This window comes from Colletes latitarsis, chromosome 2, assembly GCF_051014445.1.
Source record: "Colletes latitarsis isolate SP2378_abdomen chromosome 2, iyColLati1, whole genome shotgun sequence".
Lineage (NCBI taxonomy): Eukaryota > Metazoa > Arthropoda > Insecta > Hymenoptera > Colletidae > Colletes > Colletes latitarsis.
In genome coordinates this window covers 25,983,933-26,268,690 of record NC_135135.1, presented here as the reverse complement: position 1 = coordinate 26,268,690, position 284,758 = coordinate 25,983,933, and the positions used below count along the sequence as shown (strand labels likewise).

At 37.6% G+C, this 284,758-nt stretch overlaps 28 protein-coding genes across 64 annotated transcripts in view; 13 read left to right on the top strand and 15 right to left on the bottom strand.

Annotated features, from left to right (window-relative positions):
* Positions 1-32,236, bottom strand: part of Pum (pumilio) — a 176,037-nt gene extending 143,801 nt beyond the window's left edge. For 2 of the 3 annotated variants that reach the window (XM_076783181.1, XM_076783182.1), the window contains exons 1-6: positions 31,143-32,236; positions 30,157-30,378; positions 29,919-30,047; positions 29,579-29,701; positions 10,370-10,502; positions 1-72 (exon numbers count right to left, since the gene is read on the bottom strand). The exon at positions 1-72 is cut by the window's left edge and continues 40 nt beyond it. In XM_076783181.1, the coding sequence (XP_076639296.1) occupies positions 1-72; positions 10,370-10,502; positions 29,579-29,701; positions 29,919-30,047; positions 30,157-30,378; positions 31,143-31,238 (775 nt within the window). In that variant the 5' untranslated portion in view covers positions 31,239-32,236. Of the gene's footprint in view, positions 73-10,369; positions 10,503-26,952; positions 28,084-29,578; positions 29,702-29,918; positions 30,048-30,156; positions 30,379-31,142 lie in introns of those variants that run through there. The other variant, XM_076783183.1, reaches the window with a different exon arrangement.
* Positions 32,237-32,536: 300 nt separating this feature from the next.
* Fuct6 (alpha-(1,6)-fucosyltransferase 8) lies at positions 32,537-36,424 on the top strand. 3 transcript variants are annotated; one of them, XM_076783209.1, is made up of 6 exons: positions 32,537-32,842; positions 33,374-33,660; positions 33,762-33,935; positions 34,020-34,238; positions 34,305-34,386; positions 34,464-36,424. In XM_076783209.1, the coding sequence occupies exons 2-6, from the start codon at positions 33,425-33,427 to the stop codon at positions 35,523-35,525; spliced, it is 1,773 nt and encodes a 590-aa protein (XP_076639324.1). In that variant the 5' UTR covers positions 32,537-32,842; positions 33,374-33,424; the 3' UTR covers positions 35,526-36,424. The 3 variants fall into 3 exon arrangements, with proteins under 3 accessions (XP_076639324.1, XP_076639323.1, XP_076639325.1); XM_076783208.1 differs by lacking the exon at positions 32,537-32,842 and adding an exon at positions 32,854-33,034; XM_076783210.1 differs by lacking the exon at positions 32,537-32,842 and adding an exon at positions 33,060-33,179.
* A 521-nt stretch (positions 36,425-36,945) lies between these two features.
* LOC143351565 (uncharacterized) lies at positions 36,946-38,853 on the top strand. 2 transcript variants are annotated; one of them, XM_076783235.1, is made up of 4 exons: positions 36,946-37,325; positions 37,400-37,494; positions 37,669-37,883; positions 37,961-38,853. In XM_076783235.1, exons 1-4 carry the CDS (start codon positions 37,250-37,252, stop codon positions 38,262-38,264), a joined length of 690 nt encoding a protein of 229 aa, XP_076639350.1. In that variant the 5' UTR covers positions 36,946-37,249; the 3' UTR covers positions 38,265-38,853. The 2 variants fall into 2 exon arrangements, with proteins under 2 accessions (XP_076639350.1, XP_076639349.1); XM_076783234.1 differs by having other exon boundaries at positions 36,953-37,329; positions 37,404-37,494.
* Positions 38,854-38,885: 32 nt separating this feature from the next.
* Positions 38,886-63,366, bottom strand: LOC143351564 (arylalkylamine N-acetyltransferase 1). Of its 3 annotated transcripts, none has more exons than XM_076783230.1 (4): positions 48,244-48,704; positions 44,510-44,777; positions 40,969-41,185; positions 38,886-39,402 (listed from the first exon to the last, which is right to left on the bottom strand). In XM_076783230.1, the coding sequence occupies exons 1-4, from the start codon at positions 48,346-48,348 to the stop codon at positions 39,204-39,206; spliced, it is 789 nt and encodes a 262-aa protein (XP_076639345.1). In that variant the 5' UTR covers positions 48,349-48,704; the 3' UTR covers positions 38,886-39,203. The 3 variants fall into 3 exon arrangements, with proteins under 3 accessions (XP_076639345.1, XP_076639347.1, XP_076639346.1); XM_076783232.1 differs by lacking the exon at positions 48,244-48,704 and adding an exon at positions 61,035-61,302 and having other exon boundaries at positions 38,898-39,402; XM_076783231.1 differs by lacking the exon at positions 48,244-48,704 and adding an exon at positions 63,228-63,366 and having other exon boundaries at positions 38,900-39,402.
* On the top strand, positions 42,062-62,874 carry LOC143351568 (uncharacterized). Of its 3 annotated transcripts, XR_013081768.1 has the most exons (5): positions 42,062-42,333; positions 51,811-51,992; positions 52,180-52,233; positions 58,255-58,425; positions 62,565-62,874. XR_013081768.1 is itself a non-coding variant. In XM_076783240.1 (4 exons), the coding sequence occupies exons 1-4, from the start codon at positions 42,285-42,287 to the stop codon at positions 58,270-58,272; spliced, it is 303 nt and encodes a 100-aa protein (XP_076639355.1). In that variant the 5' UTR covers positions 42,062-42,284; the 3' UTR covers positions 58,273-59,474. The 3 variants fall into 3 exon arrangements, 2 of the variants coding, with proteins under 2 accessions (XP_076639355.1, XP_076639354.1); XM_076783240.1 differs by lacking the exon at positions 62,565-62,874 and having other exon boundaries at positions 58,255-59,474; XM_076783239.1 differs by lacking the exons at positions 58,255-58,425; positions 62,565-62,874 and having other exon boundaries at positions 52,180-53,113.
* Positions 63,367-68,975: 5,609 nt separating the features above from the next.
* Positions 68,976-85,392, bottom strand: Kr-h1 (kruppel homolog 1). 3 transcript variants are annotated; one of them, XM_076777678.1, is made up of 6 exons: positions 85,131-85,392; positions 80,158-80,920; positions 77,113-79,922; positions 75,190-76,641; positions 74,673-75,138; positions 68,976-74,456 (listed from the first exon to the last, which is right to left on the bottom strand). In XM_076777678.1, exons 2-3 carry the CDS (start codon positions 80,896-80,898, stop codon positions 79,173-79,175), a joined length of 1,491 nt encoding a protein of 496 aa, XP_076633793.1. In that variant the 5' UTR covers positions 80,899-80,920; positions 85,131-85,392; the 3' UTR covers positions 68,976-74,456; positions 74,673-75,138; positions 75,190-76,641; positions 77,113-79,172. The 3 variants fall into 3 exon arrangements, with proteins under 3 accessions (XP_076633793.1, XP_076633785.1, XP_076633803.1); XM_076777670.1 differs by having other exon boundaries at positions 74,673-76,641; XM_076777688.1 differs by lacking the exons at positions 68,976-74,456; positions 74,673-75,138; positions 75,190-76,641 and having other exon boundaries at positions 79,434-79,650; positions 79,755-79,922.
* Positions 85,393-91,900: 6,508 nt separating this feature from the next.
* On the top strand, positions 91,901-95,689 carry LOC143350675 (eukaryotic translation initiation factor 2-alpha kinase 1). 6 transcript variants are annotated; one of them, XM_076782715.1, is made up of 10 exons: positions 91,901-92,166; positions 92,248-92,924; positions 93,030-93,197; positions 93,343-93,499; positions 93,579-93,995; positions 94,074-94,323; positions 94,410-94,586; positions 94,694-94,849; positions 94,908-95,045; positions 95,121-95,689. In XM_076782715.1, the coding sequence occupies exons 2-10, from the start codon at positions 92,852-92,854 to the stop codon at positions 95,334-95,336; spliced, it is 1,752 nt and encodes a 583-aa protein (XP_076638830.1). In that variant the 5' UTR covers positions 91,901-92,166; positions 92,248-92,851; the 3' UTR covers positions 95,337-95,689. The 6 variants fall into 6 exon arrangements, with proteins under 6 accessions (XP_076638830.1, XP_076638824.1, XP_076638819.1 ...); XM_076782709.1 differs by having other exon boundaries at positions 91,902-92,166; positions 92,248-92,522; positions 92,750-92,924; positions 93,579-94,323; XM_076782704.1 differs by having other exon boundaries at positions 91,902-92,166; positions 92,248-92,634; positions 92,750-92,924; positions 93,579-94,323.
* Positions 95,690-95,800: 111 nt separating this feature from the next.
* Positions 95,801-97,958, bottom strand: LOC143350694 (divergent protein kinase domain 2A). The gene is made up of 4 exons (XM_076782725.1): positions 97,116-97,958; positions 96,503-96,803; positions 96,265-96,395; positions 95,801-96,146 (listed from the first exon to the last, which is right to left on the bottom strand). The coding sequence occupies exons 1-4, from the start codon at positions 97,719-97,721 to the stop codon at positions 95,943-95,945; spliced, it is 1,242 nt and encodes a 413-aa protein (XP_076638840.1). The 5' UTR covers positions 97,722-97,958; the 3' UTR covers positions 95,801-95,942.
* A 4,178-nt stretch (positions 97,959-102,136) lies between these two features.
* On the top strand, positions 102,137-112,623 carry Acn (apoptotic chromatin condensation inducer acinus). 5 transcript variants are annotated; one of them, XM_076773889.1, is made up of 10 exons: positions 102,141-102,489; positions 103,810-105,127; positions 105,207-105,294; positions 105,390-105,506; positions 105,851-106,055; positions 106,124-106,332; positions 106,638-106,862; positions 106,956-107,216; positions 107,634-107,785; positions 108,250-112,623. In XM_076773889.1, exons 2-9 carry the CDS (start codon positions 103,812-103,814, stop codon positions 107,754-107,756), a joined length of 2,544 nt encoding a protein of 847 aa, XP_076630004.1. In that variant the 5' UTR covers positions 102,141-102,489; positions 103,810-103,811; the 3' UTR covers positions 107,757-107,785; positions 108,250-112,623. The 5 variants fall into 5 exon arrangements, 3 of the variants coding, with proteins under 3 accessions (XP_076630012.1, XP_076630004.1, XP_076629986.1); XR_013080372.1 differs by having other exon boundaries at positions 102,142-102,489; positions 107,634-109,107; positions 109,138-112,623; XR_013080373.1 differs by having other exon boundaries at positions 102,142-102,489; positions 107,634-110,220; positions 110,754-112,623.
* On the bottom strand, positions 109,856-117,220 carry Tm9sf2 (transmembrane 9 superfamily protein member 2). Of its 2 annotated transcripts, none has more exons than XM_076773910.1 (15): positions 116,931-117,220; positions 116,280-116,347; positions 116,097-116,190; positions 115,828-115,963; positions 115,631-115,752; positions 115,351-115,474; positions 115,127-115,266; positions 114,876-115,052; positions 114,529-114,685; positions 114,291-114,468; positions 113,960-114,119; positions 113,621-113,772; positions 113,222-113,333; positions 112,968-113,139; positions 109,856-112,876 (listed from the first exon to the last, which is right to left on the bottom strand). In XM_076773910.1, exons 1-15 carry the CDS (start codon positions 117,057-117,059, stop codon positions 112,809-112,811), a joined length of 1,989 nt encoding a protein of 662 aa, XP_076630025.1. In that variant the 5' UTR covers positions 117,060-117,220; the 3' UTR covers positions 109,856-112,808. The 2 variants fall into 2 exon arrangements, with proteins under 2 accessions (XP_076630025.1, XP_076630033.1); XM_076773918.1 differs by having other exon boundaries at positions 114,529-114,673; positions 116,931-117,218.
* A 908-nt stretch (positions 117,221-118,128) lies between these two features.
* Cse1 (chromosome segregation 1) lies at positions 118,129-123,646 on the bottom strand. Its single transcript, XM_076784245.1, has 16 exons — positions 123,458-123,646; positions 122,868-123,013; positions 122,460-122,798; positions 122,278-122,385; positions 122,110-122,202; positions 121,867-122,034; positions 121,671-121,800; positions 121,408-121,571; positions 121,003-121,192; positions 120,732-120,930; positions 120,392-120,652; positions 120,216-120,307; positions 119,731-120,034; positions 119,467-119,634; positions 119,089-119,399; positions 118,129-118,845 (listed from the first exon to the last, which is right to left on the bottom strand). Exons 1-16 carry the CDS (start codon positions 123,540-123,542, stop codon positions 118,700-118,702), a joined length of 2,904 nt encoding a protein of 967 aa, XP_076640360.1. The 5' UTR covers positions 123,543-123,646; the 3' UTR covers positions 118,129-118,699.
* Positions 123,647-123,822: 176 nt separating this feature from the next.
* Positions 123,823-125,000, bottom strand: LOC143348885 (uncharacterized). The gene is made up of 5 exons (XM_076779597.1): positions 124,881-125,000; positions 124,522-124,757; positions 124,294-124,357; positions 124,022-124,206; positions 123,823-123,937 (listed from the first exon to the last, which is right to left on the bottom strand). Exons 1-5 carry the CDS (start codon positions 124,998-125,000, stop codon positions 123,823-123,825), a joined length of 720 nt encoding a protein of 239 aa, XP_076635712.1.
* Positions 125,001-130,959: 5,959 nt separating this feature from the next.
* On the bottom strand, positions 130,960-134,037 carry Cbp20 (cap binding protein 20). The gene is made up of 4 exons (XM_076780245.1): positions 133,878-134,037; positions 133,363-133,683; positions 132,790-132,932; positions 130,960-131,737 (listed from the first exon to the last, which is right to left on the bottom strand). The coding sequence occupies exons 1-3, from the start codon at positions 133,950-133,952 to the stop codon at positions 132,828-132,830; spliced, it is 501 nt and encodes a 166-aa protein (XP_076636360.1). The 5' UTR covers positions 133,953-134,037; the 3' UTR covers positions 130,960-131,737; positions 132,790-132,827.
* Positions 131,130-132,717, top strand: LOC143349180 (ras-like GTP-binding protein RhoL). The gene is made up of 5 exons (XM_076780233.1): positions 131,130-131,256; positions 131,466-131,595; positions 131,811-131,925; positions 132,023-132,140; positions 132,265-132,717. Exons 1-5 carry the CDS (start codon positions 131,238-131,240, stop codon positions 132,462-132,464), a joined length of 582 nt encoding a protein of 193 aa, XP_076636348.1. The 5' UTR covers positions 131,130-131,237; the 3' UTR covers positions 132,465-132,717.
* A 172-nt stretch (positions 134,038-134,209) lies between the features above and the next one.
* LOC143348745 (uncharacterized) lies at positions 134,210-135,222 on the top strand. Its single transcript, XM_076779342.1, has 2 exons — positions 134,210-134,271; positions 134,318-135,222. The coding sequence occupies exons 1-2, from the start codon at positions 134,210-134,212 to the stop codon at positions 135,204-135,206; spliced, it is 951 nt and encodes a 316-aa protein (XP_076635457.1). The 3' UTR covers positions 135,207-135,222.
* A 102-nt stretch (positions 135,223-135,324) lies between these two features.
* On the top strand, positions 135,325-136,430 carry Smb (small ribonucleoprotein particle protein SmB). Its single transcript, XM_076777101.1, has 3 exons — positions 135,325-135,479; positions 135,618-136,152; positions 136,256-136,430. Exons 1-3 carry the CDS (start codon positions 135,477-135,479, stop codon positions 136,369-136,371), a joined length of 654 nt encoding a protein of 217 aa, XP_076633216.1. The 5' UTR covers positions 135,325-135,476; the 3' UTR covers positions 136,372-136,430.
* Positions 136,431-136,894: 464 nt separating this feature from the next.
* Positions 136,895-143,838, bottom strand: LOC143351521 (uncharacterized). Of its 3 annotated transcripts, none has more exons than XM_076783099.1 (13): positions 143,518-143,838; positions 142,064-142,238; positions 141,798-141,976; positions 141,524-141,633; positions 141,314-141,439; positions 141,083-141,245; positions 140,761-141,006; positions 140,519-140,659; positions 140,303-140,442; positions 139,876-140,007; positions 139,627-139,800; positions 139,045-139,244; positions 136,895-138,206 (listed from the first exon to the last, which is right to left on the bottom strand). In XM_076783099.1, the coding sequence occupies exons 1-13, from the start codon at positions 143,579-143,581 to the stop codon at positions 138,173-138,175; spliced, it is 1,884 nt and encodes a 627-aa protein (XP_076639214.1). In that variant the 5' UTR covers positions 143,582-143,838; the 3' UTR covers positions 136,895-138,172. The 3 variants fall into 3 exon arrangements, with proteins under 3 accessions (XP_076639214.1, XP_076639216.1, XP_076639213.1); XM_076783098.1 differs by having other exon boundaries at positions 136,896-138,206; positions 139,045-139,277; positions 143,518-143,836; XM_076783101.1 differs by lacking the exons at positions 142,064-142,238; positions 143,518-143,838 and having other exon boundaries at positions 139,045-139,277; positions 141,770-141,924.
* A 1,863-nt stretch (positions 143,839-145,701) lies between these two features.
* Tsp (Thrombospondin) lies at positions 145,702-156,623 on the top strand. Its single transcript, XM_076783774.1, has 15 exons — positions 145,702-145,985; positions 147,173-147,346; positions 147,464-147,690; positions 148,476-149,088; positions 149,167-149,252; positions 149,347-149,410; positions 150,147-150,369; positions 151,088-151,216; positions 151,371-151,647; positions 151,848-152,000; positions 152,071-152,452; positions 152,533-152,886; positions 153,209-153,436; positions 153,501-154,010; positions 154,107-156,623. Exons 1-15 carry the CDS (start codon positions 145,907-145,909, stop codon positions 154,172-154,174), a joined length of 3,567 nt encoding a protein of 1,188 aa, XP_076639889.1. The 5' UTR covers positions 145,702-145,906; the 3' UTR covers positions 154,175-156,623.
* A 139-nt stretch (positions 156,624-156,762) lies between these two features.
* LOC143351814 (C-Maf-inducing protein) lies at positions 156,763-183,090 on the bottom strand. Of its 5 annotated transcripts, XM_076783775.1 has the most exons (12): positions 182,685-183,090; positions 173,788-174,818; positions 172,090-172,398; positions 170,319-171,696; positions 169,562-170,114; positions 167,218-167,403; positions 165,601-166,190; positions 165,305-165,394; positions 164,952-165,204; positions 164,549-164,806; positions 164,106-164,406; positions 156,763-162,278 (listed from the first exon to the last, which is right to left on the bottom strand). In XM_076783775.1, exons 4-12 carry the CDS (start codon positions 171,017-171,019, stop codon positions 162,154-162,156), a joined length of 3,057 nt encoding a protein of 1,018 aa, XP_076639890.1. In that variant the 5' UTR covers positions 171,020-171,696; positions 172,090-172,398; positions 173,788-174,818; positions 182,685-183,090; the 3' UTR covers positions 156,763-162,153. The 5 variants fall into 5 exon arrangements, with proteins under 5 accessions (XP_076639890.1, XP_076639893.1, XP_076639891.1 ...); XM_076783778.1 differs by lacking the exon at positions 173,788-174,818; XM_076783776.1 differs by lacking the exon at positions 182,685-183,090 and having other exon boundaries at positions 172,083-172,398; positions 173,788-174,868.
* A 170-nt stretch (positions 183,091-183,260) lies between these two features.
* On the bottom strand, positions 183,261-191,423 carry LOC143351604 (xaa-Pro dipeptidase-like). Of its 3 annotated transcripts, none has more exons than XM_076783303.1 (9): positions 190,720-191,423; positions 189,718-189,916; positions 189,412-189,651; positions 189,277-189,338; positions 189,163-189,207; positions 185,463-185,732; positions 184,930-185,374; positions 184,659-184,810; positions 183,261-183,575 (listed from the first exon to the last, which is right to left on the bottom strand). In XM_076783303.1, the coding sequence occupies exons 2-9, from the start codon at positions 189,862-189,864 to the stop codon at positions 183,533-183,535; spliced, it is 1,404 nt and encodes a 467-aa protein (XP_076639418.1). In that variant the 5' UTR covers positions 189,865-189,916; positions 190,720-191,423; the 3' UTR covers positions 183,261-183,532. The 3 variants fall into 3 exon arrangements, with proteins under 3 accessions (XP_076639418.1, XP_076639417.1, XP_076639416.1); XM_076783302.1 differs by having other exon boundaries at positions 190,803-191,423; XM_076783301.1 differs by lacking the exons at positions 183,261-183,575; positions 184,659-184,810; positions 184,930-185,374; ... (1 more) ...; positions 189,718-189,916; positions 190,720-191,423 and adding an exon at positions 185,745-188,034 and having other exon boundaries at positions 189,412-189,426.
* Positions 191,424-192,340: 917 nt separating this feature from the next.
* On the bottom strand, positions 192,341-195,585 carry LOC143351606 (uncharacterized). Its single transcript, XM_076783305.1, has one exon. The coding sequence runs from the start codon at positions 194,420-194,422 to the stop codon at positions 193,922-193,924; it is 501 nt and encodes a 166-aa protein (XP_076639420.1). The 5' UTR covers positions 194,423-195,585; the 3' UTR covers positions 192,341-193,921.
* A 953-nt stretch (positions 195,586-196,538) lies between these two features.
* Positions 196,539-197,871, top strand: LOC143351607 (bolA-like protein 3). Its single transcript, XM_076783306.1, has 4 exons — positions 196,539-196,868; positions 197,106-197,232; positions 197,469-197,557; positions 197,626-197,871. The coding sequence occupies exons 1-4, from the start codon at positions 196,827-196,829 to the stop codon at positions 197,689-197,691; spliced, it is 324 nt and encodes a 107-aa protein (XP_076639421.1). The 5' UTR covers positions 196,539-196,826; the 3' UTR covers positions 197,692-197,871.
* A 169-nt stretch (positions 197,872-198,040) lies between these two features.
* Positions 198,041-200,825, top strand: LOC143351605 (sodium-coupled neutral amino acid transporter 7). The gene is made up of 4 exons (XM_076783304.1): positions 198,041-198,820; positions 198,962-199,322; positions 199,394-199,643; positions 199,807-200,825. Exons 1-4 carry the CDS (start codon positions 198,700-198,702, stop codon positions 200,467-200,469), a joined length of 1,395 nt encoding a protein of 464 aa, XP_076639419.1. The 5' UTR covers positions 198,041-198,699; the 3' UTR covers positions 200,470-200,825.
* Positions 200,820-206,305, bottom strand: LOC143351602 (E3 ubiquitin-protein ligase RNF123). Its single transcript, XM_076783291.1, has 10 exons — positions 205,669-206,305; positions 205,278-205,600; positions 204,148-205,125; positions 203,937-204,073; positions 203,730-203,833; positions 202,429-203,564; positions 202,006-202,334; positions 201,769-201,934; positions 201,479-201,625; positions 200,820-201,381 (listed from the first exon to the last, which is right to left on the bottom strand). The coding sequence occupies exons 1-10, from the start codon at positions 205,764-205,766 to the stop codon at positions 201,053-201,055; spliced, it is 3,747 nt and encodes a 1,248-aa protein (XP_076639406.1). The 5' UTR covers positions 205,767-206,305; the 3' UTR covers positions 200,820-201,052.
* Positions 206,306-210,168: 3,863 nt separating this feature from the next.
* Positions 210,169-251,715, bottom strand: LOC143351603 (SLIT-ROBO Rho GTPase-activating protein 1). 8 transcript variants are annotated; one of them, XM_076783294.1, is made up of 14 exons: positions 251,133-251,714; positions 240,585-241,979; positions 223,354-223,537; positions 222,890-223,055; positions 221,911-222,135; positions 220,043-220,171; positions 219,222-219,443; positions 218,844-219,119; positions 218,165-218,760; positions 217,861-218,082; positions 217,704-217,774; positions 217,202-217,382; positions 216,343-216,613; positions 210,169-211,426 (listed from the first exon to the last, which is right to left on the bottom strand). In XM_076783294.1, the coding sequence occupies exons 2-14, from the start codon at positions 240,658-240,660 to the stop codon at positions 210,434-210,436; spliced, it is 3,612 nt and encodes a 1,203-aa protein (XP_076639409.1). In that variant the 5' UTR covers positions 240,661-241,979; positions 251,133-251,714; the 3' UTR covers positions 210,169-210,433. The 8 variants fall into 8 exon arrangements, with proteins under 8 accessions (XP_076639409.1, XP_076639415.1, XP_076639410.1 ...); XM_076783300.1 differs by lacking the exon at positions 240,585-241,979 and adding an exon at positions 226,482-226,803 and having other exon boundaries at positions 251,133-251,148; XM_076783295.1 differs by lacking the exon at positions 251,133-251,714 and adding an exon at positions 243,169-243,572.
* A 3,463-nt stretch (positions 251,716-255,178) lies between these two features.
* On the top strand, positions 255,179-261,683 carry LOC143351482 (uncharacterized). The gene is made up of 7 exons (XM_076783008.1): positions 255,179-256,641; positions 256,707-256,835; positions 256,939-257,147; positions 257,245-259,799; positions 260,868-261,001; positions 261,081-261,293; positions 261,377-261,683. The coding sequence occupies exons 1-7, from the start codon at positions 256,153-256,155 to the stop codon at positions 261,581-261,583; spliced, it is 3,936 nt and encodes a 1,311-aa protein (XP_076639123.1). The 5' UTR covers positions 255,179-256,152; the 3' UTR covers positions 261,584-261,683.
* Positions 261,684-268,450: 6,767 nt separating this feature from the next.
* On the top strand, positions 268,451-269,785 carry LOC143351877 (uncharacterized). Its single transcript, XM_076783923.1, has one exon. It carries the CDS (start codon positions 268,451-268,453, stop codon positions 269,783-269,785), a length of 1,335 nt encoding a protein of 444 aa, XP_076640038.1.
* Positions 269,786-283,082: 13,297 nt separating this feature from the next.
* On the bottom strand, positions 283,083-284,430 carry LOC143348527 (uncharacterized). The gene is made up of 2 exons (XM_076778826.1): positions 283,675-284,430; positions 283,083-283,229 (listed from the first exon to the last, which is right to left on the bottom strand). Exons 1-2 carry the CDS (start codon positions 284,428-284,430, stop codon positions 283,083-283,085), a joined length of 903 nt encoding a protein of 300 aa, XP_076634941.1.
* Between the last annotated feature and the right edge of the window lie 328 nt (positions 284,431-284,758).

The following is a 284,758-nucleotide window of genomic DNA, read 5'->3' as shown; positions in this document are numbered from 1 at the left end:
GATGGTGATATCCCGTCCCCACACCCACGCGTCTACCGGTGCCCATGGAAATCGGCTGTGACACGGCATGATCTGAAATTTATTAAAAACAACATTAATCATAGTGTCACCTTGGCGCATATTGCACCGAATGAATGCACGACCGCTTCGAGAAATCACTGTCAACGCGTGACGTGGGGGATATCCAACGGTTCAAATTCCAAACATTCCTCCACCTCCTCCGATTGATCGTTAAAAGGGTTCAATGCTCGACGTTGTGAAAATTAAAGTTAAACCGAAAAGAACAACCGAATTCCAATAACGTACAAAAAATTCCTATATAAATTTTACGAAACGTAATTTTAAAATTTTAACACACTATACAGGGTGTTCGGCCACCCCTAGGAAACATTTTAATGGAAGATTTTAGAGGCCAAAATAGGACGTAAATCAAGAATACCAATTTCTTGATGGAGGCTTCGTTAAAAAGTTATTAACGTTTAAAATTCCACCCGTTCTGAATTTTTTTATAGAAAGTGGGTAGGATTTCGGGGGTATGTCTATTCACCAAAAATTATTGTAATTGATCCCTTCAACTAAAAATAATTTTTCTAGAACGATTTGAGATTTTTTATTTTTGTCGAAAAATTTCACTTCATAATTTTTTTTCTAAGAAGTGGGTAGGATTTCGGGGGTATGTCTATTCACCAAAAATGGTTATAATTGACCCCTGCAACCGAAAATAATTTTTTTAGAACGATTTGAAATTTTTTAATTTTGTCGAAACATTTCACACCTTCTCGAATTTTTTTCTCGAAAGTGGGTAGGATTTCGGAGATATGCGTAATGACCAAAAATGATTGTAATTGACCCCCGCAACCGAAAATAATTTTTCCAGAACGATTTGATATTTTTGAATTTAATTGTTAATAACTTTTTAACGAAGCCTCCATCAACAAATTGATATTCTTGATTTTCGTCTTATTTTGGTCTCTAGAATCCTCTACTAAAATTTTTCCCAGGGGTGGCCGAACACCCTGTATATAGGAATTTTTATAATTTTGATAATCACATTAACAACGCAGACAACTATTCTCAACGTTTTGTTTAGCTTAATAATTGCTGTATGAATATGCAGATGGGGTACAAAACTTTAGGTTAGGTCTGAGTTAGCAAGTCGTCAACCTAACCTTAAAGTATTACAAAAGTATTAGTAGTCCAAAATGGAAGATAAGATTGGTTTTAATTTTGACTACAGATCGATAATTTATAATTAGGTTAAAAATGAAACACTAAAAATTCTCGATATGATACGTAATTTGACAGTGACAGTAATAACCGGAGAAACGAGATCAAATTCTAACAAGCGCTCATTGCATAAAACGGAAAGTTTGTTGAAGTAAAATTAGCCTATAAAAGCCTTCTTTTAAAAGTATTTTTCCACGTACGCTGATATCGTAAATGCCAAGGCAAATATTCGTAAATCCACTATACGAAAGAATCAAAAAATATATTGAGAATCTAAATATACGCGTTATATGTGCAAGAAAACGTAAATACCCCAAAACGTTGCCTTGAAGGATTAAGATAGCCGAAATAAATTTGGAAGACAAAAGGAGTATACATCTTGAACACGTTTATAGATCCAATGACTTCTGAAGAGACGTTTCATGCATGAATGTAAGATGCAAGGAATATCTAGATATAAATACGATAATCTTTTAAACAATATACCTTGTGAACTAATGTATTAGTGTAAATCATATATATATATATAATCGTCTATAAATATTTAGAGACGTCTCCGAAACAAAAATTGACGTACGATTTGCAATATATTTTCGAAATATAAAGAAATAATAAAATAATCTCGAAACACCCGTATCGCGCTCGCGCCGGTATCAACCGGTGATCGATAAAAGGCGCGGGGGCGAGAAAGCCGCGGAGCTGTAACGCAAATTCTATTCGTAAAAATCCTCAGCAGTTCCTAGAAACGGTGGAAACCCCTAGACCCCCCGGAAGTCCACAAACTGCAGCAGCTTCAGCTGAATCGCTGCGGCGTTTGATTTAAATAAAACTATTCAAACGACGTTCCCATTGTATCTCTCACGACGCTAACAAAATGCACATTTTTCTTTTGAACGCACCGATTGTTGCATTCGCAATTATAAACTTTCCTTTATTACTTAGTTCGTTTCTGTCACGAGAGATCATATTGCAAATTTACAAATTTATAATATCGTTGATCAGAGTCGTAAATTCTCAATTTACCATTATTCCTGTACCGATGAAATTACGACGATTCGTGTTCCTTTTTTCTTTACAATGACTCTCGCTGCTTGTAGCGAAGAAATTTCTCGACCTTAAGTCCGAACGATTTCGTACGAAGTTTCGGTTTATCTCGGATTACGGACGGAATCGTTCCCGATCGGCAAGGGATCGTCCTCGAGCGTCAGGATTCCGTATGACGCGCAATTTCGCGTCGCGTGCGGGGGTCCAGGTGGGCAGGGGGTTGGCGCGGGCCAACGCTCACAGGGTGGATCAGTAGGTACGACCCTGGGCGTTGGGACGTTGCCCCCACCGCCGGTGATGCCGGGCGTCTGTCGCCATGGCAACAGCCGCGTTGCACCCATCGCGCGGTGACGTACACACACGCATACGACACACGAATACACATACACGCGAGCTCGTTCGCGCGAGCGAACCGTGGCGGGCAACGTGCTGCACATGGAAGAGCCGGGGTAGTACCATGCCGTCGCTGGAATCAGGTGTTCCTTGCATACACACGATGCACACGCACGCAATACACACACCGCACAGCCGCGGTAGCATCGCCCTCGCGCGACAACCCCGTACGAGACTCGGGAACTCCGACGAGAACCAACCTCTTCGCGACCTTTCCGAACAACCTTACACCCCTCTCCGCCAATTACCGCCGCGGATTCATTTAATTGACGAGAAACTCCGATCGCCCCCTACCGACACGCGCGCCGCGGAATGGAACACGACGAAACCGGAATATCCATCTGGGAAATGGCACATTCGTGCTTGGGAGCAACTAATCGAATTTCTGTTATAACAACTATGACTATATTTCTTGGGAAATGATAGTATTATAATTATGTTCAGCGGGGCGAAGTAAAAACGAGGATGTTCGATGATACAGTTCGAGGAAAGTGAGGTTAGATAGGGCGATGAAGGATTTCAATGATGCGAATGATACTGGATAATGTAGACATATGCATATTCGTGTTTGGGAGCAACTAAGGACGTACGCAACGGCTTGTCCCATAATCGAATTTCTGTTATAGCAACTATGACTATACTTCTTGGGAAATGATAGTATTATAATTATGTCCAGCGGGGCGAAGTAGAAGCAAGGATGTTTGGTGATACAGTTTGAGGAAAGTGAGGTTAGGTAGGGCGATGAAGGATTTCAATGATACGAATGACACTGGATAGTGTAGACATATGCATATTCGTGTTTGGGAGCAACTAAGGACGTACGCAACGGCTTGTCCCATAATCGAATTTCTGTTATAGCAACTATGACTATACTTCTTGGGAAATGATAGTATTATAATTATGTCCAGCGGGGCGAAGTAGAAGCAAGGATGTTTGGTGATACAGTTCGAGGAAAGTGAGGTTAGGTAGGGCGATGAAGGATTTCAATGATACGAATGACACTGGATAATGTAGACATATGCATATTCGTGTTTGGGAGCAACTGAGGACGTACGCAACGGCTTGTCCCATAATCGAATTTCTGTTATAATAACTATGACTATATTTCTTGGGTAATGATAGTATTATAATTATGTCCAGCGGGGCGAAGTAAAAGCGTGGATGTTCGATGATACAGTTTGAAGAAAGTGAGGTTAGGTAGGGCGATGAAGGATTTCAATGATACGAATGACACTGGATAGTGTAGACATATGCATATTCGTGTTTGGGAGCAACTAAGGACGTACGCAACGGCTTGTCCCATAATCGAATTTCTGTTATAGCAACTATGACTATACTTCTTGGGAAATGATAGTATTATAATTATGTTCAGCGGGGCGAAGTAGAAGCAAGGATGTTTGGTGATACAGTTCGAGGAAAGTGAGGTTAGGTAGGGCGATGAAGGATTTCAACGATACGAATGACACTGGATAATGTAGACATATGCATATTCGTGTTTGGGAGCAACTAAGGACGTACGCAACGGCTTGTCCCATAATTGAATTTCTGTTATAGCAACTATGACTATACTTCTTGGGAAATGATAGTATTATAATTATGTCCAGCGGGGCGAAGTAAAAGCGTGGATGTTTGATGATACAGTTTGAAGAAAGTGAGGTTAGGTAGGGCGATGAAGGATTTCAATGATACGAATGACACTGGATAGTGTAGACATGTTAGATTTAACAACTGAATATTACTTTACCGATTAAATGGTACTATTTTGTAAACACTGAAATTTAGAATGTGGTGAACACGGACATTTTTGTACAAAATGGCTCTGCGCGTTTCTGGAGGCCCCCGTAACCTCCAAACCCATTCACCGCGAGCATGTGTAATCGAAGAAATTAAGCTTCGAACGAGAAAAGAGAGATCCAACTTGCGAAGAATGCAGGAAGTTTCGATTTCACTTCGTCTCGCACCGTGTACCAAAGAAATATGGTAATATCGTGGTGCATTTGTAAAACATTTTAAATATACGTGCGTGGGATTATGTCTCGACTGAAAGCTAACCCTTTCTAATAAGGGAATCACACGAACCGTAACGCTAGCATTTTAATGGAATCAGATGGTTTCCAAATGTTTTGAAAGGCGTTTTTCTAGAATAAAAATAAAATTTCCGCCAGAAGCAGCGTTCCCCTCCCGCGCGACGACGAAAATACCAGGAAGAAACGACGGTATCGATTGATCGCGTAAGCCTGCTGGAGACGCCGATTTCCTTTGTTTTTGCGAAGGCAAACAGAACGGAGGAGATCTGTTTTGGTAGCGGTGTATCGATTATTGACACTCCGCTCGACCGACGGAGGACAGAAGCGTTTCTACTTCGTCTATATATTGTTCTTTCGGCGCTCTGTGCCAATCAATAAGCGTGCACGACGTAAAACACGCGGCGTGGTATAGCTCGCTTCGCATCTCGATGCTTCTCTCCGCCCTGAATGACCAAAACGTTGCTCGACACACTGGCCAAAACTGACCCGTAACCAAGCAAAATTCTTATCTACATGAAACATCCGCGTAACGAATAACAGACAAACGGCGGCAAAATTCAAACGAGACACACGAGTAGACTAAAATTTATGCAAGATAAACATTGAGAAAAACAAGGGGGTATTTCGAATCAGAATTTTGGATTTTAGGCCACTTTTAAAATAAAGAATCATCACATAATTATGGACGAATGATTTTACAATTTTACTTACACTTTTAGTCACGTTTCAAGACGACACGGTAAAGCAATGTTTCCCCTAGAGAAACGGAGGCGCCATCTTCGTATCGCAAATCGAAACGTAGGAGAAGAAAAAGAATAGGGGTTAGGTCTCGCCGTGGAACGTGTTAACGGATTAATAATCGAAAACTGCTAATCGTGAACACGTTCCCGTGATGCAAGCCATTCCGATTTTTTCTAATAGCTTCACAAGAACGATAAGATCGCGGTGAGAACGAGTTTTCGTCTAATCAAGAGCGACACACCGGTTGGTAGCGATTGCTCGGACGCAAAGGACAAAGGAAACCAGTTGGTCGATGTATCGTTGGTCTGGTAACCACGGTCAAACGAACCAACGAGCAAATAATATCTACGGAGGGTTAATAATCTTCTCGATATCTGTCAGATCGGTATCGACATGCCTCGAGAAAGTGACAGGCAAATGTGGAACACAAAGGCGCCGCTCTAATTGAAACTTTCGCGTAAAAATGAACGCACGCTACGGATCGATGTTAGCGATATACTCATTAATATCGATACCTATCAATTCCCGCGCGTCGAGTCCAAGTATCGAACAGACATTTAAATAAGTCGTCATTACTATAAATAAGACGTACTTGTTGACATTTGTCACGTTAACGATAGAATTTAAATATCGGGTGATGTATCGAGTCGTAACCCAATTATTCGCAGTTTCTTTTTTAATTAGGTGGACAAAGTGTTCGAATGTATGTTACGCGTATCGTGCAGAGTATTTCAGGCCACCGAGTTGAGCTTGTATTTTTAACCCCCTGCGGGCGGACATTTTGGAACACAAACCTTGACCGTTTACACTATATACAGGGTGTTCGGTCATCCTTGGGAAAAATTTTAATGGGGGATTCTAGAGGCCAAAATAAGACGAAACTCAAGAATACCAATTTGTTGAAGGAGGCTTCGTTAAAAAGTTATTAACAATTAAATTCAAAAGTTTCAAATCGTTCTAGAAAAATTATTTTCGGTTGCAGGGGTTCATTACAATCATTTTTGGTGAATAGACATATCCTCGAAATCCTATCCACTTTCGAGAAAAAAATTCGAGGTGTGAAATTTTTCGACGAAAAAAAAATTTTCAAATCATTCTAAAAAAATTATATTTAATTACAGGGGTCAATTACAAGCATTTTTGGTGAATAGACATACTCTCGAAATCTTGAGCATTTTCGAGAAAAAAATTCAGTACGGGCGGAACTTTAAATGTTAATAACTTTTTAACGAAGCTTTCATCGACAAATTGGTATTCTTGATTTTCGTCTTATTTTGGCCTCTAGAATTCCCCATTAAAATTTTTCCCAAGGGTGGCCGAACTACATAAAAATTTATATATTTAAAATAATGAGATAGTATAATTTTTTATATCAAAATTTATAATAATATTTGTTTGGTTGTCTCATGGTTGGTGTTCCAAAGATTTTGTTACCACTAAGGTGTGGTTAAAAATTACTTTATCCAATTTATAAATTTTATAAATCGTTTAAGAGGAAGGAGAATATTGCTGAGATTGTTGAATGGAACAAAACAAGGAAAGCTATTGAAGTAACTACGGAGATTCTTAAAGAATAATCAAAGGTAAAACCAAAGAAGAGACCAATCAAGAGCGATGAAAATTCTGAATGATAGTAGATTACAATTCACCGAGGCCTAGAGTGGATTGGATTTCTAGACCGGATTGCCTCAAACGGTTCCATGAAACGTGTACCAACTATTCTCCGTTGTATAATATGTGTGGCAGAGAGCTAGAGAGAGAGAGAGAAAAAGAAGAATAAAAGCAGAGAGAAGAGGGTACAAATGAAAGAAGTGCGTCTGTCCTCAATCTGAAGTGCATCTAACCTCCAGGCCTTGGGAAAAGATGCACTCTTTCGAACTTTTTTTCAAACTGCATAATAAAAGTTTCCTTCGACTTTTATTTAAAAAATTTCAACGTATAATCAACCCTTTAATGGATAAATTTTTAAAGACCATCTCTGATTAACTCGGCCATTTATGGGGGTGCAACTGTTTTCCTTTGCAAATTAAGAAAATACACAATCTAAGATGCAACTCTAGCGTTGCCTCCCATGCTCGCCACCAGAGGGGCCGCGCTCTCACAAACGCTCGACTGACCCCTCGGTTGCTATATATACACTCCTTGACCTCGTCTAAGGCAGGGCAATTGCAATTAACACAAAGACATTAAGATGTTTAGAAATAAATCCTAGAAAAATATGACCATCAGGGGGTTGAACTCTATATGCATCCTCATCTATGTTTAGAGCTGTTTTTATTTGAAACTTCAGAGAGGAAAAAATCAAATGTAGTGTGTTTTTTCTCATCTAGAATCAAATCCTAGAAAAATGTGACCATTAGGGAGTCGATCTATATGCATCCTCATCTATGTTTTGAGCTGTTTTTATTTGAAACTTCAGAGAGGAAAAAATCAAATGTAGTGTGTTTTTTCTCATCTAGAATCAAATCCTAGAAAAATGTGACCATTAGGGGGTTGATCTATATGCATCCTCATCTATGTTTTGAGCTGTTTTTACTTGAAACTTTACGGAGGAAAAAATCAAATGTAGTGTGTTTTTTCTCATCTAGAATCAAATCCTAGAAAAATGTGACCATTAGGGGGTTGATCTATATGCATCCTCATCTATGTTTTGAGCTGTTTTTATTTGAAACTTCAGAGAGGAAAAAATAAAACCTGGCGTGTTTTTTCTCCAAAATGACCCTACTTGGCGGTTCTGGAGAACTAATACCCCTTTGATGGGGGCTCGAAAACAGCCAGCCTTACCCCGAAGATTACGTAACGATCAGCCAGGAACGGCGTCCGCTGAACGCGTATCGATCAGACCGCGCTTAATTTCGTGTCTGGAGAAGAAAACCCGACGCGGACCGCGATATTTCGAGGGGTTTAAAGGGCTTCGAAGGGGAATCGGACACGAACGCACGGATGCACGGCTCGTGAGATTAAAGTCCGGCTTTGTGCTCGGTTGGGCTTGGCTGGGTAACGATTCAGATTCTCGCCGGACAAAAGCCACGGATACCACCCCCGGCTGTTAATGATCGACAATTAATGAACGGCGACGAAGGCTTTCCAAAATGGAGAAAAAAACCTTAAAAGAATTCTAACACGACGCGAACTTTTAAAATTTAATTTTTTCATCCCCTGGAAATTGAATGTGCTTTTTACCAGGGTGGAAAAAATAGGCAAAATTACTTTGCCGCCTCGTGTCGAATGAGAAGCGAGATTTTTTTGTTTGTCTGATCGTTTGAAGCTGGGGTACACGCAATTTTGACAATAGCGTGGCGATATTCGGTTCCACTATTCTGTTGCTGCGGTATACAGTTCAACTATCGACGATAGAAGGGAATTATGCACAGTGTGCATTCGCCTTTTCGATAATGCTCGCTGATTTTCGGTGGGATTCAGATCCGGGCTTTGTGCTGGCCATTCCAAAACAGAATACGGTCGGGATATACGACCAATTCTGAACACTATTGGTAGCGTGTTTGGGGCCACGATCGCGTTCGAGTTATTTTAATCGCTGAGTACAGTTTCGCTACTATGTTTGGTGGCTGTGTTCTCCGAGTTGGACAGAATCGAACCATTAATTTTCAATTAAAAATCCATCGATCCATTAACTAAAAAAAAAAATATACCGTTAATCAGGACGAAGAGATTGCTGACCTAACGAGGAAACCGATTAGAGAAAACAAAGATGAACTTTCGCGTATTGATTTATCGTGGAGCCATGAATTATGTGGGAGCATTTGAACATAACTGGGGATCTGACCCTAACAACTTCGATGTTACGAGAAGACGTAGATTGGGAGAATTTACGAACGGAAAATACCAAGTGACCCTGAGCATCATACGCCAACCCCTGCGACACAGTTTCCACGTTGGACGCGTATTTGCGGCGAATAACGTGTCGAAGCCTGAACTTCCACGACGTGAAAAAAGAAAGGGAAATTGGAAAAGTCACGGACACGGATAGATTAATTCCTATAAAGGTGGAGGGCACTAATGCGCGCTACCAACGAATTATCGATCCCCATTAACCCCATTTATGGAATATCCCCGGTCTCTCGAAATCCTATTTCCAAATATCCCGAACCCTATTGTCCTTGATACGTACCAGTACCCTCGATGAAGCTCCGCTAATGTATACTCGGCACGGTTGCTCAATGAGCCAACCATTTTCGCGACGTTCCCAGATAGGTAAGATGCGATTCGTTCCTAGTGGAACTCGACTATTATCCTAACCTGTGATCTTTGTGTACATAAACTATCACTACTATCTCTTCTATTGAATTTCTCGAAGACTCAACAAAGTAAGATGCTAGTTTCCGGTTCGTAATAAATATCGAACGATGTGAAAGTAAACGCTTTCAAGCGTGCGCCAATATCTCCTGCTTTATCGACCGGTAACCGATCAGTAGGCTACCGGTCTCGACACTTACCGACTGGTAACCGATTAATCGACTACACATTACCGATCGGTAAAGTGTTGGAATGCATTTTTAAGATTCTAGGTAAAGGTAATGAACGATCGTTTCCCTCGTCAGCCCTTAATGGCGACAGGCACGATCGTCGATATACGTGGCAGGATTTCTCGAAGACTCAACAAAGTAAGATTCTAGTTTCTGGTTCGTAATAAATGTCGAACGATGTGTCAAGCGTGCGCCAATATCTCCTGCTTTATCGACCGGTAACCGATCAGTAGGCCATCGGTCGCAACACTTGCCGACTGGTAACCGATTAATCGACTACACTTTACCGATCGGTAAAGTGTTGGAATACATTTTTAAGATTCTAAGTAAAGGTAATAAACGATCGTTTATCTCGTCAACCCTAATGGTGACAGGCAGGATCGTCGATATACGTGGCAGGATTTCTCGAAGGTTCCGCGTAATCGGATACAACGGAGACGAGAATCCTACCTGAGGTGCTCCACGTCGAATCCCGCCACATCTGGTGGTCGCCCAGGTGAAGTATCCCACCGCCTTTTACACCCCCTTCGTCCTTGGAGCCGCCCTCGTCCACGCCCCAGAGCTTTTTTGCCGAGGGAGCGATCTGAAACAATACGAGAAAACGGATCGTAAGTACACGGGGTCAGTGAACACACGTTTCGCAGACCCGCCGCGTGCCGACACGAAACTCCCAAGTGCTCGGTTGCTTGCCCGTGCACCGAAAGATACGAACGCGAACGATCGTATTAATTACACTAACGAGCCAACCAGAGATCCGCTTAAAATTAGCGTAACTGGCGTGCACGGACGGTCGACGTGGCTGATACGGTGCACACGCACCTTTTCCTAGATCGCCACGATAAATGGCCGCATAAGCATCGATCATTATTAAGATCCTCGATCGGTAACGCGAGTGGAACAACCAAAAGACGATCTCGTCTCGTCTGCCAACTTCACTCGGGTTGGATCAGTTGGATCATACACTGATCGGTTTGTTCTCGAGAGTGTAGGGGTTCTCAACTGAGAGACCGTGTTTCTACGGTTTCCGGTTTAATTAAGATACAGGATGGTATCGTTGCATCGAGAAAATCTAATATAAATTGCTAATAAATAATAATTACGAGTTCTGTAATTGTGAGCATGGAATCTGAATCTAACGTTAATAATCTTGACACTCTTTTAATTTGTTTGAAGAAATTTGTTTAAAAAAGCCTTTTAGCGGGCTTTTCGACTCCAGCGCCGTAGTTCATTGACTGTGCTTTTGATCGTCGATTCATAATACGCTATGCGAGGAAACAAACAAAGCACTTAGCATGGCTGCAACGTGAGTAAATTGGCCCCGAGCCCAGGTTAACGAAGATTAATGTAGAAAGTACCACTTCCAATTCTTGTTTAAAAATTACACAATTGACTGAATAACCGTACTCTTTCGTGGATGGTAACGAGCTAAAATAACACGGAAAAGAACGGGAAGGCTTTTAGGATTCCACTAGTTTTATTTTCTACTGAAAGCATTATCCGTCCGACTATCTCGACGGTTAATTACTCAAACGGTCAACAAACAATGTTATTTTAAAGTAATAGCTTTTAGAATTCTGCTAGTTTTATTTGCCACTGAAAGGCATTATCCGTTTATCTCGACGGTTAATTACTCAAACGGTTAACAAACAACGTTATTTCGAAGTAATAGTAATAATCGAAAAAAAATCACGAATGTAATTAGTAGATTGAACGTTAAAGTCTGATGAAATTATTTCCTCATCGGTAAATTAAATATCGATTTTTATCCGTTTGAATATTCAATGCAGCTCTTTGCGAATTGCAGTTCCCGAATGCGGCTCCCGAGGCTTGTCACCTTGGTCACCTCTGGCATATAACTTAGGAATACACCGGCATAATCCATAGAATTCTGTTCATTAAATCCGAAATCCGTTAAATACAAGTTTTACCGTAGTTAATATCGTGCACCGCCTAACCCTCTACAACCCTAATTATACGTGGCTTTTCAAACATATTATACGATGCCATCGATAGACACTAATACACTGAAATATAGGTAAATTTTAAGAAAACTATCTGGTACGATGCACATACAAGTAATACATGATTATTTCAACTAACATCAAACGTGTTATACAGGATGTACAGGTTCCACCCATGGGAAAAATTTTAATGGGAGATTCTAGAGGTCAAAATAGGGCGAAAATCAAGAATACCAATTTGTTGATGGTGGCTTTGTTAAGAAGTTTTTAACGTTTAAAGTTCCAACAGTATTGAATTTTTTTTCTCGAAAGTGCGTTGAATTTTGTGGGTATGTGTAATGACCAAAAATTATTGTAATTGACCCCTGCAACGGAAAATAATTGTTCCAGAACGATTTGAAACTTTTGAATTTAATTGTTAATAACTTTTTAACGAAGCCTCCATCAATAAATTGGTATTCTTGATTTTCGTCTTATGTTGGCCTCTAGAATCCTTCATTAAAATTTTTCCCACGGGTGGCCGAGTATACGAGTCATATATTATCTTAACAACCAATTTTCAAATGCTGTTTCCTTTATGGCAAAACGTTATGTAAATAAACTTATGCGCTTTTCATGCTTCTTACTTCCTTTAGTAAGTAATTCTCGAATGGAATTTAAAAAATCCTGGGTAATTAAAGGATTATAATACACAGCGAACATCGAGCAATATTACGGAATGCAATTAATATTACTACGGGTACGACACGTGTTTGTCGTGTTGGGGCCATAATTTGCATCTCGAGTGCAACACGTGTTTGTTATATGTTCGTCGTGTATGGACCACGACTTTGGCTCGACGTTACGAAACGATAATTGACACGTTCGCTGCCACGTCGGTTTTCTATGTCCAGAAAAAAAATATAAATATTCGATAATATAATGGTGCACGACAGTTAGATCATTTGCAATTTTATAAATATTAAATTTCCTCCGTTGTCAAACGATTTTACAACGCGTTCTAAGTTTAAAGCGCCGGTCACCGGTGACCGTCACAACGGTCACGACGTTAAAATAAACGTGATCGAAATTCGTAGAAATTCTATTTCCTGGGATCTCTCAAAACCTTCATAAATAGGAGGGCTTACTATAAATGAGCCGTTTATTTTGAAAGTGGCGTAAGTCCATTTAAAACCCTCCCTTATACACTAACTGGAGAAGACTGAATAATAATTAATTTTAATGTAAAAATTATTTAACATAGAATAAAAGTTGAATATTTTTTTGATTTTATAACATAAAAGTGTATACATTTATTTTTATTTAAAGGGAAATTTAGTTTTCCTATGGACTTGTGCTTTCTCAAGAATTGAAAACGCCATTTCATTGTTAATTATGTTAATTGGGATGATAAATTTGACACTCTTAGAAACCCAAAAACATTATTCTACCATGTCATCTGTTACCCATATTTTTAAATTTAATCCAACGCAAATTCGAACCTAAATGGAGTTACGCCACTTTCAAAATAAACGGCTCAAATATGGTTCGTGAGCAACGGTTGAAACATCGAAGTATCGAGGAATCGGTCTTCCTTTCTCGAGTTCTCGACGGTGGCGCCACGTTTCGGCGGGAAAACCGACTGCACGAGATTCGAATCGAAAACGGAGAGTGGCAATCCGTTTGGCGGTGACCCGAGCGCTGCCGCTGCACAGTGCCCGACCTCGCCTAACTCTGGAGGTCAGTGACGTAACCAAGAACGATATAGGTGGTGGGGGGGATATATAGAGGAAAGCGTCCACAGATTGCGGGAACCTAGATGCAGGTAAACTGCACGCGCGACGATGTGACGGTTACGAGATAGCCAACGAGATCTCGTTGCATTTTCATCCGCATCGTCGCCGAAGCCAGCTGTGGATCGTTAAACGGATGTATCGGCTCGATTCACGGCCCCGGGGCTCTTTCGAGCCCTTTCTTCTCGTCGAGCACTATTCACCGCGTAACACGAGACACACGATTCACGCGAATCCCCGATAAACGTTCCCATCGAGGCTCGTTCCAGCGGATAACTCGAGGATTAGCTTATTAACCCTCGACTCCTTCTCGCTGTTCGATAAAATAAAAATGCGGTTTTCCTCGTTCGCGGGACTCGTCGCGAAGCAAAAAGGAAAGGCCAAGATTTTTACTGTCGCCGCGGGGCGAAGACAGACCCGTCTCGAGGGTGCACGCGATATTTATATTTTATCGATCACACCGGCGATATCACGTACAATAGCACGTGCGTCATGCACCGTGTAGGTGTGCAGCGTGTGTCTCGACGCTCAGCGCGTTTCAAACGACCGCTGTTTATCACTCGCGGTGCACCAGTAAACGCGTTAATTATATCTTACGCTACGGCGCGACGTAAGCGGATATCCTTCGCGCGAATTTATTCTTATCGGTGTATTAGGTCATACCACGAAAATCCCGATTAACTCCGTATCCGTGTAGTATAAATATGCAACCGCGTAAACGAACATCTGTTTTTAATAATACGACGATCTCGAGAAGACGAAAGACCATCGCGAATGTTAACTAAACTGGGAACAGTGATATCAGAGTTTTCTTTTTATGTCAAACTCGTAATTAGCCGCATTAGAAATTTTCATTTCAATATTTTAGTATTTAAATCGATTACATTGATCACTGTTCGCAGTAAAAAAGGTAATCGTAAATTTTCACTAAGCATATTCCGTCCTTAATTATCGATCTGACGAGCAGACATGCTCATTATCATCGAGTGCAAGGGTTAAACGTTTTACGCGTTCCGCGTGAGAAAAAAGAAAACGAAAAAAGACCAGACAAGCTACCGTCTAATCGAGGCATTAGCCATGATTTATTCATTGGTAGAGAAAGCAAAATGCGTTAAGTGGTTTATCGAAGAAGGGAAGAACGCTTCTTACAAATGAGACCTCGACGCAAAAGTCCCGAAATCTCAAGTTAACCATTTTTCTTAATTTCTTTTCACCCATGGGAAAAATTTTAATGGGGGATTCTAGAGGCCAAAATAAGATGAAAATCAAGAATACCAATTTATTCATGGAGGCTTCGTTAAAAAGTTATTATCGTTTAAAGTTCCGACCGTACTGAATTTTTTTCTCGAAAATGCGCAGGATTTCGGGGGTACGTCTATTCACCAAAAATGATTGCAATTGACACCTTCAACTAAAAATAATTTTTTTAGGACGATTTGAAACTTTTCAATTTTGTTGAAAAATTTGTCTACTTACTCGAATTTTTTTCTAGAAAATGGGTAGGATTTCGGAGGTATGTGTAATGACCAAAAATGATTGTAATTGACCCCCGCAAACGAAAATAATTTTTTTAGAATGATTTGAAAAATTTCTTTTTCGCCAAAAAATTTCAGCACCTATCCGATTTTTTTTCTAGAAAGTGGGTAGGATTTCGGGGGTATGTGTAATGACCAAAAATGATTGTAATTGGCCCCCGCAACCGAAAATAATTTTTCCAGAACGATTTGAAATTTTTTAATTTTGTCGAAAAATTTGTCCATCTTCTTGAATTTTTTTCTCGAAACTGAGTAGGATTTCGGGGATATGTCTATTCACAAAAAATGATTGTAACTGACCCCTGCAAACGAAAATAATTTTTCCAGAACGATTTGAAATTTTTGAATTTAATTGTTAATAACTTTTTAACGAAGCCTCCATGAACAAATTGGTATTCTTGACTTTCGTCTTATTTTGGCCTCTAGAATCCCCCATTAAAATTTTTCCCAGGGTTGGCCGAACACCCTGTATTTACTGATGTTTTGACTCAATTTTGACTCAATCAAATATAAACGTTTATTGGCTAGTTGCCGCACATAGGGCAAGTAGGTACTGTTAACTTCGTTAAACGTATTCCTTCTACTCGCCACAATGACCAAACATATACGTACAGTTTTTAATTATTCAAATATCGATTATCCTTCAGAAATTGAGGAATTACGAAACAAACGGGGCACAAAAATAGAGTACGTGGCCATGGTTCGAACAATTTTAATCGGAAGAACTGCTTTGAAAATTAACTTCGCATCGAGAAATCGGATTTGGCGAGCTTTCGTTCGATAAAAGCTCGATACTGGCCGTGGATAAAATTCGATGATAACCGAATAGAAGATCGAACAAGAAATTTGATGAAACGAAAATACGCAACCCGGACGGTGCTCGCGAATATTTCAGCGCGCGTGGATTGTGCAAACAACGAGGAGAAAAAAGGAACGTTCGCGTGAAAGCTTACGGCGATCGCGAAAGAACAGAAGAGGATAAAAAAGAGCATAACTCAAGCGTCGATTCCAGCGAGACTCGTACGTCTTTTCACCTAGATCGACAAATCGGCGGATAAAAGGGAACATAAAAAAAAAAAATGAAAGAAAAAAAAAAATCGAACGAGTTACACGAGTCTAGAAACCGGTTAGAAATCCCACGGGAGAAAACACACACGGCAGAAAGAGCAACTCTGGCGATTCGCGTGTCAAGTTGGAAAGCGAATCTTCGTTTGCATCATCTTACGGCACATTTTTTTTTATTCGACTCGCATTTCGTGCCGTTCGAACGAGCCAGTTTTACTCTCTCCTCCGGAGTCGTTAAACATTGCCACTTAATGGCAAATATACAGTAATATTTACGTACTACTACTAAAAAAGAGACAAAATCGACAGAATCTACATTGTTAAAATTCCTGGCCAAAGTTGGCGGGACTGAGCAGCGAATTTTGCTTAATTCTGCTTAAGATTTCGAGGTGCCCGAACGTACTGTACATCGCTAGCATTACGTTGCTAAATTCCCAAAGATCGCGTGACGACGTCGCGCGATACACGTCGGATTTACAGCGCCCTTTCCTCGATATACGCGAGGCTTCTACACCAGGATGATGTGCGCGAACCAGCTGAGTACATATATCCCAACAAGTTTAACCCTTTCCCTGTTTAGTACCTACGTCGTTCCAACCGGGCGAACTGTTTAGTCAACGCGACCGGAGGGAGGGGGCTAAGATAAAGCGCTCGACCAATGATTTCCCAAAGTTGGAAGTCACGCCCCTAATCTTAAAATCGAGGGGCGTCACGGAGAAGCGCAAGAGAAAGAAATCTTTGATGAAAAATGTGGATAACTCAAAACAAACTAACAATATATCCTTTGACCTAAATCTAACATTTTTTTAAACCCAAATAGTAGCATGTATTTTATTACAGTCTTCTTTTAGTCAAAAATGGATTTATCGATTCCTTTCTATTAATAAAAAGAATTTAACGACCATATGAGTATATCTAAAGGCTTCGTTAAAAAGTTAATAAAATTAAATTAAAAAATTTCAAATCGTTCTAAAAAAATTATTTTCGGTTGAGGGGGTCAATTACAATCATTTTTGGTGAATAGACATACCCTAGAAATCCTACGCAATTTCGAGAAAAAAATTCAAGAAGGACAAATTTTTCGACAAAATTAAAAAATTTCAAATCGTTCTAAAAAAATTATTTTCGGTTGAGGGGGTCAATTACAATCATTTTTGGTGAATAGACATACCCTAGAAATCCTACGCAATTTCGAGAAAAAAATTCAAGAAGGTGGAGAAATTTTTCGACAAAATTAAAAAATTTCAAATCGTTCTAAAAAAATTATTTTCGGTTGAGGGGGTCAATTACAATTATTTTTGGTGAATAGCTATACCCCCAAATTCCTACGTACTTTAGAGAAAAAAATTCTTTACCGAAAATATACTGCGTGGCCGGAAATGTTTCTGTAACTTTTTAACGAAGCCTCAATCAACAAATTAGTATCCTTGATTTTCGTCTTATTTTGGCCTCTAGAATCTCTCATTAAAATTTTTCCCATGGTTGGTCGGACACCCTGTACAGTTGACAAAATTTACCACTATGATACTAGAAAAATTTTAGGTTATGTAATCATGCAGAAGATTATACAGTTTTTATCTGACAATGAACGTGTTAAACCACAATTCCTTAATTCCCAATGTATAATGATATTAATACCACCGATTCACCCTGTGCAACTACACAGAATATCTTATAAATAGTATACCATTGATAGCGACAGAAATTCTAAGAATCGACGATGGAGAACAGATCATACAAGATGCCTTAACATCGCGAGATACCGGACCCAAATGTGTCGGTGATATCTCTTTAAATTGTGAGGAGAGGCGACTACGCATTTACGGTTCGGAAACGCACGAGGATGAGACGCAAAACGGAACGTGTAACGATGAACGAGGATACGTCTGAAGGTTTGGTAAGGTAAGGGTAAGGGTAAGGCTCGGTCAACCAGGGGCGATACGCCGTGAGTATCGACCGCGTCGCCGGCCGGCAGAGACGCTTTTGCACGTTAAGCACGACTACAGGGAGAAAGAGACGGGAAGAGGTCGAAATGCGAAACGAACAAGAGAACGTTCAACGCCGGCTTTCTCGTTCCTCGAACGAGAACCAAGAGGGGTCCGGACTTGATTCCACGGACAAACTGATAGGAATATTCTTATGCGTCGTACATACATACATACATACATACATACGTGTTTCGACGGCCGAGAAATGTTTAACCCATTAACGCGAATAATAGACGAAAAGACCAACGCGAAACTCCTATTCGAAATTTCGCGAGGTTTCGAAACACGGAATGCTTATTTGCTCTTTTCGTGTCCAGTTGGGTCCAAGGCGCCGCGTGTATTCATTTGAATACACACACGATTCCCATTTACAGCTACTTGTACGTGGGCCGAGAACACTGCATTGATTTTACACGATATAACGCGAACAATTTTTATAAAAAAAAACAAAGATAAATAATGTTCTTATTCTACCATATCATTACATAATAAAATAGAAACATAGTCCCCGAGAAAGTAAAATTTTTCACGATGATTTACTGACACCCAGCCCGGCCCAAAACTATTTCCATCGACCGTAGGTAATGCCGTAAAAATTGTTGGAAGACGGATAGCCGGAAGCTATTTAACTTTCGTGGAATTTACAACTGGACCTGGGGGCAGAACAGGATCGTGACGTAGAGCATATGGTTGAATGGTCGGGGCACGCATCGACTTTCAGTCGCGCCAGTGATCGGGTGTCAGAGTTCTTTGAAACGATAAAGGATATCGAGGAACGTTTATCGATCAGACGCGCTGTTGCTTCGGTGAAAGAATCTTTGTCTCGAAAGCATCTGGTCGCGAAGGCGGGGAAGGCAAGGGGTGCCTTTCGGTAACGGAACTGCGGCAGACAGCGCGGCGCTTACCCCCGAAACATGTCCCTCGAACGTTTCCCAACGACAGCAAAAATTCCTACCAGTTGCATAACAGCGTGCCGAGAACTAGACACGGATAAAATAATAATAATCCCCGGTGCATTGAATCCGTTCGTTAGGCGAGCGCGAACGGTAGCATTCCATCCCCTGTGAAACCGGTCAGCGAAAACTTTTGTGCGTTCAGCGAAGACAAAGCTGAAGGAGGAGAGAAAATTGAAGAAAAAAGTAAGGGCACGAGGAAAGAGACGGCGGGAAGAAGCGAAACGATGCGCGACGTTGTCGCCTCGCGTTCGATAGACGAGGACGATGTCGTTCCGTCCCTTCGAACCGGCTAGCCAGCAAAAGCGCTTTTGCACGGCCGCGGCTACGGTCGAGAAGGACAAGCGGCGCCGGACAAACAAAGGTGCAACAACGATAGACTGAGGTTCGGCTAACGGGCGAAAGAAAGGGAGAAAAAACGAAACCAAGAATGAGACGAGACGACGAAGAGCAACGGCTGTCCTCTATAGCTCCCAGTACCCCTGAGCAGTGCCCTACCAGACACCCAGCGCCCTCCACCGCTCCACCCGGCTTCCCCCACCGCTCGACGCGGCTGCCCCCACCGCGCGTTGCGCACCGATCTCCCCACCCGTCCTGCACACCCACGAGGTTCCCCCCACCACTCGAGAGCGGCAGCGTGGACGTCGTCGCTAAACTGCCACGGGGCCACCGACCCCTCCCCAGGCCCCTCGGCCGCGGGTCACGGCCACTGTCCTCGCAGAGAATCAGCGTCAGGCACGAGGGAGGCGAACCCTGCCTGTTGTTCTCTCTTCATCTCTCCCTCGACCGTCTCTACCCTTCCGTCTCCTAGACCCTGTTCGTGCGTGTGCGTGCACATGCGCCTGCATCGGCTGAACGGGTGCGCAGTAGCCACGCATTACGGAACACCGTGCTAGGGGGATGGTTCCTAGTTTGTTATTAGACTCCTTTTTCGCAAGTTTAGACGAGATTAAGGCACGGATTCCGGACCTCGACGAGAGCTACCAAAAAAGTGTTACAATCCAATTCGCAGATCGATGATGGCGATTACATTGCTTTTCTTTTTTTAATTTTATTTTACTAATACCGAGATTCGTTGAAAAATGTCTTGTAAATATCATTTAACTTCGAGTATTCGAAACGCTTCCATATTTTTGGAGGAGAAATCTTAATTAGTGGCCATTGCTATAATTAACCCTTCACGGTCCTATGTCTAGACTGTCCGGACATGTCGAGACAGTGTGGATAAAGGAATGACAATTTACTTTCTTGAAACTATTTTTGGGGAGTTTATTATATAAAAGAATTCATTCATCCAGTGTATAATCGAAACTTTCAAGTATTTATGAACTTTTTGATCAAGAAGTGATTCGGCAATCGTGACGAGTAAAATTTTTTACATTCAAAGATCCTGTTCGATATTGCAGAAGAACGATATTAACACTCGTAAAATTTACATACTTGCAGTTATTTTTCGTTTCTGTTATGATGCAATAAAGTAAGCAGTTTTCTTCTTTCAATACAATTATATACTCGTATCAATTCCTTCGGTTATTTTGCATATAAAAGTAATAATTAACAAGATACTTCAACTTCCTTAATAAAACATTCCTTTATGTACTCTTTCGCCTGTACTGTGCGTGTTCCATAACGGTAACAGCAACTAATTTCACCATTCGATTATCTAACCCCAATACTTTTACACGCAGAACAACCTGAGAAATCAATTTCCATTCCCCAGTGTTCAAGCATCGAAATGGCGGTTTCCAAAAGAGTTAAAGATCCAGTTGCGTCCAGTCGCGTCAAATACCATGTACCATAAATGACGTAACTCATTGTTTAGCAAATAAAATAAGGAAATAATTGCTGCAAACGGGGACAAGATAGGCAAATCTTATCTTACGACACAGCTGACTCGGTCGTGGTCGTACGGAAAGACCTATGGAAATGAATTTCTCCTCGTTCGTGTAACACTGCTGTTCCCCGATGACGATTCCGCGAGCGTAACCGATGCGATCAGGTTCAACGACACGCACGCGTCACGTCACGACAAGTCACGACGCGATACGTCACTTTATGACACAATCCGCGGAATACGACACGAGATGACCGACGACGCGATTCTGCATCGAGAATATCGTTCAAGTTCGTATTAAAATTAACAGAGACAAACAGGTCGCAATATTACTTTTTTTTTAAACACCATTATCCTCCAGATCTCTCCTTCAATAAGGTATGGGATCGTGGAAAATACGTTTTTGAAAAATTTGTATCATACGAAACTTTTCATATTTTGGGATTACGTTGACCATTCGCGTGAGAATGACGTGCGTTTTGAATCATATTCTGGGAAGTGTGTCGAAAATTTATCGCAATTTACTCTTGCGATAAAAAAAAAAAAGTTGCGAAACGACCTTTTCTCCTCCGATAAAATGAATCCGTGTTTAATTAATTAAAGTAATTGAATTACTGAAACTCGTTGTTCTCTTGCTAAATGACTAACATTAAAGAAATTGTTAATTCCAGATAGTAGCAAAATCTCGATTGACCTGCAGAGAAGCTGCTTCGTTCAGCATACTGTGTTACGCGAAATGAGAAACGATCGAGGAGAAAAAATGACTAAAATTTGTTGCTTTGATCGCAGGTCTCGCCTACTATCGGTGCAACGTTGCACTATTATTCATTATTCTAAATAATAGGGGGAACCCAACTTGCCTCGAGTCGGGACTCGAAACGGCGGCGAACTATCGATTATCGATGGCGCTTTGCATAAGTTCACTGACATATAACGCGATGTCAATAAACATTCTCGACGGTACGCGAATCGCTTTTTCGCGTGTTTCGATCCCGTTGGCGATGCTGGGAAAGGGATTATTTCGTCCCTTCGATGTCCCTTTCTATAATGTTGCGGAACACCTCTTTCCAAGGGAATGACGTCACTCGAGAAACCGGAAACTGGTTTCATTCTTCTTTTATCGCGAATAGAACACGATAACGTGGGCGCGTATAGTTTCTTAGCAGCCATGCAGTCGCCAAGCAACGTAGCCCAACCATAACGTTGGCCGTGATTCAAGAACGAATATTTAGCCGGAGGGTTGTTTACTTTTTTTTTTTTGCGGTGAATTTTAACATTCGAGAAAGAAAATATCGCGTCCCGTGCACCAAATCCAAAGAAACACCATTTTGAACGGCACCTCGATAAAACGTGCAATAATTCACGAAAAGATAACACGATCTCGAAAGGATTTATCGTTCTCGAAAAGAAAACATAGCAAACCAAATAGCAGGGACGAACGATTTTTCGAAATTTTTGATGGATATTCCTTGTTCAGTTCAAGAAACATGACAATCGATTTAGAAAATACAGACGTCTGAACGGATGTTGTTTATTTTAATACTGTACATTTCAATCGAAAGGGTGTTCAGTCAACCATGGGAAAAATTTTAATGGGACATTCTAGAGGCCAAAATAAGACGAAAATCAAGAATAGCAATTTGTTGATGGAGGCTTCGTTAAAAAGTTATTAACAATTAAATTAAAAAATTGCAAATCGTTCTGGAAAAATTATTTTCGTTTGCAGAGGTCAATTACAATCATTTTTTGTGAATAGACATATCCCCGAAATCCTACTCAGTTTCGAGAAAAAAATTCAAGAAGATGGACAAATTTTTCGACAAAATTAAAAAATTTCAAATCGTTCTAAAAAAATTATTTTCGGTTGAGGGGGTCAATTACAATCATTTTTTGTGAATAGACATATCCCCGAAATCCTACTCAGTTTCGAGAAAAAAATTCAGGAAGGTCGAACACCCTGTATATCGAATAACTTCTGATTCTAAGCTAAAAAGTCAAATGATAGAAAATTGTACGTATGATGACATTAAAAAATTATTAATAGACGACTGACAGCTTGAAATTCTGGTTTACAAAAATCAGTTTCGAATGCATGTATTACTCTTTGATTCTGAGTCAGTAGAACATAAATCGTTATTTCTAGAAAATTATTTACGCGTAGATGTGCATGCTCTCTAGGTCATGTTACGTCTATAAAAATGATTCAGAGGCACTGATCTCCAATACTTTTTTCTTTCACCTTAATAGAATTAAAAATTTTTTATTGTCGATGTTCGTAAAATTTTGTCGATTTATTTGCAACTTATTGCATCGAAAAATCGGTTAGGTTGATAATTGAAAAGGCGACACTGATCTTGTGTAACGATTATCGCGGAGAGGCTCGCCAACCGTAGGCGTAAACTGCATAACTACCCATAACCATCTGTTACCGTCGACTCGAGAAGAGAAAGTTTGTTGCAACGGGGTGACACTCGATATTTTTGTGCTGTAACGCAACATGTAATACTAAACACGACGCATCCAACGTTATCGTTAAGTCAAATCTCTGTATTAGCGTCGGCCTACCTTTCGAAGAAGTTCTAATTCTTCAAAGTTTAACCAAACAATTATAGAGAGAGTCCCAAAATGTGGGCCAACAAGGTGGCCCATCTTCAATATTATTATTACATGTGTATATACGGAAGAAATAAAAATTTTAATGAGAGATTCTAGGGGCCAAAATAAGACGAAAATCAAGAATACTAATTTGTTGATTGAGGCTTCGTTTAGAAGTTATTAACGTTTAAAGGTCCGCCTGTAGAACATCTGCGAACAGCTGCATGCACGCGATAGTGGTTCTCACTCAGCATGAGAAACTCTACTAACAGACGTATCGACAGCCTTACAGTTTTCTGAGTGAGAACCACTATAGCGCGTACGCAGCTGTTCGCAGGTTGCCGCTCTACAGGCGGAACTTTAAACGTTAATAACTTTTTAACGAAGCCTCCATCAACAAATTGCTATTCTTGATTTTCGTCTTATTTTGGCTCCTAGAATCTACCATTAAAATTTTTCCCAGGGTTGACCGAACACCCTGTATATACAGGTTAACCTAATGGGCAAACAATAGATAAAATATAAAAGGTAACGATACGAGGGAAACGATATGGAGCCGTTAAAGTGTACTATTTTAACGAGACACTTTGTGCGTGCGCGAATCCTGAAAGACAGCACCGAGAATGACGAGGCTAATTGAAAACCATTTTGTGGCAAGTAAGGTCAACCCTGAACCTCGGAGTGACTAGAAAAGGAGATAGAGTGACTCACGCGAATCGATATCCCTCCAGGCACTATTTGCCGTTTATATTGGCGCAAGAATAACGCAGTACAGTGTATCTGGCTCGCGAATGAATATATTTGTTTTTTGCAATTTTGTCGAAGGTAGAACGATCGACTATTCCAAGTGACGGTCGTTCGAACGAACGTCTCCTCTACACAACGTAAAACAAACAAATAACGAAAAAATAGAAACTTATATAATTATACGCTGTTATTAACCTAATCTTGAGAAAACAAAAACAGTATAAAAGTAAAATGGCCGATAAGAAATGGCAAAAACAATTGGGTTAGGTTTGGGTTAGGTTAGAAACGTCCCCTCCACCAAAACGTAAAACAAACAAATAACGAAAAAATAGAAACTTATATGTATAATTATACGCTGTTATTAACCTAATCTTGAGAACAGTAAAAACGAAAACAGTATAAAAGTAAAATGACCGATATGAAATGGCAAAACCAATTGGGTTAGGTTAGAAACGTCCCCTCCACCAAAACGTAAAACAAACAAATAACGATAAAATAGAAACTTATATGTATAATTATACGCTGTTATTAACCTAATCTTGAGAACAGTAAAAACGAAAACAGTATAAAAGTAAAATGACCGATATGAAATGGCAAAAACAATTGGGTTAGGTCTAGGTTAGGAAACGTCTTGCTTTTGCGAAATAAAGCTACGCAAAATGTTGCATCTACGGCATCGAATGTGATCATGTTTGTTTACTAAAAATCGAAGCGACAGAACTAACACGTCAGACGCGCTACGCTAAATATAGTGGCAAACTTCCATTGAGTTTTTTAGCACACGCATCGTTCACGTGTGTCACGGTTGCCCATAGGGAACCCTGACAGTGTTTCAATCGATTAGGCGTGCCCGAAGGGGGAACCACGAGCAAGGGGGAAACGTACGCGAAACACAAAGCCGTATAAATTTAAATGGCACCGGCCCAAACACGAAGCACCTCCCCTTCGAAACGAAACGAAAATTCGAAACGCACGATTTACGATCGAAATCGCGCGGCAAACGGACCGATTGATAATTGGGAACAAAAATAAAAAGGAAGAAACGATTCCCTGGTGATAACGAAGACGCAATACCGTTTTATACACTCCCAGCGGAAAGCGTTCTAAGTTCGTGCGAAAGTACATTAACCTAAACAACGCGAACGTTCTCTCGTACCTCCGCGCTTTACTTGCGCACGTGCGAAAACGAGACAGACAGTCTGCGAGAAAGAAAGAGAGGGTAAAAGGAGAGAACTCCGGGTGTCTCACCGGACAGAAATTCGAGGACGTAAACAATACATCCGTAGAAACGTTGGGGGATGCAGAGCTTCGCAAAGGTTCAGCCAGGACGTCTAAAAAATACATATTTTTTTCTACGGTCGAACGCAGCGACGCGTTTGCATAGTCAACAAGAACTTAACACCCATGGGACTGAGATGTTCAGTGGCGCACCCTGGGAGAAAAAGGGTTGCAACTGCTCCCTTGCATCTACTATGCTATAAATATTAATTCCTCAACCATTGCAATTTTTATATATCGTTTCTATATATAGAAAAATTGTTTATTTCGGCTCGAGTTACTCAATAACGATAAGGCGGGACCGAGATTCGGAACATTTCGATTGAAACACACGTGGCACGAAAGTCGACCATCCTTTCATCGCTAACGTGCAAGGCAACACTAGTAACTTCGTTGTTATGTTACAAGGTTAACCGAGTTCGAAGACCTGATTGGCTGAATAACTATCAGTGACACCTCCGTGCGACCGCATTCGCACAAATATTCTACTCACGGCTCTGACAGCTATTCTACAACGCGTTTAATGAGAATTTATGAAAGCAAAACACACACAGTGAAGTGTATTTATAAAACAAAACAAACGTAAAGGGAAAAAAACCATTGTTGAAATAATTAGAAACTTCCCTAGTAATTACATGTGATTTATCTCGATTCTCAACTTGTTCTTTATTAAAATAACGATTAAATCGTTCAGTTCGGATAAATCGACTATTGATAGATATTTAATAATACAGAAAGACTGCGAACACATAAATTTACTCATTACGAAGGACAAACATTACCTTCGATACGAGAACGTCCCAAGTTCGACAAATGACAAAGATAAGACATCTTGACAGATTGCATGGCATATCACATTCGTATCTCGAAAGCTTTTATTGCGTTTACATGTAAAGAAAATGAAAGCATTCTCGTTGCTATTGCTCACAAAAGATACAGAACCGAAAGCAACACAAAACGAAAGTATACTCTCATAAATATAATGCGTCACTTCGTACGTATACGATCACCAGCAAAAGGGTTAGGTATACCGCCAAAAATTTCACTAATGAGTCGACTGCTCTTTTCGCAAGAAAAGGAAACAGAATGTTATTCCGTACGTCTCTAACGTCAACGATCTCGACGAGTGTCAAGTCCCTCGCGGACTTCGTAAACATGGAGGTTTCAGTTGTGGATTAAAAAAAATGATCGAAACATAACCTACAAAAGTCGCAATTCTCGTCGTCGAGATTCAAGACGCGGACGAAAGTTAAAAAAAAAAAAGAAGAAACAATATCAATAAACAAACTGATAGAAAATAAATACCATGTCGGCCCCCAAATCCTTCATGTCGCAGTAAAGGAAAAGATCCCCCGGTGGTTTCATCCAGTCGCCTGTGCTCGTGCCCGCTCCCTGGCCGTACCCTACACCGAAACTCTCCACCGTCTCCAAGGTACCCTCGGCACGGCGCGTCACCTCCGAGAGATTCACCGTTAACCCCGTGGTACACCAACAACGCGAACGAGAAATTCAACACACACTCTTTTGCACGCACTATCCGGTGGACGAGGCTATCTTGGAGGCGATTCGTAGAATACCGACGACGCGTTGCAGGGAAACAAGAAGGCGGCAATCGTACGTGAACCGCGGCGTCAGGGCGCAGACACCGATTCAGCCGGCACTGAATATAATACACACCACTCCCGGTTGTTTTCACGTTCGTTTTTCCTCTCTGAACACGGAGGATAGGCAGACAGACCTCTCGCGAACAGAGCACACCACACCGCCGCTGAACAATACGAATCGCGGCACTACGGACGACAGTGCGAGAGAGAGAGAAAGAAAAGCGTTCGGCCGCCTGTCAAACAGTTCGACACCTCCGTGTGCCTCGATGCTGCCACCGCTACCTATGCTTCTCTCTTCTTCCTCGTCCTCCTCCACCGCCGCCGCCGCCGCTGCCGCCGCCGCTGCTGCTGAAGCTGCTGAAGCTGCTGCTGCTGCCGCCGCCACCTCCTTTCTCCTCTCGCGCACTTTGCACACTCACTCCGCGAATACGCGTTTATTTACAGGGGGGAGCGAGTCGATTACCGCGTTCTTGATTCTAGATTCACGTCCGTCTTGGCATATCGCGGGACGCGTCGTTATCGGGCGTTAAAATAACGCTTAGCGTCGTCACGGTCTTCTTTACTTGTCTCGGCTCCTTAATTTTTCGTTAACCGGCCTCTCTCTTCGACAGAGACTGCCCTCCTAACCGAAACAAAGAACGACGCTCGAACGGCGCGCCCTCTATCGAGGACTCTACCAATCACTATTCGCTTCGCGAACACCGTCGACCAATCGTCGTTCCCCTAGCTTCTACTTTCTGCGTTTCTACGACCTCTCACGGCGACCGGATGAAAATTTGATCGCGCTTGAATGTACCTGGCCACTTTCGACGAAACGTTTTTTTTTTTTCTGTCTTTTTAATTTCGACCAAATCGATATCTTGTTCGACTCAAAATGATGTTACCATGAAACAAAGGATTGAAATGCTATTTCTTATTTCAATTTCAGAGAAAATTAATCCTTTGACTGCGAACGCCGTTTATCATACAATTGAAATTACTCTTGCTTTTATCTTCGATTGACATTTTTTTTTTTGCATCTACAATGTTACATGCAGCAGTCGCTTTTTAGTCGATGAGCACCGTAATCAAAGGGTTAATAACACAAAGGGCAATTCTGAACCAATATAACGTGCAACGTAACGCTATTTGAACTTCTGTAAATCTCGTTACATTATTACGATGATGAAAAGTTAATATTTATACTGTATGTGTACCTTCAGCTATCTCGCCCATAAAATTCCTCGAATTGATTAAAAGTATAGAATAGAACATATCTAAAAGAGTGGCAAGGATAAGTGTATTCTTTTCCTTCTAACGTACAAATTTTTATTTCGAACTCCTTCCAAAGCGACGAAGGCCGCCTGCTTGAGACACGCTAGAAACGTTTGTAATTTGCTATACCGCCGAATTTCGGCCCTGACACGATTTGCACGTGGGACCAACACATCGACTGAACTTTCTAACTGTCCGATTGTTAGTCATTGCCATCAGTGTCAATGACATATCCTAATTAGACACAGAATCTTCGAACAAGAATTAACGTAACAAATCGAAACACGAACGAATTATTATTATTGAAAGATGAAAACAATTTCATACGATGATACGAATCAATACGAAGTCTAATAATAAAAAAACGAAATATTTCTTAATACTGCTAATGATGCATACAAAAGGGAAAAACATACATCATATAGATACTTGTTTATCAGGCTTTAAAAATATTAGGTTATGAAATACTTTTGTTCGTACGTTGACACGTACATTAAAGTATTAAAATTATAAAATTCTTTTCCGCGTATAGCTGAGATTGAAGCTTACTCTTTTATAAAGTCCAACTTCAATCAAATCTATTAACCTCGCTTATTCGACGTAGGCGTACTTAGATACGATTGGTGTTACAAGTTCTAAAGGCGATCTCTCGTAAATATTAAAAGCGTTTGATTTACGTTAATATCTCAATGAAACGATTGGCGTCTCGATATTAGCCATAGAAGCTCGAAAATCGTTAATATGGAAGACTTATTGTTAATTTTTAAATTGGAGCGAGAATACGTCACGGAGACACGTTTCTCTTTTTATATGTAGCGATATAAATAAATACCACATATATTTAAAATATTGGAGCTGGATAAATCTCTGCTCATGGAAGAAACAATAAAGCATCTGCTTGTAAACTTTTCTTAGATGTACAAATATCAATTCCATTTATCTAGTAAATTATACTTGATCTATTATTTGATCTTGTTGTTTCGAAAGGTATAACAAGATAACACTATATATCAATAGATATTTGATTTATACCACGAAATATTTCCGATATAACGAATAATAACAGTGCTTACCTGTCCATTTCTAAACTGCTGTTGCTGTTGTTGTTGCTGCTGATGATGAAAGAGTGCAACTTGTTGCTGTGCTGTCATTTGGTTATTGAGATAAACTAAATGTTCTGCTCCAGGTGCACCACTCTACATAAATACAATAAAATGAAACTGTTAATACTAGAATACTAAAAAATATTTTAACAGATGAAAATTATTTGAATGTTTGATTCGAACAAATGAATTACTTTTAACTGATAAATTAAAAATATGTATTTTTGTCGCAATAATTCTACAGGAATAAACTTGATTTGTTGCTAATTTTCATATTAATGATAATATACATTCATAACAAGTTACTCACTTTAAGTTGCATGGGATGTATCTCGTAAGGTAGATGGACATTGTTCATAGTTTGCAGTCCTAATTGTTGCGGTTGATTCTGCTGCGGTACACTCAGTTTAGTAATGGGATATTTCCATTTTTCTGGATTCTATAAGTTATAACAATAAATCGTTATTATTAAACTATCTATATATATAATTTCTCATTCTTCAAAATGGACTTAATGCACTATCATTCTGATTTCTTAACATACTTACATTATCAATAATCGCATCATCAGCAAGTGCCCAAGCTCGTGGAGCTTGTTTCGTTTGAAAACTTGAAGACTGAGCATTAAATTCTGGTTCTGTGGGTCGTTGGAACACGTAACCCACCATTGCGTCATCTTGTGTTCTGCTTACACCTATTTGATGTGTTTGGCCAGGTTGTATACGCATACTATCACCACCAGCCATTACTTGTCCGCATTGCTCTGCATCCTATCGATAACAAACAAAAGGGACTGTTATGTTACACTGTATGTTGCATAAGTAATTTTGATGTACAAAGTCATGGATAAACTTAAATCAATGCGTTATAACTGTCTATAAAAAATTGCAAAATACATGGATTTGATAAACATACTTTTCGTGATAACATAGCATTAATAAACACACTCCAAATTGTGATACAATTACTTGATTCATCACAAATATACACATTGTTGTTTTATTTATTCTTTATACAAATATGTAAATTCTATAATTAATTCTTTACAGCATGGATACATAATATATGTATATATATATATATATATATTGCTTTGGAGGACTACAAAGAGACCAACAATATACACACCATTACTCCTATTTCGCTGCAATAAGCAATTTAATGAATGCAACCAAAACATCTTCATTTCTATACAATACTCTGCCATGATGGATCAAACAAAGCACAAGCATATGCAATACCCATGCATATGCACAATAGAAAAACTCTTTTCCCATGTTTCAGCAACAGAATAGAACTCCTCTACATTGACCGCCGGTATATTAAACGAAACGAATTACAATGAAACGGAATAACCGTACGATAAATTTCTAAATTGACGTTCCGTAAAACGAGAATCTCCCTGTCTCCGAGACACGTGAGATAGGTTATGATATATGAATCGCACGCAAAATCTTCGCCGTGATAATAAATTTTCCGTCGAGCGCGTATCGATCTGAGGGGAAAAATAAAAAATATCGAAATAGATGCATACCGCGGGTATATGTCCGTTTGCAGAAGGATGGTGTAACTGCACGGAAGGTGCCGGTTCACCCGCAGCACCAGCGCTACTCGCACCGAGCCACTTCATCGTTCTGTCAATCTGTACCGCTGCCACGGGCACGACGATTGACGATCCGACAGATAAGAAGAGCCCTCGCTGTGAAGGTTAGCTCTCTCAGAACCGGCGTCCGGAGCCAAAGGTAGAATCGCCCCGCTACGTCTGTGTCGCGGGCATGTTCCGTACGCGTGACTCTCAACAGTGCGGCATCTCCGTTGTTTCCACGACGACGATGCTGACGACGACGGCGACGGCAACGGGGACAATCACCACAGAAAAACGTATTTATCGCGAAGCCGCGACCGAGAACGCCAGACAGAGTACAGCAATGGCAGCTGGCCGCGAGCGGTGCTGCCGGATTTTTGACAACACTGCCGGACGACACGAAAAACGAAACGAGAACACAAAGAGAATCGTCGAACGAATGTAACTCGGCTCTACTCTACGCGGCTTCTCGGGTTTTACCAATCGACACAACTGCTCCGGCGACGAACCAACGAAACTGGGGGGATGTCGAAGGAAAAAAAAGTGAAACATACAAAAAACGACAACTGCTTGTTCATCGACGGGCAACGGAAGGGAATTAGGGGTAGGAAAACAAAGAGGGGAAGAAACCGAAAGATCCGCAAAATTCAGATCCGTTGTGCCGTTGGTGTACCGATCGTTGCGAATCCGTTTCGCGGAACGACAGCGGGTAACAATTAATGGTGGTGCTCTTTCGACTCACGGTACAAGTTTTACCTCGCCGCGATGACTACAGCGCGACCAGTTGAACGATATACCGTCCGTTCGATTCGGAATTATTCGTACTCTTCGCGGTTACTATGAACGCCTCGGTTTTTCACGCACTCATCTTGTAAAACTAAAGCTTAAAATACACTATTCACAGGTATGTACAACGAAGTACAGGCACACAATGTGCGTCCACCGGCATACGCGTGTTTCGCGCGCAAGGATGCTGCGCGATTTTCGGAAGGGGTCTAGGGGTCGGGGAGAGAGGCGGGCAAAGAAAGAACCAACCCGCGTTTAGAAATACCGCGACACAATGCAGAACCAATACGTTATTTCTGTCAATTTCATGCTTGTCCTGTTTACGATTCCTTGCGTTAATATCTACGTTTACCACGATAACCAATCCATCAATAGCACTGTAACAGTGTTTCAACAAAAATTCGTAGACTTTGCCCGGCGTTAATCGTCCGTTCAGAATTCGCACTGCGCCGTGCACGGTGTGTCACGATTCTAGGTTATACGACAGAATTGCGCACGAAACGAATAGATAGTGATGTTACATGCTAAAATCAAACGTACAATTTTTACCGCCATCTAATATAAAAGCTACGTTCTAAAATTAGTTATTCGTATTCGTAACGTTCCATGTACCATTAACCGCTCTGTAAATATTAATAAAGCTGCTTACTTTACAAAATATTTTACATCCATATACGTAATACTTGACACTAGGGTGTCTCGTATGCGTTACGATATTATATACGTACTTGTAACTAGTTACTGTATGGATTCTTAAAGCGAGCGAACAATTTTATTTCTAATGATCGCGGTCTATCGTTGCAAGCAAGTGTAGCTATTGGTTAAAATTATCGTAACTGTCCAGTGCGAACCCTTCATAATGCGTACGTAAGAATTGTGATTTAGACTAGCAGCACCTGCCACGCGAGGAAATGTTTAATGACTGTAGCTGCATATGAAAAAGATCAAATTGTCAATTTAATATAAAAGGTCTCGTTCCTATGACCGCGTTAGATGATAACAAATGTTTCTTATCGCGTGTTTGAAAGACTCTAATAGAGGTGTTGAAGTACTTGGTAAGATTATTTTGTGCCCATCTCCCCGATATTACGTTATTATTTGTATATCGAAGCGTTTATGTCAGTGAAATTTTTGACAACTACCGATACTTGGCTCTTTTCTGTGTTGTTATTAGCTTTCTTTCGATACGTTTAACAGGAAGTTAGTCATTAACTTTGAATTATTTTACATTATTTTGTGCATGTCTATTTTATCGAGAATAATTCTTACCGTAAAACTGTTTTCACATTGTATATTGATAAACCGCTTAATGCAAGAAATAAATAATGAATATTGTAACATGATACAATTTTTTTTTTGGTATTTAGATAATTATAGTAATAATGTAATTATAGATGTCGTAATGCTACACATTAAATACAACAATCCTACTATCACAATATAAAATGGCAACATTTTGGTCAGGAAGGCCTGGTTGGTTAGGAAAAGTAGGAATAGCATTGTTGGCTACATGGCTTTTGGTACTAATTATATCAGTATCGCATATTTTTAAGACTAACAGTTTAATGTCTGATAGCGAAAGCCCTACAAATAAAGAAAATGCTCAACGTTTGGCCCAAATGGTCAATGACTTTGAAATTCTTAAAAGACAAAACGAGGGATTAAAAAACATAGTCCTAGGGTAAGTCCATGGAAGATATCATAAAAGCAAACAAATATATCTGAAGTTTAAAAGAAAGAGCCTGGTGACCTTTTCGTTGTACAGGATAACATAATTTCCAGAGAAAGGTCAAAATCCATTCAAGGAGATCATTTAGGTTCTATACATGAAAAACTTGACAAGGTTTCACTTTACGACGACTTGTTGGATCGGCAAGATAAAGTAAAACACGGTGTCCCTTCTTCAGAATACGAAGAATTACGACGAAGGATAAGAAATAACGTACAAGAAACCTGGTAAGTGTAATATCTAAAACATAGATTGTTCATCTGCTTTAAACAATAGGAATATTATATACAGTACTTTAATTTTTGAGATAGGTATTATGTTAGCGCAGAACTAAATAAACTTAAGAAATCTTTTGATAAATTGAGCCACGAGCAGAAAGAAAAGAAAATACAAGATATGTTAGAGAATATTTGGGATCATAAAAGATCCCTCACAACAGACATTGACAAATTAATAAAAGCAGATGGCTACAATGAATGGCGTAAAAAGGAGTCAAAAGACTTGTCTGACCTTGTGCAAAGAAGATTTAGGTAATGGTAGTCTCCTGTGTTGTTATCAACTTATAAAGCCAATACACTAATATCTATTCTTTTAAGGTCTTTACAAAATCCTAGCGATTGCAGTAAAGCAAGAAAGTTAGTGTGCAGTTTAAACAAAGGTTGTGGATTTGGATGTCAGGTAAATAAATATGTTCGTATTATATGAAATAAAAAATTTGTATGAAAAATTAAAATTAAAAATTTCATATATTTCAGATTCATCACATCACGTATTGTTTCTTGGTTGCTTATGGCACAGAACGGACATTAATAATTAAATCTAAAGGTTGGAGGTATCATAAAGATGGCTGGGAATCTGTTTTTAAGCCGCTCAGTGATACGTGTCTATCTACGACTGGAATATCTCATGCTAATTGGCCTGGTGACTCTTCCCAGCAAGTAATTTCCTTGCCAATTGTGGATAATGTTTCTCCGAAACCAAGGTTTCAACCGCCAAGTGTGCCCGCGGATTTAGTTCCCAGATTAGAGAAACTCCATGGGCATCCATTAGTATGGTGGGTAGGTCAAGTTCTAAAATATCTAATGCGACCCCAAGAACATGTGAAAAAAACACTAGATTACGCAAAGGAAAGACTTGGTTTTAAAAAGCCTATTGTTGGAATACATGTACGAAGAACGGATAAAGTTGGTACTGAAGCTGCTTATCATGACATAGACGAATATATGGTAAAAGTTGAACAGTATTTTAATGAACTTGAAACACAACCAGAGGTAAAAAGGGTATTTTTGGCCAGTGATGATCCAAAAGTAATTACAACAGCGAGGAATCGTTATCCGAATTATGATATAATAGGTGATCCAGAAATAGCTGAAACGGCATCGGTCGCGAAAAGATATTCAGATTCTTCCTTACAAGGAATAATTATAGACATACATCTGTTGTCCGAATGCGATTATTTAGTATGCACATTTAGTTCTCAAGTATGCCGTGTGGCGTACGAGTTGATGCAAACATATTATCCGGATGCTTATAATCGATTCACATCACTCGATGATATTTACTATTACGGTGGTCAAAATCCACATCCTCATCAGGCTATTTTGGATCATAAGCCAAGGAAAAGTGGTGAAATAGAGCTAAAAGTGGGAGATCTGATCGAAGTTCTTGGAAATCATTGGGATGGTTACTCTAAAGGTTACAATACTCGAACTAGTATGACGGGTTTATTTCCTAGTTTCAAAGTAAAAAATCCCGTGGACGCTGTAGACTTTCCGAAATATTCAAACGTTCCATTATACGAAAACAAAAACGAGTAGGCACATTCTGAATGTGTAGTGATCCTGAAAATGTTCAGATTGCTTGCAAAATAATATAACTTGCCTTCGTATTTAAATTGTTAAAAGCAGTAAAAGAAATAACGAATATGTATATATTTTACTACTAGCAAGTAACAAGTTTTATTTCCACAAACTGACACTATCACGAGTTGTGAGACAAAGGAGTAAGTTATGCTATTTTTTAAGCAAATATACATGTTGAATTTTAAGAAGACTGTATATAAATAGTTGCAAGCTAAAATTATAGAAAGTTTTGAATAAATTTACGATCTTCTTGAAAATTGAGCTATAAATGAAGATCAAAAATTTTTAAATTAGAGACGTATAGAGATATAGTTAAAGTTTTAATTCTTGTTTTAACTTGTACGTTTAAAAGTATGAAACAAATTGAACATTTTAATTAATATAAAACATAGACGAAGGTTATTTGTGCCAATGCATTTCATTCTTAAAGCATTATGTACAATGGCAAGCCGCTGTTTGCATAATAACAAAACATTCGATAATGTCAATTTTTGTAAGTTAAGATTACAAATTTTACATCACTAGTTAATCTCACATCTCATGATAAAAATCTATGTTATAATTAATTGTCATAGCGTACAATTTGTACATAAGATATGCAATATGAAATCAATGTACATTACAATTTTTTTATGATACTAGAGCTTATACAATACGCATAATAAATAATGCATAAATGACATATGCCAAGCATAATATGCATAGACATCGAGCTGGGCTTGAGGCCTATCTTATACATTTAAGGATGTTTCCTGTATACATATTGTAATATATTTTATACTATACACCAAACGCAAATGAGAATTGTTACTATATTATAAAATCTGAATTTGGTTTTTAATAAATATTTAATTCACGAAATGAACCATTTTTTAATATTGATCACTATAAAGTATTTTAATGATTTAAAAAAATGCAATAGTTTACTTGTACTGTACTCCGCTGGCTTGAAGGCCCGTGGCAGGAATGCGAGAAAAGCGGAAGAGGTACACGTATTCCCACGTACACATTGAACTCTGGTTCGCTATTCGTCGTGGCAGTTACATACACATGTGGACTGTCTGAGAGCAAGGGAGCGAGATAGATAAATGGCGGTCCAACTCCTCTTGCCCCTGTGCCGTCCCGCGGGACATCAGGACAGCTGAGCACAGTATCCTTGCACGAGAAAAAGGCACAACGTATTTACATCCCTACTCTTCCTGCAGTCCGCTGATTGGCTGTCACCGATCTTCGTCACCGTTTTCGACCAATAGCTGTGAGTCAACGAACTGGAATAGGAGTGGGGATGTAAACACGCTGTGCCTTCTTCCCGCGGAAGCACGGTACTCGTAGCTATGTATTAGGGCGAGTAATGGTATAAGCATGAAATGCAGCAAGCGTCGTGTAACAAAAATACGACTTGAAATGAGTTAAATATAAACCATAATTTTTATCACTACTTACTCGTTGACTTCCTTATTTTATTTCGCATTTACGATGAATATTGTAGAAAAATTTATGTAAAATTTATGATGATCATTCTCATACGAATGTGACATGTTCACGAAGTATACAATTCTGAATTTTCATCAGTTGACTAACGCTTCAAAGTAGTTATAATATGTATGTTATATTTTGATGTTTGTATTCTGTTAGTTATATTTTGGAGAATTTATGAATACACGAAGAATTTTTAACAAATGGCACATATCTTTCGCGCTTATAAATTCAAAATACCTATAATAATTCGTAATTACGGAAATTATAGTTCTTCTCGCAGGTTAGAATTGTAGAAAGTACCACATATTTTACTGAATTTACGAATAACCTTTAAATGTTTTCTGTTTTTTAAAGACCTAAATATAGTCATTATGAAATATTACGTGTCTCTCCAAATGCAACGCAAAAAGAAATAAAGGATGCTTATATTAAATTATCGAAAGAAGTGAGTCATTTTGTTTAACAGCTTCAGTGCTTCACAACACTGTTTCGAAAGACGTCACGAAAAATCTCAAACAACATTTGCTTATTATTTTTTTTCAGATTATTCGAACGACGAAATTTTTAAATATTTATGGAAAAACGCTTTGTACTTACATTATTTTTTACTTACAATTAGATGCACCCTGATGCTGGCAATAAAGGAAGTCATGAAGATTTTGTGAAGGTTAACGAAGCCTATACAATTTTGAGTAAAAAGAACAAAAGACATGAATATGATAGGAGTTTAAATTACAATGATGTAGTTTATGACGAAAACCCTTTTCGTCGAAACAATTATCAAAACCATTATCAAAACCATTATTATCAAAACAGAAGTTATGAATTTAGAAGGTATATTATAGGTGTATTTGTTTTATGACAATTATTAATGTTAAATATTTGTAAATGTATAAATAATTGGTTTATAGAGCTAATGCGCAATGGCAACGACGAAAAGCAACTGATTATCGTCAGAACGAAGAATCTATACGAATTATGAAAAGACTCTTTACAGTTGTTATATTTATCTTGGTCATGGAAGGATTTCTTAGTTACATGGTTACAAGAAACGACTCGCTGTATAGCAGACGCTCTGTGATAGAAAGGAACATAAAGGATGAGCTTGAGTATGCGAAGCTTCAGGAAGAGTCGAAAGATAAAACATTGACAGAGCAAATGGATCATTTTCGTGAGTTACAAGAAAAATATAACTTAGATCCTTACACTAAATAATGTGTAATAATATATTAGTAAATTAATAGTTATTCTAAATGAATTTCGTCTGTAACATACATTGATTTTAAAGTGTTCAAATCTCAAAACATATATTATGAGGTTTGTATCTTGTATAGTTTGTTTTGATTATTAAATATACTGTATATAATTGTACAATTTTAAAATGCCTTCTTAAATGTGTGATGAAATATGTTTCTAGATAAAATAAATTACTTTTATAGATTGTACTCAGTATTAATTAATAATTTATTATAGTTGAACGTATAATAAATTTAAGAAAAAATTGATTCGTGTTCCCAGAATATAAGTATTAGAGTGTAATTTATTTTCAATGGGAGAAAACAAATTTGTGGTAAAGTTTATTGGGGAAAAGTATATTGCTTTGTGTTATATAAACTTTGTAATTTTTTAAAATTATCAGGAATTTATAAATTATACTAATTTATAAAAACATAAATTACTATACCTAAAATATTGACTACACAGACGTACATTTCTAATTACATTTGACAAATCATGAAAATATTAGGAATTATATGAATTTCGATCAAATCTTTTCCTTATATGTAAGTCTATTACGATAGAATAGTAATAACAAATCCGTATTTTAAAAATGTTCAACAGTGAAAAAAATTGTAACTATTTTCAATCCGGTTTAAAAGTTCGTTTCGTTAAATGTATACATTTATGCACGTAGCAATAAAATAATTATCGTGATAATACGTTAATTCGTATAAAAGTAATAAATAAATTAAATCTTTAAAAAAAAAAAAGAAAATAGAGAAAAATGATCGACACTTTTGAATTGCCGCCAAAACAGATTAAACGAATGCAGACAGTTAAAGAGCAATTGTATAAAACGTTGGAGTGCGTTTTTCAAAGTTATCTTCGATTGCTAAACAGGTACTCGATTTCGAAAATAGATTATGCTGCCGTTCACAATTTCTTAACGTACGTAACGATCGACGTGTGCGGAAGTGCCGGTGAAAATACAGGCTTGCCATCTTCGTCGACATAATCCGCGTAAGGTAGTTCATATATCGGTTCGAAGCCTAATCCCGCGCAAAGTTTCCCGGAGAAGAAGGACGAACAGTCGGCACGTGTGAAGTCAAATCCTTTTTCCCGTCCAACTTCACTGCAAAATGAACATGTAAATTAACCGTATGTAAATATTTATTTATCATTTCTAGGGGTGTGATTATCGAATATCTCTGAATTATGAAATCCTCGAAATCTCAAAATCTTTCCGTGATTTTTGGTTAGCCCTCTCCCACTAAGCTCTTCTAGACCCACCATCAATTTACAGAAAACGCTATTTTCGAACAAAAAATCCAATACTATCTTTAATTACATTTAGCAACAACAGATCGAAAAGTGATAAGTGTGTTATGATACAGAACAATGTTGCAAATACAGTTTCAGTACTTTCTGTAAAATTGAGCATGAAGAGTCCCCCTCCTAAGGATTTTGGAATCTTAAATGAATTTATTTATTGTATATAAACGTTTTTACGTATACACTCGCATAAATAAATAATTACAGTGAACCAGATTATTTAGGTTAGGTTACTATCGAATAAAAATATTAATAAAGAAATTAGAGACCAAATCGTGCAAAAAAAATGATCTTGGTTTCGCATTTGCTGTGACGTCATTATACGGATGAAGTAGGCTACGTATACTGAGGTGCAAATTGTTAATATAAAGGTAGAAAGAATACAGGGTGTTCGACCATCCTTGGGAAAAATTTTTATAGGAGATCGTCGAGGCACAAAATAAGACAAAAGTCAAGAATATCAATTTGTCGATGGAGGAAAATATTAACGTTTAAAGTTCTGCCAGTTCTGAATTTTTTTCTCGAAAATGCCCAGGATTTCGGGGGTATGTCTATTCACCAAAAATGATTGTAATCGAGTCTCTCAACCGAAAATAATTTTTTCAGAACGATTTGAAATTATTTTTTTTCGTCGAAAAATTTAGGCGCCAAATTAGATTTTCGGTAAGGAATTTTTTTCTCGACAATACGTAGGATTTTGGGAGTATGTGTAATGACCAAAAATTATTGCAATTGACCCTCGCATCCAAATATAATTTTTCTAAAATGATTTGAAATTTTTTAATTTTGTCGAAAAATTTGTCCACCTACTCGAATTTTTTTCTCGAAAGTGCGTAGGAATTCGAGGGTGTATCTATTCACCAAAAATGATCGTAATTGACCCCCGCAACCGAAAATAATTTTTTCAGAACGATTTGAAATTGTTGAATTTAATTGTTAATAACTTTTTAACGAAGCCTCAGTCAAGAAATTTATATTCTTGATTTTCGGCTTATTTTGGCCTCCAGTATCTCCCATTAAAATTTTTCCCAGGGGTGGCCGAACACCCTTCTATAATCGGAAATACAGTTCCGGAATATTTCGGTAACCTTCTTGCAACGTTATTGCAATGTCTCAACAATTTTGTCGGAAATGTTACAGAAACATTGCTGTAATTGCACACGACCGTGGACACAGACGATGCGTCAGAAATATTCCTGTAATGTTTCGCGCTGCATAACGATTCTCAATTAAATGTCGTTTAGTTCGCGTTGCTGCGTCGTAGAATGCAAACTACTGATAAATAATATCGTCGTATTATTATTCTATGTCGTAGAATAATAAACTACTGACATTTAAATTGCAGCAACATAACAATCTCACTTACATCGTTTTTTCTATGAGAGCTTTACCGATCCCTTTGCCCCTCCAGCTCAAGTCTACGGAGATTATCCTAATTTCCAGGATACTCAATCCCCGGTACTGCCCGTCGCTGTTCACGTTCTTGTCAACGTAACGCAGTAACCTGAGAATCTTCTTGAACTTTGGATTCTCGCAAGCGGTCACGTATTCCGGTTCCTCGTCGCTCGGCGGATCCATCTTCCCTGCGTAACGATCAAGTGCAATTTATCGTTTAATTAGAAACAAAAGAAACCATAATAATAAGGTAATTTGCTATTCATATCAATCTATTCATACATTTAATTCCAATAATACGTGGTCGTCCTTTGTCGTAAACGTTTCTAATTATTCACATCGTTAAATAATGCGTCAAGTACAACGATCGTGAATAAAAATAATTACAAGCTACGAGTTATAAATTACACTCGGTTGTTGCTAGACCATTAAATTGCGAACGAACCTGAACAGATCTTTGAATTGGGAAAATAATATTACTGCGTTACCGGATCTGTTTTAAGTCTTGTATATCAGATCCTAAGACGTGACGCTATTAATGGTTCGTTGAATAGCATCCAATTACAGGATAGTTTATTAATACATAATTAGTTTAACAGATTGTTCGAACGATTAATAGCGTCGCGTCCAACGCAGGATCTGCTAGATAAGCGATAAATCTAGCCAGCAGATCCGGGATGAAACGAAGTAATAGCACTTCGTACCGAAACTGTTTGCCGGTTACGAGGACGTAACAGTTTTTTAACCGTTTGAGAGTTCGAAGGGTTCAGACGCGACGCTTTGAACATTGAATAAAATTTTCACAACTCGTGGCAGTGTATCTGCAATAATATTCATAAATAATTTCAACATTCGCGACTGGCGCGCTACAGATGTCTAATAAGAAACATTGTTACAAGTCATAAATTCAACCAGCATATAGTACGTATTTGCATACTCATAGTGAACGGCATACGTAAGTATATTCTATTCTAAAGGTCTCTAATTACCATGAAACACGAAGTTTCTCGATATGCACAGGTTGCACATCAATGACGACTTCAGACTGCAACGCCATCTTTAACCCCAAACGGATATTGGTTCAAAATTCGTTCGTGCTCGGCCTGCGTCGTATTCGCGACATAACCTCAGTTTTTATTTTTTCGAAATTTCTCCACCGCGTCGTGAATCATAACGTTTCCCTTTGCCAATCAAATAAGTCGCAGATTGAAGAAAATCGTTCGAATAATTAATACGGACAACCAAGGTGCTATTAATGGTAATTACTCGTTCAGTTACTTTAGCCTGATGAAACGTCTTATTGTAAGGAAATCAGCCTCGGGTGCTTACGTCGAAGGTAACTCTTTAACGTCCACTTTGCATTCGAAATGACAATTTGCGACCGTTTTGCGGCAGACACGAAGTCGTTCATCATTCGACGACGGGAGTCTGTAATTTGTCGCGCGAAACGAGTTGCGGAATTAGTATTCTTTGCGTTGCATTAGAGGAACGCCCAAACTAAGATACAAGGTTATGCAAAGTAACATTCCCGTAAAAATTCCATATTTTATAATATTTATTGCAACTTTATTTGTCTCTCGAAGTTTTGGCATTTCTTGAACCGAATTTTTTAATGTTCAAACACCTTCGAACATGTTCAAGTCTCGAACGAATCATAAATTTCTCCTTTTTTCCGTTCGACGATTATAATGAATCGAAGGGACGAAAAGTAGAAGACCACACGATAGCGTCGATATTTGTTGTTATATCTTCTTATGGATATCGAGTTGACTTTTATAATCTCAATAACACGCGACTAACTGGATCTGTCGATAGATTAATGTAATTACCGCGATTGCGACAACCGGTAGCGATTAATAAGCCTCACTCTAGCTCGGTTACTCGTACAATAATTTATGTAACGTTTGAACAGTACCGTTTCGTAGTAGGTGTGTCCCTCCCCTCCCCGTTTCGTAACTATTTTTCCATACGATTTTTGCGGCGAACAGTGACGGCAGCTGTTTGCGCGTGTTTCGACGCAAGGAAAAAAAAAAAAGAAAAAACTGTTAACCGATTTACAAGGCCTTCCCATCGCGATTCTCGTTATCGTTCGCGTTGATCTATTTCGAATCAAACGACGGCGGCCTCCAAGTACGTGCATCGGCGCACGGGCAAATATTTTGCAGTCTGCTGCACACACGCTGCATCCGTGCGAGGGAATTAAATACGGTATTCAAAGGAAATAAATGAAATGCCCATTTTTGGTATCGCCTGGAAATGAAGAATTCATGCATGGGTCTTTTAGAGTGTCTCCCAAGGAACAAAAAATGTCCTTATCGCTTTTCCGAGAAACGATGGGAAAGTTGTCAAAAATACGTTCAAAGTATGAATCTGATGATAATGGAACTTACGTATACAGGGTGTTCAGCCACCTCTGGGAAAAATTTTAATAGGAGATTCTAGAGGCCAAAATAAGACGAAAATCAAGAATATCAATTTGTTGATGGAGGCTTCGTTAAAAAGTTATTAACGTTTAAAGTTCCGCTCGTTCTGAATTTTTTTCTCGAAAATGCGCAGGATTTCGGGGATATGTCTACTCACCAAAAATTATTGTAATTGAGCCCCGCAACCGAATATAATTTTTCCAGAACGATTTGAATTTTTTTTTTTTTCGTCGAAAAATTTGGGCGCCTAATTAGATTTTCGGTAAGGAATTTTTTTCTCGAAAATGCGCAAGATTTTGGGGGTATGTCTATTCACCAAAAATGATTGTATTTGACCCCTGCAAACGAAAATAATTTTTTTGGAACGATTTGAAAAATTTTTTTTTCCCCAAAAAATTTCACACATACTCGAATTTTTTTCTCGAAAGTGGAAAGGATTTCGGTGGTATGTGTGTTTACCAAAAATGATTGTAATTGAGCCCCGCAACCGAATATAATTTTTCCAGAACGATTTGAATTTTTTTTTTTTGTCGAAAAATTTAGGCGCCTAATTAGATTTTCGGTAAGGAATTTTTTTCTCGAAAATGCGCAAGATTTCAGGGATATGTCTATTCACCAAAAATGATTGTAATTGACCCCTTCAACTAAAAATAATTTTTCCAAAACGATACGTAAGTTCCATTATCATCACATGCATACTTTGAACGTATTTTTGACAACTTTCCCGTCGTTTCTCGGAAAAGTGATAAGGACATTTTTTGTTCCTCGTGAGACACTCTAAAAGATCCTGCATGAATTTTTCATTTGCAGGCGATGCCAAAAATGGGCATTTCTTAACACCCTCCTTTCGAGAGCGAGCTCGTCATCGGTGTAAATGCTGAACGTTTCAGGTCGGTGTGTCATCGTTTCCCCGCTGAAAATACCACGTTCCCGAGTAGGAGACCGCGCGATTAACCCAGATATATCAGGAACTACGTAAACAGAACCGTAGACCGAGTCTTCTCGCAAATAACGTAACGAGCGTCGAAAACAACGGTCGATCTTTGACACAGTTATTCCGGAACGCACGCGTTCAGGTCAGATTCTTACCATTTAACACAACACCCACTATAGCGCCGCTGTTCGAGACCGCCATGAAGCTGAGATTGTTCTCCACCGCCGACATGCTGCAATACTCCTCCAGCTCGAGGCAGGTGCTGTCCTCGCCTTCCGGTATCAGCTGGATGGAGTGATTGAGCGGCTCGTCCCTGAAGAAGAACCTCCTGAGGAACTTGAGTATCCTGAGCTTGTCATCCTTGGTCACCGTTTGGATGTGGTAGTCCATGCCAATGCTTTCGGTGTCCGGCAAATCCGCCAGCTGGAACAACATGGAGGAATAAAATACAGTAGCTTTAACACTAAATTTACGGTACTCGTCAATTTTACGCATTCAGATTATAAACTTGACGTTATAGGACTCATAAGTATTATTTGTTAGCAATTTATGTTGAATTAAATTGATGTTACGATATGGATGTATACTCTAATTGAAAGAAAAAACTGCATTTCAATGCAACTGTCAACGTAGCAAATTATAATGAAAATATGCGCATCGAGTGTCCGTAAACCTAGTGTTAAGAAGTTCAATTAGTAGCTTAAAGCATATAAATTGAATTTTAGTGGTTTTCTTCTCAGTCAAGTCCACTTGGATATAAACTGTAACACTCTGTATCTCTAATTTGTAAGTAAAGTCCACTTAGATGCAAGCTATGATACTCTGTGCTTAGATAGTTTCATAAACTAGCTTTGAAGGGGGTAAAGGGTTACTAAGAAAGAAAGCTACTAAATTTCATTTGTACTGACTGAATCGCCTAACTCGATCACCTTAGGTTACACGTAAATTGTTTGTTATATGTAAAAGTACAAGTGCTAATTGAACTAGGACTTGGACAAAAGTATCAACGCGCAGTACAATAGTTGAATTTTGTGTTATTTTGCTTTGTACGAAGATTACTTTGAGTTTCTTAAGTGGAACGTGTAAAAATCTCTCAAGGTGCACGGGCTAAGCAATCATTATTAACGAAATGTTTTTCAACATAACAAGAATCCGCACAATACTTGACTGATCCCCGAATCCAAACACCAAGTATTTATAAACATGTCCAGCACGACCGAATTTATTGCTACGCAAAATAATATTAGTTTCACCGTAGAAGTGAACGTGACAAGTCACCGTAACCGGTGAAATTTTTTAGGCAATACTGTAAAGCTAGATGTGATATTTGTGGTCGTTTGTTGTTTTATTACTTTCTTTTGGAGCAGCTTAAAATGCTAAGTTTGTCGCAAACTACCAGCGATAAGACAGGAAATGTCGTATCATTATCGCATGTAATGTTGTACGACTTTTGTTACACATAATTTTTCATAAATTAAACAGTTAATAAGTAATTTAAAGTGGGTCGAGTTAGATGACTCACTTGGTTCGGTCACGGTGACTACTTCAACACGTACGATTAAGCAATATTCAATTATCATTTTGGTTAATTTTTATTCACTGCCTCCATAGGCCAATATAATGTTCTGTTCGTTTATTAGACTTTGGAAGGTCTTAAAGGAACTCTTTGAGTTGTGTGTAAAATGATTAATCTACTATTTCAATTTAGAGACAGTGTAGAATCTACTATTTTAATTTAGAGGATTGTAGATAATTCATTTTAGGGTACAAAGTGGTTTATTTTTGTACATGCAATTATACAGGCTGTTCGGCCATCTGTGGGAAAAATTTTAAGATAGAGGCCAAAATAAGACGAAAATTAAGAATACCAATTTGTTTATGGAGGCTTCGTTGAAAAGTTATTAACAATTAATTTCAAAAATTCTAAATCGTTCTGGAAAAATTATTTTCGGTTGTGGGGTTCAATTACAATCATTTTTGGTGAATAGACATACCCCCGAAATCTTGCGCATTTTCGAGAAAAAAATTCAATACGTGCAGAACGTTAAATGTTAATAACTTTTTAACGAAGCCTCCATGAACAAATTGCTATTCTTGATTTTCGTCTTATTTTGGCCTCTAGAATCCTTCATTAAAGTTTTTCCCATGAGTGAAAAAAAATTAAGAAAAATGGTTAACTTCAGATTTCGGGACTTTTGCGTCGAGGTCTCATTTGTAAGACCGTACGCGTTCTTCCCTTCTTCGATAAACCACTTAACGCATTTCGCTTTCCGTACCAATGAATAAATCATGGCTAATGCCTCGGTTAGACGATAGCTCGTTAGATCCGTGTATTTCGTTTTGTCGCGTTTGCATGTAACAACCAACGCGTACCGTTGGTTTCTTTTTGGGACCGTTCGACTCCCACGAGTATTATTCATAGGGATACTCGAAGGAACGTTCGCCAATGCGATCTAACGATTTCACCAATGCAGCATGCCGTCGCGGTTCAGGCAACCCGGCCGTATCTGATCGTACAAATTCTCGGTAACAGTATATCGCGCAACGCCACGTGCGTATGGAAATGTAACCCGATGCAACATTGACAATAACAACAATTCGTTGTTTCTCCGACGAACGGGAATTGAATTAGCGCTTTCACGCGCTGCAATTAACGTGGCCTGGTGCCGCTACTCAAGATGCGTTCTCGTTCTGGCATTTCATCCCGAATTAGTTACCGCGCAACATAGTTCTAAGTCTGAAATTGATTTACGCGCGACGAGAGAATCTAATCTTCTTCTTTTTAAATAGTAAAATTATTCTCGAGTTAGAATGCATGTTCCAAGCTGAACAAAAATTCTCGCGTCACCACCAAGTCTGTACAAATTATATTCTTCTTGTTAATTCATTGTTTAGACGAGTACTCGTTCGATCAAATATTTTCATCGACGAAGATAGTTACGGTAGATGCATTTGGTTGTATCACGACGAAGATGCCATTTAACGAGCGATAAAATTTTGCTGAATGTCCTTTCGTAATTATTAACTTCCCGTAACGACGTCTCACCTTGTCTCGCGCTGTAACGTTTCATCGCTAGCAACGAACTCGTTCTTTTGCTTTATCGTCCGTACAATCGTCTCTGTAATAATCGTAAATTGTTTTCCACGCGTAATATGTTGGATGCAACGAGGAAATTAAGGACAGCGTACGATTGTCTTCTCCACGACTGCGTATAGAATCGAACAAATTTTTGTAAACACCGTAACATCGAAAGTAGTAGTAGTCACTCTTAAACGTTCCATTTTAATTATCTTAAAAAACATATTCATCCATTTTGAACGACAGTGTACGAAACTAGCGAACGATTCTCCATAATTTTGTTGATTTCACGAGCAACGTACATCGGATCCTGGAAGCCATTTTTGTCGTTGCTCGTCAAACGAATAAATCTCCACCGCTCGCTGTTAAATGAAATTAATTTTGCGGACGTCGACGAGAAATTTCGGAAGAATCGTATTTAACACTAGATTTATGAGCATTGATCGCACGTATACTTATTGAAACCTTTCATGTTGACGATTATCTTAACAAGTCAAGCATAGCGTAAGTGTCGCTGTTAAAATATTGCATCAAAAAGATAGGTTTATTTCATAAAACTCGTCATGATACAAAGTCCTGCCACTTTTCCATGACGAGTATACTCATCAAACACAGCTAACTGGTTAAAATTTTTCTTTTAATTAGAATATGTAATCATGCCATTGCATCAAACAAATTCAACATAAGTTGTTAAAAAATAATATTTACGCGTTCTGCAATTTTAAATATGAGATCTGACATCCGTGAAATTGACGGCTTCCGTAAATCTAGTGTTAAAAATGTCCGTTTTAAAAAGTTGTACGAGCTTACCGTGTACTTTTTCTTTTTCTGCATATCTTTGGCGAAGTTCGTTTGTATCTTGGTGCCCTCGATACGATCGGAGCTTCCCAGATCGGACGTAAATATCGTTTCCATGGCGAATAAATTCGATACGGGTTTTCTGTACGGTGCGAATAAACCTTCACGCGACGAGGTCCGGTGCGAAATTCGCGAGTCGATCGAATGGAATCCCGAAGACGTTCGCTCGCGATCGAGTTGATCCCGATGAAACGTTCGATAGGTCACTGAATGTAGAAACACCGGGAGACTTTGCTAATAACACGATGCTCGTTGTTGACGACGACGTGTGGTAATCTAACACTGCGCTTTGTGATAGGACGTCGTCTGTCTTATATACGCTCAGTACGGGCAAAAGCCATTCTTACAGGGACAGGCGAATATAGTTTAGGATACCGTCGATCGAGAACATCGCGATCCAGAACCTGCGCGATCGCGCCTCCGGTTTTTTCATTTTTATCTGATATCTCTGCTCGAGGCGATCGCTCATTTTTATTCCCAGGAAAAACGGTCATTTTTAAGAATAATCGATTTGCATCTTTTAGAACCGGAAAAGATACTTTACATAACGCCCGCGCGCGCGCGCGAGCACGCTCACGTTCATGTTCACGTTTATTCGCCTTTTCTGTTAATTTTTGTTTGTCAATTATCGGGACTGAAACTCACGTTATATATAATTTATTTGATATATATATATATATAATTTGAGCCGTTTGATCATAGGTATCAAATTTATCATCCCAATTAGCATAATTAACATTATTTAAGAAATAATATGTTTTCGTTGGCTATGATTGGACTTACATTAAAAATCAATGTAATGGCGTTTTCAATTCTTAAAAAAGCATAAATCCACAGGAAAACTAAATTTCCCTTGAAATAAAAATAAATGCATACACTTTAATGTTATAAAATCAAAAAAATATTCAACTTTTATTCTTTGTTAAATAATTTTTACATTAAAATTGATATTGATTTATTAATTATTATCCAGTCTTCTCCAGTTTGTGTATGAGAGGGGGATTTAAATGGATTTACGCTACTTTCAAAATGAACGGCTCATTTATTCGAGCGTCTCGAAAATATGAAAGAGAAAAATTAACTTTGATTAAGTTTAAGTAATTTGTAACAATAGCTGGAACTATGGAACTATGGAACTTTGTAACATTATGGTCAGTCGAGCCATTTTTCTGCCCTTTGCGAAGTCCAAAAATTCTCCACCTTGGAATCGTCTGCATTGGCGAATAACAAAATAACGTACGACGTGTATGTATCGTGAAAGTGAAAAAACTGTTCCGTTAATGGTGCTTAATGAGTGTAATTGTTTAACAGTCATCATTAAAGAAGATGTTAATTATAGAGATAAAGTATAGAATTAGCTCCGTTTTAATTTGATCTGTTTCGTTAAATAATGTATCCTAGGTATACTATTACTGTTCTTCGAGCATTTAATTAAGCATAATATCGCGTGATATCGATTAAGGATAATAGTTTTAGAGTTTCGTACCGTTAAATGGAAAAGAATCGTAACAGCGTACGTATGTATAGAAAATCGATGCTTGAAACTTGAAAAATACGATGAAATGGAATTGACAAACGTATCGAGTAGGATGAATGTCAGTGAAATGGAATAAGAGGTCAACTGGGTAGCTAGGGGGATAAATAGAGTGGGCAGTGTTTTGTAATTTATCGATCTGAAGCAGAAATTATAGTCTCCGCGGTATGCAAAACCAAAAGGGTAGGCAGATAATCGCGCGTTACGAAAATACAATCTTCATTTAAACGTTTCGACTCCATTGTTCGCGAGGTCTGCACGACGATTATGCATATAAAGTAAACTCGTATGGTTGCTATGTTGCTATATATTACGTTGTTTTTATATACAGTAGAACCTCGATTATTGCAAGGAAATCGAGGCTGAAAATTCTTTGAATAATCAAGGCGACTTGTCGACAGCTTACAACGGACGAACCACTCGTGCAATTATCGAGGTTCTATTGCATCAACTTAACTTCAACGTCTCAGCGTTTTGCAAGAAAGTATAAACGAAACAATCAGGACGATTTCGTAGATAAAGAGGGCAAGAAACATTTTATTCGATCGGGCAGTTGCACTTTTAAATAATAATTTTAGCGGCGGCGTTTAACACTAGATTTACAGGCATTGATCGTTCATATATTTATCGATACCTTTCATGTTGACGATTACCTTAAAATACGATTTTACTTTTAATTAGAATATACAGGGTGTTCGGTCACTACTGGGAAAAATTTTAATGAGGAATTCTAGAGGCCAACATAAGACGAAAATCAAGAATACCAATTTGTTGATGGAGGCTTCCTTAAAAAGTTATTAACAATTAAATTAAAAAATTTCAAATCGTTTTGGAAAAATTATTTTTAGTTGAAGGGGTCAATTACAATCATTTTTGGTGAATAGACATACCCCGGAAATCCTACGCAATTTCGAGAAAAAAATTCAGTACGAACGGAACTTTAAACGTTAATAACTTTTTAACGAAGCAATCAAATTCAACATAAGTTGTTAAAAAAATAATATTTATGCGTTCTGCAATCTTTAATATGAAATCTGATATCCGTCAAATTGACGGCTTCCGTAAATCTAGTATTAATGAAAAACGACGGTTTCTCGTTCTGTGGTACTCGTTCTCGATCTTCTGAACGTGCGACTTATTCTCACCGCGTACTCGCCGATGGTCGCGTCCTAGGGCCCCGTCGTAATTCATTCCCGACAGAACAGTGCCGAGGGAAAATCTAATGTTCCGGACAGATTTGTAACGTGCCTTGTAACGGCGTTATCGTGCGATATCGCTCGATGCAAATGCAAACGACACGGTAGAAATAATGTGCGTCGAGGTACACGTTCGGCTTCGTTCGCCGCACGCGATCGACGTTTAATAGAAATACGAGAAAAAAGAAAAAACCCGCGGGTGAAATTACTATCCACGTCGATTACTTTGCGTTTATATTGTAAGACCCTGACGCACGCGAGGATGACACTGTGCAAGAACGAACGGTATCAATTAAACGACCGTATCCTCGAATCCGCTGTTCCTCGAAGGTAATGGAGCCGCATCTGAACCGTCGCGGTTTTTCAATTCGTAAGCGTTATAATTAAATACGAGCATCAGACGGATCGCGAGACCGTTTAACGTGCGTATCAAACACGCCTTTTAGTCGTCCAACGTTTTCCTCGAACCTTAAACGACGAAGAATTAACACCCTGTTGCGATCCGTTACGTTAATTACATTAATCAATTATTCAGTCATTGGCAATATTTATAGGGTCTTCTCATTTCAATTCTCAATTTTTTCTACCCGCTCGCTGTTCGTGACCCGTATGTGAGTTATATCGCTGTGCTATCGGATACGCCGCTGAGAGACCGGACAGCGAACGCGTTAGAACCGCGAAAATTTACCGTTATCGAGATATTTGTAATTTTAATGGGAAATGCTCCATAATTCCAGTCTCGAAAAGAGTTTGCACCCGGAAGTTTCAATGTATCATTGCTATTCGCAGGAATTCTTCGAATGGACTCGAGAATGCTTCCTGGTAATCTCTTAATTCGTCGTTCGAGTTCAGTGTACACAGACTCCATCGAAAAACGATTCACCGGCGTGTTGACCGACGTTTCCGGCTACACCGAAAACCGATTAAGGCTCGCTGCGCGGCGGATGTTTCGGGAAATCGCGCGGTACAAGGTACGCTTCGACGAAAAGGTTTACGTAAAATCGACACGCGCGTCGTTTAAATGCGAAACGAGGGGGACGTGTATCGATCAGCGCGACGATCGAGACTGGAAAGCTATTAATTTCATTAGAAAAGTTTTTCGATAAAAATGGTAACCGAGCAACGAATACTAAAATTCGATATCCTTTAAAATTACAGATTTCAGTATCTTCAAGAGGACATTCTCCACCTTCGAACCGAGTACACAGGCCTGTAAGTACATCAATCGTCGTGGCATCCACACAAGAAACTCGTTATCTGGGAATCAGACGGCATCGAAAGAGCGACCTCAGAGGAAACGTTTGGTCAAATTGGTCAAGGCGTTGGTCTGTCGTCGAAGTATCTGATAGCAAACGTTAAATCGCGAAAGAGAAACGAGTCGGTTTCGACGTCGAACGATTCGTTATCGGTGCTCGAGCGAGACAAAGGAGCTGGCCGACAAGGCGCGAGACGCACGTATTCTTGAACTCAAGGTGCACGCGGGTTGTTTACCCGCGAATTATGCAACCTCGTACGAATCGTACGAAACGAGCCAACGTGGCTGGTCGCGGAACTGTCGTTGATCTAAAACCGCGAAGGTCGACGACGAGAACCGTGGCCATACCTTAGGTGGCAGTCAATGATGTCGATCACTGGCTCCTGGGCATCGCGTTATCGCGCTATACACGCGTATCCTTTCCCGGAAGGATACTCGAAACCCGGATAAAAATACGAGCAGCTTCGTCACGTGACGTTTCTCGGAATAAAAATCGCGATCTTGACCCATTTTTTCGTACGTATTTCCTCCAGCCGCGCGTATTACAGGGACATCCTGGCGTCTCTATCGTCCGGCGATCGTTCGCGTATCGCCGAGTCCTTTGAAACGGTCTCGTACAATGCGAATACAATCACCGCGTTTCTAAGCAGCCTTTGATCACGAGGAACGATAAACGAGAGGCGGTCGCTGACGGGCACGAGAATGAAATATAACAATCGTTTGTTCGTTCCTAGAATCCGTTCGAACCGGATTCGGTAGCGGGCGTTGGAACGCGATACGACTTCCGCTATGGACGGCGCGATTTATTGGTATCGAAGATGGGCAAACTGTATTGCGTAACGAATAAGAAACAGTCCTCTTACTCAATTTGAAGTTCTTGGTCGCCCCATTGCAATTGATTTAAACTTATTTTCTTTGGTATTACGCGAAACGACCGAAATTGCACGCATGCATTACGATAAAATGTTTCTGTATTCTTGACCTCTTTTAAAATTCAATTTATAATGTACGACTCGATCGAACGAAGGTCGCGGATAAATCATTTTATTGTGTGTTTATTCGTCATCCGTAATTGGTAGAAACTTTTTCCCATCCCTGGTTAGAATTGATTCGCAGAGGGCAGTACTAATTGCGCGATCTCTATGAGAACTGCACAAAGAATATTTAATAAGCGATACTATTATCGCTTCTCTATGCTAGATAAATTGTCTCCATCTTTATTTTGCCTGAACTGGTGTAGCAAATCAACGAATCCCCAAACAGTGCTCAGGAATATTCGAGAAATTCAACAATTAGCCACAAATCCTTCGAATTATTATATCACCGATTGCAAACGTACAATATTAATACCAGCAATGGCCATTAAATAGGCTCAAAGTCTGTTTTCACGATAACTGATCGCACGGATAATGATCGTGACGAGCATAAAGATTGAAAAACAATTATTTGTTACAACTAATCGAAGAATATCTTTTCCCCCCAAGGAACGAAACGAAGTTTGAACGAAATTTGTCCCTCTGCAATTGTTTTTCCCGCGCCAGGAACGAGTTCTAGTCCACATAATTCCACGACACTGACCTTTCGCTCGATTTCCGCCCCCCTCGCCCATGAGGTTTTCTATCGTGATTTTTCATCGCGTGACGTTCTATCGTGTCTGGTAATTTTCGCGTCGATCGCGCCTCTCGTCGACTAATTTGTTACAAACCGTGCGACCGGTTTCGAGATGAAACACGATAATAACGGGAACAATCTCGACCGACGTACGATGCTTTATCATCGATAGATAGATTTTATTGATTTATGGAATATGAAAAGCTGAGAGTATGTTGTGTCTTCCATTCCAAACAGACAACGTTCCACACAGTGTCTGAACAAGTTTATTTAACGTGAACGTTTCGACCCCTCGATTTTGGTCCTAAAAGATTAATGGTCGAAACGATTATATTAAATAGACTATGCTATAAGCCATTACTGCATTGGTTTCTTTGAATCAAGTATCAATTTTACGGTTTACAAAAAAATTATTGCAGTGCATTATTGTAAACGATCTCTATGATTGCAGGAGAGCCTCGACCATTGCAACGGGTTGACAAGTGGAAGGGGATGGTCACTCATTGTTAGTAACGAGCAAAGTTGGAGGAGGGAAGTAACTGCCAGTAGTGGAAATATACTGTGCGAGTGGGGTTTCTTCTTATTGGATTGGTTCCCTTCATTGTTGCATGAACCTCGAATGTTGCAGCAATTTTCATTTCCGTTTTTCTGCAATAATCGAGTCTCTCCTACGATTTAAATCCTGTTTTCGATTAGAAAATGCTTCCATCTGCTATAATTCTTCTCCAAAGATGAATATTTTTTTAACAAAGGGCGTCTTATACAAGGGTGTTTGGCCACTCCTGGGAAAAATTTCAATAAGAGATTCTAGAGGCCAAAATAAGACGAAAATCAAGAATATCAATTTCTTGACTGAGGCTTCGTTAAAAAGATATTAACAATTAAATTAAAAATTTTAAATCGTTCTGGAAAAATTATTTTCGGTTGCGGGGGTCAATTACAATCATTTTTGGTGAACAGACATACCCCCGAAATCTTGCGCATTTTCAAGAAAAAAATTCAGAACGGGTGGAACATTAAACGTTAATAACTTTTTAACAAAGCCTCCATCAAGAAATTGGTATTTTTGATTTTCATCTTATTTTGGCCTCTAGAATCCCTCATTAAAATTTTTCCCAGGGGTGGCCGAACACCCTGTATAAATTGCGTTTAGTATTAAGTGTAAGGGTTTACAAGGGATCGCAAGAGTAATTGCGTTTAATAATACACACACGTGGGGCATTGAATCATAAGACAGAAAGTCCTCCGATTGGTGGAACGACATTGGCGACTCCCAATTGCTAGAATGTGGCATTTCCAATGTCACTTCGCCAATCGGACGCCTAGTGCCATATACGCGCCATGGCCTCGCGACAAATTCAATGTCCCTTGCCTTCTAACTCTATCTCTTTCATGAAGTTATTGAAATTATAGAAAGAGTAGATTCGACGACTCGCTAGTTACATTTACATGAAAATTGTATAGATCCCTTGGTACTCGACATAACAAATGTCTACTGTATTTGTCTACGTCCATTTTTCATGGGGGTTTTCCGTAGCATACGCCGTAAATGCATGGAAACTCCAATGATTAACTACTTACAATAGCGTCGAGAAGAAACGGGGCGGCGAAGATTTATTTTAGAGTTTATTATTGGCATCGACGTTGCCATAAGCTCTCGCGACTTCGTGCTTTGGCGAACCCGTCACGTTTCCCGATAATAATAATTATTCATCGTCGATGATTCCTCAGCCGTGAACCGTTCGCGAGACCTCTTTGCTCGCCGCGAGACTGAATCGCTTTGAAAGGCGCAGAAGGATACGCGTATCGAATGTACCGTTATTTAGGACACGGAGTAAGTTGAGCTGGATACGTTACTAAAAATCAATCTGCATAAGAATGGCCGAACAAGCGCGGCGTAAATTACTTCATTCGAAAATTTTGTATAGTAGTTGAGGATGAAGTTAAAACATTACTCATGTAGTAGAGGGTTAATTGGTTCTAGACCTCTTTGGTAGTACGCAAGCTCGTTGTTATTCTACATGAAACTAAAAATAATATAAAACTTCTCTGTTAAACAGTAATGGCGTTATCGAAGAAACTCGAGCGATTCATTTATCCAAAAGAAGCGAAGAAAATTCATTTTAATTACTGTTATTCGAGGTTTTAAAACATTTTGGAATTTTTGACGAGAGTTTCAAAGGTTTTAATGCCTCCTATTGACGTTAATGTCTCAATCTCCTAATTTATATCGCGAGAAAATAAATAATGGATTCCGATGGTGAATTGTTCGTTGAATAATTCGCTACCGGTGACCTATACATTGTTGTCCTCATTTTAATTGTTTCTAATTGAAAAAATCCGCGAGTCGTGTCGGTCGATCATTGATATACTTCGTGACGTAACCACCCACCCGTTAAGAGATCACGGTACACGGTACGCGAACATAAATGATTCTCAATCGAGTGTCAGAGGCGGTGCCAGATCCGTAAGCGGCAAACCAATCGGAATAAAGTACACCTTCTCCTGCATTAAATCGCCGGTAATTGAATGTGAGTTCCCTTCGCGGTAAAGTCGAGTATAAAACACCTGACTTTGAAAAGTTAAATCCATTATCGACCCTATAATTCTTTCTATGCTTCACGTTCGAACGATCAGCCCTTACAGTTCTAAATCAGTCGAATTTTATTCAAAATATACGAATTACTCTAACAATTTAAACGACACGAACAATTGTTTAGCTGAGCATTTTTTATTCGAGCGATAGTAGAGCTTGTGAGTATAATAAGAGACAGACTTGACCCCTTTTTTCAAACGCAACGCAACCCCCAAAGTGGAGGTTTTACGATTTTGACACGAGAGAAAATTGTCAAGGATTTAATTTCAAGTCGTATAGTGCAATAATTATCGTAGGTTGTTAGGTTCATTTTTGTGTTTCTGAAGATCCAAAATTCCAGTTGCCCAAATTTTGTCAAAGTACTCGAACGACTCGGCATGGGATAATAAAATATCGATCGACACGTTGCGAACGTTGGATTATTCCGGATCGCCTTGAGATAAACAACGCAACGTGTTCTGCGTAATAAATCCATTAGTTGACTTAGAGACGTATTAGTTACCATTGAACCCCCTACCGTGCCTTGGAATCGGTAATTGTGATTTACACGAGAAGTTGCACGGGATACGCCTTCGACTGATGTCAGTCTACCGATATACAAGCTGTTAAAAAACTTGTGCTTCTCAAAACACGATCTCTCTTAGAATAGTGATATAATAATCCATGTTTCATAAGTATACAAACGGTTGTACGAACATACTTCCCTTCCATATCAATTGGGCATTATTTAAGCCCAATTTAAGGTGAAAATTATATTTATCCTTAACAATCTCTGTAAACTTCTATGAAGAAATGAAAATTTAATGACTATTCAAAAGTTTTAGGTAGAGGTAGCTTCGCAGAAGGGAACCAGAAGGGATGGAAAAGATTACTGACCAATCCAGACTCGAGACGTAGACAATAGAGGGTTGCTTAGAAGTTAATCAACAATCAACGAAGGTCTCGGTGGAAGTGGGTGGTCAAATGGTCGCGTATTAGTCAACCAGAGCATATTGCCCGACGATCGACTCAAATCTCGTTAGTGGAACGATAGGTAGCATAGCGAACCCTGTGGGGGGTGAACCTGTAATAGGACTATGCACACTCATATGGTCTTTGCCCCCGAAGAAGTTTACGCAGGAGGTCTGGAACAGGAATCATTGCCAGAGGGTAATGACTATCCATTTATGGGGAGACTGGCCTCAGCACTGTCCGAGCTTTTGCGAGGAAACCGTCCCCTTGCAGAGAATTCAAACTAAAACTAAAGCTAAAACTAGTAGGGAGAAACAGCAATTTACTTCTTCCCATTACTCACAATTTCTACTTCTACCAATGTCCAAGTCAGCTCTAATATAATTTGGCTGGTGGATCACTCACAGTTTCTACTTCTACCAATGTCCAAGTTAAACTCAATCAAATATAATCCGGCTGTTACGTCTGTTCATTACAGTTTCTATTTTTACTAATGTCCAAGCCAAATCCAATTAAATATAATTTGGTTGTTACGTCTGTCCATTACTCACAGTTTCTACTTCTACCAATATCCAAGTCAAACTCAATTAAATATAATCTGACTGGTAGATCTGCTCATTACTTACAGTTTCTACTTCTACCAATATTCAAGTTAAACTCAATCAAATATAATCTGACTGTTACGTCTATTCATTACAGCTTCTACTTTTACTAATGTCCAAGTCAAATCCAATTAAATATAATTTGTTACGTCTGTCCATTACTCACAGTTTCTTCTACCTACCACTTATCTCAGAAATTTTCTTTTTGTTTGTTAAAGGTTCCAGGAGTGACCTAGTTACCGGGGACTTAGGCGCCGGATGTTGTGGAAACAATCGTCCAGGATGTAAAGATAAAGGAAAGTGTTCCAGGTAGTTCTGTATGCTTGATGAAACGTTGATTGGTACGCGGCATGAATGAACATTTTGTGGCGGAAATATTTGTATTCGAGGTACGTAAAGCGATCACCTAGTGCATTCGATCGGACGTGTATATCGTTGCAATCGAGGCTAATCTCGTTTAGCGTTCGATGCTGTGGCGGTCGCGCTCGTTTTAGAGCTCGTTTCTAAACCAAGTTGGAAGATGTTGAGGGACTGAAACGCAGTACCCAGGACCGATTTCCCAACATTTCATAGACGATGAGATATTTAATCGAGAAGTAACGTTATTTTAAGAGGCACGTTCGACGATAGGAAAACTGTAATTCGAATCACTCGTTTCTAAGATTTTACGATCGTTGCTGTTTTTTCTTTTTTTTTTTTAATGGAGTTTGTGCAATTTTTTCGTATTTCTATTGATCGTAAAATGACAAATTTAATTACCTACCACAGGATATACGAGCGTTCCGGTCGTTTTATCTTACGACATTCGCATCGATACATATTTTCTAATGTTATCGAACAGTTTATGAATTCGTACTAAAATGTATGTTTACTACGATACGCGTCATTGAATGCGATAATAGGGTGTTTAGTTCGTTAGTGTAGAATTGCAGGAGCTACGCAGACTATCAAATTTCTACGACGTCGCATCGCAAAAAAGAAAACTCTACTGCGACTGTGTTTGATGACAGCGTTTAACGAAGATAATAATGAGTGGGAGGGGCAAGTGTACACTATTATTTAGTTCACGATTGCTATAGTAAACAATTCTGCAACGTAACGATATAGAAAAACACGTCGTCATCCTTAAGTTGACAATGCAATGGAAAACTTCTGTCGTAGGAGCTATGATACTTTCAAACTCGTTAACTCCCCTAACATCTTTTTATATTGTTTCAATCCACGCGCCATAAGTTGAAAATCGCGAGAATTGAGAATCAGATTGAGAAAAATGTCTCCTTACGATTTTATCGAGACTGTAAATGAAGTGTATGGCCTTAGGAAGAATCCATAAAGCGACACGCGGCCATTAAATGTCAAAAGGTTCTCCACCTCTGGCATAGACTCTGTGGCTTATGTATAATAATCGGTTCTACCCGTTTAACATGTAGAATGCCAAGTTGTATGAACCACATACCAAATACGGGAACATATCTTAAAAAGTATTTTAAAACAGTATTTTTTTCGACAAAAAATTCACATATGATATACAGGGTGTTCGGCCATCCCTGGGAAAAATTTTAATGAGAGATTCTGGAGGCCAAAATAAGTCGAAAATCAAGAATACCAATTTGTTGATGGAGGCTTCGTTAAGAAGTTATTAACAATTAAATTCAAAAATTTCAAATTGTTCTGGAAAAATTATTTTCGGTTGCGGGGGTCAATTACAATCATTTTTGGTCATTACACATACCCCAGAAATCCTACGCAATTTCAAGAAAAAAATTCAAGAAAGTGGACAAATTTTTCGACAAAATTAAAAAATTTCAAATCGTTCTGAAAAAATTATTTTCATTCGTGGGGGTCAATTACAATCATTTTTGGTCATTACACATACCCCCGAAATCCTACCCACTTTCGAGAAAAAAATTCGAGAAGGTGTGAAATTTTTCGACGGAAAAAAAAATTTCAAATCGTTTTGGAAAAATTATTTTCGGTTGCAGGAGTCAATTACAAGCATTTTTGGTCAACAGACATACCCCCGAAATCTTGCGCATTTTCGAGAAAAAAATTTAATACAGGCGAAACTTTAAACGTTAATAACTTTTTAACGAGGCCTTCATCAACAAATTGATATTCTTGATTTTCGTCTTATTTTGGCCTCTAGAATCCCTCATTAAAATTTTTCTCAGGGGTGGCTGAACATCCTGTATTGTAGAGGGACTTAAAATATATTTGATTTTATTTTGAGGGGTCCACCAGAACTTTTTATTAAGAAGGCTCACGAAGAAGTAGATTCTGAGAAATCCTGAATTACACTGTTATTAAGAGTATATTCAGCAGTACGTTTCATTTGTTTATACGCTCATGGAATAAAAGATTGCACTATCACGTATACATGACTTTAGTTTCGTACGAGGATCAGTATGTCATATAGGTCTGATAGCGAAAGTACGTCTATAATGCGTAATATAGACCTCGACACTGCGAAGAAGCATAAATAAATAAATAAATATGGATGAAAACGCGGTTCCATCAACCCCTTGGCCTGGAGAACCGGATGACCCGAGTCAGATCTGTGCTTAGCTTCCGTGGCGCCCGGGGGCAACATCGACACACGCCCCCCTTTGGCTATTAAAATAAACTATTAAAACAGACACTCCACGACCTTCGTTCTATCGCTTACGTATAAATCCGATAAAAAGATGAGGTCTGAAATTATATTCTTTCACTCTTTGAGAAGCTAGATAACTCTCCCTAATTGGAAAATTATCGACAATGGCGACCAAGTAAAAACATTTCTCTAGAACTCAAAGGTCTAGTGCTCAAAAGTCCAAAAGGTTGGGACAATTTCTACAAAATTTGTGCACCTCGACGTAACAGAAAGTATTTACTAACGCGATATTTATTTGTTTAGTGGTCGTTAATGGGAGGTCGGAAGGTCCCCCCAGTCGGCGTGCTCGCGATTTGGGGCACGCGAGCGGAAATGCCGGGCCAGGCGACGACTGTTCACACTTACGGCTTGCTTCGTCGCGCAGCGGATCGAACGAAAATCAAAGCAGGTGTTCGATGCGTCGGGACGCCGTTCCCCTCCCCCCAGCCACCTGACGAGCCCTCCCCGCTGCCGTCGTTGCGCCGGTGCACGTCGAACACGCGGAACTAGCGAGGATAGGATATTTTGTACTTCGGGCACGTACCGGTGCTCCGAAAGCGGAGCGTGTAATCGAATTACATGCCGACGACGCCGGGACGAAATTATTTCTCGTACAATAGCCGTCGACTTCGCGCAAGAATCTGCCTACTCGGACGTTCGGCTGGACGTTTCCACTCGTCGATGATAATTCCGTTATCGAGTGCACTCGACAACAACGTCATTGTTGCATCGAGATGAACATGGCGCGAACGCATTATCGAGACCGTTTTCATCAATTTTCATCAATTTTACTCGAATTTTCGCGGACCGCAGCGGGGTTTGGTAACTCTTTTAAGGCAGCCGCCATATTGGACAAAGATAAATCGAGCCTCCACACTGTGAAATATTTGTATCGATCGACTAACAATTTCGAGGGGATTTTTACGGTGGCCATAGTAAAAATTGAACGTGATCCTTTTGTTTATTTACTAAATTCAGATAGCTATGGCGGTGTTTATATCGTGATGTTAGAAAATGATTTTATAGCAGCATCTTGCGTAATAGTAATGTTATCTTATAAATGAAAGCAAAGTTTGCAAACATTCTGCTAATTTTAAATAGCTAAAAGTGCAAAGGTTGCAGTAAAGCTACGAGCATTGGATCGCGTAAAAGTAGGATTCGAGCAGAGTCGTCGAACCGAGTGGACCTTTTTGACTCCGGCTTTTCAGAAATATTTTTTACGATTAGTATTCGAACCCCGTAAGCCAACACTGGACTTAATCCTAACCTTAACTATTTGTATCGGCTAAAAGTGCAAAGGTTGCAGTAAAGCTACGAGCATTGGATCGCGTAAAAGTAGGATTCGAGCAGAGTCGTCGAACCGAGTGGACCTTTTTGACTCTAGCTTTTCAGAAATATTTTTTACGATTAGTATTCGAACTCCGTAAGCCACCACTGGACTTAATCCCTTAACTATTTGTATCGCGGCTTATTCTGTCGGAGTAGCGCGCGTACAGTTGGCGTAAGGTCTCGTGTCGCTAAAGTCGATAAGAGTGTAGTTTAACCTTCTATAATCTCTCGTAACTCCAACGTTACATACCTCTCTAGAGTTCTAGCCTCTGATAACCCTATCATCGATACGCATCTATTTTTTAAGCAACACTGCAGCGCGCAAACAATCTATTTACAACTGTTTTACACATGTAGATGGAAATTCGTGTTTCTTGAGATTAACCTACGTAAGTTTTGCAGTTCAATCCAACCCTTTTGCAAATCATATTCACCTTTTCAAATTCAGGGGTTGAAGTGCCCCTGCCAAATACGATTGCAAATACTTCTTTAAAAGATGAAGAGTCTCGAAATGTTCCTCAACGTTTGAGAATTATTTTTTAAAATGAATCCTCTCGATTGTTGCAGCGAATCCCCTAATATTCTCGGCTGGAGCGCGACGCTGGCGTTTATTTCCGTTCGCGGCGACGATCGGGCCGGAAATAGACGGGGCGTAGGATCGAGGAGGACACTCTGCCAATGTCGCCGATGTGTTTGCACAGCAACGATGGACATTGGACGGCGTACAGTGGGTCTCCGCGCTCCCGAGCATCGTCCTCGCGGAAAATATATCCCCGGTTCAGCGGAACGTTCGTCTTTGGGCACGCCAGCCTTACGCGGTGCCCAATAAATCCGGTGATCTGATTATTCCGGCACGCGAGAAAATCGATGTATCGTTACGTGCGAGAATGTCGTCGGCAGCTCGAGTTTTTCAACAATGTTGCCTTTATCAACGTTTTATCGTTACGGGCGCGTAGGCTTCAAAGAAGAAGTAATTAGATCGAACGAAAGAGGCAAATAGATATTGGGGACGACGACACTGAGGAACGTAAACCTATCAGATCACTCGTTTGCACAAACGTAATGAATTAAGTTCGATAGTATTAAGTTAGAGTTGATTTAGAATGCATCCACGGGGTCTGGAGCAAAGACGGTAATTTCTGGTCTCGAGAGGAGTGGTTTTTAGCCTCAATCCCGTGGATATTGTTTTAACGAATTAACCTAGGCGTGAGATACGCGTTCGTTGCCTACCTGGATGCCTCGACGGTGATTTTTAGTCGGTTTTTCGACGTTTCGAAAGAACGAAACACACGCGTCCCCTTCGGTCTATCGCCAACTACGCACTGCCAACTCCCGGGAACAATGTTCGAGCAATAGGGAGGGTCATTACCATCCGGCGCGTAATATCCCTTCGTCGAGGAACCTGTGGAAAGGGTAGACCCCAAGTCTATTTTTCCATTGAATTTGATTAGAGCAGATACGAACCTGTTAGTAATCAGGCCTTCAACTCGATGCGTCGGAGCGATCATAGAAACGCTCCCTAGCGTAACTCTGGACCATAAATCCTAACGAAATCAACCAATTTAATGTTGGTTCGTCGGCCATGTGCCGACGCATTCGCGTTCTAAATCGGTACGCGCGTGAAACGCGGCTCAGAACTTTCCACGGAAATATCAATTGCTCCGTGACGAGGCCCCGGATGGCCTCTACAGAGGCGTAAAAGTGTCAATGAAACAGGAGGGTGTCCACGGATTAGGTGTCCACGGTTGGGGATGAAGGGAAGCCATTAATAGCGATTTCCATTCAGTTTTTTTAGTTAATAGATCGACTGTCATTTCCAACAATTTAAAGAGTCATTCAGGTGATATTTCTTTTTTTTATTTCGGGTTTTACGTCGCATCAATCTACGATGTTGTCGGGTCATTAGCGACGATTAGGACCTGTTTCCTTCTTTTTTGTCTGGTCATATGCAGTGGTAAATGTTGATGTCCTTTAGGTAGTTTAGGGTATTTCCTGTGTGTTTCTATGTCGTCAAAACTTCTGTTGAAGTTATTTTATATTTCTGTCTTTGGGTGTTGTATCTTCTGCATTCGAAAAGTAGGTGGTCTGGATTAGTGTTTCCTTCGTCTCTGTCTGGTCATATGCAGTGGTAAATGTTGATGTCCTTTAGGTAGTTTAGGGTATTTGCTGTGTGTTTCTATGCCATCAGAACTTCTGTCAAAGTTTGTGTATATTGCTGTCTTTAGGTGTTGTATCTTCTGCATTCGAAAAGTAGATGGTTGGTTGTAATGATTTTCATGCAGATGCACATTGGTGGTTCTGTTTTCTTAATTAGGTATGCAGTGAAAAATTCGTACCAAATTCTATTAGCAATTGCTAGGGGTGGAAATCACGACTTTGTCAGCCACCCTCTTACATTCGCCTCTGACACAACAAATATCGTCCGATTCTATTTCAAATTTAATAATCGTTTACATTGGAAACAGGTGGTGGAATAAAAAAAACAATTGTAGAAGGAATAACTTTTAACTTAGCTTTTATTTGAAACACTAGGAAGGCACGTCTTAACGCTTTGAAAGGAACATACAGAATGAATAGGTCAGTAACCCAGACCCAATCGGTCCTATACTTTGTCTAAACAAGCCAAGCTGGGGGCACAGTTGCACCCCTCTTTACTTGTATTTCGAGACGCTAAACGCAACATGCGTGTCGATGGTTTTTGTCGCATAAAGAAAACTTTCTCTTTTAGAAGAGAAAGACCAACAGTTTCAGCATCCAAAAATGGAAGTCTTGGGAAGTAACATTTCACTTGCGCCCTTCTTGGTGCATTTCCGAGCCACGAGCCACGCCGTTCGCGGATTAATGGGAATCGACACGCCTCGCGAAGCAGCGCTCGTACAATTTAACGGATTAACGCGTCTTATTTTCGATCCTCGTATTACTCAGGTTCATGGAAATTCGTAAATACGACGCGGATACGGCTAGCGTAATTATCCGTGTAATACACGAACCGCTGAGTAGCGGTAGCCATGTCTATTCGCGTAATCACAGCGGACGCTCGTAATTACATACTATTTCCACAGGTGTAATCATACAGCGACACGAACGCGATGCTGGATAGTACCGTGTTGCTAAAATTAATTAAATGCGGTTAAAATTACCTGTTGGACGATATCAAAAATAACATCTCATTGCGTAAGATGTTATTAAGCGACTGAGATGATAGAGTGATTTTGTTTTTGTACAAAATTCTAATATTTTCGCGATATGATATCCAAGTTACGCTCAACAATAGCCTCTTGACTTGAATACCTATTAGCTGCTTCTCCATTTTTACTATTTATTCCGTTTGCTCTTTCGAGTTTTTAAAAATAGTACATGAGTTAATATTCGAAAATGAAATGATGCAAATAGGAAGTCGAAGATTAAATGACGAAAAGAATTGAAAAGGCTATAAATGGCTTTGCTCGTCAATCTTTCTTTCATTTCAACGATGAGATAAAAATCGTATTATAGAGATTCGAACTAACAGATAGTAGAAACAAGAGGAAACGACGAATTAGGAATCTTCTTGGTTATTAAAGCGTACAAAACGTCTGTAGTGAGTATAAAAATGCAATTACAGTTTCTCGTTCGAGATTCCTAACAGTTGATATACGTGAAAACGAAGGGCGTTGGTTACGCATTCTCTGAGATTTATGGTAAAACCGCAATCTGATGTCAGCAGATCTGCGTACGCAATACGAGCGAATTGCAATGGCGAAACGATCGATTGTTTTTTATAGCAAGTGATTATACCATAATAATAAGGGTATTATATAATTGTCAGTCGACTCGGTGTCGAAACGAGCCTTAATACTACAATATTCGACAGCTAATTTGCATAACAATCGACAGCTGCCATTTTGAAATAGAGAAATTAACGCCGTGTATGTTACGTAATCTCTTCAAACACGAACGAATCTTAATACTAAAATAAAATGATAATTTTTAGTGTTAGGGAATAACCTTCCTATAAATTGACGGATGTATGTAGGAAAAAATTTTAAGGGAGGATTCTAGAGGCCAAAATAAGACGAAAATAAAGAATACCAATTTGTTGATGGAGGTATCGTTAAAAAGTTATTAACAATCAAATTCAAAAATTTCAAATCGTTTTGGAAAAATTATTTTCGGTTGCGGGGGTCAATTACAATCATTTTTGGTCATTAGACATACCCTCGAAATCCTACCCACTTTCTAGAAAAAAATTCCCGAAGGAGTGAAATTTTTCGACAAAAATAAAAAATCTCAAATCGTTCTGGAAAAATTATAGTCGGTTGCGGGGGTCAATTACAATCATTTTTGGTCATTAGACATACCCTCGAAATCCTACCCACTTTCTAGAAAAAAATTCCCGAAGGAGTGAAATTTTTCGACAAAAATAAAAAATCTCAAATCGTTCTGGAAAAATTATAGTCGGTTGCGGGGGTCAATTACAATCATTTTTGGTCATTAGACATACCCTCGAAATCCTACCCACTTTCTAGAAAAAAATTCCCGAAGGAGTGAAATTTTTCGACAAAAATAAAAAATCTCAAATCGTTCTGGAAAAATTATAGTCGGTTGCGGGGGTCAATTACAATCATTTTCGGTGGATAGACATACCCCCGAAATCTTGCGCATTTTCGAGAAAAAAATTCAGTACTGACCGAACTTTAAACGTTAATAACTTCTTAACGAAGCCACCATCAACTAAGTTGTATTCTTGACTTTCGTCTTATTTTGGTCTCTACAATACCCCATTAAAATTTTTTGCTATGTATATCTAATATCTATTTTATTTTGGATTTAAATCTCCTTTTGATTAAATCATCAAGGGATACTCGAGATTTTTAACTGGATAAAACTGTGGAGTGTCCAACTTGACACGACAAACGAGAGTCTCTGAAATATATTCGCGGTCCCGATTCCGTGGCATCCTCGTCGTATAGTACGCGATAGCAATTAATCGCGATCGACGGTGGCCGCGCAAATCCGCCAACGTGCTCGGCGATATTTTTTCTGCTGGAAACCACGCCTCATAAATCTTTCATGAGCCACGATCCTTTTTTCAATTGCAAACGTAGCCCGACCACGAGTCCTTAAAAAAAAAAGAAAAAAAAAATTAAAAAAAGACCGATCATTCCATCAATTATCGAGATAAACCTCGACCAGATACTCGAACATATCCATGGAATAATCCTGGTAATTGCCTCTTTAAACATTGGAAATCGTCCTGACATTGGTCAAAGACGTTGGTCAATCTCGAGAAGTCCCCTTTACCGAATGGACGCTTTAATGGAACGTGTTGCAACTTTGGTCGATCCGTCTTCGTTCAATGGCTCGCTACGAAAGCATTTAGATCAAGTATAGGGGAGAAAAAAAGAGTCACATCCGTTCTCTGTATTAATCGACACCTCAACAATGCGATTTATGTGCTCTGTTATCAAGGTTAACCACAATCCCCACATTATAGTGGTCATTCTTTTCTTTTTTTTTTTTCTTTTTGCATACCACGCCTGACTCACAAACACGCGAATTGACCGCGCTTTTCAAAACGTTGAATATCGAGGGAAAGGGTGCTTATGTAACCCGGTGTTCTAAAAGAGACGTCGATCGAGGACGAAAGTGCATTGTCAGAGGTTGTCCTTTCACGGACGAGCCTTATCGCGCGGGAAGATTCAGCTTTTAAGACGGCTGGAAGAGCAGATCGGTCGAAAAATGTCAAAACCAGTCCTTCGAATAGCGAATTCCGCCTACGTGTAACGCAGTCGTTACTTGGCGCATTGGCAAGGTTACGCTGTATCGTGGTCAGTCCGAGACGCGCAACATTTTTTGCCTCGTAACAGACGAGGCGTGGCTCTACAATTATTTTACTGTAATAACGATCTTGACGGCGCATGCCAAAGCGTGGCTGCTGAAGAAAGAAAGAGCATTGCGCAAATAGTATTCGATACGTGACAAAGAATAAAATTTCCATTCGAACGATTCTCCCACGATAGAGAATGTAAGACATTTCTAATAGGACGGTGACGCGTCTTCGATTAAAATGGGTTTCAGTACTCGAGAGTCTATTTTCTACAATTTTCTGACCGATAATTGAGATCAGTTTGACAGAATATATCCATGATTGATAGGAATGGTTTGTTAGATTGTTTACAATGACGGAATAATTTGAATTTGGTGCTCGAACGCGCCCACCAGCGCCCCAAGGTGGAAAGACTGCAACTCCGATGCAACTGCACTGTCTTACCATCCCATGAGAACTGTAAAGAGATGGAGCCACAGACGAGGTACATGTGGGTGCTAGGCACAATGGACGACTGAGTGTTGACGCAGAATCAGCTGTCGCTCCTCAGGAAGGGTGAAATGAGGTACTCCCCGTTATTTTTAACAAAACTCTTTTTATTTCGTACGTTCCACGTGTCGGCTCTCTAACCTCTCTGCAGATAGTTGTGCTTGCGCGACATTAGCGCGCTTTACGCCTCAAACCTAATGGTCGAACCCCACATATACGAATAGATCTTTCACCACAGACGAGGTATAAATAACTATTGCGAGTGAATCAAAGATATATAATCATTTACCTGTTATGAAAACACTGAAATTACGGATATCATTAACTCTTTAAAAATATTAGTAATTAAACCAGCATCCTTATATCATATATGTAACTAGTGATTAATTGAAGATGGTAGTTTAAGCACAGACGAGGTATACGAGTATACCTTTCACCTTATGGATTTTCGTAGCCCAATCTGATTGCCATACCGACCTGAAAATTCGAAGGTCATTTTAACGTCCTCTTCTCATGGGTGGCGGTCAGTTGAGAAACTATTTACTGAATTAGTATTGTTAGGCAAACAGCTGTAGTGTTGCGTAAATGCATGTGAGTTGACTATGCAGGGATTGAAATTCATTTCTAAAACGATCGTTGGTCACAGAAGAAACAAACAAAAGTGCAACCAATGAAAGATGCACAACCAACGAAGAGAGTGGAAAGAGTTTTCAAAAGAATTTGTCTTCAAATAAAAATGACCTGTCTAACATAATGGCTAACCAAACACCTGCCTAACTATAAATCTAAATTCGTTTATTATATCAAGAAACAATTCTAAATTCGCAGCCATTAGCTCGGTGTCACCCACGAAGAATAACTTTTCTATCGTGGGTGACACCGATTACCAGGTCTCACCACGTGGAGGTTGCTGCGAGTGGAGACCCGAAAGGAGATAGATGGAATCCAAGTTCCATCGATCTCCCTTTTACATCCTTAGAAACTAGATTAGCCATGCCAAGTAATTATTTTGTTTAAAAAGGGATGAAGCTAAATTGTTGGAGACCCGACGCGACGCGATACGACGCGATGCACCATGCAATAGTGCAAGGAACGAAAAACGCGAACCGAATAGCGAGGTCAAAAGGGTCAGCTCGTTGCCTCTTGGCAAGTCCGATCGAAGGGTAAGGGAATCGACGCACCCGACACAGGTTCCCCATTTCCCCCAAGCATCCTGTTGGGAGCCAAATGGACCCAACTCGGGACGTCTGACAGAGAGAGGGATCCTGAGTCGGGGCTACCGTAGACAGGAACAGTCCCTGATCCCCTCTAAGGCCGAAATACCCTTTCCCTTGGATCGTCTCACTAGAGGACGGCAACTGACCCTTCGGACCAGCTAATCGGCCGATCACTTGCTTTCTACATGGAAGCAGTGGTGATCGGAGGGGACCAGAGACGAGTCAAAGAGAAGCTACTTGTTACATAATTACTTGGCAGGACACGCGGCTACACTAAAGACTTAAGTCTAAATGCCAAGTAATTATTTTGTTTAAAAAGGGATGAAGCTAAATTGTTGGAGACGCGACGCGACGCGATGCTGAACCGTGCAGCAGATCTTCGGATCGAATCGACACTACCCTTGGTAGATTGATTTCTATTTCTAGAAATCGATCTATCATTGGCAGGTGACTAGATCTTTCGGACAAACTGGACGGCCGATCACATGTTTCGTTCGACGAAACAGTGGTGACCGAAGCAAGAAACGAGAGAACGAGTCGAGAGAAGCTACTTGTTAAATAATTACTTGGCAATATTGGGAGACGCATAGAATAGGGACTTAAAATTAACGTCGAAGCTCAAGTCTAGCCAAGTTGAAGCTAAAATTCGGACGATAGAAGGAAACAAAGTTCCTTGGATGTTAGTTGTACCAAGCAATTATCTGGTTAAAAAGAGGGATGAAGCTAAATCGTGGGATACGCGACGCGACGCGACGCGATGCTGAACCGTGCAGCGGATCCGAGGATCGAACCTACTGCCCTTGCTAACTCGATCTCAACAAGAAAACAGAGAACTGCAACCCCGAATCGAGGTCTCCATTTCTCCAACGCAACCCGCCGGGAGCCCGAAGGACCCGACTTAGGCTGTCTGACAAAGAGAGAGTACCTGAGACAGGGTCGACTTCCGCTGGAAGGTATGCGTTTCCGCAGAATACGGAAACTCCACACCTTCCAGCGAAGTGCCGTTTTCCCTCAATCAAGCTTACCAAGGGAAGGCGATTAGATCTTTCGGACCCGATACACAGCCGATCACATGTTTCAATCGATGAAACAGCGGTGACCGAAGCTAGGAACGAGGGAACGAGAAAACGAGAAGCTACTTATTGAATAATTGCTTGGTAGGACGCGAAAATATATAGAATAAAGAAATCTTCGACGTTAATTTTAAGATTCGCGACGAAGCTTAAATCTAATCGACTTAGAATTAAATGTCCCTCGGCGGTTGTGGCGTCTTCGATGTCCCTGCGAATAACCTGAAACTAAAATTGATACCCATATTAGTGACATAGGAAAGGGAATTTAATAAACACCATGCAAACTAGACGAAGCGATGGAATAATTAGTCGTGCTGATGTACCTAAAAGTGAGAATCTATAAGATTCTCGATGCTAGACCTACCTAAAGAAATGTACAAAATTTACACATGTTACGAACAAAGTATTCTACCTATACTTGCGTAACGAGAGTACAATGTCGAAGTAAAATAGCAAATGACTACAAAAATTGTCCGAAGAACCATACAAATTTCAAAGACGAACAGAAACAAAGATTGAAAATCCAACGCAGAATTGAAAATCCAACGATGAAATCAAAGAATGAAAATACCCAAGAATTAAACAAAATATCTTAGCGGAATAGAACAAGAATAAAAATCTTATTCTAATTAGTGACATCGAAATACATAAAATAATATGGAAACAAAAATGGTACATGATCCAACACAATCATGTCAATTCAAAAAATGAGGCAGTAATAGAAATAAAGGAGGAAAACATAATAATCAGATAAAACCGGGCAGTAAAACAACACCGAATTATGACCAAACAAATAAAATAAACTGGTCAGTTTTGTGATAATAATATAAATAAGTAAAGTGGGCTTACTACTTGTTGAGCATTAGTTACCATTACCAAGGAAGCAGCACCAGAGGTCCAGCTGTAACATAAGAAACGATTCGTAATTTAGCAAAAGCGATGAACAGTTCCATAACGTTGAATTGGTATCAAACGACGAAATAGAAGTGGGGGGAGCAATTTTAAATAGTTCTTACCAGTGGTCATCACGGTCCGGCACTGGTCAGTAGTGGTCAGTAGTGGTCAGTAGTCGGATCTCCACTGGTCAGCACTGGTCAGTAGTGGTCAGTTCTGGTCAGTCCTGGTCAGTCCTGGTCAGTCCTGGTCACTCCTGGTCACTCCTGGTCCCCCCCGTGGTCAGCGGTGCACGAGTGGCCTGACGTAGGCCCGCGAGACCCGTTCCCCCTGGATGCTCCAGGGGTACTGAAGAATTTGTCCAGCGGTAGTCTTCATGTGGGGAAGTCGAAGAGTGGGGAGACAATGTCAACGTGTAGAGTTAAGAACCGCTTGGTCTAGAGAACAATACTGTTTCGATTGGTCCCACCTCTTGACCATTTCTGGATCTTCACTGGACCGCTGACCTTGATGTCAACCTCACTGTTGACCACCAGTGACCATAAGCTAGTCATTGTTGACCATCGACCCATTAAAACCATTACGAAGATTAAAGCCTTCTTACGAGGATCCCCTTACAATTTGTTGCATGATCTTTTTAACATTTTGTTCCACTTTGGAAGAGTTGATCTCATGTTATGAGACACTCGTGGTACAGAGATAGCGTTCATCTCACTAACGATAGGTCTATTCTTTACCTCGTTTATGTGCAATAGGCATACAGGGGTACACATGCAAATTGACTAGGGGGAAGGGATTGAAATTCATTTCTAAATCTGTTGGTAACGTTGCAAGTGACACGAAAATGGTAATGGGAATCTAGAGCCCCAGAAAAATGGGCTGAAAAAATACATTGGGTGAAAGGTCTACTCATATACCTGGTCTGTGGTTTAATTCTTGAATTAATAGTCCATTTTGTACTTTCCATTGTTTTCTGCATCATGACCTATTGTCAGAGCAATGTTATTATTGCTGATTTTTTCCTCAAATATCAAGAATGCACTTTGCCAATTATATGTATAATAGAAAAAAGGAAGGTTGTGCAAGTCTGTTACAACTAAAATGTTTATTTTTGAACTATGTTATGACAATGAAATTAAATCCAGTAGTTTCATGAAAGATGTTACAAAACATACTGGTATAAAGTAAAAGATCGGTTATTTTATTCAACCATAAATCATGAATCAACAGATAACTGTACAATAATAATCAAAATATTTACATTAAAAGAGTAACATAACAGTATAATAGTCATGATTAAACAGTAACTATTTTTTTTTTCTTTTTTTACTTTCCTTGAATCTTATTTCCATCACATAACCTTTGTGTTATATGTTTAATTGTTAGACAAATTACATATATGCAGGGTGGATTATGTAACTTGTACAAGTTATATTCCTTCTTTGGTTATGGACAGAAAAAATTGCTACAAATGTTTAAAAACAATTTTCACTAAACATTAATAGTAAATTGATGATAAATTTACGTTAATTTATGTAAATTTTACATGTATTCCTACATGTAAAAACTGACCATGTCGATTTTGTTAAAAAACGTTTTGGGAAGTCGATTATTGTATAAAATTTGCCATAACCTTAAATGTATATATGTATTATAAAAGAAATTAAGTAAACAATCGCAACGTGTGATGTACTTATATATCAAAATATCAATTATTATAATTCATCACGCTTGCTAGACATGATACAGTTTACGAAACACACTATATATATATATATATACGTTACATATATTTTTAATTTATTTATCAATGGCAGGCAATTGGCACCGTACTGGTGTTTATTTTCAATTTTTAATGTTTCGTGAAAGTAGTTAAGAATCTAGGAATCAATCGAAACATAAACCATCCACTGAACACATTCACGTTTAAATTAATGTACGTACGGTTTCGAGAAATGCTTAAAACGTATATTAAAGATATGCATTTCAGGAATGCAGAGAATCGTTCGTTATGTTAGTAAAATAAATCGCGAGGACGATATGTTAGGAACAGTATTTTGCCTTTCATAGCCTGTACCATAATGGAAAATAAAAAAATGGCATGCAATTTCCAACTATTTTTCTTCAATTTGCAAATTATTATGCGTTTGCATCGTCGTTATTTTATTAGATAAAATTAGATGCAGAATTTCAAAAACAGCGTTTACAATAGAATATATTTTAATGCAGCGAATACACGACAGTTTGTTCCGAAATTCGGCCAAAAATACATCTGTGTATAATATATAGATATAGATATATATATATATATATTAAATAAATAAATATATTTCCTGTCGGAAGTTGACTATTAAAATTATTCGTACGCACTTTGGCGAAATAAAACGAGGAAATACAATCGTTAGTGCCTGTCGATGATCAAGATGATTCCGATAATTCTGGAAATTTCTGCCAATGCGATGAGAAAGAAAAAAAAAATACAACTCGTAACGACGTTTCGACATAAAAATCAACGGCAATCAAGTTTATTGCAGCGAGGCGGCTCTCGAGGGACGAAGAAGTCTTTTTCGTTTCACGCTTTTGTTATATTTTATTATTGGAACTGTCGTGTTCCATTAATTGTCTCATCGATGAACGAGAAATCTTCTTCGTCGTCTCTAGTTGCACTCTTACAAGATTGTTTTGTTCTTTGTCTCGTTGAAATCATCTTGTACACAACGAATATTTAAAAAAACGTATCTTTTTCATGGGTAATCAGTTCCACACGCCCGCAACAATGGGACAAAACACGTCCCATCAAGCATGCATTTTGTGTATCTTAAAAATAATAAGTAATAACAGATAATTACAATATTACACTAGACTCCTTCCCGCGCGTTTCAATCTTTATCTCGTCATTATTGTAATACTTAACAATTCGCATTTTCCTTTTGACATAGTACACCACGTGGCCAATTCTCGATCGAATAATTTAACACTAGATTTACGGGCATTGATCGCACGTATTGATACCTTTCATATTAGCGATTACTTTAAAATACGATTTTTCTTTTAATTCGAATATGTATTCGTGCCAATGCATCAATCAAATTCAACGTAAGTCGTTAAAAAATAATATTTTCGTGTTCTGCAATTTTAAATATGGAGTCTGACATCCGACAAATTGACGGGTTCCGTAAATCTAGTGTTAAACAAGAAAAAAAGAAAAAACGAAAAAATATTCTAATTTCTAAGCTAACCTTAGGCGTTATGAATTTCACGATTGACGGTTTTGTTGAAATTTCTAATAAATAGCCGAGCATTCGATCAATTAAAAGCAAACATTTGCTGTTAGAGAGGGAGCTAAGCGTCCTGGGAACTTAAGTTACGATTGCACATAAATTTTATGCCGTGAATTCACACGATCAACAAGAATTACGATATTCCTGCGCGATGAGAAATCATCTCGAACTCCGTGAACGTCTCACGAATAGAAATAGGCCACGTGTCGAATTTGTATGTGTAATGAAGAAAAGAAAAAAAGTAAACATAACATACATACATACGCTCCTATATAAATATTACATTACTTATTAAAATATGAACATGGCTCAGTGTATATGCAAGCTGTTCTATAAACTGTAGATAAAAACATTAGTAGATTCGGTTACAAAGTGCATCTTCCAAATTAAGCAAATTCGCCATATTTCCAGTCAAATTTTAAAGTACACATCTCAAAATCATATTTCAAACATTGTGGTTTTTTACAATTTTAGAACTTTAAGTCCAAGACCTTCATAATAAGCTTCTATGGACTGGCGTTTGTTTTTTAAACTTTTCTGCATTTAATTCTGTCTGCAAATCAAGTAAAATGCTATCTTTATGATGAAACATTTAAATAGTGCCAAGATAAGAGCAATATACACCAGGAAAGTCATTATCTTGCACTGAGCAACAATGTGTATTCGAAGCAACCAGTGTTAGGCCAATAAGCTTTGACAGTGGCTTTTTGATTTGTTGATTCTTCAAAAATATTTTCATTTGAAATAAAAATTAGAGAAGAGCTACAAATAATTTCGTTCGCTATTGAAGGGTTTACTGCAATGAGCAGGATTTTTTAAGAGTTACGTCCAAGATAGCAACTTTCTACCTTTAATTTTGTAAGGTAATATATATCGAATTCTTAATTGATGCACTTTACCGAATCTTTCACTAAATTAATCCTCAATTTATAAAACTTTATGTCGTACTGAAGTAAAGCCAAATGTAAACACAGATGGCTATGAATGATTAATCGTGATAATACGATTTAATATTAAATTTGCATGCATACCGCGCGCGCACACACATACACACACTTGTACTGGCAGTGGGCATAGCTCCCCTCAATACTCTGGCATTATGGAGTTCTTATCACAGAGATATCAATTGTTTGGTACTTTCTTCCCCGTCGATTTCACCATTACAGCGAAAACTGCAGTTGTTTATTTCCAGTAAGATCTGTTTCACTAAACCGAACCTTCCTAAAGTAGCAAATACTACTCGTCAGCGATTAAATATATGTAACAGTATTTTTTATGCATTTCGAAGATTTTCTTTTTTAATCACGAACTCGACTCAACGTTTTTGTACTTGAAACTAACATGTTGCTATTATCATTGTCATAGTTTTGAATCTCGAACGTTTAGTGAAACGTACAAGGATTTACACCATAGATGACCTTATAACGAATGTTAAAGCCTCTTTCATGAAGGATTCTCATTTCGAAACCAGCCGAGTTTTACAAAAGTAGCGACAATCATTGAACAATCGTGTTATTCGAAAAGGGGCCTTAACGCAAATGACAATGAGCTATTAATGACGAGGAAATTTTATTTGCGAATAACGAAATGCATATGGAAGCTAGTGTGCTATTTACTTTAAAATTTTTATTCGTTATTCGCGAATATAATTTTCTCAATTTTGTCGACTGTCGACGATTTCGATATCGCAAATAACTTCGTATTCCGTCGGGTTAGATTGTCAATATAAATCAATCAACGCGATTTGATTTCAAAGAATTAATAAATTCGACTAAAACTAAAGACAAAGGTAATTTGGAAGAATTAAACGTACGAATGATTACAAGGTCGAATGTTCTGATTGTAATTAAGTTACGTATGAACTATTTTTAATGGGGGATTCTAGAGGTCAAAATAAGACGAAAATCAAGAATACCAATTTGTTAATGGAGGCTTCGTTAAAAAGTTATTAACATTTAAAATTTCACACCTTTTCGAATTTTTTTCTCGAAAGTGGATAGGATTTCGGTGCTATGTCTATTCACAAAAAATTATTGTAATTGACCCCTGCAATCAAAAATAATTTTTCCAAAACGATTTGAAATTTTTTTTTTCCGACAAAAAATTTCACACATTCTCGAATTTTTTTCTAGAAAGTGGGTAGAAATTCGAAGGTATGTCTAATGACCAAAAATTATTGTAATTGACCCCTGCATCCAAATATAATTTTTCCAGAACGATTTGAAATGTTTAAATTTAATTGTTAATAACTATTTAACGAAGCCTCAGCCAAGAAATTGGTATTCTTGATTTTCGTCTTATTTTGGCCCCTAGAATCCCCCATTAAAATTTTTCCCAGGGGTAGCTGAACACCCTGTATTTTGTTTCAACGATCGTACCAGTCTAACGACGACGAAATAGAATAATTGCGTATTTTAATATCACTTTTATCGTACGATGGCAGTACGTCCTTAAAAATTTGTCACGCAAGAACAAAATGTTTTCAGACTGACGTCAGTCTTTGTAATTTTGGCAAGATATTGGGATTATTACATGAACATTGGATAAGATTTAAAAACGCTACGATACAGAAAACACGCACGACGTCGAAATTTTATTCCCGAAATGGGAGAACAATATGGCGGTTTATAGGCTCCAGAAATATCGATACGATCGATCGTTTGTTTTAAATTTCTTCGCGTAGGTTTCCGAACAAATTTCAAGAAATTCTGGAATGATATAAAATCTAGTAATCAACTCAAGATAATTTGTTCGGACTCGCTATTTTCTGCTTTAAGATATTTTACATAGAACCTTATCAAACAAATTACGTAGATATTTTTTGTCTAAATAAATATTTAAAAAAAAAAAGAATTGTACCGAAGGAAGCAACAAACTGTTGGCTAACATATGTTTATGGTCTCGACCATGTTCGTTCCAAGCATTTAGATAACAATAATTTAGCAATTTTCGTTAATTTTTACAGTAGTCCGTTGCAGTTAATCATATATACACACATGCACGCATATACACACATATCTGACGTACACGTAACGTGAAAAAAAAAGAAAATTGACGCAGAACACGCCAGCTAAATATCGAAGAAAGCAAAGCAAACGATATCTTTCAAAACACAAGTCCAAGGATACTCGATTAGCAAAATGGAATTACTTCATTTCTCTGGAAATTACACGATCCTTGGATTTGTCAATTTCTATTTTCGCGAAGCCTAAATTGGAGTTCTTTTCCAACACCGTTAAGTCGATTTCTCAATTTCCGGATTAACTCTACGCGATAAAATTACCATTTTATGCCATTTTCAACCCACAATTTTTTGTACGATCGCTGGTTGTTTTTCAAGCGTTGAACAATACATGAGGGCGAGCTCGAATTGCGTCGCGATGTTTAAACAATTCTTGAAACTGCGACTTTATAATTTCACGAACAGTAATTTTACAAATTATTCTTTGACGTAGTAAAATTATTGGACGTTCCTCTAATGGTTTAAGGCTTACGAGGGAAATATTTAAGCGTGATTTCCAGCATTATTCAAACTTTCAGCGCGTAAAATCATAAAAATTGTCAATTCAATTAAATTATCTTCAACTTCATCGTTCGACCAAGATACAATTTTTATGTTGTATACTTTAACACGTTAACTGCCAGACTAAAACTTTGACTTCAGATAATTGCAAACTACGGAATAAAATTCACGAATCCCATTCAAATTTATTTAACATTTCAACTTGAGAATTAATTTTATTAATTTTACAGTGAAAAGTCTTGTCATCCATGCATGGCAGTCAAGGTGTTAATAATACATAAAGTAGCATTAAGGATGAATTTGATTTGCAAAAAGTTGAATTTGTAATGCAAAATCTGCAAATGCACTTTCAGACCTGTGAGCTTACTAAAACTTGGTACGCGACCAAAAGAAAATAACCCATTAAACCATTAACGGGCATCTTTTATTCTTTATAGTCCATTTCGAAAGTTTGAATAAAACCTGAAATCTGACAGTAGCAAAAACCATTCGACATGATAATGGAAACTGTCTCAGATCATAAAACTTCAATGAAATTCCCCGGTAACATAGTCGCGTTCTTTTTACAGCACAAAATTCTCTAGTCTTTTTCTGTCAGCGATGGGCATTGAATTCTCTCTTCTACGAGTTCTGGCATCATTTGGAAATAATGCAAGGGTATAATACTTTGAAAACGTTTCAATTCTTCTACTATTTCAAGGCTCAAAATTCGTGAACGACAGTACGTTGAAAATTTCTTTAAATTCCGTACAACTTTCAGCAGTTGTTTGATCATTTTGGACCCATCGCTGATTCGGTACGTATTTAGCCCCCGATATCTTTGTCAGAAGACTCGGATCGTGTCTCACCGTAAACGAAATTAATACCAGTTCGCCACCGGTTACTTCCACTATGATGCCTTGGCAAACTGAATAACAGAGTTCTGTCTTTGCGATGCGATGAGGCCGCTTCTTTCACTTTCCATTGACTCTAAAATCATCTTGCACCGCTTTCGTGGCGGGAGGATTAATGTCTCTCGCACAGGAATAGCCAGATCGAGGGGGTCTGGCGAAGGTACAGGACTCACGGGATTACTGCTCGGTGGAGTTAGGATCGGTTCCCTGTCGACCTTGATCCCGTATTCCCTCTGCCTTTCTTCCTCGACTGCCTCCAACGCGGCCTCGACTCTTCTACGCGCGTCGTTTCCTGGTAAATTCAGGAGCGAGGAACAATCTCCGGCAAAATCGTTGGTCTGGATTCCAAAGCTATTGTACGTTGGGGAAACTTCAGGGTACAGAAACGTATGGTATTGTTCAACAGGGACTGTCGGCATCGTCTCGAAGACTCTGCCTTCGCCGGACACCACGAGCGGTTGTGAATACTGCTCTCTGGAATATACATAGTATGGAAAGTCCCGTGGAGTGTTGTAAGTAGCAGTGTCATCGCTTTGCTCATCAGTCTTTTGATTCTCCTTATCACTGGCAGTGCTTACACTGTTCGCTTGCGAGATCTCAATCTCCGGCTCAATTGGCGAATCCCGAGGAGATCCAGCGACAGAGGAATCCGAGTGGGTCTTGATGTGCATCTCCATCGTTTTCTTCGAACCAAATGTTTCGTGACACAGCGTACACTTATAAACCTTCTCGCCATAGTGGGCAACCTGAAACATCCAACAGGTCATCGTTACATCGCCAATTTATTAATGTAATACAAAAAATCTATAAATGGTCCCGCCTAAATAGTCATCACGCGGTCGATATACAGGTACCGATGTTACCCAATGTCGGTAATAGTCAAAATTTATCATTCCTAACGTTGAAATAGTCGTTTTTTAAATCGAAGAGCGCTACCGTGTAAACGTAAACCTATTTCAGTACATAAAAACAAGAAATAACCTGATGGAGCTTCAGCACATGATTGTAGCCGAACGACTTGCCGCAGATGTCGCAGGTGTACGGTTTCTCCCCGGTGTGCGTTCGCGTGTGGACCTTCAGTTGCTTCGAACAAGTGAATCCTTTGCCGCAAGATTTGCAGACATACGGCTTTTCACCGGTGTGGGTGCGCGTATGAATCACCAACTGACCGCTCTGGATGAATGTTTTCGAGCAGACGGTGCATTTGTGCGGTCGTTCACCGGTGTGAATTCTCATGTGTCGGTGCAATTTACCGCTATGTTCGAACGCCCGTTCGCACACGTCGCATTTGTACGGCCGTTCCTTTGTGTGGATCCGACGATGCACGCTCAGGTTCTCCTTCACGGAAAACGACTTTTTGCAGTACTCGCACTGGTACGGTTTTTCGCCAGTGTGCGTACGATAGTGTCTCGTTAGTCGCGCGGGAACCGCAAACGTTTTCCCGCAAATGTTGCATCGGTACGGATCCTCCCCTTCTTTACCGTGCGAGCGTAGATGGCTCTGGTACATGGTTTTCTGATCGAAGCTTTTCTGACAGATCAGACATTGGTACGGTTTCTCTTCCGCATTTGCCGACGGTGTTTCAGAACCGCACGTCGACGGCGAGAACACTGTCAAATCTGGACTACAAACGAGACTCTTCACCGAATTCACTGACTTTTCGCTACTGTCCGACATCGCGATTGTATTTAGAAGCGGTTCTGTTTTATAGTTACCCACCATTGTTCACTGACGACGAATGTATCTGGAAAGAAACGAACAAAATTAGTGTCGTATACTTGTGAGACTTTAAGTATAATATACGGTTTAAAAAAATCGTTTGGTAGGTATAATAAAAGTAAAAGATTGAGTAAACTTGTTTCATCGAATTACAAAAATTGCAGAAATGTTTTATACCAATTATAGGTATTATCGTAGAGGATATTTTGTTAAAAAATTTTCAAGCGATTTCGATACTGCGTGCCCCATGTTTCTAAAGGATTTAATTGCGATATTGTATTCGGAAGTAATACAATAACATAATATACAGGGTGTTAAATAGTTATTAACAATTAAATTCAAAAGTTTCAAATCGTTCTGGAAAAATTATTTTCGGATGCGGGGGTCAATTGCAATAATTTTTGGTCATTAGATATACCCTGGAAATCCTACCCACTTTCGAGAAAAAAATTCGAAAAGGTGTGAAACTTTAAACGTTAATAACTTTTTAACGAAGCCTCAATTAACAAATTAGTATTCTTGATTTTCGTCTTATTTTGGGCTCTAGAATCTCTCATTAAAATTTTTCCCAGGGATGGTCGAACACCCTGTATAATAATAATTAGCAATATAATTTTTGGACATACATATAGTATAACATTGCCTCGTTGCAAAGAAAATTTCTTATCATCGTTGTGAATGATTCAACAAAATTGGTACAATTGAAATAGTACAATAAATTGGTAACGATATAAATTCAATTTTGCATTAAAACTTTCAAAAAGTACAAATTGTACGAGATACAGGCTTTCAAATATCCTGGACACCAACTTCCGCGTTCAATGAAAAGCAACAACTGTGAAATATTGTTTTACCCTGTACAATAACAATATCAACAACGTATATATTTAAACATTGGAAGACTTGGGGAGGTAGGTGAAGATGAGGTAGATAGGAAGAGGAGACCAGGAACAATGTCCTGCGTGTGAACGTAACTGTGTGTAAACGCCTTGATTACGCGCTGGTCAGAATCGTTGGGGTAACACAGCCTACTCCACCCGACACCCCTCCATTCGTCCCCTATAAATCCAAAAAAACGCCCACGAATCGCGCGACGCCCCGTGCAAACACGCACGCGCACGCACACGCATCCTGCAACTTCTCTCCGTCCTCGATCCTACCAAACCTACTTATGGTATACCATGTATGCATTATCGACTCACGAACCTGCCATGTTTAGACATTTTTCATTTCTTTTCTTCAATTAATCCTTTACTGTTCGAGACATTTTTTGATATTTCCTTCCAACAGGTTCATGCCCAACTCACCAACTTGTCAGCCATTTCAACTTATACCCTCAGGTGTGCATTTTCTTATCATATAAATAGAAATCCAATTTGTAGTAATATATTTCATATAAATGAAGAAATCACTTACGAAACTATGTTTCACCATTATTCATAAAATTAAGTTAATTTTTCTTTCGGGCTGTTTATTTTTTTTAATTTAAAAATAGGTTTGATATTAGGGTAAATTAATTTTAAGAAAATTGTTTGTTTTTTTACAATCGGATGAGTGCAACAGGTGTTATAAAATTTTATATTAAATAATGAATAATAAGAAGTGTCCTTATATCCCCGAGAAAGTTCAATTCAAATTAGCTGTAGTTTTTTCCAATAAACAAAATTCAAAGTATCCTCGCCGCCCCCAAACTTCGATTTAAATAAATTAAAGATTTTTATGTTACATAAACACTCTTTCAATAAGTATTACGAATTTTAAATAGACCATCTCTGATTCCGGGTCCATTTTTACCCGAATCTGAATTCTATTCTTTCATATTCTAATACAAGCTTTCTGACTAAAATTTTGCGTTATTGTATTTGTAAATTCTTTATCTATTAGTTCGTGTACTATTATTGTGACTCAGAAAAAGTAAAAAACCCAGTACAATTACAAAATAAACAATTTCCATGGGTCAAATTAGATCCAGCGTCCACTGGGCGAGAATTAATCAGACTTATTCTAAACGGACGTAAAAACACAGTGACTTTTGCATATCGTCGCTAATAAAAATATCAAGGAACGACGTTCATGGAAATAAATGTTAATTTTAGAGGCGAAGAAAGTATTTACATAAACTGCACGTTGTAACGCTACAATACAAATTTGCGTAACAGAGTATCTCTATCTATTTGCCCCTCGATTGGTATCAGGATAAATCGAACTGCATTGTAGCAGATATAAAACAGGATTAGGTGATCACCCCAGCAATAGAGCTAAGAACGGACCTAAAAATACGCCTATCGCCGTGCGATGTTCCCGTGAATTAGCAAGGCCTGTTTTCGAAAAAGGGGAAGAAAATGGGAAAACATCGACATGGAAAGAGTATGGCGGCAAGCTTATTGAAGAAACCCGACGTTGTTCGCACGTTCCTACGAGGTCGTCGGTTCAGAATAGGTTAAGGCTGGGTTAAACCTGCACGCGCGGGTCCCTCTCCGAGAGGCAGCCGCTGCGGTCGGCGGTGGTGCAATGCCGCGCCGCGTCGCGGCGGAAACCGCTTGCTGCTGCCTCCACGTGTACTCGCGGCATTTTTTTATAGCGATCACCGACCTCGTGCAACTCGCCGCGCAGTAAGGACGTTGAGTTACATCACGGATTGCGATACATATCGTCTCCTCTAAGAGAATCTATCGCGATCTTTCTCTTCTCCCGTGAGTAGATATTATTTTTTTTCTTTCCGTACACCTTCCGACCCCCACCCTTTCTCCCTTCGTACGACAATATGTACACAGGTAACTTCAAGGATATGAAAATACAATCGATCGCGAAAACAACGCCGCGAGCCGAAGTTCGCGGCCAAGGCGATGATCCGGCCAATTTGGTCGCTCGAAACGACTCAAATTTTTCTAGTTCTTTGGACTTTTCTTATTTTTTTCGAGCGTTTCGATTACTTTTTTTTAGGGAAGTCTCGAATTTTGCCAAATTTTTGTCTACGTAAAAAGAACATTTATTAACATAGACTACTGTAGGGGGTTAGTTTACGCTAGACTCTTTTTGAAAATGGATTTTTTTTTGTTCTGTTCTGAAAATATAATGAATCCACGACTTGCGATGCACTTACCGTAGTATCTCTAGTTCTAGTGGACCAAATGGTAGCAGATTTGGAAAGTCTTCGTTTGAATTACAATTTTCCAAATTCGATGCTTCATATTATATTTTTTTTTAGTTACAGGCAAAAAAAGACAAAAAATAGATTCTTTGAATTTGAAGTACTGCTAATTTTTTAATAGTTTTTCAGTATTCTAGTTACAATCGTGTCCATACTGAATAACATACTTTTTGATTTTCCATTTTTTACGAGCAGAACGACCGAAATCTTGGCAAATATGGAGGCAGCTTCTTTTGAAGGGCCTTTACTAAGGTTACCGTAACTTCTAAAATATTAAATATTTTTGAAATACAAATTTATGTATTCAAACTTTTTTTTCATAGTTTTATTCGGTAAGTTTTTTATAATTATCCTCGGCATTTTCGATGAATGTTGTACAAAAATCTCGAATCTTACCAAATATGTATGAGTCTAAATGACAAAAATTTTTGTATACATAGGCTATTCGATCGAAAGCATTAGATTTTTCATATCAATTTAGGCTTGTTCGACATGTTCTTTCTTTTAGAGATTTTCACAGACAAACATCAAACGAGATTGGGCGATGGGTGCTAAAGTATGATCCCACCCATAGTAGCAGATCGGGCATTCCCTTTGCAGAAACCATAAACGAGGTGTACACCTCTCCGCATTCTCGATTCGTAAACAATCGAGGCATTATGGAGTCTAATACTAATAGTACTAACAAAAATTAATTTCAAAGTGTTTGACGACCTCAGTTAGTAAACATATCTCACGCAGACTAAATGTAAGTGTTCGTATCACAGTACCCCCCAATCTGATAGTGTTTGTATTCCGTTTTTTTTATTTATATAAAATTTATTTAGTCCGATAGATACCAAAAAATTTTGTTCATTAAAATTTGGGACACTCTTGAAACGTTTAATTAAACGGAGAAAATGAAAGCAAGTTCGATAGAGTATTCCAACTTTAGCCCCGAAGTCTACAAAGAATTTATGCAAACGAATAAAAGTAACACATCCATTCGAGTATAGTGATTACAAATACCGAACTTTCAAAATTTACGCAGAAATCTCGATGGCTGGATAAATACACCAGCTGCATAAACGTCAACATCACCCACCTGTGTAGTTCCTGTTAGATCATTCCACAGTCGCGATATCCCACACTGCGTCTCGTCATCCTTTAGATAGTCAGCACAAATTAACAAAATAACTAGGAAAGATCGATGGAACGAAGAAAAACGAATGCACGTGTCCTTTTTAAAACATGTCGCGTTCGTTTATCACTTCTTGCCGTTCGATACCGACGAAAAACTGAAACTTGAAAACCAAAGGACCCGCCTCAGGACACGGCCAATCGTACTGTGCAATGTTTACCGCCTGGCCGTGCCGAACAGCGACGGAAATCATCGATCATGGCCGAAGCGCGTTGCTCTACCTTGCCCCACCATTCCGACGATCCCCCACCACCGCGACACCGACGGCGACCTACAATTTAGGGCGACTAACAATAAGTGCTTTCCGCAGCACGTGGAGGCAGTCGTCGTGGTTTCCGACGACCCTGCTGCGCGAGTATACCACCGACCGACAGAGAGGCCGATGTGAGTATCTCTCCGTCCTTTAGCGGGACGCCATACTATACACGCGTACGTGACGCCACAGCATTTTACGATAAATTTAGTTAATCATGGATTCATTATCAGCGGCCGAATATACACTGCTGGACGTACAGCTAATCGCAAAATTGAACGTACACGTGCATTAGAAATATATTTACTTATGCTGGTATTCCCATTGCTACAAGGCATCATTTTTAGAGTGATCTTTGGTATAAAATATTTACTATAATTGTAGATGAATAATTAAAAATTGTACGTATATGTTTGATCATTGTGGCGAGTAGAAGGAATACGTTTAACGAAGTTAACAGTACCTACTTGCCCTATGCGCGGCAACTAGCCAATAAACGTTTATATTTGATTGAGTCAAAATTGAGTCAAAACATCAGTAAATACAGGGTGTTCGGTCACCCCTGGGAAAAATTTTAATGAGGGATTCTAGAGGCCAAAGTAAGACGAAAATTAAGAATACCGATTTGTTGATGGAGGCTTCGTTAAAAAATTATTAACAATTAAATTCAAAAATTTCAAATCGTTCTGGAAAAATTATTTTCGGTTGCAAGAGTCGATCGCAATCATTTTTGGTCATTACATATACCCCCGAAATCCTACTCAGTTTCGAGAAAAAAATTCGGAAATGTGTATAAATTTTTGGGCGAAAAAAAAATTTTTCAAATCGTTTTAAAAAAATTATTTTCGGTTGCAAGAGTCGATCGCAATCATTTTTGGTCATTACATATACCCCCGAAATCCTACTCAGTTTCGAGAAAAAAATTCGAGAATGTGTGAAATTTTTCGACGGAAAAAAAATTTTTCAAATCGTTTTAAAAAAATTATTTTCGGTTGTAAGAGTCGATCGCAATCATTTTTGGTCATTACATATACCCCCGAAATCCTACTCAGTTTCGAGAAAAAAATTCGAAAATGTATATAAATTTTTCGGCGAAAAAAAAATTTTTCAAATCGTTTTAAAAAAATTATTTTCGGTTGTAAGAGTCGATCGCAATCATTTTTGGTCATTACATATACCCCCGAAATCCTACCCACTTTCTAGAAAAAAATTCGAGAATGTGTGAAATTTTTTGTCGGAAAAAAAAAATTTCAAATCGTTTTGGAAAAATTATTTTTGATTGCAGGGGTCAATTACAATCATTTTTGGTCATTACATATACCCCCGAAATCCTACTCAATTTCGAGAAAAAAATTCGAGAATGTGTGAAATTTTTCGACGAAAAAAAAAAATTTCAAATCGTTTTGGAAAAATTATTTTCGGTTGCGGGGGTCAATTACAATCATTTTTGGTCATTACACATACCCCCGAAATCCTATGCACTTTCGAGAAAAAAATTCCTTACCGAAAATCTAATTAGGTGCCTAAATTCGACGAAAAAAAAAAATTTCAAATCGTTCTAGAAAAATTATTTTCGATTGTGGGGATCAGTTACAATAATTTTTTGTGAATAGACGTACCCCCGAAATCCTACCCATTTTCTAGAAAAAAATTCGAGAATATTTAAAATTTTTCGACGGAAAAAAAAATTTCAAATCGTTTTGGAAAAATTATTGTATATATAATATTTTTCCCAGGGGTGGCCGAACACCCTGTATATATGGAAAATTCCGATACAATGTAGTCTACGGTTTTCTTCTGAGAAAATAATAAAATAGTCTAACAATAGTCTGTCTAGACTGATTTCTATTCTTAACATAGTGTTTTTTCCATTTCGATCAAATTTATCAATGGAATTTATACCTAGAAATTATGGTGGGGTTGATAGTACGCGTACGGTAATAAAAACAAGTTATCGTTTAATGGCGTACACCGCACGTTTCGAGTCGGTGTCGTATTAGAAATAAAATTTCTTGTCATGACCCAATTTCTTGGAACTTATCATAAAATTATCTTTTACAATATTCGGATAAACATATTTATTCGTAGTTTCTATAAATACGAGTTCTCCGAACACCGAATAAATTCATCCTTAAACCATTACACCATTAGTTTCTCTATATTCTTCAGCCTGTATAATTTATAACTATTAGAAAACATAAAGATGAAAAATACATTAAACGAAGTCTATTAACTAAAACTATAACTTATTTAAAGCTGTTTCTGATTCAGAGAAATATTAGAGTTTCTATAGAATTTTAAAGATTCAAGATTCCATACTTTCAAAGGTTTCAGGCTTTGAATCATGTTTCAAGTGATTCGAATCTTCATAGTTTGAAAAAACTTCGAATGGTTTCAAAGTTGAGATTCAGGATGCTCATCGCTAGTTGTATACACAGATTCAAAGCGATTCGAAGTTCCCACCGCTATTCGAAACTTCATTAAGGTTTATAAGAGTCGATTCAAATTACATGCAGATTCAAGACGATTCAGTTGCCATCGATAATTATATCGCTAAATTCTAACGTCGAAACCTAATCTGGAAGGTTGTCGAGCTGGCTTTTAAACGCACGTTAGCATGTAATCTGTCCACGGACAGCCAAATTTCGTTCGACTGAGTCGTGGTCATGCCTGGGACAAGTGTCGTGCGTCGTAACGATTTTGCTTTCGAACGGAGGAGAGCAATGACCCACTGCGCGCGGTGCACGTGTGCTGGGTGAAAACCATGACGACTGCCTCAGGACGGGGCATTGGACGCCGCGTGCGCCGACGAGGACGACGCCTGCGGTGCGTCGATTTCTGTATATGTATGCGTACTACCTCTAGATTGTGGTAGTAGCGCGTTACAGACGACAGCAGTGATAGATGACAATGACACTAACTGCCGTATCTAGCAACAATAAAATTTTGTAGGTTATGCTCATTCAGGAATAACTTGAACTACGAGAAAAACGTTTTTAACACTAAATTACAAAAAATATCCGGCCATCTTACATATCAAGCAAATTTTGTGTAAAATTATAGATTTACAAGTAAAAAATTCAAGTAAAATTTATTAATTTATTTTACTACAATATGCAACAATTGTTAAAAAAATATACACATACATATTTCGAAGATATAATAAGACTCGTATTATCCTCTTCATAACACTTGAGCGTGGTCATGTTACTAATATTGTATTTTGTTAATGATCTTTTTCAATGTTCCCAAAAAATGTTCAATAACGTCAGACGATAGTGGAGGTGTTTTAAAACCATGGGACATATTATAACGTAGCTATTCTTCAGTTTTCCTAGAAGAATGCCATCATTTGGTAAAAACGACTAGGGAGATATATTTATAATTATAAAATGACGCCTGCAAATACGAATCTAATTGTTTGAATAAACGTCTATCGTTACTAGAAACAACGTAAGTCGAGAAAACCTAAGTCAGGGTATGACTGTACGGCACCCCTCGGATAAATACAAGATTTGAACATCGAATTTCAGCAGCATAATAATGCTGCGATACCGTCAAGCTGGGGTCCCCCTGAGCAATCTCCATTATCTGAATCTGCGAACGCGTATCGACGAAGGGTCACTATCGTAACATCATTCGTTATAGCCAAACGTAAAAAAAGGCAGGATATAATGTACAGTAGAGCTGCATATTAAGAAATGTTAATATATATGTGTAAATAATGTTACATACGATAAAGTACTTTGTACCTGTGTGGTCGAAGAAAGGAGCTTTACTCTTATTAATAAAAGAATAATTCTGTAGTATCTATTAATGTGATTACTAATTACAAATGTACTTATTGCTTATTGTTATCTAAAATTGTATTCTTTTGGAACCGATATGGTTGAAAATATCATTTCTACATAATTGTTATTTGGAATAAAAGTTCTTCATAACTATTCCAAGGATCGAAACCGATATTATAACTGTTTTCAATCAAGTTCATATAAATGGAATTCAACCGTATCCATACAGGGTGTTCGGCCACCCGTGGGAAAAATTTTAATGGGGGATTATAAAGGCCAAAATAAGTCGAAAATCGAGAATACCAATTTGTCGATGGAGGCTTCGTTAAAAAGTTATTAACAATTAAATTCAAAAATTTCAAATCGTTCTGGAAAAATTATTTTCGGGCGCAGGGGTCAATTACAATCATTTTTCGTAAACACACATACCACCGAAATCCTATCCATTTTCGAGAAAAAAATTCCTTACCAAAAATCTAATTAGATGATTTTTCGGCGAAAAAAAAATTTTTCAAATCATTCTGAAAAAATTATTTTCGGTTTCGGGGGTCAATTGCAATCATTTTTGGTGAATAGACATACCCCCGAAATCTTGCGCATTTTCGAGAAAAAAATTCAGTACTGGCGAAACTTTAAACGTTAATAACTTTTTAACGAAGCCTCCATCAACAAATTGGTATTCTTGATTTTCGTTTTATTTTGGCCTCTAGAATCCCCCATTAAAATTTTTCCCAGGTGTGGCCGAATACCCTGTATAAAAAATTCGAGGTTTCTTAAGATATAGTCGTTATTGTGTATTTGGATTCAAATTGTAGGGGAAGTTATTAGTAGGCACGCCACAATGTTATATAACACGTTTATAGACGATAACTTTAAAATGTATTCGAAAGATATAATACGTCAGTGTCGTTCGCGTGGATGCAGATAAGATAGCCGTTTAAAATTGCAGTCGCAATATGCAACTACACGACACATTTTAATAGCGTCTTGCAATTCACTTTGGTACGTGTCACTTTTTCGTGTGTGTTTGAAATATCACTTGAAGTCGTAATAGAAAAATTATTAATATAATCTCAAGGAACGATCGACACTTTGACAGCCGTAAACGTAACTTTACTGTTTCAGTTGTGAGGATATCGTTTATTAAACTTAATGAGTTTGTTCAAGATGAATCGAGTATCTCAAACTCAATCAGCTGAGTTTGTTCGTATCTCTGTATTCATAGTTTCTTATAGTAATATTCTTATCATTCTAGAGTAATACATAATATTTTTGTAATCTTTATGTTCATGAATCGAGGCGCTGGCGTTACGAAATACGGCCATGGGAGGCACGTGGGTCAATGCGACTTACGTGGCTCAAATACGCACAGTGTCGGGGTCACGATGAGATCGACAAAGGTTCCGAATGTTGAAGATAGAAAAGGTCGAATGACGGTGGTGGGGACATGGACCAACTAGAAATATCAAGGGCGGGGAGGGACGAATGGTGGGGTGAGGGTCGAGGTAGCAATCAACTCTAGAGCAATGTCGTACCTTGACCAATCTCAACGCGACTTGTTTTAAGCTATGCCAGCGGCGACCTTAGAAGTAACTCGCAATCGTGCCGAAACCAAAATGGCAAAGGGAAAGGAGGACATACTGAACCTGACCTTTTCCTTTTCATTAACCAATCGTACTTATTCATGGACCCACGTGTCGATAATTATGGCAAATGCATGTACAATTTATATGTATACATTCATACCTTAACTTACGCCATTTAGCACTTGTGTCAAAATAATAAAATTATGTATACGTGACAATAGCAGGTGACGACTGGCTGATGAAATTACTTACGTGCACGTGATAATGATCAAAATGTTAGCTGTTAATATAGTGTGGTATTTGAACAAAAATTTGGAACGAAGACACTGATTATTTTGTTAAAAACGGATGAATGATCACTTTCTTATCATACAATATTATAGTATTTCTATATTCAGAGATATTACTATTGTTTACTTATTTATTGAATGTTCACATATTTATTAAACAAATAACAATTGTACACATTGGTTGCCATCTGGTGTGATACCATAAGCCTTATAGCTAACAGTAACGTCAATTGCTAAATGACATAGAACTACGTTACCGATCGCGAATGTGTTAATCTTATTATTTTGTGAGTTGCAGTACACGTTTGTACTAAACTTCTTCTACGTGTTTTCTTTACACTAGGAGTAAAAGTATTTTTCAGACAATGAAAATTTCACAAAGAATAATGTCATGAAATATAGAAGACAAATATTAAGAAACACTATGAGTTCTCTTCGATCTACTACCCTGTATAAGCACCGCAAAAAATAATAACAATCACGATACAATGATCTTTTAAATTAATCTTTAATCTAATCTAATCTTTTGAATTAATTTCTTGTTTAATATTGGTAAACAGTCTTTTGTTTATTTAATATTGCACGTAGAAAGGTGAAGGAAAGAGTAAAGGAGATTAAAGTAAGTAAAACCGACATAGCCGTGTTAAATAGAAAGTAGAAAGTATTTCTAAGGTCAATGACTTAGTCCCACGTGTAACAATGTATGCCACCAACTGCACCATACAGTCTATTACATTTCAAGGTCGCATGTATACGAACACGGTTTTGTTTAGCTTTCTCTTTCCAATATTACATAATCCTAAAATTACATGCAAGAGATGAAAACCTTCAAATCGAATCTTTTAAAATTAATAATGATCAATTTAGTTATATACTAGCTAGATCAGTGGTTCTTAATTTTTCTTTTCTATGGCCCCTTTTGACACGGATGAAATTCATGGACCACTTTTAGTTACATTAATGTTTTTGAAACCAATGTTTCGTTGAATAAGAGGTTATATTGGACAAAAAAGGATTAAGGTGATCTACAATACTTTAGACGTCCGCAGATTTCGTCTTCTAAATCAGCCCTGAAATAAATGTTTTTATTATATGACGTAGAATGGCTGTGGTTCACTACAGGTGTATGTGGAAATGAAAAATGCAGTTCAGTGACTCTGCAACTTGAAGTAGCTGTATTAGACTCTATCTAAAAAGTAACAATTCGACAAATTAACATTTATCGATGAAAACTGTGTAACGATAAACTGCTGAAATAAAAATGTATTTGTTAAGGAGAAAAAAACGTTACGAAAAGCTCGAAGTCTAATCCTTAAACTTCGTGAAATGAAATTGTGTGGTAGTCTTAAGCATGGCAATATCAGCCTGAATGAACGGTAAACAACCGAATAGTTTTCTACAAAAAGGGTATATGTTGCATTTCATGAATTTTAGAGGATAGTGGAAAAATGAGTAACTGTTCATTGCAGTTTTTTTTCATTTCAAAACGTAAATAATAATCCACTCGGGAGAAAGAGATTTATTAACTACAAATCGTATCATACTGGCTGACAATTTCACGATAAAGTGAAATTGGAACATTTGTAATTTGCACCTTTTTCAGAGAATTAAATAAATAACTAAAAATAGAAAAATATTCTTCCAACTATATCAAAGGCTGCGAGAAGTCTGTATTATTTAATGCGACAACTGAACGATTTTAGAAATGAAAATGGATAAAACACCATCGTTAATTAATCCTTGGAACATTTTATCCACAGTAACTACATTTGATGTAGGTAAGTAACACAAACTTCAAAGCTCCATAGGAATACGGTTAGCATTAAGATACGTATATTATTTTTGTTTTGATAATTTGATTGTATCGTTAATATTGTTATTAGGCAGTAATACAAGATCTACATTATGCGTGGACAATAACACTAATCAGAATAATGGGCAAGTTGTGACTGTAGTTGCACCATCAACTAGTCTTTTAATTGGATCGCTTATACAACAGCTTTGCACACTTTTCGAAGGTGATAAAGTATCCAGGAACAAATTATATTTTGGTAATTTGCATATGTTACTAAAAAGGATTAAATTCGATCTATTTCTCTTGATTTTAAAGGCTATTATCTTTAGAAAATTATAAAACAAAGTATATTCATTTTTAAGTGAAATGTTTTATTTAGTAATTGTAACATTTCTTTTTAGCAATCTGTGACAGACTTCACGAATTGAAATTAATCGATAGTTCCTACAATTTAATGGAATTTGATACATTAAGGGGACAATATCAACATGCATTATACCACTTGATTGCAGTTGCACGTACAGCAACTGGTTGTGAAAGTGCACTGCAGATTTCTAAGTATAAAGTTTAAAATAAATTAGCTTTACCAATGTTGTGTGCAAATAGACAATGATCTTTATACATTTACTTCGAACAGTCCATTGACGACTGGTTGGTCCAGGTACTATAGAGAATTTGAAGAAATAAGTTTTATTGCTTCTGGAGGATTCGGTAATGTTTTTAAAGCCTTGCACCGTCTCGATGGTATTGAATACGCAGTGAAAAAAATAATAGTACGTTCTGGCCGAGTTAAAAGTATTATGCAGCATCTTGAAGAGGTTAAAACTCTTGCTAAATTAAATCATACCAACATAGTTTCATATAAAGGCGCATGGATCGAACCGACATTACCACCAGCCTTTCTACAAAGTTTACCATCTACAAGTCATTCTCCAAGCAAACTAAATACTGCAGACAAAAGAAAAAGCATATACAAGTCATATGCAAATAAAAGCTTTAATTCGGAGAGTCAATCAAATTGTAATAATAGTTGGGACAGTCAAACTAGAGAGCGGTCAGTATATAAAGAAAACTATGAACAGGATAAACTATTAAAGCAACATAGTAAAAAGATAGATTACAAATCCGGTAGGTACATTCAGGCCAAAGATGAAAACAGATTTAATGAACTTAATACCTCAGTTAATACTATAGGACATCGAATAATCGAAAATGTTACCGAAGAAAGCACGGAGAAAACTAATTCGAATAGTATATCTTTCAGAAACGATAGCAATCGTCAAGATAATGAAACAGAAAATAGTACAAATTCTACCGACGGTAGCGATTCGTGCGACGAATCTAATAGCAATAACAAACTTTGCTCATACGTACCCCAAGTGGTTTGTGTGAATTCTTTATCTAAACCTTACAATTGAGAACTTTTAGATAGAATTTAATCTTGATTAAAAAAAATTTTAATTTTAAGAATGAACAGTATGCAACGTTGTACATTCAAATGACTCTTTGCGAGAAAACACTTCAACAATGGCTTGATGAAAGGATTGAACTTACTTCACAGGCAATGATCATTGCTGTTTTAACACAAGTTCTTTGTGGTTTGGACTACATACACTCCTGTGGAATTGTACATCATGATATAAAGGTAGCAAAAGAACAATGGATTTGTATTGAATGAAATACTCGAGCAATATCTCTTAATTTTAGCTACGTAATTTTGGATACGTATTAATTAATTTTATTTTATTTCAGCCAAGTAACATATTTATTTCAACATCAAATCGACTTCAAATACAACTAGGCGACTTTGGATTGGCTTGTCCATTGCAAAGTGAAAATCATCACTCCATACTTGGTACACATATGTACGCTGCACCGGAACAACTCCAAGGAAAATGCGATCCTAAGGTACTGTTTTTTTTTTTCAAGAGTGAAATATATATTGAATGAATGTTTACTATTCCAGAGCGATATATACAGTCTAGGAATAGTACTTCTAGAATTGTTAGTACATACAGAAACTCATATGGAGCGGATCGAAATAATTCAAAGCTTGAAAAGAGGTCAAATACCGACAGCATTAACCGCTACTTATCCTAAATGGGTATACCATTAAAATAAAATTTGATAATTCTGGTAAAAGAAAAAGTATTTAAAGATAAAACTAATTTTTTTACAGGCGCATATAGTAAGTCAATTAGTGCAAACAGATCCTAAAAAACGGCCATCGACCAGTCAACTGTTGCAAAACTTAAACGAGGATAAAGATGTAACTATAGCTCAATTAAGAAGCGACATTACAGAGAAAGACAACAAAATACAAAAGTTGGAAGAGAGGATCTCGATGCTAGAAACACAAATTACTAAATATAATATACCATTAAACGATACATAAGTTTTTATGTTAATTAAATCGAAACGAGTTTCTAGAACAAAAATGTATAGTATAATTTTTCTAATATAAATTATAAAACTAGTACAAATTTGACGGTATATATATATTTAGTTTGTAAATTCATCGAAAAATTAAACGATGTAATAATTAATTACACATTTCTATTCAATTTTTGTTAGATAATTAAGTTATGCATTTGTTAAAAAATTGCACTTAGTGCGTTTAGCACTATGAGTATTCGACTCAGTTTCTGCATGCAGTATTAAAAATTACTATTGTATCCTATTTGTTATATTGTCATGTTACCAGATTTTAATATTTAAAATACAATAAATTTCAGACTTTTATAAGTATTCCCTGCAATTCTTTTAAATTTCGTGTTTTGTGTTGAAATATTGTATTTATAAAATATATTACAAGGTTTTCAACTGTCCTTAAATATTATTTAATATAATAGAAATACATTGAAATATTACAAATTTGTTTATTAATATATATAAAAATAATTATTTTCTATATTATGCAAAACTTTTGTACGACACGACGCTTCTTAAATATTTGTTCAATAATTCTAAACACTAATGCATGTTGATTTAATTTATTTCTTCATTGTTCCTCGTCTTTTATTATAGTATCTAGTAATTGTTTAAGTTGCATTCCTGCAATTATTCTAGTGAATGGTTTCTGAGGTTTAACGCATTGTTCTGTTAAATATTGTACATTTGGATAATTTTTTAAAATATCTGCAGGTACATCATGTAGAAGACCACCAGGAAATACACTGTTATTTATATTAAACGCTAATAATATCTGTAAAATGTAAAACTTTTTCACTTAAGGCAATGTTAAGGTAAAAATATTTTCTTTGATATTTACATTGTTATTTATACTTTGTTAGTAATTATCCTGTGCTTTTTAAATAACTGACCTTACATATTGCATAATAATTGTGATCGCTGATTTTGTGATTACATATTTCAATGGGAGAATATACTAAACATTCTGTGCAATTCAAGTTTTCACTATTTTCTTGTAATTGGTCCCAAGTTGTTGATTCTTCTAAAAATATATTTACCAAACTCCTGAATAATATTCGTTTAAAACTTAACATTGCTCTGCATATATATTATGTTTGATTAAGTATGTTAGATTTGCAATGCTATTACCTTTGGATACAAAATTCTTATCAACAATAATCATATTTTCTAAATCCACAAACTTTGCATTATTATTTGAATCGATTGCTATGTTATCGGCTGATATATCGGTTAAATAAAACCCAAAGTCATTGTTTCTATAAGTGAACATGTGAGCAGCATTTAAAATACTTGAAGCTACTTTAGCTCTGAGTAACCATGGTTTGTTATAGTACGATGTCAATGGTAATCCGACGTATTCTTCGATTACAATACGTCCACATGCACCCAAATATTTTGGTACTGGCCAATTTTTGTCCACAGATAATATCTATGAAGAAATCCTTAATATTTTAAATTTTATTATAGATGTTTTTACAATTTATGGACACTTCATATCTATTTTCTTTTACCGTTCCTATTCAATGTCTGTGTTCATAGCATTGTCCAAATGTGTTCTGTTCAAATTTTAAATATTTGAAAAATATAATTATCAATGAATTTGTATTTGAAAAGTGAAAAAGAGAGAAAATTTCTGCTTTTTCCTATCAATGTTACTGTGGTTTGCAATAGAATGCAAGGTCATCCAAAAGAGCTTATTTATGGCTTTTATCTATTAAATATCATAAATTAATTTAAATACCTGAAGTATGAGAGGCTCAGGATTAAGAATAGTAGACGTCCAAATATTAATATCGAGTATTTTGGAATCAACGTGCTTATTGTTAAGATATATATGATGTAAAAGATTGTTTAAGCGTTGTGTATTCGGACAAACTCTTAAGCGACTCAAGTTATCCTTTGTAAAATCTAACGTGACTTCTTGTACAACAAGTTCGTAAAAATTAATATTCGTTTCATTCTGTAATTTCTTTAGGTCCCTTGTACAAATATGAGCAAAGTTCTTATTTTCGCAAAGCATTCGATCGAATTCATTCAATTCGGTCGAATGTGCCAACTTCTTTAATAAAACCTTATTTCCATTAAGAAATCCGAAAAATACGTTCTTCACCCCGAAGAAGTAAGAAAATGCTGAATAGAAATCGTACGGCGTGATATCTACTTTACGAATATCGTTACAGGCAGAAGTGCCAAAGCATGCTGGACATTTATGTAATTCGATCAAATGATCTACGTCTGGTCGGAACGTAATAATCCTGGACCATTTTAAACCGATAAAAACCGTTACGAAGAATAATAACTCCCATTTTTTAAATTTTAGAATGTTATATAAATACGATAAAATCATAAATTTGCACTTTTTATAATTCCGTACGTCACTAGAAACGTTAAATTAGTTTTCTTTATTGCGTTTATTTGTTAAGTTAGTACGTTGATAACAAAATAAACAAAAGAAATCCACTAAAAATAGAGATGGGCGTGCAAAATCACTAACTGTAGGATTCATTTCCTAGTGAATACTTAGAGACGGCCTACTATCATAGACACGCTGCTCAGAACGGTACAATAAAAACTGACTTCGCGAACGTTACCAATGTCTATTGTAAGACTATCAGTTGACCTCTGTCCCATATTTGGCATAATTGAGTGCATCAACGACGACTCTAGTAACGACGAACTTCTTTAGCGTTTAACGGAAACATGAATTCGCGCAACTTCGAGAAATCGAGAAAGAAGGCCACCGTAAGCCGGAAATGTCAGAAAGGCACCGGAGGTGCTCTCTCACACTATGTCAGATCACGCGTACGTGAGCTCGTGGAGTTTCGGAAACCCGACAAAGGCAAAATGATGCATGCTCTTTTTCTCGATTCTCTGAAGCTGCCCAAAGTAAGTTAGGACCGTCTCGTGGGAGTCGAGAGAGAAAGGCCCACACTTCCCTTCTCGCTCTTGAACAACTAATATCCGACCTCTCGTCAACAGGTCCCCATTGGCCTCTGCTGACCGCTGTTGACCACTCCTGGAATTTCTGACAACGTATAACGATTGCGACTGGCTACTGCCAGCCTCTCCCAGCCTCTGCTGGCCTCTGCTGGCCTCTGCTAACCACCGCTTATATTTCTGACAACGCATAACGATTACTACTGACTTCTGTCAGCCTCCGCTGGCCTCTGTTGACCGCTGCTGGTTTCTACATGCCTCTACTGGTGGCTAACTTGAATTAGCAGGTAATGCCATAAAACTCTTTTACACACTTATGCCCCTTTTTACCTGAAGTATACGATTAAAAAGTACGAGGTACAAGATACGGCTACATGTAATTTTGAATTTTCCTACAGACCTCCACTGGCCTCTGCTGACCGCTGCTGACCACTCCTGTTACTTCTGACAACGTATAACGATTACGACTGGCTACTGTTAGCCTCTCCCAGCCTCTGCTGGTCTCTGCTGACCACAGCTTATATTTCTGACAACGTATAACGATTACTACTGACTTCTGCCTGCCTCCGCTGGACTCTGCTGACCGCTACTGACCACACCTGATGCTTCCGACAACGTATAACGATTACTACTTGTTACTGCTTGCCCCTGCTGGACTCTACTTGCCTCTGCATGCCTCTGCTGGCCTCCGTTGGCCTCTGCTGACCGCTGCTGACCACTGCTGACCACCGCTTATATTTCTGGCAACGTACAACGATTACTACTGGCTACTACCACCCTCTGCTGACTTCTGCCAGCATCTCCCGACCTAAGCTGGCCTCTGGCAACATCTCCCGACGTCAGCTGACCATCGCTGACCACTGCTGACCGTTGCTGACAACTTGTCACATGATATAATATAATATAATATGTTTATATGTATTAAAGTTTTGTGTAATGTAAATCTATGACAATAAATGATATAATTTCAAAGTATTCAATGTGTTCTCATCATTTTTTACCGTCCTTTTCCTCTCCAAATCATTCTCTTACCTATAAGATGCGTACCACTTTCTTCGCAAGTTCACCAGCATTTTAGAAATGTTCCGGGAACTTTGGAAATCTGAATTTGACCTTGACCTTGGCCCAGTTTCGAAAGTGGGTCAAGGCCATTCGAATCTTAGAAAAATTCCGGGCAGTTTGAGAATCCGGATTTGGCCTTGACCTAATTTCGAAAGTAGGTCAAGGCCATTCGAAATTTCAGAAATCTTCCGGCCGACCTGGAAATCCGGATGGCCTTGACCCAATTTCGAAAGTAGGTCAAGGCCATTCGAAATTTTAGAAATCTTCGGCCCGACTTGGAAATCCGGATGGCCTTGACCCAATTTCGAAAGTAGGTCAAGGCCATTCGAAATTTTAGAAATCTTCGGGCCAACTTGGAAATCCGGGTGGCCTTGACCCAATTTCGAAAGTGGGTCAAGGCCATCGAATCTTAGAAAATTCCGGGCGCTTTGGGAATCCGGATTTGGCCTTGACCCAGTTTCGAAAGTGGGTCAAGGTCACCGATATTTCAGAAAACACTCCGGGCACTTTGGAATTCCAGTTTTAAGTAGAGAAACGGTTTCTTATAACTAAGGGAATAATGGGGAGAGGAAAAGAAAGGTAAAAGTAATGAGAACACATAGAATTCTTTGAAATTATATCATTTATTGTCATAGATTTACATTATACAAAGTTTTAATACATGTACATCATGTTAGAAGTTGTTAACAAAGTCAGCGTGGTCAGCAGGAGCCAGCAGAGGTCAGCAGAGGGATGCAGAGGCATGCAGAGACTAGCAGGGGCAAGCAGTAGCAAGTTGTAATCGTTATACGTTGCCAGAAGCATCAGGGGTGGTCAGCAGAGGTCAGCAGAGGCTGGGAGAGGCTGACAGTAGCCAGTCGTAATCGTTATACGTTGTCAGAAGTAACAGGAGTGGTCAGCAGCGGTCAGCAGAGGCCAGCGGAGGCTGGCAGACGTCAGTAGTAATCGTTATACGTTGTCAGAAATGCCAGGAGTGGTCAGCAGCGGTCAGCAGAGGCTGGGAGAGACTAACAGTAGCCAGTCGTAATCGTTGTACGTTGCCAGAAATGTAAGCGGTGGTCAGCAGAGGCCAGCAGTGGCAAGCAGAGATCAGCAGGGGCGAACAGTAGCATGTAGTAATTGTTATACGATGTCAGAAGCATCAGGGGTGGTCAGCAGCGGTCAGCAGAGGCCAGCAAAGGCATGCACAGACAAGCAGAAAGCTGCAAAGGCAAGCAGAGACTTGTAGGGGCATGCAGTAGTAAGTATTAATCGTTATAGATTATCAGAAATACCTGCAGTGGTCAGTAGCGTTCGGCAGAGGCCAGGAAAGTTCAGCAGAGACAAGCACACGCTGACAGAGATCAGCAAAGACCAACAGAGGTTAGCAGAAATCAGTAGTAATCGTTATAGGTTGTCAGAAATATAAGCGATGGTCAGCAGAGTCCAGCAGAGGCAAGCAGTAATCAGGAGCAGTCAGTAACAGTCGCTGTATGGTGTGAAAAGTTGTCGGGAGTGCTGTACTTTTGTCAGCCCTGGTCATCAGAGGTCATCAGAGGCAAATAGAAACCAGGAGTAATTTGCAGAGTTCAGTAATGAACTCTAGGAAAGGCAAGTAAAAATACCTGGGCAGTCGAGATTCCGAATCGTATGCCGTTGGCAGCTTCGGAATAATCGAGAAAGAGGGCATGTGTCAGGTTGCCTTTATCGACTTTCCGAAACTCTACGAGTTCACGTACGCGTGATCTGGTATGTGTGAGTAGGGCACCGGGTGCTGAATCTGGCATCTCTGGTGTGAGCCTTCCTTCTTGATTTTGAACAGCTGAAGTCCGTCATCGCGTCAATGATACAATTTCAAATCTTGACTGCCCAGGCATTTTTACATTTCGACCCATATAGGCACATATGTATTAAAGCTTTGTATAATGTAAATCTATGGCAATAAATGATATAATTTAAAGAATTCTATGTGTTCTCATCATTTTTACCTTTGTTTTCCTCTCCCCATCATTCCCTTAGCTATAAGATACATGCCACCTCTTCGCAAGATCGCCAGCATTTTGGAAATGTTCCGGGTATTTTGGAAATCCGGATGGTAAACCGCCCAAGTTTGTCGTGGAATAGTTCGTTACCTTCAACGCTAGATGGCGCTTATTTACCGACCTTAAACCCCCTGGTGCTAAAACGCCCAAGTTTGTCGTGGAATAGTTCGCATCGTCCCCGCTAGATGGATTTCTCGACAAACTTGGGCGTTTTAGCACCAGGGGGTTTGAGGTCGATAAATAAGCGCCATCTAGCGTTGAAGGTAACAAACTATTTCATGCAAATTTGGGCGGCTTTCTCGACTCCCATGAGGCGAGTTCGAAATTATTTCGGGTAACTTCGGAGAATCGAGAAAGAGAGCATGTGTCAGTTTGCCTTTTTCGACTTTTCGAAACTCCACGAGCTCACGTACGCGTGATCTGGTATGTGTGAGTAGTGCACCGGGTGCATCTGGTATGCTGCGTGGAGTCATCGCTGCCGATCGGTGCTGCCCACTGGTAGTTGCTTGCCTACAAGAAGCAATAATATATTAATTCATATAATTAATATATGCATTGAATTTATATGTTTATCTTGTTTGATTTTTCATTTTTATATAGGCAATACTTCGTTGGGTTTTAACTGACTCACTAATGAATAGCGATCACATATCACTCGTCATTTACAAGTAGCAATTCTAGTCATCTCTATTAAAGACCAATGCTTGAAACTCTCCAGTCCCATTATTACGCAGAATTCGTAACCAAATTACTTACTAGATTTAACTTACTAAACATTAAACCGACTTATACCGCGTTTTCAAGCAACGTTTGGGATCGTACACGGAGGGCTAGTTTACGAACAATTTTTTAATCACTTTTTGAGGCGATAGAGTTTTCGAACGAACTTGCTGCGCCGACGTTTCGATTTTACAGACCAATCTGATGCGATATAAAACGTTCGTATTCAATGGAGTACGGTAGCTGAACGTTTATTAGAAGCATCATAGGAGACGTTGTTTCAAGTGAAGTACAATATTTATGTGTCAATAAAATTCTTAGGAGGCGCAACGTACTTGACAGACTTCTAATTAACCGAAGAAGCGTGTTTATTGAGTAAGTAGCCGCGTATAATTTTCAGGCGACGGAACGCCCGCGCGTTTCTGAGGTAACCACAAATCAGAGTCGGATATTACTCGAACATTTTCGAGTAAATATTTATCAAAAATAACTGTTGGAATCGGTTCTTAATCAACTAATACATATAGACATTATCTATTTGTTTCGTATAGTACAGTTTTGTCCCCTATACAATGTGGAAAATTTGTCGTTATTTATTTGAATAATCGGGTAATTAAATAACTAATAAAATAATAATTTGATCATTAAGTGACTACACAGCTTATATCTAACAATATTATATTAATCTTTTCCTTTTGCCAACTGTGATGTTTGTTTTTTCTTTGAATTTATGATGTTTATTGTTTATAAACATCAATTTTTTTTTTAGTTACATCAAAAAGTAAGAGGAAATATTATTGAATAATATTAGTTCAATGGTAATTTGTATTTTTTGTATAATACAATTTGAGACATGGATTACATAGAAAATCTAAATTAAGTTTTCTACATTTTTAGAAAAAATTTTCATTACAATTTATGATCGGTGCTCGAAGATCGTTTTGTTTAATAATTTAACAGTATGTTTTTTAACAAATGAAATACACATATGAAATTGGAATGCATAGTGAATATGTATAAAAGTATAAAAAGCATTAAATACATATTGCTAAAGAGTCAGATAATTGAATAAACACAAGATGTTTAAAAATATGAACAAATTACCTTAGACTACAATACTAGTTATTAAAAAGTAGCTGCAATCTATTAAACCGTTCTATACATATTTATAGTTTTAATATCGTTTATATTTTCTACATTCTACTTAAAATCTTTATACAATATCTTTATAAAATCTAGCATAAGCATAATATATTCCCTTTAATTATATAATGTTTTTGAAGCACACTAAAACATATATTACACATAATTTAATAATAGTGATTATGCTTGATGGTATTCATAAATTTAAGGATATATTCCTATGTCCAAAGAAGTACAAAACACAGTTGCAAATAAATATTTACCACGTGATATTTAAAAATGTATTTTTTGTCATTCTCCGAAGTAAATTATTCTTGTTTCTGGTATAAATCTGTTGCTTTAATACTTTGAACCAATTTATGAACAAATTTAATTCACAAACGAATCTGATTTGTAAATATATATTGTTTAGTATACACGATGAAGATTTGTAAAAGAGATCAAAGGCTTTTTTTTGCAGAATTGAACTTAAATTTTATAGAAAATTATATAGCATTAGTTATGTATAATTCTGAATTGAATTTTTAAACAAGTTTTTGTTGTATGTTGTAGGTATGAGGCGCAAAAGTGAAAGAAACAAAACCAAAGGGACTCCAGAAAAGGAAGTCGAAAAGCCAACCAGAAAGTCAACGCGTAGAAGTGCTAAGCGTATGCATTCAACATCACCAGAACAGGAAACTACAGATGAAACAGCTAAAAGTGTGAGCGGTAAAGAAATAGAAAAGAAATCGACCGTGTTAATCCACCAAAGAAGGGAATTGGAAACGGTAGAAGAGCATAATGAAATAGTTTCATCGACCGAAACGGATACGAAGACCAAATCGCAAGAGAATGAAGAGGACGACAGTGGTGGGTCAGTTTGGAAAGTGGCAAGAGCCGATGCATCGCCTGGCGAGATACAGAAGCTGAAGTTATGTAGACAGCATAACATGTCAGTAGCATCGCCTGATACATCTTTGAGTAGGAAAAAATCGAACAAGTGGCAAGAAAGTGGTGAGGGAGTTGCAGAGGAGGCTGACTCGGCAGACGAGCAACTGGTTTCTTGTACAAGAATGCTCAGTAGCGCTGAACAGCCGAACGATCCCTCCTCTTCATACCCAGGTCAGGACTCCAACGAAGAGGTAAGTGATAGCAAGGAGATCCTGCCTGAAACCACTTCAGCCAACTTGTCTGACGATAAACCAAACATAGATCAGCAAGGTGAATCAAATGAGGCAAATATCCCCAACGAAAACGCTGATAGTGAACCCATAAAGTCGAGTAGTACAACCATATTGGCTCCTAGTTCAAACGGCAACCATTCATCCGAGGAGATAAACGTTATACCAAAGGAAGAAAAATCTGTGGACGATACCAGCGAAAAGACAGCGGAAGCATTTAGTAAAGATACCAGTATCAAAAACATTCATAAAGATACGAGCAGTGACGAGGATGATAATGAGAAAGGAAAAGATTGCGAGGTGAATTCGTCGTCGGAATCTAACGACGAAATTCGTACTAAAAGTAACAGAACTAGTGGCAGAATGTCGTGTGCCAGTCGCAGAAAGCACAGAACCAAATATCGAGATTCGTCTAATTCCGATACGCCAGACTCGGAGGATGAACCTCTTATTAAAAGAGACATCGAAGTAGATTCTTACGTGCAAGAAGAGAAAGTAAGTACAAAGGATTCTCATGAGCAAAAAGATCATTCTCAGTCACCGAAAACAAAAAGCAATTCCATGTTGAATAACGTGGAGATGGAAACAGAACATAACGAAGGAAGCAAACAGAAATTGGACAACCTTAACGAAAAATCGGAATATTCGGTATCGACAGCAGCTCTGTCGGTGACTCACAAACCCGTCAAAGTAAACTTAAAGAGATCGTTGTAAGCATAAATTGTGGAGCAATTTGCTAGCGGTTCTGACGATTATTCGTTCATTACAATTGCGTATATTCTGTTTTAGTTCTGTAAGAATCGCAACGGAGAAAAATGATGTCAAAAAAGACGATACCGATGCAAATGCAAATAACGAAACCAGTATTCCAAATCAGGTTCGTTGTTTCGAGACGATTGATCAGAGATGCAATTAATCAAATAATCTTGAAATATGTACGCTGCTAATTAATCCTTTAATCGTATTTCATAGGAAAATCATGATAGTGTCGAACAAGAATCAAAATGTGTTCCGAGAAAACGTCGATGGGGCATTGCGTTATCTACCGACACTGCACCTTCATTTTCGATTTCTACGGATTCGCTTAAAGTAATACTTTAGCTTATAACTTACGAAAACTCGTTTCATTACAAATACACGCAACCGTTTCTAATTTACAACACGTTACAACTTCGATAATATTCATATTGCACTTTTAACTCTGAATTTGCGGACATCGGATTCTACAGATTTTTATCGAAATTCGTCGTGTTAATTCTGTATATTTACATGGTTATATTAATCAAATTCAACGTAAATTGTTAACAAATAATTATGAGTTCTGTAGCTGCAAGTATGAAATCTGGAATCCATAAGTCTAGAGTTAAAATGCGTCGATACACCTAGTATTGTAATTTGTAAAAGTTCTGGTCTTTAATGCCTATATGTTATAGGCATTGGTGCCAGGAGCGAGGCCATTGTCGATAAATGAGGTTCGTCTATCGAAGGACGACGACGAAGACAGAGATCGTTATCGTGCTGGCGAGAAATGGTACAATTCGAACGAGGGAATGAACGATAATAAGTCCGGCGATGAAATTCTCATGCAAAAGAACGGTACCGCGAAAAAGGGGGATGGAAAAATCGATAATCACATAGGTATATAAATAGTTTAATTATTCCCTGGATGTACATCGTGTAGTGATTATTTCAATTGTGATTTGTAGCAGCCCGGCGAAAGATATCGATTGTGAAAGAAACACCGCACGTTAAATCCCCGAGTCCGCCAGCTACGAAGCCCACGAACATACTCCTAATAAAAAATTTGGTTCGTCCTTTCACTCTGAATCAAATTAAAGAGCTCCTTTCGCGCACTGGCTCGATCGTTGAAAATGGATTTTGGATGGACAGAATTAAGTCTAAATGTTTTGTAGAGGTGCGTATACATTCGTACAACTTTCCAAATGTTCGGATCGCCGAGTCCCGTGATGTAAAATAACCATACACTCGTACATAAAAGTATTCGAACGCTTACATTTACAACATTCAACCAATGAAATATATACGTCGAACCGAAGCATTCGATGTAATATGATACGAATGCTTCGGTTTAACATACATATTTCATTGATTGAATATTATAAAGTAAAGTGTTACATTTGTATTTTTATGTAAGGTTTCTATTACATTTGACGATATGCCCAAACAAATTATAATTTTACGTTGATTGAAACGTAACAGTACGCCAATGAGGACCAGGCATTTGAGACGAGGCAGGCGCTACACGGTATATCGTGGCCTGTTTCGAATCCAAAAAGGCTTCACGTTGAGTACGCAACCAAAGACGATATGGAATTGGCACGCGAATTGTCGAAAGATCAGTCCATTCCAAGGAAAACGGAACCGTTTGTACCATCAGATTCGTGGCAACAGGATTGGAACCGCGAGGAAAGAACAAACACAAAGGTACTTTCATTTTGATCGATTCTTGGAAAAGTTTGAATAAAAAGGAATTATTCCAGCAGTTCACTGGTCAATAAATTTTTTTGTAAATAATAGGTGATGGTAGTCCGAGAATGGGACCTAGGTAAAGAGGATGGCCAGCAACACATAAAAGAAAAGGAGCGCGAAAAGAAGGATCACGATAAAAAGAGAAGGCAAAGGAGTCGGAGTCCTGCAGTGGAGGCACATCTTCCAGCTCCAGCTCGTAAATTTAAAAAGAAAGAGGACGAACCACCACCGGCTAAGCTTTTAGACGATCTCTTTAGGAAGACAAAGGCAACGCCGTGCATATATTGGTTACCACTCACAAACGAGCAGGTGCGTCGATTTTGGGATACCTTGCGTGAGCTACGATGAAAGATAGGCAAATCTACTTAAATTTTCTCATGATTTTCTTTTCTCTTACGCGATAAGAAAAAGAAATGCTTGCTCTGTGCATACGAACATTAGCCCTTTACCAGTTAAGTTTGATCAATTATTGCAACCAGAGACTGCAAGAAACACGCAACAACTTGAGCGTTAATAATGATTATTGCATGAAAAATTGCCTAAAATCGACGTCCCTAAGTAGGAATATTCCTCTAAGGTAACGTATCTAAATAATTTATGAAAGAAAAAGGAAACTGAGAATCTTTGGAGCGATTTTGTAAAAATGACGAAACTGGCAAGGGGTTAATAGTCGATGTTAACCCGTTTGTATAACCGTAATTGTTTGACAATTTTACGTGGTTACAGATTGTAGTGAAGGAAGAAATGAGAAGGCAACATATGGCGGAACACGCTCGGAGATTAGAAGAGATGAGACGCGCCGAGAGAAATAACAGGGACGGCCGTCGTCGTCGCAGCCCGAGAAAATAGTTTTCTTGATTGTCCCACTATCGATAAACGTACCTTTCCCTCTTTAATGCAAAAACTCCGATTTTTACCATTTCCATTTCAAGGCGGTTGAAGATCACAGAACAAAAAAACAAGACAAGATTCTTTCCTTTTAAAGTCGACAAACATTCTAAACGTGTTCTTAAATATTGGTTTCTCAACCAGTTCAACGTTCGATTAGTTTTGCAGGTTGTTTTACCAATTGGCGTTTCAATATATCGCGTTGGAGTGTTAAGCTTCTTAGTTTAGAACAATGGTAGAGTTTCGTTCCGTCGAAAGGCATAACATCCTCGGTGTCTTTTTCGTTTCTATTTTCCATTCTGCGAACGTACGTTTCTCATTTCTATTTTTTTTTTCTTCGATTTGTCGTTTCGTTCGTTGACGAATTGTACAGATTTTTTGCACGATCGAGACACGTCCTGCTTCCCGATTTCCTGTTCCCATGAGTTTCAGCATTAAACTGTACTTCTTACAGGTCAACGTTGACTATCCAACAGAGCGGCGTAACTATAAAACGAACACGACGGTGTTCGCATCGTCTAGGGGGCACGCATCATATTCTACGATACACTATAGCGCGATAATCGCGAAACGAGCCCTGGAAATCGAAGGATCATTGAACAAAAAAACAAAAAAAAACAAAAAAAAAACACCTGTCCATGTAGAAAAGAACATGAAACTTAGCATTCGTAATAGTCGAGAAATACAGTTTGTCTTTTTACGGGGGGAAAAAAAATAACAAAAACATCGAAATTCGGCTAAGTTGTTGAAATCGGCAACGAACGCCGGGCCGAGATGACGAGACTGTCGGAAGAAGTCGTCCCACGCATCGTCGGGGAAATTATCTCTCCCTCGAATCATTATTAATTTTGTTTCGTCTATTAGTAAAGTAGCCTGACTTTCTTGAGTTTGACATGTACTACCACAGACTTGGTAGTAGCATACAAAGTTTTAGCGTTTCTCGCTTCCACGAAGCAAGATCGCGACGGCTAGAAACACGTTTGTACATAAAGTATGATTCGATATTCCGTGATATGACATGTAAAATTATCAATAAATGTAAAACACTATATAGGACATGTGCGAAAGTACATTTTGCCACTTACTTTCTACGATATCCATATTTACAACATTTGTTATTCATCCTTCAATAAGCTCGAGACACACGTGCTTAAATGGTAAAACGAATTGATTCGTAACGTTCAGTTTCGTGTTAATGTACAGGGTGTTTCGAATTTAAATGACCAGTCTTGAGGCACGAATATGGGACCATACAGGTCTTGTTCTCCAAATTCACCTTGTGGGTGACTTAAAGATCAAGTAATGTCGTTTTGTCGTTTTTAGCACTCAAAAGGCGATAAAGTTATTATTTCAGAATAATGACTTTACATCGAATTTTATTCTTATCGTAGTAGCTTAAGAAAACAAACTTTTTAGAAAAACTTGATTTGCAATAAGATGAATATAATTTGCAAAAAGGTTAATTTGGAATTTATAGCCTGTAAAAGAAATGTTTCCTCTGAAAGTATGCTTGCAAACGCCTCATTTAGGAAATAATGTTTTCTGAAGTTACAGGACTTAGGAATTAATAACTTAAAAATATTTCTGTTCTCGTTACTTGATATTTTTGGTGTTAAATCTGACGTTTTCGTAAAATATTTTATAAAATTGTGCATTAATGTCTAAATATTATGTACAGGGTGAATCTCGTTACGTGACAATATCAAGTAATTCGTAATGTATATGCTGTATAAAAAATTATTTGAAACAAATGTTGCCTGGTTTCCAGGGAGTCATGCAGCACCTTCAATTTTATAAATAGAATATTTAATATTTCCTTAGATTTCGATATAAAAATTTCTTTTACGATGTCCACATTCGCGCCTTAAGTCTAATGAAATCATACAAATCTGAAACACCCTGTATATCTGTATATTTCTCGATGAGAAATATCATTTTTTTTTTTAAGTATTACAATATGTAATTGAAAAGGAACCGTTTTAACAAGGAAAATGTTGTAATACAGAACAGATCTGGGGACACGTTTACGGTGCATTGTCGTGAGTAGAGAAACGTCTACATAAACTTATTCGATTTTTATTTATATTAACATTATTAACGCTAACGTTGTAATTGCTTTAACTTACAAAATTCACGAATTACAGGATGTGTGCATGTCAGCCATTGATTAAAAATATTTCAGTCGCAAAATACTATCGATAGAAAAATAAAAAAAAGAAGAAAAATTCCAGTTCAGCGTCCAAATTCATTACCAGATTTTCACATTCAGCACATTTGTCTGCGATTAAGCTAAACTTATCGACATTGTGAAAATTTTCCATATTTTAAATAGAAACTTGGTACTATGATAATGTACACCGTCTGACATTCTTTTTCTTTTTTCCAAGCGTACAGAAACAAATACTCTCTTTGAAATCTACAAGGTGTTCGGCCAACACTGGGAAAAATTTTAATGGGGGATTCTAGAGGACAAAATAAGACGAAAATCAAGAATACCAATTTCTTGATGGGGGCTTCGTTAAACAGTTATTAACATTTAAAGTTTCGTCTGTACTGAATTTTTTTCTAGAAAGTGGGTAGGATTTCGGGGGTATGTCTATTCACCAAAAATGATTATAATTGACCCCCGCAACCGAGAATAATTTTTTCAAAACGATTTGAAATTTTTTTTTTCCGTCGAAAAATTTAGGCAGCTAATTAGATTTTCAGTAATGAATTTTTTTCTCGAAAATGCGTAGGATTTCGGGGGTATGTCTATTCACCAAAAATAATTGTATTTGACCCCTGCAAACGAAAATAATTTTTTTAGAACGATTTGAAGTTTTTGAATTTAATTGTTAATAACTTTTTAACGAAGCCTCCATGAACAAATTGGTATTCCTGATTTTCGTCTTATTTTGGTCTCTAGAATCCCCCATTAAAATGTTTCCCAGGGATGGCTGAACACCCTGTATAAAGAATAGTTCGACCAAACAACCATCACAATACGTATATCGATAATATTCGATAAAATTAACCTTTCGTGGCCCGTTGCATTTCTTTCGTATTGTTCGAATCGATTTTACAGAATGTAACTTTGTACATTCGCAATAATCGTCTTAAAAGAGTTGTAAATACTTATACCGTGAAATAATTGTATTCTTTATAAGTGACTATTCGAACATTCAACAAAATGCCAACCGCTTGAATAGATCTGCCAGTTTTATGGCGCGTAAATAAATACAAATATACATTATAAGAACTGTATTTATACTAACCATATACAAACCTAAAATCAAAAATATTATTATCAGGGACTAGATAAGAGTTCATTTTCGGAAGATATACACATTTAAGTCTCTTTCATGACCTTGATCGAGTATACAGTTTTTAAGATCGTTCGTATTTAGAACAAATAATTTATCATAAGTTGTTTCATCAAAGAAAATAATTTGTAACAAAATTGATAAAATTATTTAACATTTTTCTGTTACTTAATATATTTAAGTGATTTAAATGTTACTTAATATATTTATAACCATTGGGGGGAGGATTATATAATGTAAAATTTTTAGAAATATCGCCCTTCGATGGCTCTAAAGAAAGTATCGTGCAAAAATATGAATTTTCTTATCGAAGTATTATAAAAGTTTAAATTACGTTATTGCGTATAGGTAATCGTGACTTTGGGCGGTTGGCAAAATGTTAGCGATAGATTCAGATTAAAATATAATGCTAGAACGTAAGACCATAAAGGATTCGATCTTACTAGTATGGTAAAACGTCTGTGTATATGTTACAATTAAAATTTATAATCCAGAGAATTCATAAAATATTTGGCGATATTAAATATATAAGACAGAGTGTTTTCTTATTTACATTGTAAATTTATAGTTGTAATTATGCGTTTATTATGATAAACAGTATCTCTAATAATTAGTCGTTACGCCTGGATTACATAATTTATTTGTAACATGTATACATGGTACCCTTGTAGCTTTGATACGTCTACCACATTATCAAAAAGGATGAATACTAAGGAATATATAACAGTGACTGTATTGATTAATTCGCAAGTCAACCAATTAGAAACTTTCTGTGTATTTTCAGGTAACAAAGCAAATGATTAATGGCCTGATCCAAGACCCCTTTTATGCACGCATTTCAAAGTGGAAAAATTATTCAGACGCGTCGGTAAATAAGCATTTCGATATCTTGCGCGATAAAGGCAACGTTTTGTGCAAATACCAGTCGATTCTTCCTTAAATTTTTGCTGTAGCGAGACCTATTTTTTTATAATTCATAACAATTTACGCTGAATATCAAATAGCAATTGGAACTTTAATTGCATAAAAATATAGATCGATATTATGTGGCCACGAAGTAGAAGTTTTAAATTTGCAATAATACACTCGTGCATAAAAAGGGCCTGTTACTCGTGTATTAACATTTTTCACAAAATTAAAGTTCACATCATTCATCTTTGTTATTATTTACTCATACCACATTCATTTTACTTCAGTATCACCGACTGATACATTACTCGACTTTTACGACACTAAATCTTCCGCAATAAATGCAAGATTTTGTACAAATACTAGTCGATTCTTTCTTAAACTCTTGCTGCAACGAAACTTTTTTTTTTTTTTATAACTTATTGCAATATAATGTAAGTCATCGGTAAGCGTTAGTCAACTAATTGTTGTTTCATAATTTATAGTAATTTACATTAAATACTAAATAGTAATTGAAACTTTAATTGCATAAAAATATAGATCAATGTTTCGTGACCACAAAGTAGAAATTCAATACTTTATTCATCATTCTATAATTAAACTAAAAATTATAAATTAATTTATTTCGTAGCCACGAAGTAGAAATTTTAATTCTTTTTTAAATACTACGCTCGTGCATAAAAAGGGCCCGATATTCGTGTATTAACATTTTTCAAAAAATTAAGGTTCAACATCGTTCATTTTTGTTATTATTTACTCATACCACGTTCATTTTATTTCAGTATCATTGGCTGATACATTAGTCGACTTTTACGACACTGTAGATCTTCCGTACAAACCAAAAGCAGGCAAAGAAACCAATCGAACCTATTAAACATACGGAACATATTGTCTTAATATCAATTTCAATATGTTCTTAATATTAAACGTTGCTTTTTACTGAAGTTAAAAATTTTACCTGTTAGGAGAAAGAATAAGTAAACCATAATGAAAGTGTAGCCGAAATAGAGGAACGTAGACGTAGCATCTTCTATGTCCAATTTAGTCATGAAAAAGTGTATACAGTATAGTAATAAATAAAAAGCGGTAAAACCGGATGTCCGGAAACTACGCCACCACCAATGATAATCCTACAAAAAAAAACAAGAAATTAATGTAAATGTACACGTTTCACAAATTCGTGTTTTATCATCGATTCTAATAATCATTTACCTCCGCGCAAAGGTGAAAATAGCAAAGTAAAATTGTCGTTTCCGAGCATGTGATAACGAGAATGAGAAACACCAAGAAAAGGAATCCAAACATATAATATACTTGACTTGACCTGGAAGAATGAAAACAAATTTATTAATATTCCTGGAGATTATACTTTGCACGACAAAATTTCTTCATAATTTATTCGATGCGATCTCAAATCAAACGAGACGGTAAAGCTGAGTAAATTATGGTTTTATTAGTACTCTTTATCATTCTTGATACGAGCATTGTTGACAACGATGTTTTGTAGATCATAAGCGTCGACAAAATCGTTTTAAAATAACTCGGAGAATTCCAGAGATCTCAATTATTGAGATTGTATCGTTTCTAGTTCACTTTTTTTTTTATACTTACCACAGTGAATTAAGTATAAAGAATAATTGTATAAATATGCATCCAAAAGGCAAAACTCCGCCCATTATTACACCTGGTATTGGTTGCGTATAAAAGTTCTGTTCCGGTATTTGCCTAGGAATTTGATTGGTTCTTACAGGATGCTCCAAAGGCTGCAATAAAATTCGTTCCTTTTTCCGTATAACATGTTCTAAACCGTTTGAATGTTAAAAAGAAGAAAGATCTGAACTGTTAAGTTATTGAAAGTTAAGAACTGTCGATATTAATATTTGTCCATTTAAGATTCTGACATTTCAACTCGTTTATTGCTTCAATACGAAAAACAAAGTTATAAATTACCCTTTTTCTGAAGCCGAAATAAGCACCAATGAATGTTAGTGGAAGAGATACTCCGAACCAGAGTGCTAGAAGTGCGATTAGAGTACTAAATGGTACAGCAGCTGAACTTCCATTTGCCCAGAATACCAAATTCATTATGAAGAATAAACTGAACACGATTCTGTAAAATACGGATATTTCGACGTATTATGAATAAAATTTAAAAAAAACATTTCCCTAGATTGCAATTAGAAGTATTATCCATACATATGAAAATCTATAAAAACGTTCTCAAATATTCATTCGATATAGGTTCGATCAGTAAGATTGTTGATTAAATAAATTTAATTACCCGGGACTCAGCATAGACGTGAGCAGTACGTTTGACTTCCATTTTTCACCACCAAAACTCTTGTATATTCTAGCAGATACATAGCCAGCGATGGTACCAAGGCAAACGTATAAAACCATGGCACACGTCATCAAAGCTCCTCTGTTCGCAGGAGATAAAAATCCCAAACAAGCGAATGCTGCGTAATTTGGCAAAATTTTATTAAGTCTCTTACATCGACTGTCATTTAAGAACTTACCAAGCGTCACGAGTGTCATGCAGAAAACTTGAACACCAGAGCCAAGTAAAACAGAGAGTAGCATCCCCTTTCGCGGAGGTCGGAACACATCGCCATGGACCAGTTTCCAGCCAAACTCTTCCTGTGCGTCTTCTCCTGATTCTATCTGGAAGCAAACCTGCGTTATTGCAACACAGACACGGAAATATCATAGTTTTACGACGTAAAACTAACGATAAGTGTCATTTTTCCTTCCTCGGTAGCGAAGAAAAATTATCGTACCAAAAACATCGGGGATCGTTTAAATTATAGAAAAAAATAACAAAATGATATTGTCGATTACGAAGAACGACATTCCTTTAATGTACCTGATTGTATCGTGCAATATCTTTGTGCAATGTTCGAAGCATTATCATGGCCACCATACCAGAAAGGAACAAAATAATTATTAACGAATTAAGAATACTAAACCACTGGATATTTGTGTGTGGCATAGATTCTAAAATATAATCCCATCTAGACGACCATTTGATTGTATTATCCTCCTAAAATTGAAAACACAAATGATATTTTTTCAAACGAAAAATTGACGAAGATATTTTACTACGCGAGAGCTTACCACAAATGTTACGGAATATGTATAAGTGACATCTAATTCTTCGTCAACGGGAAGTGGATCGTGTGGTATATCTAATAGTGTTTTACTATCACAATTGGTACCACCACTATGTTTTATACTTCGAGGAACCACTTTAACAGCTATTAAATGTACGAATACGAAACTTAATAAAATGTAATGTTACAAACATTTATAATACAAATGCAGAGTATCAAAGTTCTTACATATTATACGGCCACCATTCTCTTTAAATGCAGATCCCCACTCTTCTTGAGCACCACTATGATACGTAATTGTAAGGTCTACATGATTAAATAGGTAATAAGTTTTTGCTTTTTTATATGCGCCCTAATAAAAAAAGAATTTATTACTTTTATTTAGTACTGGCGTGTTCGTCAAGTTGAAATAATATAAATACTTTAAAAATATTATTTATTGAAAGCCTGTCTCGAAAACGGGGTTCCTTCCTTTTATAATTCGAATGTAATGCTAATGCATACTTACATTAATGCTACAAGTATCTTGTTGAGATCTTGTTTCTCGGAAAAAACAACCCATGGGAAATCCAGTGCTACAATATTGTCGTTCATCCTCTAATAGATAACACCAAGTGACTGGCATATTATCTACGAAATGATCGAAACACAGATGACAAACTATGTCTTTTAAAATTTTAATTAATTCTATCGTTTAAATCTTACCAACTATCCAATGATGCTGGTAGTTGAGTGCCATTCCTTTTTTTAAAAAGTCCAATTTCTTCTCAGACTCTTTGTCTCCTCCTTTATATGTTTTTTTACAAGTAACTGCACATTTTTTGTTTTCCAAAAACCTTAACTAAAAATTTACAAATAAAAATTATGTGTGTTTTACGCGTAAATATTTTTAATCCCATTGCTATCTATTTATCATGCTATAAATTTTATAATAAAATATATTAAGAGCAAAATCAAATGTAGGTAAAGTATACCTCGTACGGAGACGGCCTTATACGTTCTCCGAATACAACCTGTCCCAAATTTTCAACAGGACTTTCACTCTCATCGGTAGTGCAGAAATCAAAGCTGAAAAATGCAGATTGCATTAATTTCATATTTCGTAAAACTTAGCAAGAATGTAACAACATCTCTTTATAAATTGTACAAAAACTTACTGATGATATTCATATGGTATTACATACTTCTCAGTGTTCAAACGATTTACATACAGTTTGATTTCAGCCTAAAAAAAAGGAATACACAGTATGTTAAGTAAAATAGAATAAGTTACATATTAAAAGTCATTTATAAGCAACAATGGCAACAAATTTTAACAAATATAAATTATAATTAAAGTACAAATTAATACTTTTTGTTCGTCTTGTGACTTTTCAGATATTGTGACAGTTTCCTACCACAGCTTATATCAAATGGATAATGAAATAATACTACACAAGCATAACTTATTTTAAACAAATGCAAAGTGTCTAGTAGGGAAACTTGACATTACGAATATAACTTAAAAAAGTAAAGCCTTGATCATGCTAGAATTAAACCTTTCGTGGCTCAATTTTGACACTGAGAGTCACATGTCGCGAAAGGTTACGCTGAAACAAGTTCTGAGCGATTAAAAACAGTAATTAACGTTCAAAAAAAGGGGGAAAGAAATCGAAATTAAATCGCAGAAATTGAATGGAACAAAAAATTATAAACGATCGGCGATAAATTCTTATTACTTCCGACTATAATTTAAGGAAAGAAGAGATACAATCAATGTGATCATAACCAATTTAAAAAAATGGTTAAGCACTTTTTCAGATACGCACTTTGCACGATTCCGAGACTTCTTCTTTCTTGCAGTAATTCACAGGAGCCAAGCCCGGCAAGTAGAAAGTCAATACACGATAAACTGTACACGTCAAAAACAATAGCCATGGGAAAAATATTTTCGCCATTGTATCGCTACTGTTCGTTGATTACTAACTATTTGCCTAATGCAAGTATAAGTATAAGTCAGATGCTACGTGAAAAACATCGAACACTACACTGCCATAATACACGTCATTGATAACTGACATTGCACACAGATCGGTAATATTTTTGCGTGGCAGTTTTACACTCGACACTAGTGTAACGTCCGCGTAGCGTACGTCTCCCCACTCTGTCCCCTTGTCACCATATTACGTGCAGATAGTCACTAGATGATAAATAACTAGATCGCGGAATTCGTCTCTTAAACATCACTAAATATTATATTCGAGTTGGTTCGAGAATTGACCGTTGTATTCATCGGTAATTTTTATGTTCGGACGTTAATTATTATGCATATTTAATGTGTTAATCAATTGTCAATTATCCATTGTTGGCAAAAGTTAGTTAATTGATGTAATAGAGTTTGAACACGCGTAGGATTAAGAGATATAGATGTTATACTTTCGGATTCTTTTGGATCGACTGACACCCGTGCTCAGGCAAATTTTCGGAGCTTAGGCTCAGCCAGCCGAAATCGAAACTCCCGCCGCCTTGCCGCCATCTTGGCGACTTATCGCAGTAGAGATACCACCCCAACATTCCCGAGGGCGATCCGCGACGTCAGCGCTACAGGGAAATTCACTGCTAGAGCGGCACGCCACTCTCGGAAGAAAAACTAACCGAGTAAGTCTGGGGAAATCCTTTCTTACCAATGCCGACGGAAAATCCCGACGTAACACTAGCGTAACCTTGTTGTAAATCGAGTTTTTATAGAAGTGTTATGCAATTGCTAGGGATGTTCGTTCTAACCGAAACTCGGATTTGCAATTTCACAATGTCCTGGGAATAACGAGACTAGGGATATTATAGCGCCTTTGTTGAACGATAACGATTGTATTTTTTGTTGAAGTATTACCTTTACTTAAACAGTTTAATGTAATTCTGACTTTTGCACAATTATATAAGATTCTTACGAATACTATAAATTTGTGCAGATGGAAGACGTAAACATTGAAGCATTCCACTAAAGCTATAGACAAGGGAAAATAACAGAGAAACTAGTTTATTTGAAATACAAAATGTGATTAAACTTTTTGTCTAACAATTATTATAAAAAGAGTAGGCTCAAATATTGTACATTTAAGTTTAAAGTGTCCAATAATTAATTTTTTCGCAGGCCATTGGACAATACGATGTCATTTCAGCAGACATATTCACATATTCATTAAATTAAAAAAAACCAGCTAATATAAAGAGGCGCGTGTCTCGTATTTGTTATTGTAAAAATTCTAAATTTATTTAAATTCCTTGGGAATGTTTCATGTACATATAAGACGTTGCGACCGGTCGTTTAAATCGTTTTCGTGTTATCACATTTAGCTCTCACGTTTTTCAGAGTCACAGACTCCAAACAGTATCATATAAAAATGATAAATATTTGTTGAAATATTCAAAGTTATATGATAAGCAAGCGATACGATATTCAGTCTCACGGCGTTTGTAATATAAATATCGCTAAAATGAACATTTTTCGCCTCTTTGTTTACAGTTTATTCAGTTCAATATTATTTATCTTCCGAGCAATTAGGTGAATTTTTAATCTATCTCGAATATCTAGCTCGTATTATGCAACAGTAATGCCAGCCGTTTGGAGGTAGTTTCTTAGGTGGTTTGCGTTGGGCTCCGGGATTTGACCAAGAAGATTAGGCAATTGTCCTGGTGACAATCTTCCTAGTCCTTGCGCCAAATGTAAACGCACGTCACCAATAGCTATTTTATTAAAACGTAACGTAAAGTAAGATGCAACTAAACGAATATAATAAAATATGGGTATCATTCTTCCACGAGAAGAAGGCACAGCGTGTTTGTATCCCCACTCTTGCTGCAGTCCGCTAATTGGCTGTCACGGATCTTCGTCACCATTTTCAACCAATACCTGTGAGTCAGTGGACTGGAATAGGAGTGGGGATATAAACACGCTGTGCCCTCTCGTGGAAGTACTTGCAGTTTTACCTTCTAATGGATCCTTCGGAGCATTTTTTGCACAGATCAGTTGACTATATCCTACTTGATATCCGGGCGTATCTTCAATTTCTGGGAATACATTATCTTCCGGTACGGTGCTCTGATCTTGTGGGAGTTCGAAGAATTCTATTAATGTTGCTAATAAACGCGGATAATATGAGTTGTACGGACTTTCTAACATTGCTGGGCAATCGATCAATAAATTTGAAATTCCGATTGCAGTTACTTTTTTCTCGATGCCACCCGATACCTTTTGCAAATCTGCTATTAATACACGTTCCACGACCATACCGAACATTCTGAAAGGAAATGCAATAATTATCACTGTAACTGAACTGAACAGTAAGTGTACTCGAAGTAACTTACTGAGGTTGTATTTGATCGATGATTGTAACCAAACTAGTTGAACCATATCTAATTATATAGTATGCAAAAAATACGATCAGACCCTTTACGAACTTTGTTGTCTTCGATGACGAGAGTCTTTGAAAAAACAGTACAAAAATTTGTTTCATATATGGCTCCAATACATTCCTGAAAAGAATTGGATTAATGTCAATAAAAACGTTAAAGAGAAACGATGTACAATAGATGAAATTTCGCTTGCTATATCGTTGTGAAAACACTTACGGTGCAAAATGTTCAATGATACTTTGCAATAACAGGAAACCTTCATGATCATTGACTTTTGAAGCAATCAGCTTCTGAAATACTCCTAACAAACCACTTATCTTTTCTTGCGCTACGATATGATGTGCACCGTGACTAATAAACGCTCTCAATAATCGATTTAACGGGTGAATGTTAGCTGGACGTTCGAATAGCACGGACGATAGAAGACATGGGAACAATACTAAATACGGTTCTGGTACGTCCTGGGTCGTTCGTAACTCCAAAAGTAGAGCAAGAATTTGAAAAACATACGGCATAAATTCTGAAAGAAATTTACCCGATTAAAAATCATAAATTTCATTCAATATTAACCCTCGTACAGCGAATGTAATATCATTTCGACCCAGGTAAAGCTGTTTCCGTATTTTTTGTTCATGTTCGAGTATTTACTTAGATATTTATGTCATCGATATGACTGAATTTTGTTAAACAAAATATTTTACCTAAAACATCTTGCTGTAAAATTCCCTGGAAAATCGGGAACAACGCTTCCTCGAAAGACGAGACTGCTACTGGATTTGTTTTACAAACAATCCTGGAAACGTTATTAAAGATGTTTCAGTCTTAGTACTAGTACAAATTTTTCTAGTTTTGTTCTTGTTAAATGTATAGTACTTACTTGATCGACAGGCCAAAAATTTCGAAAAGATAATGATTGAAATTTGGACGACTGGGATTTCGGGATACGACGGCAAGTTTTTCTGTGAGCTTCGGCAAAAGATCTGCTAAAAATGGTACGACAACCTCTTGCAAAGTACCAAAGCTTCTCATAATAGCTTTCATTACGTATTCATTCTCTTCTGAACCAGGTATGTTCAAACACGCGAATAAACTCTTTAGTAAATTCGGTGCCAATGGCGATAAATCGTTCCCTTTAACTCTAGAATCAAAATATTACAATCGTGAATAAAACGTATGCAAAACAATTCTAATATCGAATAAAATATTGGCATTCTCACATAGGAAAATTATCAGGCCCTTTGATCGCAAGTATTTTTTCAATCGCACAAGCAGCGTATGTATGAACGACAATATTCGTAGCGCCCAGGTGTCTAATTAATTGTGGTAAACTTCCAACTATCATTTCCCTTGGTAATATTGATCTGAAGGTCATAATAAATTTGATTGCATCTGCCTTAAGTACTGGAAACTCGTTTACTGAAATCCATCGTTAAGAATTAACAGCTTAAAAAACGTTTCGAACATTTGTATGAAATTAATTTCGCGTACCATTCGGTTTGACCAATTCCGGTTCGATATGTTGCATCGCAAATTGTGGCAACGGGACTAGTTCGCTGCTTTGTGTGACGCCGTGTTTTTGCGTTTGAGCTTTGCTCGCACTGCTAGTGACTAAATAAATTGCGGCATCTTTACTTCGCCAATTTTCGGTAGGTTTATCTTCGTAATTTTGTAACATTACCTGAAATCGATAGAATGAAAGGATATTCTACGCAATTGAGAAAAACTATTTTGAGATACAGAAAAATGTTCTAAGGCAAAGTTAAACGGTATCGATATTCAATACAAAATGACTGTAATTTTATTCGTTTTTATGCATCAATGCATATAAAAGATGTAACTGTACATTCTTTTAATCTTCACAAAAAAAGTATTAAGAAAAGTATAAATTTGTACCTGTATGTACGCGCCAAAAATTTCCATTATTTTTGCTTCGAAAGACTTTGAAAGTACTTTAACCAAGTCGCAGGCAGCGCGTCTCCTCGTATCCACATCGCTGCCTTCAATATCTCGTCTGATGTACTCTTCAGGATTATCTTCGAATAACTCATTATCCGATTCTGTTGAATATTAATTTATTTTTTTTACTATAAATCAATAATACTAAACGTTTAGAAGAACATAAAACGTGTTTTATATGTACTATTTTTAATAAATACCTCTAAATTCCATATTGGGTATTATCACTTTCTCGCAAATACTACTTAAAGTAGTTGGGTTATCAAATAGATGCCTGTATTGTACACGATCTGCCACTGTTACTAAGAATTGTAAAGCATTCGAAACTAACTGCAAAAGTACAGAACTTTGTTAGAAAAATTTTAATAAATATGCACTTATATTCGATTCACATACCGAATCATATTTCGGTTGTTGTCCGGTAGATGTTAACAAATTCCACACAGCAGTTACAAACAGCGACAGATATGATTGGAACTCCTCGTCGTATTTCTGAGCATAAAGGCCAATATTATCACAGACTTGTGACTTTAATTGTTCAATAACTCCCGCTTCTTCATCGTCCTATACATACATAAAGTAATGTAATGAATATTGCTATAAAGGTAAATGTAAAAAGAAATTAATATGTAACAGTACTATAGATTGTAGAAAGGGAACATTTGTGTTTAACAATGTATGAAAATTCTTCATCCAAACATCCATATTGTCCTCAAAAAATTCCGGTAAGTCCTAAAATTAAAATAAGTATTATTAGGTTTAGAAAACGGTACCTATTACTATTAAAACATCGCTTATTTTACTCACTTGAAAGTTAAGAGAATAAAAAACTTTACAAAGTATAACCAATGAACTGTATACAACTTTCAATGCATCTACATTGTGTGCATGTACTTCCGTTAAATTCATAGTAGCCTAAAACACGATATTCAATATTTGAATAATTACATTCTATAACTCTATTGCAGATTCAATAATAACATACTTACGACAAAGAGATCTGTTAAAGGCTTGGCAAATTGATCTAGCACAAATTTTATTTCCGTCCATAGAATCTGACTTTTAAACTCGTATCTGTATCTCTTGAATAAAGAATGTGCAGTATGTAAAACACCATTGATAACATGAAAATCCCCAGTATTGAATTTTTCAACCATTTGGTCTATAAGCTCTGGCCATTTATTTGGAAAGTCATATTTGCCAATAATTGAAACAGCATCGGATAGCTGTTTCTGGATAGAATCAGGGGAATGCAACATCAAGTTAACGATCAACCTTTTTATAGCTTCTCTGTCTTGCGTGTGTATACGATCCACGGAATCTTCTTCCTGTTGAATGTAAACATGTAAAAAAGCAATCTTATCAACGTTACATTAACAGGCAAAATAAATAATTACCACTTTCCAATTGCGTTTAACATAGTTTTTAAATGCAACTGCACCAGCAATTCTAATTGTTGTATTGATTTCAGACTTGTCTACCAGGTGCAACAGAAGCAACGGGTAGTTTTGATTCACTTCAACAGATTCTAAAAACTTCTCAGCTATAGAGTACAAAACAGAAATAATGCATGAAAGAAACATTTTAGATGTTTATAACAAGACCTATCCATAAGCCTCTTTTCCTAATCTTCTAATTTATTACAGTACTGATCCATTAATCCCTTCATGCTCATAATTATCAAAATATGATGTACTAACTCATACATTGTCTCCAATCATGACACCGTTCATGGATTAACAGAGGCAGTTGATTAACAAAAAAAAACATTAAGCCAAGTGCAAACTTGTTGATATCTACATGCTAGCAGATCTTTTTCTAAACGCAAATCTATCGAATCGTAAATTGTGAACGAACATTATAAATGGAAAACAATTCAACCGTGAAATTTTGCGTGTAATCGAAAAAACTAACTTGTTTCCAGCTATGTAAAAAGCTCAACGATTCTTCCTTTTAAAGTATTGATGGTAAAGAGGTTAATATTCACCTGGTCGTCTGACATTTATATCTGGACTAAGTGTATGCTTTAGATATTCGCTGAGTGTGAGCAAATTATCATCTGTAAGTTCCATGTCAACTTATTTTAAAAATATCGAATTCCTCTGACTCAAAAAAATACCGAATCTTTGAAAAATAATTTTTAAATACGCAATACACCGGCTTCCGATACATTCAATTTTCCAACCAACAACCGTCGCCGGGCGACGCAGGCTGGCGCTTTCCGCGACAGTTTACGCGGGAAGATTTTTTTGCCAAAATAAATTAAACCGACAATGTAACAGTTACAAAATTCGTATATATTATTTATTACCGGTTTACATTGAACTCATAATACGTAATCATAAATATAAACTATTTGTAATAATTATTGAGCACAGCTTTCTTCTGTTTTATTTTGTTTTCCAGTTTCTTTAACGTACGTTGAGTAGACTTAATTTTGTGCAGCATATTATTGTTATTATTTACCCTGCAAATAAAATTAAAAACAAACAATTACCGAAAGAAGTCTCTGCATTTTAATAACAAAATATTATAATATCGTTGCACTAACATTATATCACGCAACAAGATATTAATTATTAATATTTCGTCCGTGTCTCCGTCAGAGTTTAAACAAATCGAATCGTGTTCCATTTTTAAACTTTCCAATTCTTTCGACTGTATCAACAGTTCGTCTTGTATTTTGTTGTAATCCTTTTGGTATTGTTCTATGTTTCCCGATAAATTTTGAATCGACTATAAAATAGATATTTTATCAGTAATTTTTTAAAAATAATTAGAACGATATCCTTGCAAATATGACATATATATTATCAAGCTTACATACTGCATGTGTGCATCCACAAAATTATCCTTATAATCAGCACACTTGATTTGGAAGTTTCTCCTAAAAAATTATACAATTCTACAATCAAAAATGTACTCGAAAATGAATATACAAATCTTAATTCTGATGTTTCTATGCATCATAGTCATATCTATTTATAAATGGCAAAATTTATATATAAAAAAATAGTGTAATTTAAAATATTTATTAAAAACGGAGAAAACCATTGTCCAGAGGAAAATTCTGCTCTTTCTAGTTTCAAACTTCTCAATTCCTGTTGTTTGAATTTAGCTAGTTTTGTTGCTTTGGAAATTGCTTCTCTAATACGGGCCTCTTTCTTTTGCAATTCACGATATTTAATTTGTCCCGCCCATATATTCATCGATAAAACAGAGAAGTGTGATTCCCAGTAATATCGATTTCTTTTACATTTGTTAATCGCATCCTTCAGTTCCATAAGCTTGAAGAATCATTTATTTATACAAATCATTGCTTATCCATTTTATTTAGTATAACATTCTGAGTTTACAATTAATATATATATGATAATAAATCGAACATCAATTCTAAATGAAATTATTACTTGTTTAATTAAAACATTAATTCGATCCACTTTATTGTTGGATTCTCTATACAATTCTTCCTCGTTCTCGCCCGAAAATTCAGCCACTGTTTTTTTTTGGTTTGTTAATAAATGTTGCATTCTGTTACTGTTAAAGAGCATTTGCGACTTTCGAGTCTTAAAAATTAAAAAATTTATTAGAAAGATGCTCGACTCGAAAAAATTACGCATGGCGCGACCTCTGCCGGGATCTTGAGAAATTAAATACTGTAAACACTAAACAATTTCGTTTTTAAAGGTACAATTTTACTTTAATTTATTCGAATGTATTCCTGATTGTAGGTATTTTTACACATGGCTTTGTAACAAAAAAATTGTACATTGGGCTATAGTCGACTTTATAATGCGAATCATTATAGACTAACAACATTGTAACTCTGTGCTCTATGACTTACTGTTCCATGGACTATGGAGCCATGCTAAGCGAGCTGCGAGAGTCCGATTTTATTGTTTCTCGTTCAGCATGTCTATTAATTTACTTAGAAATAAATGTTCTACTAAAAGAAATAACAAATAATATACCTTTAAGTATAATATTCGTAGGTTTTATAGGACATATTCTTGTTATTGCTTCAAATAAAGCATAATAAGAGGTTGCTAATGGGGGTCCGGTCAATAATGGGGTTACCTTACGACAAATTTTTGGTTCAAGTTGTCTAGATGCCTTTATGCGTTCACTGTCGGCTATTAATACGCAATTTAATTAAATAGAAGTTTAAGTAAAGCCACGTTTCTGCGTATAGTTTATGAAAAGCGTACGGTTGACAGTGTCGAAACGATGCAAATCATGGCATTGTACCAAACTCGTCGAACAATCGAATTATGTTTAGCCGTATGTTCGTTAATTAAAACGAATGCGTCATCAAGCGAATACCATTTACGGACATGAAACTATCATTCCCGATTTGGGATGAGGATTAATTTAGAATTTTAATTTATATAAACAATGAATTTGTACATCTGAAATTATTGTACAAGCAACGTGACGAGAAAGAGCATTCGTCAATGGTTAAAAACTTATTAAGAAAACAGCTTGTTTATCGAATTAGAATTCAATAGAAAACGCATGGAGCATTATTGTTCGAAAAATCTATGCTGGTAACAAACAGTATCAAAACATATTCGAACTAAAAAATCGCAACTACAAAAACATGGGGCGAGATACAAGGTCTGTGATAGTCAATATCGGTACCATACTACCATCGCGTATTTGATGGCGACTTAAACAGTTCTTTTCTTAAATTATAATAATAAACGTTCCGTCCATCGGGGTCACCCAAATTAAATTTCTTTGCATCGCTAAAAACGACTTCACCTATTTTTTCATGCAATGAACGTGTCCACGGTCAAACCCCAACCGTGTTGCTTTATACTGTTCCGTTAAAGGAAGCCGTTGCTTCAATTTCCTGTGTTTTATGTGTTTACATTTTTATAAAATGCGACGCACGTTTCGTAAACTTATTTACACTTGCAATTCTTCGGCGATTTGTTTTGCAGTTCTCTTGGAATTCGACTTGTAAAATTGTTTGCTTTTCTCGAAACTGCGTAGGATTTCGGGGGTATGAATAATGACCAAAAATGCTTGTAATTGACCCCTGTAACTACATATAATTTTTTTAGTATGATTTGAAATACCGAAAAACCGCCATATTGTATCAAATGCTTCGATTTAACATACATATCTTATTGGTTGAATTTTATAAACGTAAGCGTTCAAATATTTTCGTGTACGAGCGTGCATCTTCGTTAGGATATGCGTCTAGTGTAATTGACGTTTCGGTGAACGTTTAAAACGCGTCGGCGGTGTTTCGTAGTCGTCGAGTAGCCGTCGCGAGAAGTGCATCTACGTAGTTTTCCCGTTAACCGCTCGTCGGGATCTAATAGAATTTCAATTAGCCAGTGTGTCTAAAATCGTGCATGGAACGAAACACTTTTCACGCGTCGGTCTAATAGGCGAAACATGTGCATCGATGACTACGATTACATTTTTCCCAGCAAAAGCTTTATAATTCACGGTGAGTCACAGATAACTTGCCTTTTATAACTAATCTACTACACGTTTGTTTCTTTAGTCGTGATAGTATATACTGATGAAATCTTGTGTAAAAGGTGTGATCATCGTTCTGTAACGGAGTTGAATAATATTTAAAAAGGAAACAATTCTTAAATCCAGTGCTACAGTAACGAGGACCACTATAATATACTGGCTGTAGAAATTGTATTATTAATATTGTTACTGCTATTATACGATTCGCCTGTATATTTTGAATCGAGAACCAACATATTTTTGAAAATTATTTCACTGTTTCAAATCAATGTATGCATCTTATAAACTGTATTAAAAAAAAATTATTCAGGTTGTTCGGCCATCCCTGGGAAAAATTTTAATAGGGGACTCTAGAGGCCAAAATAAGACGAAAATCAAGAGTACCAATTTGTTGATGGAGGCTTCGTTAAAAAGTTATTAATGTTTAAAGTTCCGTACGTAATGAATTTTTTTCTCGAAAATGCGCAAGATTTCGGGGGTATGTGTATTCACCAAAAATGATTGTAATTGACCCCTGCAACCGAAAATAATTTTTCCAAAACGATTTGAAATTTTTTTTTTCCGTCGAAAAATTTCACACCTTCTCGAATTTTTTTCAAGAAAGTGGGTAGGATTTCGAGGGTATGTGTAATGACCAAAAATGATTGTAATTGACCCCCGCAATCGAAAATAATTTTTTCAGAATGATTCGAAATTTTTGAATTTAATTGTTAATTACTATTTAACGAAGCCTCAGTCAAGAAATTGATATTCTTGATTTTCGTCTTATTTTGGCCTCTAGAATCTCCCATTTTAATTTTTCCCAGAGGTGGTCGAACACCCTGTATGTTGGAATATATTATTTCAATACAAAACTCAAATATTCCTTTCTAGTTATAAAAAAAGAACATTAAATAAATATTTATCGTGCTGCTCATAACTTCTTGGATTTTTCATTATCTTATCATCTCTTATCAGTGTATCATTTATAAGATGCTTACTATTGTCTCTTAAAGCACGTATCTGTTCGTGCCAATTTCGTATAAAAGAAATTAACAGTATTCTCATAACTTTGAAATTTTCTTTAATTGTTCCAACACTATTTCTATCAAGATTTAACACATATCTCTAGAGGTTTTTAAAGGTGTTGCGCCTACATCTGTTTACGCGTTGAAAATATGGAAAAGGTTTCGAAGATAAGTTTGTCTATTTAAAATTTGCGTAAGTTGATAATCGATTACTCGACTATCGCAAGAAAACCTTGAAACAGTTATTCAAACAAACGAAGCCTAAGGATGCGTAGATTGAAAATTAAAATTATTATTATAAAATATTAATATTCTATTTTTCGACATCTTTTATTTCTCATTCATCGCCTACGTTATTGTTCAGGTACATTGTTTACGCAACTGGCGTCGTTAAATTGCGATTCGCGCGATCGACTATACTTCGTATACTTTTTTAATTACGCATTTCTGAAGGCCGACACGAACACACAGGTTCACGAGCATAGCCAGATTATGTCATCGCTACTTTACTTGCGTGTTTGTAACCTATTTACGTAAAAGTAGCGTTGTATAAATCTCGAGGTCCTGAAACATCGAAGCTTGAACCTAAATAATAGATTTACGGATAACGATTGCAAATATATTTATTAAAATCTGTCAACGACAACGCCTATCTTTAAATAGAGAAACAAATTAGAGAAGGCATTCTCAGTAAGATTTAATAATATTAAAAAAGTAAAGTGTTTAGTGCCGTACAAAATAAACAGTATTACTTTCGTTTGCTTTTAAAACGTTCGTAACACTTTTACTTTAGAAGCCTCTTTCATATTTTCAACACGTACACATATGTAATCGCTACTTTCGAAAAGCTATACCTGCTTCAAATAAAATTTTCGTCCGTAGGAATTAAACGATTAACTTTACTTTAATGAAAACTACCGTTGAAAATAAATTTATATTTTACGATCACCGATCGAACGATTTCTCAACGTGGTACAGGTTTATCTTTTATCGATATCTCATTACTGTAACGTATTTTTCACACGCAATTGTACGAAAGAATTGCACTGAAAGAATTAAAATGATTTGTCGTTGACAATTAAAAACCCTATTTTTCTAATTTAAAATTTCTTAAATTTTAATTTTTAATCAAATTTTATCTCATTTCGTTGTATGTGATCGTCTTTGGTTTGTTAAATACGTTAAATACAACGAATCTAGGATTGATGCAGCGCAAAATATTCTCGAGTAAATGTATAATTACAAAATGATAGGACCAGGTATAGAATGCGGAAGGAAGGGCGTGGTTGGAATTATTTGATGCGTCGTGTGTTAAAGACACACCCTCGATCCACCTACGCGACTATCTATCTTTTCATCTCATAATTTTATCATATTTCACGTATCGTCGACCTGCGCTTTTTGTACTTTCGCTAGCGTCCACAACTTTCGCTCGTCCGCGTGGAAACATGCAAATTAAGGGGTAAGGCCACCGTAAACACCTGATATAAAGCGCTTTTTTGCGATTTTTTTTTTTTATACAGGGTGTCCAGCCACCCCTGGGAAAAATTTTAATAGGGGATTCTAGAGGTCAAAATAAGACGAAAATCAAGAATACCAATTTATCGATGGAGGCTGCGTTAAAAAGTTATTAACGTTTAAAGTTCCGCCCCTATTGAATTGTTTTCTCGAAAATGCGCAAGATTTCGAGGGTATGTCTATTCACCAAAAATGATTGTAATTGACCCCCGCAACCGAAAATAATTTTTCCAAAACGATTTGAAATTTTTTTTTTCCATCGAAAAATTTCACACCTTCTCGAATTTTTTTCTAGAAAGTGGGTAGGATTTCGAGGGTATGTCTATTCACCAAAAATGATTGTAATTGACCCCCACAACCGAAAATAATTTTTTTAGAATGATTTGAAAAATTTTTTTTCCGTCGAAAAATTTCACACCTTCTCGAATTTTTTTCTACAAAATGGGTAAGATTTCGGGGGTATGTCTATTCACCAAAAATTATTGTAATTGACCCCCACAACCGAAAATAATTTTTTTAGAATGATTTGAAAAATTTTTTTTCCGTCGAAAAATTTCACACCTTCTCGAATTTTTTTCTAGAAAGTGGGTAGGATTTCGAGGGTATGTCTATTGACCAAAAATACTGTAAATTGACCCCCGTAATTAACTATAATTTTTTTAGAACGATTTGGAATTTTTTAATTTTGTCGAAAAATTTGTCAACCTTCCTGAATTTTTTTCTCGAAAATGCGTAGGAAATTTGTACTTCAAATGCATTCAAATGCTATTCAATGCTATTCAAAATCATTATTGAATATTATTATACATATATAAAAAAAAAAATCGCTTTATTTCAGGTTTTTACAGTGGTTTTACCCCTTAAGGGGGTGGATATACTACTCCAGAACCCAAGCTTTGATTGTGATAAAAGACAAAAGAGATTTGTCGTAACGGGCAATTTTTTCCATTATTTATTTTCGAGCAAAGGAAATGAAAAAAATGGAAAACCAAATAAACTTTGCAATATTCTCGAGAAGTATACACTTTCCTAAAAAGTAGTAGCGTGTACCAACATAATTGACAGGAAAGTGCGATGATCTCAGTTTTATGAGGTCGAGTGGTTTCACAAATTAGGAAACATAATTCCATCATTTTAATTAAACAATTGCCCACCGTCGTAGTGCAGTGAATCAGACGGAAAGCATTCTTCTGCGGTCACAGTTTTAACCGCATTGATATAAATGACGATTAAAATTACTTCGAACACTTAGCATACTATCCTTGCTAAGAATGCTTTTTTTTTTAAATAATTACTTTCGGGGGAAAAAAACGTTCCAAGTTCTACGTCTAATATTTTATAAAACATAAATCCATATAAATGGAAAATCTTATATACGTTTGACTCCAAATTCAACTTTTTGTAAATTAAGTTCACCGTTAAACCTTATTGAACATTTATAGAACGGAATAGAAGGACGTTTATAAAATACTGTTAAAACGAAGTATTATTGAAAGTAGTCAGTTTAACATACATATTTCACAAGTTGAATCGTAATAGCGTTTGAATGGTTTCGTATATGAGTATATCTCAGACCAATGCACGCATATCAATTAGTCTTGTTGATAGGAACTATCGCACTCTTTTCTTTCTGTACAGTCGAATAATGTAGCGGATAATGGAGTTGGCCGGATGACAAATAGATAACTATCACTGATAATTAAAACTGAACTGGATTCGTAGACACAGGTCATCTACTTCCCATACATGATGCGGAATAATAAGGGTAAATAATAAAAAACAAACATTCTTTAAATTCAAACGTACAGTAAACTCCCGCTTAACCGACCCCTATGGGATTTGATCCTTGGTCGGATAAACGGACGAACAATTAATCCGAAATTATACACCATTATCATTGTCAGTTGTTAGTAGATGAATACTGAAAAATACATATTCTATGCAAAACGAATAAAATTATATTTTATTTCCCAGAAAATAGTAAGAGAAAACCCCTGCACAGACCAATAAAAATCACAACAATTGGCGATGGCACTGTTGGCAAAACGTGTATGCTAATTACGTACACAACAAATGAATTTCCCTCAGAGTATGTGCCCACAGTGTAAGTACTAATCGGGGAACGTCGTTTACCTCTGAATGCAATGTTCTCAAGCAAAGTAAACTGAGTTCGCTCTTAGGTTCCAGACTGCGATTTCTCTGAGACCAGTCAACTTTGTGTGCTTCGGTTAGGCGAGCTTGCATTTCTAAAACATTAAAAAAAATTCAATTAAGAAGTATTTTTTTTTTTTTTTAAATCTCTCAATCTGTTTTCCTTAGTTTCGATAACTATGCAGGAACCATATACGTAGACGGGCAAGAATACGATATGACTTTATGGGATACAGCCGGTCAGGAGGATTACGAGCGGATCAGGCCTTTATCCTATCCAAATGTAAACAAAGTTCTTTTGAATAATGGTTTCCAATCAATATTCTATTTACTCTTTTAATAAACGTTTAAATTAATTTATAATTAAATTTTATTTTCAGACTGACTGCTTCTTGATCTGCTTTTCAGTGAATTCCCGCAATTCTTTCGAGAATGTTGTAAACAAATGGTATCCAGAAATTAAGTATCACTGTCCAAACACACCTATAGTACTCATTGGTAAGTATTTCCATTATTTATTTTAAAAATAGTTCGAATTTACTTTTAAGGACTTTACACTTTCAAAGAGCAATATAATTAATAATTATTATTATAATTAATTCTTTTTTTTTTCTTCTAATAGGTACGAAAGGAGACCTTAGAAACACAGAAAGTGTAGATACAATTTCACTGAAAGATTGCAACAAGATGAGAAAAAAAGTTAAGGCTTACAAATACATAGAATGTTCTGCTTTGAAACGCGACAATTTGGAAGACGTTTTTGTCGAAGCAATTCGAGCAGTACTAAGGAAACCATCAACCAAACTTTGTTGTACATTTTGAAGATTAAGTTACAAAGTAATATTTATAACTATCTGTAATAATTTTAATATTTAGAAGAAATATATCATTCCAAAGACTACAATTTTCTCGGTATCTTATTTATATAAAAAGTAAAAAATATTCTGTAAACGTGTGATGCTTTTTACATGATCATTTAAGTCAACAACGCTCAGTGTTTACAGTTGTCATTTTGTATATCCGAAAACTAATGTAAATATCCAAAACGAAATATATACAACTTGTACCACGTTCATATTTGTCGCAATTATTAATGTAAATATTTTATTAACGTTTAGAAATGTTATTATAATTTCCTTATACATACAAAATTGAACATAGGAAGTCAGTTACAGTTTCATAATTTCAACGTCCGAACGCGCCATCTGAGATAGGCGTTACTTTCTGTTGTATTATTTTACCATAACCACCTCTTCCGCTATCGAAGTCTGATCTATATTCGTCTCGTACCTGTAAAAATACAATTTTGTTAACAATTATTTTAATGGTAATTTTGTTACATCGCATGCCCAATGACAACAAAGTTTTCTATACTTCTAAGAATGCACAGAATGCACTAATTGAGAGTGAAAATGTATCGTCCTTCCACGAGAAGAAGCCACAGCGTGTTTGTATCCCCACTCTAGCTGCAGTCCGCTGATTGGATGTCACCAATTTCGTCACCGTTTTCGACCAATAACTGTGAGTCAGCGGACTGGGACAGGAGTGGGGATGTAAACACGTTGTACCTTCTTCTCGTGGAAGAATTGTACCTAATGTTTAATATATTACTTTAAATGTAACACTCCAAGCACTTAAATTGCACCTCTACAAAATTATTTACGGGATAACCTAATATATCTCATGCACCAAGTGTATTAAAAAATCTAATATTACATACTTGTCCACCAGTTTTCCCCCTTCCATATTGTCTACCTTCGATAAAACCAGCATCCCAATCTGTCCTGATTATTCTGTCATCCAATCGTGTTCCATTGATGTATCGCATACAGTTCTCAGAGTCTACTCTTTGGTAATATTCAACGAAACAAAAACCGCAAGGAGTTTTTTTATATTTATCTAGACCCATTATAATTCTCCTAATGTCACCACATTTTGAGAACAACTCGTATATTTGTTCCTCTGTTGTGTAAAAGGAAAGATTTCCAACATATAAAGTTGTGGAATTTCTTAGAAGTCTATCCTGCTCTGCTCTGGAACCCTAAACAGAAAATAAATTATCCTAAATACAAATGAAATTTGATAACACGATGGTTTTATATTAACGTAGAAAAAATAAGGATTGAATGATATTATTTTGACGAATGGTTATAAGAACGTTACTTTGGTTATAGTGTTTGGACTTTATATTTCAAGTCCCTGGGAAATACTTTAATATTATATTATACAACGAACCTTAAAATGTTGATCACGATACGAACTTAGTTCGACAGAAGGTGAAGTCGATGGAACTACTTTTATTGCAGCCATGTTAATTATTCTTACAGAAATTTACGAAAAGGTTTCCTATACGTAGGACCTTCCATATCAAACATTTCTAGATCGCCATAACAACAAAAGCGCCATCTATCAACGAGGAAAGAAAAACAAATATCAAGATGTTATTTGAGTTGCCATTTTAACCATTTGCGCTACACTAGCGCCGTTACGGCAATGTTTCATAATATGAGCACAACTTAGTTCAAATTTAATTTATAGTTACTTTTCCTAATGTTTACGATGGCGTCATGACGATGAAAATTACGATGCTCGATGTTGAAAACAAAGAATTTAAAACTATGTCGTTCTGGTTTCAATTAAATTACGAACCCTGACTAAATTATATTGCATAACAGTAAAAATGTATTAAAAATGTCTAACGAATCACAAAAATCCGCAGTTTCCAAGTTATCGAAGACCGATTCTAATTCAGGTGTTAAAAAGAAATGTTACCAATTACTTTTCAGCTGCTTCAAAGATAGTCATAAAAAACGGTCTAAAGAAAACTTTGATTACGAACCTAAGGAATGTGATTACATTGTTGAGAAACTTATAGTAAAACGTGTACCCTTTATCTTCTTCACGATACCAGAAGATGCTTTAGAGACAAAAATCAATGACTGTAGCAAGGACACTAAAGAACCTATAACTAGCGTATCAGAAACTCAATCACTTTCGTATTATACTGACAGATTAAATAGAAATAAATCTACGGAAATTCCTAATAAATATTTACACTCTGATGCGAATATGACTGCATTCCATGAAGAAAACAAAAGTATATTATCTACCAATTATGATACTAGGATTACCAAACTAACAAATACTACGAACAGTGTGCATCCAAGTTTAAAAGAATGCAAAAGATCGTGGAAAGATACATATATGGATAAATTACAGGACAGCAATACTTCTCAAAGTAACAAAACATTTGTTGCTCAACCAGTCCAGGACATGTTTTATAATTTTACCAAATTTAGACAAAAAATGATGGATTCAAATCGATCGAATATAGAAGATTACAATTTAAAGTATATGGATATAAAGTCACAAAGTAATGATAGACTGTTGCATAATCAGAAAATAGCTGTATACGACTCTAAACTTCTAGCCAAAAATATTACGAACACTAATCAATCAGACAGAAAATTAAGATGGAAAATCATTGTAAGGCATTATAAACCTGAAACACTACATTATTCTAAAGGTTCTCGAGAAGCTGATAAGTATTTTAATACAAATTAATACAAAACGCACAAATGCTGCAGTTTGGTACTTAAGTGGAGGGGCAGGCAGTTTCTTTATGAAGTTATGGCCTGCCGTCTAGTAACACTGCTCTAAACTAGTGCCATCTATTTACATAGATAGGTTATATGAGGTTATGTTATCGAATCGAGCAGTTTGATTTGTTGTACCCGGCAAATAGTTGCTTCTTAATACTGCAATTGTTTACGAAAGCCAAACTAAATCATAATTCTCTTCTGATTTTTACACAGTAAAAAAAAAACAAACAAAATGGTAAGTGATAAGCAATAACGCAAAAATATTTGTAAACCGTTTGGAGCGTATTGTTATCCACTATATGGACAACCACATAACCTTAGGAATCACAACTAAATAAACGTTAAAGAAATTGAAATTCTACTTCTTTTACAGACGATCGGTAAGAACAATAAGATGTTGCAACACATAAATTACAGAGTCAGAATCATTTTGCAAGATTCTAGAACCTTCATAGGCACATTCAAAGCTTTCGATAAGCATATGAACTTGATACTTGGTGATTGCGAAGAATTTCGTAAAATTAAACCAAAGAATACAAAGCAACCAGAGAGAGAAGACAAACGTGTATTAGGTTTTGTACTCTTAAGGGGGGAAAATATTGTTTCTTTGACCGTGGAAGGACCTCCACCTCCTGAAGAAGGACTGCCCAGAGTACCTATTCCTGGTGCTGCACCAGGGCCTGGTATGGGTCGTGCAACTGGTCGTGGTATGCCTGCAAATGTTGCTGGAGTACCTGCTGGATTGCAAGGACCTGTTCGAGGTGTTGGTGGCCCATCACAGCAGATAATGACACCAGGAGCCAGAGGTCAAGTTTCTGCACCTCCACAGATGCATCCTGGTGGCCCTCCACGTATGCCAGTCGGAGGCCCTCCACCAGGGATGATGGGTCCACCACCTGGAATGATGGGTAATTCAATTTGCAGACACCATATTATTCTTTAACTCTGTGAGCCCAAAGCACAATCAATGTTCAGATCCAGGAAGTTGAAATTTTTTTTATTTGATTGTAGGTATGCCACCAGGAATGCCACCCATGGGACGTGGAGGTCCACCAATGGGACCACCAGGAATGAGGGGTCCACCTCCTGGTATGATGAGGGGTGGACCACCTCCTCGTCCATATTAATAATTTTTTTAATATATTATTGTATCCGATAATAATAAAAATCCCCTTTGTAATTCTAATGTCTTTTATCTCATCCTTGTACACTCGTTTAAATATTAATTTAATAGATAGTAATGAAACAACAGGAGCAAGTGGAATTTCTGAATTTGGAACAGGATTTGTGCATGAGATGTTATTAGATACTAAACCATTATTATTTGCTAATTGAATACAAATATCTGATTACTTAGTTTAAATTTAAGACCACTGTGTAATTAAGGATAGCAAATATGGAGAAAGTAATCTACATATGAAAGAATACTAACAAAAGAAAGATGTTAAAGGCATAAAAATTCGATTTTATAAAACAGTTATAATAATAATTGGCAGTAACATAATTACACGTACGAATGCGAATAAATCGTGATGTCGATACAGCAATATTTTTTTGAGCAGTTTGTATAGGCAGTTTATTGTTTAGGAGACTAATTCTTTTCTTAAATCTAAGTTTCGTATCGAATATAATATTATTCAATACAAAAACAAAAAGTGATTTTTTTCCGTTTATAATAAATGTGTATGTAGGTACACATTTATAGTCATTGAAAATTTTCTGTTTATATACAATAGATTAATTTAAAAACTTTAAAACAGGGTAAGTACAACTATTTAGAAATTTACAAGAAACAATTGCAATTCTTAGACATATAAATGTTACTTATTATTACCTGGCTTTTAGAAAATCCTATTTACATCTTATATATATTTACAGCAGTTTAATGATACAAAGCATGAGCAATTGTCAGAGACAGAAACAAACTTTTCTTCTTAGCACTAGAAGTATCATATACAAAATTCTGTTGCACATTTAACTGTTACAATGTAATTAACTGTGACATTGTTAACAATATTTTATAACGCATATAAAATTAGCATATGATATTTCAAAATATGTGGGAGACGATGCAGTAATTTTGTAATAATTATTCTCCGAGAAAATATACAATTTATTAGTATTAAAGGTATTTTTGAGATCACTGTCTTTTTCCTTCGTCCTTTTCGTAAATATGGAATGGTAAATTATAATACGTCAGTGAACGTGTTTTCTTTTGCTATACAAAGTAAATCGAGAGAAACAAAACATCCGAATACCTTGGTAGATTTTGAAGATACAAAAAAATGTACGAAACTGAATTTACGTAATTTTTTTTTTACAATTTTTAGGATCATTAGTATTTTTTCACACGGAATATTTTTGTTATTTATTATAATGTAACTAGTATCAGGATAAATTTAATCGAATGACATAATATGACCTTGAACATAGAAAGTCATAAATACGCCATAAAAAATCTTATCTTCGTTCGAGTTGATATTAGCTATGATACAAACATATAGGTTCATCAAAAAATGCTGATGACCTTGAGACTGAGAAAAGTTACGTTTGCTATATTTATTCCTCAAAAGTTTTAAAATTCTTATATATTTTTTTTTGTATCTACAAATTGAATCGAAATGATTTTAGGTGTTCTATTTTTTAAAATATATGTAAAGATATTAAGCTTGAAATTGGTATATTTTATATTACGAATGCAAAACATATTATTCATAGCTATATTGTTTAAAGTAAAATAAAATATTTTTCGGGTTGAAACGTGTAGTTGGAAAACACCTACATCGAAAAATATACTTAAAAGAAGGTTTAATACGATACTGTCAGTATCAGTGTATTTACTTTATTAAATGTTAAATTACCAGTAAATTAAAACTGTTACGTTCGTAGAGTGACTGTAAATTTATCAGTCGTCATTTAATTATAAATTTAATTTAATAGAAGAGGAAGCCATCCATTTTTTCTGAAAGAATAGTTATTCTGTTAAATTCAGTAATTCAGAGAATTTAATGGTATGTACCACAAAAGGTTAAGTTATGAACAATCGCAATTATCGATTTCAATATCACCATTTGTTGAGTACTTCTCAAAATAAATAATACGCACTGGACGAAAGTATAGAAAAACTTGTAAAAAAATATTTATGAGATGAAGTACAGAAATTGTAGTTAAAAAACAATTTAAACGGTACAATAAATCATATAAATTATTTAGATTGTATAAAAATATAAACGATATTTCTTAATAATGAACAAGTAAATAATTACATAATAAAAACCATTAAACACAATTTCGTTAATGTCGAGTATATTATACGTACTCGTATTATGTAATTTAAAAGTACATATTCACTTCTTTTTAATTTCCGTACAATTTCAATAAATTTTAATTCGTTACTTAAAACTTCTGCATTCACATATATTTTCTACACCCTTTTTTTTTATATAAAAGATAAAATATCGATTCATCGTAGCAGTGATAATGAAAGAAAAATATATAAGATGTTTTTGACCAAATTACGGAGTTTTAATAAAGAATAAAATAATTCTTTACTTTTGGTCTACCCAATGGAAGAAGTATTTCAAATTTACTACATAAATGACAAGTTTACAATGTTCAATTCTTCTTTGAGAAACTCGAGTTCCTTGAATATATTTGAATTCGCGAAATATTTTTGCACGTAAAATAATGTCATTAATTTACAAAATGTCTTCAAAGTAATGATGGAGTTAGTTGTTCCTGTTACATGTACTTCCTTAGCATAACAATTTCGTAATATATTTTTACAATTTCAAACTGACCTTTGCATCTCATCTTTAACAGAATTAATTACAGCGTCGGTTTTTACAATTATCTCTTTATCTTGTACATGTAAATCACTATTACTTGGTTCTTTCGAAAGACAAGTGTGTGTATTTTGTATCACAGTCTTATATTCAGAGGTAAGAATATTAGATGATTCAAGAAGATGAGACAGAGCTTTATTCTTCTCCAAAACATCCTGCCGAAGATTGAACATAATGGTATTACCAGACTGAAAAACATAAATCGTAGACTTTTATAATTACAATGATTACTTAAAATTCCATTATTTTGCTACCAAAAATTATCGCAGAAAATTTTCGTTACGTTGGAGAATATTCTATGGCCACAACGAAAGATTGAAATGAAAGAATGAAAGATTTCAGTGAAAATCGATCAAACATATTTTTACAAGTTTTGCTCGTCATTTGCAGATGATATTCATTTTTATCTTTATTCTCATATTAAAATCAATTTTTTCTACAGATTTGTTTTTTTAAGGTATTGTAATACAAATAATATCCGATGGAAAGTTATTATTTTGAAAATCTAGTGATCTATGTATGAATAGTAGTCGCTACCTTTACGTTGGACGTTACAGGTTCCGTATGAGATGAGTTTGTTGACGATAACATAGTTACAGCTTGATCTCCATTGTTAAGTGTAACATGGTGCGGTAGGACATTGATAGAAGCACTATGTTGACTCGTGACACGTAAATTTTTCCCTCCCATAATTACTTTTCCCAACACTTCCTAAAATTTGTAACATTGCTTGTATTTTATGTTCAAAATGTAAAAAATTTATTGATTGAATATTTGTTTACTTACCTTGCCTGCGTGAGAAAGAGTTACACCTTTGGTTTGACCCTTTTGTATAACAATCACGTTCGTTTTAGGCGCTAACTTCGTATTAGAATGGTGAGATATATTTACACTTTTATTAGAATTTAGCGTAACACCCTGAAATATTAGAAATAAAATATTTCTAAATTCAATCTCGATATCGAAGTTGAGCAAATTTTATTTCTAAATAACGAATAAATATTTTACATTTTTTAAATACAATATTTTAAAATTAATTTTCAGAGTTATTTGGAAAACGATCTATTTCGAAATAACATCGTCATTTCATGAAGTATTTCATATAAAAAATGAATTAATATATTTTCAATCGAACGATTTATTTGCCATTTTATGAAATAAATTTCGCCTAGGTCTACTTCATAGTTTACATTCACGGTTATTGTTATCGTACCATTTTGGCAGTGGTTTGATTATTGAACGTCGTAGGCAATTTTTTACAAGTCAGTGTTGTAGTTTGCTTAATTTGAGGTGGTCCTGGTCCATTCGATACAGTTGTACCAGGACAAACAGTCATCAGTCGATGCGAATTACCTAAAAGCAATTAAAAAATGGATGAGCTTGGTACAGATTCTGAATCGATCTGTCATCAAGTAGCAGTAACATTTACTTGAAGTAATGGCTTTAGTTACTGGGGATTTTACATTAGAATGTATCACTGGTACAACACGTTTTGTGTTGCTAACAGTCGAGTTTGAATTCTCAGTATTTGCTGCCTTCTCTAAATTATGGGCCGACGATATTTTTGAATCTGAAATAACACAGGAAATTAAGCCAACTAGCAGAAATATATAAACTCATTGATAAAATCTGTGGTGTTTAATAGAAAACAAAAAGAAAACCGTATCGTACTTAAACTATCTTGTGTGGATGTATCTTGCGCATCAGGTTGCAAGTTGCTTCCAGATACACACGACGCGTTACTGGACATCAGAATTGCTGGCCCAATTTTTGTGCTAAGTTTATTTTGGGCCGCGATTATTTTTCCTTTAGTTTTTGTAATACTTGCACTAACGGGGACCACAGCATTCGTAACATTACCGGATGGAACTGCCAAATGATTATTGGCATTTTCTTGTACCACTGATTCCTTAGAATCTGAATTTAATAAAATTAATTTAAATATATCATACTAAATATGTTATAAATGTATTAAAATTGAAGTTATAACAACCTGTGCATTCCCCGCAATTAATATTAAGCGGTATTATCGTAACATTTTGATGTTGTAACGAGTTTGTTGGCATTCGTGATAACTGAATAGTATTTTCGGGAGACCCTTTCTGAGTGGCACCATGATTTAGCGCTCCTATCGAATTTGAAGAAACTACCAAAACCTGTATTACATATTTTTTGATTAGTTTAGAACAAATTTACGTAAACGATTCGTTAATTATCTATTTACCTTGTTTGGTGGTGCTGTTGGAAGCGGAGACGTTGGTTTACGTTTTTCAGGAATAGCACGTTTTTCATTCACATCCAAATTATTGTTTTGCTTATTCGTTTCTTTGTTTTTGTCCAATTCAGTGTCCTATAATATATTGCAAAAAATAAAACGACTAAAAAAAAAAAATAATAATATCCTTACAATATACTATAAGTATATAACCGATACCTCGTTTGATACATTCTGATCACTGAACTTATCTTCATTAGGTGGAAGTTCATTATTGCTAAGTAATTTCTCTTGTACTTTTGGCTTCTCAGGAGATTCGCTTCTGATTGCTATTGAAACAGATATGCAAGTAATTAATTTTTATTCCATACATGGTACACAAAAAGAATGCTGAATTGTTAAATCTTCTTAACTTACAGTTCTATGGCTGTACACTATTTTAATAGACTAAAACCACACATTTACCAAAATAGATAATAGTTTTCCTTAAAACCTTTTGCATTCTCTGTTTTTTCAGGAACTGGAAGATTCCTTTTGTTTGCCACTGCAGTTGCAAGGGATATGCTATTTGCTAGCGTCGTAAAAGCAGATCGTGCCTTCAGTCTTGGCAAAAGTGGAATAGTACGACGACCTTCAATAGTCCAATCTGTGCCAGTGTTTGGGCCATTTAATCTATGTTGTAACAAATGATTAATATTCAATCAAAACATCTGAGTTTTATTTTGAATATTATAATATAATTAGTATGCAATTGCTTACTGCTCAGCTATTGTTGCTAATTTCTCATCATTTACTGCTCTTCGCACTTCTGCACGATGTCTTTCATTAGAAATATGTAGAACTTTAGCAAGCTCTTGTAATAATTTCTGTTTTTCATTAGTGAAAGGGCCTTGAGCACGTAAGACGGATACCATACTTCCATAAGCATCTAATTCTATATTAAATAAAACACATATTCGCTAAATAAACAATACAGAATATAAATATACACAATACTTTAATCTTTAATTGGTATTGTGAGGTATTATTGCAATCCAGAGATTACATTTATTTTATTTGTAATTAATATTGTATTCTATTATTTTGAGTAACCAATTGTGTAAAATAAAGACAACTATAGAAGGAAATTGCTGATTTTTATTTTTCAATAACATATTTTGGGAGGTTTAAATGCCCTATGATACATTTTGAGAATATACAATTTTAAAAAATTCTAATATAATTAAAGTAACTATTAATTTTATTTTCCTGTTATGTCATTTGTTTTATCAGGTATTAAGAAAAATTTCTGTAGCTTTTTATCAGTCAAATACAGTTTTGCTTTACAAATTTAAATTTGATAATTCAGTTGCAGCAAGATGAGAAAAGCAATGAAATGTTAGAATAGTAATCATTTTTAAGCCACTCATTTATTATTGGTAATGAAGAATTATGTGAATAAACTAATGAATGAAGTTTTACAAAAAACTCAAAACTTTTATATTACTGAAACATAAATGCTTATAGTATTAAGCAACAATTGTTTGATCAATATTATTATATTGCAAGAAAATTGTGAGGATTTGATTTATATTATAAATCTGTATAAATTTTTTTTGGGAACTTAACAATTAGTCTTTTGGTCTTTTAGTCTAAACTTATGGTTTCTTTAATATTAATTGTTGGATATTACCTACAATCGACCATAATTTGTATTTAAAACAATATTATTGCCTGTACAAGAGCATTGTAATTTGTTCATCATTTTAACAAAGGATTTCTATTCTATTTCAAGGATATGTTTTATTAATTATTCATATTTCTAACAATTACTACAGGTCTGGAAAAATTCAGTCAGCTTTTAAATTACAAGTCTAGATACATCAAAAAATTTGTTTGTGACTCTTAACATAATGTTAGACAACATGTAACACAATCCACAGTAAAAATCGCTAAGAATAAGAAAACGGTTTATGATATTCTAATTATATTTAATAATAAATGGATACATATTCAATATCAATAAATATTAATATATTCATAAATTATGGTCATCAAACACAGTTCTTCAGGTTTCCATTTTCTATATTTCAATTATGTAAATCTCGTGTACTACGATACATAATACTTATTTTAAAATTGCGTTATACTCTCGACACATATAACTGTTTTGAGACTGTAAAAGACTGAACGTTACTAAAGTAAAAAAGTGATTGTTTGAAACTTAACCTTACCTAAACATCGTAAATATTTTCTGCATTCATCGCGAGTCATCGTTTCGTGTCTTAACGACCACATGGTTGCATCTTTCGATCGCTATAATAAACGTGACAAAATTTGATCACTATTTGTAAGCTTTTTCCACATTTTCGACGTTTCGTTGACAGTATGGTAAGTTGATGATGAAGTTGTCGTATAATTACTCTTATTGTAATTGTTTTTTGTTGCAATGTTGGTACTACTACCAGCAAAGTTGATAGATGTTTTCATAGACTGGCTAACCTGAACTCTTTTACTCAAGATGGCGGATCGCATGTTGATGGTTTGATACAGCGACCCTAGTATCATCATTCCACGAGAAGAAGGCACAGCGTGTTTACATCCCCACTCTTGCTGCAGTCCGCTGATTGGCTATCACCGATCTTCGTCACTATTTTTGACCAATACCTGTGAGTCAGTGGACTGGAATAGGAGTGGGGATATAAACACGCTGTGCCTTCTTCTCGTAGAAGCACGGTACGAGTCGTGCTAAATGAGTGATAGTAAAGCTGCGAGAGTCCGATTTTGCACTGAAGGAACAGAGACACACAAATGCTGTGTGCTCTTTCTATTACGTTAGATTTAGTGCACAGTCTGAGCATGCTAGACACACTACCCTCATCGAAACCAATGAGAAATCAGCAAAGCTCAAAGGAGCGAAGGCTTCTTTCGCTGAAAGCGTCTTTTTCTTTTTATTTTTATTTGGTAGGTAGTTTTGAACTATACCTAGAAAATGTCTGAGGTATTCAAAGGCTTATATATCCCAATTTGTCCATTTCATTGTCTATGAATACTACATTACTGACTCCAGATGCGAAATCATGCAATTTTTGTTTAAAACATTTTTTTACAGGGCAAATACTTTGCAAATTATTTGACATCACGTTACGAGATACACTCTATATATCAATCTTTATTATATGGAATATAACGTTTAATATTATAGTACAACAACACGGAAACTATTGAGGAAACGTACGATCAGACGTGCTGTACGAGTGACTCATTTTTACAAGTATTATGTAATATTTGCAACTAAATATACACTTCACGTATCAATACTTTTTCCATTAAATGATAAGCGAATATCATAAAACTGGTGAATAGTCAGAATCAATATTTAAGCGTATCGAAGGTGATTGACAAACTATTTGAACAGAACATTTAATAGTTATACAGGGTGTTCGGCCAACCCTGGGAAAGATTTTAATGGGGGATTCTATTCTAGAGGCCAAAATAAGACGAAAATCAAGAATACCAATTTGTTGATGGAGGCTCCGTTAAAAAGTTATTAACAATTAAATTCAAAAATTTCAAATCGTTCTGGAAAAATTATTTTCGGTTGCAGGGGTCGATTACAATCATTTTTGGTCATTAGACATACCCCCGAAATCCTACCCACTTTCGAGAAAAAAATTCGAGAAGGTGTGAAATTTTACGACGGAAAAAAAAATTTTCAAATCGTTCTAAAAAAATTATTTTCGGTTGCAGGGGTCGATTACAATCATTTTTGGTCAATAGACATACCCCCGAAATCCTGCGCATTTTCGAGAAAAAAAATTCAGTACGGGTGAAACTGTAAACGTTAATAACTTTTTAACGAAGCCTCAATCAACAAATTAGTATTCTTGATTTTCGTCTTATTTTGGCCTCTAGAATCCCCTATTAAAATTTTTCACCCTGTATAAATGAAATAATTGGAAGCTGCTCTACCGATAGTTGTTATAACAGTTCTAAGTCTGTTTTCCATCGAATGGACTAACGTAGAAGTAACATTTGGATCTATCCATTGCCATATTTATTTCTAAGTCGAGACTTTGCGGTTGTCGTAGCAACGCACATTTCTTGACTATTTTGACGATATGCTTCGAATCATCGTCTGATCAAGACTAAAGGAATACTTCGTAAATTCAATTTGAATACACTGTCTTTGAAATTTTCCTGTAGAATTTTACAGCCAAAACATGTCTATTATATGGGAACCAATCGATCCCTGATCACAATCAGACGGTTCACCGTTTATTTAATAAGCAAATACGAGCAAGTTTGATAAATTCTTTAATATTCCATACACTGATTCCTTTCGTTATCTTCTATGTGCCATGGACGCCGACTCTATACTCGGAAATTCTCGTGGGTGACGTATAAAGTCATCCGTAGGCTTTTCCTCGTCTCAGTCGACGAACGCCAACGTCCCTGCGATCTATTTAATCGCTTAAGATCGGTATGCACTGTTTCAAATCGCTCGTAAGAAAAGTTGAACCGTGACCGCGACTAACGAATAGAAATCGACGAAATCGACGAGTACAGAATAAATAGGCGAATAAAAAAAAAAACAATCACGGGCGAAAGTGGTGATCGAAAATGCGTGTTACCGCGACGTTAATTGTCGCATTGATCCTCGTTATTTATTTCGTCGATTCCAGTGTCACGCCTGACAAAGGTAAGGCAAAGTGATTACAACTATTAAAATAACCACTGGTCAAGAAATTGTAAACAATAGTTTGTATTCTTTACGATTGTTTCATCTGACGCTTATATGGATAAAAATAAATCGTGTGGAACGAAATTAAATGTAATGACGTTTTTTATTTTTATTTTGAACGTTGATCGATGTATAAAATACGTGTAAATAAATATATAATGGTAAAAGTAGTGTAAAACGTATGGTGTTATTGCACCTGCAGCGCGTTCCCATAACATGTTTACGGTATTGCAAACCAGTCCTCATGCAAGTTGACAAGAAACCCGGTAACGGCGTGCTCCGAACGATAAATCGTTTCTGCAGGTCATTTAACTTGAAATGACTATTTTCGTGTTTACCAATTGTGGGAACGGATCAACGAATTCAACCGTTGCAAATAATCGATTTAAATTTCCAGCTAAGATTGCAATACTCTCCTAAAATAGTGAATATATTTCAATGAAATTTATTGCTGAAGTGGAGCTCATGGATACCTACAAAAAAGTATTAGACAAAATTCTCGTACAGCGTCAAACAAATTTATTAAAAATCAAAAATGAATTCTTATGAAAAATCGACAGGGAGTAGGTGCCTAAATTTTTCGGCGAAAATGAAAAATTTCAAATCATTCTAAAAAAATTATTTTCGGTTGCTGGGGTCAATTACAATTATTTTTGGTCATTACACATACCCTCGAAATCCTACCCACTTTCGAGAAAAAAATTCGAAAAGGTGTGAAATTTTTCGACGGAAAAAAAAAATTTCAAATCGTTTTGGAAAAATTATTTTCGGTTGCAGGGGTCAATTACAATCATTTTTGGTGAACAGACATACCCCCGAAATCCTGCGCATTTTCGAGAAAAAAATTCAGTACGAGTAAAACTTTAAACGTTAATAACTTTTTAACGAAGCCTCCATGAACAAATTGGTATTCTTGATTTTCGTCTTATTTCGGCCTCTAGAATCTCCCATTAAAACTTTTCCCAGGAGTTTCCGAACATCCTGTATATGTATGTATAAATCGTTAGTTTGAAAGCCATAATTTAGAATTGAAGGTATAGATATTTGATTGTGAGTGGTTCCCTGAATGTTTCAAGACGAAAACGAAATTATTTTCTTAAAATATTAGTGTAATTTGTACGTCTTGTTTATGTTTCTTTCCACAGATCTGACAACGAGTCTTCGAGAAGCATGGGTCAACGACGATTTTGCGATTGCATTTTCGAACATAAAAGCGAAGAAAAAATCATCGGAGGCGACGGTCGAGACACTTTTGGCTGTGAGATTCGGCAAATTCAGGACGAAAATGATGCTGATGCTCGACAGACGAACGAAACGAGGTGAGAAACTAGATTTATTCATAGATTGTATCGTTTTTTATTTATAATGTTCTTCTTAAATTAACGAATCCTTCGAGATAACCGTTTCCTTTCCTTCGGCGAATTAATTTGCTTCAGTGATCCTCGAGAGCGTGAACGACGATAGACGTCGAATTACCGAGCAGATTACCGTGGCCACTCTGGGCACCGATGCACCGTTGAAGAATATAATAGTCCTGGTGCATCAGAGTCAACCAGATGCAAGGATGGACGTCTACATCGACTGCGTTTACCAGGGCGTGTTACCGTTGAGGAAAAGTTTCAGGGAGCTAGAGAACGACGAGGACAGCTCCCTCGTAGAAGCAGTGAGTATTTTTTAAAATTATTTACCTTTTAATGCTTGAAATTCCTTATCATTTTGTCCTTGGTTATCTTCGTCAGACAATCTTGATACGAATATTAGATCGTTCTCGAGTTAGTAAATGAAAATGCGAATACTCCAGAGAAAGTATGTACAACAAAGTATGTACTATAGTTATATTTATTATTTTCAATGGAAAATAGAAATTGTAACGACCGGCGTTGAAATTTCTTCCTCTCTTAGGGAGTTTCACGGTTGATACGGACCACCGATGACGTTAGAGATCGTAGGATGATGTCTTTCCAAATATGGTTGGTCAGACCAAGGCTGTTTGTCTTTATTACGCACAGCTGCTAACTCGCGTAACGCATTTAAGCATGGAATTGATTTCGATTCGCTTAGAAGTCATCCATATTGAATATTCACGGCCCACTTTCCTGTAACCGCGATCGAGATGCACACATATAGTCATACGCAAACGTATAGTTAAAAAAAAGGGGTTCGAAATGCTATTTATTATGAGAAATTGTCGATGAAATACATAATATATGAGTTTCGATGATATTTATCGACGACAATCTTAATTTAAAATGTTTGAGTCTACATAATTAGAATAAAAGAAAACATTATCCGTAGGTAAATACATATACTAATAACTAAATGCATGTACAGTGGCGATCATGCAAGTAGGGAAATAACGACAGTTCACTTTTTTTTGTTACATACTGTACAATGTCATTGTATGCCAAGGGTTTAATAAACGCAGTTCTAAAGTCGTCGTGTGTTCAGTTTAAGGAAAGAAGAAGCGATGTGAAGGTGCATAGATCGTCGTCTGTAATCGACGTGCTGAAGCTAGAGGACTGCCCCAATAATACAGACGATCTGGACGCGTTAACGGATCTCTCGAAGGGTAAAGAATCGTCGGAATCGATGAAGTCGAATGAAAGACAACACAATCGTTTTCGATTAAAAGATCATGCTCACGATTTCGCCGTACGGTCAAATAAATTCGAGGATGATTACGAGTTCGACGATTTCGACGATTCGGATCGATACGAGCACTTAGATCAACACGACGGTCTGCAACGATCTCGCCGTTTCAACCATGACCGTCGTTCGACTCGATTGGATCAATCGAATCGGTACGATAAACGTTTTATCGAAGGCTATCGTAGTAAACATTATTCCACGGGCGACCCTGAGGTCGATCAGTCGGATTTGTTGAGTCAATTGGATCATATATATCAACGGACGCGATCCGACGATCTCCAGAGACCGCAACGTATGAAATCAGGGGAAACCAACGAAACGGACGAAATGAATTTGTTGAATCAACCGACGGCGTATTACAAAAGGGTTCCAAGGAGGGGGGACATAGGGATCCAGAGTTTGGACGAAAAAAGTAATTAGTCTGTTATCGATAACAATTTACTATTTGTTAGAAGCAAACGGTGACTGATTGAAAACTTCCATTTTATAGTTTGCATCACCGATAGTCAGTTGGGCAAGACTCTGAACGAACTGATCGCTGCTACCAAAAAGATCTGGAGAGAAATAGAATTGAATGTGAGTAAGATTTGAAAATCTCCTCAAGCTTCGCTGTAATTAGATAGTCCATCGAGTATGGAATGAAAAAAATTATTATTATTTAACTTTTCAGAGAATGGAAACGCAACATCTACGACAACTAATCGAAAATTGCACAGCTTGTCGCGTACCACTCGGTGAGTGAAGTATGGCTGTATTGAAATAATTATTAATTGTCAAGAAAATGTTCTTTGTTATTTCTTTCTCTCGTTTCCGGACGATTCTCCACGATCGAAACGGTTTTAATTTCGCCACAGTTCTTACGAGTGTGCGAATCGACTCCAATTAATGTATAAAACGGCCTTACGTTGCAATAAATGTCTGATTTTTGCAAAATTTAATAATGTTGTGACTGTAATTCTCGCAAAAACATTTAACAAACGGTGTCTGGGCGAAGTAATACAAAACTACAGCGTCTCGGAGAAGATATTGTTGGAATATTGAACCGTAAAACGTCCAGGGTTTCGATTTTTAACGACTAAAAACCGGAAGAAGATGTCGAATCTCCTTTAAACATCTTCGAACAGTGAATTATGAAATTATTGGCACAGGTAAGAAGCGATGGAAATACGAAGTATAAAAGATGTAATAAAAGGTTCCTTTTTTAAAAAGAAACTATAATGTATGGGTCACAAACTAACAATACGTGAGAAATGATAGGAATGCAAAGTATAATACAACATTTTCCACGTTTTTTACGTAAAAAATACAACGTTCGAGCCATCGACGATTTTTAACATTGCCCTTTCAGCTATCCTCTGTTTTTCGATTTCAGTTAAAGTTTCAGGAACTGTGTGGATAAGTGTGACGTCGCGTGGGACAGAATTTGTAACGTGTGTTTCGTAAGTAAAGAACATTACTGTAATTTCACAGTTCCACCGCCGACTACGACGCCTGCTCCGCCTTCCACGTGCGATTATAAGTCACCTTGCTACCCGGGGGCTGACTGTCGCAACACACCGCGTGGCCCACTGTGTGGTGCCTGCCCTCCAGGTTACACAGGTGACGGATACCGGTGTACCATAGTGATCGTTACTTGCGCGAGCAGTCCGTGTTATCCCGGTGTCCGTTGTTACGACCATCCGGACGGTTACAGGTATTTTTTTCAATTAAAAACAACACCATATACTCCACTTCTGGTTCGTATAACCCATTTTCAGCTGGTACCGGAAGTTGAAATTATTACCATTCGATAGAGTTATTAATATTAGGGTGTCCCATAAGTTTCTTCGGCGCCATGCTATGAATGACTCTAGCTGGCTATGTTTATATGTATAGATGAAAAACCAAATGCATTCCAGAACCCTGTTGAGTACTGCTATTTTGTTAAAAATGAACCAAGATGCCATATTTGCGGTGACGTGGCAACAATTAAATGTGCATGGTGTAAGAAATCTTTATGTTTCAAACATTCTTTCGACGAGTACCACTATTATCGAAACTACATACAGTAATTGCTATACACACTGTATGTATTTATAATTTATAAATCGCTGCACTTTTGCCACGATGTCATAGCCGAATAAAAACGCACCTAAGTGAATATTTGGCAAGTAAGCCTCAACAATTTTGGAAAGAGGGCATAATGAGGCTTCCTGAGAGATGGAAGAAGGTTGTAGAACAGAACGGTTCGTGTATAACACAATAAATCAACCTTAAACAACAAATATCGTGTATTCATTTCGCATCAAAACAAGGGAAGAAACTTATGGGACGACCTAATATTTCACACAAGAACCACTACGATTTTCCTTGTTTTCTGTGCCTCTATTCGGTCGTTTCCACCGCGATTAATGAATCTATACATTTTCCAGATGTGGAAAGTGCCCTCTCGGTTACATTGGCGATGGCAAACGTTGCGAGAGACTTAGGAACAGTTGCGAGACTAACCCTTGCTACCAAGAAGTACAGTGCGAATCGGTTCTTTATCCACCATATTACAGGTAGCAATGCGAGAAAAAGATATTAGTACCCCATACATCATTTATCATCAGTATTGTTAGTACACCATAGACTAGCATCAGTACTATCAGTAAAACTTAGAAAAGAAGATCGAGTTAAAATTTTCAATGGTGTCATGGTAATGGTAATTTTTAGATGTGGTCCTTGCCCAGACGGTCACGTGGGCAATGGTTCCACGTGCGTCGACGTAAACGAATGCGAATTGGCACAACCATGCCATCCTGGAGTACGCTGCATTAATCTACGTCCAGGGTATAGATGCGATCCTTGCCCGTCAGGATACAATGGAACCATGATAGAGGGAGTTGGCCTGGAGGTTGCTCGAGTTCATAAACAAATTTGTCAGGACATAAACGAGTGTAAAAATAACAATGGAGGTTGCGGTCCGTACACAGAGTGCATCAACACGGAGGTAACTGATTTTCTATGTTTGAATCCATGTAGAACCTCCAGAAAACTTGCAGGTAGACTAAACGTTGTACTGTAGTACTACCCATGGTGAATTAGAAGAATTATTTCCAAGTTTCCTCCTATCTCCACAAGAATAATTTATGAAACAAGTATATTTAAGAATCACTGATTATATGGATCGTCTGTTTTTCTTTACTCCAGGGTTCGTACAGATGCGGACCGTGCAAAGCGGGCTTCGTAGGAAATCAAACGGTTGGCTGTCATCCTCCACACAACGTCTGTCCAGATTTGACGACGGTTTGCGATGCGAACGCTGACTGCGTCTGCATCGATGTCAATCAATACGCGTGCAGAGTAATTGTCCAAGCATTATAATCAGTTATAATATCGAGCACTCGAGTAACTAACATGATACGATTTCCAGTGTCGCGTCGGTTGGGCTGGAAATGGATTGCTGTGCGGCTTAGACAGGGACAGCGACGGTATCCCCGATAGAAATCTCCGCTGTCACGACCGACACTGTCGCGTGGACAACTGTCCATTGATTCCGAACAGTGGCCAGGAGGATGCGGACCAGGATGGCCAGGGTGACGCGTGCGATCCGGACGCCGATAACGACGGCGTACTGAATTCATCGGACAATTGCCCCTTAGTTTCGAATCCGGATCAGGAAGATAGAGACCGCGACGGGCCGGATTCGGTCGGTGATGTCTGCGACAACTGCCCCTTAGTCAGAAATCCAACGCAAGAGGACACCGACGGAGACGGCCTTGGCGATGCGTGCGACGACGATATCGATAATGACGGTAATTGTACCATTATGAAAAGAAGGTTCAAAATCACTGGCCTACAGTATCGGAATTAATGAAACAAATTAACTTTGCAGGCATTGGAAATCATTGGGACAACTGTCCAAGAACGGTGAATCGCGATCAAACGGACTCAGACTTCGACAGGATCGGCGACGCCTGTGACAACTGTCCCTCCGATCCGAACACGGATCAATTAGATCGAGACGGCGATGGCGTGGGCGACGTGTGTGACAACGACAATGACAGAGACAGAGACGGCGTTCAGGACGACAGAGACAACTGCCCCGATGTGGCGAATCCGGGACAAAACGACGACGATCGTGACGGTATCGGAAACGAATGTGATACAGACATAGATAACGACGGCATACCCAACTATCAGGACAACTGTCCGTACGTGTACAATCCGGATCAACGGCACAGTCATCGTAAGTTTATGGTTGGGGCGATCAATAGACTCTGTGGCAAACTTAACACATTAACGACGGGACATTCTTCTTAAAACTTTCCTATACGATGACTTTAACGAAATAGAATTCCTTCGACATGTGTATACTGAAAATGTGATAAATATTTTTGTAATTAATATAGTTTATTAAAATTTTCAGCAGCTATACATATGTCGATAATAGAATTTTTTTCTTGCGTTGTCGGAGAAATTACTAAAAAAATATACATTTGTCGTAAAACGAGAATACTCGTTTCCTGTCGGTAATGTGTTAAATCCTGTTAACGTTATCCCGATTTCAGATGAAAATATTGGCGACGCCTGTTATAACGACAACGACAACGACACCGTGATAAACATACACGACAACTGTCCTAATAACAGCTTGATCTGGTCGACGGACTTTAGGAAATACGTCACGATCGCTTTAGACCCCGTTGGCACCGCTCAAGAAGATCCAATGTGGAGGATACACAACGATGGCGCCGAGATACAACAGCTCGTAAACAGCGATCCTGGAATTGCTATCGGTAAGGGTAAACTTGCACAACAAATTTAAGTAATAGATTCTGCACACATTATTTCCATCGACAGGTCCGGATGTGTTCAGCGACGTGGACTTCGAGGGCACGTTTTTCATCGACGACGACGGCGACGACGACTTCGTCGGCTTCGTGTTCTCCTATCAAGACAACCGCCGGTTCTATATCGTGACCTGGAAGAAGGGTCAGCAGCCATACTGGATGCCGACGCCGTTTAGAGCTGTCGGAGACCCTGGAATCTTTCTGAAGCTCGTTGATTCGACCACTGGTCCCGGCGAACTCCTCAGAAACAGCCTTTGGCACAACCAGGACACTCCTAATCAGGTGAAAATACTTTGGCGGGACCCGAAGAAAATTGGCTGGAAGGAGAACACCCCGTACAGATGGCACCTGCTGCACAGGCCTAGAATCGGCCTAATCAGATTCAGACTTTATCAAGGCAAACAATTGATGGCTGACTCCGGGAACGTTTACGATTCGACCCTGAAAGGCGGTCGGCTGGGCGTGTACTGCTTCTCTCAGGAGAAAATCACTTGGTCGAACCTGCTGTACAAGTGTAAAGGTAAGTAGAACCCTCGAGTTAACCTTTGTCATAACTATTGTTTAGTACCACCGGTACATAATCGAAAGAGAAAGCTACTAATCTCAAAAATTTCAGAAACGGTACCTCAATCGATTTGGAACGAGTTGCCAGCGAATTTGAAGAAGGAAGTAGCTGTGGATTAGGCCCCATCCCCCTCACAGTCAGCAAAACGTCGCAACGACGACTTCTAAATTTCCATACCGATCGACGAAACTAGGATCTTTATTAAGTTGTATAAATTTATAAGTTATTTGTTACTTATGGATTTCGGTAATGAACGGTATTCCGCAAGTGTTTCAGATCAAAATGCAGTAACCCTTCTAGGAGTAACGCCGATAAATATAATATAATTCATTTACTGCTTTCAAACAACAAATTCAACGCGTTAAACTGTTTTAAGTGGAGAGTTTAATAAAAAAAAAAACCCCAAAGAGGTCCATTTTCCAAAGCTTTCCAAGATATTAACATGTACGAATGTTCCAAAACAGAAAAGAAGGAATCTGGAGAGGGGGAAGGCAAAGAGAGAACAGTAGAAAACGAAAGAAAAAGATCGTTATGCTTATTAATCGTTGACAGAGAAGTTTTTATTCCATGTGTCGAGAAAAGCGTTATCACTTATGAGATGACCTAACGCTTTCAAACTATCGGATTCGCGTCTAGCGATCGTGATCGAGAACGAAACTTATTATCTACGTCGATATTTACACTAAGGAACATGTGGAGCTTTTTCAAAGTTACAGCAATTCCAATTAAACGAGAATTCGTTGGTTAAAGGACATCGAATTGTTTTTTTTTTTTTTTTAATGCATTAACCATCGAAAGAGGCCCAATCATGATTGCGGGGAGCATCTTAAGCCTTAGAAATTGTACATCGTAACATTTACACGATATTCGTATTTACAAATGAACGTTAATTATTGAATTATTATAGCAAGATCCGAATGGAAAATTAAATAATTATCCGACGACACTAACGGCTATTAATTTCTCGTAATTTCGTTCGGATTTTCTTTTATGAAAAGCAGATACTGAGTATATATATGTATATATGTATGAATTTTTTTATCGAAGAAGAGAATGTACGAGGGTTGTTTGATAACCAAGGTCTCCAACGATACCATTTTGACAGTAATGGGGATACAAATTCCAACCTCGAATATTTCATCTAAATTGTAAACTTTCAATTTCTCGTGTAGCTTCGTTAAATAAGTGTTATTTATCGTGAACTCGATTAGTTCATAGCTAGTTATCGATCAACCATCGTATATTTAGTATTCTTTTGCGAAAAGTAGATATCGAGTATATGGATACTAATGAATTTTTTATCGAAGAAGAAAACGTACGAGGGTTTATTTATAACCAAGGTCTCCAACAATACAATTTTGCGAGTAATGCAACTAGTAATGATGCAAATTTTTTTTTTCAACTTCATTTCATAACAGTATTATTTATGATCAATTCCAATTGGACACAGTCACACTAATCATTTGGTTGTTCCCAAAGATGAGGAAACGTCCAAGTTCGAGTTCAAAATAGACCAGGAAAAAATGTGAAAAATACGTATGTGCTTTCGAATTAGAATAAAGTTTTTAGACGAGTTTCGTTAATTCCTCTGAGCTTAAATACAGGGTGTTCGGCTACCCCAGGGAAAAATAAGATGAAAATCAAGAATATCAATTTTTTGACTGAGGCTTCGTTAAAAAGTTATTAACAATTAAATTAAAAAATTTCAAATCGTTTTGGAAAAATTATTTTCGATTGCGGGGGTCAATTACAATCATTTTTGGTCATTACACATACCCTCGAAATCCTACCCACTTTCTAGAAAAAAATTCGAGAAGATGTGAAATTTTTCGACGAAATTAAAATATTTCAAATCGTTCTGAAAAAAATATTGTTAGCTGTGGGGGTCGATTACAATCATTTTTGGTGATTAGACATACCCCCGAAATCTTGCGCATTTTCGAGAAAAAAATTCTGTAGGAATAAAACTTTAAACGTTAATAACTTTTTAACGAAGCCTCCATCAACAAATTGGTATTCTTGATTTTCGTCTTATTTTGGCCTCTAGAATCCTCCATTAAAATTTTTCTCAGGGGTGGCCGAACACCCTGTATATTTTGTAGGATCGGAGACCTTAGTTATTTGATCGAGTCTCGTATATTTAGTATGTCGTAGGCGAGACAAAAGTTAATCGATTAGATTGATCGTATAAACTTCTCTAAGTTCTGAACAGTATTCGTTTAACACGATTCGCGTGGAATAAATTTGAAACGAAACACTCGATCGCAACAAGTGCATTATCTGGTTCACACACGTTGTGGCAGTGGTCGCTCAGAGCTTGATTGCTAAGGCAGTTGAGCGTTGTTTAAACAAAAGGAGCAATAATCCTCTGCCGAAGAACCTTCTTCGACGAGTCTCGTTTTTCAATTCATTCGTGTTCGCTCGCCAGTATACGAGATACATACACATAAATAAATTTTACATTCAATTTCATTTGGAAATCCCTTTGGAATTCGATACCACGTCGATTATTGTTTAAATATTGTACATTATATTAAAAACTAAGTAATTACTAATTAAGTTTTAGTCTAGAATCTTTGCTCACTCCTAGACAACGTTCCGACTACGCCCTTGAATACAAACAAAATTAATAGAAATTCAATATTGATTATTTTCATTTTATTTCAATTTTTGCCTAACTTCGTTCGCATTTAATAAAAAAAAACAGCTTGTAACGCTTCGAAACGAATTTTGACTTGCAAGATCCACTAGATGGCGCTAGCAGAGTTCCCAGAATTGCCCTAAATACTATTGGTTTTCGAGAAACACGAATTTTTCTAAAAAAAAACACGATCCCTGGCGGAAATAAGATTAATAAAAACGCTAGGAAGTTCCATGCGGCTATTAACTTTCGCTCGTAACTGTATATCGTTCCCAGCAACGATTCCTTTATCGACAATTATCACGTCGAAGTATTATATTATAGCACTTAACGATAATGTAATAAATAGTTGGAATTTTCGTTTCAGAACAGGATATTTTATCAAGTGTCATTTTGTATCGACAGAATATTCTAATAAACGAGTCGATGTTTATTTTACTCACCAATGGAACTTAAAGCGTTTCGAGTAAAACGTACTCGTTAATTTCTTTCACTTAATTCTATTAAGTATCCTTTTGATATTCGCACAATTAAAGTAACTTTCAATTAAATACATACTTCTGTTCCCTTTATAAAACTACGTATACTTAACTATGTAGATCACATTTGACGAAATATTAACATTCTTATCTTTTTCTTTAAATGTCGGATAAACCAAAGAAATCATAACCAGACTAAATTTGGTCAACGCTAGAATTATCAAGCCCGTCGAAATAACGGGCCCTTCATTAAGTGCTGAAATCAACAATGTTCGAAGAAATTAAAATATCAAAAAACAACGTCTGATAAATTAAAGGTCCGGTTACACCTGATCAGTGTAAATTTTGTATCGATCTCGAAGACACGAAACTCTACAATTAAAGATTTACGAAAAAGGCAAGGCACTTGGGGACTTGCATTCGATAAAATATGTCTAGATCAAGGCTTGGAAAGGTTTCGAAGATAATTGTTTCAAATAGTTCTACTATAAAAGTTCTGCTCGAAATTGTTACGAAGAACTTCTATTCCGAATAACTGTTATAAAGAATCTAAATTTTAGATTAACTATTTAGCTATTTTTTAAATTCTATATAAGTTTCGATTCAAAACGTAGGAAGATTGAGTTAAAAAAAAAATAACAAGCTTAATCTTTTATCTTAGTTTTTTCATTCTTCTATTTTATAATATTAACACATGGCTTAGATTTGATATTTTGTCGAATGTTCTGAATAAAAGTTCTTCAAAACAATTTCAAGAACCTAAACTCATATTATAACAATTTTCAAGTCCTGGTCTAGATACGTGTTCTGAAGCTGTTAAGAATTATTATTACATATCGATTTGATTAATGTATGTAGGTGGCGTCACTAGCGGCTGTAGTAAATAACATTAACTATGCTTCCTTACTTTACGTTCCTCCCTTTTTCTTATGTATATACAAGGACGATCTACCCATTATAATAAAATCTTTATCTTGCATGTTCCATCGAGCAACATTATTTACATATTACTATCTTTAATGCCCCACGAACCGACTGGTTATGGGCCCAGGGACATCTTCCATTCGTGCAATCTTCCATTTTTGATATTCTGGTTCATTTTGGGGCACAGAATGATCGATTTCACAAATCTAGATCATCGAAACTGGAATAATGCACACTTTGGATCTGCAGACTGTTCCACACAACTGTTATATGTGGAATAGTTAGCGTTTCCTTGATCGTTAAATCATCAAGAAGCCTTTCATTGCAGGCATAAACCTCGTACCGATAGTAATTAGTGTACCTATGTCAGAAATAGACAAATAGAAAAAAACGAGAAGTACGAAACTAGGATCTCTAACAGGATACAATTATGGGACCTAATTTTCGGAAAAAGTTTCCGGGAAGCCCCTAAAACGAATATCTAAAGATTTGGGATGTAATGTTTAAAACGAATTATTTTAATGGGAGATTCTAGAGGCCAAAATAAGACGAAAATCAAGAATACCAATTTCTTGACTGAAGCTTCGTTAAAAAGTTATTAACAATTAAATTCAAAAATTTCAAATCGTTCTGGAAAAATTATTTTCAATTGCAGGGGTCAATTACAATCATTTTTTGTCATTACACATACCCCCGAAATCCTACGCACTTTCGAAAAAAAAATTCGAGAAGGTGTGAAATTTTATGATAAAAAAAAAATTTCTCAAATCGTTCTAAAAAAATTATTTTCTGTTGCGGGGGTCAATTACAATCATTTTTGGTGAACAGACATAACCCCGAAATCCTGCACATTTTCGAGAAAAAAATTCAATACGAGTAAAACTTTAAATGATAATAACTTTTTAACGAAGCCTCCATCAACAAATTGGTATTCTTGATTTTCGTCCTACTTTGGCGTCTAGAATCTCCCATTAGAATTTTTCCCAGGGTTGGCTGAACACCCTGTATAAGAAACTTCTAACGATCTATAATCGAAAATCAATCGATGCGGGAGTATTGGAAGAGATTATAATCACTTTAAAAATTACTTCTCGATGTTTGTTATTAATTAACAAGGAGAGCATATTATCCTTTGAGAGTGACCCAAGGATTTTGGAAAGACAGGTGCAAAGTTTTAAATCCGACTATAGTATTTAAAGACAGGAATACATGAAGACACTGCCCATTACAACTTATTGGAATTGAATTTTTGAGCCAAATATCGACGCCACCTAGAAATCTTAACGAGAACATAATTTTGGTTTACGCGATAAAGGAAATTCTATTTGATATGTATGTGAAATTTTAAGAAGATTCATCGATCCATTTTGTAAATATGGAAGCCACTCGAAATGATAATCTGCAGAGAACATGCAATAACTTGAGTAATAATCGAAATTATTATATGAAAATTATACTGTCTTATTTGAGAAAAATTTTTCTATCTTTAATCTACAATTATATAATAATTCTTTGTTTTAAAAATCGTCTAAAATCGACGTCCCCAAATGGGAACTTTTCCCTTATAGAGTTAATGAACGTGGAATAAAAACGAATCAAGACTATGAAGCGACAGACAAAATGAAACTAACATTTATTCGTAATATTATAAAGGAAAACTCGTATTGTATGTCATAGATTTTACGGAAACGTTGACGAACAATTTAAAATTGTCGTTTTACGATCTCCATCGATCTAAAAAACATTTTTCCTCCATTTTGAACAGGAAATACGATGAATACTAATTGGGGAGATTTGCTCGATAGGAAGTCATATACTGGGTATGTTTTTGAATTGACCCAAGGTCCTATCTCGTGGAAAAATCGTAAGCAGAAAACTGTTCATCCTCGTCGGAAACGGAGAACATGGCAGCGTCTGATGCTTGTAAAGAAGCAATTCATTTAAGAAGAGTCTTATTATTGTTGGTACTCCTCGAAGGCTCATCGCAATTCATATTGACGATCAGAGTGCTATAAAAATGGCGTGATCACACCGAACATATTGACATCGAATACCCACTTCGTTCGAGATGTTGACAAAGTACACTCATCCACGCAAATATTCGAACGCTTACGTTTGTAACATTCAATTGATGAATTATGTATGTTAAACTGAAGTATTCGATATAATACATATAACAAAGATATCGGTTCTAAGCCTACATAAGTGAAATTAGAAAATAATTCAACTCTTATACAATATACATTTAATTCTTATTATATGTATCATATCGTATTAAATGTTTCGGTTTAACATACTTCCTTAGTTGAACGTTTGAATATTTATGAATGTTCAAAAACACTTTTGTGTATGAGTGTACATCATATTGTCATATTGTCAAAGTCGGATAATGGTGGCTGGTGTGTTAACAAAAACTTTGCCAGGTGTCAAGCACAGAATATTATGTGCAAGTAAGTATTATTGGACTTTCTTGTTTGTATCGGAATAAGGGAAATTGTTAAGAATTGCTATTCTATACTAACCTGATGCGACTGTCGCCATGATTTTTCAGCTAGTTCTAATAACAAGTACCGATCAATGGTGAATATGTATTCGTCGTCTAAGCAATCGATTCTAATTCCCGTTATAATGGATACATTTTTTCATCAGATTACTGGAAATGTCTGAAAAATCTTGGCGATAGTTACGTACCACAGCCTGATGGGTGGCGCCCCTAGTGGCTGTAGTAAATAACACAAACTACGTTTCCTTACTTTATGTTTTCCCTTCTTTTACGAACACAATATATTCACTTGAAAACTTTAAATCCAAATACCTTGAAAACAACACATTTTTGGGAAAAATGTTAAACACAAAAATTTCCTATCGAGCATTCAACAAATAAAAAATAAATAAGATATATTTCCCCCTTCGAAATTAAGGAATTTTTGTATTTAACATTTATGCCAAAAAGAAATGTTTGGATTTAAAGTTGTCAAATGAACACCCTGTGTAAAAGGATGTCTACTGTTATAATGAAACCTTTATCTTATACGTTTCATCAAGCAGCATTATTTACTTATTAATTATTTGCAGTGTCCCACAAACCAACAGAAGCAAGTCCCTGTGCCACTGAAACAAACTCAATATATTTTCACTCATTCTTGTATAGATCAAGTACTTATAGAGACACCACAAATTCCTTCTCTTGACTATTGTAAATTCTACACGTGTCTTCGAACCGTGTCTTTACTGCTTCACTTCTTCAAACCATAAAGTTTCTTAGGCAGTTTGTTTCTTGGAAGTTTAGCGATTGCATCTTTCAGTAAATCTTCCTTTTTCAGGCTTTTATCGTGGTCCTAGTCACGTTTTTAATCATTTCTAACATTGATCATAAATTCGCGAAACAAGGGAAATGCAATTTTGAACACAAACTCATTTTTACAGTCAAACATATTGATACTTTTTTACTCTGCTATTCCTCTTCATTGATAATTGAGTCGTTGAAAGCAAAAATGATGCAAGTCAGTCATTTGCCAATTTGATTTACAAGATGTTAAATTTGGATTGCAAAACCTATATCATAATTACCTTTCAAAAAGGAAAGGTTCAATACAAAAATGATATAAATCAAAAGAAAATTGAATAGAATGATAGTGTACCTTCATTTTCGGGGGGAATACAATTATTATTTTAAATTAAAACTTAACAAGTGGTTTACAAAAGAGAAATATAATTATTTTCGATATTACTGTAACTTACATAACTTCCAATTCATTCTTCATTATCCAGAAATTAACTTCTTCGACTTACACCGCTTCAGCTTTCAGCGGCTTCATTTTTTCGAGAGACGTTTCCGATCCCACAAATAACGCGTCTATTATTTACATCCAAGTAACTTTCATTGCCGATCGAATAGCACATATACACGACGATTAAAAAAAAAAAGAATCTTTCACCGATCACGATAAAACGTTTCCTTCGATTTATCCTAATCACTTTGATGTTGTCTTTTTCCTTTGATGCTAGTAGTACTATTGGAATTACTTGGTTTCGCGCGAGGTAAAAGTTCTGGTCACCAAGCCTCCGTGTATCTCACGTCGAACTCTTGCAACGCTGGCAGACATTTTTTCAAAGACTCGAACGTCTGAACGGACAGTTTCGTGCTGTTTAAGTTTAACTTCCTCAGGTTTGTCAACGCTGCAAACGAGAACACCGATATTTTATATTTATCGAACTACTTATTAAATAGTGAGTATTTTTACATGACATTATTACTAACATCGCTGTCTGAGATCTACATTTTCGGAAATAGAGTATTTAACCCAACAGCACAAACGAGGTATACATATCATATTTTCGGTAAAGAATTTTTTTCTCGAAAATGCGTAAGATTTCGGGGGTATGTGTATCCACGAAAAATGATTGTAATTGGCCTCCACAACCGAAAATATTTTTTTCAGAATGATTTGAAACTTTTTTTTTTCGTCGAAAAATTTAGGCACCCAATTTGATTTTCGGTTAGGAATTTTTTTCTCGAAAATGGGCAGGAATTTGTGGGTATGTCTATTCACCAAAAATGATTGCAATCGACCCCTGCAACCGAAAATAATTTTTTCAGAATGATTTGAAACTTTTCAATTTCGCCAAAAAATTTCAACGTCTATTCGAATTTTTTTCTCGAAAGTGAGTAGGATTTCGGGGGTATGTGTAATGACCAAAAACGATTGCAATCGACCCCTGCAACCGAAAATAATTTTTTCAGAATGATTTGAAACTTTTCAATTTCGCCAAAAAATTTCAACGTCTATTCGAATTTTTTTCTCGAAAGTGGGCAGGAATTCGTGGGTATGTCTATTGACCAAAAATGATTGCAATCGACCCCTGCAACCGAAAATAATTTTTTCAGAATGATTTGAAACCTTTCAATTTCGCCAAAAAATTTCAGTATCTACTTGAATTTTTTTCTCGAAAATGCGTAAGATTTCGGGGGTACGTCTATTGACCAAAAATTATTGTAATTGACCCCTGCAAGTAAAAATAATTTTTTTAGAACGATTTGAAATTTTCTAATTTCGCCGAAAAATTTCAGCACCTACCCCCTGTCGATTTTTCTTAAAAGTTCGTTTTTAATTTTTAATAAATTTGTTTGACACTACGGAAATGTTGTTTAATACTGTTTTATAGGTATTTATGAGCTCTCTTTAGGATGTAAGGTCTACTCGTATACCTCGTCTGTGTCGATAGTATTTGAATGGAATAGCTTTTCGCGCTAAATCAGTGTTTCGTCGGTTGAAGAAAAAAGAACGATGGCGCGTGAGTCGTATCGGCGCGAACATTCGCGAAACTCAGTGCGTGCCTTATTTCCTTCTTCTTTTGCCGGTATGAAAAGTGAATAAGTGTGTATGAACGGAAAGTGCGAATGATAGAAATTGAGTGTCGACAATTTTATCTTAAAATTAGCGGACAGTGGATGAGGCTCGTTATTTCTCCTAGATTGCTCTTAACGTGTAGGACTGTTCGCTCGCGGGAAACGGCGGTGGTACGACGCATATTTTCTTTTATTAATAAACGATTGTTTTTCATTGGGATTTATCGAACGGTTATTGATGTCTCCTTTCCTTGTTTCATTTCCCAACGATTAAGAATCGGTTGATTAAAATAGAGTTTTATATAAAAATATGGTTTTACTCAATTCTATCATAAGATTTCAACACAATACTTCTGTTCTTAACTTACATAGTTACTCCCACTCATATTCGTACACTGTACGGTGATTTATTATAAATAAAAAATACTTGTTATAAATTATACTACTCCCTGTAAATCTGATAAAATCACATAAGAATTACGAGTGATCGTATTAGGAACATAGGCAATATTAGGTACTTTTACTCTACTTTACTTTTTGATTCATCCATAAGGTGAATTTGATCTGTGAAAGAGTTAGTTTGAATTGCAAAACCTATTAACTAAGTAATAAACTTGTATGTATTCATGGATCAAAGAAAATGACAAAATACTTACAGGTCAAGGTGGAGATTCCTTTATCTGAAACTGGAGTCTCGCAAAGATTTAAAACTTGCAGTTTCTGCAAATGTTCGCTGATCATTTGCAGACCTGCATCGCCGAACTGTGTGGCCCACAAGTTTAGATATCTCAGGGCTGGTAATTTGATGAGTTGTTCGGCACAAGCTGAAGTTACGGACGTGAAGGCCAAACTAAGGCATTCAAGGTTGCCAAGAGCTCTTCCACCCAAGAGAAGAGCAACATCTGCATCTGTCGCGCGTACTGGCAACGTCAGTTTCCTGGGCCCACCTTTCTGTTGCTGTTTCAAACAAGAAACATTTTGAAAAAACTCTTTTGACGTCGTTCGAGATACAAGTAAGACCACATTTATGGCCAGTTATATCAAATTTCTTTTTTTATGGTTATCTATACAGTTCTATAGAGTCTTATAGTTTACTTACCAGTTCTTGTAAGTTTCTTTGTCTCTGGCAAAGAGCAACGTAACGATTTTTGCCCGACTCTGTCGACTCGAGCGCGTTGACTATTTGTAGTCGCGATTCCTCGTTCGGTAGCAAATGCCATTCTAACATCAGACAGAGAACCTCCTGCGCGGCGTCGCAGCCTCTGACCGCCAGAAGTACACAATCGTCTCGCGCCTGTTTCATCAGCGAGTTGATAAACCTTTTCCGTCGACAGCAACACGCCAACAGGGTTGTTAGCTGATCGTTAGCAACAAAAGTTCGATATCAACAACAAAGGATAGTTAGTCATATTACGAAAAAGCGTAGGGTAAAAAATTAGAAAATTATGCAGTTAGGTTTCACGAAAGAAACGATAAGATGTTAATAACGAGTAAATTCGTACCATTTCACCGAACAATTCGCCCTGATCGGGACAAGCTGGGCTGGATGGCACAGCGATGTGGATCCAACCAGGTCGTGGTTCCCTGACTGGAAGCAGAACGCGATGAACGATACACCTTGTATCTTTTGCTAAACGCTTTATCACGCACATTAATATCGTCTGTTGGACCTCTTTCATAACTAAAGCTTCCTCTGGAAACGGTACTGGTTGCAACAGAGCGCCCAAGCCCGGTCGCCAGTCAGTATATTCAGATCTGAGGAATAACATTTTTATGTTCATTCCTAAACTATCTTGCGTTTACGTTCCATTTGTAAATTATAATACACAAATAATTAGTGTATCACGATACTTACGCCACATTCAGAACCAACAAGTAGCAATTCAACGGTGGTAAAATCGACGATTCCTCGTGTGCTGGTATGGAACGCCGGGCCATTTCGAACCTGTAATCATTAGACTAATAATTGCAATCTTGAAGAAGACGTTTCAACAGTTTAAGACTGGTGATTTTGATACAAGGGATAGGGAACACGTAGAACACGTAGAACGACCATCAGAAATGGAATCCCAGCCCAATGGTTGAAAGCAACTTGGAAAAATGCAAACAGAAGCAAGGTGTAGATATGGCGATACGCCTGTAAGAACTCACCTGTGAAAAATCGCTGCAACGCAGACGGAGACCAGATTAGGAAGGACTCTGGGATGAGGACAATCGCTTCCGGGCCCATGAACGGACGCAATATAGTTTCTGATCGCCTGTTCGCCGTTCTCACTCGTATACAGGGCGGCCACGAATACCTGAAGGAGTTTCCTCATATTCGGAGACTTTCCAAAGTCGACCGTGTGCTTCAAGCATCTGGTGATGGCTGGACTAACGGCAGAAACTAAGGACGATCTTGGATGCTGTTGAGCCAGCTTGGCGAGGACTCTCGCGAGACAGGCCGGGAGAGCAACTTTGTCAAGAAGAGGAGACACCACCGAAAGGGCAGTCTCCGCCCAGTGTTTTCGATCGTTTCGATTTTGAAACGCCTCGTCGGCCATTTTCTCCGACTTTTCGTCCGATTCCTCGACCGTCGAGTCCTCGAGAAGCTTCGCCACGGCTTCTAACGGTGCCGCGGTGACCCTTTCGTCTTGGAGCGACGTCCACAGAGCAAAATCCACCATCGATTTTAGCTCTTTCACCACCACCTCTTCACGCGTGTTTAATGATACCAGGTGCTGGTACTTGAAAATACTCCTCTGAGGATCAGAAAACCAGAAAAGGTTGAGACCCAGGGGTCGAGTACAGCTATGATATCGGTTTCGGTCTTTGAAACAGTTATAAATGATGTTATAACCGTAATTATGTTATGTCGATTCGTCTATTTGCGAGATATAGCAATTATACAACCGAGATATCAACTAAATCTTTAATTCAATGAGCCACGATATTGTTAGAAAATGGCGCTGCCGTGATTTCAATTGCACACGATTTTATAAGTTTCTCGGTTATTGTGGGCACTTCTTCGGTCAATGCAATACAACTGAACGTGCAATATGGTTCGCTAGCTTTTCATTTTTGCTTTCAACAGATGTTCACTGTCAGTTTAACAGTTATCTGCTGACATGAAAACAATAGTCATTGGACAATTTGATTTCGATTCACAGGGTGAATTTGATTTGCAAAATGTTGAATTTGAGTGGACACTTATTTACGAATCACCCTGTATATTGCTTTATGACGTAACACTTACATAATAAGTAAGAAATTACGTCGTTGTTTCAATTGTTGCAAACTAATTATATAATTACTACTGGGAAAACTTTGAAATGTGTAAACTGTGTTGGTCGTACGCATTTAAAAGTTTTTCAATAATAATTGCATAATCAACGTGCAATAATTGAGCTACAACGTCAAGATAATTCTTTACACATTATTTAAATATTACGTCGAAAAGTAACATATTTTAACATTTATGTATCTAGTTCGAGCACGTGGTTACCTCTTTGCATAATGTAGCTCGATAATACTGTTAATGTTGCACTTAGGACACGTAAGTCGCACCGAGCGTTAAAGTTATTATTATCAACGACAATTACAACTCTTTTTACGTAGTGGAACATTTTTATTATTTTATTCCGTTATTTTTCTTTTTGGGCTTCTATACGAAAATGGAAGTTCTGTATTATTAAAATTGAAGAAAGCTCTTAAGAAATCAAACTTGAAATTTGCGAAACAAAAGAGTAAAAATGGGAGGAAAAAATTGCATGGTTCGAAATGATTTACCTTCCATAGTATCGAATGATACCATTGGTCCCTCGTGTAAGCGTTGTTAGCTTGGAGAAGAAGAGAACTGTCCGGCAAAACAATGCTGAGGCAATTCTTGTACGTTGGATCCCATCTAGCAACAGCGTACTTTCGAATGTCCGACATATTGTTGTACGGTATTGGCTGTTGAAAAAATCCCGTGGGCTGAAATAGATAATTTTCCTACGTTAATTATCCGCTAACGATCATCAACGTCAATGATGTCTTAAGCTGGCCTGTTATTGGTACATTTACCTCAACAACGTTTCTTGCCAATTACTCATAAATTCAAATCTCGTATAAAGTCTGATTCAGCCGGTCTTCGATAATCGTCGTTTCGAGAAATATTAAAATTGAACAGAGTTCGTAGAACGAAAAAATTAATTCGATCTCTTTCTTCGAAGCAGTTTGCAATTCAAAAGGTTTTTCATTTTTGCCTCGCGTCACAGCTGCATGCATTTGAATAATTGCGAGTTAAATTAAAAGTTCTCTACTCCGATGTTTTCAATCCTTCCCATTTAATTCTTTGTATTCCGAGAATTTTCATTACCATAAACGACCAGCAATATAGATTCAATTTTGTGGCACGATTTTTAAAAATCGAAAAAAATTAACGGCACCAGTGGAGTTCGAAGTATGAATTGCGAGAATGATCGAAAAATTGAAACCGGAGAACTTTGAAAATACTTTTTATATAAATAATTTTTAAGCGGAAGCGTATTTTTAAACGTTATCAAAATTCGTAATTATGCTAGAAACGTATAATCTTCGTGGCGTGACGTAGTTTGATAGTAAGGAGGAAAATAAACCGCGATAACGAAGCCACATGCAAAAAAAAAGCGTTTTCAACAGCGAGGTGGAAGGCCACATTCTGTTCGAAATTACGCGAATTACTATTCTCACTATACAGGGTGTTTGGCCACTCCTGGGAAAAATTTTAATACGGGATTCTAGAGACCAAAATAAGACGAAAATCAAGAGTACCAATTTGTTGATGGAGGCTTCGTTAAAAAGTTATTAACGTTTAAAGTTTCGTCCGTACTGAATTTTTTTCTTGAATATGGGTAGGATATCAGGGGTATGTCTATTCACCAAAAATGCTTGTAATTGACCCCCGTAATTAACTATAATTTTTTTAGAACGATTTGGAATTTTTTAATTTTGTCGAAAAAGTCAACCTTCCTGAATTCTTTTCTCGAAAGTGCGTTGGATTTCGGGGGTACGTCTATTCACCAAAAGTGATTGTATTTGACCCCAAAATCTAGAAATAATTTTTTTAGAACGATTTGAAATTTTTTTTTCGCCGAGAAATTTAGGCACCTACCCGATTTTTTTTCTCGAAAGTGGGTAGGATTTCGAGGGTATGTGTATTCACCAAAAATGATTGTAATTGACCCCCGCAACTGAAAATAATTTTTTCAGAATGATTTGAAATTTTTGAATTTAATTGTTAATAACTTTTTAACGAAGCCTCAGTCAAGAAATTGATATTCTTGATTTTCGTCCTATTTTGGCCTCTAGAATCTCCCATTAAAATTTTTCCCAGTGGTGGCCGAACACCCTGTAGAAAAGAAGCGTGGAAGTTGACGACTTTGGAGTCACGCGATATTTCTATTCGGTGGTGCTTTCACAATTCGTATTGGAGAGATACAAAGTTGCTCGAGGCGTTGAAATTATTAAAGTTTATTATCAAAATAGGAGTTAGAAAATTCCATGTCGAGCTGTAATCGACATGAGGACTGGCTGGAACGAAATGCACAGTGTCGAGTCCGGCTCGACGCACGTACATACACGTGTACGTGCACGAAAACAGACAAAAGGGAAGTGTGGCTGTGCGTGCGCGTGTGTTTCACTTGCGTCAAAGCCGACCCTGAATGTGTCTTGCCGACAGCTTCAGATTACGTTCACATCGTGCAAAAGACTGCTCGATTCATTCTTTTTCCCCCTTTCCTTTTTGTGACCACCAGGTATAACGATTCGTCCCGACCTGGTTACATATTGTTCGCCAGTAGAAATAGAATGCACGCTAATGTCAACAAATTGAAGCTAATTGATCGACGAACGAAACAGTCCAAGTTTGAAAGCATCTACAATTAGGGTAAAAGTTCGTGATAATGCGTCTACACTATATGACATATTACTATGACTCAAAAAATTACTATCGATGTCGAGGATGGGTACATTAAATAGTAAAGTTATTTAATGTTGAGTCACGTCAGTAAAAATTTAGTCAGTATACGTAATACGATATAGTTGAGATAAGATTGGGACAGTCGATCGAATTTACACGGGTCCATGTCTCCAGAAGCCCGATAGAACTTACAGTTTTCGAAGAAATGCAGGTGTCGTTGAGATAAAGATGGTGGGTCTCCCATCGTCTCAGGAACTTGCTGGACAGTATTTTTCTGACCAAAGTTTTCGTGTGGTTCAAGAAGCACACTTGAATGTCCCCTTCCTCTATGGGCTTGAATCTGGGTCCGATGGGGCCCGAACTGGGACTGGAACTCGAGGAGCCGCTGGTGGGCGAACACCCGGCACTCTGTCTTTCCAAATTCGGGCAAGATCTCGCCGCTGGCAAGCAGAACGTCGCGTCCAGGCTTTCGGGCTTCAAAGTATCTAACCTGGAGCCTTTCTCGCCCACGAAGGAACTTCGTACGTCCGTCGAGGGCGATTCGTCGCTGGATCTAGGATTGATACCCGAAGACAATTGGGGGGAGCTGGTGCTGGTCATTTCCTGGCGCATGGCCCCCCCGTTTACGCACAGGAAGTTGTAATAGGGCACCGTGGACGAGGAGAGGGCGGTCGTAGGGCCCGCGGGACTTAAAGGCAGCGAGGATCCTTCTTCGGTTTCCGTTTCCGTCTCCTTCTCCGACTCGCTGAAATCGGAGATCGAATACTGTTATCCGTTCTGATTCCCAAAACGATTACGACACCCTGTAAAACGACAATTAACACTATGGCGTCCGGTGGCTCCATGTTGGTGCCATGCAAAAATGATGTAAGTCAGTTCTACCGGCGCGACGTGAAAGAATCTAGATTAGACGCGCGGACGGCATAGTGTTAACGATTATTTTTAACACCTTTTCAATCCCTGGCCGAATCCATTTTGCAGAGACGGAATATCGTTCTCCGACGCGGCGATCGCGCGGCAGCTCCTCAAGTTCTCCTCCGGTTCGATGGCGTCGATCAGGACCGACGGGGAGGACTTGGTGAACAGGGTCGTAGTGCTCCCGGTCTCGTAATCGTCGTGGCCGCCCACGGATGACCCGGGCGACTCGATTCCGATCGAATTGCTCCCCGGGGACGGGGACGCCGAGAGAAGGGAGGACTCCTTGTCGCAGGAGTTCGTGGATTCGGTCGATCGGAGCCGAAGAAGAAGCTTCTTGCAACGCCGGTTGCTGTAAGACCGCGAGCCGTTTCGATCCTCGTCGTCCAGCAGTTGCTTCTCGTCGCTGGCCTCGTCCATTCCGTTCGCGGTGCGGACTGGCGACGAATCGGGCCCCGGGGACAGAGTGTCCGGGTCCAAGTAGTCCGCTTTGATGTCGGGAAGAGTGTCCGTGCTACTGCAGTCGGAGAACGATGGATCCTGGTCGATGTATCTGATGGACGAGCAGGAACTTTCGCTGGCCGCCTCGGATCCGCGTCTGTCGCACTTGGAGCTTCCCGAGGACTTGTTTATCGGTAGGATCATGCTCATCGAGGACGTCTTCGTCTTGCTGGACGACAATGGCGACGCCAACACGCGGGACGCGCGTGCAAACGGACTTTGGAAGCAGAACATTCTCAGGACGACGGTTCGATTATCTTTCCTGCTTCTAATTCACGTAACACCTTTCCCCGTGAGACCGATTTTAACCGTTCCCTTTCTCGACGCGACAGAGTTTCGGGGGAAAGCAACGACGTCGACGCCGATGGAAATTGTCTTGGATATAATACGTGGCTCGACGTATCGATTTTAGTCGTTCTGCGAATCTAGTTCGATTTAGAAACGGTCGTTCACTGCACCGAAATTATCCGACGAACGATAGGAGGGAGCATCGATGATCGAGGAATCTTTAGTCGCTTCGAAAACACGTATATCGCACTTGGATCTCCCTGAAGTCTCGGTGATCGGTCGAATCATGCTCCTCGAAGGTGCCTTTGTCATGCTGGACGACAATGGCGACGCCAGCATGCGGGACGCGCGCGGAGGCGGTCTTTGGAAGCAGAACATCCTTCCAAAGGTGATTCTCTCGAGAATGTTTTGACTTTTTATTTGCGTAGTACTTCGATTGGTCGTCCAGTTTCGTCAGTTCCCTTTCTCGATTCGAAGGGAAACGATCGACACGGCAGAAGTCCTAATTAAAGGGTCCGGTGTTCCGCGTAAGTTTCATTTTGAGTCCACTGATTTTTAATTTATTCGTCAACGATGTTCCTGATGTTTCCGTCAGCACTGAATTTGCATTGGTTGTCGATGACCTGAAAAATTTATTGCACCGTTAATTTGCGTGGAACATGCTTTATAATAAATTACGACGCATGGGGGAGACTGATGACGGTTGTAACACTGTAAATATCTCAAAATACATAGCAAATATTAACACAAATTTTAGGTATACAGTGGTTCACGCTGAAAATCATTTCTGAACTACAGTAATTAAAAGACACAGGCGAATCAGATAACTAATTATTATATTTTATTTTTCAAAATAGTCCCCCATGGTAGCGATACACTTAATACATCTTTGATACCTATAAGGTCTATTTAGAGCACGCGTTACATTTTTCTGAATGATCGTTCGTGAATGACCGTCATCGGTCTCCCTTATACGCGTAGGTAGATGTCGATCGTCGGCAATTCTAACGTTAAACCTTTAGTCGCTTCGAAACCGCATCCATCGCGCTTAGAAATCCTTGACGACTTCCCAATCGTTAGAATCATGTTCCTCGAGGATGTCTTCGTCTCTATGGAAGACAGAACACCGATGGTGGTTCAATTTCTTCGCGTTCGAGAAATTTCTGATTAGCGTGATAGTTTTCTCGGTTTGACGACTGTGTTCACCGTGGTACAGTGACCCAATTTCCTCTGTCCCTTTCTTGATTCGACGCGACAGAATTTGAGAGGCAATTGGTCCTAAATACGTGTCCCAGTGTCTCGATTTTAATCGACGTTCCTAGAATCTTTAGAAGCAAGTCGATTAAGCTTCTGCGAATCTCGTTCGACCTAGAAACGGTCGTTCACCGCACAAAGCAATTCAACGAACCAGGGATTGAAAAGGTTTGGAAAATAACTGTTTCAAACTGTTCAATATCGGTTTTAGCTAAAGCTGTCCGAATACTTGAATATTTAAAGTATTTGTGATTCAAACCAAACCAAGTGCTTGATTATCCAAGCGGTTTGAATACTTCACCAAACTCGGGAAAATTCAATCTGTTCAACTGTTTATATCAATTATGAATGATTCTTGGCTTTATGCAAGCTTATCCAAATCTTTTCAAAGGGAAATTTATTATCAAGATACAGGGTGTTCGGCCACCCCTGGGAAAAATTTTATTAGGGGATTCTAGAGACCAAAATAAATCTTCATTCTCAAATTCAAATCGTTCTGGAAAAATTATTTTCGGTTGCGGGGGTCAATTACAATCATTTTTGGTCATTACACATACACTCGAAATCCTACGCACTTTCCAGAAAAAAATTCGAGAAGATGCCTAAATGTTTTGGCGAAATTGAAAAATTTCAAATCGTTTGGGAAAAATTATTTTCGGTTTCAGGTGTCAATTACAATCATTTTTGGTGAATAGACATACCCCCGAAATCTTGCGCGTTTTCGAGAAAAAAATTCAGTATGAGCGGAACTTTAAACGTTAATAACTTTTTACGAAGCCTCCATCAACAAATTGGTATCCTTGATTTTCGTCTTATTTTGGCCTCTAGAATCCCCCATTAAAATTTTTCCCAGGGGTGGCCAAACACCCTGTATAATAAGTTTTACTCAGCTTTTATTTTCAAGTACTTGGACACCTCTAGTTTTTATTGCAACAGTTACTAAGAACCAAAACGATATTATAACTTTTAAATTTAATTTAACATTCGACATTCTGAAATTGACGAAGATACGATGTGTAACTTTTAAAGGCATTTTTATCGTATCCAGTCCAAAATCGTCCAATAATATTCTATGTTATAAAAACAGTAAAAAAACAAGAGTATTGTACAAATTAAGTAGTTTTAGTTATGCCACCCACTCAGGTTACCGTGGAACGTTTATTTTCTTAAAATTATTATTATCGTCGCGACTGGAAACTTAATTAACGTCGTGTCTAAATTGTAACAAAAATATACAATCAGAATTAACATGTATAACATGAACAATTTTCTTGTTTTTAAAAAGTGAATATAATTAAAATTGTCAGCCTAATCGGTACACGTGCAACGTGATTCGAAGTCACTAGTTATAACACTATTTCGGTTCTTCGTGACTGTTTTGAGAACCGAAATCGATATTACAACGTTTTTCAATCCCCCGCGAGCAGCACAACAAGAAGCAAAATCGATGTTTAAAAAACCTTCGCTCGGTCGGAAACCGCGTCCATCGCACGCAGAACTCCCTGACGATCTATTAATCGGTAGTATCATGCTCTTCGAGGATGTCCTCTTGTCGTTAGGCAGTTACAACACGAACGCAAACGGATTTCGAAAACGGAACATCCTCCCGTTGTTGGTTCGGTGTTCAGTTCCCTTCCAAACTCGAGAAACTTTCGATTCTACCGTAGCACTTTTCTCCGTTCGACGACGGTGTTCGCTGGCGTATCCCAATGACCCAATTTTTCTCGGTTCCCTTCGCGATTCGACGCTTGGGAATTGGAGAAAATCGTCCTAAATACGTGACTCGACGTCCCGATTTCAATCGTCGTACCCTAGAATCTCTCGGAAACAAGTCAATCGAGCTTCGACCTAGAAACGGTCGTTCACCGCCTCCCCCATTCAACACAAAGCGACTCGGCGAACACCAGGAAACAACGTCGAACGTTTCGAGAAACCTTTTACACTCGGGTCATGCCACGAAAAAGGTCAAACATCGTTGGGCGATTTTTTCTTGACGCGTTGCAACGGATCGCGGCACATTTTCGCACGAAACTCGCGCACTGGTCCCGTCTACGCCTCGGTTTTCGATCGTCACTCTCTCGGCCGCGTCGAATAACGTGAAACCGACGTTACCACGGCGCGACGCTTCTTCCGAAACGACGATCCGCGACGACGACGAACGACGTCGAAAATTTCGACGCTCTGCGGCGGTTTCCACGGGCTCGATGGCAGTCGAGAATTCGTCGCGATGCCCGAGTCGATGAACGACGAACAGAAAGAGCAAAGGAAAGAGAAAGAAAGAGGGAAACGGAGAGAGTGAGAGAAAGAGGGAGGCGTGTTTCCGACGTGACGCTTAAATGTCTGACACGATTGTGAACAAGCAGGTGGGGACGTTGGGGTTAAGAAGAGGAGAGGGCGTCGCGGCGCTCGGCGTCTCGCGGGCCGATCAATGACTAGTCGCGAGCCTGCTTGGAATTATCGCGCTTCTGTCGCTACCAGGGCATCGACGAATCTGTTAATTTTTATACATAAAAGTTACTTGCGAAAATCTTTTAATGTAAAAAGAATTCTGGATTTTCTATTACTAGCTGACGTTTCGATTCTGTTGTCAGAGTTCTATTTTAACGATTATATTGCATACTTGATTCAGTTTTTTAACGAATATTTACATTCATAATTTGTAAAGTATTTCTTCTGTTTTAAAACGGCCTAAAGCGGTTCTGATCATTTTTTTGCAAGGAGCTACCTAGGACAATATTTTTCGTTCCTAGCAAAGGCAATGGACGATTTTTAACATTGCCCTTTAGCACAAAATATCTGAGATAACCTTTGTATATAGAGTGTTCGGCCACACCTGGGAACAATTTTAATGGGGGATTCTAGAGGTCAAAATAAGACGAAAATCAAGAATACCAATTTGTTAATTGAGGCTTAGTTAAAAAGTTATTAACGTTTAAAGTTCTGCCCGTACTGAATTTTTTTCTCGAAAACGTGCAAGATTTCGAGGGTATGTCTATTCACCAAAAATGATTGTAATTGACCCCCGCAACCGAAAATAATTTTTCTACAACCATTTGAAATTTTTTTTCCCCGTCGAAAAATTTCACATCTTCTCGAATTTTTTTCTAGAAAGTGGGTAGGATTTCGGGGGTATGTCTATTGACCAAAAATGCTTGCAATTGACCCCTGCAACTAAAAATAATTTTTCCAAGACGATTCGTAAGTCTTTTTTTTCACCCAAAATTTTCAGCACTTATCGAATTTTTTTCTCGATAGTGGATAGGATTTCGAAGGTATGTGTATTGACCAAAAATAATTGTAATTGAACCCCCCAACCGAAAATAATTTTTCCAAAACGATTTGAAATTTTTGAATTTAATTGTTAATAACTTTTTAACGAAGCCTCCATCAACAAATTGGTATTCTTGATTTTCGTCTTATTTTGGCCTCTAGAATCCTCTATTAAAATTTTTCCCAGGGGTGGCCGAACACCCTGTATGTAAAAGTTACTTACTAAAATCTTTTAATGTAAAAAGTATTCTTGGTTTTCTATTACAAGCTGACGCTTCGATTCTGTTGTCAGAGTTCAATTTTAACGGTTATATTGTATACTTGATTCAGTTTTTTAACGAATATTTACATTCATAATTTGTAAAGTATTTCTTCTGTTTTAAAACGGCCTAAAGCGGTTCTGATCATTTTTTTGCAAGGAGCTACCTAGGTCAATATTTTTCGTTCCTAGCAAAGGCAATGGACGATTTTTAACATTGCCCTTTAGCACAAAATATCTGAGATAACCTTTGTATATAGGCTCTTTGGCCACACCTGGGAACAATTTTAATGGGGGATTCTAGAGGCCAAAATAAGACGAAAATCAAGAATACCAATTTGTTAATTGAGGCTTAGTTAAAAAGTTATTAACGTTTAAAGTTTTACTCGTACTGAATTTTTCTCTCGAAAATGCGCAAGATTTCGGGGGTATGTCTATTCACCAAAAATGATTGTAATTGACCCCCGCAACCGAAAATAATTTTTCTACAACCATTTGAAATTTTTTTTCCCCGTCGAAAAATTTCACATCTTCTCGAATTTTTTTCTAGAAAGTGGGTAGGATTTCGGGGGTATGTCTGTTGACCAAAAATGCTTGCAATTGACCCCTGCAACTAAAAATAATTTTTCCAAGACGATTCGTAAGTCTTTTTTTTCACCCAAAATTTTCAGCACTTATCGAATTTTTTTCTCGATAGTGGATAGGATTTCGAAGGTATGTGTATTGACCAAAAATAATTGTAATTGAACCCCCCAACCGAAAATAATTTTTCCAAAACGATTTGAAATTTTTGAATTTAATTGTTAATAACTTTGTAACGAAGCCTCCATCAACAAATTGGTATTCTTGGTTTTCGTCTTATTTTGGCCTCTAGAATCCTCTATTAAAATTTTTCCCAGGGGTGGCCGAACACTCTGCATATAAAAGTTACTTACTAAAATCTTTTAATGTAAAAAGTATTCTTGGTTTTCTATTACAAGCTGACGCTTCGATTCTGTTGTCAGAGTTCAATTTTAACGGTTATATTTTATACTTGATTTAGTTTTTTAACGAATATTTACATTCATAATTTGAAAAGTATTTCTTTCTTCTGGTTTAAAACGGCCTAAAGCGCTTCTGATCATTTTTTTGCAAGAAGCTATACAACTAGGAAAGAATTTTTCGCTCGTAGCAAAGACAATGGACGATTTTTAACATTGCCCTTTAGTAGAAAATATCTGAAATACCCTTTGTATATGGTCGACGAAATAATTCAACGATATTACAGAAAATACGTAGAATGGACGGTGATTTTCTCATAACCTGCTCACCTTATGTTTGCCCGAGGAATCGTTTTCTATTTTTAATTCCTTCTGAATAAAATTAACACTATGATGTAAGCAAAATGTAGATATTGATAAGATAATGATCGAACGACGTAGTCGACGACTCCCTCGGGGAAATACTAAAGATGTTTTCCAACGATAAATCATTCTTCCTAACAGTCGACGATCTAACTGAAAAGATACTTGATATTTTACTCATGTTTGTTGTTTGTGATTGAATTTGTCCAGCCCTGTCCAATGGCACAATTGGCCTATTTTACATATTGACGTTTTCCCGCATAAACCGACCGGTTAAGGGTTCTCCAAATGTTTTCAAACGCGTTTACACGTCGACTGTCATGGTGGTCACTGGCCACCAGGGCTTCAAACCTACAATGTGCCTTTAAAACGTTTGTAATTTTGTAAGAATGTCACTGACATTAGAAATATTACAAAATAACAGATTCTCCATTGAACTGACAAATATTTTTATTCGTTATAATGTGCAACACTGTCAAGAATATCCCTATACAGAGAAAACTGGTGTATCAATGGTCGTGTTGATGGAAAATTATACGTTAGAATGGCAAAATATTTTTGTGGTCGATCCAAACACAAAAGTATTTATGTATAATCACCGACACGATTGACCTACTTTCAAAAGAAACACATCTTCCTCTTCTTCCGAATATCCATACTGCCTCCAAACAAATCTCAAGCTTCGGTTAACCTAATTCTATTACATAATTCGATGCATAGTTCTCGTATGAAACGCTCCGGAATATTACGCGAATCGCGTAATGAAACGATACGACGCTCTTTACAAAATTAATAGATGTACGGAACTCCACAAATTAAAGTTACGAGAGCTAATAAATATTATTCGTTAACGATATACGTTGAATTTGATAAAAGTGTAGATTCAACGAAATCGTAAACAATAAATAAATTCGTAAGTCTAGCGTTAAAAAAATTCTGGCACCGTTTCGAAATCGATCGACGCCCGATTGCTTCTATTATACAAAGGGCGCGCGCGTTGCGACAGCCGGGTCGTTCGAAAATAAACTGTCGAACGAAAAAACAAATATAAAAAAGAAAGTAAACGTGACTAAAACCGTATATCGCTGTTCCTCTTTCCCCGTCGTGAAAACAAATATCACTGTTATTGGTTTATCGACGTTCCACTGTTAACTGCTCTTCGCGATTTCTAGGTGACTAAATCACTAGAGGCGATCTACGGGGTCCGACGGTATCGTTTCGCTCGGCGTTCCGTCGCCTGAAAAGTACGATTCGGGTCGCGAGTATCGCTCGGTCATATCGGCTCGAAGCAACCGCAAACTCTGCTCAATCACGCGGTTAACGCTTCCTCGACATTTCGAATCGTTGACACCGCAACCTCGTGACGGCTTCGCGTGTATCGGGGTCGTACGATGCAGCTGACTGTTGTATACAGTCGCCTCGGAAAATACAGCGGTTACATACAAAATTTAACGTACAACAAACTAAAAACTGACGTGTCTCTGAGAAGCAATTGGTAGTGTAAGAAAAAATTTAAACAACAAATCGAGTTATTTTTAGTAAGCTTTATTCAAGGTCGTATAAATTCGCTAGAAATAAAAATAACATTTATTTACATTGAGTCACGAAAAGACGAAGTTTTACACATTGTAAATGCCAGGTGTTCTGTCAACCCTGGGAAAAATTTTAATGGGGGATTCTAGAGGCCAAAATAAGACGAAAATCAAGAATATCAATTTCTTGACTGAGGCTTCGTTAAAAAGTTATTAACAATTAAATTTAAAAATTTCAAATCGTTCTGGAAAAATTATTTTCGGTTGTGGGGGTCAATTACAATCATTTATGGTCATTACACATACCCCCGAAATCCTATCCACTTTATAGAAAAAACTTCGAGAAGGTGTGAAATTTTTCGACGGGAAAAAAAAGTTTCAAATCGTTTTGGAAAAATTATTTTCAGTTGCAGGGGTCAATTACAATCATTTTTTGTCATTACACATACCCTCGAAATCTTACCCACTTTCTAGAAAAAAATTCGAGAATATGCCTAAATTTTTTGGCGAAATTCAAAAATTTCAAATCGTTCTGGAAAAATTATTTTCAGTTGCAGGGGTCAATCACATTCATTTTTTGTCATTACACATACCCTCGAAATCTTACCCACTTTCTAGAAAAAAATTCGAGAAGATGCCTAAATTTTTTGGCGAAATTCAAAAATTTCAAATCGTTCTGGAAAAATTATTTTCAGTTGCAGGGATCAATTACAATCATTTTTTGTCATTACACATACCCCCGAAATCCTATCCACTTTATAGAAAAAACTTCGAGAAGATGCCTAAATTTTTTGGCGAAATTCAAAAATTTCAAATCGTTTTGGAAAAATTATTTTCAGTTGCAGGAGTCAATTACAATCATTTTTTATCATTACACATACCTTCGAAATCTTACCCACTTTCTAGAAAAAAATTCGAGAAGATGCCTAAATTTTTTGGCGAAATTCAAAAATTTCAAATCGTTTTGGAAAAATTATTTTCAGTTGCAGGGGTCAATTACAATCATTTTTTGTCATTACACATACCTTCGAAATTTTACCCACTTTCTAGAAAAAAATTCGAGAAGATGCCTAAATTTTTTGGCGAAATTCAAAAATTTCAAATCGTTCTGGAAAAATTATTTTCAGTTGCAGGGGTCAATTACATTCATTTTTTGTCATTACACATACCCTCGAAATCTTACCCACTTTCTAGAAAAAAATTCGAGAAGATGCCTAAATTTTTTGGCGAAATTCAAAAATTTCAAATCGTTTTGGAAAAATTATTTTCAGTTGCAGGGGTCAATTACATTCATTTTTTGTCATTAAACATACCTTCGAAATCTTACCCACTTTCTAGAAAAAAATTCGAGAAGATGCCTAAATGTTTTGGCGAAATTCAAAAATTTCAAATCGTTTTGGAAAAATTATTTTCAGTTGCAGGGGTCAATTACATTCATTTTTTGTCATTACACATACCCTCGAAATCTTACCCACTTTCTAGAAAAAAATTCGAGAAGATGCCTAAATTTTTTGGCGAAATTCAAAAATTTCAAATCGTTCTGGAAAAATTATTTTCAGTTGCAGGGGTCAATTACATTCATTTTTTGTCATTACACATACCTTCGAAATTTTACCCACTTTCTAGAAAAAAATTCGAGAAGATGCCTAAATTTTTTGGCGAAATTCAAAAATTTCAAATCGTTTTGGAAAAATTATTTTCGGTTGCGGGGGACAATTACAATCATATTTCGTGAATAAACATACCCTCGAAATCCTATCCACTTTCGAGAAAAAAATTCAGTACGAATAAAACTTTAAACGTTAATAACTTTTTAACAAAGCCTCCATCAACAAATTGGTATTTTTGATTTTCGTCTTATTTTGGCCTCTAGAACCCCTCATTAAAATTTTTCCCAGGGTTGGCGAACACCTTGTATATGTTCGTATCTTAACTAAATCCATCATAACGAGATCATCATAAACATTCGCGAAAGGGACGTTATACGTACGAACGTAATTAAATCATTAACATTGTATAAAATTATTGCAAATAATAAGCAGCATCGAGGTAATCTCGTGGCGCTTAATGATACAGCTTCGGATCGATTTGTCGAAGTTTTCTTTTATTTGTACAATGATTCGTGTCGCTTTAATGTGACAAAAACTGATTTTCCTGGCGAGTAAATTTACTTTTCGGGGCGACTGTATCCGCATTACGTCAAATGTGGCTCATATTTGCAAAACTGCGTGGTCTCTACGTAACGGAAACGAACGTAAATGCTCCGCCCCCATCTATCGCCTTTGCCTTGATCGTAAACTTAGGATAACGTAATACGCGCACGAAAGCAGAATGGGGGCTGCGGCCGATGCAATAGAAAAAAAATACACGTGACTACGAGGAGCCAGTCATTAACGCCGGGAAACAGGTTTTTCCTATCATGATTCAACTTTTCATTTCGTTTTCTGTCGTAATGCGAAACATGATTCTCTAATTCGACGTATTCGACCATTAACACGTCAATTGCCACATCAATTTTCATTTGGACTCGACGTTAGTTCAAATTATACCGCAATAGGTAAAAATACTCGGTGATTTAACCGTGTATTCCCAATATCAATGATATTATTAACAAATTTACAAGTATCAATGTTCACTTATTGCAAGCGTTTCAAAGACACGTTATATGTTTAAAGCCCAGGTCACCGGTGACCACCATGCCAGTCAATGTGTTAATTGGAAAATAAATCTGAATTGAACTTACGTAGAAGTAAATACCACAACAAATGTTACATTAAGGAAATATTTTACTCGAGGATTTTAAAGAAACTTAACGGTACGTTAGGAAAAAAAGAAGCAAATGGACGTTCCAATTGAATTTAGACGTTTTAATTTCGTCCTTATCTCGATCAACGTTCACCAGTGCACGTAAAACGATAGTTTGCAAAAGTAGGGAGAAATGACAAACGATCGACAATGCTATCGCTTTTCCCTGCTGTGTGACGTAATATTACAGAGAACATCCCATTGTTGTTTCGTATTATCGTTATTTTCCTTCTCAGACTCGTTTGAAATGAAAATATTGCTATTTAAATCGGCCTGTAATCGTCCAACGCTTTCGTCGCAATCGGCGTCGCTTAAAATAAAGCATTTGAAATTGTTGGACGGCATGGATTCCGATTGTTAAAGTATTTGTTGTTAAAACCCGTGTTCTCAAAAATATTATTTTTTCGCCCGTTAACACGGTGACTTCAAACTTACAATGTGTCATTAAAAATTCTGTAAAACAACGGGTACACTATTGAATTATTAAATATTTTAAATATGGAAAACTAGCGTCGCAATCCCCGGTGACAGGCACTTCAAACTTGTCATGTATTTTAAAATCGTTTACAACAACAGTTTGTAAAATTGTAAATAAGATTGCTGTTAATAGATATTCTGTAAAACAATGGGTATTGTGTTATTGAATATTTCTATTTTTTACACTTCAATTTGAACGAATGTCTTATAATGTTTGTTAAATTAATTTAACGTTATCTTTCTTTTATTAGTTGTTCCCACTTTCTAGAAGTTCGATTACGAGGGGACTCTCGTGCAACAGGTTCCGAAAATTGATTCGTTTTTCTCGTAAATAAAATACAGAATATTTTAAAACTAATCTCTTGAAATTTAGATCTAAAAATCTTTATTTTAGTTTAGTGTATCAAAGTACGAAACATCAAATAGTAAACCAATCTGGAACCTTCATCAAACACTTTTTAAACGCGCCATTCTCCAAAATGGCGACCAGGATAACGAAAGGAATAATCGACTAAATAATAAAACGAGTAAAGAATAAAAAGAATCGTCATAAAAAAATTATTTTCTGCAATTTAAAGTTACCTCCTTGTAACTTCAAAAAAAAATTCAATCCTAATTAACGGATAGTGAAAAAAAAATTCATAAATGTCAGTTATCTTTAGAGCTGTTACCTGCGAATTCCGTCTTAAGGAAGCCAGCTTGAAATTATTTTCCAAGTTTAATAATCTCTCATTTATTCAAAAAATAGCATAATTAACAATTCTTGGCATCCAAATGCAAAGACACATTTCAGCCTAAATAGACACGCACAAATTCGCGGTAAAAAATAATGTTAACGTTGCATAATTATTGCTTCAGATTAAAAAACCATAGTTTTTTGTTTTTTAGTATTTTCGAGTGTAATTTCGTAGAATAACGCACACATCACAGAATAATTCACCGAACAAAAATAATACTGGACGACACTATCATTTTCGAGCGAATTTTTTAACGCTGCGCGGAGTCTTCGCGAAGAGAACCGCACGCGTTCGCACCGCGGCCACGACTGACATACTCGATAATAAGAGCGTACAAGTTCCCTTTCAATAAAACGTAAGATACCGCATCCAAGGTTACGCTTGGCTGCATTTCCTTTCGCCTTGCAGAAAATCGCTACGAATTAAAATTATTTACGATAGAAACCTACGATTTACAATGATGTCTATTAGATTTTTTTTTTAATGGAGAAATTGATATACTACATAACGTGTGTAAGAAATAAATTTTTTTTATTTTCATTCATATCTTCTTCGTACATAAAATATTAAATATATTTCAATATAGCATTCTATGCGCTATAAAAAATGCATGTAAAAATATTTTGCGACGTTATATCTCGTACCACGACTGTTGTTATATCACGAAAACAGAATATGTAACCAAACGGTCTTTGCTCGAAGTTCTTAGTTAAACAGCCGCATATATTATGACGTACCGTTTCTCTCAGTGATCGAATTCCTCTTTCTGCTGTCGGTTCGAATTACATTTTTCTTTGAGCTATCCAATTCTCTATCTCTTCGATGCTGCAATTAAATTATACGTTCACGCTTAAAGAAAAGTTCGCAAAATTTAGAAAAAATATTCCTACACACAGGATGTTCGACCATCCCTGGGAAAAATTTTATTGGGGGATTCTGGAGGACAAAATAAGACGAAAATCAAGAATACCAATTTGTTGATGGAGTCTTCGTCAAAAAGTTATTAACAATTAAATTCAAAAATTTCAAATCGTACTGGAAAAATTATTTTCAGTTGCGGGGGTCAATTACAATCATTTTTGGTGAATAGACATACCCCCGAAATCCTACTCACTTTCGAGAAAAAAATTCAATAAGTGGACAGATTTTTTGACAAAATTGAAAAGTTTCAAATCGTTCTGGAAAAATTATTTTCAGTTGCGGGGGTCAATTACAATCATTTTTGGTGAATAGACATACCCCCGAAATCCTACCCACTTTCGAGAAAAAAATTCGAGAAGGTGTGAGATTTTTCGACGGAAAAAAAAAAATTTCAAATCGTTTTAGAAAAATTATTTTCGGTTGCAAGGGTCAATAACAATCATTTGTGGTCATTAGACATACCCTCGAAATCCTACCCACTTTCGAGAAAAAAATTCGAGATTGTGTGAAATTTTTTGATTAAAAAAAAAAATTTCAAATCGCTTTGGAAAAATTATTTTCGGTTGCAGGGGTCAATTACAATCATTTTTGGTGAATAGACATACCCCCGAAATCTTGCACGTTTTCGAGAAAAAAATTCAGTACGGGCAGAACTTTAAACGTTAATAACTTTTTAACAAAGCCTCGATCAACAAATTGGTATTCTTGATTTTCATCTAATTTTGGCCTCTGGAATCTCCCATTAAAATGTTTCCCAGGTGTGGCCGAACACCCTGTATATCTTCTAATTAATTATCAATAAAAATATGAGATTTAATAGAAATTAACCAGTAGTAACAAAACTAATGCCAGTCTGCAAACATCTAAATCCAACTTGTTACATCTAATAACTGTTAGTGAATGAATTTTAGGGTAGCAGATAATGGTCAAATATAAATAACGATGTAACAAACAAGATGTTTCAATTTGAAATTCGTTTGAACTTACGTGCGAGGTACGGAGGTCAAATTTCGTACTCCAGTGTCCGTTATAAGGACATCATCTTCGATCCTAACACCACCCGTGCCTCGGAATCTTTCCAGTTCTTCAGCAACGATGAATTTCGATTGAACCGGATTGTTCAAAGCTGCATCTAATTGCTGTCATGCATTAATTGATCTCTCGAGTAAATTTAATTCATAGAAGGAAAGAATTCATTCTCATCTTTTCTATGTGCAACAATATATACACATGTCTTAATTATGCTTTTCACACTTACACAATCGATAAAATAGCATCCTGGCTCGATAGTTAAGACCATGCCGGGCTGTAAAACACGACCGGTTCTTAACTTTCTTAATCCAGGAGCTGCGGAACGTTCAGGATGTCCTTCAAGGTATCCACCGACATCGTGGACATCTAGTCCCATGAAATGTCCAAGTCCATGAGGTTGGAAGATTTCGTTTAATCCCGCCTTTAACATGTCGTCGACATCGCCTTTTAATAAACCACCTTCCTTGAGCGAAGTCAACATGGTTTTGTTCGCCAGAATGTGCATGTCTGTCCAAGCTACGTTAGGCTTTGCAGCGTTCATTACTGCGTTACGAGCATCTAGCACCGCATTGTATATCATCTTCTGATCCGGTGTGAACTTTCCATTAGCTGGAAAGCTGCATGTTATGTCTGCTGCATATCCACAGTAGTTTCCACCCATATCGAACAGGCTTGCATGAAGAGAAAAATATAGTATTATATCTGACAGATATAATGTTCAGAGTGTTTATTCTTTTTAATGTGAAGATCAAAGCTCACCACATATCGCCATCTTTTATGACTTTACTGTTAGGAGCACCAGCATGTCCATAGTGCAATATGGATGCATTATGTCCAGACCCACAAATGCAAGTGTAAGATACATGTCTGCAGCCTCCAATAGAATATACATAATGCATGAAACCTGCCTCTGCTTGGAACTCTTCAATTTCTGGCCTCACTAAATGCATAATAAACTTGTGAGCGTCTGAGCTTATTTTAATCACATATTCCAACACCTCGATTTCTTCCGATGATTTGATGACTCTGCTACAAAGGAAACGTAGGTGAACACTTTTAATAGTAATTATTTTCTATACAGATTAAATTACATCATAATTTAATCCACTATAAAATTATAAAATAGTATGCTCGCTTATCGCCGTCATGAAATATAAATAGCAGTAAAGAATTCTTAATTATTTCATAAAAAATTATTCAATATCGTTTACAAAACATTTTATTTCATACACAATATATTATATGTACAATTTGTCCCAAAGTAAACGAGAATTTCGTTTAAAATTTTGGTGCTTGTTTACTACAAAGCACCCTCTACGGTATCTAAACTTTTTAACAAATAAGACGATAATTTGTCAGATTGGTTCCAAAGATCTTGCAATACTAAATAGTCCAATGTCATAACACGAAATCCTAACTTTCTGAAATGCCTTTTCCTCATCACCTGAGGTCCTATCAAGTGTCGTGTATTTCTACAATAATATTCTGGTAAATAAATCAAAACCACTGTATTTATATCCTTTTTCAATCCATTCAAATCGAACATTGGAGTTGATACCATAAATGGATGAATCAATATATCGAGAATATAGAAACTTATGACTGGTAGTCGATTTAGGATCACATTTTTACTCAATTTGTGTTCTCCCCCCACTAAAGATGCTAATGGTTGATATATCATGTTGACTGTTCTTCTGATTCGTGCATCTAAGAATAATGGTTTCTCTATTCGATTTGAATATGTTGTCTTGATAAGCAAGTCTTGATAATCCTTACACTCCAAAGACATAGCTGCATCTAATAGTTTCAATTTGTTTTTTATACGATTAAAGAAAACAGAATGATTTCTCAAATGAAGTTTATGAATCAACTGAGAGATAAATATTTTATCCAAAAACTTTACAGGATACTTTTCTAGATACGTGCAAGAAAGAAGAATGTCCAGAGCATCGTCTAGCTTCAAATCGTGAAATTTCACTAACAATATTTCGTCGAAAGTTTCCCAAAATTTAACAGCATTCGGCGGTTGTACATACAGCACACCGAATGGCGTAAGAATAGATGGGAGCAAATGAATTGGTATATTCATGCTGTGTTTTATAAAATATTCCCCGCATTCTAACAGAATCTCTTCATTCTTGACCTGCAAATTTTTACAATAATTCATTATAGTGGCTATTAAATTAGAGTCTTCAATTTGGGGTGCTTTAGATTTCAAATACTCCTGCAAGGTACTTTCGATTCTAATATCAATGTAGTCTTTTGCATTTAAACTACGTACAAAGTTTATCAAGTCTTTCTCATTGGATGTACTCAGACTTATGCTTGCCCACTTACTGGCACTTATCAAACACTTTGTTGCAGAAACATCATCGTGAAAACAATCCAGTATTTCTGCAATTTGCGTACCCGATAATTTCAACCAAAGATCGGAAAGTTTCCTTTCGAGGATTATTTTCACCATATTTTTACTCCGGTTGAAGTATTTTAGCGACTTGAACAACGCTACTAGCGTATGCGAATTGATTTCTTGTTCCTTGAGCAAAACACCTACCCATAAAGTATCTATCGCTTTGCGATACTTAAAGTCTTTGTAAGCGGACAAAATTTTTATTACATTTATCAATTGTGCAGGCGTGAATTTTCCATCTGTAACGCGACTTAAAGTTTCGTCGCACATCCAATCTCTATACACGTTCCTAAGTGGACTAACTTTATCTTTCTTCAATGCGATGAGTCCCTGAAGTATTATTTCACTGTCTTGACTATTGATAATTAATTTAATCAGTTGCTTCATCACGATATCTCTAGTAATGGTATCAACTTCAAATTGCCTATTTCTCTGTGCTTTATTAGATTTTTGTTTGGACCAATTATTTTCCAACTCTATAACTTTCTTCAGCCCTTCCAGAGCAACCCTGCAATTAATTTCATGAGCGATCTTGTTTTCTAACAGCGAATACACCCCGTCGACTGTATTGAACGACTGCAATTCCTGCAAGACCTCTTCTATGTCAGAATCTTTCAGACACTCGAAATCAGAGCAAAACAACACCGCGGTTCCTTCGTTGGTTTCGATATCTATTCTCCGATTAGGCGGTCTGTTTTTTATCACGGCGTTAGTTTGAAAGTTTGAAACACTTTTGTTATGAAGTACAGGCTGACTGTTCTTCTTGGTATCGGGAAACTTATCATCAGAATTCGCAGAAGGAACGTTTCTATCATTTTTACTGTTACATATTGCTTCGAGGTCGTTCATTTTTCTGACGATCAACGGCACTTCTTGTATCTCCGGTCCTTCTTGTACAAGAATACTAGTCTGTGTTAGAATCTGTTGGCCAGCAAATTTCCCAGAATCAGACTCGTACCACTGTTTTCTCAGTTTACATATTATGACCGACGGCTGTTTATGCACACGCGTTAGAAATTTTGCCCATACATGACCAGCTAGTATCATCTGGACAGAGCATACAAGCATCTAATGAGATTAGGTCTAACGATAAATCCTTTATCTTTGTTCTATTTATTATACCTTTCTTAAGTTCAACATGAAAAGAACATACAGCGTAGGATAACTTTTACAAAATATCATAGGAATACTTTTAGTTTCTTTGCAATACGTGGCACACGTATTTTCGGAACTACCTTTCAAAATACTTTCAATTTAACAACTGGAATTCCGGTATTATTAGATCATTATTTAAAAAAACTTCATAAAAAAAACCACACAAATGTGGTCACTGATACCCGAAAAGTGGGCACGCGACTTTAAATAAATTAATTTAAAAAAAAAAGACTCGTGTCAGATGTAAAGAAGGAAGTTTGATTCGATTGAAAATAATATCGGTAGTAATATCGATGTGACAAATTGTCAATTGTATAATCGACGCCAACCAAAATTGGACAAATTTCGTTCACGAATAACAAATAAAATTGTTAAATAATTTAAAATTTAAATATTAATTAAACTTTTTAATTTTTAAGTTTCTAGTAAATACTAAAACACGGGCAAAAGCTCGTTTACGAATAATTTAAAACTTTTCATTCGTTGTATATGCATAAACTTTTCCCAATTCTGATAACAACACTATTCTCGTTCAATGCAACATTTTGAAAAAAACTGAATGCAGAAACGATACATAATTGACATATGAATACTTGAGAATCGTTTTAAAACCGATATTTTTATTCGTTATTCGTGAGAAAATTTGCCCAACTCTGCTAAAGGGGATATAGAATATAAACAAATGAAGACCGATCCTCGAGTTCGGTTACAGAAATGCAAATATTCATCAAACTGACATAATATCGGTATTTATTTCAGTTTTCAGTAATATACTAAGTCCCTGATTCGATTTGTATTAAAGAAACGAATTATGCATACTATTTTAGACTTGCGACAAGAATTAAAAAAAAATTTTAAACATAAACAAATAAATTCTTACTTTGTTACACTTACCATTCACATATTTCTGGATACAAAACATTATTGTCCACTTTAAACCTGAAAAAAATAAGAAATAAGCTCAATTTTTACATAATATAAAAATATGTGGAAGTCATTAGCACTTACTGATTAATACCATCAAAATCTGCCCCTTGAGTTTGCAAACCACTATCACTATTTTTCCCATTCTGTAATTATTCACAGAACAAGTTAAAATAGGACTATTTTATGAGCAAATAGTTATTTCAAAATAAAACTTACTAAAGTGAGAAGAAGAGTGGCTTGCTTTGATTTTAATACTTTTGCTATCTCATCAGTGTAGTAAGTCTCCTGCACTGCATATCGTTTTTTAAAATCTTCTAATGTGTGTAACTTTCCCTCCCAAATTGCATATTCTTGTGGCAATCGTGGTACGAACAAAATGGAAATTCCTGTTGACAAATCAATAGCACCGTAACATCCTGGTTCTTCAACACCGAAGCTCCATTGAAAAAATGATTCCTATTAAAAGAATTCTATTGAAATTTGTTGCTTCTTGTCTATTAAACTATAAAACATAAAAGTTACCTGTCTGAATGGCCACTTTATATCTGTGTCATTAAATGGAATTTCAATTCCTCCCTGAAGAATTATAAAACTACCTTCAATTGGGATCTTTGTTTTTGTTTTGATACGATCCACCAATCGTTTTCTATTATTTTGGAAAAGTGACATAGGTACTTTCAAAGTGTGACCACCCCTTTGAAAATAGGGTTCAAGGGTATTTCTGAAATAAGTGTTCATAAATTTACCGAACAGCAATAAATAAAGGGATGAAAATAAATTTTACCATTGAAAATCAAATTAACAAAAAATTGAGGAACATTTTAACTCTTGAAATTCGAATCCTTTGCTTAATTTGAAAGATACATGAAAAATTCTTGAAAGAAGTAGTACTTGTATATAATAAATTAATTCAATTGTGTTTTCTGTATGATGGTACATTTATGATTTGTTAAATATATAATAAACATTAAGTTTTAACATACATTATTTATTTTTTCATTCTTCTATGTATATTAATTGTCATTTGATACATCTTGTTCATAAAAAATTTACGAGTATAATCTTACAAATTAATTTATAACGAAGTGTAATAATAGTAGGAATTGAAATAAAATTCACACGTTTTTATGTTTGCTTTATTAACACAGTTTCGAATGATAAAAAAAATAAATAAATAGGACAAGTATTTTATTATAACTTTATTATTAGAAACAACATTAACAATAAGATTATACAATGAACTATAACAAGATAAATAAACGAAATAAATTTATAAAATATTAGTCATTCGTACGAAGGAATTCATAACCTCAACATTCAATGAAAAATAATATCGTTAAAGGTGTTTTGTTAACATTTAATAATAATTATTGTATCATATAATTATTAAAACGAATACAATGGTACAGAGGAGTTACAATGTAGAGGGAAATAGGTGAACAGAATAAGGGATCGAAGGTAAAGTGGACATAATGAAATGTATCAAGCTCAGTGGTTAATTGATCATTTTTCAAATGTCCTTACAATAATTGTATATTTGTATCTAGAGACAATCAATTTTTTTGCAAATGATGACAAAAAAGCTAGAGCAAGTTATCCATACATACAAATCTGTGGCTTCTGTCATGTTACTTTGTGTCACTTGTCAATTGGCTTGTAGACTAGACTAATATTCTCAATTCCCTTGCTTGGATACTTATTCCAATAACACTTTCGAAATTTAATCGACAGTTTGTATGATTTTCAAGTACGAAGATATCCTTGGTTGGGTGTGACCGTTTTTAATCCAAATACTCGGTTTACATTCGACTTGATTATTTCTTATCTGCGACGTATAACGATAACACATCAGGTGCGTTCGGTTTTTGGGCGCTTACACGCTATAAATATTATTTGTCAATAGTGATTCGTGCTGTAAGAGGAGAAACTTTTCCTGGAAAAGTCTCCATTTCTGGCATCAATTGAGTTGGTCAGTAATATCGGAATTTTGAACAAGAAGCAGAGCTTAAAATCTGTTATAATTTGTTTTGAAACAATTTCGGATATCTATATAATGTATTTGCTGTCCTCAACGGTTAGATTAGACGTTGATTATCTTTTCAAGATATACGCAAAGGGAAAATAATAGCAATAAATATGGAACACTGACAATCAAAAGTTATTAGAATTATTCATCGATCCACAATATGATGTAATCTTAACAAATCCAGTGATCGAAAACATTACGAAGTACTTTCTACGGACGTATAATAGAATAAATTTAACTTTTTCAGTTTGTATCGGTTAAAACTAAAAATAAAGCTAATCGTGAAAAAAGTGTACTCGAATTTACAAGAGAACGGATTTATCGATTTATAATAAACGTAGAATTTAAATAAATAAACACGCCAAGTATTGAATTTCGATTTTTGTTAGTTCGTCTAAACATTAATGAAATACCGTTACGTTCTTTCTACCGTGTAGCTTTATTTAGTTTTTTAATATTTGGCAACATTGCATGATTTGGTTTGCTTCGTATGTAAGTGGGTCATGACTCACTGTACGTACTTCAAAAAGTATCAATTCACAGATAATGTTGGTTTCTAGTATTAGACGTTCAATCGTGAATTTACACATAAATCATTCTTATCACTAATTATGATCGATATACCGATAAAGACTAGCTGGAAAAATATTATTCATTCTTCGCAATTGTTGTAGGTATAATTTATAATACACACGTGCCAATACTTACAAGAAATATAAATAACAAAAACAATTTTAATTGTAGCTATTTATAGCCACGTATTTTATTTACATGTAGAAACTTGAATTATCTATTTCCAAGCGATGACGTAAGAGATTTAAGCACGTCCATCATGTAATAGGAGGGTTATCTATCGTGATTCTTCTCTTTAATTCTATCAAATCTATGTGACTCAAGGTCCAACTGCATGTTTTACGATAAAATCTTCTTTTACTCGTCCACGCGTACGTTCACATTACGTGCTCGTCACACGAATTTAATTTTATTTTTAAATATCTCAGTAACTATTTATTTAAAACTTGACTTATTATAATAAAAATGTTAACGTATCGATATTGAAGGTACAAAAAGAATTTTCTACGAAACAATGAACTGGGAAAGCCATGAAAAGAGTCAGAATAGAATTTTTAATTTCTTTATTCATAATTAAGGTTCGTCGGATAATAAATCCGACCATCACAACGAGGTATAGTTTTCTTAATTTACACTATAACGGTAAATTCAAAGACAAATTCTCTCATTGCCTCTAGATAATCATCGTGCGCAGGCGCGATCACACAGCATTAAAGAAAAATGCACTGTCTTCATTCATACGTACAATCATATGTTCACCGGAACGGAGATTTAAACCAATGCGTTTGCAGGAGTCGTGTGACGCATTAATTACTAGTTTATCTTGCTTGCGGAACTCGATAACGCGTGTGTATATGTGTGTGTATGTGTGTGTGTATGTTGTGTATGTGTACAAGCATAGAACACACGCAAGTGCCACTTAAAAATCGATTACTGCGCCGGGTCCCCGGTTCCGATATCGTAAATAAATCATACTATACCGCTAAACCGGCACGCATGCGCGTACACTGTATATACAATAAATTTACACGCGCGTACAGCATTTGTTGCGTCGCTAACAATCGTTAGTGATAAATAACTATGTATTAAATATGCAGAGCGAACGTAAAGCTTACCGGTCGTCGTAATAACATATTCGTCCGCTCGCGTTATTTGCTTCGTCTCTTAAATAATATTTGCTAAATACTTTGAACGGTCAAATCGCCAGCATAAGATCGTAGACAATAATCGAATATGTAATTCAACCAACGGAATATCGCTGTTTGCCAACAAATAAATGAGATCACTACCCTTCGAGTCGCGACGCTTCTGCGCGCAAACGTGTTCTATTTCGTTGATTGATTCTCAGACGATTTTACTCTGTTATTTCCCTAGCAATAACCGGACAATCCGAACAACTCGAATAAAATTTTCAACTAATACCCTATAGGATACTTTTCCGTTAATACGCGTATTCGTTTCCCGTACTTGACGTTACTACGAAATCTAGAATTTGTATAACAGAGGTAACAGATGAGTTTGCATGGATGTACGGGGTTAGACAGATTACTGTGTTATTGTTTACTACGCTTTCATTCATTTAAATAGCTACCGTGCGTGTTTAAAGATCGAAAATATGATAGAACGGCTCGACATAAATAGAAAAAACAAGACGACCGAACAACTATGCGGATGATTTTTCGTTTAAATTTCGTCACTGATTGTTAGGAATTCTTCTGTTACCCTAGACACGAGCAGCACTCAGGAACTCTTTCTATTTAAAGAGGGACGAAACGATGAACGCTGTCACGTAAATCGAGTCCGGGAACTCGAGCCGAGGCGGCCATAAGTCTCCACGTAAGCCTCGTGGATCGTCGATACGCCGACGATCTTTGCCGAAGTCGGCCGAAGTCGCGTGTGAGATGCTTCGAATAACAACATACCATCATATTTACAAACACGGCCATGTAAGGCGAGTTCTTGGCTGATTATGTTTACCTCGTAGTACTTTCTTTCGTCTAACGACACTTTGCACGCACTTCGAAAGAACGACCGTTAAAGGAGAACCAAAAGTTTCAACCCTGATTCGTACCGAAAATTTTTTCTTTTTTAAATCCCACACGAACGAAATCGACGCACGATTTATTTTCACAGTTCGAGCGGCTCGTACACAGGTTGCAATTGTTCATCTTCGGAATCGTAAAAGTACGGTTTCCTTCGGTACACGGTCGGCTGTTGGTTATCCTCCTCTTCTGAATTTTCTAGTTCGTCCAGATTCGCTTGGAGTCTCTTCACGGCCTCTTTTATTAAACCACCTTCTCTAAGCAATTCCTGCAAGAGCGCGTAAGGATCGTCCTCTCTGGCGTTGGGTCTTTTGTGGTGATGGCTTATATGATGGCGATGATCGTGAGCACCGGTGTTCCTCGTGCCGCAAACCTCGCAGCTACTCGGGTCTGCCCACGACCTCGACGGTATCTGATAGGGCGAGGGTCGATTTTTGTGACCGATGCTCGATTTAGCCTTGAGGCTGGACAATCGAAGATTCTCTTTGATCTGTGAGACGAGGAGATCCACGTCGCGCGAAAGGAAATCCTGCGTCGTGTCTGGCATCACTTCGATCAAGTATGTAGTTTCCTCGGCGCTTGGCATGTCGTACTTTCCCCCGTTTGCCGGCTACGAGAACAAAAGGGCAGTGGCACGAACGTGTTTACACCTCCACGTCTGGCGATACCGAGCAAAAGCCAGCGTTCGCAATAAAGTCTGCGCTCTCTCGGCCAACGTGTTATTGCCCTCTCTCTTTCTTTCCCTTTCTACCTCTCTTTTTTTCTAGTTACATACGGAACGTTGTTGTTGCGCCTCTTTTCTACGGAGCTATACGTTCGTTTCTCGCGTACGTAAATCGACACAGGTAACTAAACTGCTCGACCGGCGTACATGGTTCCTCTGACTCGACATTCAGTCAATGTTTACGAACGTATTTAGGAACGTTCGTATAAACATAGATGGCCTATACTACCAGCCGTGTCTCGTAATCGCATAGAACGCGTGATTCACTGGGTAAATACGCACGATGTATCCTTCCCCCTCTCTTGGGCCTCTCCTTTTCTCGAACGTCGAACGATCATCAAGTTTTGCTTATGCTCCGCTTTCTGGAATCGAACGAACAACACTAGCACATATTCGAGCGTGTTTTAAACAGCGATTCGCTTGGCCGTACACTTTTACCACTTTGTTCTTCTTGTTTCGATCACGATAACTCCGCAACGTCGTTTCTTAATCACATTGTATTCAACTTAAAGACACGTTGCACAACAACAAACGTTTTGACCCAACTCTGCCTCCGACTAGCTTGTTACGTGGAGAATCGAAGAATACGTGTACTATAGTTTCGAGTGATCGTCGAGCAAATGGTTTCGTAAAGGTAAAGGTTTAACGTTTCTTCCACTGGCTTATATATGTATATACATACACAGAGAAATTAAGATACGACCAGCGTTCTCGTACGCCCAAAGCAACCGACCGCTCGTCCGCCAGCCACGAACCTTCTAGGTACTCTCTTATTATTGTTTTGGTTCTGCGGCGCATGCGCACTTTCCCCCACGCTCGTGTAAACAAACCGTTAACTCGTGAGGTCTAGCGAATCGATAATACCTATGTCATTTCCTTGTCTACGTGTCCGAAAGCTGTGTCGAACCGTCAGAGGAAACAATTTGTATCATTGTATTTATCAAGCATTACGAGACTTTTGATTAAGTTTAGAGAACTATTTATTGTGTGCGACAATTTGCTGGACGCGAGTTCCGTTCTTACTCTAAAATACTTGAGGCTTGGACGAAATACATACCAGGATCAGGGGTTGCAGGGTGAAGAGAGAGAGAGAAAGAGAGAGAGAGAGAGAGAATTTGCAATGTACGGATCAAGGTTACACTCGAGTCGTGTTAACTACGTCATCCTTTGCCAAGTTTATCATGCGTGCGCACACACGTTCATCTCGATCGCCAGTTGCAGTGTATATGTTTACGCGCACATTTATCCGCAACTAACGAATCATTCATTACACTAATGCGTAGAGCAACGTAATCTGTTGTGCGGGCGTTTCGAAAACCTTCAATTGATTAGAAACTAGAAAATTGCAGAAAAGGTTATGTTAGTCGTATCCAGAGCTTGAAAAGGTTCTAAAAATAATTGTTTATGTTGGTTTAAGTTAAAGTTCTTACATCAGCTCTCATATGGGTTCCATAACCGTTATTTTTTAGAATCTCCATATACATATAAATTTTGAAACGGTTCTCAATCTACATACTATAGAACTTATACGAGAGTTGATACAAGAACTTTAACAAGTTTTCAAACTCTAACTTGTACCAATATAGTTCGTAATTTAAGTTCTTTATAACATTTTTCAAGCCCTCGTTTGAATCAACAGAGATGAATCTCTACTTTTTTATATCTTTCTTCACCTATTTTCGAAAATTAGAAAATTAAAAGTGCATTCAATTTTTGCTCTATTAATAATTCATATTGCTTTTAATAAATCGATTCAAAAATGAAAATAAATTATACGTTTGTATAGTTCGGTCTTTAACAATTTAAGCTATGTTTTTCCCCAATTAACAAACATTTTTATCTTCCAAGTTCGTCGTTTTCTTTCTCTTTCTCTCGTTCTCTTAACAGATGACGTTGGTGCAGTCCTCGTGTGGGATTTCATATTTTAGGAAAAGTTTGATGGTAATTCAAAAGAACTACGTACGCTTTAGGTAAAAAAATAATGTTGTTTAGTAACAATTTCCTATGCACGTCTCTCTACATGTATCTTATAGAAACTTCGTACAAAACTGCATCTTCTTTATCGTATCATTTTAAAACACGGATACTTGACGTCGCTCCAATCGCCATAGCTATTACACTCGTTAGAAATCAGCTGATCGCTACAGGAATGTGTGTTGTGTGATTTTATTCGCATGCTATCGCGTGTTAGGCAATATTCTAAAGCCAAAAATTCGAAGAATTGAAACAAACGAAGTTCGATTTAACACAACCTATCGTAATAACTATGTTCGGTCGTGTATTTATGTCAAATTTCCGTCATATATCGGTAGGTACGAAACACGTTTTCACGTAAATGTACGTTTACTATCGTGCAATTTGCTTAATAACCGGGGAAAGTTTATGATTTTCCCTGTTGATATGGTGAAGCCGATTCGTTGAACATTTATTCTGTAAATTCGATGGAATTAGCAACATTTTTTCATTTACCGCAAACCACTTAAAACAAAGAAATGAATCAAACTCACCGAGAATGCGAAAGATGAATAAAATAAAAGTTTTACAGCTCCTATCCAGAGTATGGAATGGCCCTAATAGAGCATTGGCTGGTAAACAAGCTGAACAAAAAATGGTAGCAATTTTAAAGAATAAATTCCCTCAAGCTAAACTTATCGAAGTAAGCGACGTGTCAGGTAAAATAATAAGCTTTGCGTTTAGCCACGTTTGTTGGAACTGATTGTTTTCTTTAGATGCATAACTATGGTAATACGATCATAGGTTATGTGGTAATACAAAGTAGTTGCAGTCAACAGGAATATATTGTGTTTAATTCATTTGTAACAATACAAATTATAAATAATTCTCTTCTTCTGAGCATATTATCCGCATTGCATAGTAAAAATTTAGAACTACTTAATTATTCTTATAGGGGGATGCGGTGCAATGTTTGAAATAAATGTGATTGCTCCTGAATTCAAGGGATTGAATACTATGAAACAACATCGAATGATTAATGAAGTGAGGAACAATAATTATGAAAGATTCATGTTTTACTGTATTTTTTTATTACAATTATGCTTTCATAGGCTCTTAAAGAAGAGATCAAAGACATGCATGGGTTACGGATATACACCAGTGTTCCTGATTCTTAAACATTCTTTAATTCTTTAGAGAACTGCTTCTTATACATACAATTATATGTTTAAGATGTACAAAGTTTTGTAAATTTTGCATATACCTATAAGTTAAACTCCTGTTATACAAATACCAAATAAAAGAAACTATGCCATGTAATATTTTAGAACTTATGTGACTATATACATATGTGTATATAAGTATAAATTATATGCCATAGTTTCGTGTTTTATTTAATATATTATTATTATTGTTGTTGTGTGTATGATTTTATTTTTATTTCTTAAATACATAGTAGAAATTAGGTTTCAAAATATCTGTGAATAATAAAATTTTTTTAATACACAGAAGATTTAAATTATTAATAATTTTTACAATCTTGGAGCAATTTAGCAAGGATATTTATGTCATTATTACGTAATACATGTATAATGCTCGTATGCACAGAGATACATGCGCGCAAGCGTGTGTGATTCTCAATGTTGCAAGAAAGAGAATTTAACCTCTATCTTTCTCTGTCCACGCTTACTTTTATCAGTCCAATAATGTTTTGAACATTTGTAAAAATTCGCGCTTCCTACACTCGTTACCAGACGGTTATGAAGAACAGCTGATTCTCATAATGTCCAGTAAGCTTATCTCCGGGATCGTTCAGTTAACAAGTAACTCTTTTGAACTACGAAATTTATTCTTTTTAAAATGTTCCCGCGTAAAATGCACCATTGTTATATAAACCGTAGAATAAATTTACTTCGAATGACGTACGATATGAAAAAGTTATTCTCCGCTCTTGGATTGTAATTTTTTTTTTAAACGATTCGTTATGAATACGAATTGACGCGGTGGTGAAAACAATAAACACAGCATGTGTTCTTCCTAAATTGACCTTTGGCCAACTGTTAGATCGTGGGTACCTTATCGATAAACGTTTCCCTTTCACTGAAAGAAAAGCATTATCAAAGATAGAAGCGAGGCTGATTGTTAGTTAGAAATAACCGCTCGGTACATCTATAGTTTCGTGAAACATGAGTTTCGAAATATTCAACAGATTAGTCAGAGAAACTGATCGACTTATTCAAAATGATATGATATTATGTACTGCCCGAAACAGTTCGTCTGTTCGTAATCACCAATGTGTTCGATCAGGTATGTTGTATTCATTATCCTTGTAATTGTTTTTAATTTCTCCATTATAATATGTCTTATATTACAAAGAACTATAATATTACGGTATAATAATGGATAGAATGCGTTGAATTTGTTTTAAAAAGACCATAATACTTGCAGGAACCAATGTATTGAGTACGATAGTTTTAATTGTGAATGCTACATTAGGAGCAGGCATTTTAAATTTTCCACAGGCGTTCGACAGAGCCGGGGGAATAGCTATGTCACTTATCATCCAATTTCTGTTACTTATCTTCATTACAGCTACACTTGTAATTCTGGCAAACTGCAGTGATGTTACAAACACTTCTAATATGCAAAATACGTTTGCAGAATTTTGTGGACATAGGTGGCTTTTCTTGTGTGCTTTGTTCATTGTGATATATAGTTTTGGATGTTGTTTGACATTTTTAATAATTGTTGGCGATCAATTTGATAGAGTTTTAGCAACCTATTATGGACTTGATTACTGTCATACTTGGTAATTGATATTTTATTATGTTTTCAGAAATGCTTCATTATGTTTATTTATTCACAACTTGAATATTTCAGGTATTTATCCAGACCATTTGTCACAGCAGTAACTTGTAGCATATTCATCTTACCGTTATGTTTTTTTAAGAAATTGGATGTTTTGAGTTATGCTAGCTTTGTTGGCTGTATAACTGTTCTATATGTAACATGGTTGATTGCTTACAAAAACTTAACGAAAACCGAATCTCTTATTAATCCAGTGAAAATATGGCCTGACAATGGATATCAAGCACTTCAAATAATTCCAATAATATGTTTCGCGTATCAGGTATATTTTTGACAATATTAACCTTTTAAACCTTTTGTTCATGCTCTGGTTAAAGTGACTTGTTTAGGAGAGGTGTGCAATGATTTTCATGACTGGCTGTATGCTTAATGTATGAAAAATGATATTTACGAATATTAACTGTACTTTTAAATTTCATTTATAGAGTCACATGACAGCAATACCGATGTATGCTTGCATGAAAGATCGAAGCCCTGGAAAGTTTGCAGTATGTGCTGTAATTAGTATGATTATTTGTTTCGCTGTATACACAGTGGCTGGTGTCTGTGGATACGCGACATTCGGTGCTGGAAAGGTTCCTAGTGATATACTTCAAGGTTATACAGATAAAAGTACAGTTCTCACTATAGCAATCATATTTATAGCTGTTAAAAATTTCACCACGTATCCGATTGTTTTATACTGCGGTCGCGATGCTCTCATGAGTCTTGTTAGAACAAGTTTTAATGTTAGTGATAGATTTCAAGTTTTTATTACATTGATTTGGTATGTATTGTCTCTGGCGATTGCGATATTAGTGCCAGATATTTCACCAGTCATTAATTTATTAGGAGTATTATCGGCAGCTTTTATCTTCATCTTCCCAGGCATTTGTCTGTTTCAAAATATTCTTCTGAAAGATTCGGAATTGCATCTAAACAAAGATCGACTCTTGATTATTTTTGCAATTATTATTATTGCACTCGGTTTTTTCGTTTCTGGTGTTGTCTTTGTAGAAGCTATAAGAGATTTGAACATCGGAAAAACATCGGAAAAACTGCCACTAGTAACTGGTTTTAGACAGCTCAGGGAAAGTTTATGTAGTTAGTGAGTTCTACTTAATTTGATTAACTGCCATAAAAGTGTTAAAGAGAATGAAGAATTGGATAAGGCAAAAAATTTTTAATAATTTCTTGCAAAATTATCGATATTCTGTTATTTGTCGAATGCATTATAAGACTTAATTTTACATTTTTTATCATACGTTCGTACATAATTTTAAGTGTATTACTAGCACAAAGAAAATCAGAAGACTGATGTATATAACGTTTATTACTATATCAGCTGTGTTATTATTTTTGAAAACGTGTTTTATAACCGAGACGTGATCGTTTATTTTTTCTATTACATTTGTATACCTTAGAATAGAGAGCAATAGTAAATAAATAAAGCATTACGTAGTTATTTATACAATATATTACTCCCCTCTAAAGTCTATCGTGATCTTTACAAAAAATTTACTATTATAAATTACTTTAGAACAAAATACGCATCAGGGTTTGTTCATCGATGCATTAAGATCTTTAACACTAGATTTACGCGTTTTCGGTCCCATATTTGAAGTTGCAGAATTCGTAAATATGTGCAGCCAATGTTCCGTAAATTTAGTGTTAAACGTGTTTGTCGGTGCATCAAAATGATTCCGTGGATTGCTCCGAATTTAAACTTTCATTGATAAAATCGTACAATATGTTACCAGAGAGGTCCACGACCTCGTCGATGGTCGCCTTACAGAAAAAGCATTTTCTGGTGTTTAAAAGGTGTCGATCGATGCAAGTACGACACGTTTGATGGCGACAGGGTTTAAATATCACCGCTATGGGGTACGCGTAACAAATGGTACACGTGTTATCGTCGTCGCTTAAAATTTTCGAATCGGGCAAAATGGCACGACATTCATCCAAATATTCAATCATATCTTCTACCATTTTTATTTCTTCTTTCGTTACGTTATCCGGATCTACAGCGAGCGTCAAATATCAATTTATCGATCATTTGTGTTTAATAACGATTTCATATATTCATGCACGGAAGTATTCGAACGTTTTTATACTTACAGTTCGCAAACGAAAACGGCTTCGTAGTTTGTTCTTTTTTACTTTTTGCTTTCGAATCACCCAACATAAAATGAAGGGAACTCATTTGAAAACTGGGTTCCATCAGCAGAGTTTGAGTCACCTTTGATACTTCCGTAACATCTTTCGCTAACAAAGTTTATAATTATTCTTGCATTAAATTATTTCGTATCTCTAATTTATGGTACGATTAACGCGTCGTGAACTGTCACGGCTGTTTTTCGTGATATTTACTAAAATTTTTAAACGCATCGAAGAGAGTATATACTTACATTTAAAAGTGGACATATCTTCATTGAGCAAAGCTAACAGAATACCAGTAACTGCTGCCAATATTGGAAAGTGGTTAACCGATTCCAACTCTGGTATTTCCAATAATACAACATGTTGGAAACAACTAGTTTGCAAACTCATTCTATTCAACACTTGACAGAGTAACTGTAAGAATAACATTATGACAATTACACTTCAAGGAAACTATAGAAGCGTTAACATATGAAGATATGTACTTGGCATAGTCTAGACAACAAATTTTCACTGGATGACTGCGTCGAATCGTTAAAAATACTTGGAACCATCGTAACGATCATCTCTAAAACTCTTAATAGTAAAATCGTTACATCGAAGCACGTAGCACAAATTTTCAATTGTCTGGACTCAATGAAAACTCTTTCCGGTCTCGACGAGACATTGTGAATTTCTTGAACCATTCCAATGAACTCGGAAAAAACCCAGTTCAACTGATTTAGCAAGGAATTTAAAAACTTTGTAGATGCTTGCGGATTCCTTAGTAGCACATCTTTTACGTGAACTTGATATACAACAGATGGACATGGTTCTAAAGAACCAGGAACAAATATGAAAAGATCAGTAACCGTATCGATAATCGAATGTTTTAAAGCATATTATCAAAAGGATAAAAAGTTATATACTTATGGGTTGTGAAATTGATTCCTGCTGAAATAATCTTGATCCAATTCTTTCAGAAAGATGAGGACTCTTTTCATATCGAAAGGCAAAACCGTTACCTTGCCAAAATCTGGCCAAAATCCAATTTGACTCTGCCCATGCTCTGTTCTCGTACGATTTCAACAGGTTTGTGACTACTTTTATTCTACTTTTCTCTGGCACATTTTCCAATACTTCCAGAGTGAGGGGATTAAACACAAACCCAGCCAGCGTTAAAAGTAACGTGCTCTTCGAATTTGCATTCACTATACGAGGGTCCATGAAATGCTCGCAAAGAAACTCTGCTACGTCCAACAGCATTTCTCGATAATCCGGGATATTTTCTATGCGCACAGTCGGATGCATTTGATTCCGTAAGCTGACGCACAGATCAGTGAGCGCTTCCAAGAAAAAATCTGGTACGAAGCTGAACAAGTTTCCTTCTTTACTGGAGTTTTTCAAAGTTAATATTATCACTCTCAGAAGCCATGCCAGTTGCGATTGTTTTTGTTCCGAGTAGACAACAGCGCGAACCCATGCCATGTATCTTGCTTGTTCGATCAATTTAACGTTGAACACGCTGATCGTTCTCGATAATTCTTGATGAATCGACTGGGACTCGGGGTCTTTGTTCTTTTTTATTTTTTCTAATTTGGCTTTCGCGTTCTGCATAGCAGAAATGAATTCTGACATACTGTTTCTGAGAATCGCTACGTTTTCCAAGTGCTTCTTCGCTACTATATGATAAAATAGAATAATGCTGTTGAGTAGTTCGAGCAAAGACAAAGTTGCATCCACGGGACCTAATGGCATCGGGCTTCTGTCTTCTCTTAAATATGGAAAATATCCCAGTCTCTCGAAGATCACAGAATTAGTTTGGTCAGATGGGCTGATGTTGATGACTCGTGCAAGCGTTGACATAATTATAGGTAAATCCACCAGTCTGGTCGCTCTGTTATGCACGTTGGACGAATCTGGAGCCTGATCCAACGCGACGATCACTTCGTGATCGGGCCCTAACTGCTCTAGCAATTCGCTTCTGAACGTTTTGTTTAAGTGAGACAAGACTCCTCCTAGTCTCTCAGTTCTAGAGTAATCGATCGACGCATCGTAGAATGCCCTGCCCATTCCAATTTATAAGGAAATTCTATTACGTAAATCAAACGAGATCCAATAATGCTTACAAAAATACAAAAGGCAATATTAATCGTTGTCTCTTTCTCAAATGTCACGAATTCGCGGTATTGCAAATATACTAAACAGAGAACCTTATATCCACTTTTACCTGCAAGGCACGTAAACTGGAGATGTCCCTACTTCGGTATTCCACAAAATTTTGAATGCAACCAGAAGCCGGTGGAAACAACACAACGTGATGGGAAATGGAGGCTGAAATATTGATTACATTCTGTAGAAATACTGACCAAAAGTATAACGATAAAATAAGAACTCGGAAAGAGTTAAAAGATTATACATTAAAATATACGCTTACACGGCTCAATTCAAGATTTTCTTGCACAAAACGTTTGAATTTTCTTAAGAATATAGTTCTTGATGTTGGCCTCTTATCATCACCGTCAGAATTGTCGAGAAGCGTTAGCAATAATTGCACTTGCACTATTTCTACTTCTACAAAATGTATTCCATAGTAATAAAGACAGACGGATGTAAGGCTACAGAAACATTTGTAAAATAGATCGTACCGGATATGGCAGCTTTTATTTTCTCGCATGCGTCCAGGTAGCTCGTTTTGTGGCTTTCAATGGTCGAATCCACAGGATTCGTTTCCCACCATACGTTACTGACGACGTTAGCTAAGCCTTCCTCGTTCAATGGCTTGACATGCATGAAATCTGCAAATCTCACCCGATCGAAAAGCAAATATTGCAGTAAATACTGTCGAGTCAATGGATGTTGGCAAATCTTTGTCAACAGAACTAAACTTTCGCACTGGTCGGGATATTCCAATAACAAAGTAACGTGTCTGAACGCAGACAGTAAATAAAGTACTGTACTTTCTAAAAATGCCTTAATTTCGTGATCTTCGAGGAACGCCCACAATAAATCTAAGAATGTTAATAACAGAGACGATTCTTCGGTCGACCGTACATACTCTTTCGAGGAGTCTACATTCGTTTCAGAAAGTTGTTGCATAAATGGGATTGAAATATGGTTTGTAATGTATGGTATGGTCATTAGGGGTCCTGTATGTTTCAAAACGGATCTTGAAAGACACATTAAGAAGGCTTGAATACTTATATTTTCATCCTGCAACATGCTCTGTTCGTTTAAGTTCTCCTGTATATTTATCAATTCCACTATTCTCAAGAGCCACTTAAATAACAACATAGCTTGGATTATTTCTTTCTCTGGAGCTGCTTGTAATGCCTGGTATCCTTCCACGGGATAGCGCATTGGCGTAGAACCGAAATTTGCTGTTAAATTTTCTGCTAATGCAAGACTGACTGTAGGAAAGTAGGCAAAACTAGCGCCCATTGATATATTTTCAAAGGCTCTTCCTAAATTTCTACCATTTCTATAGAAATCAATGGTTCCATCATCCATATCTATAGCACATCCAATAATATCTCCTGTCAGCCATGGTTCCCCGTATTTGTGGGTGGTTACATTCCATTTTGTGACACGATTGCCATCATAAGCATACGAATTAACAGTATCTCCTGGAAAGGAGGAAATATCGAATATTACAATACAAGTTTAATGTAGTAGAAATACAAAATAAGGTAGTAGATTAGAAGTTTCATTTCTGTCCAGTAATGGGTTGGAACAAGATAAATTTATATTTAAACATTATACCAATAAAGAGACAAACCGACTCCATATTCCTGATTGAATTCACACTTGACTGTGCTCCAACCAACTTGCATAACACCTTTAGATCCAAGTTGTAATTCGTAGATCCATTTTCCTTTGTACACGGCAACATTTGCTCTCATTGTACAGAAGCTGCTTTTAGAATTAATGGAGAGTCTGTCAGGGGAAATGATGCATAACCCTTGATGCGTAGATTTGTCAAATCTGACCAAACTTGGACCTATTCGGCCAATTCTGGTATCTTCTACATTTTGTGTCGGTGCATTCTTCGACAGGGTGGCATCTATATAGTTGTTTACCAAGATTAAATAATCCGATACTCTGAAACACGAAAGTAATCAAATTGTTTATGAATTGAAGGACATATACATTTAAAAATTAATCAATACCTGAGTCCTTTCAAACTTTCTTTCTTCAAGTTTTCATCTATAGTCTCTAAATACACATTTGGACTGAAAATGTCCTTCACAATTTCATTGACTTCCATGTCTGAGAGTCTATTGCCAGCATTGAAGATATTTAATGGGTACAAGCTTTAGAATTCACAAAATTGTGCAAGGTAATTTGTTTATTAGATCGACCGGCCAGCCAATATTCTACTTTCGATACAGAAGGCATAATAATCAATATTGCACCCTAGATTTTCCTTACTAGTTTGATTTGCCGATCTGCAAACGGCGAAATAGCTTAAATGTCAATGGAAGTTAACCCCATCGTGCACGGAACAAAAGATTTTGGGTGACGCGCAGAAAGTGTCGAAACGGAACGATGAAATTTGAAGTATGCAAATGCAATTGCAGCGTACGATGCGGGAAAACTGTCGAATATTCTTTATTGTTGGCAAACAAGCATGCGCGTGGTATGCAATTAGATTCTTATCGCTTCTCGAGCGACATGTGCATCGACTAATTGATCATTCGTGTTTCATACAAAATTAATTTACTCTTCTTTCACGCATCATTAATAATAACGTACACATGGAAATTCCAATGTACAATTGGTATTTTAAAAGAGTCCCCAAGATTGGACAGTTTTATGCCCGGTTATCAACATTTTTAATGTTTCGTTACTTCTTATTTGTGTTACTTTACAAATCTAATTAGCGAGGTGTTATCATTCCTTTGTTTCAATAAGCATATAAAGTGAAAATCGATTGGGTCGATTGTGAAACAAATTCGAATTATATTAACAAAAGAGAAATCGATGGGGGATAATTTATTCTACGCGGATAGTAACTTTGCGTTTCTTCCAAAGGAATGTTCGTTTAATTGAAGATCGAAGTTCTGGAAACTTTCGATAGGGAACAAAAAAATTACTTACCGTGGGCATCGAGTTTCTAGAAATTGCATTGGGAGTGATCAGGATTGTTGGATTAACGTTCGATACAGCCTGCAAGTTTCTTTATTGAATATCAGTTAATCGTAACGGAGAATCGTCAAATTAGGCTTCTGCGTCGGTCGAAACATTAAAAATCAACGTGAGAAACGAGATTAAATTACGTGTGAAATTATACCGAAATCCTCTTGGAAATAACAATTCGGTATAAAGCATTGGAAAACTATCGTGAAAACGCAACTTCCGCGAAAGCGATGAAAAACGAACGCATCGTAAAAATCAAGGTTCAGAGTATTCCTCCAACGAATTAGATTTGGGTAAATTTTATTCGCGGTAATAACGAATAAATATTTTAAATTCGTTCTGAAATTAATCTGTCGTTTACGCTTCATTCGTGTATTAGGATGTATTACCGAGTGTTTTATAATCCAGGCGAACGGAACTGCAAGGAAACTATGAACGAACGTAGAATCTTTATTCGTTGTTTGCGAATGAAATTTGCCCGACCTTGCAACAAACATGATACAAATGGAAAAGGCGACAATCCATTGGCTTTAATATTCTTATTGCGGTGGGTATAATACGATAATATTCGTTTTAATATTTGATCAGTAACCATAAAGAGTATTACGTTAGTTTTGTCTAACCCAGTGTTTCCCAACCTTTCATACCTCCCTCTAACGCAATAGCCAACCAAGTTCCGAAGAAGTCTAATATAAATAGGTACTTGAAACGGATGAAAGAAGAAACTGAATGCAATATAGCTTTCTATTTGCACTCGGAATATTAAAAATTGTCCCACGTTGGGAAACACTGCTCTAACCGAACTCGTTTTACTTTGGGCCGTGATATTTTCGAGCGTTTTACTTTTCGAAATACAATTGCAGAATTCCTGCACATTAGTATCGGGTTATTGTATGCGTATTATTCGATAAACGAGTACAATATTTTAGTTGGTTATAGGCAGCGATGGGGATTTGGAACGCTTCGAGTCGCTTCGAATCTATAAAATGGCGGGAAGTTACTTCGACTCTGATACGAAGCTTTAGAAGTCTTGAAAATCTTACAGTTTTTGAGAATTTCGATAATCGATAAGGTTCGAAGGCTTTATTTATTTAATAAATAAATATTCGATGTCTTACATACTTACACGATGCATTTGTTCACGCAATTTCATTAACGTATGATTCGATATGAAAGAAAGTTTCGAAATCTGTAGTAATTGTTAATATATTTTTGTAATGAATGTTTAGTAACTATTTAGTTTTCAATCTTCACTAACTTGGATGATTTTTAAATATGCAGGGAAAAATGTTAATTCTAGAGGCCAAAATAAGACGAAAATCAAGAATACTAATTTGTTGATGGAGGCTTCGTCAAAAGGTTATTAACGTTTAAACTTCCGATCGTATTGAATTTTTTTTATAGAAACTGGGTAGGATTTCGGGGATAGGTCTATTCACCAAAAATTATTGTAATTGATCCCTGAAACCGAAAATAATTTTTCCAAAACGATTTGAAATCTTTTAATTTCGCCAAAAAATTTGGGCATCTTCTCGAATTTTTTTCTCGAAAGTGCGTAGGATTTTCGGGGTATGTGTAATGACCAAAAATGATTGTAATTGACTCCCGCAACCGGAAATAATTTTTTTAGAATGATTTGAAAAATTTTTTTTTCGACAAAAAATTTCATCACCTACCTGAATTTTTTTCTCAAAAGTGGGTAGGATTTTGGGGGTATGTGTATTCACCAAAAATGAGTGTAATTGACCCCCGCAGCCGAGAATAATTTTTTCAGAACGATTTGAAATTTTTTAATTTAATTTTTTAATAACTTACTAACTTACTAACGAAGCCTCAGTCAAGAAATTGATATTCTTGATTTTCGTCTTATTTTGGTCTCTAGAATCTCCCATTTTAATTTTTCCCAGGGGTGGCCGAACACCCTGTATATTATATGCACTGTCGGTCATAAGTATCAGGATATTTAACCAAAATGTTGTCATTTTTTTTTCTATCGAATTCTACAGCTTTCATGCATCATCAAGAGTTTGTTAACATCGAATGATTTTCGAATCGCTTCGAACGCGTCTATTAGAATACAATAAGATTGGAAGCAACGCAAAGCGATTCGAAGTTCCACCACTGATTGTAGGAAAGGGTATGAATACGTCGACACGATACATCGCTTTTTCCTATTTCGTTGAATTTCATAGCAGAATAATTGATACAGACCTAAAACAGACGACGTCGAACCGTTAAATACTCGTGCGTTATTGTACACTTATTATTATCGAATATATCGAACATCATTTTCATATAGTTCTTAATAATTAAAACGCCCTTGAGCGCGTTACATAAAATGTCTAACGATAATCAGGATTCAACTATCTCGATTATCGTTTCACTCATCCTCCTAAGTAAACGAACTCCCGGAAAAAGGCTTTTTTTTTTTCTTTTTTTTTAATTCATACTCACTCGCGTGCATTTTAAAGGAACATCGTACACGACTGTTGCAAACATCATCATACTGATACACGTTGAGGAGAAATATATCCTTTGCAATAAATTACACGTATCGTCCAACGTACAAAATTCGTTTCATTCTCTCTCTCTCTCATTCGGCGAACAACTTATTTTAAACTCGAAACTGTTATTATTCTTCGATGTATTATCTCGCTCACACATTTCTCTCATCGTTTCTCTATCGTCGCTCGATGACTAGAAACATCGTTTCGCGGATCATTTGGTAAAAAAATTATGCGAAAATGGAAAATAGTCGTAGAAAAAATAAACTCGGGCCCGTCGATAGCATCGTACCTCGTTAAAGCGTAACGCCGTGTCGGCGTTCTCTTTCGCGCGTTACTTATACCGGGGTACGACGCTGCCTGCTCGGCTTTCCTTTTATTTCGGGTACAGTAACTAACGTGCTTCGAGTCCTTGCAATTGGGCGGAGTACCTGGTCGATGGGGGCGTGTCTCGGTAGTAAATCTGTACGTTCACCATCGCTCGAACACGCACAAATCGCTGAAAATAAATGTCTCTTGCTGAACGAAGCTCTCTCGACCATCCGGTGGCAATAAATAACCCTCTGACCGCGGAGGACCTTTTCGCGCGTTGAATGTATACATATAGTCCATAGAACAATAGAATGGACAACGTATCCGTGTAAAAACCAATCTTTACAAGCACAAATGAACCAATATAATTCAGTAAACATTAAACAATTAGATTTAGGGTACAAGTACCTTGATACTTTATCATAGAGATTAAAAAACTGCACGGAATAGCGCGATAAAAATAATTAAATTCTATTTAAAAAAGAATACAGAGTCGATCGATCGAATATAGGCGCTGTGTTCGCAGTCAAAGGGTTGATTCGTTTACCCGGCGCTTTGCGTTTGTCCTTCGATGACCATCCAAAGCGAAAAAGAGTAAATTCGGCTTCGAGTCCTCGCAATCGGGCGGAGTACCTGTTCGATCAGAGTTTCTCGGTGGTATGTCTCTACGTTCATCTCGTTCTAACACGCATGGACGAAAGTAAACGTCCCTCGCTAAACGAAGTTCTCCCGACCACCTGGAGCGACAATTAATTCGTCTACTCGGCGCTTTGTGCCTTCGCCTTCACCCGTGGCGCAAACACCACCGCCTATCGGATCAGGCATCGTGTCAGCGAATTTCACGACCCTATCGATATCGAGGTACAGGGACGCTCTGGCTTTCCCTCCATCCTGGGCTACAGTAACTAACACGCATTGGCCGCCGAAAGTAAACGTCCCTCGTTAAACGAAGCTCTCTCTCAACCTCCCCAAGCGATAATTAATTCGTCTGCTCGGCGCTTTGTGCCTGCTTCTCGATCTTCCTCGCGAGCTCGGGGCTCATGTGCGGATGCGGGAAGGGTAGCACCGGTTTCTTCAGGATCGTCGGCTTCACCTTCACCTGCGGCTTGAACGAGGACACCTGACTGCCGCCCGTCAGGTGCATGTCAGCGAATTTCGCGACTATCTTGGGCGTCGAACGCGGCGACCGTATGGGTATCGAGTCGGATATCTGATTGGAGCTGGCCGACCTGACCATCTCCTCCTCCTGTTCAGGCTCGTTTTCCGTTTCCATGCGCTTCAGCTTGGACGCCTCGAGGCTCGACTTGGTGTTCTTCTTCAGCGTGCACTGATTCTGTTTGGCGAACCGCTCCGCGGCCGTGCTCATGTCCGGCGACTCCGGCCCCCCGGTCGGCGACGTGGCCGCTTCCGCCCTGGTGGGCTGGATCGGAGTCTCCTCGTCGGAGCTGCTCAAGCTGCTCGACGAGGCGGACTTCTTGCCCGCGTCCTGGGCGGACAGTGGCAGGTCCATCACGAGATCCGGCGTGTGCTTCTGGCGCATCTCGCGGAACTCTTGCGAGCTACGGAACAGTTTGTGGTTCGGCGGCGCGGGCGGGTTCAGCTGCGTCTGCGACGTCGCCCGTCGTTGCCAGAGTTCACGATTGGCCGAGAAGGTCGGCTGTTCCTGGAGCTCGTCGCCTTGGTTCAGCGAGTTGTTCGTTTGCAGAGCGTTCGCCGTCTGTTGCATGGTGTCCCCCATGCTCTGGGACTTCCAGTGCTGTTTCCTGCTGGTGCCGCGCTTCGATCCGCCCTCCATGCTCATCAGGGAGATGCGTTCCGCTTCTTCGCCGACTTCGTCGTTGCACTGCTGCTGCTGCATCGACGAGTCGCCGAAGTTGGACGTTTTCTCGTTCTCGGCGTTGCTGCTGGCCATGGCGTCCTTCCGTTTCTCCATCTCGGGCGTCGAGACTTTCGCCACGCGGGACCCGCATTCCTGGAAACAGTTTTACGATTGAAGACCAGCCGGGGAATAGTTTTTCTGGAGAATCGTGACACGAACGGAGTAGGGAGAACTGACGACTAGATCACGGATGTTTATGCAAGTGCATATCTTTATAGGAGGTATCTAGAGCAGGGTTTCTCAACGAGTGTCACTTGTCACCAAGTACATCCAGATGATAATTTGATTTGTATAAATAAATCCAAGTATACGGGTGTAGTTTTTCTTAATTTAAATTTATGGAAAAGAAAGGGAGGAGTCCTAGAGGATGATACCGTAGTCCAGAAGGAAACCATATGTAAAATGAGATGGAGAAACCCTGATCTATAGGGTATCCACGCTATTACACTGATCAACAGCAAATACAGTGGGTAACAAAAGTAAATAACCGGTCAATCTTCGTATGAACTTGTGGTATTCCTGAAATGAAAGGGTATCCTTAAGTAAAATAGACAATACAAATTTTGTATAAAAGGAGCACGAAAATAACTAAGAAACTTAGAGTATACAAAAGTAAACTAACTACATGGAATTAAATACTAGCTACATATTATATTTGCATAAACATCCGCGATCTATTAACGACATTGTTTAAAGTTACCAACCATGTTTATTGCAACGAAATGCAAATTATTCTCTGCGTTGTTATACGCAGTGCCCTGGAACATTATCGCAGAGCAGGAAATGACCAGAACTATCTGTAATGTGAATTTCCAAAACACCCAACGTGTAGAATGTTAAGTTGTTATTTCTAGCGTTTCACCTAATCGCGTGATCCCTTTATCTTCGCTAAAAACTATTGTACAGTAAATGTGACGACATTTCCCAACCAAATTAACATACTTCTTCGTTACTTCCTTGGCATGTGTTATCTAGCAGTATCACTAAAGAATAGAATTATTTCGAAACTTTAGAAGTCTTGAAAATTTTACAATTTTCAAGTATTTCTATAGTCGACAAAGTTCGAAGGTTTTGTTCATTTATAATAAATAAATATTACATACTGATGCATTTTTATTACTTCTTTTCACGCAATTGCATTAACATTGAACGCTCTGACGAGCTGTGTGATTTAATAAAATTGATATTTGCACGTTTATTTAACACGTTGAGTACCCAAACATTTTGATGAAACGTAACCTGGAAAATTATTGGTAATTTCAATGTCTTCAATTTGATTCGGATTATTTTCCGGTGTGTGTACATCAATAATAAGTAACTATATTTAAGGGGTGTCTTCTACTATGAACATTCGAAAAACTTAATTTTTCGTTTATGCTTGGTCTCCTAGCATTTCTTATATTTTTCTAATCCCCCAAAATAGAAAGATAAACATGAAAAACCGATATTTTTCTTTTGTCATAGCACCTAAAGAGAACGCATTTCACACTAGAATACCCCCTTAAACGTGTTTTTCTCGAAACCTTATTTTTTAAACTGGCCGACACGATATCTCAAGATCTAGTTGGTCGATTGACGTCAAATTTGGAAAGAATCTTCAGCGGACATGCCTTTATCCCCCGAACTAGAACAATTAAAAAATATTGACTGTTACCATCTTTTTTTAATACCCTAAACATGAAAAAAAGCTAAAACACTGAAACTTTAACTTCGAAGTGCCATCAATTTTAACTTCTTTTTGGTCCACAAAAAATTTTAGAACGTTACTCAGACACATATAGGGTGTTCGGCCACCCTTAGGAAAAATTTTAATGAGGGATTCTAGAGGCCAAAATAAGACGAAAATCAAGAATACCAATTTGTCGATGAAGGCTCCGTTAAAAAGTTGTTAACGTTTAAAGTTCCACCCGTAATGAATTTTTTTCTCGAAAATGCGCAAGATTTCGAGGGTACGTCTATTCACCAAAAATGATTGTAATTGACCCCTACAGTTAACAATATTTTTTTCAGAACGATTTGAAATATTTTAATTTCGTCGAAAAATTTCACACCTTCTCGAATTTTTTTCTAGAAACTGAGTAGGATTTTGGGGGTATGTCTATTCACCAAAAATGATTATAATTGACCCCCACAGCTAACAATATTTTTTTCAGAACGATTTGAAATATTTTAATTTCGTCGAAAAATTTCACATCTTCTCGAATTTTTTTCTAGAAACTGAGTAGGATTTTGGGGGTATGTCTATTCACCAAAAATGATTATAATTGACCCCCACAGCTAACAATATTTTTTTCAGAACGATTTGAAATATTTTAATTTCGTCGAAAAATTTCACACCTTCTCGAATTTTTTTCTAGAAACTGAGTAGGATTTTGGGGGTATGTCTATTCACCAAAAATGATTATAATTGACCCCCACAGCTAACAATATTTTTTTCAGAACGATTTGAAATATTTTAATTTCGTCGAAAAATTTCACACCTTCTTGAATTTTTTTCTAGAAACTGAGTAGGATTTTGGGGGTATGTCTATTCACCAAAAATGATTGTGATTGACCGCTGCAATCGAAAATAATTTTTCCAGAACGATTTGGAACCTTTGAATTTAATTGTTAATAACTTTTTAACGAAGCCTCCATCGACAGATTGGTATTCTTGATTTTCGTCTTATTATGGCCTCTAGAATTCCTCATTAAAATTTTTCCCAGGGTTGGCCGAACACCCTGTATACATAAACCTTGTAAATTTGACTGCAAAAGGTGTTGATAGTTTCTTTGTAAAAAAATTCCCAAAGAAATTCAAATAGAACGCATTTCACACTAGAAGACCCTCTTAAATTTTTTAAATATCTGTCTATTGTTGATGGAGTGTTGTGAAATTATCTTTGTAAAAGTCGTGATCCTCGGATCATACGACAGCTAACGTCGTGTTAATGGTAACACTGGGCGCTTTAAGACTATCCGAGTATTTATAAAATGTTGAATTTAACAATTTCTGGTCAAGAAACAGGAGACATGCGGCCATCGTAGTGTTAAGAGGCTAGAAAGTATACAAGTGATTAAAAATTGTATACCTGCATGCGTTAATGTGAAAAAAAAGGAGTAAATGAATAGATGTGCGCAAGATCGACGGTTCATGCCATGGTAGGATTAAAAACTGCTCGTAAAACTGATCAATGAGTAGGATGTATACAAGCAGGCAAACGCGTGGATACATAAAAAACAGGCCGCTGCATCACGAGACACACCAATCTCTCTACAATAAACAAAGTCAATATTAATTGGACTGGCGGTTGGGTGGGGTGGGTGAGATGTATTTTTACTCACCTAAGCCGAAAGAATATCCGCTGGATAAGTAGACACCTGCGAGTAGCATTCCATTTCGGTTTCGTCTATAGACTGAAATTGTTTTACAGAACGCTAGGATTCACAAACCAACTGAACCGTTAAACAGAGGCGGTCCCTCCAATGAAACGAAAAACACAAACGACAGACGCACACGACACTGGCAGCAGTTTTATCGAACAGTTTTTAGTCCGTTTCGCCCCACTACCTATGTACGTGAAACTTTTTTCTCGTCAACTAAAGGCTGACTAAACGTATATCTGGAAAAATAGCAACCATCCCAACTATTAACATCGAAAGTCGTAAATCAATACTAAAAGAAAAAAAAAATATATATATATACAGGGTGCTCGTTCGAAAACTTTAAATCCAAGTATCTGGAGGACGACACACGTTTTGGCGAATATACCGAACACAAAAATTTCTTAGCTTCGAGGGGGGGAAGTGTACCTTATGCATTTTCTATTCGTCGAACGCTTTCAAGATTATTCAAAGGGTAAAAGAACAACGTTCTTCGAATAACTTTGAAAGCGTTCAACGAATGAAAAATAAATAAGATTTTCCCTTTCAGAAACTAAGGAACTTTTGTATTTAATAAGTTTTGCCAAAGGAATGTGTTGTTTTCGAGATACTTGGATTTACAGTTTTCGAACAAACGCCTTGTATGTGGCACAAGGCACGAAGGATCACAGGCGACACAAGACAAAGAGACCAAGGCACATGCAGCAACAAACACGTATATTTCTATTTTATTTACAAATATTATCGTACAAATGATTACAGCTAATTCGAGACGCCACGATCTCGTGTAAAAATAAACTTAACATAGCTTTAGATTCGTCTTCAGCCTCGCCGGTTCGCTATTTGGTAAGAACAAGATCTCGTCGATCCACGGAATCACAGATTCTAAAAACCAACGACATCCACACGGACAAATTCGATATAAAAATCTGAAACGATGCTTGTCGTGTAGGAAGTTAGTTTTATTTGAGATAAAACCGTCGACTCATGTTTTTGAGTTGACCAACGAACAATTGCGTTCCCCCTCCCCCATAGTTATACAAGTAAAAAATAGTATAAAATTGTATATTTCACTTTAGAATGTCTATTAAGAAATACCAGTCCAGAATGAAATTGTTAATGCAGAAGTTAAGTTAAAACAGAAAAAGAAATAATTTCTATTTATAAAAGTTTACAGTTAAATACAAGCCTTGATTCGTGTGTTTTATATTTCGCTAAAAAAGATAGTCTGAGACGGAGTCTCAAAATGGAGAATAAATGTGCTCGTAAAATCTTCCATTTGCAAACGAATGGAACGTGATCGCTCGTTGGTCGACCCAAACGGTTCATAGAGATTCGAATAAATAAAGGAAAAAAAAAGAACGTCTCTCAGACTCCGATAACGCGAACGAGAAGCAATGCTGATTTTCTACGAGGTGCGATGTGCAGTCAACGAGTCCGCGCCTTAAAACGGGCGCTGTGCATTCCGAACTTACGGTTGCCATTGCATTTTGGAGGAAAACAAATTACAGCACAACAGCCATGCACTTATGCCTAATGTTTACATTTTCCGAGCGCGCCGCAGAGAATGTAAAAAGCAGACAAAATTATGAGAAGAAAAAAAAAATCGAATACTTGTTCGTATGCTAGACAGTAGTTTCCAATACCTCTCGACTGATGATCGGTTGCGTGGACGAGATGCAAGGTACGCTTGTCACCGTTGCTGGGATAACGCCGCTGTTGCTGCTATTGTCTGTTGCTATTATATTCGTAGTCACGTCGGACGTGGTACCGGAAGACCAGGTACCCGGATTACTGGACGGTCCCATCAGCGGTGAATTGTTGCTCGAAAGAACACTGTCCGCAGAGCTGGACGTTCTTCTTCTCATGGACTCTTCGCTGGACGATTTCAGGAGCTCCTTTTCGCGTTCCTCGTCCCTGAACAAACGACAAATGTACGTTTATACGATGAACCATGAGAAGGCTTCTGTTCTTCCGATTTAGAAGAATCGAGCAATAAATTGTAATTATTGAAACGGAACATTCTCAATGTGAACTATTAAAATTAATGAATAATCTTAATTGAGGAAACTAGTGTCACGTATGTAGCCATGTTTAGCTATACTTCGCTTAGTGGTTTCGTGTTCAATCCTTTCCGAAAACTGTTGATGGTACGCAAGCTAAGTGCGTAGCCATTTGTGAATAAATTTTAAATTAAATTTAAATTAAAATCAAAAAGTGAAGGCAGAATGTTCTAATTAATTAATGTTTTGTCTTGTACAAACATAACAAGCGTATTCTGATACTCGTGAGTGTACGTTTGTTAGCCCACAATGCCGTATTATATAATCGGTTAGCAATGCGTTAATAAGAGTCGCTGTGGTTCTTTTTTTCAGCATTTAAAAAGCAAAACCTTGTATTCCTCCGTTCGGGCCGTTAAAGTTTAGTCACGGATTTTTATTAACTGAAAGCATTTCCGCAAGAAAATAAATTTGCCATTGCGTGTTGTGATTAAGTCTCACTTACTTTATCTTGATCATAATATATTTATCGGGAATAAGCCCCTCTCTGCCAGCCAAGGCACCTCGCCACCAGTCATTACTGACTTGTGTGTACAGAGTCAAGGTATCCCCCTTTTTGAAGCTTAACTCTCTTTCGGACCTTGCATTGAAATCGAATTGCGCTGTAGCTTCGAGGTTTTCCGATTCTGGGAATACACAAAACGAACGTAGATCGCGCTCTGCTTTCCGAACTACGATTTCAATTTACAGTCAATGAAAAAAAGTATTCGCGCATCTAGTATTTTTTTGCAATTACTTAAAAAAAAGAAAGAAAATAATAATTCTGAAACATACCTTGTTCGATGGCTTGGTGGTAACAATCATCGCAATGTACAACGAAAAAGTAATCGAATGAACTGTATTATTTGTATAATTTATTCGACTATATTTTCACGGTTCATTGTCATACTTGTTCAAGAAAACTGGGTGTGCGAATACTTTTTTTACCCACTATATTTCTTACTCACCGTCCTCGGATGGATACACCTCGGAGTCCATGTCTTCCTGAACCTGATCTGTCGGTGAGTCGCCCACGTCTCTGCATAGAAAAGCGAATTTTCAATCGGAAATCTGTTATTACTATTGGCCAAAAGTACCTGTCAGGAATAAGAAGTGTATACTTACACGTCGTCCGGTTCTCTACTAATGTATTTTTCGTACTGAGTACCTCCAATGTCCTCCGGAAATATTTCTTCGCAGAACGTGATGATGTTTTTGATCAGTTCGTTCACTTGGTTTTGATACTGCACCTGATCCTTATCCTCGGGCACAGGAACCAACGTTGGACCGAAGCAGATCGCTAGATTATACGGATCCATCATGTTTTCGTCCGAAAATTCTGAAAGGCTATTATAAAAGGAAACGTTACTCAAAACCGTACAAAACTGTTACATCTTATTAATACCCAATAGAAAGTGATGATACTTACTGATTGAGGAAGGCGAAAAGGTATCGCATTACAATGACGACTGGTCTTGGAAGACTCGATATCAGTTCTTTCATCTTGTTAACGAATTCCTGTTTCGATTCTAATTGCGCCAGTTCCATGAGATGTTCGAAGTAAATGATAGGAAAAAGCGGCTCTCTAAGTTCTCTCAGATAAAGCTTCAATACACCAGCGACGCTGTTAATGTCCGACGCGTCTGTGACGTCTGCTAAGGGATCCTCTCCTCTCTCGAACCATTCACGGAAGTTGTTTATTTCCACCTGTGATCCAGATACTCGGAAGATACCTTGATGATGAAGTCCGTACAAATTTATCACTCTGATGCAGCTCTTCATGATCAGTGGTATTTCCTGGTTCGTGCTCTCCAAGTATTCCTCCAACGAGCCACCGAACAATTTCGGTTGCCCGTTCATCTGCAACCGGCCGATTCGTTTCCGTCGTGCTTGCTTCTGTTTCGTCGTCGACATCGATGAATTCGCGCTGGCAGTGGAGCCGTCCAACAGGCTTTGTCGTATATATTCTTGTTTGGCGTCCAGTCTGGCTATTCTTGACGTTCCGAGAAGGTATTCCCTGAATTTCTATAAAATCACAATCATCGTCAACATCATATTTCCACCGAACAATACTCTCCACCAGATTTTATTTCTCGAAAAGGACTTACGGTGAGGTAGAATTCTTCGGTTTCTTGTCTGTCGGCTCTGAGTTTAATTTGCAATGTTTCTGGAGGTCTCGAAGTGGGCACAGCATTGTCCCCGAAGTATCTGGAGCAATCGTAATCTTTCGCGGTTAACATTTCCAGCAGGCTAGCTTCTGCCGTTTCTAAAGTTTTCCAAACTTCTTCGGACTCTGTCCTTAAAGACGTCACTCTTTGTTGTAGTTGCATTAGTCGTTGTTCCATCTCGGTGTGCAATAATTTTTGCAGTTCGGGCTCTGGAGTCTGTAAAAGTATACGATACGCGTTGGCAATGGTCAAACGTGTTCATCGAACCAAATTTTATAACGTTCAAAGAAACAAATGACAAATTTATACGTAGCGTACCTCGTCCCCTCGTTGCCCTTGAAATTCGAACTTTTTGGGAATCATGAAAGCAGAATGATACGATTCCAAAAATCTCTGTTTGTCTGCCCGGGAGTCTAGTGCACCGACACAAGCAGTCAATTGTTCAGCACCCGACTGCAGTGAACGCTGCCTGCCTTCCTCTGCGCTGCAATGCATCAACAATGCCCTGGCGATGCAATTGTGAAAACCGAAATCCATACACTGAAACAATAAAATCAACGATTCGTTTCTTAACGTTCAAATTAAAAGCATTAGGAATAAACAGCTGTATGCTTTCTTGGCCAGTCTTTTATCAGATACAGTTCAAATAGTTGAATAATAATTACTCGAGAGAAACTAATGTTGCATCTGGCGTTCCACAAGGTTCACATTTGGGACCCCTTCTATTTATAATATATATTAATGACATTTCTAAGGTATTCCAATGTACCAGAAGTGGTTCAAAATTCGCTAAACTTTTATATGTAAAATCTTATAGCTTGGATTATTAAAGAATCTTATTAAATCATTTTAGAAATGTCCTACGTTTTCCTCCTCACTGTACTAAATAATTCTTCAGATAAGTAACTATCGCCAAAGCTGGTTAACGCAACTGGTTCAGTGACCTACTGCTGAGTTGCGTGTAGCCCATTAAGAAGCCAGGTTAGTGCTCTTTAAACTATGTTCAAACTATTATAATAAATTCCGTAGGTTGTCGGACGAATACATGCGGGTATTTCAGCGTCGAAAGACGTCCATATTGCTTCAGAAAAATGTAGCTGAACGCATAAAAAATGTATTATTCTTGTGGTGTAACCTACATCAATGAGATCCGACAGATCGTCCACAAAGTATTTGTGTATCGTCGTATTCGATGCTTCCAGGCACAAAATGTATTCATTTCTCGCTTTCAGCGCCTTCAGCTTCGCTTCCTGATACTTGCTCTTTCTCTGAAACAAAGATAAAGTAAATTTTAATCTACGTTCCAGTTTTCTGAACTAGGGTAAAAGGTCCAATTACTTGGGTTCTTCGACTTAGTCACTATTCGATATCTTTGATCCAAGTAAAGTAAATCACGGATTTCTTAAATCTACATCCAACCAAGGGAACGTTTTATTCGTTATTTGTGAATGAAATTTGCTCAACTCTGGTTCTATATAGCAACAGCCACGAGAACTGACTCGTCAAGGCCACTCTACTTATACCGCTGTCTCTTTCATCTCTAGTGTTCTGCTCTTGAAACAAAAGACACGGCGATATAGGTGGAGTGGCCTTGACATTTCCCACCGAGGAAACTTGCACAGCGAAAATCGTTCTTTTTTTTATATAGGCTGCGCTGAAAGAGAATAACTACAAAAATAATTCCTATTATGTACAATCCATTAATGTGTATAAAGGTCTATGGGATGTCTATTTATAGTTAAGTGGTTATATCAGTTGACGTAATTTTACAGAACGTGGATTGGAAAGCTGCATGAAACCCATCGAACAAGTCTATTTTGCAACTGTTTGTATTCGCGATGTTGCATATTCTGCTGATGGGATCGGCGTATTTTAACCTAGATTTGAAATGCCGAGGCTCGAACAACAGGAAGCTTCTTACTGGCCTTGCAGGCGCGTTCAAATAGATTTTATTTAGTAAATTTAGGATTGGAAATTTGTCTATTCGTTACGATTAAATATCGTATCATATTTATACAGGATGTTTACCCACCCATGGGAAAAACTTTAATAGGAGATTCTAGAGGGCAAAATAAGACGGAAATCAAGAATACCAATTTGTTGATTGAAGCTTCGTTAAAAAGATATTAATGTTTAAAGTTCCGCCTGTAGAACGGCAATCTGCGAACAGCTGCGTGCGCACCATAGCGTGATAGTGTGAACTTTAAACGTTAATAACTTTTTAACGAAGCCTCCATCAACAAATTGACATTCTTGATTTTCGTCTTATTTTGACCCCCAGAACCTCCCATTAAAATTTTTCCCAGGGGTGGCCGAACACCCTGTATTAGATTCTGATCAGTAAGCGTTTATGGAAGTGAAATAAATAATGCAAACGAATCGAGAAGACTGTATCTACACAGTACATGTATATGTCTACGTTGAGTTAGAAGCAATCTGTTATTGAGTGGTCCATATAGTCATATACAGCTTCATCAAATCTGCCGTGAAAAATTTGATCCAAATCGATGACCCCATGGCCTTGTGCTCTCCTTGTAAGATTCGAGCACTAGCTATGGGCGTTTCGACGACGGATGAATGAAACCGTACTTTATTCAGAGCATACGTGAGACTCGGGTAGCGTGTCTTCAACGCGAGAACCTCGTGACGGAAATCGATATCTCGCGTGGTGAAGTAAGTACACTCGACCCCTCCAGGGTCAGGCAGTGGCTGAAGAACTAAATCGAAACATGACCATCCACCAGGGGTCTGTTTTACTCGGTAAAGTAAAAGATCCAATACAGTATCCCTGCTATTTTGTAAGTGAGAATACTAAGTCTTGCTCGACAGAAAAGATCTACTTATACTGCTTGATAATTACCTCAAGACACAGACTCAAAATTAAGCCGTATGGGCGGTGTACTCCCTTGATAGAATTTTACTTATATCCTTGAAATATTCTACAGCGTCCAATCCACATTTTGGACGTTGGGTCTTTTACTTTACCTGGCCTTGGATATTATCATACCTTGTTCACTTCCTTTTCGATGAGCTTGTACTTTTTGCTACGTGCAAGCTTCTCGGGCGGGACGATCGCCACTTCGAGCTTGCTACGCTGCTGTTCGGCCACGCGAAGCTTCGTTTCCGCTTGCCTCGATTCTGCTTGGTAAGCCTGGTACGTCTTCATCGTTGTATGGAGCTCGTGCAGCACTCGGAGGATCTCCTCGTGCGTCTCGTAGCCTATTTCACGGCACTGAAACACATCAAGATAAACCATCATTGTCTAGGCAGGGTATTTATTTTGGAAACTTTTCCAAGCAACACATTTTTATCAGAATTCATAAAAACAAAACGTATTTCTGGTCTATAAAAATATACCAGATATATAGAATAAAAATTCTACAGCTTTATGTAACGTTTTTAAGAATTAATCCAATGGCCAACGAGATCCACTGATTTGTTGCTGATATATTTTCTACTGCTAACTCTGGGTTACAGCTTTTATCAACGGTATTGCCGGGGTTGATGCCAAAAAATACTGGAAATAATGATAGTGGATCGCGTACAGGAGCCAAATGAAACTGGAAAGGAAGTTTACGAACGCGTAAAAGCTGCATCGGTAGGAACGATCTTGACCAAAATAGAAAACGTTATACAGGGTGTTCGACCACTCCTGGGGAAAATTTTAATGGGGGATTCTAGAGGCCAAAATAAGACGAAAATCAAGAATACCAATTTGTTGATCGAGGCTCCGTTAAAAAGTTATTAACGTTTAAAGTTCACACTATCACGGTATGGTGCGCACACAGCTGTTCGCAGATTGCTGTTCTACACGCGGAACTTTGAACGTTAATAACTTTTTAACGAAGCCTCGATCAACAAATTGGTACTCTTGATTTTCGTCTCATTTTATCCTCTAGAATCTCCCATTAAAATTTTTCCCAGGGGTGAAACACAAAAAATTAACTCAATCGTTTTCGAACGTTAAAATATGAATGTATACTTACACGCTTGTATATCCGTTGTACGTCTTCCATCACCTGATTGAGACGTCCCACGAGATGCGTACTGTAGACTTCCGAAAGAGCTGCGTGGTCTCTGCTTAAGGATTTTGTCTCGTTGATGAGTTGCTGCCAGCATGCGTAGCTGGAGAACAGAGGCCAGTGTTCTCGCCTGGAAAGTAATTAAGTTTGGATATCATTTTTGAATTATCACAATTTTTTCTAGACAAAAGTATTGAATATTTTAGACTTTAATCTTGGGGGAAAAAGGTGTTCGGTATGGTCATATAGGTCGAATTAGAATGATCAAAAAATATTAAACAATAGATTTTTTTGAAGTTCTAGACTAGAGTAGCCCCTTAAAGTATGCGACAGCGAAGATTGAAAAGTAAAAGATAAAGAAAAAAAACGATACGTGGCAAGGGTTCGACAGATGCTCGTGAATCAAGGATTAAGTTGAGGATATGTACTTTTGCTTTTGTTCCTTGTGTCTCAGCTGTATGCTCCTGGCCATCTTGTCGAGGGACTTGCTGTAATCGAGCTCCAACTCGGCTCTCTTTCGAAAAAAATCTTGAAGTTCTGCCACAAGGGCGACTTGTGCCTCCATCCTGACATCGAGACATCTCAGCTGTTCGTTCAGCTGCAGCCGTATGTCTGAAAGAGGAAAGCAAAACGACGAATATAGAGACCTGACGCCTTGCAACGTTTTTCGATAATCGATCGATGGGTCGGTTCACCGCAACATGTTTCATATTGTACACGCAACCGCTTTGCTTTATTTTACATATTTATCTCGTGCTATTTAATAAACAACTGTTTTAAATCGTCGAATTATCTAATACAGCGAACGAAATTTCTATAAAAACACCATGATTCATTACCAACTCTTAGCTCATCTGTTCTATAAATACAGGGTGTTCAAAAAATAAGACGAAAATCAAGAATACTAATTTGTCGATTGAGGCTTCGTTAAAAACCTTTCCGGCCACACAGTATATTTTCAGTAAAGAATTTTTTTCTCGAAAGTACGTAGGATTTCGGGGGTGTGTCTATTCACCAAAAATGATTGTAACTAACTCCTGCAACCAAAAATAATTTTTTCAGAACGATTTGAAATTTTTTAATTTTGTCGAAAAATTTGTCCACCTTCCTGAATTTTTTTCTCGAAACTGGATAGGATTTCGAGGATATGTCTATTCACCAAAAATGATTATAATGGACCCCCGCAACTGAAAATAATTTTTTCAGAACGATTTGAAATTTTTTAATTTTGTCAAAAAATTTGTCCACCTTCCTGAATTTTTTTCTCGAAACTGGATAGGATTTCGAGGATATATCTATTCACCAAAAATGATTGTAACTAACTCCTGCAACCAAAAATAATTTTTTCAGAACGATTTGAAATTTTTTAATTTTGTCGAAAAATTTGTCCACCTTCCTGAATTTTTTTCTCGAAACTGGATAGGATTTCGAGGATATGTCTATTCACCAAAAATGATTGTAATTGACCACCGCAACTGAAAATAATTTTTTTAGGACGATTTGAAATTTTTTAATTTTGTCGAAAAATTTGTCCACTTATTGATTTTTTTTCTCGTAACTGGATAGGATTTCGAGGGTATGTCTCTTCACCAAAAATGATTGTAATTGACCACCGCAACCGAAAATAATTTTTCTGTAAATGAGTGATGAAATTTTTGAATTTAATTGTTAATAACTTTTTAACGAAGCCTCAATCAACAAATTGATATTCTTGATCTTCGTCTTATTCTGGCCTTTAGAATCTCCCATTAAAATTTTTCCCAAGAGTGGCTGAACACCCTGTATACATATGTTAGTGACGTGTAAGAATACTATTTCTAATATTACAAATTTATTCTTATACAAATTTCGTCAGTCTTCTGTGCATTAAATTATATTTTGTTTCCAACAGAATTAAAACAGTTTTTAAATAAATTCTATAGAGGGCGTTACCTCTAATGCGACACAGGATTTTGCACCCTTTTAATAACAATTGAACGATATGCGGTGTACAATAGCTGTCGCTAAAAAGAATTTCAAAAACAAGTTTTTCTCACGACGAACTCAAGATCGCCTTGGGTTTTATAAATAGGAACACATATTTTTTTATTTACCACATTGTAGAGAACATCAAGGCGAAATCAAAACACATATTACTCGATTTACAATACTGGAAATATGAAACATTCAGCTTTTGTCAAATATAATTAACCTGAGGTTACTGAATAGAGTTAATTTCTAAAAAATTGTGGATATTCTTCAAATATAGATCGAAATATGTGTTTAAATTTGGTACAAAAACATTTCACCGTTTCCCCTCAAAATTCCAAAGAACCACTAAAAAAATTGTGTTCTAAAATTGTATTAATTGTAAATCTAATGCGAATAATAAGAAAGTTGTCCATAAACAACGATTTAAGAATTTAACACACTTACTTATCAATGAAAAGGAAAGCTATGAACCGGTATTATAGAGAGTATCTTTTTAGAAAAATAAACGAAAAAATATCTTCCCTTTAATATTGTTTTTTTTTTGTTTTCTTTTGTTTGTAGGAACCTCGAGAATTTTCTTCTCGAATTCACTACAGAACGTATCGATTTTCCATACTTCCGTGGTGTGATTCATTCCCCAAGTGGACACGATATTTTCAACCCTGCGGAGGGGCTGAAACGCATGAATCGAGCCGTCTACGCCCATAAGAAGGTAAATAAACGCACTTTGCTGCACGCAGGATATGCCAGGGTACAGATCGATCAAAAAACAAGCGAGCTAAAGAGGAAGGGATATGTCGAAAATATCAGTCTCCCGTCGCAAACAATTTTCGAGGTATTAAATGTCGACATTTTTATTGCTTAATCTGCTGTTTTCATCTTTCAAACAGTAGAAGACGACACCATAACTATCGTCTCCGTGTCTCTTCGACCAGTTTATCCCCACCATTCACCCTATCATGTTCAGAACATTCCCTCAGGGATCTTATTTAAGTTGGCTATATTAGGCTCCAGTCAGGGTTACGCAAAATGCAATCTGATTAATGATTTATGGTTATGATTACCATGCAATTATTCAGCAATTACTGTGTAATGATAATGGTAAAACATTGGATCGTGTAATACCATGTAACTGCTGAGTAATCGTAATCGTAAATCATCAGGTTACATTTTGACCAATTATATCAATTCCTAGTGTTATATTTTACTAAGTTGGTATTAAAATATGTCGTGATCGTTGCATATCCATCTATGTGCAACATAACGCAGTAACGCACGGACTTGATGCACGCAAAGTCAAGCTTTAAGAAAGAAAGCGAAATAACTCGTTAACTATTAGGTTTAGGACTATTAAATACCAATGCTTGTTCATTTAGTATTCAGTATTCTTCCATATTTTTCGTCCAAGTGTTAAAGAAAGTCTAATTATTCGACACCTCTGATGAAAAGTTAATTGTGCAGGTTTCAACGAGAGTTAATTATGCATTGCCGTAATTGTAAACGTTCTTTCAACGATTCGAAACCTGTCTCGTGAACGTACCGATCGATAAGATAAAAACGGTTCGTAAACGGCTGCGCCATTTACCTTTCGTCAAAGCTTCCCATTCTTGGCGTCCAGCGAGCTTGAACATTGTTCTGCGTTATTTGTCAGCTCCGCTGATCCTCGATGATGCTGTTTTATCTTCGTGCACGGATCACTTTGCTCGCGTCACCCGTAAAACCAAATGTGTATTGCCGCGGTCGTAGCACAAAAACACGCGCGTTCCACTGTATATGTGTATCGAGTTACCAAACAGCGTCGCGTTATTTCCAGGTTAGGAAATCTGCCGATCTCTGGAGGCGTAGCGTCGCACCAAAATCACTCGTGGAGATTTTTGACCTTCCTTGCACTCGAAACTCGATAGCATCTAAATTTCATGTTATTATCGTCAAGTTTCGGTGAGCGTTGATTGGCGACGCGTTCGAAATAGAAAAGAATGGGAACGGAAAGAACATGATCTAATCATGTGGTATTATTGTAATGGATTCGATATAATTGCAACGATAGATGCGTATCGTGACATGAGCGATGGGAAATAATAGTTACAAATATGTACTGATAATGAATGATATGTTCGATATGATTGATAATAATCCGATAACGATAATAGTCAACAAAAACATTGGAATGTTTAACTTAACTGGAAAGTTTCATTTATATTACCGGAGGTTTAGAATTCATTTTTGCAACGCTGAATGTATTTCGTTAAACCGATGGAAATTGATAGGAATAATTGGCGATAATTTAAGAAATAAATTTCGTATCTGTATCATTTTCTCTGGGCAGCAGGTCCGTGACTAATTATTGCAAAACTTTCACGCAGCGTTTTAATGTCTTAATCAAGTTTCATCTTAATAAAAGAAGTAAATGTTGTAAGTTTCAGAATAAAGAAAGTTATGTTCGGTAATAATGATCAATCGCGAAAACTGTTCAACAGACCGTATTAAAAATAGAAACATTTGTACATTTAATAATCCTCGCTAATTATTTATTGGAAGCACGCAATTTTAAGGTTAAAAATTACACGGATAGCATTCTTTCTATTTTCCCCTGATTTCGTAACGCGTTAACTTCGATTTTTTTCGACTATTTGGTCAATTTATCCCACTGTTAATCGCTAGCAAAAAACACTATTTGCTCCAGAGAATAATTCTCAGTAATTATTTATTGAAAAAACGCAATTTTAAGGTTAAAAATAACATCGATCGTATTCTTTCTATTTTTCCCTGATTTTGTAACGCGTTAACTTTGATTTATTTCATTTCTATTAAAATTTCGACGATTTGGTCAATTTATCCCACTGTTAATCGCTGTCAAAAAACACTATTTGCTCCAGAGAATAATCCTCGCTAATTATTTATTAGAAACACGCAATTTTAAGGTTAAAAATTACGTGGATCGTAATCTTTCTATTTTTCCCTGATTTCGTAACGCGTTAACTTCGATTTTTTTCGACTATTTGGTCAATTTATCCCACTGTAAATCGCTAGCAAAAAACACTATTTGCTCCAGAGAATAATTCTCAGTAATTATTTATTGAAAGCACGCAATTTTAAGGTTAAAAATAACATCGATCGTATTCTTTCTATTTTTCCCTGATTTTGTAACGCGTTAACTTTGATTTATTTTATATCTATTAAGAATTCGACGATTTGGTCAATTTATCCCACTGTGAATCGCTAGCAAAAAACACTATTTGCTCCAGAGAATAATTCTCAGTAATTATTTATTGAAAGCACGCAATTTTAAGGTTAAAAATAACATCGATCGTATTCTTTCTATTTTTCCCTAATTTTGTAACGCGTTAACTTTGATTTATTTTATATCTATTAAGAATTCGACGATTTGGTCAATTTATCCCACTGTAAATCGCTGTCAAAAAACACTATTTGCTCCAGAGAATAATCCTCGCTAATTATTTATTAGAAACACGCAATTTTAAGGTTAAAAATTACGTGGATCGTATTCTTTCTATTTTTCCCTGATTTTGTAACGCGTTAACTTTGATTCTTTTCGACTATTTGGTAAATTTATCCCACTGTAAATCGCTGACAAAAAACACTATTTGCTCCAGAGAATAATCCTCGCTAATTATTTATTAGAAACAGGCAATTTGAAGGTTAAAAATTACGTGGATCGTATTCTTTCTATATTTCCTTGATTTTGTGACGCGTTAACTTTGATTTATTTCGTTTCTATTAACCCCTAAACGTTCATGGCCGAGTTTAACTGCTTTGAAAAACGATATTTATTTAATTTAACGGTTTAAGGAATGATATATTAGATACAACATTGTAATTAAGAAAAACCGCATTTTTGGAAACAAATCCAATAAAGAAAACTGATCATTCTTGGTTAACTCGAAAAATATGAGCGTTAAGAGGTTAAGAGTTCGACGATTTGGTCAATTTATCCCACTGTGAATCGCTGGCAAAAAACACTATTTGCTCCAGAGGAGGGGGAGGAAAAAAATGACGCTTTGACGAAGTTTAATGTTTCGAAGTATCGTTTCATGGCCAACAAGGCGTACAAAGGTTTTGCTTGGGAATATTGTGAGAGAAAATTGAAAGCGCAGTGGCATAAAAAGTATAGCTCCCGTGAGTCGCGGCGCCTATTATAGCCTGAGAAAGGATTCCGTTAATAGAATGTAACTCTCTTGGACGTTAACTTGCCATATTGCGAGCTTGTATGCTTCGCGATTATCGGTTATGATCGGCCACAGATAATGATGCACGTTGTTGCGTAAAGTTTTCAAAGAGCAACGGACACAGTTTTCACAGCGCGATGGCTACACGCAGAGAATTATTTTTAAATTGCATCAAAGTATGGCCTTAATAGACCGTTTATGCCACGGATGAATCGAACACCCGAATGCTGTTTTCGAAATGCCATCCTTAGAAAACTACGTACAACGCTCTGACACGAGGCACGTGAAACAATTATACTTAACGGAATTTACCACAATTTTAATTCCTTGCTTTAGTCATCGCAACGGAATCGTTATTGTCCAGTAATGGGAAATCGATTTTCGAGATAATCGATGCGAGTTGCGCAAGCGACAGTGATTAAGCGATGCAGTTTTAACAACACCGGGTAAACCAGGACCGGAAAGGGAAGTCGTACGTTTGACAATATAAGATAGAATAAAATAGTTTGCCCCGTGGGCTCTCGTTCGTACGTCCGTCGGAGAAGCAAAACGCCCACGGTCGATTGAGAACGTCGGACAGTTAGGCACAATTGCTCCTAAATTGAGATGCACTTTCGTCCATGCCGTTTCTCTACGGCTTGCTTAACCCTCCAACGGTCGGACATCTTCCAAATTTGCAGTCGAAAATGCAGGAATTTTTTATTCAATAAAATCAAGTCAAGAATTCTGTAACGTTTCTTACGCTTCTAACGTTGTGCAAATATTTTTCCTATTCAACGTGCATCTTCATGTATTAAATCATTAAAAACGATAAGTCGAAGGTCGTGCGTTCTCCTTTGTTAGTATACAGGGTGTTCGACAAACCCTGGGGAATATTTTAATGGGAGACTCTAGAGGCCAAAATAAGACGAAAATCAAGGATACTAATTTGTTGATCGAGACTTCGTTAAAAAGTTATTAACGTTTAAAGTTGACACTATCACGCTATGGTGCACGCGCAGCTGTTCGCAGATTGCTGTTCTACACGCGGAACTTTGAACGTTAATAACTTTTTAACGAAGTCTCGATCAACAAATTGGTACTCTTGATTTTCGTCTTATTTTGGTCTCTAGAATGTCCCACTAAAATTTTTCCCAGGTGTGACCGAACACCCTGTATGTATAACCCAAAGTCAGATCGGGGAAGGTTTAGGGTTAAACAAATATTGATTTGCACACGCGTCATTGGGCAGCTAAATAATATGTTACATACGAACAATTTGCTAACAATCAACAAATACGTGGCTCGATATACATGCTCCTAGTGCATAAGGTCATTATTATAAAACTGGGTAGATAAAACTATGCATCGTTGCATAATATAGGGTTAAATTCTGTAGGGTAAGCTTGGCTAATTTTTACCACAGAGATTAGGTTTTAGAAACACATCAGTGGTTTGAGATATTTGCAAAATATTTTTGCTAGTATTACAATGAATTTAGAGAAATAATGGATAATAAATAAATAATTCGGTACAAATTGACTAATCAATACAAAAATATGGAATACACTCAGAAAATATAATAATGAATATTATGCATTAAACACAGTATATTCAGCTTTTGAATGTATTAACATTTTATAGGGAAGACTCATTACTTTATTAAATGGACTAATATTTCAAACGACCTTCTCTTGTCAGGTTTAATTTTAGATACAAGTAAATTATTGGCGAGCAACGGTGAAGGTATTATACAATTTCAAAATATGCATCATATGTATAAAACAAATACAATTTCGATGTATGTATAAAAGTATGTAATTTTGATTAATTTGTATACTCTACAGGAATAATAGTCTCCTTTGTTTCTGACTCTATGATGTTATACTTTTGCCTCGTTGTTAACATACACTTAATATATACAGGGTGTTCAGCCACCCCTGGGAAAAATTTTAATGGGGGATTCTAGAGGCCAAAATAAGACGAAAATCAAGAATACCAATTTGTTGATGAAGGCTTTGTTAAACAGTTATTAACGTTTAAAGTTCCGACCATACTGAATTTTTTTCTCGAAAATGCGCAAGATTTCGGGGGTATGTCTATTCACCAAAAATGATTATAATTGACCCCTGCAACCGAAAATAATTTTTTTAGAACGATTTGAAATTTTTTAATTTTGTCAAAAAATTTCACAACTTCTCGAATTTTTTTCTCGAAATTGAGTAGGATTTCGGGGGTATGTCTGTTGACCAAAAATGGTTGCAATTGACCCCTGCAACTAAAAATAATTTTTCCAAGACGATTCGAAAGTCTTTTTTTTCACCCAAAACTTTCAGCACCTACTCGAATTTTTTTCTCGAAACTGAATAGGATATCGGGGGTATGTGTAATGACCAAAAGTGATTGTAATTGACCCCCGCAACCGAAAATAATTTTTTTAGAACGATTTGAAATTTTTTAATTTTGTCGAAAAATTTCACAACTTCTCGAATTTTTTTCTCGAAACTGAGTAGGATTTCGGGGGTATGTCTGTTGACCAAAAATGCTTGCAATTGACCCCTGCAACTAAAAATAATTTTTCCAAGACGATTCGAAAGTCTTTTTTTTCACCCAAAACTTTCAGCACCTACTCGAATTTTTTTCTCGAAACTGAGTAGGATTTCGGGGGTACGTCTGTTGACCAAAAATGCTTGCAATTGACCCCTGCAACTAAAAATAATTTTTCCAAGACGATTCGAAAGTCTTTTTTCACCCAAAACTTTCAGCACCTACTCGAATTTTTTTCTCGAAACTGAATAGAATATCGGGGGTATGTGTAATGACCAAAAGTGATTGTAATTGACCCCCGCAACCGAAAATAATTTTTCCAGAACGATTTGGAACCATTGTATTTAATTGTTAATAACTTTTTAACGAAGCCTCCATCAACAAATTGGTATTCTTGATTTTCGTCTTATTTTGGCCTCTAGAATCCTCCATTAAAATTTTTCCCTGGGGTGGTCGAACACTCTGTATATTCAATAAAATAAAACTGTAACAAGAGAATGCTTATCCAACCTGTGTAACCGACACTCCGACTTCCCAGAATATTATAAATATCAGGAACACTCGTTTAACCACGTTGTCTGTTACGATGAGCTGTTCGTTTCGTAGAACGGCGTGGTTCTAAGCGATTATAATCGTCACGTTGTGAATTCGGTTTTTCAAGGACCCCATACCATATGGGCGTTGGTGTCGACGTTACCGACGATCACATGTTAAGAAGCGTCGGAAGAAACCGTGATTCGGAGAAGAAGATGAAAGACGCGATTTGGTCGACTTTTTGCAGCCACAATACTACTAACGAAGAACCACAACATGAAAAAGAGCCACGGGGGACTGGGAATTGTGGTGCTGCGCGCAAAAGCAGATGGTAAATACAGTGGGCTCGATGTAAAACTTGAACAGTTACATTTTTCTACTTCTCGAAGGTATTTATAGCGCGATAAATTCATCGAAAATAAAAATAAAAATTATTGACAAAAACAGAGGCGCGGCATACAACGTGTTAATTAAAAATAGCCGTGCTCGAAACTGATAATTAACCATTGCTTATTTATTGTACCGACAATCATAATACCTTATAATAGAACGGTTCTATTTACCGTTCTTGACACGAAGTACACCGCTTTGTTTCTATGTAAACTGGACCGTCTGTGTTCCACGGACAGGTTGCACGTTTTTTTCTTTTACGTACGAACATACTAATTCAGTCGTGGGACAATTCTTACAATTCCCGCGGAAATACATTGAGCATCAGTGTCGACTTATCTAAAATTATATAGACAAAGTACTCGTAATAAAATTTGGTCAATCGCCATGATAGGTTTACGTGCTATATGCACTCGAAGCTATCTTACTTAAAATTTTATTTAAAATACCAAATAAAATCTCAGTTTCAATTTAACAGTTTGAAACAATTAATTTCGTAACCATTTCAACTACTGGACCTCTCATACACAGAGCAAGAAGTATACCGATATTCGTACCATACGTTCGATTAAAAGTCTTCCATCGGTCACTAATATTAAAAAAAAAAACTGCAAAGTAAATCGTCGATTGAAAAAATCACTGTAAACGTCGGATTGTCGATTATAAAATTGCACGATCGCACCAATTCACGATGTCACACGCGAGAACGACGCTCGTCTCGATCACCGAACTCTTAACTCGACGGAATTAACGTGTGAGTTCGGTAATTGTATCCCATCGTGGAACAACGTCGCGATAAATCGTCCTTTCTCTCGTTTCACCACAAACCGCGACGATTCCCAACGGTTTTTGCGTGTAAAACTGTTTGTGGCCAACGATTCGTCAGCGATTCAGGGAATTTAGTGGATTTCTTTCGTGGAACCGACGGACCGGGCGATCCGTAACGACTACCGAAACGCAACTGGTAAAACGAATACGGAACTCGATCGAAATCGTTTCCTGCCGATAGCTGGCGTCGAGTCGACCCGTGGTCGTTGCTCCTTGCAAGGCGACTGGAGAAAATATATCGCGGCGAGGTTGTACGTTACAGGACGATCCGCGAGAAAGGAACAAACGTAAAATTAGCGATATCTTTACGCGATTCAGGGATAAACGAGAATTATACCAGCGGTACGGAATCAATGGCAAATAACGGCGGCGTGCGGTTTCTGTTGACCGCGAGAGAATCTTGTATAACATTAGTCGACCATTCGAGAGGGACTTGGCCGCGTGAACTGACCAGTAAGGACAGGCAGCTCGTTGCTTTGACTGTCGTTAAATTAACCACAATTACCAGCAAGGCCTACACGCACGCGCCTTCCTCTGTACGCCTACTGGATATATTACTACGCGATATGTATATTCCCGTGTAGGTGCACACATCCGTCTTAACTTCGTTCGTTCGTGTGGGTACACACGCGCGCGCGCGGCTTTGAACGCGGGATAAACTCGTAGCGATGGGATCGATACCGATACTATCGACGGTACTACTTAGAGATTGTAACGTGTTAAAAATCATCGATTTTTGGCTTTGGTCGACCTCGCTTACCTAACAAACACCGATCTCGCAAACCTAACCTCACTTAAGGTGGCGTTCTGGTCTAGAATAGACGAAAATTAAGTAGACGGGTGGCATCCAATATTCTTAAACAAAATCATCGATTTTTGGCTTTGGTCGACCTCGCAAACCTAACCTCACTTAAGATGGCGCTTTGGTTTAGAATAGTCGAAAATTAAGCAGATGGGTGGCATCCTATATTCTTAAAACCGTAATAAATTTCATTGATGTCGAGGAACATTCGGGACGCCAATGAACGATGTTAAAAATTATCAATTTTTGGCTTTGATCGATCTTGCAAACCTAACCTCATTTAAGATGGCGTTCTGGTCTAGAATAGACGAAAATTAAGCAGACGGGTGGCATCCTATATTCTTAACACTAGATTTACAGAAGCCGTAAATTTGACGGATGTCAGATTCCATATTTAAAATTGCAGAACGCGTAAATATTATTTTTTAACAACTTACGTTGAATTTGTTTGATGCAATGGCATGAATACATATTCTAATTAAAAGAAAAATCCTATTTTAAGGTAATCGTCAACATGAAAGGTATTAATAAATATACGTGCGATTAATGCTCGTAAATCTAGTGTTAAAACTATAATAAATTTCATTGATGTCGAGGAACATTCGGGGCGCCAATGAACGATGTTAAAAATTATCAATTTTTGGCTTTGATCGACCTTGCAAACCTAACCTCACTTAAGGTTGTGCTCTGGTTTAGAATAGACGAAAATTAAGCAGATGGGTGGCATCCTATATTCTTAAAACCGTAATAAATTTCATTGATGTCGAGGAACATTCGGGGCGCCAACGAAACACGTGATTCAGTTTCAGCAGTTTTGGGGAGGGAGGTGGGCGGCAATGAACAAGTTAGCTGCCAATTACCAAGTTATCGTTCGTGATAACCGTTGCACGGAACTGACACGTCATGCGAGGAAACAATTGAAAGCTTCGTTGAATTAAATTTTTTACAGCAAAATGTAAAATGATACGAATGATCCAGTAGCTTTATTTGTTCACTTTTCTAATCGAGGAGCTTATCTTGAACATATCTTAACGCTATTTACATCAAATAGTGTCGATAAGGAGTTTATTAGTCATTTGAATTAATAGTATAAGCAATATTCAGACAATTTCAAATTTCTTTTAGTTTCTGTAAACGACAGTGTTACATAAAAACAGAATAAAGTATCGTATACGTCCGGCGAATGAATTTGTTCCTACCATATGGCGCGCGAGCTATGAAGCAACTAGTTTCCGGTCGCGGCAGTTGTGAAGTCCCCCATACCATACTGTATAGGAAATCAGGGGTCCTTGCATGGCTTCGTCAATATTGTTCGAAACTTGGGGTCTCTTTAAGTCGAATCTTAAACGCTATTCCTACCAAAAGACACCTTATAAAATTTTTTCTTGAAATCATTTTTGTTTAACAATTTGTAAAATTGTATCTTGTTAAATCGTATGGTTTGCTATGGTTTCTTTAAATACTCGATCATGGTAGGAATTAGAGATGGCGTGGATCTTTTCACTTTTCATGAATTATGTCCCTAGACTGTATATGTATTATATTGTAATATGGTCCAAAACATAATTTTCTTATTAGGAGAAAGAAAAGAAAAAATTAAAAGTGATAAATAGATATAAGTATAAGTTTTATTTCTCATTGTTTCAACATTCGTTTCATAAATATGAAATTTTTCAACAAAGTAATGCATAAGCAAAACTAACCTGTTTGTAATTTTAAATTCAAACTTGTTTCTTGATAATATAAATATATACAAAATGTTACAAATGTATATAAATTATGTATATGTACATAAGAATTTTCATTACAGATGATTTTATACTTTTTCTTATTTTTAAAGCGAGTGTTATACACCTAAGCAATACTTCATTTTCGTGGCAACAAACTTATCATTTATTTAAATGATCGACCGAAACAATTTGACATTTGAAATGTACAAAATATGCAACTAAGCAGCCTTTTCCATTGCTTAGACTACATTACTATACAATTTAAATTTGGCGCATTTTTAATTCTTTGAATTTCCACCGAGGGGAGTTGGCGGGACACTAACGATCACAGTTAACGTGAACCGCTACTAAAACGCCATCTTTCGGATCACGGTCGTGAATGGAGTTTAATCACGAGCGTGATCGTGATTTTGTGGTCACTGTGATAAATCGCTGTTAGTGATTTTGCACGCCATCTCTAATTCCTACCAAAAAGACACCTTTTAAAATTTATTCTTGAATTTATTTTCGTTTAACCATTAGTAAAATTGTAGCTTGTTAAATCATATGGTTTGCTATGGTTCCTTTAAATACTCGATCGTGGTAGTATACGCGCGAAGCATCGGTAGGTTTGAGGTTAAACGTTTCGGTCGGAACTGTTTTCGATGCACGCATTCAGTAAATCTCGATAATTGGCGACACGCTCTCCGCCCCGAAGTACAATGGCTAATGGGTGAATTTTCGTTGGAAGACTATTGAGAGGCCATCGCACTGTCTTCTGGCCTCATATTACACCGCCAGTTTCTAGTTGGCCACGCACACGCGAACTTCGACACAATTATGGCTCGTCGGTGTGTATCAGAATTGAGATAACGAAAAGCAAACCGAGCCAACGACGCAATAACCATTTGACGCTTCCCTTCAATTCGTGCAGGAAGGAAGTTGATAGAGAAACGTTGCACTGCATATCAATTTGCGTGCGAGTCGTACGCGAAAATTCGCCCTTTCTCTTCTGGTGTCATATTAATTACACAGTAAAAATCACGCGCAGCGTACAAGGATAAATGTTACCAGGTAAAAGAATTCAGAGATAACACGGAAGAGGAGTTTTCAAATAAAATATTTATTGTATGGAAAAAAAAGATTCCAAGGAAAGTTGTTTGGTGCCCAGAGGAGCATGCAATAATTACCGTTTTAATTTGTTTATCAAGACACGAGGGTCATTTGGTGTTTCTTGACTGTATAACGCGCAACATTTGATCGTGCCATTCGAAAGTTCTTCGAATCGAGAATAAAACTTTATTAATGTAAATGGGATAGAAAGTTAATAATTGCCGAGATATCCTTCGGTTGGGTTTCAGTTAAAAAGCTCGAGGTGTGATCTTCGTATCTTTATAGAACAGTGAAAGAAATATTATTGCATCGATAGCCACAACTTGCTGCAGTCTACGTTCCATTAAAATTGTTAATTTCATTGGGAAACGAAAGTGGCGTATTAACTCCTGGAACGAGTTGCGCGAACGCGACGATGACCGTGCGAAATAGTTTATTTAATGTAAGAGCGTAATTCCAGCATGCTTATAATTAAGGATCTGGAAATTTTATAACGACGCATAATAAGTTATTTAAGATAATTTGCATTAGAATGTAGATAACTGTGGAAATAATGGTTCAAAAAAATTAATAAACAGAATGATCCTTTACGTTTTCAATTACCAAACCTGAAAAAATAATTACTCGGCTTCGATGCAAATTAAATGACTGTTCTATCTATGCCGTAACAATGCCGCAATCGTTTCCCTTCGCATCGTTAGAACAGCAAGTTTACGGTACGATAAGTATTGTGCAATTAACATGTAGGGGAACAGATAAATAACGAAGAATACGAACTGCGTTCAATCTGAGAACATAATCGACGGAAAAAACGTGCAGATGAAATCGGGAATGCTATTTACAGTGCATTCAACTCTAGGAAAGACGATCGAGTGACAGAAAGAAGAGGCGAACGAGGACCATATAACACGCCCTCTATGTCAAAAGTACTATTATCGATAACATCGAAATATTACAGACAGTTCGATATATCGATAACGCCGTTAACGAAATATTGCACTCTAGAACGCAATTTTTGGAGGGAAACGGTAAAATATTTTTGTATCAAGTTTCAACACACAATTTTAGTTATTTAGCTGTGCATCAAACAGAATCGTATCTTGCAATAATACAGGGTGTTCGGCCACGCCAGGGAAAAATTTTAATGGGGAATTCTAGAGGCCAAAATAAGACGAAAATCAAGAATACCAATTTGTTGATGGAGGCTTCCTTAAAAAGTTATTAACAATTAAATTCAAAAATTTCAAATCGTTCTGGAAAAATTATTTTCGGCTGCGGGGGTCAATTACCATCATTTTTGGTGAATACACATACCCCCGATATCCTATCCAGTTTCGAGAAAAAAATTCGACAAGGTGGACAAATTTTCGACAAAATTAAAAAATTTCAAATCGTTCTGAAAAAATTATCTTTAGTTGCAAGGGTCAATTACAATCACTTTTGGTCATTACACATACCCCCGAAATCCTACCCACTTTCTAGAAAAAAATTCGAGAAGGTGTGAAATTTTTCGACGAAATTAAAATATTTCAAATTGTTCTGAAAAAAATATTGTCAGCTGTGGGGGTCAATTACAATCACTTTTGGTCATTACACATACCCTCGATATCCTATTCAGTTTCGAGAAAAAAATTCAGTAAGTGGACAAATTTTTCGACAAAATTAAAAAATTTCAAATCGTTCTGGAAAAATTATTTTCAGTTGCAGGGGTCAATTACAATCATTTTTGGTGAATAGGCATACCCCCGAAATCCTATCCACATTCTAGAAAAAAATTCGAGAAGGTGGACAAATTTTTCGACAAAATTAAAAAATTTCAAATCGTTCTGAAAAAATTATCTTCAGTTGCGGGGGTCAATTACAATCACTTTTGGTCATTACACATACCCCCGATATCCCATCCAGTTTCGAAAAAAAAATTCGAGAAGGTGTGAAATTTTTCGACAAAATTAAAAAATTTCAAATTGTTCTGAAAAAATTATCTTCAGTTGCAGGGGTCAATTACAATCATTTTTGGTGAATAGGCATACCCCCGAAATCCTATCCACTTTCTAGAAAAAAATTCGAGAAGGTGGACAAATTTTTCGACAAAATTAAAAAATTTCAAATCGTTCTGAAAAAATTATCTTCAGTTGCGGGGGTCAATAACAATCACTTTTGGTCATTACACATACCCTCGATATCCTATTCAGTTTCGAGAAAAAAATTCAGTAAGTGGACAAATTTTTCGACAAAATTAAAAAATTTCAAATCGTTCTGAAAAAATTATCTTCAGTTGCGGGGGTCAATTACAATCACTTTTGGTCATTACACATACCCCCGAAATCCTACCCACTTTCTAGAAAAAAATTCGAGAAGGTGTGAAATTTTTCGACGAAATTAAAATATTTCAAATCGTTCTGAAAAAAATATTGTCAGCTGTGGGGGTCAATTACAATCACTTTTGGTCATTACACATACCCTCGATATCCTATCCAGTTTCGAGAAAAAAATTCAGTACGGGTGGAACTTTAAATGTTAATAACTTTTTAACGAAGCCTCCTTCAACAAATTGGTATTCTTGATTTTCGTCTTATTTTGGCCTCTAGAATTCCCCATTAAAGTTTTTCCTAGGGGTGACGGAACACCCTGTATAGCTACTCGCATAAGAAAGATTATAAGGTTATGTTGATTGTATAAGGATTTAGATTTATTCTTATAATAGTTTGTTTTCAATGTTTTATCGAACGACGTTGACTGACTGGTTTTCAAGGTTTTTTTTATTGCTTCCCTCGCATTCCAAGTACGTAACACGAAGAGAAATTCTATACGTTTAGGCGAGTGTACGGTACAACTGTAGCAGTGGCATTGGGTGTTCCTGTGTATCTAAAATGACGGACAGAAGTATAGACACAGCATGCAATTCCGCATACAAACGTTTATAACTATCGAATTAATTGCTTACGTCAATTTTTGTTTCATGTAATATTGAAAGATACAGAATCCAGCTGTGACAGTCTTTGCATATAATTTTGGTGCACCCTGTACAATTTCCATTATTGTATAATGCGAAACGAAGCGCAAAGAAATATGGAGAATTGTATCGATACGCAAAAGTGAAAATATAATGTGCATAAAAATTTGAAAAAAATATACGATGCGTACAAAGGAAAAGAAAAAGAAAAAACAAATGAGTCGAGTCGAATTATGTTCGATTAAATGTAAATTAAAGAATTCGGAAGTCGTATGTTTTATTACAGCTATGATTGTATGCCAGGGTAATTAAAATAACGATATCGATATTTTATCCTCGATTCGAGAGGCACAGTGGGTCATAAAATTATTTGCTCGATATCTATTTCTATAAACATGTGTTGAAGTATTACTGAATTTAGATTATCGAACACTGTAAGTCATCGATAGATCTTGCGTTGATATCTCGATTTGAGAATTAATTTTATCAGATCCACAGTGACAAGTCCTGTCATCCATACGCAGGGCCGGCTTAATACCATTACAGAACCCTGGACAAAACTGTAGACCAGGGAGCGAATAATTCTTTGACCCTCCGTGGTTCGATCGAAGAAAAACCGAAGGTATTTACATCTAACGAATCGTACCTGGAAAGACGTCCTTGGTGTCGGGATTATAAGGATGAATCCATCCGTTTCTCTGCTGAATAATGCACTGGAACATGGTGCCGGGCTAAGCGTAGGTCTCGATTCGCGTCGATCGGTCGAACGTGCATACGAGAGAACAGCAACGGAAAAGGACGACGAAACAGGGTGAAAAAAGACACGAGTTCCGTTATAGTTGGCAAACTCCTTCAATGGGCCACCTTCTGTCCCTCTGTTCCTTTCAAAAATATCCCTAGACCACTGGAACGAAACCGTGATCGAGCTGCTAGCCAAGTTATCGATTAATCGATCGTATCGCGAACCGAAACGCGAGCCACGATTTCTTGGTTTAATTTTCGGGGTTTACTTCTAGAGCTCACTTCTAGTTCCTTTCAAACTGAGAATCGATCAGACGCACACGTACGATCGACATCGATTCCAACCGTCGTAACACCGAAGACAAAAGTCGAGCATCTTGCAACGATTCCAAACGACGACTTATCTGCTGTAGCATCGAAACACACCGAGCACTTCGTCGATTTCCATTACGTTTCTGTAATCCCACGGGTCCGGTTTCATTTTTCTCCCAGATTTTCGTCGCTGCTCGTACGGTCATTAATTACGTCTCGTCTCGAAATCATCCCTCCCGTCCCCGCTTCGCACATGTGCCCCTCGACCTCTCTGTCACCTGGGGCCGGGTCTCCCTCTTCCTGCTTCGCGTTTTCTTCCCTTCAGGCTCGGTTCCCCGCGCGAAACACTTCGAGGGCCTTAACTCTCGTTCTCGGCAGCGGAACGAAACTGTTCGAAAGCGATACTCGCTGTTCGGCGCACACACACGCCGCACGCAACGCGCTCCGAGCCCAGCTCCCACCGGCCTTGAAACGTGCAACGGGGACTCTAACCGAAACCCATCGCGCAGAAAACGTTAACGGCGCAGAGACGACACTTTCCCGTTGGTACGGAACACCAAGGGGTCCAAAAAGACCGGCCCGAACGAAGAAGTCGGGGAAACAAAGGCGCGGCAGTTTCGGAAATTTAAGAACGACAAGGAAAGGAAATCGAAGGCAGAGAGGCGGTCGCCTTCTCCCGTTGCTCCTACGGCCAGAGAGGGTGGCCGGTCGGCTGGCTGGGATCGAACTAGATGGCTCGTCGCCAGGCAACCGGATTTTCTCTCTCTTTCTATCTACGTTCTCGCTCGGATCTCCCTCCCTTTTCATTCGTTCTCGCTTCGTACGGTTCTCCCCCTTTCTCTCATTCGTCCGTCTCAGTTCCGTACCGATTCACGTCTCGGCGCGTTCGCTCTAACCGTCCTCTGCCCCACCTTTCTGCCTCTCTGTTGCACTCCCTCGTTCGCATCCAAGGCGCAGTTCACCGGTTCCTCTCACCACCCCCTGCATCCTACGGAACGCAGAGGATTCTCTCGTACCTTGGCCGACGACTTTAGGCCGACCACGCACCGATCTTTACCGAGCATCCGAAACCAGCGTCGGCGCAAATTTTCATTTAACAAGGATGGAACGCAAGACCCACGGAGTCGCCCGATTTTCACGAAAGGACGACGTTAGAAATCGTCGATTCTCAGCCTCGACCGGGACCGAAACGTTCGTAACATGTTTCCATACATATACCCTCAGGAGCAAACAGTGTAATATTCATTTTGTATTTGTTATGTACCCTCGAAGCTTTTCAGACGTAAGTTTATTATTTGACCTCGGTAATACGCGATTCGACGATTAAATTTTTAATCGTTCCGCATAATTCATTAATAATTAAGTCGATGCTCGATAAAAGTGCGTCGGATCTCCTTATCGAGCGATCGAGGAATTTCAAATACGGTCGAATTCCGTTGTAACGAGCTGAAATCTAGCCTACCCACCATTGTATGGTGGACTAATTCCTAATGAGTTTAATTCACGCGTATTCCCACACGATTGCTCGCTTTTATAACGAGCGTACTATAAGGATATCGAGTTTCGTTATAAGATTGAATATAAAACTCCTAAGTTTTTGCAACAAAAATAAAGATAAAATAAAGTATTCGTAAAGTTTAACGCTCCTATGACACAATCGCGTTCAATCATTCTTCTTTATATCTTACACTCATAAATGCTCAATGAGATTCGAGTCAAGACCGTATGCAGAATATGCTAATGTGATCAGGACACGTTATATAATATTCATTCTTCGACTCTTTTTGTAGTATGCCTCGGGTCATTGTCCTACTAGAAGCAATAATTAATCGATACACTGTCTTTTAAATTCTGTACTATTTTAAGATAAACTTCCCAGTAAATGACTCATTAATATTAATAAGAAAAAAAAACTATTGACTGTAGGATTATATTTGATTTAAAAAACGTAGACAGTGGATATGTGACCTCAGAGTCACGTCGAGTTACAGAGGATTAAATAAAATTAAATAATACACGTTTGAAAAATAACTTTCAATTAAATCGTACGTGAAAGGGTTAAACAAAACCTACGGTGTATGGCGCCTAGTCGATAGAACTGTAAACAATGTTTCTGACGAAGTGTGGAAACTAAAGATACAGAATCGACTTCCGTGGGCAACTAGGAAGAAACTTACCGAGAGCAATTCAACGAGCGAAAAAGACACGAGGGAAATGGGACTCTCGTACATATTTTTATACGCCGACGTGCTTTGCTTTTCCCATTGTGGGAACGTTCTGCTCAGTCGCTAAACGACCGATTCTCACAGTTTACGCGCCGATTTCCGTGATACTTATAAACTGGTCGCGGTTGGCGTAGAAAATGGAAAACGCTCGGAGTCGCAATGGCGAATCGTTGCGGGCGCGGACTTTCTATGTCGAAAACGTTTCACTCGCGAAAGGAAAAAAAAAGAAGGGGGAACGGGTTCGTAGGAAACTCTGATTACAACCGGAGAAATTGCATGCTGCCGATGCGCCGTTTCGAAATCGACTGAATCGCGTAATACCGTTGCGGGAGCGTCGAGCGGAAAGTATATCGTGCGAGAGAGAAAGACGAGAGATACGATGATTAGTGGAGAGGGAGAGAGGGTTAACGAGACGACCCAACCGAGGGAAAAATGCTAAGCTGCGTCTATACTAGGGCACCACATATTATTGCAAAATCTCTTTTTCTACTAACGGGTTATCTCCACTTGTGGTCGTCGATTTTAGGCGATTTTTAAAATCATTATTATAATTCCCATCGTTTTTTATCGATAAAATAAAATTTTATATTTGCAATTCATACCCCCTCTCTTCCAATCCCTGTTTTCAAGTCGATCGAAGAGGTGTGGGCCACTCCTGGGAAAAATTTTAATGAGAGATTCTAGTGGCCAAACTAAGACGAATTTGTTGATTGAGGCTTCGTTAAAAAGTTATTAAAAAATTAAATTACAAAAAATCATTCTGGAAAAATTATTTTCAGTTGCAGGGGTCAATTATAATCATTTTTGGTCATTACGCATACCCCCGAAATCCTACGCATTTTCAAGAAAAAAATTCGAGAAGGTGGACAAATTTTTCGACAAAATTAAAAAATTATTTTCAGGTGCGGGGGTCCATTACAATTATTTTTGGTGAATAGACATACCCCCGAAATCCTACCCATTTTCTAGAAAAAAATTCGTGTAGGTGGACAAATTTTATTAATAACTTTTTAACGAAGCCTCAATTAATAAATTGATATTCTTGATTTTCGTCTTATTTTGGTCCCTACAATCTCCCATTAAAATTTTTCCCAGGGGTGGCCGAACACCCTGTATATCCGTTAGTTCCAAACGACCCAATAACATCATACGACAAAATCAAAAGCAAATTAGTTAGGTGATAATATTTTGTTGCATAGCGTAGATGCAGTTTAACGGACAGAGATGAAATAATAGCAATAAAGAAAGAGGAAACGATGGAAGAGAGACCGGGCTGGTCGCTGGTAGGGGAATCAATGAGCGTCACTAGCGCTACAGCTTTTGACTCCCCTCCTCGTCACTACCGTTGAGATGTACTCTGGTACAACAGACCGTGCTCCCAACGCGTGTTCTATATAGACTCGTTCAACCCTCGAAGCGTGACCGTGACTGTGACTCTGATCAAACGAAGTGCGCGTGTCCACCATCGTGTGTACGCCGGGCTCTGCGCGCCTCTATTTCGCTGCGTCCCGCCTATGACTCGTCTTTCCACGTGGAAACACACGGCTCTCCCGTTCCACGGCCGTTGTTTAACGCGACACACGTGCACTATGCACGCATGGCGGCCTCGACTAATCACAGTTTTCATTTGCCCAACAATTGTTGACCCTCGCCTCGACGGACGCTTCAACGACACCGCGTGTGATCTTCGTTTCTTAAATGGAGACGCGCCGCTACACGAAATTTCGGACACCCAAAAAAGTCTTTCAAACTCTGGTATATACCCGAATACTGCACGTCCTAAAATCGAAATCGAGTCGGGGTCGGGGAACCCAATTATTTTACTCGTAGCATTCGTAGACTCCGAGAGAATCTTACGTCGCGGGTCAGGTGATTTTTCAACCGAATTTTACACAATTTCTTTCAAGATTTCCTATTCTATGTAATTGCAGGATGGAACTCGGAGGACAGAAAAAGAAAAGGAGGGGGTGGCGTTTCGTCCGGGCCTACTCTAGTGGACTCATCTCGGTAAAGGCTTCCTAGCAGGCCCTGCCTCAGTAGACTGGGATATTGGAAAGTCGGTCGAGGATTGCACATATAGCAACCGAGGGGTCGGTCGAGCACTTGTGAGAGCGCGACCCCTCTGGTGGCGAGAGCATGGGAGGCGACGCCACACAATTGTATACCGATCTATTAGTTGCTAAACTTACCATAGAGGGCCAGAAACTCGAAGGGAATTGAGGTTATAAATAAACACTAACACATTCTAATTCAACGTGACCATGGTATCGACTGTATTTATCCTTTTAATGGATGTATGACTACCATGAGGCGTTGTATACATTGTTATTTCTGTTGTAAACGAATCCCATAAAAAGAATACTCGGTGAACGAGATTTGAATCCGCGACCTCGAGCATATTAATTCTATCGCTTGCGCCACGTGCCACTTCGATGAAAGTGACAAAGATTGATATTCATAGCAGTGCTGTATGCAGGGCATAACTCTGTCAGGGGTTCGCCATAATGGAATTTTTGAAGAAACGTACAAGCCACATGGCTATACTCGTATACTTTATTTATTTTCATTTCTTACAATTTAATTTTAATTCTTGTTATTTTGGCAGGTTCGTTCGATACTTTCCGTACAGAAATTGAAATATTTCTATGAATATCACTTTCACTGTCACGTCACTCATATACGGGTGACAGGATTTACCATTATAATACTAGAAAAATTAATTCTCAAGTTAAGACGATGAGAAAAATAAACTTGGATAGAATTCATGAATTTTAACAAGGTTACAAAAATAAGCATTGAAAAAATTTGTAGGTTATGTACCTTACAATGGTCTAAAGTCAAAATTTTACTTTTGCAGAATATTATACGGTTTTGATCTGACAGTGAACGTGATATTTAATAGTGCTAAGACGTTTAATCTCTTTTCGATAAATTTTTATCTCGGGTCCATAGTTTTATTCCGTTCCTTTAAAGAGTAACCTATCCCGTTCCCGTCGGTCCAATCACGTATTAAATCTGATACGTCATAAAAGCACTTACGAAAAATGCACTCTGAACCTCGCGTATTAGCAAGTGGATGGGTCAGCCAAGTGGTTCAATTGAATACCGCGCCATTTCATTGATGCTGCTAACCTTATGCTGAAAAACTGCCGGCCATTGTCGTTCCTACGCTCTGTTCATTTCAAACCCAACATTATTCCTTTGAAACCTTTGAATTCCTTTAATGCAAAACACTACCTGAACGTCGTTATTCGAATATCACTATTCAAATATCGCTATACGAATATTACGCACTAACCAAATATCACTATTTCGATATTACTTAAATATTAAGATATACAGCTTTAACGATCAAAATTAAGCATCTTATTATAGGCTCTGTTCATGATCACGTTTAGGTCACTGTCGTGGAAATTGGAACGCGTCCAGAAATCAGTTTTAACACTAAATTTACGAAACCCGTCAGTTTTATGGGCTTCAGATTCCATACTTAAAGTTACAGAACTCATAAATATTATTTATTAGCAATTTAGATTGAGTTTGATCGATATACAGTAAGTATTAATATTTGTATAGCGACAGTTAAATAGTAATATGCAAACAGAGGTATTAGAATTTTATTTGTAACGTTTGAATATTTGTCAAATATTACCACAACGAACGTGGCAAACGTGGAAGTCTTACATCCGTCGGTAGCTATAGTAGGCGAAGTTCATTCAGCGTGCAACTATTCTAAAACTGAATCTCTATTCGTGATCATTGTGTAGTACCGCTATTTTAAAGCCAAAGATCGTTCGGGATTCCGACCTTCGTCCAGATAAGCGTGCAAATTCAATAATACCACTTGGCCTTCTCACCATGCGTATATTCCAAAGTCTTTGTCGCCATGTTAGATTTCCGTCAGACCGAAACAATCGAGGAGTCTGCAGGAAAAAAGATGAACGTCAAATTTTAACATTTTAAATAAATTCTTCGTTTCTTTTTCAATCCAGTAATAATGTTGATGTTTCTGAGCAACTTGTGACTTTTATCCACAACGATACACGCTTCTTCGCAATTATTATTTAGAATTCGAATTACCCCCATAAAGTAACCTAAAAATGTATCGTCATTACGAAAGACTTCTCTTTTAATTTCTCTTGTGATAATTTATCTCGATTATTGGCTTGCATTGATGGGAAAAATTTTAACGGGGGATTCTAGAGGCCAAAATAAGACGAAAATCAAGAATACCAATTTGTTGATGAAGGCTTCGTTAAAAAGTTATTAACAATTAAATTCAAATATTTCAAATCGTTCTGGAAAAATTATTTTCGGCTGCGGGGGTCAATTACAATCATTTTTGGTCATTACACATACCCCCGAAATCCTATCCACTTTCGAGAAAAAAATTCGAGAATGTGTGAAATTTTTCGACGGGAAAAAAGAATTTCAAATCGTTCTGGAAAAATTATTTTTGGCTGCAAGGGTCAATTACAATCATTTTTGGTCATTACACATACCCTCGAAATCCCACGTACTTTCTAGAAAAAAATTCGAGAAGATGCGAAACTTTTCGACGAAAAAAAAAGTTTCAAATCGTTTTGGAAAAATTATTTTCGGTTGCGGGGGTCAATTACCATCATTTTTGGTCATTACACATACCCCCGAAATCCCACGCACTTTCGAGAAAAAAATTCCTTACCGAAAATCTAATTTGGCGCCTAAATTTTTCGACGAAAAAGAAAAATTTCAAATCGTTCTGGAAAAATTATTTTCGGTTGCGGGGGTCAATTACAATCATTTTTGATCATTACACATACCCCCGAAATCCCACGCACTTTCGAGAAAAAAATTCCTTACCGAAAATCTAATTTGGCGCCTAAATTTTTCGACGAAAAAGAAAAATTTCAAATCGTTCTGGAAAAATTATTTTCGATTGCGGGGGTCAATTACCATCATTTTTGGTCATTACACATATCCCCGAAATCCCACGCCCTTTCGAGAAAAAAATTCCTTACCGAAAATCTAATTTGGCGCCTAAATTTTTCAACGAAAAAGAAAAATTTCAAATCGTTCTGGAAAAATTATTTTCGGTTGCGGGGGTCAATTGCAATCATTTTTGGTGAATAGCCATACCCCCGAAATCTTGCGCATTTTCGAGAAAAAAATTCAGTACGGACGGAACTTTAAACGTTAATAACTTTTTAACGAAGCCTCCATCAACAAATTGGTATTCTCGATTTTCGTCTTATTTTGGCCTCTAGAATCTCCCATTAAAATTTTTCCCAGGGATGGCCTGTAATATCGTATATCTAGATTAAAATTACGATCCAATAAAACTCACTCTTCGAGTCAATTAATTTGACAATGATACACACGAAAGGGGGACGCGTTATTTCTTTGTAATTACTTTCTCGTAACCCGCTGGAATCGTGCTAATTAAGCTTAACTGAAACGAATGGTTCTATTCGAGTGTGAGACTAAATATACGGGGTGTTCGTAGTAACGGTTGCCACGACTTTTTAGGCGTTTATACAGAACTAGAAAAAAGACGATGCTGTACAATTTTCAGTGTGAACCATTGTACGTTTATGAAATAAATGAACTGTTGGTAGATACGCAACCGTGTCTATTATTCGACGGAGCTGCGAGTATACATAATTCCGTATGCTGCCAGGTTACTGGGATCGATATTAAAACAGACAATGTTGCAGTCGTACGGACGTAAATACAAAAGCCAGAATGCATAGAGGAAACAGTCAACCCAGTCACGCACGACTGCGAGGAAGCAGTCGCGGTGAACAGGCCAACTGTGCGCATGCGCCCGTGGGGCATGAAAAAATATATAGATACACATCTACGCGGGCGCCTGAAAATGCTAACGCGCGTGTATGCGTGGTGCGTACCCAAGGGAGAAAAAAAAGAAAGAGGGAGCAGCAGCAGCAGCACCACCGCCAGGGGCGGACGATGTTGAAACAAAACAAAAACGAAGTTGAAAGTTTGTAAACGGAAATAGGGATAGGCATCCGATGCACACTGTTCCGAGAACTTCCAATCAAATCGAATTATACGAATGCTGGACACGTTTTACAGCGAACCAACGAAGGAAATACTGTTTCGAATATTATGAAAAAAATTTCAAAATTTTCTCAATTCTCGAACTGTTCGATCCTGAACTTTTTAAGCACCCTGTATGCGCTCCGGCGATAATGGCCAGGGAAATTGAGCGTTTATACACGCCAATGATGCAAATGGGTTAATCCCCGATCCAAGAACAAATCGTATTATCGAACTACCGTATCGTGCGAATTCGGTGTTCGAAATAATAGAAGAATGATATTTAACAGTGTGGCGAGTATGTAAGAAGAGTTTTCGCCAGAATACAGAATGCCGTGAAACCGATCCCTGTTGCTTCCCACGACTTTAATATGCAGACGAGGCAGTTTCAAGTGCGCCGCGCCAACATTTCAAGCGGGAGACGTGCAAGCACCTCATTTGTCCCCATCGAGTGCCATAGGTGCTACACGATCGTGCATGCATCGATCAAGCGGAACGAAACAAACCTTCCTTTATTTCTCCATTTTTTGTGGAAAATTCACGATCAATTTATCGAGAAAACTAGCCTCAAAGAATGTAATAATTTTCAAAGGTGTCAACAAATCCCTTAAAATAATTCTCTATATTTTTAAACAATTATTTCCACAGTTATCTGCGTCAAAAACTTAACCCCTTAACGTTCGTGCCCGAGTCTGCTTTGAAAAACGATATTTGTTTAATCTAGTGATTTAAGGGATGATAATATTTGTTTTCTTTCAAATTATACGTTGGATATAATATTGTAAGTAACAGAAAACGCATTTTTAGAAACGAATCCAATAAAGAAAACTGATCATTCTAGGTTAATTCGAAAAATATGAGCGTTAAGAGGTTAACACTAGGTTTACGGAATAAGATTCTAAACCTAACGTTACAGAACTTATAAATATTATTTGTTAGCAATTTATGTTGGATTTAAGTAACAAAAACCGCATTTTTAGAAACGAATTCAATAAAGAAAACTGATCATTCTTGGTTAACTCGAAAAATATGAGCGTTAAGAGGTTAACACTAGGTTTACGGAATAAGATTCTAAACCTAACGTCACAGGACTTATAAATATTATTTGTTAGCAATTTATGTTGGATTTAATTGATGTAATGATATGAATATACACTCTAATTAAAAGAAAAATTGCATTTTAATGTAACTGTCAACACAGCGAATTACAATAAAAATGTGCGCAACGAGTGTCCGTAAACCTATTGTTAAAGAGAAAAATAACAAAGTGCATGTTGTACGTGAATTCATATTAATTCGAACTTCTGCTTCGTCCGTATTGTAAACGCACGATCTACGGTACAGTACAAGCAACACCTTTCTCTACATAAAAGCATTGACGTTCACATCATTCTTCGAAATCTCGTACTCTAAGCTCTCGTGCAGCGCGTTGTATACGAGATTTTCTAACATCTGCTGTCCATACTCTCCTCAGATTCATCTCATACTTGTATAAATCAAACGCGTTACGCGTACGAAAACACGTGCAACGCGTTAACGATTCTTAAAACTTGCTGCTTTATTCGTCGCATCAAATAATTTGCACCTGTTTAACCGAGTAGAAGTCGTGTTTCGTCGAAAGGAAATTTCATATCGAGGAAAACTCGGTAAAAATTTTCACATCGAACTTCGCGGAACGAGAGAAAAGCTTGGAACAAAATTGATTTATAAAATCCTACCAAACTATTTTCAAATCCCTCGCATCGTGGGAAACGAACACGCCTGTAATCGGCAAATCGTACGCCGATCGTCGCGAAAAAGTTGACTTTCTCTTTGGCGAAAGATAGGAAAAACGAAACAAAGAGAGAAAGATGCACAAGTGCGTGGCTAGAACTTACTGTTAAAGACGAGCAGCTTCCGCGTGGAGCCAAGCCTCTTGATAGGCGACTTCACGCCGTCGATTTCTTCTTCGTCCATCGCGGTTCACGCAGTGCTTAGATTTCCGTGCGAATCCCCACTGGCTGGGGATGATTGTTCGCGTCCAACCGCGCACCAACAATTTTTACGAACGCGAGCAAAGAATACTTGTCACAGTTTACAGCATTCTCGAGCACGAGGAGGTCACCGCTTCGTTGCGGCGAAACCGGTTTATCGGGGAGCGTTAGTATTTTTCTACGATCCGCACTAGACGCGGTATCAGCGTGTACATGTGCCGGCCGTGCATTCGTCCAGCATATTGGCAGAAAGAAAAAAAAAAAAAAAAAAAAGAAAAAATATCGCGTAAAGGAAAGCGAGAAGAAACGGCAATGAGCGAGCGAGCGAACGAACGAGTGAACGGCGAGTTGTTTTATGCGTCGACGGAACGAATCACGACGCTACGGGCGAACTTAGCTATGACGCGGGTCACTGTGGTAACGCCGATTGGTTTCTGGCTATCCCGAAGCACACCGAGGATATTCTTGGCCTCCCGTATATTAATTCAAGTTCGGGGGACCGGCGTCGCTACCGCCGTCACCGTCGCCGTCACCGTCACCGTCGTGCATCGTCACTTGGCCGCCACGCGCGTCACTTTTGTTGCTTAGCAACTCCTCGTGGCAAGGTTACGGCATCATGCTGCCATCTATGGTTCCCATAGGTCGTGAACTTCAATTTATCGTTCGAACAATTAGGGGAAGTTGAGGTAAGATGGAGTAACAGCAAAAATCTATGGCGATCGGCCTAATATGCATCTACAATTCAACAGTCAAAGCTGCAACGGAACTCTTTTGCATCTAGAGCAACGGAAATGAATGTACCATAGACGAGACATAAGCACAGACGAAGTATACGAATAGACCTTTCACTCAATGTATTTTTCGCCCAAGTTTGCTGTGGAATAGTTCGTTATTTTAAACGCTAGATGGCGTTTATTTTTCGACCTCAAACCCCCTGGTGCTAAAACGCCCAAGTTTGTCGTGGAATGTTTCGTTATCTTCAACGCTAGATGGCGCTTATTTACCGACCTCAAACCCCCTGGTGCTAAAAAGCCCAAGCTTGTCGAGAAATCCATCTAGCGTGGACGACACGAACTATTTCACGACAAACTTGGGCGTTTTAGCACCAGAGGGCAGGAGGTCGGGAAATAAGCGCCATCTAGCGTTGAAGGTAACGAACTATTCCACGACAAACTTGGGCGTTTTAACACCAGGGGGTTTGAGGTCGGTAAATAAGCGCCATCTAGCGTTGGAGATGACGAAACATTCCACGACAAACTTGGGCGTTTTAGCACCAGGGGGTTTGAGGTCGGTAAATAAGCGCCATCTAGCGTTGAAAATAACGAACTATTCCACGTAAACTTGGGCGGCTGTCTCGACTCTCTCTTTGTCGACTTTCCGAAACTCCGCGAGCTCACGTACGCGTGATCTGGTATAGTGTGAGAGAGAGAGAGCACCTTCGGTGCCTTTCTGGCATCTCTGAGAGCCTCTTGAAGGAGAGCAGTCAGTTTACCTTTGTCGACTTTCCAAAACACTACAAGCTCACGTACATACGCGTGATCTGTCATCTCTGGTATAAACCAAAGATGCCAGACGAAGCGCCGAGTGCACCGTGGACACGTCTCATGGGAGTTAAGAGAGGCAGGCTCACATTTGCCTTCTCGCTCTTGAACAACTGAAATCCGACCTCACGTCAACGGCATACGATTCGGAATCTCGGCTGCCCAGCTATTTTTATTTGCCTTTCCTAGAGTTCATTATTGGACTCTGCAAATTACTCCTGGTTTCTATTTGCCTCTGATGACCTCTGATGACCAGTGCTGACAAAAGTACAGAACTCCCGACAACTTTTTACACCATACAGCGACTGTTACCGACTGCTCCTGATTACTGCTTGCCTCTGCTGGACTCTGCTGACCATCGCTTATATTTCTGACAACCTATAACGATTACTGCTGACTTCTGCTACCCTCTGTTGGTCTTTGCTCATCTCTGTCAGCGTGTGCTTGTCTCTGCTGAACTTTCCTGGCCTCTGCCGAACGCTACTGACCACTGCAGGTATTTCTGATAATCTATAACGATTAATACTTACTACTGCATGTCCCTACAAGTCTCTGCTTGCCTTTGCAGCTTTCTGCTTGCCTGTGCATGCCTTTGCTGGCCTCTGCTGAACACTGCTGACCACCCCTGATGCTTCTGACATCGTATAACAATTACTACATGCTACTCTTTGCCCCTGCTGATCTCTGCTTGCCATTGCATGCCTCTGTTCGTCTCTGCTGACCACTGCTGACCACCTCTGATGCTTCTGACAACATATAACGCTTACTACTTGCTACTATTCACCCCTGGTGATCTCTGCTTGCCACTGCTGACCTCTGCTGACCACCGCTTATATTTCTGGCAACGTACAACGATTACTACTGGATACTGCCACCCTCTGCTGACCTCTCCCAGCATCTCACGACCTAAGCTGGCCTCTGCCAACATCTCCCGACGTCAGTTGACCATCGCTGACCACTGCTGACCGTTGCTGACAACTTGTGACATGATATAATATAATATAATATGTTTATATGTATTAAAGTTTTGTATAATGTAAATCTATGACAATAAATGATATAATTTCAAAGTATTCAATGTGTTCTCATCATTTTTTACCGTCCTTTTCCTCTCCAAATCATTCCCTTACCTATAAGATGCGTACCACCTTCTTCGCAAGTTCACCAGCATTTTAGAAATGTTCCGGGAACTTTGGAAATCCGAATTTGACCTTGACCTTGGCCCAGTTTCGAAAGTGGGTCAAGGCCATTCGAATCTTAGAAAAATTCCGGGCACTTTGGAAATCCGGATTTGGCCTTGACCTACTTTCGAAATTGGGTCAAGGCCATTCGAAATTTCAGAAATCTTCCGGCCGACTTGGAAATCCGGATGGCCTTGACCCAATTTCGAAAGTAGGTCAAGGCCATTCGAAATTTTAGAAATCTTCGGGCCGACTTGGAAATCCGGATGGCCTTGACCCAATTTCGAAAGTAGGTCAAGGCCATTCGAAATTTTAGAAATTTTCGGGCCAACTTGGAAATCCGGATGGCCTTGACCCAATTTCGAAATTGGGTCAAGGCCATTCGAATCTTAGAAAAATTCCGGGCGCTTTGGGAATCCGAATTTGGCCTTGACCCAGTTTCGAAAGTGGGTCAAGGTCACCGGCATTTCAGAAAACGCTCCGGGCACTTTGGAATTCCAGTTTTAAGTAGAGAAACGGTTTCTTATAACTAAGGGAATAATGGGGAGAGGAAAAGAAAGGTAAAAGTAATGAGAACACATAGAATTCTTTGAAATTATATCATTTATTGTCATAGATTTACATTATACAAAGTTTTAATACATGTACATCATGTTAGAAGTTGTTAACAAAGGTCAGCGTGGTCAGCAGGGGCCAGCAGAGGTCAGCAGAGGGATGCAGAGGCATGCAGAGACTAGCAGGGGCAAGCAGTAGCAAGTTGTAATCGTTATACGTTGCCAGAAGCATCAGGGGTGGTCAGCAGAGGCCAGCAGAGGCTGGGAGAGGCTAACAGTAGCCAGTCGTAATCGTTATACGTTGTCAGAAGTAATAGGAGTGGTCAGCAGCGGTCAGCAGAGGCCAGCTGAGGCTGGCAGACGTCAGTAGTAATCGTTATACGTTGTCAGAAATTCCAGGAGTGGTCAGCAGCGGTCAGCAGAGGCTGAGAGAGACTAACAGTAGCCAGTCGTAATCGTTACACGTTGTCAGAAGTAACAGGAGTGGTCAGCAGCGGTCAGCAGAGGCCAGCGGAGGCTGGCAGACGTCAGTAGTAATCGTTATACGTTGTCAGAAATTCCAGGAGTGGTCAGCAGCGGTCAGCAGAGGCTGGAAGAGACTAACAGTAGCCAGTCGTAATCGTTATATGATGTTAGAAATTCCAGGAGTGGTCAGCAGCGGTCAGCAGAGGCCAGTGGAGACCTGTTGACAGGAGGTCGGATATTAGTTGTTCAAGAGCGAGATACAATCGATACAATAATTTTTTTATGCAAAATTAAGCCAAATCAAACATATAATACTTAGTTCGTCATAACAAATTGATACTCAAAATATTTGTTAACTCAAAATATATCGAGGAAAATCATTATTAATTAGATACTAAGAACTCTTCTTATTGAAAAATGCCACAGCGTGCACTATACTGGCAAAGAGTGGACTCTCATTTTAATTTATTAATTTTCAATCTTAAAGAATTTTGATTTTGAAAAATCGTATTATTAATATACATATGTACGCTCATACATAGGAATAATAAAAAAATTTCTTCTTTTTCAATAATTAAAATATGATCAGGGGGTCTTAAAACGTGAAAAGATTCCAAATCGTATGCCGTAGACGGGAGGTCGGATTTCAGTTGTTAAGAGTGAGAAGGCAAATGTGAGCCTTTCTCTCTCGACTCTCACGAGGCGGTCCGAAATTACTTCGGGTAACTTCGGAGAATCGAAAAAGAGGGCATGCGTCATTTTGCCTTTGTCAGGTTTCCGAAATTCCACGAGCTCACGTACGCGTGACCTGACATAGTGTGTGAGAGCATCTTCGGTGCCTTTCTGGCATCTCTGGCCGTGTGCTGAATCTGTGCTGTGACACGAAATTTCGGCACTTTCCCGCCAAATTTATTAATCAAAATGAGTGGGAATAGTTAAAGAATTGTGTTGTGATATAATTTTTAATAGTGTCTAGGATTGTGTTTGAATTATAGATTGTCAAAGGTTATTTAGAAACGTTTGGTAATTTGATTTTATGTGTGGCCATTTATATGGTTATGAAAACAGTAACAAACACATGACAGAAAGTACAAACTTGTATATTGTAATAACGATTAATTCAGAAAATTCAAGCGTAATCTTTTGTTGCGACAAAACAGACAAAAATTGAACGTCTACGAAAATGAGTGAAAGTTGCAACGTCAATTATACGAATGGCGAAAATGTGTCTGACAAAGGCAATGAATCCAGTGAAATAGAACTTAATAAAGAGACGATAGACTGCATAGAAAAAGTGGAAAATGTATTTACAGAGGCTCGTGACATTAAGGAGGACATTGACACAGATATTCCTAATGAAACTGTAAAGGAAATAGACAAAGATCTCGTACAAGATGAACCAGACAGTAGCAATGCACATAAAAAGTTTTCAGAAATCATAGATAGCGATTTGGAAGATGAGGATTTGTTCCCTTCAAAGACAAAAAGAGAGAAACCTGTTTACGATAGTTCAGAAAATGAAACATCCGATTCCAAGGAAAGTATTAAATCTAAAGCACCTTTGAATAAGAAAAAAGCTATGTTTCTTGATAGCGATTCAGATGAAACTTGTGACATTACCTATAATAATGATAATTTGGAAATTTCAAATGGAGAAAAGGCTGCAAATGATGTAAGTTTGATCGGTGACCTAAGATCGATTTGGTTATTAAAAATATTCAAATTCATGTTTTACAGATGCAAAATAGATTGAAATCTATAGTCGATTCAGATTCAGAATCAGAAGCAGAAGGTGAAAAGCAAGTACATCCCATCAAAAGCGGTGCACACAAAAAACAGAAAGAACATTCAGAGCCTAAAAGAAAAGTAAATACCTAAAACATTACACCAGTTGAATGTTATATGTTACTTTGTTTTATTTCAAAGTAGCCACTATAAATAATCTTTCTCTTTTATTTTTGTATCGTAGGTTTCGGTAAGAGCCTCCAAAGAAGAAGCTATGAAACAGATACACAGTGAGACACAACGTTTGATTAGGGAAAGAGAAGTGTCTCTTCCCTATCACATCCCTAAACAACGAACTTTGCAAGAATTTTTAAGTAGGAAAAAGGTATTGTCAGCCCTTCCAAAAGCCTCTACAATGGCGACAAAGTTGAAAATATCTTCCACTATCATCGAGTAAGTAATTTTACAATTTCCGTCTATTTATTTTGAATGTTTTTATTACTGAATCGGACGTAATAGTTCAAAAGATTGTAATTTTATTGTTGAACAGCGAAGCCCTGAAAGAAAAAGAGAAAGAAGCTGAAATATTTTACAAGTCTTCGGATTCGGAAGAAGAGGAGGCAGAAAGTCATTCTCTGCCAGAAAAAGAAAACGCAAATATAGAACATGCGCAAGATCTTAAGAAAGAAACAATTTCGAGGAAATTATTTGTCGATGACGATTTGTGTGTGGATAATAACAAAGAAAATAATGCGAACGTAACACAAGAAGTACATAAAACTTTAGTGGAAATAAAAGATACTGAAAATAATAATCCATCGACGGATAATGTAACAGAAAACAATACAAGTGATTCGGCAATATTAGAAATTCATAATGAAATCAATGAAAACGAAAACCTGAAATTGGGAACGACGGAATTAGTCGAAGTATCGGAGAACAAAGTAGACGACTTACTAGAAAAGAAAAACGTTGAAGAGGAAAATGCGAAAGAAAATGCGACGAACAGTGTCGATGAAAGTAGTAATGATAAAAGAAACGAATCAGAAATTGTTAACGAGTCCTTAAATACGTCTACTTCGATAGTTAAGAATGATTATGCGAAGATAGTACAGCAATCGTTAGGAATAACGGCTGAGGAGTCTGACGAATACAACGAATATGGTCTACCACCGCCTAAGTTCGACGACTCTCCAAGTATTAACGAACAGAAAATGTTACTGAGTCGACAAAAGGAGAAACCAAAATTGAAAGGCACGCCAGGTTTAATAATCGATTTATCGGACGATATGAAGCCAAATAAAAGTGGCGTAAATGCGTTGATAGATCGATTTGTGGTCAAACATTCCGCGATTAATAAACAAAATAAAGACGCACGCGATGTAACGGTGACGCAAGTTAAAGAGTCACCGAACGAAGTGTTGGTGATTAAAGAAACGTTTCCATATAAACCAGTAAATATCGAGAACGAAGATCCTACGTTGAGCAAACCTGGGGCGAAGTTAATGCGCTTGAAGGAGGAATTGAAACATAAAATGGCATTGAAACGCAACGAGGAGTGGAAACAGAAAGAACAAGATATGAAGGAGCAGGAGATAGAATGGAACGAGTCTGCGAACGAAGAAGACAATTTGAGCGAACCTTGTTCGCCGAGCATAGAGTCTTATAAAAGTAAAGAAAATGAATCAGAAGAAGAAGAAGAAGAAGACGAAGATGATGATGATATATACGCGAAGAAAGAGAATAAGAAAAGTAAATGTGCCTTTATAGACTCCGAAGCCGAGGTTAGTGACGACGAAATGAACGATAGCGATGAAATTATAGACGAAGACGAGGATGAAACTTTGAAGGAAGACGAAAAGGATTGTGAAAAACTAATTTTAGAAGACGACGAGAGTAGTACTTGCGACAGCAGTAACATATCTTTGAAACCTAGAACTTTTAAACGAATCGTCGAAACTCTGGAAGACGATTCGAGATCTTGCGACGCGGACACCAGCGAGGTTAAGAAAACTTTCGACACAGTCGGTAACGAAGATTTCAGTGGTAATGAAAGTGACATTCCTTTGTCTCAACAGCACGTTGAAACCAATTTAAACGATCAAACGCCGCAAAGGAAGGCGAACACCTTTAATTTCGTCTCTCCTCTGACGCAATTAACGGCATTAAATACTGGTTCGACGTCTGAAAAAGAGTCTACCAGAGAAGAACAATTGCATGCTAATGAAACTGAAACGATACTCTTGGAAAATTCGCAGATCGACGAATTATTTCAACCGACACAGAATTCTGGAAAGCAAGCGTCACAGAAGAAGCTGTTCGTTGATCAGACCAATCTGTTGGACGAGGAGCTTATGGATTTGTGCTCTGGTAAATTCACACAAGATAAAAACAGTCTCAATTTATCCAAGGAGCCGAACATGACGGAATCGCAGTTGTTAGAACTGTGTTCTGGAACGTTCAGTACTCAAACGAATAGTGTCACGAACGCGAGAAATCATTTTTCGACCGATATGTCGCAAGATAAGTCGGTGTCGTTAGACGAAGAGTCGCTGTCCATCGAGAAAGACACGCGTAACAAAGAGCAGCCGTCGAAGGAAGATGAAATGCCTTGGAACAGGTTAAGCATCGTATCGTCCGACGAAGAAGAAGACGAGACAGAAATAAAACGTTCGAAGAAGAAAGCGAAACGGTTAGATATGTCCGACGATGAAGACGAAAACGCGTCTGCGTCCGACGAGCAGACGGAAGACGAAGATAACTATATAGATTACGACTCGGAAGAGAACGAAGTGGTTGTGTCAAAGAAAAATATAAAGCAATACGCTGCCAACTTTTTAGAGAATGAGGCTGAGCTAAGCGAAAGTGACTGCGACGTTTCTGCGGACGAAGACGAAAAGGACTTGGACAAATTAGAATTAGAAGAAGTAGACGACGAGGATATCGATGAGTCGGAAGTAAAACGACAGTTAGGGAAATTTCATATGAGACAAGTGTTGGACGAGGATCAGAAAGAAGTAAATATGATCAAAGAGTTGCTGTTCGAAGACGGGGATTTGTTCAGCGAGAGTAAACGGGAGCGGAAATTAAGATGGAAAAATATAGGTATGTGATTGAACATGTGTTTCCAAGTTATACAGGGTGTTCGGTCACCCGTGGGAAAAATTTTAATGGGGGATTCTAGAGGCCAAAATAAGACGAAAATCAAGAATACCAATTTGTTGATGGAGGCTTCGTTAAAAAGTTATTAACGTTTAAAATTTTTTTTTCTCGTCGAAAAATTTCATACATTCTCGAATTTTTTTCTCGAAAATGGGTTGAATTTCGGGGGTATGTGTAATGACCAAAAATGATTGCAATTGACTCCCGTAACCGAAAATAATTTTTCCAGAACGATTTGAAATTTTCTTTTTTTCGTCGAAAAAAGGCGCCAAATTAGATTTTCGGTAAGGAATTTTTTTCTCGAAAGTGGATAGGATTTCGGGGGTATGTGTAATGACTAAAAATGATTGTAATTGACCCCCTCAACCGAAAATAATTTTTCCAAAACGATTTGAAATTTTTTAATTTCGTCGAAAAATTTCACACCTTCTCGAATTTTTTTCTCGAAAGTGCGTGGGATTTTGGGGGTATGTGTAATGACCAAAAATGATTGTAATTGACCCCCTCAACCGAAAATAATTTTTCCAAAACGATTTGAAATTTTTTAATTTCGTCGAAAAATTTCACACCTTCTCGAATTTTTTTCTCGAAAGTGCGTAGGATTTAGAAGGTATGTGTAATGACCAAAAATGATTGTAATTGACCCCCTCAACTAAAAATAATTTTTCCAAAACGATTTGAAAGTTTTTAATTTCGTCGAAAAATTTCACACCTTCTCGAATTTTTTTCTAGGAAATGAGTAGGATTTCGAGGGTATGTGTAATGACCAAAAATGATCGTAATTGACCCCCTCAACCGAAAATAATTTTTCCAAAACGATTTGAAATTTTTTAATTTCGTCGAAAAATTTCACACCTTCTCGAATTTTTTTCTAGGAAATGAGTAGGATTTCGGGGATATGACTCTCCACCAAAAATGATTGTAATTGACCCCTACAGCCAGAAATAATTTTTCCAGAACGATTTGAAATTTTTGAATTTTGCATAAACCGAATGATTCTATTGATTTCAGATAAACAGTTTGGTAACGATACTTTTGAACCATCGGAAGATAAAGACGGTTGGGTTGATTTGTCGGACGAAGAAGATGAAGCGAAGTGGCGTAAATTAAGGCACGAAAGGGAAAAGTTCCTGACAGAAAAGATGGCAAGATAGATTTGAACAATACTAAAAAATCATTTGCATGACGCATGTTTTTTTTTGTTAATCCGCGTTTTATTTCTAGACGAACGTAAACACTGCGATCGAGGATGATTTAAATAGCAGTCAAGTATTTAAATTTGGCTTAAAAATTCTGAAGAAGAAACGACTCAACGAAGCGGAGTCGCAAAACACGTTGCTGGAGATGAACGACTCGAAGAGGGAATCAAGAATACCCCACACTATAGCGGACATGTTGAATAATTCACAAGTAGATGGCAATTCGCGTACGATACATGTGAGATATTAGAAATTGATGTTTATCGAACGAGACACTTTTATTGGAATAATTATTTTATTCGATATGTTTTAATGTTGTAGAGTGTTATGCAGAAACGTTCGTTTCTCGCGAGAGGAGAGAAATCGCTAGAACGATTAGCTGTTCTGGCAAAACAGAAAGATGCACCAAAGCTGCCAAGAAATGGGAAAAATTTTGTCTTTACGTATATTGATCCGTCCACGGAAAACAAGGACATACCTATCGCCGAAAAAGAACCTGAACATAATAAAGTAAAGAGAAAACGGTGATGCATTGTATTTTTGTATCGACTTTCTGTACATAAAACCATAATTGTGTGTTTATGTTTTTACGAATGTTTATATTGTATAGATATATTTTTGGAAATAAAGTATTACAACTGTAAAACTGATTAATTTATTTGCTGCAAATATTAAAATCAATAACGCGAGCAATGTAATATAACTGAGAGAGAGAAATAAATTAGTCTATAGTTCGTCAAACAATAACGTCTAATTAAACACATTCTCGAATTCTATATCTTTTCATTTGCCAATAAATCAATAATATTTAACACAGCTATTTATTAGTAAGATCTAGGAGAGTATTATATCTGAATATTTTACTATTTGAACGCCTTGAAATTCGAACAAAATGGCACAAGCTCAGTTTGGATAACAGAATTCATAGTTTTGTTGCTTTTTACAGCAGTAAATACAGAATTATTATTGTAACTGAATGTTAAAACGAGTAGCAGTACATATTTCTACGTGTCTTTTAATGAAAAAAAAAACATTGGGAAAGAGGGAGAGGCCGATGTATGGGATGTTTGTTTAATGTAATTCTACCCAATAATGCGCGTCCTTGCCTAGGGCAATTCTCTCACGCAGCACTTACGTGTAGCTACAGTCTGCTCACAGTTTATCACATGAGCTGTTCCGTTTTGAGGGAATGTTCCTCGCAACTTGGTACTTTTAAGCCACAAATGCATCGAATAGTTACGTTTGTTACGTTGAAAAATGTTTCAAACGAAACTTATAGGTTATAAAGTAGAGCATGCATCGTTACGATTATTTCGTCCATTTTGCTTTTTTGTCGAGATTTTCAATTGCTAGGAACACACTATTAAAAACAACTAAAGACATCCATACTTACAAGAACCAACTCTGCGCTAGTAACTTCCAAGAGGACCATATATTACGCTAGTTACGTTAGTTACAACGGAAAACCATACTTCGATCATAATAAGATACGATGCATAAAAAACCAAAGCAATAAAATTTGTTAGGTTCGGTCACAATATTAGAGAAATTCGTCATTCCCCGTCGACGATATGATAAAACTTAATTACCAAGTAAGGTGTACAAAATACTCACCAGGTACAGGTGCAGTTTCGAAGTTGCAAGAGCAATTGCATCGCGGAATTGAAAATTGCGATTTCGTCTAAAACGTTCAGGTGGATTGGTGTTTTGTCGACGCTGCTAGGTTGCAACTGTAATAATCATAATAAGATACGATGCATAAAAAACCAAAGCAATAAAATTTGTTAGGTTCGGTCACAATATCAGAAAAATTCGTCATTCCCGGTCCACGATATGATAAAACTTAATTACCAAGGCGTACGAAATACTCACCAGGTACAGGTACGGTTTCGAAGTTGCAAGAGCAGTTGCATCGCGGAATTGAAAATTGCGATTTCGTCTAAAACGTTCAGCCGGATTGGTGTTCTCTCGACGCTGCTAGGTTGCAACTGTAATAATCATAATAAGATACGATGCATAAAAAACCAAAGCAATAAAATTTGTTAGGTTTGGTCACAATATTAGAGAAATTCGTCATTCCCGGTCCACGATATGATAAAACTTAATTACCAAGTAAGGTGTATAAAATACTCATCAGGTACAGGTGCAGTTTCGAAGTTGCAAGAGCAATTGCATCGCGGAATTGAAAATTGCGATTTCGTCTAAAACGTTCAGCCGGATTGGTGTTCTGTCGACGCTGCTGGGTTGCAACTGTAATAATCATAATAAGATACGATGCATAAGAAACCAAAGCAATAAAATTTGTTAGGTTTGGTCACAATATTAGAGAAATTCGTCATTCCCGGTCCACGATATGATAAAACTTAATTACCAAGTAAGGTGTATAAAATACTCATCAGGTACAGGTGCAGTTTCGAAGTTGCAAGAGCAATTGCATCGCGGAATTGAAAATTGCGATTTTGTCTAAACGTTCAGCCGGATTGGTGTTCTGTCGACGCTGCTAGGTTGCAACTGTAATAATCATAATAAGATACGATGCATAAAGACCAAAGAAAGCAACAAAATTTGTTAGGTTTGGTCACAATATTAGAGGAATTCGTCCACGATATGATAAAACTTAATTACCAAGGCGTACGAAATACTCACCAGGTACAGGTACGGTTTCGAAGTTGCAAGAGCAGTTGCATCGCGGAATTGAAAATTGCGATTTCGTCTAAAACGTTCAGCCGGATTGGTGTTCTGTCGACGCTGCTAGGTTGCAACTGTAATAATCATAATAAGATACGATGCATAAGAAACCAAAGCAATAAAATTTGTTAGGTTTTGTTACAATATTAGAGAAATTCGTCATTCCCGGTCCACGATATGATAAAACTTAATTACCAAGGCGTACAAAATACTCACCAGGTACAGGTACGGTTTCAAAGTTGCAAGAGCAGTTGCATCGCGGAATTGAAAATTGCGATTTCGTCTAAAACGTTCAGCCGGATTGGTGTTTTGTCGACGCTGCTAGGTTGCAACTGTAATAGTGACAGGCCTGGTTCGGGCCTAGGCGGGAAGAAAGGGCGCAAGGAAGGAGAGTCGCAGGTAGCAAAGTAGCATCTAACCGCAAAGTAACAGCCGTCGTTGAAAGCGATGGGTGGGAGATGTCGTTGATTCGGTGGCGAGGCGAGGGCGCTCGGGGCTGTGATGGGAACTCGGGATAAGGGTGGCTTGTTGCGTAAGCCGATTAGAGCATCACGGCAGTCACTCCTGTCTCGTGCGGCGGGCTGGTGTTCCTGGTGCTATTGGTGCACGGGACGCGGATATGCCGGGCAGAGACATTAAAATCGCATCAAATATGTAGAAAGCCGCCCTCTCGCTCCCTCCATACCAGCGGATGCGGGAGCACTCGTCGACATCCGTGCAGGCAAAAAGCTTGCCTATCCTGGAAGTCGCTTCTCCTTCTTTCTCGTCCATTTTCCTTCAGACGCGTCGCACAGAATTCACCCGAAATTCGAGACTATCGGGTTCCTCCGTAGGAACCGTTTAATGCAACGCGTAGGTCAATTTTTCGACAATTTCAGCGTGACAGTCTATCCGTTCGACGAGGTTAGTTTAAATGGCTTCATCGGCAGGGCTGCCAAGGACTTTAGGGATTTAAATTCACTATGATATCTGTAATTCAATTTGACCGGTGGACGTGGTTTGATTTCATTCGACCACTGTATCGTTACATTCTACGATGATACGATAGCATACAGGGGAAGAATACATACGTAAAAAGGCAAAGTAGAGAAAAATAATCGTAGCTATGTATGCTTTGCTTTGTACGGGGGCTAGTAGGAATTAATCTCCTAACTTTGCATGCGTCGTCGCCATTGCTGAACGTCAACGTATCTGTGTTAATACGCGTTTCTTTGTATTTTTTAAATTTTTAAACGCGTAATGCAAACACACAACCGTCGACAAAAAGTTTTCGATCAGACTCAGCGATAGGAGATTTACCAAAAATAGATGTTTCAGAATCGTAAAATGAGTCGTTTATTTTGAAAGTGGTGTAAGTCCATTTTCCAAAAAAATTGTGTTAGCTACCTTAATAGTTAGCTAACACAATTTTTTGTGTTTGATTTTATAACATAAAAATGTATACATTTATTATTATTTCAAGGGAAATTTAGTTTTCCTATGGACTTGTGCTTTCTTAAGAATTGAAAACGTTATTTCACTGATTTTTAAAGTGGCGTAAGTCCAATCATAGACATCAAAAACATATTATTTCTTAAACAGTGTTAATTATGCTAATTGTGATGATAAATTTGACACTCTTAGAAACCAAAAAACCTTTCAATATCTCGAGTCGAACGTAAATGGACTTACGCCACTTTCAAAATAAACTGCTCAAATATTGTCGTATGGGACTTAAGCAAAGATGGACGCTGTTTAACCATTCTGAACTTTTCCAAGAACGTCGATAGAATGTTTCGACTGCTATATAAATATTTCGTTCGAATAATTAATATCTGGAATGAGAATAGCACGAAAGTCCTATATCGGAGCATATATCGTGTTGCCCGACCGCAAAATAAACAAAATCCGTGGGAGTGTCGTGTTCGCGCTGGAAACGCATAATCGATCACGCGCTTCCGCGGGCGCGGATCAAAATTTCATGCCCGATGTAATCATTCTATCGATGGAAGGAACAAAAACAAACGGCAAATGATCCATTATTACGGGCAAACATTGCGCGGATTAATACAGTTTGCGGTAAACGTAAAATATAGGTATTAACGCGGGATAAGTCGGTCGATACGGATTTGCTATGATTATTTGATACTTCGCGAAACATTTTACCACGCGTTGCACTCTCCGCTTCCGGCTACGCGTGCATGAACGCCTGAAAACACCGTTGCGCGTTCAATGCTCGAATTACAGAGCGCCGAAATCTCGATTCTCCGTAGCGTGCACTCTGATTCGTCGATACCCGCTCGAATCTACGAACAGCGATTGTTCGTCGAAATTTTTCCACAGGTTACGCCAATAAGAGCGACGGAACTTTGAATTCTCACAGTCGCGTTAGCTGTTGTTCGCTTGTTCGAGTCATTTGACGTCAGAGGACAAAGTAAAACTTCTGAAAAATGCAAGAACGTGAAATATACAAACTTGCTGTTCTCCATTACGATTTACAGAGGCAGAATAAAAAGCGACGAATAATTAATAAGAAATTTCGGTCGCACCAAAATTTCCAGCTTTTCGTTTGCCATATTTTTTCATTTTTTTCCTATCGACCGCCATTTTAAAAGTTTCCTTGCAACTGAACAAATATTTTACCGGATCGATTGCTCTCCGATTACTATTTCAAACAAAATATCGTTCGAGTCTGAGGCTAAGACGCTGGTGTAAAAGGTGTGTTGGAACCCGACAGCGTGGGAACATTTCAACCGGTCGTCCACCGCGTGGCTGCACGTGACAAACCTGCAATTTAACGACCATAATTGCACGCGTGCGAGCGTAGCAAAACCCCACGGATATTCGAGCGTTGGCGCCTTAAGAATACGTTGCTTTTATTAAATAACGACAATACAACCGTACGTTTTCCACGCGACAGACAGAATGCGAAATAATTCTACGATACGCGTCGCGAGGACAATTGTCAACCTGCGTGGGGGTGGACGTACAAGCCTTAAGACCCCTACGGACGCTGATGCATCGGTTTGAGGGGATATTCTACTGTAAAACGTCTATTTCTAGATTTTCTTTTCACACTTTTTGGCACAGGAAAGGCGTATATAAAATACTGTTGATAATTTGGAGTACCAAAATATTGGAATACCGCGAATAATAGAAGCAAACGATCTGTAAAAATTACATAATATCATAAGGAAACTAATAAACTTTTTTCCATTCGTCTTACAAAAACTGATGCTCCAAATATGCCGGGCTTTCTTAGCGTTAGTCGAACGTTTCGTTATTTTGCCCAACAACGTGCAAACTTCCAAGGTTCGCCAGACAGGCCGAAAATCCACAGGAGCTACCGATTTCGCGGTAGCATCGTAATCTCTTCATCTTCTTACTTAATTACCTGCGGCGTATGTTCGATTAATCGTCGTAAATAATTTCACAGCGCTGATGGATTTCCCGTCGACGTCAACGGACCGAAACGTGTGAACGTGTGGAGACTTTAGCCGATTTCCGTGGTTAATCTCCACCCTTGGGAACCGTTCAGACCGGACAATCGCGCACTGTAATTGGACGAGAGCCCTTTGAGGTCTCGTCAAGACGTTCGCTCGTTCCGTCAGATCAGTGGCAATCAACAATCAACGAAATCGTTGGCAACTCTCCATCTTTGCTTATGACTACTTTTCCAATCGTTCGTTAACCTTTGGAGGACCCTTTTCCAATTAAGTCTCGCAGATTTCGTACCGATATTCCACGAATCGACAGATACAAATTTCAACGTCAACCCTTTAGTGCTCACTTGAAGGGTGACTTTCTTTTTCAAACATATCACTATGGATAAAACTGAAACACTACTGCTTTTTCTTTCGATGATTCCGAAAGGACGACTAGAGATACGTTCATCAGGTATATAACGTATACCATGCTCGGACAGAATGTTAGATAACTGTATAATACAAGAAATAATAATAGTAATAAACGTGAGAATAATAAATAACGTCAGAAGAATTTGAAAATTAAGGAAAAATTCTTAAAGAGAAGCAAATATCGAACAAACTGCAACCACGGGCAAAGTGGATGCACCTTTTGCTCCCAAGGATGCATAGAAACATGCTACGAGGGAACGTTTAGTTTTTCAGTCAAGGCCAAAAGTGGACAATTTCGACCTTTCGTCGACCGTAGGTAGCAAAAATATTCGTCGAATCTAGCTGGACGTAGGGCTGCAAAGGGTTAAGTACTGTTCGTCCGGTAGCTGCGCGGCAGCGTCTGTACCGTACACCCACATTCATTAGTTACTTACGCGGTCGGCGGGGCGGCGAGCGTTTACACGAGCACGCGCCAGAATTTGAGCGAAGTGGTGGAAGTCGCGAGCAGTGGTGGGGGATGGGGGCTGGAGGACGATCGACCAATCGGAGCCGAGACGTCAGCGAGCTCCCGGGCGGAGCGTTCAAATATACCAGACGCGGTGCAGGCGTTCTTCTGTCAAACGGCGTTCGGCCGTCGAGAAGGGCGATCGTGTGTAAAACTTTTCCCAAAAAAGGGACTCTGAGAATCAGTCCCGGTGACTCAGTGACTGGAGGTCGGGTTCGAAGAACACATTGTGCGGGAATATTCGACGAGACCGTGGTAAACGAAAAGAAAAAAACTAAATCATGAAAACCGTCGAAATCCCGAACGTATGGTCGGTGTAAACGTAACATTGGAGAAAGAAGCATCCGTCGAAGGTGTGCGATCAACATGTTGCACAGTTCTTTGCCCCGGGCGTTCCTGGCTCCCGGACTGAACTATTTGGGCTACTATGGCGACGAGATCCACCAGCATCCGTACTGCACGCCCGCTACCTGGCACATTCCCATGGAGAATCCCTCGAGCTACCCGAGGGTTCCCGAGCAGCACGTTCTGCAGACGTGGGACCTGTCCAGGTCGTCGACACCGTGCCCCCTGGACCTGTCCCTGAAGCCGCCGCCCACGCCGAGCACCCCGAAGACCGAGGAGCCCAAGAAAGCTCACAGGATCCTCAACGATCTGCAGAAAGAGTCCGAGAGCACCAGGTACAGAAGGAACAGCGAGGATGCGGGTTCCCTGGTCGTGGACGACTTCGACGCCCTTCCGCGGAGCTCCTCGGTGCACAGTCACTCCAGTTACGAGCAACTGCTTTCGAAGAACGATGCGATCTCGCTCCAGGACCCCGCGGAGAAGCCCTCCGTTCCGTTCGGTTCGTCCAGCGACGTTGCAGCGAAGTCGTATTACGCTCAGAGTCAGAAGCTTCTGCTGGCCAGTCCCGGGCACTTGCAGTCGGAGCAGGGCTACCATCAACAGCTGCTCCTGACGCCGCAGCATCACTTGCAGGGCATGCAACACGCGCCCATGACGCCGCCCAGCACGCCCTCGCCCCCTCATTGCTCGCGAAGAAAGGTCAGAGAGGAGGACGCCAGTCCAGCGTCGTCGATGACCAACAGCAGCTCGAAAATCGGCTCCACTGAGAAGCTGCTGCAGAGACCGAAGAAGAAGCACGCCAGGAGGCTCAAGTTCGACGAGGACACCAGCAGCCCGGTGTCCGGGACCGTGATCCTGGGCCCCGACGAGGCGGTCGTCACCGGGGACATCGATCCCGCCTTCAACATCGTTGAAGTCACCGAGGAGGCGCGCGCCGAGCTCGCGAAGATCGAGAACCGTCTGGGCCCGTATCAGTGCAAGCTCTGCAGGCAACTCCACGAGGACGCGTTCCAGTTGGCACAGCACAGGTGCTCCAGGATAGCCCACGTCGAGTACAGATGCCCCGAGTGCGACAAGAGGTTCTCATGCCCCGCCAACCTGGCCTCCCACCGGCGATGGCACAAGCCCAGGCTGGCCAACGGCGAGCACGCGTCCACCGCCAACGGCGTCGAGATACCCTGCACTAGGTGCGAGGCCAAGTTCACCAGGCAGGTCGCCCTCAGGAAGCATCTGGCCACCCAGCATCCGGAGGCCAACAACAACGTCCTGATGGAGGCGCAGGGCACCGTGGCCAAGGCGGACGTCGCAGCGGCTCAGATGGTCTCGGACGGCTCCCTGGCCACCGAGATGCCCTGACACGAGTTCCCCGCGAGACCTTTGCCCCGAAGACCCGGACTCTATTGGAGATTCGGACTCGATCTGTAATTATTTACCAATCTTATTTGCATCTCTGCCCTAAGATCGCGTCGGCTGCCCCGGACCAAGTTCCTTTGGACCGTTGGTATTTCCGAATAATTCCTCCAGTATACGAGTAAATGACTATGAGGCACGGTTCATAGAATGATACTTTGAACAATTGTTAATAAGGCTATTCACCAAATTCACTGAAAATATGACTAACTCATCCAACGAACAATTACCGAAATCGGCTCCTTTCTATCGTACGCGCTTGATATGCCTTACAGACGTTTGCTTAATGGGGTTTTCCACGAACTCAGATAATCCAATGGTGTATCGATTACTTTACAGCATTCCTAACTAAAGTAGCGTAGAATTTTACATTTCCCATCAAAGTGTCGGTCATCAGTGACCACCTTGTCAACGTATACTTTTATTATAGTTTTTAAACAGATTAACATTTTGCAAACCCGCTTGACCCAGTCACCAGTGACCACCACGACAGCCAACGCGTTAAAAAATTCAGGCCTTAAACTCGCTTTGCTCCATCGTCCTCTAATTCTTTCGATTCATAATCGATCAAACGGTCAAATAAATACGAAAATAAATAATTTTCTCAGGCTTTACGAGCCTCGTACGTAACGTTTACGGTTTAGATTTTCATCCTAACCCAGACCTAATCATTTGACGATCCGCGTTTAGACGCCAACAGCCAAGAGCGATGGCGGCACGCGTGCGGAATCGAGTTTCGTCCGTCAATGAAAATTAAAATTGCTCCTCATTGTGTTTTCGCGAGGCCCTCGCCAATGGATCAGCGAGGCTTTGTCGATAAAAGTTAATCCAGACGCGATTTTCGCTCGAACAATTATTTAATCACAGCAAATCCTCGACATACGGCGAATTAATTCGTTTTGGAGCTTCCCGCGCGAGTCGAATTCTGCATACCGTGTCCGTTAACAGATGGTTGTTCTACGTGAAAAAATGAACCGAAAATGTCGAGGAATATTTTTCCATACGAGGCTTTGTTTTCGAGAAAAACCGCTACGAACATTCGTCAGTGTACAGCCAGTCTCGCGAGGATTGATACTCAGAGTTTGAAAATAATTCTTTCCCAGTGTCTGACGTTGAATCTTGTATTTTAATTCTGTAGAACACTTTCTGTGAACATTCGAGTACGTACTGGGCGTTAGATTATTGAAAATATGTCGCGTGTGAAAATGGAAAGTCATTCTCTAGTCAAGGAATGGCGAATGAATATCTTAATAAACAGAGAGGTAAGAGATAGTCAATGAGAAGATGTGTCTAGGTTTGTGTTTAGGTGGCAAGGAGGTGCAATTCCAATAACTCGAACGTTTGATTTTCGTGAAATAAAAAAAAATTAGCTTCGTATTTTTTAACTTCGAATGTCATTGAGTAGCCAAAATATGCGACGCATACTTTCGTAACAGCGTTTCAATTCTCATAAATTTGAGACAATAATCAAAGACAAGCACACGAGAAACGAAAAGTGGCTGGCTCGGTTGTAAATTCGCGTAGAATTAGGAACGCTGAATCAATTAGGTTAATCCGGTGTTCGTGTGATGTAAATGTGTAGATAGGGTGGAGAGGGTCGGATGTAAACCGTGACTGCGTGTAAATATCGGGCTGCATTTATCTGTGTTACCTAATATTTATTCCAGCCGACGCGCAGTGTGTTATTTCTGCTGGAATTCGAAATAAATTCATAACTTTTGGATTAACCAATTCCCGACGTCGGGCGTTAAAGTTTAATGTGCCCCAAATTAATATTCGGAATATTAATCTTCATTTTAAAGTCAATATAATATTGTAAAACAAAATTATCCGACATTTTGAAAGGAACTACAGTACTAATTATAATTTATAGAAATCAAATTGAATTGCACTTAAAATTACGATAAAAGGAATTGTTGGACACACTGTGCGGCGATCGGTAATTTTATAGCTTAAGTAAACGTACTATATCGCGTTAGGTATATCGAAGGAATTATCGATCCGCGGGATCGTGATCATACAGCTAAACATCAAAGATAGTTAAGGCAATCGAAGTATGTGTATCTAGTCGAAACAGTGATCAACGTGATTACTCTAAACCTTAGAATCGGTAGCTTTTAATAGTCGAGACGAAACTTAGTCGTTAAAATTAGTATTTCCGTGGCGATCGATCAACCCCGTTGCTCGAATAACGCTAAATTAATAATTAACTCGTATAGTTACTTGTAATTGCTACTAGATATCGTAGTAAGTTACTAGGGACTCGCATAATGGAAATATTGGTAGCTTTGAACCGTTCGAGACACGATAGAAAACGGAAAAACAACGCGAAGTCGTGTTAAATTTTATTACAGGACTGTCTCGCTTCTTGCAAAAAAACCCACCCTTGGAATTTTTTAAAAGGTTCTGCAACTGAAGTTTTTCTAAAAAAAATTGTTTCCCCAAGATTTCGTAATAAAAATTTTAAACGAAAATTCGTGCAAGCAGCGAGGCAACACTGTTTCATTTTTCAAGTATATCAATTTTATAGAAACTATCGCCATTAGTCGAAATATTGATAGTGAGAAATTGATATTAATTTCTAGTCAGGGAGCATAATTTAACGATAATTGCCAAACTGTAGAAATTGCATCTAGTCAGGGAAAACTAGTCATCCTCGATGATAGTACTTTTATAATATACGGCGAGTTTCTGAAGTAAGTGAACAACTATCTATTTCAGAGCCACACCGTATATTCACTTACAATTAGAAATATAATATTCGTATTTGATCGACGTTTAAAGTCTATCGAGTCGGTTCTTACTCGCATAGAAAAATTTCTAAAATTTCTGCAAAGATTCTTCTCTCGATTTTAAACCGGAAATCGAACCCTTTCGGAGTAAAAAGATGATAATACGCGAACCAGATTTGCCAGAATGCGAAAGATACTGTTCATTCGACAATGATGTATACATAAATACTATTAGTACAGTAAATATCAATATTCTTGTTCGATATTTATTCGTTTTAATTATTTAAGCGCCCCATGGATCGAAGCGACTTAAGATGGCATTTAACTGTGCTTTATATTACATATTATATAGATTACCATTTATCTATTGAAATAATTAAATGTCATTTTTATGTCGCCAACGATGCAACGTTTAGTTCGAATTATTTTTTCGTTTCGCCTTATTTATTATTCTATTCGATTAGAATAAAAGAGTGTCATCTAGTCCAAAGCGTGTAGAAGGTACGAATATGTCTGCGAAAGACTTTGCAAATGTATCGGGTAATCAATTATTTATAGAGTAGTCTGTATTTATTCTAGCATTGTTCTAACCGAACGCGGAGATCGGGAAATAATTGTATTTATCGTTGGCTCGAATTATTCGCGCACAGGCTGTCGAATATGTCTACGCGTAAGCGTTAAATATTAATTAAACAAACTCTAGTCGCAGCTAGTTGTACATACAACCCATAGGAAATGTACGAAATGAATATCAACGCGAAAAATAGATTCTAATCGAAATACGAAACTCTGGGAATATCTTTGTTTTGAGAAATTAATGTTTCAAGCACGGTATTTCGGTAGAAGGCATACGAATATAGAGCTGATCGAATTTGGTCTTTATTGTGATTCCTTAAACAAGCATTTATCGAGAAAGTATCGTAGAATTTAGAGAATTTATAAATAAAAAATCGATAATGATAGCTCGTTAAAATGCGTTTAATATATTGCAAAATGGTATAAATACTTGTTTAAGACCGCCAAATTTGCCACTTTCATCGTTTATAATAATATCATTTTTACTCACAGGTGGAGAAAACTATTTATTATTTAATTATTCGTTAGTTGTAAGCGGCGCGAAGGTATTTGTAATAAGAATCGTTGTAAAGTGTCCCGTTCACTATAGCTGTTACACAGAGACGGGCAACATTTTATTCGAACGATACATACCAGATAAAAATTGCATCTTCATTAATGAATGACAATTCATTCTCGAGCTTTAGTTTTTGTATGAAAATTTTGCCCATCTCTGTTGTTATTTACAACAGTCAACGGCGAGATTGTAAATACGCGTGCGTTATAGGTTATTGCAAAGAATTTGTCGACCGCACTGTGCAATGTTGTTTAAAAGTCATTAAGAGCTTATGGGAGTCGAAGAAAACTTGAAAGTATGTAAAATAATTTATTTGTGCATAAGAAATATATTTATCTAGCGATCGTTCTTGTAAATTAGATTAATTTCCCTATCGATGATGATTGCTACTATAGATTTTACGAAAAAGTTCGTTAATAATTTCATTTAATGAAATTGGAAAAAATTAAAATCTCTCCAAGAGATCTTGCCAAGTTACGTAAATTTTTTCGTTAAAGACGCGGGTCACCTACTCAATCTTTAATAACAATAGCTTATTTATACAATCTTAAGAGCACTTTTTCTGGGAGAAATTTCGAGGAACAAAATTTTGGCTAATGAACAGTAAAAACTACCCTTCTGCCTCTACTCAAAAACTTAAGTTCGTCTCTGGCTAGAAGAAAGTGAAAAGGAACTATATTTTCGTTGAAATCTATTAATGCGGATACAGTTTCTTGCGAACGAAAGTATTTGTTTGCGTAATGGCAAATAGTAGATGTTAAAAACGTGTATCATAATGACGGATCGTGAAGTATGCGCAATTGACAAAATGTTTGTAATAATCTTGTCAGCGATAGATCGAGAACTACGTTTATAAATATGTATCATAACGTCGAGTTTGTGCGAGCTTCTAATCCACATTCACAAACCGCAGATATAGTCGTAGGCATAGTTATACGTAGCGTAGATTAATATGGGAATGTATTTGCTGTTCATATCTGTATATAAAAAAGTTTCACTTCTCGTAAATATACATATCTTGAAATCGATATTCTGTTTTCACGTTATTCCCACCCAGTTGTTCTCCTTTCGATAAAATGTCAACCCTTACACGACTTCTGTCGCGTTTACAACAAAAGGTTGTTGATTACGACTTCTGTAATATAGATTCGACGGTTGTAACGTTTCTTATTTTTTTCGTTAATAACTTACGATTCACTTAACATAGAAAAAAATGCCAGCAAACAATTCTGTTTTAAGCGTAATACTTTTCGAGTTACGATATTCCAAAGACAAGGGCTCTAATTTTGCGATAATTCTAATTAGAAATTGATAGGATACGAGAACGTCCCTAGGTTTCTACGACGCATTTCGAAGATTTAGTCCGCGAATTAGCGGGGCGCGATGTTGGAGGGATGATTGATTTCCCATTGATCCGCGGGGATTGCGTAAAGATCAATAAAGTATCGCGCGCTACGGGGAAAGAGGATAGACTGATCCAAGTCTGTATTGTCCAGGGATGATGTCCTTCCACGTTACTTTGCCGCGTGCTGCCATAATGCATCGTCGTAGAATCCATAGAGGAGGGGATTCCTGGCTGTGTAATCTGCGCGGTGCTTTTGTGCTGGCCGAATAAAGAGATCTGTCGCGCCCTCGCCGTTAAAGAGGGACCATTAAATCCATGAAGCTGATTTTTTCAAATTCCCCGCTACCAGGACTCTTTAAATCTACCGATCACGAATTCTTCCGTCCTTTTGTGCCCATATTACCGGTTAGGGCTTAACCGCCATTTCTGGGGTGGGTTCTCATTATTATTCCAACCGACTGTCTAACGTAAATGGACCATTTAAGATTTGAAAAATAGCCTCGACGCAGATTGTCAGAATTGGGACTGTAAAATTCTAACAACAAAATTATTTTTTAATGTCGTCGTTTACTGGGATTCTCGCGTAATAAGCTTTCGAATTCATGGTTACGGCGTCGTTAGATGTGGAGGACCTCTCTTCGTGATGAGCTTTTGATGGAAGACGGAAACCTCGAGCAAATAAGAAAATTTTCCTTCCCCCCCAAAGGCGCGGAATTTTCTTTCCAATTTCGCTAGTGAACCGAAATTTTCGCCAGCATTTTTAAATTAATCTGAGAAATACTCGAACGCTAAGCTTCTCCGGGGGAAAATGTAGGCATTTAACGGGTTAATAAAACCATCTTCGGGTGCGAATGCTTCTTCCCAGAGGCTATATACGAAGCGAGGAGGAAGTTGGGGATGCCAGGGGGCGAAAATTTCTTTTCCAACAAATCCGTCTGCCGCGACAGAGGTCCCCGAGACGTGCTTTTTCCAAAGCTTTCACGGTTATTATCCCACAGATGTTTGTCGTTTACGAGATATCGGGGCGATATTGCCGCAATTGTTTACTTAATGATAAAAGCACCGTTTTCTGTTTGCCCCGCAGCCTTTCGAATCCGATGCTCGACATTCTATTCGCTTCAGTTATGTTTCACCGCCTCTTTAACTCGTACCTGCAGTTACCTACGGAAATACTTAAGCTCGATCGCGCGGTTTCCGTCGCTCTTTTTACGAAATAAAGATACGTTAACAATTGCTTTTAGTTGCAGAAAGACCAATGCCTCAAAAATAACTATTATAAACTCAAATTCCCTTACCCCATGTAACTATTAATCAATTTAATGATACACGTAATAACGCGCGTTTCGAAATGGTTTTTCAGAAAATTTTTCGATGCACACACACACACACACGTAGACGACACACACGTACAGGGTTGGAGATATATATGACACGCCAAGGGGAAGCTTCCCACGGGAGAAAGCGATTCTGAAAATTCTTGGAAGACACGTCAATAAAGGACTATGGTGCTACACTCGAAAGAGCTTCTCTCTCTATTTCTCAGCTCTCTTTCTCGAACACTTTCTTATCCAGCGCGCTGGGGAAATTGTATTTCGGCCCCGGCGAATAGCAAAGCGAAGATGACAAAGTCGGCGAAGAAAAATTGCGAAATTGCTTCCTACAACGGCGCACCGAGATATTTCGAAGGTGTATCTAACCTTTTCGTATGTAGCCTTTCCGTCGATCAATCCATGATAGGAATTTAAGTGGATTTTTTTATTCCCGGCGACCTTTTCTTTTCGGATACCAACATGATCGGGTACACTGATGTACCTTGAAACGCATCGTCAATCGAATTCCTAAACCACAAAGGGGAACAGTGCAAGCTCCTATCTTCCTTCGAGACTTCCTTGCGTCCAAATCAAGCCTCGAAAGATGTTATAATGTAGCTGCAGGATCTCGAAACAGCTACGACGAACTTCTATTCCCAGTAAAAAAATTCTTTGAGAATTCTCTCTGTTCTTTAGAACCGACATACAGTAAAATTCCGATTATACCTACATATGAAGTGATAAAAACGAGGAATACAATCACAGACGAGGTATACGAGCAGATCTTACATCAAATATGATACTCACAACATTAACAACAGGTTACAGAAACAAACACAAGAGAAAGTGAGACAGAAAACGAAATTACAGAAATATTTCTGGCCTCACATCATATTTTCAGTAATGAATTTTTTTCTAGAAAGTGGGTAGGATTTCGGGGGTATGCTTATTCACCAAAAATTATTGTAATTGACCCCTGCGATCAAAAATAATATTTTCAGAACGATTTGAAATTTTTTATTTCCGCCGAAAAATTTTAGAACTTATTGAATTTTTTTCTCGAAAGTGGGTAGGATTTCGGGAGTATGTGTAATGACCAAAAATGATTGTAATTGACCCCTGTAACCAAAAATAATTTTTCCAGAACGATTTGAAATTTTTTATTTTCGCCGAAAAATTTTAGAACTTATTGAATTTTTTTCTCAAAAGTGGGTAGAAATTCGGGGGTATGTGTAATGACCAAAAATGATTGTAATTGACCCCTGTAACCAAAAATAATTTTTCCAGGACGATTTGAAATTTTTTATTTTCGCCGAAAAATTTTAGAACTTATTGAATTTTTTTCTCGAAAGTGGATAGGATTTTGGGAGTATGTCTAATAACCAAAAATGATTGTAATTGACCCCTGCAACCAAAAATAATTTTTTCAGAACGATTTGAAATTTTTTATTTCCGCCGAAAAATTTCACAACTTCTTGAATTTTTTTCTAGAAAGTGGGTAGGATTTCGGGGGTATGCCTATTCACCAAAAATTATTGTAATTGACCCCTGCAACCAAAAATAATTTTTCCAGGACGATTTGAAATTTTTTATTTTCGCCGAAAAATTTTAGAACTTATTGAATTTTTTTCTCGAAAGTGGGTAGGAATTCGGGGGTATGTCTAATAACCAAAAATGATTGTAATTGACCCCTGTAACCAAAAATAATTTTTCCAGAACGATTTGAAATTTTTTATTTTCGCCGAAAAATTTTAGAACTTATTGAATTTTTTTCTCAAAAGTGGGTAGAAATTCGGGGGTATGTGTAATGACCAAAAATGATTGTAATTGACCCCTGTAACCAAAAATAATATTTCCAGGACGATTTGAAATTTTTTATTTTCGCCGAAAAATTTTAGAACTTATTGAATTTTTTTCTCGAAAGTGGGTAGGATTTCGGGAGTATGTGTAATGACCAAAAATTATTGTGATTGACCCCTGCAACCAAAAATAATTTTTCCAGAACGATTTGAAATTTTTTATTTTCGCCGAAAAATTTTAGAACTTATTGAATTTTTTTCTCGAAAGTGGATAGGATTTTGGGAGTATGTCTAATAACCAAAAATGATTGTAATTGACCCCTGCAACCAAAAATAATTTTTCTAGGACGATTTGAAATTTTTTATTTTCGTCGAAAAATTTCACAACTTCTCGAATTTTTTTCTAGAAAGTGGGTAGGATTTCGGGGGTATGCCTATTCACCAAAAATTATTGTAATTGACCCCTGTAACCAAAAATAATTTTTCCAGAACGATTTGAAATTTTTTATTTTCGCCGAAAAATTTTAGAACTTATTGAATTTTTTTCTCGAAAGTGGGTAGGAATTCGGGGGTATGTCTAATAACCAAAAATGATTGTAATTGACCCCTGTAACCAAAAATAATTTTTCCAGAACGATTTGAAATTTTTCAATTTCGCCGAAAAATGAAATGGTTTTATACCATTTTTGAAGACTGCTTGGTACCTGACAATGAGACGTACATCACTAACGATGAGAACACAGTGCTTATTTACAAAATTGTTCACATTTAGAAATGTAAATGTAAATGTTCCAACTGAAACGACGAAGTTGGGATAATAAAAGTCGAGCAGAGGTTCGTTGAATCGTGCATCGACGAGTTCTGGCGTATTAGTTCTGCGATAGGATAAGTAACTTCGCTGTAAATTTAAAAACCGAATCAACTCGCGGGAACAAGATCTGTCGTTCGCGTGAAATCGCTTTCACGAAGGGGCACTGTCGTTGATTTTATTTTATCTCGGGGTATTAGAGCACGATTGCCTCCGAAGCCGAAAATTGCTTTGACCCGACCCCAAGGATGTCTTCGTCCGTCACCAGACTTCATCCTTCGACCATTCTCGAACCAGCCCCTTGGATCAATTGATTCTTACAGCAATCTTTCTCCTGGACCGTACTCGCATATGGGACGCTAACAAAAATCTGGGATTTCGCCCGTAGGTGTGCTAAAACAAACACGTTAACATTTATGCTACCAATATCAAAACAGACTCCCACCCAATCTACGAGAGTCCATCTTTTTGGTAACGATTTTATTCGTAACCGATTAGGAACCAAGGAGTGCAAGGTGGACAGAAAGAATGGACTTATACTTTAATTGACGATGTCTTCTAAATTTGAACTTACTTACGATTCCTAACTTGCCAAATATAGGCTCTAATTATAAATTGGTCGGTGTTAGCGTAGCTTTTGCGATCGAAAACAACCGAGACAGGCATATAGGAAGGCAAGTCTCGTCTGTCTTGGTTACTTTAATTACAGAACAAGGAAAAACGTGGAAACGCAACGTCGACGCTCGTGTGCATCCAGGCTTAGGGTCGTCTTGCGTTAGGGGAACATCCCCTGCTCGTTGCTAACTAAACTACAGAGCCAAGTCCCGGACACTGATACTTTATAGATCGCGATACACACGATTTAGGATTTACCGATTCACGATTGTAACGTCAGACGCTCTGTTTAACGAGTAAGAATAAGTTCAACGACAAATTGTAGGTATTTTAGCTACCAATTGTCTGAAAGCTAAGTTTCGATTTCGTGTACAATTCGAGGGATTTGATACGTGGTAAAATTTTATTTTTTCAGCAGCATACCGTGAAATTAAATAATTCGCGCCTTGTGATTCTCACGACAGAGTCAAATAATTTTTTCTCTCGTTACAAAAAAAGAAAAAAATAAATAGAAATTCGATAGTGAAGAATGCAAGCTGTCGCTTGCGAATTTGTTGACCAGTGATGGTTCGAGGACGAAAAATCGAAGGTGAAAATGAATTCGTTCGCCCTGTAAAAATCCCGTATCGCGTGGGAGCATAATTACTCGAGTAGAGCGTGGCAGAGGGAAACAGAGAGAGAGAAGGGTGGAAAAGACGAGCAGAAAAGGAGGCGAGAGGAAGAATGGCGGTTGGATTCAACCATCCCAGCAATCCGCATTCACGTAAAGGAGGATCAGCCGTGGAAAAGCATCTTACACCGAGTCTACGATATCTAATTCCCGGGAGTTCTTTGATATATATACATATATATATATATAAATGTATATATATATGTATGGTGACCCACACCAGTTCGTTCTGGTGCTGCAAGAGAGTCTATACAAAGAGAGAAATAAATATCGTGGTAATCTCGGATCCGCTATGTGGGACACACTGAGATCTTCGACGTCCCTGTCACCGTGCACCCTGGAAAAAGTTCGTCGCGGACTTCCTCCCGGGGGCACGTTACAGATTATCTTATACAGGGTGTATTTTAAACGGCGTGGAAAAATGTACGAAACTATCGAAGGTTGTCATTGACGAGAACGCAGACTCGTAACATTTTTTAACCTTGCAAAAATAGCATGGTAATTATGCAAACACCCTGTATACAGATTTAAATTAATTTCCAATTAAATAAACAATTTATGATCCAGTTTTATCGCACAACAGTCGTATAATCAATAGGAATTCCTGAAACTTCTTTTGGTATATAGTGTCAAAGTAAATGTCAAAATAAACATAGAAGACAGCATAAATAATAATAGTTGTTAGGTTCATATGATAGGGGATGAAATGCCCTTTAAAATGAGCGTTTGTACGAGTCGATAGCTTTATTAGTTCCGGAGATATAGCGATTTTAGTTTCAAGTCGATGCGGTGGCTAGTTTCGGAGATATAAGTTTGTTTACGTTCATTGTTGACATCGGCGCGAGATGAATGAACACGCGCGCGTGAAAATAGTAAACAGTGCGTAGTAAATTCTTGGAAATACTACGACTTCCGCGTCACGTCTGTCTCGACTCACGCGCGACAAGGAGGTACGACGCGACGCGTCAGACGGAGACAGCGATAGTCAAATTAAGAAAAATACCCTTTTACATAAATTACGATATCTCGAGAACGGAAAGTCCGATCGTCAAAAACCAAAAACCACTTTAAAGGGGAGGCCTTGCCGCTTCTAACAATGCCTCAATAATTAATAAAACACTTATAGTTTCGGAACTGCACGCGTCTAAAGTTTAACTATTTTTAATACGCATTAATAGCCTTTTCTAAGGCGGAGAGTGGAATTTAAAAAATTACCTTTTACATAAATTACGATATCTCGAGAACGGAAAGTCGGATCGACAAAAACCAAAAACCACTTTAAAGGGGAGGCCTTGCCGCTTCTAACAATGCCTCAATAATTAATAAAACACTAGTGGTTTTGGAACTGCACGCGTCTAAAGTTTAACTATTTTTAATACGCATTAATAGCCTTTTCTAAGGCGGAGAGCGGAATTTAAAAAATTACCTTTTACATAAATTACGATATCTTGAGAACGGAAAGTCCGATCGTCAAAAACCAAAAACCATTTTAAAGAGGAAGGTTCACCGCTGCTAACAGTCTCTCAATTATAGATAAAACGCTAGTAGTTTCAAAACTGCACGCGTCTAAAGTTTAACTATTTTTAATACGCACTGTTAGACTGTTCTAAGTGGAAACTGTAGTTTTTCTCCTTTCGTCTTTGCTATACATTTCCTATTTAAATCGTAAGTTAACCAGAATTTGATACCGAATTTTCTCCAGTTCTTTACAAACAAATATGAATCATTCAACCGGTCAGCTAACCGTGGTAGGTTTAGCGTTAATTATTCCCGACCGTTTCGAAGATTATGGCGGACAGAGTCGTCTCAAAGTCCTGTCATTGTTCATCGTAGTTGCAAAGAAATCGAATTGCAATCGAGGAGCCGGGCACGCATCAAAAGATAGGGAAAAGTAATTTGTAGAAAATCGGAAGCATTCGAACGACAGGAAGAAAGCGAGATTCCTTTTGATCGGGCGTTGTCCACTTGCAACGTCAGTTTTTCCAAGAGACGCGTCCAGGACCCTCGTTTGATACGGAAACGTTTGGCCCGTTGTCGGAACACTAATACAGAGAGCAGTCTTCCTTTTTGGCGCGTGGAACGAGGGAAAAGGCTCGTCCTGGCCCGTCGTCCGTTGGTCGTTTATGCATTTCCGCTCGGCTGGGTATCGAGTACGCTCGTTTCGACCCCCTCAAAGGAAACCACAGTACAGAGACGGTCAGTCTCGTCTAATGATGTGGTCGAACTTCTGTTGGACCAGCCGAGAATCGACGTGTCTCCACATTTTGATTGTTGTCGCATCTCCGAGCATTGCCTCGACAAACCTTCCTAACTTTTGCCCTTTCGCGCTGGGATTCAAAACTGTTATAATATGCGTCCCTTTCGACTCTCGAAACACAATTCGCGCGAGTGCATGTTTTTATAAGAAAAAACGGTGCAGTCTGGACTGAAAGGACAGACCTTATTTATTTATATACTTAATCCAGGGACGACGATACACTGAGAGTTCCACGCTCAACTTATTAACGTTAACGAATAATCCCATGATTTTAAACGGAAACAGAAGCTCGAGTATAGATCGTCTACGCGAGAGGAACGATTGATCTGTTTCGTTGAACGTGCATTTTATTTTTTTTTTCTCTGCAATATAATTAATTAAAATATAATTTGTACAAAACTGTAACATCGTACGATTAATAGAAACATATCTATGTCACACACTTTTCAAACGCCTCGTCAACTTTTGAAGAGGATCTAAAAATTTGCCACGGAAATTCTATAAAATTATCGTAAAAATCGAATCGTTGGGAACTTACGACGAACTGTCTATTCTTACTTAATGTTTTTGCGGGATTATACGTGGTCGATCTCAGAATCCGAAAACGAGAACAATGGCGGCGTGGAACTGCTTAGAATCCTATCGTCGTCTGTCCACCAGTGGGGAGACTCGAATCTGCACGCAGGACTGCATTTCAGAATGCACTCTGATACTTTCTTCACCTGAATGTTATTTATTTCATTTCGTAAGTTTCAAAAAACGGCGACAACGATTCCCCAAATTCGTTTTGCATTACTGCAAACTAAAAACCTTCGACCACATCTATTTTTTACAACCTCCTATACTTTTCAATGCCCCGATCAATGCATTTCCTTCTCCTATTGTAAACATAAACATTTGCACATAGAAATTGCACCACCTTAAAAGTATCAATATTATTCAGGGTTAAATGTTCGATTTCCATTAAAGAAAACGTAATTAATCAGAATTAATTAATGAAATAGTTTAAAATAGATGCAATTTTACCAAATTGTGCAAGTTATGTACACTTCCGAGAAATCTAAATTGTGTTTGTTCCATACTCTGTAATTGAGTACTTTGTAGTATTCAAAGGTCTGAAACATTGAAAATCCCACTAATAACGTTAAGAACAATTTCTGTACGTACTTGTGGAACCCTCTTCCGTCGTTTCCTCCCCTGTCTGTGGCTCGCTGGATTCTCCAGCAGCCTCAGTTTGACCCTGGCTCTCCTCTCGGCGAGGATCAGATTCTCGGTGAACTTCTTCACCGCGACGTCGACTCTTCGATCGAGCGACTCGTCCGAATAACTGCTGTCCGTGTCGAAATCGTAAGTAGGCAGTAGATCCCACTCTCTCGCGTAACGTCTGACTTGGTTGCTCGATTGGCTCTTCTTCTGCGAACGATCCTGCGGCGCGCGAAGAAGATGACGCGAATAATCGGTGAGTATCCCGGAATCCAACGATTCGGTGATCAGTTTCGAGTTCGACACGTTCGTAGCAGGACTGGCCAGGCCCTTGTCGAGGAATTCTCTGCTGTCTTGGAAATCCTCGTTGTCGTCGAACGAGGCATCGATCAACGAACTCCTTTGCACCGATAACGATTCGATCTCTGAACGAAGCCTCGTCAAAGAAACATTGGTAGCGCTGCAATACTCGATCGACGAGCTCGGTGTGCAGTCGTGTTCTCGCAAGGAACTGTAATAGCTGCTATGAGAACGATTCAAATCCAAATTCGACGCACAGACGACACAGTCGTCCGTAACATCGATACCCATCGGTCGTTCCCTCGATTCCCGAATCTTGGTGTCCCAAGACGGCGGATCGGTCTCCAAATCGAACTCGTTCACCGAAAAATACTCGTCGTAGTCCTCCTCCAATCTCTTCTTCACGTTTCCGAGAATCATCATCTCGGAGATCTTGTCCTCCATTTTGTAATCGTCAGCGACGAAGAAACCACCCTTGAATTGCGTGTCTTTGCAAACTATGGCGCTGGACGTTCCGATATTTTCGTAGACTCGCGACTCGTTACTAAACTTTCGATAGATCGTCGTCGAATTGTAATTATTTTCGGAGGAAACTTGCCTCCTCGTGTACTTTTTTCGCTTCTTGTCTCTGTTTTCGGAGGGTTTGCCTTTGATTCTCTGCGTCGTCTGCCTCACGTATCGCAATTCGACGCTCGATTTGCTGTTTTCGTAGTTGAAATAGGTACCGTCGGCCTTGAAGATCGTTTTA

Bases quoted from the DNA above. Each gene is read 5' to 3' on its own strand.
- LOC143349180 (XM_076780233.1), top strand. The intron at 131,596-131,810 runs GTAAGTACTAAT...TGTTTTCCTTAG, and splicing joins TCAGAGTATGTGCCCACAGT to TTTCGATAACTATGCAGGAA. The intron at 132,141-132,264 runs GTAAGTATTTCC...TTCTTCTAATAG, and splicing joins CACACCTATAGTACTCATTG to GTACGAAAGGAGACCTTAGA.
- LOC143350694 (XM_076782725.1), bottom strand. From the start codon at position 97,721: ATGATTTTATCGTATTTATATAACATTCTAAAATTTAAAAAATGGGAG. The intron at 96,804-97,115 runs GTATTTAAATTA...ATTTCTTCATAG, and splicing joins CTGAGCCTCTCATACTTCAG to ATATTATCTGTGGACAAAAA. The intron at 96,147-96,264 runs GTCAGTTATTTA...TACATTTTACAG, and splicing joins ATTATTATGCAATATGTAAG to ATATTATTAGCGTTTAATAT.
- Tsp (XM_076783774.1), top strand. From the start codon at position 145,907: ATGCGTGTTACCGCGACGTTAATTGTCGCATTGATCCTCGTTATTTAT. The intron at 149,089-149,166 runs GTAATTAGTCTG...TCCATTTTATAG, and splicing joins CCAGAGTTTGGACGAAAAAA to TTTGCATCACCGATAGTCAG. The intron at 152,453-152,532 runs GTAATTGTACCA...TTAACTTTGCAG, and splicing joins CGACGATATCGATAATGACG to GCATTGGAAATCATTGGGAC.
- LOC143351565 (XM_076783235.1), top strand. From the start codon at position 37,250: ATGGCACATATCTTTCGCGCTTATAAATTCAAAATACCTATAATAATT. The intron at 37,326-37,399 runs GCAGGTTAGAAT...TTTCTGTTTTTT, and splicing joins CGGAAATTATAGTTCTTCTC to AAAGACCTAAATATAGTCAT. The intron at 37,884-37,960 runs GTATATTATAGG...ATTGGTTTATAG, and splicing joins AGAAGTTATGAATTTAGAAG to AGCTAATGCGCAATGGCAAC.
- LOC143348745 (XM_076779342.1), top strand. From the start codon at position 134,210: ATGACGATGAAAATTACGATGCTCGATGTTGAAAACAAAGAATTTAAA. The intron at 134,272-134,317 runs GTTTCAATTAAA...ATTGCATAACAG, and splicing joins TTTAAAACTATGTCGTTCTG to TAAAAATGTATTAAAAATGT.
- Fuct6 (XM_076783209.1), top strand. From the start codon at position 33,425: ATGGCAACATTTTGGTCAGGAAGGCCTGGTTGGTTAGGAAAAGTAGGA. The intron at 34,239-34,304 runs GTAATGGTAGTC...TATTCTTTTAAG, and splicing joins CTTGTGCAAAGAAGATTTAG to GTCTTTACAAAATCCTAGCG. The intron at 34,387-34,463 runs GTAAATAAATAT...CATATATTTCAG, and splicing joins GTTGTGGATTTGGATGTCAG to ATTCATCACATCACGTATTG.
- LOC143351606 (XM_076783305.1), bottom strand. From the start codon at position 194,422: ATGCCAAGCGCCGAGGAAACTACATACTTGATCGAAGTGATGCCAGAC.
- LOC143351521 (XM_076783098.1), bottom strand. From the start codon at position 143,581: ATGTGGTCGTTAAGACACGAAACGATGACTCGCGATGAATGCAGAAAA. The intron at 140,443-140,518 runs GTAAATGTTACT...AATTGCTTTTAG, and splicing joins AACTAAAGCCATTACTTCAA to GTAATTCGCATCGACTGATG. The intron at 140,008-140,302 runs GTACGATAACAA...CTAATATTTCAG, and splicing joins ATCAAACCACTGCCAAAATG to GGTGTTACGCTAAATTCTAA.
- LOC143351814 (XM_076783775.1), bottom strand. From the start codon at position 171,019: ATGTTCTGCTTCCAAAGTCCGTTTGCACGCGCGTCCCGCGTGTTGGCG. The intron at 170,115-170,318 runs GTGTTAAAAATA...CTCCGATTTCAG, and splicing joins TTCGGCCAGGGATTGAAAAG to CGAGTCGGAGAAGGAGACGG. The intron at 165,395-165,600 runs GTGAGTTCTTAC...TAATGATTACAG, and splicing joins GTTGCAGCGATTTTTCACAG to GTTCGAAATGGCCCGGCGTT.
- LOC143351564 (XM_076783230.1), bottom strand. From the start codon at position 48,348: ATGGAAACGATATTTACGTCCGATCTGGGAAGCTCCGATCGTATCGAG. The intron at 44,778-48,243 runs GTAAGCTCGTAC...ATGTTGTTCCAG, and splicing joins AGAAAAAGAAAAAGTACACG to CTGGCGGATTTGCCGGACAC. The intron at 39,403-40,968 runs GTAAGTGAGATT...TTCATTTTGCAG, and splicing joins GCTCTCATAGAAAAAACGAT to TGAAGTTGGACGGGAAAAAG.
- Smb (XM_076777101.1), top strand. The intron at 136,153-136,255 runs GTAATTCAATTT...ATTTGATTGTAG, and splicing joins TCCACCACCTGGAATGATGG to GTATGCCACCAGGAATGCCA.
- Tm9sf2 (XM_076773910.1), bottom strand. From the start codon at position 117,059: ATGGCGAAAATATTTTTCCCATGGCTATTGTTTTTGACGTGTACAGTT. The intron at 115,964-116,096 runs GTATACTTTACC...GTAAATTTTTAG, and splicing joins TAAGGCCGTCTCCGTACGAG to TTAAGGTTTTTGGAAAACAA. The intron at 114,686-114,875 runs GTACATTAAAGG...GCAATAACGCAG, and splicing joins ATATTGCACGATACAATCAG to GTTTGCTTCCAGATAGAATC.
- LOC143351607 (XM_076783306.1), top strand. From the start codon at position 196,827: ATGTTCGGTCGTGTATTTATGTCAAATTTCCGTCATATATCG. The intron at 196,869-197,105 runs GTAGGTACGAAA...AAAGTTTTACAG, and splicing joins CAAATTTCCGTCATATATCG to CTCCTATCCAGAGTATGGAA. The intron at 197,558-197,625 runs GTGAGGAACAAT...ATGCTTTCATAG, and splicing joins AACATCGAATGATTAATGAA to GCTCTTAAAGAAGAGATCAA.
- LOC143350675 (XM_076782709.1), top strand. From the start codon at position 92,852: ATGAAAATGGATAAAACACCATCGTTAATTAATCCTTGGAACATTTTA. The intron at 93,198-93,342 runs GTAATTTGCATA...ATTTCTTTTTAG, and splicing joins CAGGAACAAATTATATTTTG to CAATCTGTGACAGACTTCAC. The intron at 93,500-93,578 runs GTATAAAGTTTA...TACTTCGAACAG, and splicing joins AGTGCACTGCAGATTTCTAA to TCCATTGACGACTGGTTGGT.
- LOC143348527 (XM_076778826.1), bottom strand. From the start codon at position 284,430: ATGATTCTCGGAAACGTGAAGAAGAGATTGGAGGAGGACTACGACGAG. The intron at 283,230-283,674 runs GTACGTACAGAA...AATAACATTCAG, and splicing joins GACGGAAGAGGGTTCCACAA to GTGAAGAAAGTATCAGAGTG.
- LOC143351605 (XM_076783304.1), top strand. From the start codon at position 198,700: ATGAGTTTCGAAATATTCAACAGATTAGTCAGAGAAACTGATCGACTT. The intron at 198,821-198,961 runs GTATGTTGTATT...TAATACTTGCAG, and splicing joins TCACCAATGTGTTCGATCAG to GAACCAATGTATTGAGTACG. The intron at 199,323-199,393 runs GTAATTGATATT...TGAATATTTCAG, and splicing joins CTTGATTACTGTCATACTTG to GTATTTATCCAGACCATTTG.
- Acn (XM_076773889.1), top strand. From the start codon at position 103,812: ATGAGGCGCAAAAGTGAAAGAAACAAAACCAAAGGGACTCCAGAAAAG. The intron at 105,295-105,389 runs GTTCGTTGTTTC...CGTATTTCATAG, and splicing joins AAACCAGTATTCCAAATCAG to GAAAATCATGATAGTGTCGA. The intron at 106,056-106,123 runs GTATATAAATAG...TGTGATTTGTAG, and splicing joins AAAAATCGATAATCACATAG to CAGCCCGGCGAAAGATATCG.
- Cbp20 (XM_076780245.1), bottom strand. From the start codon at position 133,952: ATGGCTGCAATAAAAGTAGTTCCATCGACTTCACCTTCTGTCGAACTA. The intron at 133,684-133,877 runs GTTCGTTGTATA...TTTTCTGTTTAG, and splicing joins ATCGTGATCAACATTTTAAG to GGTTCCAGAGCAGAGCAGGA. The intron at 132,933-133,362 runs GTATGTAATATT...GTATTTTTACAG, and splicing joins GGGGGAAAACTGGTGGACAA to GTACGAGACGAATATAGATC.
- Cse1 (XM_076784245.1), bottom strand. From the start codon at position 123,542: ATGGAACTTACAGATGATAATTTGCTCACACTCAGCGAATATCTAAAG. The intron at 122,799-122,867 runs GTAATTATTTAT...TACATTCAACAG, and splicing joins TTAAACGCAATTGGAAAGTG to GAAGAAGATTCCGTGGATCG. The intron at 122,386-122,459 runs GTAAGTATGTTA...ATCGTGTTTTAG, and splicing joins CTTTAACAGATCTCTTTGTC to GCTACTATGAATTTAACGGA.
- Kr-h1 (XM_076777670.1), bottom strand. From the start codon at position 80,898: ATGGTGGGTAACTATAAAACAGAACCGCTTCTAAATACAATCGCGATG. The intron at 79,923-80,157 runs GTTATTTCTTGT...TGGATGTTTCAG, and splicing joins ATGTGCTGAAGCTCCATCAG to GTTGCCCACTATGGCGAGAA.
- LOC143351482 (XM_076783008.1), top strand. From the start codon at position 256,153: ATGAGTGAAAGTTGCAACGTCAATTATACGAATGGCGAAAATGTGTCT. The intron at 256,836-256,938 runs GTAAATACCTAA...TTTGTATCGTAG, and splicing joins ATTCAGAGCCTAAAAGAAAA to GTTTCGGTAAGAGCCTCCAA. The intron at 261,294-261,376 runs GTGAGATATTAG...TTAATGTTGTAG, and splicing joins GCAATTCGCGTACGATACAT to AGTGTTATGCAGAAACGTTC.
- LOC143348885 (XM_076779597.1), bottom strand. From the start codon at position 125,000: ATGCAACATTTATTAACAAACCAAAAAAAAACAGTGGCTGAATTTTCG. The intron at 124,758-124,880 runs GTAATAATTTCA...TGATTCTTCAAG, and splicing joins TTAATGTTTTAATTAAACAA to CTTATGGAACTGAAGGATGC. The intron at 124,207-124,293 runs GTAAGCTTGATA...TCTATTTTATAG, and splicing joins TGGATGCACACATGCAGTAT to TCGATTCAAAATTTATCGGG.
- LOC143351603 (XM_076783292.1), bottom strand. From the start codon at position 251,211: ATGGACGAAGAAGAAATCGACGGCGTGAAGTCGCCTATCAAGAGGCTT. The intron at 219,120-219,221 runs GTACGCTACGTA...ATACTTTTACAG, and splicing joins AAGGGCAACGAGGGGACGAG to ACTCCAGAGCCCGAACTGCA. The intron at 218,761-218,843 runs GTAAGTCCTTTT...GTGATTTTATAG, and splicing joins CCGAAGAATTCTACCTCACC to AAATTCAGGGAATACCTTCT.
- LOC143351602 (XM_076783291.1), bottom strand. From the start codon at position 205,766: ATGGAAGTCAATGAAATTGTGAAGGACATTTTCAGTCCAAATGTGTAT. The intron at 205,126-205,277 runs GTTTGTCTCTTT...CCTCCTTTCCAG, and splicing joins CAATCAGGAATATGGAGTCG to GAGATACTGTTAATTCGTAT. The intron at 204,074-204,147 runs GTACGATCTATT...TACATTTTGTAG, and splicing joins AATAAAAGCTGCCATATCCG to AAGTAGAAATAGTGCAAGTG.
- LOC143351877 (XM_076783923.1), top strand. From the start codon at position 268,451: ATGTTGCACAGTTCTTTGCCCCGGGCGTTCCTGGCTCCCGGACTGAAC.
- LOC143351568 (XM_076783239.1), top strand. From the start codon at position 42,285: ATGAAACGTCTTATTGTAAGGAAATCAGCCTCGGGTGCTTACGTCGAA. The intron at 42,334-51,810 runs GTAACTCTTTAA...TGCTATTCGCAG, and splicing joins CTCGGGTGCTTACGTCGAAG to GAATTCTTCGAATGGACTCG. The intron at 51,993-52,179 runs GTACGCTTCGAC...TTAAAATTACAG, and splicing joins GGGAAATCGCGCGGTACAAG to ATTTCAGTATCTTCAAGAGG.